We start from the raw sequence: 267,902 nt of genomic DNA on the forward strand, positions 1-267,902 counted from the left end.
TTCAGGGTCCATGATTACTCCCAACTTTCAGCTCCTTTATCCGTAAAACATCAGCCTCTCCTTCACTGCGTTCTCTCATGATCACAACACAGTTACAAGCAGTTCTAGCTGCCACACACAAATATAACACCAACCAGCAGAAGATAAATCACTTCCTGTGTATGTATTTTCAAGAGTTAGAAAAACTTTCCCAGACATCAGCCAGCAGATTTCCTCTTATACCACAACAGGCCCAAACTGGATCACATGGCATTGCTCAAACCAACCATTGGGAAGAAGTATGGGATTACCAGGACTGACATACAGACTAATAAAATTTACCCATGAGTGGGGGATAAGGAGTAGTAGTTGCTTATCTAAAAATGCATATCTAAAAATATGGCTTATCTGAAATCAGAAGGAAGGAATAGCTGTTAGGTAAGCAACTGACCTACGATCTTGCTTATTATTATTTTGTAAGTTGTATATATTGTTCATTCAAGTCTCCTGTCCCCAGATTAGTTCATTAGCACACAATAGAAGGTCGAATTCAGGAAGAATAAGCCAAATCACTTTTTATACTTCATATCTGATATATTTAGCGTGTAAACTTAGCCTTCAGGCCCAACTATACTCAGATATTTAAATCTCGGTGGTTTTCTACCTGGTATGTTCTCTCAGTTCAGTCTTTCATAATCATTTCTACTAGAGCATATATCACATTGGATTTTAACCATCTGTATGCATCTGTATTTATTCATTTATTAATGAGGCAGAATTCCACGGGCCCTGGAGCTAGCTTGTTTCAATTCAAATCCTCTCTCCAGCACTTATTAGCTGTGCAACCTTTGGTAACTTTCCTTATCTATGATAGACAGATAGTACTGCCTGACTCATGGGTTTATTTTGTGATCATTAAATGAGCTTCTACGTTTCAAGCTCTTATTTTATTAATTTACTGTTTTTAACTGGAGACTGCAGAAATTTCCATCATATTTACCACACTCTGAACTGTGTATAGACTGATTTTAAAGTTTTGCTTCCCTGTGTGACAAAACAATGATAGTTTGCACACCGTTTGATAAAAGAGGGCTTTGAGTCGCAAGCTTACATTTTCTCTCAAGTGCCTGTAGCTCAGAAACAGCAAGAGTTCAGAGCTGGGTTTCAGCAAAGCAATGGAGAATGGGAATTCCAAATGATTATTCCGTTGTTGCTATAAAAACATTCTGAGAGTCAATTTGCTTGATCCAGCTAACCCGTACCACTTCCAAAACTGCCGAAAGCATCTAGCTTTATCTTGCTGTACAAAAGAACAAAACTGTACAGAAGAGGTAACTTCAACTAATATCGTACACAATGACACTGCTGATGAAAACTATACTAAACTGATCTATGTAAGATTTCCATTCCATCTCTAGGTTTTCATATCTACCATTTTTATCAAAAAATAAAAAAGGGAGACTTTGACACTTACTGTATCATTTTTAAAATGCTACAAAATGCACTTGCAGTCTTTATAATGCATCTGAAAAAGCTCTTTTGCAATCCTTTCTTGATCATCACCCTGTCATCTTACCAAAATCTTGGGAGGCCCTTTAAAGCTATAAAATTTCTCCAATATTGAGTGGTGCTTTGAAAATAAATTACAGTTTTTGAAACTGCATTAGTAGAGAAATGGGTGTACAATAAATGGATTACTAGAGAAACAATGTTAAATTTGTGAATTTATTATTAAATGCTTTTAGAAACATCTCTGATATCCCAATTTCCAAGATTTCTTTCCCTATTATAGGTGGGAAATTTTCAATTTGTCTAAGAACTCTTGCTTTTCTGTCTCATTATCACAGTATTTCAGAACTTGGGTTTTGACTTGGATATGTTTTGTTTCCATTCTTTTGTTCTCTATATTATAGGTCTAAGGGGGGAAATAATCTAGCAATGAATATAGTTTTCATTTGGCTCAGGGATTCATTTTTACTTTAGCTAGTTCTTCTGAAATTTATGTTGACTATAATTGCTAAATGTAATTGTGGTGATTGATCTTCTGGGAATGAGAAACTCAGTTTGTTTAAAATTTTATACAGTCTATTACTTTATAATACATTATTTGTAAACAATGCTCACGCTTTCTCTTCATTCTTTAGGAAATCTCTATTTCATGTACTCTAAGAAACCATTAATTACAGGATGCAGCATGATTTTATATACCACTAAGAAAAAATGCTGCAAATTAAACTATGCCCAAAAATGGTTTCATATCACTTGAATTTTTTTTTTTTTTTTTTTTTTTAAGGCTGTGTTGGGTCTTCGTTTCTGTGCGAGGGCTTTCCCTAGTTGTGGCAAGCGGGGGCCACTCTTCATCGTGGTGCGCGGGCCTCTCTATCGCGGCCTCTCTTGTTGCGGAGCACAGGCTCCAGACGCGCAGGCTCAGTAGTTGTGGCTCACGGGCCCAGCTGCTCCGTGGCATGTGGGATCTTCCCAGACCAGGGCTCGAACCCGTGTCCCCTGCATTGGCAGGCAGATTCCCAACCACTGCACCACCAGGGAAGCCCTCACTTGAATTTTTATTTTGTACTTATTGAAAGGTCATTGACTTATTTAGACAGGTTTTATTTTGTGTCATTCTTGTGCATACAAATGAGGAAAATAAAAGAGATGGGTTAATAACTTGCAAAGATTTCTAAATCTGTCCTCAATTCATAGTTGATGATGCCCATCTTTCCTTACACACCATTTTCCTTTGTGCCATCAATAGTGTTCAATAAAGCATCTCTTTAAATATTGTTCCATTAGTGCTTCTAAAATCTTCCAAGCTGTTTGACTCCCATTCTGCTAGTTTTGAGTGTATAAGCCTACAGTAGAAAGCTTCAGACACAGCCAGGATTCAGATCCCTTCCTCAAATGGCCTTTAAATGATTTGTTACTGGGATATCAATAGGAATAAGACGACAGTTGAGTGTGCACAGGCCTGGCTAACAGTGATAGTGAGATGCCATAGATTATAAGGCAAATAAATCCTCATTTCAGAGGTATAAAAACATGGGGGAAAATTGTAATGTGGAAAAAAAATGTATTCACAGTTGAATGTTTTAATCTCTCCACTATCAATGAGTCACCGTGGCATTTTTCTAAAGCTACACAATAGGGGTCCCACGTCACTCTACATCATCAGTTCTTTCACTTCACACACATACCCAGTTATGAATGCAGAGCAGACTTAGTAACAGAATTCACCACCTCTGGCTATAAATTCAGATATTCCAGGAACAACTAAGCCTAGTGAACCCACACAGTAGGTTTTACTTCTAATCATGCTTTCTTGATTACAAGGTACAGATACTCAGATTACTATCAATATTAGTATTTGCAAGATACTACGTCCTGAAACTCAGAACTGAAAACCAAGCCAAAGGAAGCAGGACAGCCAGAGGGATGCGGCTGCTTGGTGGTCACAGATTTGAGCCCTGGGATCAGCTGCATTTGGAGCCCCGGTCCCCCCACTTATTAACTCTGTGACAATGAGCATGGTTCTTCTCTTCTCTTTGCTTCAGTTTCTTTAGGGTATTTCATAGCTTAAATTCCTGAAGGAGAGAATCTTATTGGCCTCACTCACCTTTTCATGCTAAACAGTGTCATTGGCCTCAGGCCAGCATCTAAGTGAGGTGCCCTTGAATCAGGTACTCATACCTCCTTACATCTGCTGTGCCCATGGCTCTTGGGGGGTGATCATGCAACCTACATGGACTCTTTTCCATCGTTAGAGTCTGTAAGCAGGACAATTTCAGTGGAAAGGGGCTATGGGTGGGCATTCACATCTTAAGTACATCTCCCACCACCATCTACAGGATCCACAGTCAGATATCTCCTCAGAAAAAAAAGTTAAAAAAAATTTTTAATAGATACAAAGATTTTGAACAAATTGGGCCAGCTTGGAAATCAACCCTAGTAATAATGACGCTTTCGCCAAAGTACATTATTATTTTTTTAAACAATGAAAATTAGAGTAAGACAGGAAAATAACTGAATTCTTATTATTGCCAGTGTCCTTCCACCTTTAAGGAAGAGAAGTCTTGAGGAACTGCTTTTGCTTGTCTTGGGGAGACAGGAATGGAAGGGGGTAAACACTGGACAACCTGGAAAACTAAATTGTGTAAGATAAAGATAGGAAATAATTCACATTGAACATATGAAAACCAGAAGTTGGTAGTCAATTCCAATGTCTAGTAGGAGTAGCTGACCATTTAAAAGTTTGACCTCTGGTTTTTAATACAAATGTTGCTATTCTGCTCTTTGGAGCCCTAACATATGTACCCTCCTCTGCTTACTCCTTTTGGACCCAGATTTCCTAATTCCTGGTCCTACAGTTTACTTCTTATACATGCTTTCCCATCTGCTCCTGGTGATCAGAGTAGTGTTTCCAGTTGTCTAACTATGTCAGGAAGGTAACTGCGAGTTGTAATTTACCACTATTGGTGTCAAGAGGTGCCATCCTGGGGTCTGTTTGAGTCTCCATAATGGCAGGAAGAGGCAGCCAGGAGAAACTCAGGGGCTGTCTCAATGGTGTGAATTGACATCTTACTCTCCTTTTCACTGACTCCACACAAGGCACAGGACTCAGGAGACACACATAACATGCATCAAGTACCCAGTACATGATAAGTAAGACATAGCAGTAAATAAGTATGGTTCTCCCCTTCGGAGGAAGAAAAGAAACTAAGAAAGAAAGAAAAGACAAAACTAAGGAGAGCAGGAGGATGTCGATTGGAGAGGAGAGATGGGGGGTGGGGGCAGAAAGATAGGAGAAGGAAAACCAACATAGCTGTAGGAGGCTGCAGAGAGACAGGCTTGGAAGAAGGGACAGAGAACACATAACAGCACCTTCTACGGGGCCAGGAATGGGAGATCATGGTGATGGTTTCCATGGGCGTTTACTTATTTCCAAGCTCATCAAGTTGTACACATTAAATATGTACAGTTTTTGTATGTCAGCCATACCCCAGTCATTCAGTATCTCCTAAGGGATTCTTAGGAGATGCAGCTGGTGAGTGTTCAGTATTCCTCCCTCCTCACATTTTTCCAAAGACACCTTCAGCATAATAACCTCTACACCCCTTCAGTGTTTGTACTGTGATATTTGTAGGACTGGGGAGGAATGTTGATTCTTTTTTCAAAGTAAAGCTAAGCAGGCCCATTTGTATTTGATTTGCAAAGGCATCTATGAGAGATACTGGCTGAGAACCATACTCTTAAGCAGAATTCTCCCTGCACCTCTTTAGGAGACTTTTGTGATGAGATAAAGGGGTAAAATCTGGAGCTACCTAGATCTATTTTGAATCAACAGATTGCAGATACAGGGCTCAGGAGCTTGTATGTTTTATGGTTTCATAAAGGTAGGCCGCATGCTATGCTTCCATTTGCTCCAAGGTCTGATAAACAACCTTTCATCTCTCTCCATTTTACTGGGACTAACACCAGAAGTCAGCTTTCTCCTGCCATGACAGGGACCGTACACTCTCTGGCTGTCCTCCTACTTCCAGCAAGAGAAACTATCTAAACCTAAGAGACGCTACACCTCAAGCCTGACATTCCAACATTTGCAAACTCATGGAGGATTTTGATCATGCTGCTAGAGTTCACTTACTGCCTAAGGATCCTCGGGTTTGGAAAGAATTTAAATGAAACTTTTGACAGTGTTTTGTGTTTTTTTTTCCCCAAAATCTTTCAGAGTGGGTGTCATAGGTGGGATTCCCAGGGAAGCTGCTCTGAGTCAGAGGTAGCTTACTGGGGACTGCTTTCCATGTAAGGGAGTGGAGGAAGCAAGGCTTAGACAAGATGCAGTTACCACAGCCTTCAGCTGATCCTACAGGGCTCTTCAGAGATGAACCAGATTAAGGCAGGGGGACGTGCCTTTACACCAGCATCCTCGTCATTGCATGTGGGCTGTCCCTGGGGAAGTGGGTTTAACCTTGGACAAAGCAGTTCCCTTTACCCAAGGGTGATTCTTTAGGAGAGACTCCTCAGCTGTGAGCTGTCAGCAGGCCCTGAGACTGAGGGCCTCATTCCTGAAAGGGAGGGAAGGATGCACAGGGCATCTTCTTAGGGTTTTCACCTACACTTACAGAAGGTCAAGGGAAATTCGGATGGAATAAAATGACTACATTCTGCCCTTCATCTCAAAAAATACTTTATAACACATTCTGTGATATCTCCTGGACTCTGTAATAATTTCTGCAAGAATTACTTTCAGTTTAGGGCATTTCTGCATTCAAAGACTTTTTCTTAGTAATAATATATTCTTCAATATTTCTTTGACCTTCTTCTCCTGTTTGCTCTTTAATTTTGCACGCTATTATGATAAAGTACAATACTTAAATAGAGATGGAAATAGTTCTTTCAACAAAAATCATTATGTTTATGCAGTATGATAGACTGTCTCACTATAAAATCCAAGAAATCCATATCAATTTATGGACCTAGAGATAGACATAATTAAAGTCCTCCTAAGTAGAATAAATGTAAGGGACAGAGGGAAGTTGTCATGGCAACAAAAAATCCTGATTTTCCTCATTTTATACCACAAATGTATTAACCTTTATGATACCTTAAAATTTCTTCTACATTCTAGTTTAACCAGTGGCCATTTTGCATATTATATTTGCTAAATATGTAGCTGAATCCTTCTTTCTTGCAGTTTAGCTTTTTACATTACATTGTAAAGTTTTTTTTTTTAATCTGGCATTAAGAAATAAATCTCTTTCTGCAAGGTATAGTTTTCTCAAGAGCAAAACAGTTTTAAAGGCTTTTTCTTCTGTGTAATTTAAAATAATTCAGGTTTATAATATACTGACAATGTAAACATACGGGAAAAAAACAGTGAGTATCCTATCACAAGGTTGACATTTTCAAGTGTATCTTTCCAACCTCTTTTATACAAAAGATCTTATCTAGAGAAATTGGACATACTTTATATAATGTTTCATAATTTGCATTTTCATCTAATACTCTAATGTATTTCCAGGTTTGTAAATATTTACCTTTAAGATAATTCTAATAACATTATTTTATGGATTACCATAATTTAAGTCTCTCTGTTAGGTAGTTTCTGGTCTTCTAATACTATAAATAATACTAATAATACTACAAACATCCTTATATTAAATGAATTCTTTACTGTGAATTCCTACAAAAAGAATGAGTGCTTCTACAGCTTTTAACATGTTCTCTTACTTTGTCCTCTATAAAGTATTTTTCAAAACTATGGTCTTTACCCATTGCCAAGTTTTTGTATCCTCACCTTCGCATCTATATTTATCCTCATTTACAATTAATATATATTAACTTTCAGTTTTTTGACTATTTGTTAAATTAAACACTTTTTTTTTTTTTGGTAGGAGGGATTTGCATTTCTTTCTTTTAGAATTGCTTGCTCGTGTCCTTTGTACCCAACCTTCTTCTAGGCAGGAATTTATTTTTCTATTCAGTAATATTTCTCTTGGCATATTCAAGATGTTAAATTCCACTTTAACAAACTCAATGACTATACCTCAAAATTAAGCAGTCTCTTTCCTACTAGTAAGATGACTTGTGTTTTCTATTTACTGGTAAACCAATTCAAAAGAAAATCATAAATACCTTTCCAGTACTGATTTAATTGTTTCATAATACTTAAATGTTATTACTGGAATAGACTAGTGGAAGGAACTTTGGATCAGGCTAAATCTGTGTAGAACAAATCACTTAACCTCTCCACAACCATTTTTTTTCCCTGTAAAATATGATAAGTTACTTTTCAGGGTTGTAATGAGAATTGAGGATATTATACTTAAATATCAATGCCAGCATTTTGGCACATAGTAGGTTCTTAATAAATGGCATCTTTAGTTTTTCTTAGCCTCATTTAATGTTATTGTATCTTAACAGGTCCCTTAGCATAGTGATTTTCCAAACTGTAGGTCGCAAACCAATAGTTGTTTGTGAAACTAATAAATATAACTAGAATTTTTTACTAAAACAGAACAGAATAGAATGGAATGTATCAGAATATTTCACACATAGTAAGGGCAAGTTTCTTTATGTGAAGTGTGTTCCATATTTAACATATAGGGGGAGACTGTGTATACTGGAGCACAATACACAATGTACTTCTTACTAAGGGTCATAGTCCAAAACTTCTTCAAAAAAAACACTATTTTATTCGATTTTAGTCCCATAGCATACAAGTCCCTTATACTAGTAGCTAGGACACCTAGGTTCAAACCTCAACTCCACTAATTACTGCTATCTATCTTTGAACCAATTGCATAACTTCTGTATGCCTTAGTCTCCTCACCTGTAAAATGGGTGCTAATTATACTTATCTCATGGGAATGGTGTGAGAACTCTATGATTTCATATATCTCAGCCACTTAGCATGTCCTCAATAACTGTTGGCTCTTTTTTATCAAGACTTGAGTAGAACATAAATTTTTTTTACTAAATAAACAAACAATGCCACCTGCACTAAAGTACATAAGAGAGTATAAAGTCATCACATTAGTCAGGACTGAATAATAAGCTAGTTTTTCCACCTGCAAAGTGATGCTTCTTGTTAAGCATCCCTAAATATGCATTTTCGAGAGCCATGTAACTGTTCTTAGTTTTGTTATTTACAAACACTATCTCTCAAAATATAAAGGAATGAAATTAAATTCAGCAATTGGTCTTTCTTTGACAGTATATTAGATACTTAATTGCCCATTATATCTTTATAATTTGTGAAAGACTTTTAATTTCACAGTGGTATACATTAAGTAAAAGAAGCACTGTCTATATATTCCGTACATAATCTTTTCTTGATTTTTAAAACAATCAGAAATGGTAGGGATAATATCATTGGCTAGTAAGTTCCAAGTTTATAGATTTTACCTTTTTTGATAAAACACCTTGCAAGCTGTACCTTATGTCTGAAGAGGATTCTTTCTGGAAATTTTAGAAACGTTCTTTGCTTCCTTCACAACAACAACAACAAAAGTACTGCATAAGCTTCAAGTGCCTTTTCTAAGTGTTAACTCTGTTTAATAAAAGCCTTATTTTTCCCAAAGCCTTTTAGATCATTCAACTTATATATACAAATGTTTTATATATATATTCCAAAATAAACTGGGGAAATATGAAAATATTTAACAACCCAAGAGAAAGGACCCAAACATCTCCGTGCACAAAAGCTATAAACAACTGTGTAGCCATTTGGAGGGAGCAGCCAGACGTCAGGCTCATCCCAGCAATGATATCCCACTTCCAGAACATGACAGAAATTGAGCTGAAACAGACAATATACCTTTAATTTAATAATGACACTGTTGTATTTAGCTATTCTATTTAGCACAATCGTTTCCTTTAAATCCCACAGCAAACCATAATTCCTCATATATCCTCAATTATCCTGTGGAGATAAGTAATGATAATCACATATGGTGATTCTCATGGCAGAGGAACAAATTCATTTTTTAATATACACAGATATTTTATGCATATGTATGTGTTTGTGTGTGTGTAACTGTAGTCTTGCTAAGTCACATGAAATATGAGTTAAGGCATCATCAATATCAATAGCTTCACCTAGGTTGTGCAAACAGTACTCCAAATTTTTGCAGGGAGACAAGAGCCAAAGCTAAACAGAATCAGAAAATCAGGGAAAGCTTCTGGAAAGTGACCCTGAGTTAGAAAAAATAAAATTTTTTCACAACCTGGAAAAGTCTGAGCTGCCAAATGCTATTAGGGAGGGAGGGATAGATCAATCAATTGATTGATCAATTAATCAATAGAAGGAACAAACTTGCATGCCAGACATTGTGCTAAATTCTTTGCATGGATTAAAACCTTACATACTTGGTATGATTACTCTCCTTTTACAAATGAAGAGACTCAAGAACAGAGAAGCCCTGAACCCCTATCTGTCTAATTCTACCCCTTAGGAGTGTATTAGTAGCTACTAGTGAAAAATTCAAAGCTTTCAAAAGAGAACTAATCTATTATAAAATTTGATTATCTATGTATCTCAGCCTCATCCATGATCTCCTTTCAGGAGACCCAAAATCTCTAGATTTTGATTAAGATTTTAATAAATCCCATACATTTGAGATTATTCTACTTTCAACTGTACTCTCACTAAATATGTAAGTAGGCGTAATTAATGCACAGAAGGTTTGAAGTCTATAAAAATCCTTTATCTGCTTGCTCGTTATTTCCATTTCTTTGCAACTCAAAAGGGCTTTATGGGTCCATCAACTTTCCTGCTGAGACTGTGAAGTTAGGCCCAGGCCTATTTGTATTTATCTATTTCTGCCCCAAATCATGTCCACTCTCACCAGCACAGTCTGAAAACTTGCATCACACGGTAAAAGTATTTAAGTCCAGAATACGTTTAGATTGGAGAATATGACTTCATTTGTACCCCTTTAGAAGACCTTCCTTACATTTATACAGCACTTCACATGTACTTAAGAAAAATCTAGGCAGGGCAGGTTTCGATTCTTCATATTTCAAAAGATGTATAAATTAAGAAGTTTAATGCCTTGTCAAACTTCATTTAGATAGTGAAGAAAACTAGAACTGTTTTCTGTATTCAAGGCTAAGATTTTTTCACTGACTACCTTAAGGATTCATTTTTTTAAATATTTTGAAGATAACATTTTAAATAATTGAATAAATTTAATAATTTATATTAATTATATAATTCAATAATATAATCAAACTAAATAAACTGAAATAATTAAAGTCATGTTTTATCATCAGCACCTCGGTCTATATATTCAATCATGCCACATTTACAGTGGCTTCAAAAATTCACCCAGCAAGACAAGTGAATTATTGATCATAGTATTATCTACAGTAAATGTCAAAAAAACATAACTGGGCAGAAAGCATACTATCAATAAATGAGATTCAAGGACTAATTTCTGTATAACATTCAGGAATCTTAGAGTATCAATGTTACAATAATATTCTTTACAACCATTTTAAAATTTACTAACATTTTGAATGTGCTATCATTTATAATTTATCAACACTTCCAATATAAATATTTGGTCTCTCCTTTTTGAAAACGCAAAACATTTAGAGTATAGAGCAGGTATGTTGTCAGCAATTGTTTCATGGACATTTCAGTAGGATATGGGTTAAAAAGTTAAATCTATATAGCAAATAATTGCCTGTATAACTAATAGATTTGACAGTTTCATTTTATTGTTAGGAGAAAATGCTTTCAATAACTATGTCTGGTCTTACCTTCTGGGGAAGAACCTTCTCTGTGGTTCCATAAATATTTCATGAACCAACATAAAGTAATATGCTAATGACAGGCTATTTACCCAGTGAGCAGGTGTGCCCTCTGATGTTTTTTCACCTCTAGAATAGCTCTGATGTGGGGTCAGTTAAACCATTTTGAGTTGTTCTTTTTTTTTGCTTCCCTCCCCTCACAGTTTCACCTGAACCTAAAATGGTGAGTGAGAGTCATCATGAGGCCCTGGCAGCCCCGCCAATCACCACTGCAGCAACTGTTCTACCAAATAATGCCACAGAGTCAGCCAGTCCTGGGGAAGGAAAAGAGGATGGCTTTTCTAAGCTGAAGGAGAAGTTTATGAATGAGTTGCATAAAATTCCATGTGAGTATTGTATATTGTTGCTTGCGTAAAAATAAATGGTTGAAAATCAGCGTACCCATCGGGAGAAAAAGAATTCCTCTTAACCTAAGTGTACATTTGATTTTTTATTATTGGAATGGTAGTGTTCCAAAAATAAAATGGAATATTCTTGGAAATGGAATATTCTTCTTAAGGATTTAAATATACTTAATACATGAAAATCCAATTTATAAAAAAAACTATCTTGTGTTTAATGTAGGTGGGCTCTTTTTTAAATCTTCTTCAATGTCTCTTTCTCCAGAGAATGTTAACGTTTATGTGTTGTGTATTTTAGATTTGTATTTATGAAATCCTTCCACTGTAAAGCTTATTCCTAAGCAATAGCTAAAATGTACTTTCCCATTATTACGAGTTTGGTTTTCTTTCACTCATCTGTCAATATTTCAAAAGCTTTTGCACACTTTTTAACATTTTCTTTGTTGTCATTGGGAAAGAAACAATAACCTGGACCTAAGTTTATTTGTGTGGGTATAGCACTAAGTCCAACCAGCGCCATTTAATTTAAATCATAAACTACAGGTTGGTCTTTTTTCTTCAGAGATGAACATTTACTATGCACCAGACACTTCTCTAGGTTCTGGGAAAGTAAGTTTTGGCCCTCACAAAGCTTATATTCTAGTGGGGGAAAAGAAATAATCAGTAAGGAGGCAAATGTATATGATACATCATGGAATGGTAAATAATATAAGGAAACAGGAGGAGAGTAAGTGGGAAAGGGAAGGGGGTAGAGGGTAAAAGGTCATTATTTTTTAGGATTATCTGAGCTAATTTCCTCTGTAAGGAAACCTGGAGAAAGTAGGGGAGAAAGTTCTAAAATCTGTGATATACAAAGGCCCTTAGGCAAGAATCTGCCTGGAATAGCAAGGAGCTCAGTGTGCCTTCGGTAGAATAACACAAGGTAGAGGATAGCAGAAGACAAACCTGAGGCCCTGTTATATGGAGCCTAGTGAATTGTTCTAAGGAACCTGGGTTTTACTCTGAGTGAAATAAAATGCCTTCGCAACATTCTGAGCAGAGGTATCCTATGATCTGCCGTAGGTTTTTCTTAAAAATCACTCTTGAAAATGTGCTTGTGTTGAAAATGTGCTTAGAGGGGCAAGGACAGAAGATAAAGCAGGCTGTTGCAATCATCTAGATGAGAGATTTACCAAAGTTATAAGAGTTATTCTATGAGGACATTGAGAAACTAAACGAAAGCTACAGGGAATCGTTTTCTTATCCTCCCAGGAATTAACAACTTGTTCATCTGTTTGTCCACCTTTAACAAATCCAAGTGCATCTGAGAGACACTCTTAGCTCAGTTGTCAGTAATTTCCATTCCCAGCATGAATCTCCATAACCCAGGGAAGATGGAGATGGTCCAACAGAGCGATCCCTAGGATGGGAAACACAGGCTCTCAGGTTCTCTTCCTTGCTCTGCTGCTGAGCTGATGGACTGATTTGGGTATCTTTTGATATGACTTTGAAGTCATAACTACAGGGCAAAAACCAAATGCATCTGTCATGGGGGCAAACTCTCACTTGAATATTTTATCGAAATGCTTGCTCTAAAAGAAATGTGTTAGAGGGAAGCAGAGAAAGAAAAGAACAACACCAAATCAAACGCATATTCTGCCTTGTCTTCAACACCCTTTCCTTCTCTGGAAGAGTAAACAATATGAGAAGCAATGGCAATGTTGATAACAGTGAGATTTAATGTTCCCTGTGTATCCACACACCCATTCTCTCATCTCCTTTAGGCCTTCACCCAATAGCATCTTCTTAATTAGGACTTCCCCAACCATGTTACTTAAAATTCTAACCCATTTACCCCACCCAGTCTTTGCCAGCATTTCCTGCCCTCTCCCTTGCTTTATTTCTCACTGTATTACTTAGCACCATCCGAAATGCTATGTATTTTATTATCTGTTTTTCAATTGCTCTGGCTCTCTCCAAAATAATGTAACCTCTATGAGGGCAAGAAGTTGGGTCTGTTCTATGCATAGTTTCATCCCTGGTGATCCTTAATATATACGGGGCACTCAATATCTATTTGTTGAGTGAATTAATGAATGAATCAATGTTGATTTAACTTACATGCTGAGCCCCCCACTCTTAGATTTTGAGGCCTTAAGATGCTGAAAATTTAAAGCATATGAAAAAATTTTAAGATAAACAACAACGCCCTACTGTATGGCATAGGGAACTATATTCAATACCCTGTGATAAACCATAATGGAAAGGAATATGGAAAAGAATGTATAAATATGTATGACTGAATCACTTTGCTGTAGAGTAGAAATTAACACAACATTGTAAATCAACTACAATAAATTTTTAAAATTTAATTTCTAACACCAAAGAAAGCATCATTTCAATGCTTGACTGTGTCATTCACATTGAAAAAACAAGTTGTTTCCATATTTATAGTCATAACTCCATCTTTTAGCCTTCTCCACTTAGTGGCAGCTATTACTTTATACTTTCTTCCCTGTGCATCAGCAGGAAAAGAATCAGCTGGGAAAAAATATCTATGCAACTCTCCCTTCATTTTTTTTCTTTCCCTTGGCTAATCTTATTTCATTCCTTCTTCCCAAGCCACTATCCCATTCCTGTGTTTCTTTCTTGGGCACTGGGAATTAGCCCAGGAAATCAGCCTTCCTCCATGGAGATTTGCTTTTGACCAGCAACCTAAAATAATAGAATGTCAGAGGATCTAGGTAACACCTCTAGAAATATTATGTTGCTGGCTCTCTCCTTGATTTAATGGGAAGAAACAACTGAAATACCTAAAATTTTTAAACGGTTTGGTAAATAAGTTTAGAAAAACTAAATCATAAATACAGCCATGCAGGTTTATGATAAACATTGTAACTGCGAATTTTACACTTTCATTTTAATCCATCACAATTTTTACTGCCCGTGTAATTGAAATTTCTAATGGGATTTATACACAGGGAGCAACCCTCAACAGAAATGAAACAGATCCCTAAATCAAATTCCTTTAGGAGCATATGTTATATAAAGGTTATCACTTCTGACTTGGCATAATACGGTGATGCTAATGACAGGTAACAAATTAGAATATTAATTGATTTCCGTCTCTGAACTAAATCTTGGCTCTCTGGCAGATGTGTTTTTTGCAAAATTGATAGCAAACAGCTTTAGTCTGTCACTTGAAATTCCCACTTGTGAAAAGAGAGGTATCACAATGGCAAGGAGTGTGCATGTCATTAGTTGGGTAATCTGCAGAGTCCAGCACAGAGCATATTCAAACCAAATTGCCTGATGATATCATCCACAACACTATGGGGTGTCAAATAAAAAAAGGAAAAGGAAATGGTAAATGCTGAGCATTTTAATCTTTCAATTCATTCTGCACACTGTTATCTAAATGAAGCAGACAAGGTTTTTCAGAATGTTTCTTTATTTTGCAACTTTGATTTTAATATGACTAGGGCCATGGTTGGTTTGTAAAGCATGAACTCGTGTCATCCAAATAGCTGTGATTAAGGTTTTGATATTCATGAGCTTCTTGAAGTCAAGTGCAACTTTCCTGAAGCACAGCAGAAAACCAAATAGCCAGAACTTGACTCTGAGTCTAGAATAAGAGCAAGTGGGCTAAGGGTAGTTATGTAATTTGTGCAGAAATACTATTGGATAGACAGTTTAACACAGGGATTAAAAACACAAGCTTTGGTTACAGACTACATGGGTTCAAATCTTAGCTCTGCCACATCCTAGCTCTGTGACCTCGGGAATTATTTCATCTTTCTGTGCTTCAGTTTCTGCTGGTATAAAATGGGGATTAAAAATAATATCTCCATCATCCAGTAGTTGGGTAAAGGCATCAATGCATAGGAAGGGCTTAAGAGTGTCTGGCACAGAGTAAACATCCTATAAGTGTTAGCTATTATTAGAGTCTAGTTGTCATTTTTATCAAGTCTATTTCTCTTTCAGAAAAGCCCTCTATTCAGGTCAGACACCCAAACTGAGAAAATTCCAGAAACTTTGCAGCCAAATATTCAAGTATTGCCTTCTTTAAACACATTCCAAGGATGCCTGTTCTAGGAAAGACAGATTCCTTCTTGGTGTTTCCTCTTCCCATCATCTCTAATTTTCTTTTTTTCCTTTGTAATTTCATTTTCTTACTCCCTCATTCCTTTTAGCCTACAGGTATGCTCAAAAAAGTCCACATATTTGCAAGTGCATAGTGAAATTCTATGCATCGTAGGTGATTCAGAAATGTCAGTTTCCTTCTTTCATGCTCTAAGATTTTCTTCTTCCCTTACCTCCTCCATCACCCACCATTCTCACTTCCTCCTTCATATCTACATCAAACTGATTGGAAACCATAACCTAGATCCTGACATCTATTTCTTCAACTTCCATTAACAACTCAGCTTCTTCTGCTCTGATCTGCATCGTCAAGTACTATTAAAAGGGTCACCAGGTACTTCCTTTTGCACAATTATGAGGGTGATTGTCAACCTTCATTTAGTCAGATATTTCTGTGTTGTCATTATGACCAGCGGTCATCATCTGAAAAATCTTGATTTCCAGGAGTCTACTCTCATTTCCTCCTCTTCCTTCCCTCCCTCCTTATTCTCATTCATTGACTGGTCCTCCCTTTTCATTACCTTTCCTTCCCTGAAGTGGTAGATGTCATGGTTTCCAGGGTTCCATTTTTAATCCTGTTGCAGTCTTATTCTCCATGCTTTCCCTGGGCCATCTCATTCCCCTGGCTATTCAGGTAAGAAATTTCACTATTATCCTTGTCTCCCTGAGCTATTGCACCTCCAATTCCACACCTGCATTCATTTAAGTCCTGTGAAATCTCCTCCTAAAAAACCTCTCAAAACCAGCCAGCACTTTGCTTTTCTCTCTTCCTGGATTCCCTTACCCAATTAACCCTGACAGGTTCTTTTTTCTTTTTTCTTTTTTTTTAATCACTCAACCAGTTAAGATGTTACCATTTAGATGAGAAGTTCCCTCATTTCCCAAAGCAGAATTGTTTGAGTCATCCTCCAGCCTTCAAAGCTCTTCATTAAAATCTTTGTCTTGGTTACCTTGTTTTGTTTGGTTATATCTGTCTTTCTCACTGAAATGTAAACTCCTCAGAGGCAGGGACAATTTCTTACATGCATTCATATCCCCCATACTTTGAAAGTATCTGCTACCATGCTAGAAACTAAACTATAGGTATTGCCATATTACAAATATTAACATTACACCAAATACTGTGGTTCTTGTGCCATGCTTGCAGAAACTATGATCTAGAAAGCAACAGTTTTCAAACATTTTAGCCAAGGATCCCTTTGTTCAAATAAAATATTATACAGAAACCTCTGTACAGCAAGTCAGAGCTGCCTTGGTGAGTAAAGGCATCTTCCTCACTCACGCTCCCAAGGTTTATTAGCAGCTACAAAGACACCTGGCTGTATGGAACACAGTTTGAAGGCAGTGGCCTCAACAAGTGGTAGATATATCAGTGTTACCCCTCACAGCAATAACCAGTGAAACTCAACATCCTGTAGTGATATAATTGGTTAAATATGGCATAAGCAAATATTCATCCATGAGGAAAAATGCAGTCCAGTAACTTTGTTTTCCCTCATGGGGCTGCAGAATGAATATAATGCTACTGCCATATGTTAGTGTCAAGAACACAATGTTAATTCAAGAAGATAATTTCAAGAAACGTAGGAAGAGAACCCTTAGGAACATACAGTAATACACAGCATGTGAAGAACAATAATTATTGTAACGACTGCCAACGTTCATTGAGCACTTAGCATGGAAGCAAGGGCTGTGCATTCTGTGAAATCAACCTCCATTCTGCCCTGTAAAATCTCTACTAGGTGTGAATAATTATTATTCCCATTTTACAGATAAGAAAGCTGAAGCCTAGTAAGGCACACATGGTGCAGATTGTAGGTGCAGGGCTGTGTCAGGAAAATTTTTGCCATTTTTTGCCTTCACAATATGTCACAAAGACTGCAAATCACCTCCACTGTTGCTTATCTCCACTGACTTGAAACTCTTAGGGCTCTATGTGCCTGTTCAGAGATACTGGTTGGTATTTGATGTTCATCTCTTGTTATTTGTTTTACTAACTGAATACTTGGAATACAAGTTTAGTACTAAATCAGAGTTTCTCCTTGGCTTGAAAGGCAAGTGTTTGTTTATTCACTTTATGTTTCTGCATTTCTTTTATTGGACTCACTCTAACACTGTCATGTGAATAAATAATCCATTGCTACCTAAGTACTAAGAGTTAGATTCTGTTGCATTGTATAGATGAACTCCTCAAATATCATCCACTGACTCAGCTTCAGCTCTCATCTGTTGACTCAGTACTTCTCACACTTCAGAAAAGCACTGGCTGAAATGTTAAGTGAAATTATTCATTGTTAACCTCTACTAAATTGAAATATCTATGAGAAAAAAGTTACAATGTTGATGAGTGCTATTTTCAGAGCAAGTGCTTTGCAATATTGAGTGACTTCATCAGTGCAATGCTGAAGGAATCTATTTGGAACAAGGACACTTAGAGATAAGGGTTGCTGTTCACAGCACGATGTAGTGATTCATGCTTACACTCAATAAACGGTTTAGTTTAGTTTAGTTATATCATTTTTCAAGTTTAACTCTGATTCAAAATGTAGGAAATGCATATGTGTATATGTAAGTACAATGTGAATTCAATGTGTGTGTATTAAGAGTTACCATGAAAAAGTTAATCCTAGGGCAGAAAGTCAGTTTGGTTCTTAAAATTTTGAGTTGGCACTGCCCCCTACAGGATATTATGAATATTCGTTGGGCCGTTTTTATTGTGCTGAAAAATGGGCATGAGGGGCAGCTACTGGCATTTAGAGGCCCTGGGCCCGGGAACCTACACATCTTCCAACACGTGAGACAGTTTCGCATAATGAAAAACTGTTCCACATTCTGCACAAATTTCACAATCTCCCTGGGATGTGCATATAGAAGGAACCCCTGTTTATAATTATCTGAACCTAGAATGACTTGACATACAATGTGAAAGTGTTTTTTGCGTGGCTCTGATATAAACTGAATATTCTAGCTTTTATTCTAATGTTTTCCTAACCTCTGAACTTTCACTTGCTCCTGACTTTTTGCAAATCTTCTGTCTTATTTCTCTAATTCCAAACATCCCTTTGAGCAGTTGCAAGCATTTGATTACTTCATCGTGTCTTCTAGTAAAGTTCTGTCTGAAGATTTTTACAGTGAACTGTGAATTATTTCATTACAAATTACTTTATTATTTCTCCTCTATTATAGTTAGCACATTTTATTGATTTGTAAAATTTATGTGGGTATGTTGTATTATCTATTATTTACTCTGAGTAAAAGGATTGTTATAAAATACTCGTTATACTACTGATTTTAAAGAGCAAGTGTGTAATCTGACTCTATCAACATCCTGTATTCAATGTATAAACCTAACAAAATTATATGCTACTGATGCTGTATTTCAGGAAGGTTGTTTAAATGTGTCCTTGAATTTTGTTTCCCTCTTGGAAGCCTATTATGCAGAAAATTCCCCCAAGAAATTCATGCCTTTAAAATTAACTAATGTTGTGAGATTTTATAAGCCTCCAAAGCGTAGGTAATACAGAGTAACAGTAAGCACCTTAAGCCACCAAGTGAAGTTAAGATCTCAGCGAAGTTTCTAGACCTTATTTAGCTATATTCCATTAGCATTTCAAAGATATTAAGTAAACACACCTAAGAAAAATAAGGGGAGTGAACAATATTTTGGACATAGATTAAAAATAGCTCAGGAATCACCTTGCTGAAATACTGTACCAATAGATAAATACATTTAAAAATAATTTTAAACATCTATTTCTCACCACATAGCAGTTGCATGTCAAAATACAGGCTACATTTTCACTAAGGGAAGTGTGACTATAAATGCAAATCTATAAAGAAAATGGCAAAAGGAAAGAAGCTGAGAGACTGCTTTTTCTCCTATTCTAATGACTATGTAGATCTTTTATTGCACTGCTGACCTGTCAGGTTTGTGCCAGTTTCTATTAAATTACATAAAGAATTTAGAAGCGGAAACCAGAGGGAAATTATGCCATGCGCCATTATCTTTTTAGCACTCGGCTTTATTTTTCTTTGTTTTGATTTCCATTTCTGAGAATACTGGAATAAAGAGATTTGAACTTGTTATCTTCTCAGTCCACATGCCTCCTCAGTCTGCCTTTTAAGTGAACTTAGATAACTTTGAAATAAAGATTAAGAAGATATTGGCCCATTTAAAAGTTTCCTCACCAAGCAACACTCTCATTGAAACCACTGTCCTGGAGGAATCTCAAAATCACTTCAACCCTCTGCCTTTTTCTCTTTCAAGCTTTTTACATACATACAAGTTTTTTTAAAAGGCAACAGTAAGCTACAAATAATAGAAATATATCTGACTAACAATTATGCCATTTATGGAAAGGAGTGTGTACCTGTCCACAAAAACTTAGAAAAGAGCCAGGATCTCATGGTAATAAACTTGATAGAGTTACATGGTTCAATGCCTTGAAAGTAAAATTTTATTGCAATAATTTTTCTTCATAAGGATTTGGATCAGATTCTTTAAAATCAGTAAACTATTGCAGTAGATTAAAAACACTGCTGTTATATAAATATTACCCCCTAAATTCTTCTGTACACTTCAGTAGCCTTAAGTTTTAAGACTTTGACCATAATTCTAAATTAGTCACTCAGAGGCTCTGGCCCAGTATTAGTTATTAACCCGCAGTAGGGGAGCATTGTTTGCTACAATAAAAGGCCAGAGGGTGAGCTCTGGAGTTGTTCTGCCTTGGTTCAAAGTCCCAATTCTGCCATTACTACTACATGACCTTGGGCAAATCATTTAATCTCTCTGTAAAATGAGGATAATAATAGTACTTACCTCTGGGAAGGTGTGAGAAGTAAAGTATTAATATACATAAAGTGCTTTAAACATTGTCTGGAATATAACATGGGCCATGTTCAAAATTCGTAAACTCCTAATGCCTATTTATATAGCTCCTACTGTGTGCTAGGCTGTGTATGCCATGCTTAGGAACTAAACTAAAGCACATCATTTTAACTTGTTTCTGGCTTCAATAGCATTACAGGCTCAGAATTTTTCTACCAGAAGGACCTCTAAATTAAACTGTCTTAGCAAGACATCAACAGTATTGTAAGATATGATACGGTTTTTGCATACATTCCAGTCTCATCGGCAATTATTCACCCTCACACAGTTTGTTTCGTCAATACAGAGACTCTTAGAGTTACTGAATTTATTATCCACATCGTCCCATGCTTCCAGGTCTTTACACAAACTCTCTCCTCTGCCTGAAATTGCTTGCTGGCCACTGCTTCTCTAGCTGGACTACTTTTAGTTATGCCTAAGAACTCAACTCTTTTATAAAGGTCTTCCTTTCCTCATGCTACCAATCCCATAATCTAATATTCATCAGCAATTCTCCCTCTGTAATAAGTCTGTGCTTTACATATGTTCATAATGTTTACTTTCTATTTTATTTTTGTGTTTTCTCTCTTAATATGAACCAGTCTACATGAGATCAGAACACTGTCTTTTCATCTTTGTGTCTCCAACCTCAGCGCAAAACTTGGCTCATAGTAGGCAGAATTATTATTCTCCTTTAGCTCAAAAGATCCTACGTAATTATATTAACAAGAAAAGGACTTCCAATCATAGATACAGAGGACAGATTGGCAGAAGCCAGAGGCAGGCGGTGGGGTGGGGAAAATGGGTGAAGGGGGTCAAAAGGTACAAACTTCCAGTTATAAAATCGATCAGTCATGACAGACGGATGGGGAAGTAAGTTACAGCATGGTGACTACAGTTAATAACACTGTATTGTATATTTGAAAGTTGCTAAGAGAGGAGATCTTAAAAGTTCTCATCGCAAGGAAAAAACATTTCTAACTGTGTGTAGTGATGGATGGTAACTAGACTTATTGGGGTGATCATTTCACAACGTATACAAGTATTGAATCATTATGTTGTACACCTGAAACTAATATAATGTTATATGTCAATTATATATCTATTTAAAAAAGGGCTTCCAAAGGGGTATCACTGGAAAGGGGTAATAATAATAATCAAAGGTGAAATTCAACATTATGCTGGACTAAAGATGGGCCACCCTCCAGATCCCTTTTGCTTTCCCCTCAACCACTCAGCCCTTCACAATCATCTTTTCTCGCCTTTGATTTTTCTCTCCCTTTGCTCAGCCTTTGTCATCTGCTGTTTTGCTTTCTTTCCTCCTTGCCTGTGTTGTATCAGAATGTTAGGAACTGTCTGATTCTCTCTGGCCTGGTGGCAGCCCCGTCTGGTTCATCACTGAGATACAAACAGCCACCCAACTGGTCCTCAGAGTACACAGTTCTCCCCGCAAGTATTTTTATTCAAGTGGAGACCTGGGACTTAATACTAGTTTCATGTTTTAGTTTTTAAAATAATGCATGGTCCTGCAATGCCCAGGAAACAAGATGAGCTCATTTCTCTTAACGATTGCTGAGCCACATAGCCCGGTTTCCTGTGCGTTCACCGGGAGAGTTCAAAGGTATCGCTAAGTGTTGTGTTACAGCAGCTTTTCCCACACTGGGTACTTTTGTGAGGTTTTCTCTGCTGACTAGCTGTTTATAGGAAACTTGTATGAGTCTCCCTGTTTCACTTATCAGCCACACAAAGCACAGCCCTTTGGTCTTTTGGGGACTGTTGCTGCTGATAAGGCCACAACGGTGGACATCATTTGAAGTGGTGCTTCAAAATGGCCTTGCCAGCCATCTTCTGCCCACACTAATTGGAACTGTTGCATGTCACCTCACCTTTCCACAGCTGCTGTCATCCATCCACCTGTCTTTTCCATACCTGTTAATGTGGCTCTGATGTGATTTACCTGGCTGTCTTCCAAGTCCTCATCAGCGGAGACTCTGTTTTGCTATTTTGCATTCCGTAGCCTTCACCTCTAACAGCAACGCTACTGATGTGAAAGCCCAGGTACTCTGGTAAGAGTTCGAGTTTGATGATCTTTCTAAAAGTTGAGCACCACGTGATTTCACCAGTGCTTCAATTACTGGAAAACGGATCATTTCCCGAAGTCAGTTCTGCTGCTTTTATCCTCCATTGGAGCTCAATGCACCTTTGCTTCTATCTGGATTCCCTGATTTGGCCATTCATTCCGCCCGGGACAGTGGACCTGTCTGTACAGACACCCAGTGCCATGTGCCTCAGACACCCAGTGCCATGTACCTTACCCTTACTGATACTCTCTTCTCCCTAGGTTCCTGACACTTTAATCCTCTTTCTTTTTGAGTGTTCTTTTTCTCTTTGCCTCCTTCAATCACTAACAGATAGGTACTTTCCAAGGATCTGCCTTTGGCATTCATCTACTGCTATGATTTCTTCATAATTTCAGGACTTTCAATATTCTCTTTATGTAAATCATACTCTAAACTCAATCCCCAGTCTTGATGTCTTTACTGAGCTCGCCCCTTCTGTTAAATTAACCTCATTAAGGAATGATTTACATACAGTAAGATGCACCCACTGCAAATGTACAGCTCTGTGCATTTTGAAAAGTATATGAAATGTAATCACCCCTCAAAAAAATGCCTCTAGTCCCTTTCCAGAAACTCCTGCCCTGGTTCTAGGTGATAATTGATCTGCTTTCTGTCACTATAAATTATTTTTGAGTGTTCAAGCATTTCATAAAAATGAAACTATGCACTGTGTAGTCTTTTGCATCTGGCTTCTTTCACTGAGGCTAATGTTTTTGAGATTCATCCATGTTCTTTTATATACCAGTAATTCATTTCTTTTTATTGCTCGGTATTCCATTGTATAGATATCCACAATTTGCTTATCTATTAATGAAAGTTTAGGTTGTTTTCAGTTTGGAACTCATAAGATAAAGCTGCTGTAAATATTCTTGTGCAAGTCTTTGAGTTGAAATATGTTTATGTTTTCTCTTGGGGAGTACCTAGATGTGGAACTGCTGAGTAGTAGTATAGAATTTATTTTTCTTTATGTAAAAAAAAAAATTGTCAAACTTTTCCTAAAATGACTGTGGTATTTACATCCCATCAGTGATGTATGAGAGTTCTAGTTGCCCTGTGCCCTTGCCAACACTTGGCATTGTTGGTCTTTTTAATTTTAGCCATTGTATTACAGGTATCGAGTATATCATTGTAATTTTAATGTGCATTTCCAATGGTAACTCAAAATGGATTGTAGATCTAAACATAAAAATTAAAATTGTAAAACTTCTAGAAAACATGGCAGATAATTCAATGGTCTTGATACAGGCAAAGTTCTTTTTTCCCAGCTTTAGTGAAATATAATCGATAATATAACATTGTATAAATTTAAACTGTACAATGTGTTGATTTTATACAAAATGATTACCACCATAGCATTAGCTAATACTTCAATCTCATCATATAATTACCATTTCTTTTTTGAGCTGAGAACATTCAAGATCTACTCTTAGCAAATTTCAAGTGTATAATACAGTATTATTAGCTATAATCACCATGCTGTACATTAGATCCTCAGAACTTGTTTATCTTATAACTGGAAGTTTGTACCCTTTGGCCAATAACTCCCCATTTCCCCTACCCAGCAATAGTCTGCCTAAAAGGACACCAAAACCATTAACAATAAAAGAAAAAGTTGACAAATTAAACTTCTTCAAAAGTAAAGACTGCTTTTTGAAATGCAGCATTAAGAAAATAATGCAGGGGGCTTCCCTGGTGGTGCAGTGGTTAAGAATCTGCCTGCGAATGCAGGGGACACAGGTTCGAGCCCTGGGCTGGGAAGATCCCACATGCCGTGGAGCAACTAAGCCCGTGCACCACAACTACTGAGCCTGCGCTCTAGAGCCCATGGGCCACAACTACTGAAACCCGCGCGCCTAGAGCCTGTGCTCCGCAACAAGAGAAGCCACCGCAATGAGAAGTCCGTGCCACCGCAACAAAGAGTAGCCCCCGCTCACCGCAACTAGAGAAAGCCCACGTGCAGCAAGAAAGACCCAGCGAAGCCATAAATTTATTTATTTATTTATTTTTTAAAAAAAGAAGGAAAATAAAAAGGCAAATCATAGACTGAGAGAGAGTATCTGCAATACATATATTTGACAAAGATGCTGTTTCTGGAATATACTTTTTTTTAAACTCTTACAAACCAATACAAAAATGAGCAAAGATTTGAACAGATATTCAGTCAAAGAAGATATACATGACCAATAAATTCATGTAAGGATCAACTGCATGATCATTTACATTCAACATTTTTAGTCATTAGGGAAGTGCAAATTAAAACTACAATGAATTTCATTTTTAAAGCTCTCTTTAAGATCCATTCATCTGTATATGCCATTTGCATATTTTACTAAATTGAAATTTAGTATATCCCAACTAAACTCACCTCCTTTTCCCCCCCAAGAAATACACACACACCTCTACCCTGAAGCTCAAAACCCTAGCGTCATCTTTGATTCTTCCCACTTTTTGTCCCCATTGTCCAACCAGGTAACAAGTCCTACTGCCTCAATCTCTGCCTTCTCTCCTCTCTATTCTCACTGCCACTTCTCTATTTGGGCCATCCATCTTATTACAGTTATTAGGACCTCCTAAGAGATTTTCCCATAATCATCTTCCCCTGTTGGCCAATCCATTGTACATAAATCTTCCAGCTGTTTCTTCCTAGAGCTCTGAACACACCAGTCCTTTACTCAGAAACCTTTAGTACTTTCCCCCTTAGCTGATTTTTGAACTCCTTTATCTGCCATCCAAGACCCTCTGTAGTCTAGCCCCAACCTACTTTCCCAACCTCATTCCAACTTCTTTGAACTGAACTATTCACTGTTCCCCAGAGACATGCCTCCATTTCCTGCCTTTGTACCTCAGTCCATGGTGTTCCTACATTTGAAGTGCCATTACCCCCATCTCTGCATATCCAAGCCTTCCTAACCTAAATGATAAGGCTCAATTCAAATGCCAGCTCTTCCGTCTTGCTCCTCCTGAATAACCATATTACTCTTTCAATATACTTATCTTCTACCATGTAGTATTATGCTCATATCTTATCTTCCTTACTAGATTTTAAGTTCTTAGAAGATAGCCTCAGACTTTGACCCATTTTTTCATATTTTAGACTACATGCTATGTGCCTTACAAAGGATAGGCAGTCAATAAATGTGTATGGCGTGGATGAATTGCTTGGTTGTAGAATACAAAATAGAGTAAGTTATCATTCCTATAATCTAGTAGGAGAGATAAGATATGCATAGAGACAGTAACAGTGTAAGACAGTAGAAATGTGTAGAGGAGTCATCAAAGATGAGCCTGGAAATGTAATTTGGAATTAGGTTAGAGAGGGCCATCAATATCAGGCTAAGGAGTTTAGACTTTATTAAATCGTTAAAGAGGAGCCAGGAACCATTCAAGATATTTAAACATGGAAGTAACATAATTATAGTTTTGCTTTAGGAACATCAATCTGACAGCAGTGTGTGGGCAGGAGAGATTACAAGGGGAGAGCCTGGAGAGATGGACCAGGCAGGAAGGAGGCAACTGAAGGAACAGTAGAGATAATGAAAGTATAAATTGATGTGGAAAGGAAGGCACAGATGTTCAGACTCTGTGAACATGCAGTTGACAGACACTGCAACTGGATCTGAGGGTGTGTAGGAAAAAATATATATATATAATTCCAGAGTGTCTGGGTGATCATTCCCCAGTGATGCCCTGTAGGGAATGGGGAATGCAAGGGAGAGTTCAGCATTGGAAATTGAGGTTTGGGGAGTTGACCACATATAAATTTGGGTTGTGAAAGTGGATAGTTGTCATAAGTAAGAATGTGTGGGATGGGGGCGGGGGGAGTCAATGATAAATTCTTAAAATATAAAAGTCATGGATGAGTAGTGAAATTGATGGCGGGATAAATGAGCTGTCAGAGAGTAGTGGGTAAAGCAGAAGTGCAGAGTGTCATAGAAGCTAAGTAAAAATTTTCTGAGAAACAGTAGCCAATTTGATTCAAAAGAAATGTATTGAATGTACTGCTTGAAATTTGGGAAAACAAAAATGACTAAAGCATGCAATCTACCCTTACCATGTTTTCAATATAGTGGGGGAGAGGGAGCAGATACCATCGTCATCATCATTACCAGTATTTTTGAGTGATTAGTACAGGACCTCACCTATGTATTAAATTATTATTTGACCAGTTATTCCTCATAACAACCTTGTTGGGTATGTATTTATGATTTTAATTTTATAAAGGAGTAAAGCATCTCAAAGATATTAAGCAAAATGTACTCTGGTACAGGGCATAATGAAATAAGTATTAAAGAAGGGTGCAAGTAAGCAAAGCACAAAGGAAGGAGAAATGGTATAGGAGCAACAGAAGGAGTTAGTAAAGAAAGAGGTGCCTTTTGAATTAGGCCTTGAAAGAGAGGATTTATACAACCAAAGAACTGGACAGAAAGCCATTTCATACTGAACAACATGAGTCGTGAGTGCCGTCACAGAGTTTGATGGTTAACAGTTTGGTTTGGTGTGACTGAATTGTAGGACACAATTGAAATGATGTTGATGCAAATCATGTGACCCCATTTTTGAGACTATTTAATGCTTGGCTAAATAGGTCATACTTTATCCTGCAAACCATAAACCTTTATGGGATTTTAAAAAACAGAGTGTGGGTCCAACTAATTTTTTTTTTCTTTCTTGATGATCAGAAGAAATAATAACAGATATAAACATCCAGGCATGGCAAATGCTGCAAATAGATCATGGAAGCTTATGCTTGAGAAAAGGCCAGTGGATGTAGAGCTCTTTGTTGACCTTGGAAAGCCTCGTTTCATTAGAGAGCTGGCATCAGACGCTGGCTTGCAGGGTGTGAGGTGAGGAGTTAAGAAGTGAGAAAGAGGAGTGAGAAAGTGAAAGCAGTGAGTGTGAACTGTTCTCTCCCATCATGGGACAAACAGAATGACGGCTGCACTTAGCAGGATGAAGGGGAACTGGATAAGTGCTGAGGCAGGGAATAGAATGAGATGAAATGACAGAGACGGTCATTACCATAGGCAAAGTGAACTCTTTCCTGGCTCCTTCTGAATGCCACCACATATCCACACCCCATCACACATCTCTCCTAATTTTTTTGCAACACAAGTTACTTGTAAACCTGGGACAGAAAAGTTGGTGACAGTCTACTGAGAGCTTCAGTGTTAGAAACTCTTCCCAATACATTCAAATGACTAATTCACTGGGATTATAAAGTGTTGCTGAGACCACATACCAATATGTTTGCACTATTTTTCCTACTACATTGATCAGAGTCTCCCTTCCCCTGTTCTTTCCATAAACCTCATGCTATGGCACTTGCCAATGTTGTTCTTATGTGAGAGCTAATTGTCTTATTCTTCCAGGTTAGTCTAAAATTTTTTTTGGTGGGGGGAGGCAGAAAAGGACATTCTCATATATATTGCTCCTGTAGATACTAAATAATTACTTATTGAATTAATTTTGGAGTCTGTGTTTCACTATTATAAATACATGCAAAGAATTGGTTTGCAGAGAGAGATATTAGTTTCCTACTGCTGCATGAAAGCTTACAACAAACTCAGTAGCTAAAAACAATACACATTTATTATCCCACAGTTTACGTGGGTCAAGAATGCAGGCACAGTTTAACTGAGTCCTCTGCTCAGGGTCTCACAAGATTGCAATCTATGTGTCACCTGGACTCTGGAAGAGAGACTCAGGCCCCTCTTCCAAGCTCCTTCAGATTTTTGGCAAGAGTTCATTTCTTGCAGTTGTAGGACTGAGACTCTCAGTTCCCAGAGGCACCCTTTCATAGGCTGTCTGCTTCTTCGAGGCAAGTGGAAGAACATCTCACTCACCTCAGGAAGGGTCTAGTCTCTCTTGAAGGGCTTTCAACTGATTAAGTCAAACACACTCAGGAAAATCTTGCTTTTGATTAATTCAAAATCAACTGACTTAGGATCTTCATTGCATTGGCAAATCCCTTCACCCTTGCCATATGTAGTAACATCATATCACAGGTCTTGCTCACAGTCAAGAAAAGGGAATTCTACAGGATGTGCACAAAAAGAGTGCTAAGAGGAATTCAGGACGTCTTGGGAGCCATCTCAGAATTCTGCCCGCACATATATGGAAGGGGAAACAGAGCATTAGGAGAGAGCAAAATAATTTTTCTTTAATGAAAAAGCAATAGATATTTCCTTTTCTCTAGTATCTATTTGTACTATGCACATTTAATTTTTTTTTTTTTAACAAAATTAAGAGGATTTGAACTGGAAAGCATCATTCATTCTCATTTTATTCATTTCTTCTTTGGTGGCGGGGTGGGGGGAGCAGATTCCATTATCACCACTAATACATATTTTCACAGGGTTAGCAGCAGCAGAGTTAAAGTGCTGAGATGTTTCAGTGCAGATTCTTTGGTATCTGAGCAATATTAAAGGGAGTGTGAAAGCTAAAGCAGTTTGCTGTTCAGAACTCTCAGTCTCGCAAATTTTTCAAAGGTTATATTTTGGTAATGATAATGAGTTCACATCAACAGGTTTCATAACGTCTATGAAATGAAGGATAGGGAGAATTAGTAACCAAGGTCATGCAACTACTAAGTAGCAACAGAGGATTCAAACCTAAGCCTGGCTTTTAACTTGAGCCAAATCCAAATCCATCCAGGTTCTTAACTCTTGCAAGATGCTCTCTCTTCCCAAAACACTCATAATAAGACCTTGTGTTGTATGTAATAAGTAACTTGTATATGAGGGTGCTCATATACATCCTCCCAAAATTCATATGCTGACACCTAATTCCAATGTGGTGGTATGTGTAGGTGGTCCTTTAGGATGTAATTAGGCCATGAGGGTGGAGCCTTCGTGAATAAGATTAGTGCCCTTATAAAAGAGATCCCAGAGATCTCCCTTGCTCTTTCTGCCATGTGAGGATACAGTGAAAAGACAGCTGTTTATAAACCAGGAAGTGGGCTCTCACCACACACACAGAATCTGCTGGTGCCCTGATCTTGCTTCCAGAACTGTGACAAATTTCTGTTTATTAGTTACCTAGTCTATGACATTTTTGTTATGGCAACCTGAATGGACTAAGACAGGTTATTTGCCACTTTTCCCCTTGTCTCCAAAATTTGAAGACAATCAGTTTCCTATTTCTTCATTTTTCCATGACATTTTTCTCTTTTCAGCTTGTTAAATGGAATTTTGTAAATTACTCAAGTATAACCACATGCTTGCTCACATTTCAGTAACAAGCACAACATCAGGCAGTGGGCACTTTTTTCACACTGATGCAACTGTTCTGGTAAATTAAGATAAGAAACTTGTTAAATCCTTCTTGTGTCTCTATTTATTAAAAATATTCTAAAACAAAATCAGTGCAGCAAGAATGCATTGGAGGACCTTACTCAGGAGCAAGGATTGCAGATATTGGAGATGCAGTGCAGAAAATTTCATCCCTCTTCCCCATTTCCAAACTCAGCAATCATGAAGCTTTGTGAGCGCCAAGCAGGAGATCTCTGAAGTTAAGCCCATCCCAGAATGGCATGCGTTGTTGCTTCTAATGATTGACTTTACTTGAAGTATTAATTATCAAAAGTCTACTCTCTAAAAGTGCTATGTGTCCTTATCTCAGAAAGGGAAAGCAAAGTTAACAGGGCCATCAAAGAGTGGGAGGAAAGGCAATTTTACAGATTTAGTTAGCATGGAAAAGGAAGAGGGGAGGGGAAGAAAATGGGGGCAGGGAGTAAAGTTACACCTAATAAAGCTTAAGAATCTAGTATAGCTTTTATGATGTGAAAGCATGATGCTATATCATGCTCTATCATAAAGTAAAAAGAATTAGTTATCCATTTACCCAGTTCCACAGTGGACTCTAATACCACATTTTCAAATGTGTTAGAACAATTGATCAATTCATTTCAACTCCATTCTCTGCAATTTGAAGTACTGCGGTGAAGGCTTTCATACTGATAATTACCAGTGTTCTCTGCTCTTTTCCAGGCCTAAAATTAAGGTGCCTTTGTTAATACCTTCATCACTATCATTGGCTTTGCACATTGCTGCCCCCTTATTATTTTTACAATTTGCTAAAGCTTTTTTTTCTGTTTGGTAACCTTGATCCTCAAGAACTTTCCGCCTGATTTCCTTTACACAGTCCTTTAGCAATTTTTTCTCTCTTCATAGAAATTCTCATTTCCTATATACTAATGCAGAAAACACTAATATTTGATCATAAAACTAAAGGGATCTGTACTAACCTTTCCCCCCAAGTTTTCACATATTTCACTCTAATTCTTGTTGGGCTTCTAATTTTACTTTGAAAAGATTTTTTTCTAAACTGAGATTTCTCTCTTTAGTTTCTTGTCTTACATGGCAAAAATGGAAAAAGCACTTTAAAAGTTATTCTAAAACTTAGTCTGTGAAGTAGGTGGCAGTCTTAGCAAGGAAATGTAATTCCTGGAAATTGTTTCCAGTGAGTGATAGCTGTTGTAACTGCGAAATCTAGTGTAAGCAATGAGTTTTTTCACCAAAGGAATGACTCAAATTGTTATATCTCTGTGTAGAAGCCATGCTTTAAAAAAATACCACTTTCTCGTTACTTGGAAACTCAAATATAAATAAATAACCTTTAACCTTCCTTTGATTTCTTAAGTAGAACACTATATTTTTGTGCAGAGTTTTATAAGAGGTCATGTTTATGGGAAGAAAAATATAGCTGCAAAAAAATGGTGGTAAAAAGAAGAAAATAATTCTGAAAATGATAATAAGCTTTTGCAATTTTGTTAATTCTTACCAAGATTAAGACAAACTTTTCTGAGGAATAACTTAGGAGAAAACCTCGAACTAGTCTCTAGTTTCACTAAAGGTGGTATTTTATAGAAACTATGCAAAAACTTAGTAGACTATAGATTCTGGAGACCAGAAGACATATAACTGGTCAATCCCAAAAGATAAGGATCCTGTTGAGAGTAGTGGGTACAATAGATGTTTTAGAACATGGCAATTGTTTTAAGCATGAAAATTAAAGGTGGAATGAAAATCAAAGATGATTAAAACTTTAGGCCTAGGGAAAGTTGAGAGAATGAGGGAGCAATGATTAAAAACTGGAAATTTTGAGCATGTATTTCATAATGGGAAATGGGAATGAGACCATAAAAATGAATAGAGCCCAGTCATCGATGGCCTTGAATTCCAAGCATCACTGGGGACCACTGAAGTATTTTGAGCAGAGAAGTAACCTGGCCAGAGCTTGTGCCATATCCTCTAGGCTTGTGTTTTGGAATGAACTGGGGAAGGGAGAGGCTGAAGAATGGGAATCGATTAAGAGGTGATCCAAGTATTCTAGGCAGGAGGTAATAAGAGCCTGACTTGACTAGTAGAACTAGAAATTCAGAGAAGGAAATACATGTAAAAGGTATTATCCCCTTTTCCAATCTGGTACTTATTTTTGGCCCCATTCTCTGGTTCATGTTGGCGGTCATTCCCTCATCAGTTCTAAATGTGTGAATTCTGCACATCCTTCATGATACCATCATAATGAGGCCATTCCAATTCGTCTATACTTTCTTCTATTATTTCTCTGAATTTATTTTTTTTACTTTTGTCTCTGAAGCAATTATTATTAATTCTATCTTTCATCATAGTCACCTCTGTTGACCTCTTATCTCACCTACTGTGAGCTCCTAGAAGACTGAGATGATGCTTTAGTTTCGGTCTATCACCCTTATCCAGCCCAGTGGCTAGAAAGTAAGGGTTCAGTATAAGGGTGACAGTATTTGCTGGGGGCGTTACGTGGATAAAGTGCAGAACTAGCAATATACACTTGCTGGAAAGTCAAAGAATAACAGCAAGAGTTTCAAAGAAGGGATTTTTTTTTAATTTAAAAATTTTAAATCTGTCCCTAATTCCAAGTGTCATTAGAGATAAGGCAAAGTAAAGATAATTGAATATAGTGATTATTTATCACCTGTGAACTTCCAGAGTATAGTTTTTATAGAGAAGGTATTAAGACTTCAGGAAAGGTGTTCCAAAGTCAAGGGCTATCAGGCCTCTTTGCATAGCTATAAACCAAATGCATTCTCATTTCTTCCATTTACCAGTACTTTTGGTTCACTGTTGTTAAAAAGATATCAGAAGTTGCAAACCAGCAACTTATGAGGTGCAACTTATGGAATAGAAATGCTTTTTCACATAGATAGCCTTTACAATGTTGTCTTTAAACATTCTTGGCATAAACAGTACATACTACTGCTGAGATATAGAGGGTATAATGAAACATAGCACAAAGTCAAGGACTCACAACTCTTTGCTATGAGAGAAACAATTTATGAAGCATTATTAAGGACAGTGGGGTTATTGCCATCTCACTAGCAAATGGACAAAATAAGATCATATATTCCCTTCACACATGGCAGATTGTTTTGCAACCACCTACACGTTGGCAGTTGATCACTCAGTATTGAATGAGTGCCTGGTGTGTGCTCAATGACCTTCAAGAATGCACAGCAATGGCAGTGGGGGAGAGTCACAACACAATAGATGCTTAGCGCACATAGACATAGATACTCAAAAGGCTCACAGTCATACAAGGCAAAAAACACACATTCAAAGAGTTGGAGAACACTTTCCAGGGCAGGGGATCAAAAAAAGCACGGGAAACTATAGTTAAAAGCATGAATTTGCACTGAAAGTGCACACAATAGAAAAGTACTAAGAACCATCTTGTAGGATGAAAATATTCCTCTTGAGAAAGTACATTTTGAGTTGGGATTTCAGAAAATGAAGGTCAATAAAGATCTTATTGGTTAAAAAAAAATAGCAAAAAGTAGTCAGACTGGTTGAATCAATTTTTTAAAGTTCACTGAGGCTAAACCCATTTGACCCAGTTAGTATCACAGGACACTTTAATCCCATTCAGGATGCCCCTCGTTGTAGCAAGTGAAGTAGTCACATGAAAAGGATGGTGCAAGACTAATGACATTTCTGTGAAAATACTCAAAGTAAAGTCTCCATTGATGGAGAATAGCATTTTTAATAATGAGAGGAGTGAGATAGATGGAGAGTACAGCAAGATTAGATTTCTTAAAAAGTATGTTATGAAGAAACAAGGACTCAGTAGAGGGAGAACATCGATTGGGCAGTTGATGGAGAACCTCCATTGCACCTAACTTTCTTAAAAGGGGAAAACATACATACTGGGAAAAGAAAAATTATTTGAATAAGAATGTGAAAGCCAGAGACTTCTCTTGTCTTCTTGCTTAGAAATCATCATAGGAATTCGGGTATGAAATATCAAAGGCATGGAGAAGAATGGTGTTTGTAAAAATGAAGAAGTCTGGAGTCTCAAAAATGCCAAAATGGGTGGCAAAAAAAAAGATAGAGAAGGCAAAACTAACCTGAGAATAAAACTAGAAGAATGATGAAGTGATGATATGTTTAGCAAAATGCAAAAACTGAACAGCAGCTCAGGTTGGGTACAGACAGGCAAGACGGGCTTGGTTCTGGAACATTTCTGGTTTCAGATATTGCTGAAACAAACACCTTTGGGTCAGAAGTTGAAGTCAGCTGGAGACCCTTGGCATATAGGAAATCATAGTTGAGAGTTAGCCTCAAGAACAAGGTAGTTAATGGGATCAAATCTAACATAAAAATGATTGTACAAAAAAAAAATCTGTGAATCTACTGAGAATTCATGAAATCAATTCTGTTTTCAGAGGTAGAAGATACTTGACAGAAAAAACTGATTTCATTTTATGTATATATTTTATGTATTGTCCATCTCTCAAGCATGTTCCCTGGAGCTATGTGACTTTTCCAGGCTCACAGGTGTTGAAGGGTGACAACTCTGCAACTTACCCCCTATTGTCCTCATGTTTTCCCAAAAGTCTTCCATCCAAAGGGTCAGAAGTGTGGATGGTGAGAAGACAAAGCCATCTAGAGGAGACAGATCCTAAGGGACATATGCAACTATAATGAGGGACTTGGTGCTTAATCAGATAGATGGAAAAAGATCAAAGGTCAATTATTTAGGCAAACGCCCAGCAAAACACTGAGCAAAGCTAAGTGGTAAGTATTTCCAGGAAGGAGGAGGTGTTAGCAGGAGCGGAACCAGAGGGATGATCTCGCTCTTCTGGATGGACCAACAAGAGAAGATTAGGTCCCCAACCCTGGAAAAACTGGAGTTTAAGACTTTTCATCACAACAGCAGTTTAGAAGAATAAAACCCCATTACAGAAATTGAACTAGAATGTTAAATATTAAGGTTTTGAAGGCCAGACTCTGGAAGTGGATCTCCAAATCAGAATAAGGCTAATAGATAGCTGGAATTCCTTAAAGCCCCCAAACAAGAAACCGGTGAGGGTCTGAACCATCTAATAGTAAAAATAGTTCCCATTAATTTAGTAATTATTAAGTGCTTTACCTGAATCATCTTATTTAATCCTTATACAATCCTATAATACAGGTATTATTATTTCCATTTTAGAAAGACTAACTTGCTCAAAATTTTGCAGCTAGTATGTAGCCAGGAGGATACAAAATCCATACGTGTGTGACAAAGAGAGACCACTGCCTGGGTAAAAGGAGGATTCAGAACAAGAATGAACTTGTTATAACAACACTCCTCCTAGAAGTCCTTCCAGGAAAGAAAAGGCCATTGCTGAGTATGTCTGCCTTTCAGGATAAGTTACCTCCCAGTATGAGAGCTCTTAGCTCCTGTTCTCACAAACTCTTCATCAATTAATAAAATCCCAGTATGTAAACATAGTCCTACTACTGCCATCAAGGACTCCTCTGGAATACTCAAGGTGAAGCCCTCTTATATATCTATATATCAACTCCCTTGAGTCATTTAAAATATTTTAAATTTGAGAGCAATTCTCATGCACAACTGTGATATATCTCTGGAGATGTCTATATTGCTGCAGTATAGATAGTTTCTAATAAAAAATTTATGAATGAAATGTACAAGTCAGTGACTTAGGGTAATACAACTTGGGTCATTCCATCATAATAGCCCAAAGCTAGAAGAGTCTTCACACAATGAAATGGGTGATCAGCATTCTTTTGGTGAAACCCAACGCTAATTTGTATACATGATGAGTGATTTTTTTTGGTTCTTGGAACTAACAAATACCCACCTACCCTGGCTCCCACATAACTGTGTCCTCAAGCTCAAATGATGTCATCAGAACTCAGTTTCTCTCTTTTCAACCTTTAGCATGGATTTCTTCAATTTTTACTTCCCTCCTAGGACGACATTGTCCACATGGCATCTGCCCAGCAGCTCACGGCTAACATTCAGCCAGTGTAGCAACACTCAGTATAAGTGACTTTTTCACTCATTCAACAAATATCAATACATGTTGAGTGCTTACTATGTACCAGCATTGCTCTAAATGTAGAGATACGTCAGTGAAGAAGAGAGAAAAATCTTTGCCCTTGTGTTACCTTTTCTAGATCTACTATTTGTAAGAATAGTTCCAGGTCTAACTACCTTAACATCATGTGCCCATCCATGCCGCAATCATTATGCTCTGGGGGAATGGAATGTTCTCATTCACCAGACCTACGACTTAAACCCGTGCTTAAAGAGGGGAAGACAGGATCAGTAACCTTCAAATCACCTTAAGACTAAAAAAGAAGAATTGGGGTGCTTTTACCAAACAACAAATGTAAACCTAGGAGGAAAATTTTTCAATTAAAACTCCAAAATCCAAATTCAGGGAGTTTAGATGAAGAAATCTCCCCTGAAAAACAAGTAGAACTTGCTCAGATAAAATTTTTGAGTCAAATTAAGCTTCCAGAATCATCCAGTCTAGACGCCAACTCGTTTAGTCCATGAACACTGAGAGGAAAATAATCTTCCAATGAAAAGTAAATGGGGTAGAGTCGCACTTCCATGGATAATAGCTATCTGCAGTCATTGTCTGAATATAAGTTTTATTTATATAGAGAATTTCAACATCCACCAAGTGAATAGCTATGGGCTATGGGTCCTTCCTTCTTGCCACAGACGGTGGAAGTTATGTTCAATTTTGTCTCACCCCAGGTGAGGAGAGCTCAAGCTATTAGTGATTGAGACCTCAGGCTTCATAATTTATAAAATTTATTTTGCTCTTCTGTGTCATGGAAGAAAAACTGCCCCCTGTGCTTTGGGAAAATTGATTCAAAATTTGATTGTCTAATATACTGACTCCAGATAACTGGATAGTAACTGATAAGATAAAACTTCATTAGGAAATACTTATTTTTGCCAACAATAGTGTTATGGTAGTTGTACTTGTTTATTTTTTCTTAACATGCTAGGTGATAGGCAGATAATAGGTGTGTGTATTTGAAAAGCAAAGTTATTAGACACTTATGACATAGTTAAGAATGTTGATTTTTGCAGCTGAACTGCCTAAGTTAACATCATGACGCCGCCAACATTAAGCTACTAAATGATCTTGAGCAAGAAACTTCTCTGAAACAGTTTTTCAGAGTATGAGAGTAATAGCACATTATAAGATTGCTGTACATATTAAAGATATTAACATACATCAAAACTCGGCACAACAGCTGATATATAGTTAACATTCAGTAATTTTCGTCATCATTATCCTCATCATACTCAGGATGCTTTTTCCTGCAAGTAACAGGATTCTCATCTTAAGCTGATATAGGTGTCGTCAGTACTGATTGTCCCTCCTTAGGGGCACTGGTATAGTTTCACTTCCTCACCTTATTGTAGGTGAAGCTGTGTCACTAGTTCTGGGAGGTTAGGTTGTGGGTGAAAGTCACGTGTGCCTCTTCTGGGCTAGAACATTTGATTCAGATGTGAGAACATCCAGAACTCTTCCTTCTGGAACCAAAACCAGCAATTTTGGAGATGTACTTGCTTCATCAATCCACATCTTTGAGTGACTACCATAAGCAGAAGCCCCTGCTGATGCACAAAGACCTCTAGCATGAATGAGAAATAAGCCTTTGTTGTTTTAAGTCCCTGAGGTTTGGACTGTTTGTTACTGCTGCATAATCAAACATATCCTGACTGATGCAAGCAACTTACACAATGACGCATTTAAGTGTCTCATATAAAATAAAGTCTTGGGGTAGGCAGTTCCAGAGCTAGTTTACAGCCAGGAACTCTGAGTTTCCTTTGACCGTCTCTGCATAATTGCAAGATGGCTGTGGCAGCTCCAGACGCCAGACATATCAATATAACAATCCAATCCAGAAGGAGATGGTGGGGAGAAAGGCAAAACGGGTCTTTTCCCCTCAGTGCTACCTCTTTTATCAGGGAAAACATTTTTCCCAGTAGTCTCCCGCAGATTTCCCTTAAATAGTATTGGCAGTACTGGCTCTTATGTCCAACTCTAGACCAATTAGTGACCAAAAAAAAAAGGAATTACAAAACTGATTTAATTCAATCGTAATTCATCCCATAAATCTGGGGAAGGGGCCTGCTATTCTTGAGTATACTAATCCCTGCATGATACCTAAACAAAATTGGTATTCCTTAGCAGAGAGTGAGAAAGAAGAATGGTTATTTGTCTAAGCAACCAAGAGTATCTTTCCCAAGAGCAATGGCCTTTTACAAGACTCCTTGTAAAACTGAAAGAGGACTTTTTAAAATGACTTTCTAAAATGACCTACTTACAGTCAAGGCAGTTGTCCCAGGAGAGGATTTCAAGTCTACTGAGAAGACTGAGGTATAACTGGTAAACCCCTCTGCTTGCATATTTCAGTGGATAATGTGGATTTCTAAATAGGCTTGCTCAGCCACCTTGTTAGACAGACACCTAATAATTTGGTGGACACTGAAGTATGTTAATAGGGAGAATGGGTTACATGAACTAATTATTTAGATTATGATTATCCCAACGTTAAGCAGTTCTTGAATTAAAATATATGCCTAGAATACAAAATGCATAGCAGCTTATTTTGTTCTAAGGTGAGAAATGTAGGAAGAGAAGAGGTTACCAGAGAATGATGTTCTACTCTCCAACCCCCTTCTGGCTTTGAAAAAAATCACAATTTACAGTTTAAAAGCATGGATTCCAGGTAAAAGCTAAAAGTTGGTGACCTCCATGTCTTTCCATAACATGATCACGCAGAACGGCAAGAGAAACAGCAAAACAAATTCCGCCTTGTGGCACACATTTTCCTTACTAATACTTGCAATTCCAATTTCTAATAGCACAGGTATATTTAATTGCCTCTGAATGTTGGAATGCAAACCCATTTAGTGTTGAAAATAGGAGCCCAAAAAGGAATCACAGACTCTGTTGGCCTGCAGAATCCCACAGCTGCAGGCTGATTTTAATGTATCTGGGGAATTTTTTTTAATTCTTGGCCATCATGCTTACTTTAGAACAGCATTTAAATTATTAAACCATTACCATCTCAAGCACAAATGTCTTGCCGACACTTGTGACTTCTGAGTTATTTGTGTTACAATTGCAAGAGTTCTACTGAATATTTTGAGCACGTCTAGTGATGGAAATGTATATTTTTCTCATGCTCCAGTTCCAAGATCTTTAAAAGGGGTTGGTCAATAAATCCAAATCTTTTTTTTTTTTTGACCAAGAGATCGCTACCACTGTTAATAGTAGGTATCCTTCCAAAAGATTCCTAACAATAGGAATCCTTCCAAAATTGTAATGCCAATTACTCTGCCTGATGCAGAAGAAAAGTGCTATTCATTAATCTATGTTTCTTATTTATCCTACACTTGAATTTTCATCTCTGAATAGCAACATTACAAAACTTAAATATTAGGATACTGTACTTTTTCCCTGTATGTGTCCATGATTCACCTTTAAATTAACTTTAAGAAATCTCAAACCTAAGCTTGCTAATATAAACTTTAGTATTCTTTCCAGCAGAGACCACTTTACTAACAAAAATAGCTTCTATCAACTTGCTAGAAGAGTCTCTGTGTGGCCATAGCTGAGAGAAACGACCTTGAAGATGTAGAGCAACAGAGACAGTTTTGTTAAATTTCACCTTAACAGGTATTTAGCAGCATGTATCAAAATTCAATTTTATCCAAAACTGAAGAAAATGTATTAAAAGTTAGAATAAGATAATAACTCACTTTCAACTTTGTAGACAAAGGTATATTAATTGAGATGTGGAAAAATAGTCAACTTCTATCCTTTCAAAACTGTCAATCAGCATGTTTGATAGTTGGACACTTGACTTTGATTAGCAGTCACGTATTAAGGTTAAATTATGTTAGTTTCATGGCTGGTACTAACTAAATTATCATCTTGCCAATGGTTATTGCAACGAGGTCACACTTTTGGTGCAGAACAAACAGAAACCAGGAATCTATCATCATCCCACTGGAACATTACTGTTAAGTGAACCAAGAAAGAAAGAAAAGCATCTCACTATTAACCTCAAATACTTTTGGAAATGGATGTTCGCATCCATATTCTCTCTGATAGCCTGGGTTATGGCCTTGGAAGTGAAAATCCCTTGCTGTGTACATAGTGGGTCAAAAGAGTAGGAAGATGGCTTCCCTGGTGGCGCAGTGGTTGAGAGTCTGCCTGCTGATGCAGGGGACACGGGTTCGAGCCCTGGTCTGGGAAGATCCCACATGACGCGGAGCAAGTGGGCCCGTGAGCCACAACTGCTGAGCCTGCGCGTCTGGAGCCTGTGCTCCGCAACAAGAGAGGCCGCGATGGTGAGAGACCCGCGCACCGCGATGAAGAGTGGCCCCCGCTTGCCACAACTAGAGAAAACCCTCGCACAGAAACGAAGACCCAACACAACTAAAATAAATACATAAATAAATAATTAAAAAAAAAAAAAAAGAGTAGGGAGAAAACTAAGTCAAACTAACTCAAAACTAACTCAAATGCCTCACAATGACACCTGAATTTCCTCTGATGCTTAGCATTTTATTTCCCTACGGGTGAGACTGCTTAAAGGAGAAAAAGATCAACTTCTCAGATGAGAAAGCAAATTAAACAGTTAATAGAAATAGAGATTATTTTGTTTTGCTTTGAAACTAAACAACACATCTCATTCTCAGAAGACGACCAGCTTAAAGTACACCTTTATTTTACGTATCCCTACGAATTGCACATTTAAGAACACTACAGAATAATGATTCTGATTTATTTGGTTTCAAAATGATTGTGACAGTGTTGGAAGGCAGGGTTTTATGTTTCCTTTCTTTTGTTTTTCTGACTTAGCATCCTGACTTTCAAACAATCCAAATGAAATGAGGATGCCAGCTAGACAAGGCATGGAGGTGGGAGACTCCAGAACCGCATCACTTTTGTTAACTAGGATAGTCCTTCCCAGGATAGACAGAGTGACTGCTGAACTACATAGAACACACAAAGCATGGATTTCTGGGCATGTGGGATGTCTTTAGGTAATTTGAGAGACAAATCACGTACGGTGCATTGACTGCTCTGCTGTGGCTATTTTGCTGAGGCTATTTTGACTCTTAACACTGAAAGTTCAAATTGCTGTTAAGATTTCACTATAATGTGTGCTGTGGTTCTCTTAGGAATGAAGAGTTAAATCTACAAAGTTCCTAAGAACACTTATGTAAAAGCATAAGGAAATGCGCAGGAATAAAAAATAAAAAACACTTAATTTCATGCAGAGTTTACCTCTTGGGAAGAGAGAGGAAATGCAATCAGAGGTGGTCCTATGTGGCCTCAGCAGTCATCATCTTTTAGTTCTTCAGCTTGGTGTGAGGTAAATGGACATCACACTTTATTCCTTTTTGCTTGACTTAAATTGTAATAATGTTTGAAAAAATTAAAGTCCATGTAGTATCATGTGAACATTCATAATGAAAAAAGCTGAATACAAAACTGCATGTGCTGTGAAGGCAACTCTAAACATATGTGTATAAATGAGGATAAGAAGGGAAAATGTTAAGAGGTGACTTGATAAAATAATAGAATTATGAGCCATTTGCATGGAAATTGCTGAGAGATATGATTTGAAAGTTTGGTGATCAAGAAAGGGAAAATAGAGCCTGAAGAAAATGGAAGTTTCTTTCCCATAAAACAAAGGAAATGTTCAGTATAAATCAATTTAAATATTCAGTATATAACCAATATGAACCTGGGCTTTTTCTTCCTCCTCTCCCTTGTATTCACCCCATCATTTTACATTCTTTCAATTAAAGAAAAAATCTTCCTTTTCTGAAAACATCTGGAGTTAAAATTCAGAGTTCTACAAGAAAATATAATTCAGAGCTCTAAATTTAAAGCAAGGTGAAAGTACATCCACAGTTTTTAAATATTACAAACACAATAACTGGCATTCAATTGAATTTCCTATTTCTTGCATATTCTGAATTTGATATAGTCTAACACTTGTAGGCTTAAAGCTTAACTGAGGCATGCAAAATAAGACAACGATTAAATAAAAGGAGAATTTCTCACTTCTATCATAACTGTGACATTAGAAAAAAAAAACTCAGCTTTACTTTTCCAAAGGGACTTGATTACACGGAGATACATGTGGCGAGGAGCAAACACACCTCAGAAAGATTTAGAAATACTTATTTTTCCTACAGGAATTCCCAGCCAGAAAGCAAAACTTGCTGAGTCCAACTGGCAACAAGATTCTTCTTTGTTCTAATGTCACTGTTCCTTATTTCCCATGGCCTTGAATAAATTCAAATGCAGCCGTTGTTTTCCTAAAACTCAGAGTAGAACCTCTCATTTACCTACTATTGTTCTGTTGCATTTACTTCATTCTGATCAATTTCAGTCAAGCTCTCTTGGTTGCTTTGAAATTGGCAGGTATTCTAAATGAATATCTTGTCAGGACTGGTGGAAGTAAATAAGCAGTTAGAGGAAAAGGCTATTTCATTGAACTGCAAAGAAAAACAATCTTAAAGACTTTGTTCTTATTCTCCTGCCTTTAATAACGCACAGTCATAATATTACAGAAACCTTCTGAGAAGAAATTTTTGTTGGTGGCTTTACTTCACATACATGCGCACCAAAATGCCTGCAGAAACTGATGCCCAAGGTCCCCCTCAGAGGACCACAAATACAATAAAGTTCCATTTGAGTGTAATGCTACTTTAACAAGGAAATCAGATTTAATTAGGAGTTTGAGATTAACATATACACACTACTATATATAAAATAGATAATCAACAAGGGCCTGCTGTATAGCATAGGGAAATATACTCAATATTTTGTAATAACCTATAAGAGAAAAGACTTTGAAAAAGAATATATGTATGTATAACTGAATCATTTTGCTGTACAGCAGAAATTAACATTGCAAATCAACTATACTTCAAGAAAATAAATTTTTTTTAAACACGCAGGTTTCTCAAACAGGAATTAATGTACTTTAAAACCATAGGCTTAAAACCCAGTGAGACAGTGTAAGTGACGGCCAGGCATCATTGCCAGCCAGGCTTTATTGCCTCTAAGATTTCATGAGCTGTGCCAGATCTGCTCTTTTTAAAAAAATTCTTTCAGTACATATCAATCCTTAAAATTAAGAGATTTCTACTTCTCTGCCCCCAATATTTTCAGTCTCTTCTGCTATACTCTGTTTATTTTTGCTAACTCTCCCTTCATAGAAAACAGGTCTTTAATTCTCTTCTAGGTCCCACTGGCTAAGATTTAAATGTCTTCTTTACTTGATGCTGGATTAATGCCAAATTATCTATATTCCTTCCAACTTGTAGCAATTACACTGGGCCAATTTTCTTTTCCTTTAATTTTTGACAGGCAAATAGAACCAGGTCTCTAGAGGAAACCCAGCAGGTTTCATATAGTTTATTGCTTGGGTCTAATCATTTTAAATATGTTACCAAGAAATACTTTCAGGATGAAAAATATTAAACTTTAGAACAGAATTTGATATATATTTCTTTTTATATAAAATGGGAAAGAGAATTAGCATTTATTAAACCTCATCTATGTGCCAAGTGTCAGATGTGTTACCTCATGGAATTCTCTCAATTATTATTGTGGTATTATTATTCCCACTTCTCATGGAGAGAAATAAAGGCTCAAAGAAGAAAAAGACTCACTGTGCTTTAAACACAGGGTTCTCTGACTCCAAACCTCTACTACCTTTTAGTATATACCATGATGAGTTGAAGTAATATATAGAATTATAATTGATTTTCTATGAATTTACTGTTTCAGTTATTAAATTTCACATTTATTAAAATTCACACAAAAACATTTACCCTAACTAAAAATCAAATTATATTGACATCATGCCAAAAGAACTGTTCTATGAGGAAAATTAATCCAAATCTATTCCCGTCTAGAAAGGTAAAACTCTTAGGTGTTGCTTTAGAACAATAACCAAATAATAATTGTTTCAGCCATTTTAGAAACTTATTTTCCATTACTGTATATTAATTATGATTCTGATCAGTTGTGTTAACAAGACTTTTTCTCCTTATACTTTGCTTTTTTTTCCAAGAAGCCTATTTTGTTTTACGCCATAGTTGGACTTTTGCCTAGAAAATTACAAAATCACTTAAAACGAACAGTATTTATCCCATCTTTCTGAAGGAAAATACTTCTGTCTAACTCCAACCTCATGACTCTCCCCTAATATTTTTCCAGCCGTAGGTGTCAGCATCTGCTGTTGTAAAATCTTTGGTTTTGATTGGGGGAGACTGGGGTGAGGACTAGAGCAAAGATCACTTTTTACATTAAACATTACGTAATCACGCCACATGTCCAATTACACAGATGACTGGAACTTTACGAAACAATCTACCTCCTTAAGCTCATCTTAATCATTTTCACATTTGTATTCTTGAGATTGTACCTGAGATTCTCACCCTTAACAATCCTTAAATAAGGCAACTGACACACTTCTCACCAGGTAGGAACCTGGAGGTGACAAATGCTTTCTCTGCCTCCTTCTGAGCACTGCTGAAGCTGAGATAGGTCTCAACTCTTCTTCTCCTGGAAATGTATGCAAGCCTCAGACCACTTACAACCTCCCCTCCCTGTTTCACCATTTAGATGACTGCTCAGAGACAATCAGAAAAAGTGCCAAAGAACGTATCACCCCAAATGGCTTCCCCAAACTCTGCACTGTGTTCTTCCCTCTCTTGACTCCCCTGCATTATCATATATGCATAAAGCAGCCTACAGAGGCTGTAGAGTGAATGGAAAAGAGAAAACCAAGGCACAAGGCAGCACCATGTGCCTCAAGAAGGACCAGGAGTGATGTTAGGAACCCTGGGTTCAAGGAGGGAGCTGACCCAGGTTAACATAAACATAGGGTCACTTACTGCCCCTTTTGCAATGTCCATAGAATGCGTCCTTAGTTTTGTTCCATTTGTCTCAAACGCATGGTAGGACTTCAAAGAGCACCAATTAACGAAATGACTTAGTACAATCAGTTGCCACTTTTAAGTCAGCGAGCTATCCTTCTGAGGTTAGTGGAATGCTTTTTCAATAGGAGATAGCACTCTCCATTCTTTTTTTTTTTTTTCCTCAAGATCCTTCTTCTGATAACCTGTTTTATGTTGAGTGCTCTGCTATTTTCTCCCTTTCTGTCCATCAATATTTAATTTAAACATTTTTTTCTGAGATAATAGTTTGACCTTTAGTCAAAAAGATTTACCCACATCAGTTCACTGAAGTCTCCATTTTTTATTATTTCATTTAAAATCATTAAGATGAACTTCAAATATAAAATTTTATATTACTTGAAAGGCATTTGCCTCAGTATGTTAAGAAATGAATCTACTATCCTTTTCCAAAGAATCTTAAGAGGCCACTAGTCTAGTTAGATAATTCTATTTCTTCCAAGCAATATCTGGATTTAGTGATCCTCCAAGCATACATGTTAACATTACAATATTTGTGCAGGGACCAGGTTCTTGACTTTGATGGTTACATATAAGTAAAATACTGGGGAAAAAAACAGCTATCCCTTCCATTAAGTTTCATAGCTTTCGATCTTTAAAGAAAATCCTCTATTTCACTATTTTACTAAATCATATTAAAATGTAAATTTCAGCTACTGTTTCAATTCTAGTCAAAACCACCAAAAGAAAACTATAGGCTCCTAACTTAATTTTCTTGAAAATAATGAGCAAAGACAGCAGAAAATAAAGGGTTTCTGTAAATGAATATGACATTGGAATGATTTAAATAGCAAAGGACCAAAAATTGTGATCCTAGATAAGTTTAAATCCCGACACCGTTGGATTGATTTGAAACAGGAATTATCAGAAATTGGATTAGTAGAAAGAGCTTGATGTTCAAAAGACTGAGCTCAAGATTGGGCCATAGTTTTTTCCCAGAATCTTAGGACAGTCATTATTTTTGGTACTTTAGATTTACCATCTATGAATGAGGATATTACCTAAATGAAATAATAAACCCAACTATTTTATAAATTATTCAATGGAAACAAATGGTATAAAATCAAAGTTGGTTCTTAATAAAAATTGATCATTATAACTTAAATGTGTATGTAAATAGTTACTGAACAATAAATGCTGAATTCAAGATAGCTTTTCAGTCACTTATAATGCTTGGCCAATTTTTAAGGAGAAAAAAAACCAGCATCCAGAGCATGTTGTTATTAATGCATAAGCACTATAAAATGGGGCGTGTGTTCAAGCAAAATCTACCATTTTGCCAGTAGAAAGAGTAAATCTTTCCACTAATATCTTTACTGCTATGTTAAAAGGTTTACCTCAGGAAGTGTTAGCTGGGCTGACAAATTATTGAAAATACGAAGCAGTACATGTTTATTTCCATTAATACAAACTTAATATTATTCTAATGCTGCTTGCATTATTTGAATAACATAAACAATTGTTGGCCAGTGCGATTCTGAAGGACAATTATTTATTTTCCCCCAAAGTTTGATCTATTCATTCTATTATTTATCCATGAAAAGCTTGATCACTACCAAAATGCTTTGCATTTCAGTTTTGCAACAGCAATCTTTATTTTGGAATGTTACCCTGACATTCGGATATATTGTTAAGGCAGAACACTTTGAGCATACTGGGAATTGTATAATACATACAAAATTGCTTGTATTTCATCTTTTATCCACGTAACTTTCAGAACTTGTTTTTTCTGCCAAGTTTTAAGCATTTTCAAGTTGTGAAATTTCATAGGAATTGCTGGCAAATAATACTAACTGACATTTAAAACTTTCCTTCATATTATCTACCATTCTAAGCACTTTGCATGTCATAAATTTACATATCACAAGTCAGAGTTTATATCATTATCTCCTTGCTTCACCCACCTCCCCTGTTACAGAGGGTGAAACTGAGGTTCAGAAAGTTTAAATAACTTGATCACATTGATTTGGCAATTTAAGTGGCAGAACTTGGAGTCAAGATCCATGATCTTTATTATATCTGATGTTGCCCTGTTACGATTATCAATAATATTTTTTGACAAATGATTTTCATTGATTTGGCATAAAGAATTAACAATTATTTCAGTTAAGAGAAGCCTGACAGTAATATACAAATATGTTCACAAAACTAAACTCTTCTTAGAAGTGATATAATTAGTGAATATTTGCTCATTTGTCAATGTGGACACGAAAGAATGCCACAGTATATAAGAAGAACGTGAAAATCGAACCCCAAAGACTTAGGTCTGATCTCAACTCTAAAAGGAGTCACATTACAGGAACCATAGTTCAGATCCTCAGTGTTCGGATCTGTAAAATGGAGATTATGGTGTCCACTTTAGCTACTTTACAATTTGGCTTTTAGGGTCAAATCAGTTGAGGTAATGTGAAAGGGAGTCATAAAATGAAAGAACCATATAAATGAGAAATTGAATTAGGAAATACTGCAGGGGCTGGATATAAGGAAAAGGCATATCAGCATTACTAGTACGATTTTAATCGAATCTTTTAAGGAGATATATGACATAAAAATCATTTAGAAAAAATAATTGACAGAAAAAAATAAATCAGTTTACTGCTTTTTCCATAGTCTATCTGGAATAAAAAATAAGGGATGCTTGCACAGATTTTCTAAATAATCTGGAAATGTTGATGTATATCTGAAGGTTTATCATGATTTAATCTGTAGTATTTTTTTTTAAGTGTACATTTTAGTTTCAACAAGGTGTCCAAGGAACCAGGCCCTATGTGTAAACAGTATTTGAAGAAGGCTGTCTCTGTCTCTAATTATACTTTCATTTATTCAATAAGCATTTACTTAAGACTTACCCATGTACCCAACCCAACTGATACTTCATAGAAGGCAAAGGAAAGGAAGATATCAGTATCCCTCTTCAGATAGCCTCATGTTGAAGAGACAAATCACAAAGCTACTAGAAAACAAGGATCAATACGTGATAATACAAGTCAGAAGGCATAAATGAATGTGGATGAGAGACAATGCAAAGGGCTCCTGCGTGGTATTACTCAGGTAGACATTTGGAGGAAGTCTATTGGGAGTCACTCAAAGGAAGAAATAACTGAGTTTGACAAAGAGAAGAGAATAAAAGGAATTCTACATTCTTAGTGGAGATCTGCAAGAATCTACAAAGACCAACCAGATTTGCAGGGCCTTGAGGTCACATGCTCACTGCTGCGGTGCTTAGAAGCACAAGCTCTAAACAGAAGAGAAAGAATATTTAAAAGGAAAAAAAAAAATAAAGAAAAAGTCACCATGTACAAGATTGACCAGCATAGGGAAACCCCGTCAAAAGCAAGAACAGGAAATAAATCAAGCATCATGGGAGCTGTAAACTAAAAATGAAAGTTCACATCCAAGAACCAGGAAACAAAAAAAAAGAAATGATGCTACAGATTGTGAATTGGACACATAAAATTGCCAAGGAGAGAAATAGACTGAGACAAACAGAGAAAACAACAGTTGGAAAGGAAAATTAGTAAGTGTGGTCTGTAGCAGCAGCAATCCGTTGGATCATCAAGGAAAAATGTCCTGTGGATAGCTAGACAAGCGAGCGGCTTTGTTTTCACCGTTGTCTACCTGTCACTTTGTATAGTGATGAAATTAATGAACCTAACTCTTCCCTTTCATGACTGGAAAGACTCGAATGTCCTGCCCTTCTTTGCTCATGCATGGCAACCACACAGTTCTCCTGTCAGTACGGTCAAATCTCTCCAAGTTACAGGGAATTCTAAAAATGCATCGTTTGCTCCTAGAATAATAAACAGGAAATACAGGGGAGAAAAATCCTTCCAAAAAGCAGGTAATGAAACCAAATGGGCTTTTTGTTTGTCTGTTTCTTCTAACTGTTATAAAAGAGCATAGGGAAGCAGGGAATATATCTGCCCATTTACCTGACATTCTTTTATCGTAATTGGATTTCCTCCTAATAACATTAAATTGCTTAGTAAAGAAACAAGTAGACTCTCAACTATTGAATTATTCCAAAGTGAACAACGGGTGCCATATTCAATTCTTGGAAAAGTCTCTTTTTTTCTTGGCCATCTTTGCCAAAGACAGACAACAGATTAAAGACCTAGTTGACCAAATTCAAAGCATCACAATAAAACCAAATACTAATGGGATCAGAATCCAAGAGATGCTTAATTTGAAGCCTTAGCAAACAAAAGTCAAGAAGGAAGTCAGCTTCCGCTATGGGAAGAAAACCTGAGACATAATTCTTTCTTAGTTTTGAACTTAGAAATCAAAACTCAAGAGAGACATGCTACAAATGTTACAGGATAAATGGATTTCCCTTTAACCACAAAACTGTGTTGTCCACAGTATGATTGAAAACTGTTACAAATCTCCAAGAGCTTCAGCACTGATTAGCAAGTGAATTGCCTTCATCTCTGCCAATTTACCTGGCATCCCTCTATGTTTACCAACACACTTGTCCCTGGAGGCTGCAGAGAGCAAGATCCTGAGCCAACTCTGGAGCCTTATCTAAATCCTCTGAAAGTTGAGAGGGAGGCTTATCTCTGCCTGAAGACCCAATGTCATTTTCTATGTCAAATTTCAGACATTCCAATATTGTGAAGATATGGATGACTTGGCCTTATCATTGAAAGCAGACGATTATTATAGGCATTTTATAAAATTAATTATTTGGTTAATACCTGTGCAGATAAAATGGCCTTCAGTCAACTACTTTTTGTTACCAAGACTGATCCTTGCATTCAGCCAGAAACATCAATAACCTTAATAAGTTATTCAGCAGGGACTGTGAATTGGTTCAACAGAGCAGCACATACTGAAATCAGATCAACGGATAGAGATCCTGGTAAAAATTTATCAATGTATAGGTTGTGATTTTGTGCATATCAAAGCAATGTATCTTACTGAAATCTTTTTATGTGTTAACTTTATTAAATTTTAAAGTTTTTAAAAATAATTCTAAACTAGTGCTCCTCGGACAAGTAGAATAAGATTGCTGTGACTATATAGAATTAGAATTTAACAAAAGGCCCCATTTAATTTGGCATTTAACATTCTATCTGGCATTGTTCACAATTGCTTCATGTCTGTTAATCAAATCTGCCCAACTAGGCTGGAAGCTGATTAAGTAAATTATTTCAAACTTCACTATTCGTCCAACGTGTTGAGCATTACTGTGTTAAATAGACATTCAAATGGATGAATGGATGAGCGAGCCTCTCTCCTACATTATTTTTTACACAATCCATCCACCTTAAAAAGCCACCAGTAGCTGACTCAAGTCAATGACTTGGATCATTTTTACAGTATATTTATACAGACACATCTTCCAGTTTGCTTTCTGTCAGGGGCTCATATTGAAAAACTGAACAGATCTACATTAGAGGAAATGTGAAATGTGTTCTTAAGAAGGTAATTCTGAAGGGTATTTAGGGAAGGCCACGTGTGTTTACCTCAAAGAAATGTCTTTCCATTTACTATGATAAAAAATATCTAATGTAGATTTTCACAAGTCCGTGTCTTATTGAGAGCTTTGTTTAGCAAGGTAGTCACTGGGTGATAAGTTAGATTAAAAGGAGTCTAAAACCCAAACGAAAGGAAGGAGAAAGGAAAAAAGGGAAGGAGGGAGACAGACAGACAGGAGGGGAGGGAGTCAGGAAGGGAAGGAGGGAAGAAAAGAACTGGAGTCCCCAAAACACTATTTTCACTGTGTACCAAGCAAGGATTCAAAGCTCACCTCAAGACTCACCTCCTCCATGAAGCCATCCTTGAACTCTAGGACCTTTTATCTTGCTCTTCTCTAACCTGCTACCTACTGAGCCCACCTACTCCACTGAATTCTGTGTTTAACTCTGTATTGCCTCCTGTCTCCTGTAGTTTATTCCTGGGAGTTAGTCTTCATAAGCTCCTAGATAAAGGGGCCCATCTTCTCTGGGTTCTGTTTCCCCACCACCCCCAGCATAGTATAAGCACACAGCAGACTGCCAAGAAGAAATAAGTGAAAGATTAAATGACCAAATCAAGAATACATTTTCCCTAACTCACTAATCTTGAATTTTACTCTGATGCTCTCAGAAAGGAGTTTTTACTTCAGAGTCCAATGGTCTTCTAGACCTAGGGAACTGTAATCTCCACAAGGGTACCACACACTCCCAATTGTGTGGAAATTTAAACAAACACACAACACACACGTACACATATTTTCCCATCAAGAGCCCATAGCTTTTGTCATATTCTAAAAAGAGCATACAATTCAAAGGGGGCTTAGAACTACCATTCTAAAGAGTGAAGAAAAATAAGTTTAATACCCAGAAGCCAAGAATGCACGGTCTTTGAAGCCATTTCGGTCTATAATGAGAAATTCTTCATTCTGACCTTTGACTGGTTGGTTTAATCTTAAGCCATATTCTGAATTACTTCATACACTATTTCAATTCTTGCATTTAACAGTCTGTCTCCAGAGGTGGTTAATGAGTGTATTAATCCACATATTTGCGGAACGTTTTTTTCCATTTGCATTCTGTAATTTAGAAAAAGCTTTAAAATGCAAGGCTTATTTTCATTTTTTTTTTTTTTGCCGATTTTTGAAAAATGATTATCCTTGTCTGTTTTTTAATAATTATTTATAAACAGTCTAAAAGCAAAGCTTTGACATACAGATTATTTTTCCTACTGGTTAAGAGCAAAATTATTATTTTTCTATTGTATTCTGCATCTTGCATCAACGTATAATGATCTAGAAAGATGGATTGTATGGGGTAAAACTAGAAGTTGGCGAAAATCTTCAGTAAATGTAAGAATTAAGTTTTTATATAAATTATTCATAAAATGAATTACACACACTTTAGTGCGGTGGTGAGGCACTCATATGACAAACAGAGATACATCAAAGGTAGAAAATGCTTGAAGATATTGCTGAATTTTTGCAGTGGCCATAACAATGGTATTACCTGTGTATCTTGAGGCTCTTGGCTCAAATAACAAGAATTGATATAAAAGTACAAGCTTGCATTTCTCAGAGAGGAAAATATGGCTCATCTTGTGAAAGAGTTACGAATTTAAGGTTGTTTCTTAATATGATAGATGGGACTGAAATGGAAAGATAATGCAGAGCTGTTCCAGAAAGTGAAATCAAGGCAGAAAGACAAAAAAACAGTAAGTTTTGTCCTCGATTAAACCTTGAACCCAATGAGTAAATCCACCAAAGTTTGGCAGCCTAGGAGACTGCAGTAGCTAACTGGGAATGAGGAAGGAGAGGATCAGAGCCGAGGACATGGGATTGAGTAGCTGACCCACATGGGAGGGTGGTGGGCCTCAGAAACTGTCCACTTCTCTCCTACTTGAGCTCAAGAATGTGGGGACGTGGGTTTCTTTCAAGCCATTCACTGAGCACCATTAAGCAGATAGTACTGAGTCAGGTATTTCAGAGAGGGGAAGAAAAACAGTCTCCTTGGAGGTGAGAGCTCAGAATTAGAAGAGCTTGAGCAGGCCTCCCCTCAGCCATAGGGCACTTTGTGTAAATTAGAAAAAGCTCTTCTCGCCAACTGCTTATTCGGTAGGTCTGAGGCACAGTGCATGTCTGATGAGTAGATTTCAGATCTGGGAGCATAAGGTTGGCACACATGACTGCTATCAGTAATGCTAAAATTTTCCCTTTTATAAATGTACTCTCTGAAATACGCTTGTTCTTGGTGAGACTTTTATCTTTGATTTCACCATATATTAAGGAAAAGGATATTTCTTGCTCTATTAAAGAAAAGGATATTTGGAGGGTCTACTTTTTTTTTTACGTATATGTCAGGGCCCCTTAAGTAAATAATTTAAGAAAGTTATTTACTGCCAAACTCCCTGTGGGGCGGTGAGGCAGGAAATGAGGCTTTTCGGTTTGAGAGTTACATTTTTACTGTAGAAAGAATATTTGCTAGTTGAGTTCATCAATAAATGTACCCCTGGAGTTCTAAATTTGTCCACAGGGGCGTATTAAGCCATGTAGTTTCCACCTGAAAATGTACTATATTATGGTCTGAGTACTGAGCTTGGCAAATACGAAAATTTACTTTTTTAAAAAAGTAAATTAGACCCAGATTTAACACCTGGGAAGTCAATAGAAAGCTTCATGATTGCAGAAACCATGCTTAGCACTGTATCCCAGACCTGAGAAAAATGCCTGACACGCAGTAGACGCTCCATAAATATGTGTTTGATTAAATAATTACTTTTTTAAACTGCTGACTTCCCATGAAAGAACAGCCTCTCTTGATAAGGGAAAACAGTTGTTTGGGGTTTTTCCAACAGAAGAGCAGCTAATGAAAATTTATTTCTAACTGGTTCCAAATTATTTTTATTGTCTTTGCATTAAATATCCGTGTTTCGTGTCATGAAAAATCTACAAAGAGCTGAGTTTTAAATCAACAAGAAGTGAATTTCATGTGTAGGAAGGAGTTTATTAAATACCTTTTATACATTTTTACAGGTTTGTCTCTTTATTTTTACATCATACGTCTTTTTTATGCCAGTCTAACAAACCACCCAATGTATTATACCACATAGTCCCCATTTCCCACTGGGTGGGAGGGGGAAATTTTAGCAAATATATGCAATATTTTTATTTAAAAATCTGTCAACACTCAGTGAGACTTGTGTTGAGCCTTGAAAAATAAGTATTATTTAAATGACTAAAGAGGAAGAAGAAAAGCCATCTCAGAAAAGAAGGAATCTGCTTTAGAAAAACATGGGGGTAGAACTGAGCAAAGTACAATGAGTTGCCCTGTCTGACGGGACTACAGGTGGTATAGGAGAACAGTGAGAAAGAAAGGTGGATAGGTGGGGTGGGCCAAACACAGAGGACTGTGAAAGCTATGCCCAAAATGACTGAAATATATGTATGAGAAAAGTTGTGTTCATAAACAACAAGGTCCTGCTGTGTAGCACAGGGAACTACATTCAGTACCTTGTGATAAACCATAATGGAAAAGAATATGAAAAAGAATGATATATATGTATAACTGAATCACTTTGCTGTACAGCAGAAATTCACACAACATTGTAATTCAACTATACTTCAATAAAATTTTCTAAAAAAAGAAAGTTTTGTTCAATGACAATGGATGGGTAAAATGGAGAGAAGAGATAACTGATGGGAAGGGAGATCAGATGGGAGGTAATGTCAGGCCCAAACCTTCCAAGTCAAGTAGATGTAAAAAAAAAAAAAAAAAAAAAAAACGTATAAAATGTATCAAAGAAGAAATGACAAGACTTGCCAATCAGTTGGATCTGGGAATTGGAATTTCCACATGGTTCCAGTGTCTAAGAGGCAGGAAATTATAAAAGCACTGACAGAAGCCACATAGCTGGTTTGAGAACTGGTTTGAGAAGATGATGATAGATTCATAGGGAACATTTCCTAGACAGTTGGGAACACAGTTCTAGAGAACAGAAGAAGGAACAGTAACTGACCTACAGTTTAAGGCATGGGAAAGGATGTGCTCATTAACGAGGGAACGTGAAGATGAGCACAGAGCTGAACGCCTTGAATAACAACTCCATCTAACACTTGGGACTGGGAAAGGAAAGAGAAGAAAACGTCCGAGCCATAGAAGGAGGTGCTGGTAAGGGTAGTAGAAACAAAAGCAGAAGAAATTTTCAAGAAGGAATACATGATCAAGATTTTTTCATACCATTGACAATGTAGTTTGGGTTTAGCCAGAAGAAAATCACTGGTTATCTCTGAGAGAGTCTTGAGTGCACCGTTAGTATCATGAAAATGGTTACAGAAGGCATAGATAAAAACGGTGAATAAGAAGAAAAGATCACCACATATATAGAAATAGCCTCCATTAATATTCCAATTGCATAGTCATCTATATACAGCATGTGTTATAAATCTCTTGAGGTCTGCTTTCTATTGAGTTTCCCATTGCTGCTAGAATTACTTACTACAAAATCACTGGCTTAAAACTACACAAATATATTATTTGGAGGTCAGAAGTCCAAAATGTGTTTAACTGAGCTAAAATCAGATTGTCAGCAGGGCTGATTCCTTCTTTCTTCCCAACTTTAGTGATAGGTAATTAACAAATAACATTGTATAAGTTTAAGTTGTACAACATGATGATTTGATATATGTATATATTGTGAAATGATTACAACAATAAGGTCATTTAACCTACCCATCACCTCACATAATTACCATTTTGTGTGTATGTGGTAAGAACATTTAAGATCTCTCTAAGCAAATTTCAAGTATACAATACAGTATTGTTAACTACAGTTACCATGCTGTACCTCAGACATCCAGAACTTATTCATCTCATAATTGAAAGTTTGTACCCTTTGACCAACATCTCCCCATTTCCCCTACCCACCCCCAGCCCCAGGTAACCACCATTCTACTCTTTGTTTCTATGAGTTCCAACTTTTTAGGTTCCACATTTAAGTGACATCACAGAGTATTTGTCTATATGATTTATGTCTCTAACTTCTCATTTAGCCTGATGCCCTCAAGGGTCATCCATATTGTCTCAAATGACAGAAGGAATCTTTTTTATGGATGAATAATATTCTATTTTCTTTATCCATTTATTTTCTTTATCCATTTATCCATTGATGGACACTTAGGTTACTTGTATATCTTGACTATTGTGAATAAAGCCGTAGTGAACATGGTGGTGCAGATATCTCTTCAAGAGAGTGATTTTTTGTTTCTTTCAATAAATACCCAGAATGGGATTGCTGGACCACATGGTAGTTCTACTTTTAATTTTTTTGAGAAACCTCCATAGTTTTTTTCTTTTATAATGACTATGTGAACTAATTCTTTTGAAGCTGTAAGAGAGAATCCCTTTCCTTGCGTTTTCCAGCTTCTAAAGTTCACCTACCTTCCTTGGCTAATGGTCCCTTCCTCCATCTTCAAAATCAGCAGCACAGAATCCTCAAATCTCTCTGATTCTGAAACTCCTGCCCGCCTCTTTCACTGAGAAGGACCATAGTGAATACACTGGGTTCATTTGGATAACCTAGGATAATCTCGCCATCTCAAGATCCTTAATCACATTTGTAAAGTCCTTTCTGCTACGTACGGTAACATAGTCACAGGTTCCAGGGATCAGAATGTGGACATTTTTGAGGAGTCATTATTCTGTGTGCCACAAAATCTAAGTTAAAACATCAGAAGCAGAATTGACTTTGACTTAATTCTTATGCATTGGTTTACCTTCAGGTTAAATGATATGTGAGATTAATTCATTAACTAGAAGATGAAAATAACATTTTTAATGGAGAGCTTTTAAATTAGTCTATTATTTTCTGCCAAAAGGTCCTTAAGTTAAATGCTAAAATTCATGTTATAAAATTCCATTTAATGATAGTTGGGTAGCAATAACAATAAGCTGATAGTTTTCTCCCAGTAGCAATATTTTGATGAGCCTATTTTTGATTGAAACTATATTTTATATTTAAATAGAATAAAGAAATAAAGAAATCACTCTTGGAAGCATCTTTTGCTGTTATTTATTTTCTCCATTTTTTTTCAAAAGTAAAATGTCCTATTAAATAGGCTTCACAGCCCCACAAGGATTTTTCCTTTGTATACATGTATAATATGCATATTTTTAACCTAATAATGTAAAAATATATTTCAGTTTCTCCCACTATTCAATCTATAGTTTTTCCTTTATAAAATTGAAGGGATAATGAACAAAACTCCTGTGAAGATTACATGAGATAATGTATGTAAAGCTGCAGCACAGCTGCTGGCCCATAATAAGTAGGTCTTCAATAAATTTTTAGCATAATCCAAAATATATTTCACGAGATTTGCTCACCAATACTGAAACTTATTTCTATAAATGCTACAAAGTAATAATATTGTGGATGATGTTTCTGACAAAATTCTCAAAATTTAGTTGCTCTACGAAATAGAATAAGATTGTTAACATGAAAATTTAATTTAAATAACTGCATTTAATTTAAAATGGTGGTTTATAATTAACTATTCAGTCCAGTTTTCATATGGGTATACAAAATGATAGCATTAAGGCTTTTTAAAAATTCTATCTAAAGGTACCAGTAGGTTGTGAGGAAATTTTTGCTAATTTCATATATTCAATATAGCATATTCAAAGTTAAAATTAAGCTATTCAGAAGATCAGCTGAAAGCAAATCTAGAAGACAGCAGCACTATAAGAAATAGAAGTAAAAAATAAAATTTTTTTCAGTGGTTATAATTCACCTTCAAGTTGCACTATTTCAAATTTCTTCCTGTAATCCTATGTTCCTATCTCTTTACCTCCTTTAAATAATGTTCCTGTGCTTTCACTGTCTATTTTCTTTTTGTGAAGTTGTCAAATGATCTCTGTCTTGCCCTGTGTAATTTAAGAGACTTTTATGTAGCTCTCTGAGAGACTATCACGCAAGTCCGACTAGGAGAATAATTTACGAGGTTCAAAATGAAGGGTCATTATTCTACTGTCTCACCCGCAGTGAATACACAGGCACTCTCCTTCACGCATGGCAGGGTTTTAACTAGATCAAAAGAGGTAGAAGCTTTTAAATGAAGTATTGTGAATGCTATCATTGGTTACATAAGCTCCCTTTACATTTTTTTAAAAATATGATTGCTTAATGAGATTAGAGACCTATAAGAAAGCATGTCTTTGGGTATGGGCTTATCTGTAACTTTCACACAAATCTTTCTTTGGCTGAAAACACAATTTCAGCAGTTATGGTTTTATATGTCCTTAGGGTAACATCTAGTCATCTTTCATAAGCTAGAATAATATGCATAGTAAGTCTTCTTCACTACGAAGCTAAATGCAAAAGGAGCCAAGAGAGCGGATTTTCTCAGTTTTGAAATTAATTTTTCGGTGTTTTTACGTCATCAAAGTACTCCTACTTGTGTTCAGCAATCATTGATACTAATGATGTTTATGTAGCTAGAAGAAAATAGCACTTTTTCTTACCATTTCAGTAACCAATGTCTTTTTTGATTACAACAGGCAAATCTAATTACTGCTTCTTGTGATTAATCTCAATAGTTGAATGACTTTCTAGACAAACTGAAATCCTCCATGTTTCCATGAGACCTGATTTTTTATAAGCACATGTGTAGGGGATGCCAAATGAGAAAATGGAGTTACTTTTAGTAGCTGGACAACGTGTAATAGAAAAAAATGCTTGAGTGTCTTTATTTGTGTATGCTTTATTAAACAGACCCTGTAAATCTGAAGTCTACACTCTTATCTAAAAATTCTCTCTTCCTCCTCTCAATTTCTTAGCATATCCATCAAACTCCTCTCAGTGTATTCACCTCTTTCTTTTTATATATTTATTGATGTGCATTTTTTTTATGCCCCCGTAGGTACTCTCTGAGCTGTGTCACCCACAGTACTTAGCCCTATGCCTTGAATATTAAAAAAAAAAAAAAAGCTAATATTAATTGAATTTTTGCTGTGTGCTAGATGCCATTCTAAGATTTTTAGTCTATTAACTCAACCTTGAAAAGAGATGAAATGGGGACCACTATTATCTTCGTTTTATAGAGAGGGAAACAGCAATTCAACACAAGTAATCTGGCCAGTTACAAAGCCTGTAAGTGGCCAAGCCTGAATCTAAGCCTGGGTTTATAACCACTGCCCTACCTCCAGAGACCCTGCCTGGGTAAATCTCCCCATGATCGACTTTCAGAGCACCAAGTCCTTCTTCCTAATCTTCACTACTTTTAGGACTTTACATTTGTCTTTCTGTTTTTTTGATTAATATCTACCCCTTCCACTGTGCCCAGAACATATTAATAGAACCTACAGTATTTGATAGGTGAGTAATGGCACCTAATATTAAGTTTTTGCCATGTGCCACGTACTGCATCTTATTTTAATCTTCAGAAAGACTACCAGGTACCTACCAATTTACCTCCACTTTAGAGATGAGGATACTGAGACAGAGAGAGGTTAGGCAACTTGCCCAAGGTCACACAGCTAGTAAAATGGTGGAGCCAGGGCTTGAACTCAAAGGCCATACTCCAGAGGTAAGCTCTGAAGAAATGAGGGAGTGGATCATTGAAAATCTAGCTTGGAGGGGCAGGGAAAGCTGTAGGGAGGAGATGACATTTGACATGCCTGGAAGGGCGAGGGGGAAAAGATAGAAACACTCTAGGCTGGGAAACAACATGGATAAAGCAATGCAGAACAGTGTGCCTGGAGCTCAGTAAATACGAATGAATGAGTGAATAGCCTTCTTTACAGCCCATGAATTTAAAGGTTTTGCAGATGTAAATGCTTTATTACTAATAGTCTCTGCATTTTTTTTCTTTCAGTGCCACCGTGGGCCTTAATTGCCATAGCCATAGTCGCGGTCCTTTTAGTCCTGACCTGCTGCTTTTGTATCTGTAAGAAATGCCTGTTCAAAAAGAAAAACAAAAAGAAGGGAAAGGAAAAGGGAGGGAAGAATGCCATTAACATGAAAGATGTGAAAGACTTAGGGAAGACCATGAAAGATCAGGTAATGTATTCATTCCATGTTTCTTCTTAGATTATTTTATCAAAAATTTAAGAATAGACAGTTTATTAGTTTATTCCAGATAAATATAGAAATAAACAATATCTGGACACTTGTCATAGTTGTAGAAATGCTTTGCAATCCTTTCAGTCGTTACTCAACATCCCAAAGTACAATGGAAACATGTGGTTAGGGTTTTCCAGTCTCCTAAGCACATAAACCAGGAAAGGGCATCCATGACCATCAAGGCCAAATTGGTAGGCCCAGCGTATTGGAATGATACCTGAATATTTGTATTACATCTGTTTAGCCTGTCTTAATTGTGCCTAGAGTTAGAGAAACAGAATAAAGAGCATCTGTTCTTCCTCTTGGGCAGGACATCTTTTTATCATCATCACTGTTCATAATCACTATTAAATACTGAGTCTTATAGCTGTTTATCACACTTGATGAAAGCTACCATCCCTATACAAACATCCAGCTCAATTATGAGTGCTCAGGAATAATGAGTTATACAAGGGAAGGGAGAGAAGTATGAGCGGGTTCTAAAGAATGGGGTAGAATTTTAAGGCAAAACTCTTCGCTTAGGGACAATTAGAACCAGAATGCAGGTTATAAAATCCATCTGGCTGAGTTATCTTCCCAAGCCCAAGGAAGCAATTTGAGTGTCCTTTATACTGTTATCTATCTTTCCTAAACGAACTAGGTGATTTGGTTCAGAATAAAGTCTACTATTAAATAGGTATAATAATTAAATGTCTCTTCATTTCTCTATTGGAATCATATTCATATTGGATATTTCTAAGGAACAACTTATTTCACATAAAAAGTAAATGTAGGGACTTTCCTGGTGGCGCGGTGGTTAAGAATCTGCCTACCAATGCAGGAGATACGGGTTCGATCCCTGGTCTGGGAAGATCCCACATGCCACGGAGCAACTAAGCCCGTGCGCCACAACTACTGAGACAGCATTCTAGATCCCACGAGCCACAACTACTGAGCCCATGTGCCACAACTACTGAAGCCTGTGTGCCTAGAGCCCATGCTCCACAACAAGAGAAGCTACCGCAATGAGAAGACTGAACACTGCAACAAAGAGTAGCCCGCTATCTACAGCTAGAGAAAGCCAAACTAGAGAAACCCAATGCAGCCAATAAATAAATAAATAAATAAGTAAATTTATATTAAAAAAAAAGTAAATGTGAAGATTTTTCAGAGAAATAACATTTTCAATTATCAATGCTTCCCTTCAAATAATTCAAAATTTCTATTTATTCCCTAATAGCAACATATATAGGCAGTTTTATAAATTCTTCTTCTACTATTACTATTAACTGAACTCTTAAATATGTGAATCTCCTTAAGAACAGTTTAGTTAAGGAAGGTATTTTTAGTACATTTGTGTAGTTATCCACACACTCAGGACACTAATCCCTCTCCCCAGCCTGAGTTTTAAACACTTTTCTCAAAGACACCGTAATGTCTCTTGACAACATTTTCACATAGGCTCATTTTTCACTTGAACTTTTGCTTGATTTCAGAGCTGTAGAATGAATGCTATGCCTGCACTCACACTCAGAGAGCTTCATCCTGAGCTCAGAGTATCAAGGGTTATGTCTTTCTCAAAGTTTCTAATCACAGCCACAGAAGCCCAGGTGCCAGTGTTCAACCACAGATGTCTAACAAGGATTTTTCTTTTCAGTTTATTTGTTACATAGAAACTGAAGCTTTAAATCACGTCTTGTTTTATTTCAGCATTTTCTGTAACCAGCAGGACGTGATACAGATTTCTTTAGACAACATATTTGGGAGATTAATAATAGTAGTAATAACCTTCTAGATGGACTGAATAATTTGTATGTGAATTTCAGCTATGTCTGTGAAACACTGGAAATATAATACTATCATTTTCATAACTACATTAAAATTCAAATGTGGTTTTCATGTATGCTAGAATTAACAGTTAAAAACACTAAATAATGTTAAATGATTACTACAGCATTTCTTCCTAGGGCAAGAAATTTGTATTTTTCTTTGTGGAATTTGTTCTGTATGATGTAAGACTACTTTATAGAATAGTAGCAGTGTTTATTACCCCTGTTATGACATGGATAAATGACCAAGATCTCAAAAATAGTAAATACAGTAAATACAGAAATCAGTAAGTTTTACCATTTCACTCCACATAAGAACTAACAGAAATTCAAATTTCAATATTCATGACTATATGTCTCTATGATAAGATTTTATAACCAAGGAAGAACTTTTAAATATTCTGCAATAACAACAAAATGGTAATGGTAGATAATATTTGTATACAGCAAAGGATACATATTTAAGAGTTTTATAATAGCTTAAAACTTAAAAGCACTAAAAATACAGAGGGGCAATATCAACTTGCAAAGTCAGAGGTCTGAAAAGGTCATTTCTCCACGGTTTTTACTAATGTGTGTGGATATTTAAATTTTTATTTCTTCCTTCTGTGTCCTCCTTATCTGTGTTATGTCTCATGACTGTTCTGGACTGTCCCTTGCGGTAGGTTTCCTCTGCTATTAGACACCCCTAGTCAACGCTCAACTACATTTAGTGGCCTGGCAGCCGGGGCTCCACAGCTGAGGGTGTACCATTCTGACACACATCAAGAGGCTGAACTAAATTGATTTTTTTTTTTAAGATAAAGGGTTCTTATTTTAAGATTACTGATTAAATAGAACAGTATTAGAAAGCTCAAGTTTTAATTGATGGGCACAGAAAGAAAATTTAGTGTCGTATGCTCCCTTTTTAGCATGCCTTATCAATTCCAAACCTGAACAATTTAACATAGAATAAACAAATGCACCTTCTGATGGTTTATCCAAGGACAACTAAACACCTTTTGAATGTTGAATCAAGCCAGAAACATGTGCACTAAATTTTTGAAATTTAAAACAAGGTCTTTTTCCCAACACAGCTTTTTCCACTACAATTTATCAAACTCTCAGAACTGCTGGGCTTACATGCATTTTCCTCTGCATTTTGTTCCTTGGTGCGTGTGGTGGGGAGACTACTGCTCTGGAGATATTATAACAGCTGCTGATTTAATAGGTCTGAATTTAATGTAATGGTACAGAAAATGTCTTGCTTAAGCTCGGCCTTTGGGACAAGAATAGACTTAATCACTTCACTGATAAAACAGTGGCACTGAGAAATTATCAAAACTTTAGCCCTATTCCATGCAGAATAATTGCAGAAATGGTCATGCACCTTTCATTAGGGCAAAAACCACTTAGAGAGAAGGCGATTTAACAGCTCAGCTCTTTCAAATGACACTGAGCTGAAACATGATATGTAAATTGTCAGTTCTGAAAGAGATTTTGAAAAAGTATTTTAATCCATGAAAATTTTTATTTTTATGATGGAGTGGTGTGAAGATTTTTCAGACAAAAATGTGCATTAAATAGTTTGCTATTAAAAAAAAAGTAAAATGTTACAGGAGGCAAATTACCTACATTGCCATTTTCTCAACACATCTTTTCAGACAGTATTAAAGACTGACGCACAGCTGAGGTTTTGAAAGGGCAATGTGGGTACACTGCCTCAAGTCCTCCACTTAAATTCAGTAGTCTTTTCCTGTCACTTTACTATCATTTTTCTATCAGCGACACCCCAAGTTAAAAGATTAATATTAATTTTTAAATAATTATGTTGTTTTCCTGCCTGTGGCTATCAGTAAAGCAACATTTTACTATTCAAGGAAACATCCAAGTATAAACTTCCTAATTAAACGGTGTATGGCTAACCAGATTTGAAAAGGTTTCTGCACAGGTGTAATAATGGCAATTTTCAATTTTCCAAAGTCATTGTAGGCTCCTGAAATTTTTCAGGAAGAACAAAATGGGAGGCATCTCCAACTACAGCTCAACTCTGTTTATCATCTTCCCACCCTAATGAGTTCTAGTAAGATGATACCAAGTCTGTTTTTTGGGATCAAATTAGAGTTAGATGGCTAGAGCCAAATTGCAGTCTTGTCAGTTCAGAGACCGAGGGTGTCATTTTGAGGCACCACTGCGGGTCTCTGTATGAATGGATAAGTGAACAGAAGAGATTTCTCTGAGCAGAGGGAAAAAACCATGTAATCTGGGAGTTGTGGGAGGTTGGATGGTAGAGCTATAGTCTAATGACTCTGAAGCCTGATTATACTTCTGTGCATTTGAGTTCTAGAAGATTTCTCAGGTTTAATTTGATCACTGACAGGAGTGAATAATTCTTTTGCTTTGTCAGAGATACAAAGCCTACCACTCATATGTCTTACCTTCAGTTTTGTGAGATTCTATAGTAACACACACACACACAAAGAAAGGCAATGAAAATGCCATAACCAAAACCTAGGAGAGAATATTTGTGGTATATAACAACAGAAAGATTGAGACCACTAAAATACAGAGTCTCTACAAATCACTAAGAGGCAAACAACACAATAGAAAAATTAGCAAAGGATGTATTATATATACATATTATACAAAAGATTATTACACAGGTAGTCCCCAGAAGAAATAATACAAATGGTTCATATAAAGGTTTTTAAATTTTCAACCTCAATAGTGTTCAGGAAAACGTAACGTTTTATCATTTCTCATTTCGAATAATAACTACTTATAGATTTCTAATTTTTTTCTAATTCTTTAAATCAAGAATGCACACCCCCTAGAAACAAAATTTCTAATATTTATAATCTTTATAACCTTTGATTTTTTTGAGCAAACTTTTTGCATTTATTGGGAAAATACGTTATATAATTTTTAATAAAGAGGAACATTTGAATGAATTTTATGAAATTATGAGCTTTCTAGTATTTCAATTTATATTACACTTAAGTTTTAGGTTATCAGGAACGTTCAATTGGTTCAAACTGAATTTTGAGAATTCTGTGCCATGATTTTTGCTTGTTACCACAAAATTAATTTTTATACAAATTTCAGTTTGACAGAATTGCAAACATTAACTCCTTTTACCTTTTGGTATCAAACAGACCCGTAAGTCAATTTAATTCAGCCTAGCTTTCTGTGGAGCTGTAATGAAAGTAAAACAGTAAACTTAAACTGGAACTGGGGTAGATTTTTCTCTAAACATGCATTTGCTGGTGGCATGTTTTTTTTTTTTCCTCTTTTCCCATAACCATTACAAATGTATACACAAAACACAGGAAATTACAATTTTCTAAGAATCACTTACTCAACTATCTTTTTCATAGGAAACAAGGCAAGAAAAGGCCACCCATTTCATACAAATTACTCCACTGCATGTAACAAGGGTGTTTTACATGATGCTTAAGATCTCTTTTAAACTACATGAATGTGAAAACTGGCCTGGTTAATAGCATGTTTATCATACCTCCGAAAGAAGCGATTTTATCAGAGCCAAATATAACACAAAGTTGATGTTTTCTTCGCAACAACTTTACATTTTTTGCTTGCAATATTCTGAGGGGCTATTTCCATTGCTTCCATGTTGCTTGCTGATTGGGGGGAAAAAATTCCGTGCACAAATGGAATTTTAAAAAAAATATGTAAGCAGCAGATGTGAATGTGTGTCAGACAAATGGAGATTTCCAGCATCTCAGTGCTTGCTTCTAACAGCTTGGAAGTATAACCACAGGCCCAGTGTCATTTGAGTTCTGATGAAAATTCATTTGAATTCACATATAATCCATTTCCCTACTCATAGGCCCTGAAGGATGACGATGCTGAAACTGGATTGACTGATGGGGAAGAAAAAGAAGAACCCAAAGAAGAGGAGAAATTGGGAAAACTTCAATATTCACTGGATTATGATTTCCAGAATAACCAGGTCTGAGGGGAGAAATGTCTTGTAATTCCATTACGTTTTCTGAAATTACCAACTAGAAATTGAAACAAGATACTTCTTAAAACATTAGGTTTGCTACGAGGGGAAAATGCAATTATCAAAGCTATTGATGAAATAATTTCTAAGTACAGGCGGTCCCCTACTTGCTAATTTAACTTCTGGTAATTAGAATCCACAGTGTTCAGCCGATTACATCTACTTATGGCACTTACAGCAGGCAGGCGGAATACAAATTAACTTGAAGCCATCAGTCTGATTCTGAGAGCTCCCAATCACAGATCCCTCAGGCTGAGCTACAACAGTCTTCCTTGGAATTCATGGATTTAGCTCCAAACAGGGCAAGGGACCTTTGAGTTAGACCACCAATTAAGCCAAAGTCTTCAAACAAAAATTAACCATTTGATGAGGAATCAAAGATTAAAAAATTGACTTTCCATGAATTTCAATGGCAAGAATGCCTTATATAATATGATACTGGCTAAACCTCCTAGCACAAATGAGTTAACAGCTCTAGAAAAGTAGAAAGACCATCAACTTGATTTCTAGTGCCTTTGCATGCTGCCCTGCTTCCGGAAAAGTGACAAGGAACTAAAGGTTGTATCAAAACAGTCCTTCCTGCTTTAAAAGCCGTGAAGTGCCACCTAGATGAATGATAATACTAGCTAGCTTTTATTAACTGCCTGTTATAATGGTAGCTCAAAGGTAAATGTTTAAAAACAGTCTCTACCTAAAAAGACCTTCTAGGATCCATGACTTTGATGAAGATGTCTCTTTACCTTCTGAACTGTTCAAGAAATTTAAAAGCTAGATAAGAATTAGCTGAGTTAGAGATCAGGCTCTTAAAAATCTATAAGACACAGTTCTTTTCCAGCTAGGAGAGCTTTAAATCTCTCCAGTTTGATCAGTTCACTGACCTTTCGGGGTGGGAAGAACTTGATAGATGTAAATACAGTTACTACCTAATGCAGCATGTGTTAATTATGTCTAGTTTGATGAAGAATAAACAATAAATAAATCAAACATCAATACTCAGCTTCGGTGACTTATGTCCAAAGTCAGTAATACTGTGAGCTCTAAACAATGGCAGAAATTCTGGACTTTATTTAGGAATTGACTGTTCAAATAATGTCTTCACTTTTTGAAGTGTCCAGAGGGTTCCTCAAAAAGAACATATTGAAACGTACCACCATATAATAAATAATTGTATTTAATTAGCTTCATTACAGCCCTAGCTCATTATTTTATAATACATTCCAGAAAACTACATGTTGGTTACAGATACAAGCTAATAGGTATGGATTTATACAGAATTATAGGTATACCATTTCTAGTTAATTAAATAGGGCATTTGAGGTCATTTTTATCTCTGCTACCAAAATTTGATCATTAGGGATTGGTTGAGAGCAAAACTGCCTATTATTTATATATTCTACAGAAGGTCAAGGTCAACTTACATTATCTTAACACAAAACATCTTTTCCAGAAATATAACCTGCCTTTATATATGTAGCCAACAGTTTTCTACTAATTTATTCTACTTTCATATTTTCCAGTAGAAATCTAGTGGATCTCATCTTGGTTAGTCATAATTTTGAAACTTCTACGTTGGCTTTGAGTACTCTAAGTATCATTTTATAAGGTAGTATTTTTAAGAATACAGCACTGAATTTTTTTTACTCAAATATAATTTGAATGCATTTACTCTTCCTTTTCTAGCAAACCCATTTTAGAAGGTATTTCATTCAGAGGATCTAGGGTATTCTACCTGATAAATTGTTTTAATAGTATGCATTTATTTTTCCAAATGTTCTCCGCTAATCTGATTTATAAAATGATTCCTATGAGTCATGGAAGATAAAGTCTGAGGAATTTCGTAGATAAGGCTGTAATCAAATATACACACCTGCTTACCAAAACTAAAAGACAATCCTAAAAGTCCTCTAAGAACCTTTCATGGTGGAGAGAAATGTGATACTTATCTCTCAAGCAGAAGTCAGAGGGGGGGCTGGGAGAAGTAACTCCACCTCTATCAACAAGATACCTCCAAATCTTTAAAGTACAGATGATCAAGTTTGAAAGAGTTTAGGCTATATCACTAGTGCTTTCCCTGCCCCAAAGAAAAAGTATTACAAAAAGTGAGGAGAGAATATAATCTTGCTTATTCACATTGCTATCCAAAGGCAAATTCCAAATACCAACTTGGCAAACTGTTTGCTTTACTAATCATGTCTTTATAAGCTGATGTCTATTTTAACCATTCTTTGACCATCTGTCTACATTTTGTATGCCTACAATCCAGCATTCTTATTGCTACCGTTGTATGATGAAGTCACAAAGATATTGAAGCATTAACATGGAAACAACAACCTTTAAGGGTATTGGTCTAGGTTAAAAATTGAGTCAACTAGCCAAAGTGCACTTATGCACATGGTGGGTCCATTTTGTAGAAAGTGGATGTGACTTTTTCAAGGAGGTGACTTGCTTTTCCACTCTATTGGTGAAAAAGGTACAGACTCAAAATTTCAGACCCTGAGGTGAACAGCTATGATGTGACTGCATTTTCTGAAGAGTATATACCTTGAATAACAATAAGGGAGTCTACTTTTGTTTCCCATATGGATCTAAACCAGTCTGTTGACACAGCATGTCTGATGGCAGGGCATCAGAATAGTCTGCTCACACCTTCTGTTTCCTTTGCAAAAACATTATCAGTGCCAGCCAATACCCGCATTCAAAATAAGAGATAGGAATGTATCACTGAGAAAACCAGACGTGAAGAAATGCAGAGATTTCTGCTGTATTTGAAAAATATCAGAAACTTAGTCACTTAGCATTAAAAACAATAACTGTAATCTCCCCTTCCTTTATATGAAGCTAAAATTATATTTCTTTGACCCCATGTCCTATATTTAACACAGAATTTAATATACAGTAATCATTTTACTCTAAGTTAAAACAAGAAAGAGCCAGCACACAAGTAAAGGTCAAATATGATAGAAACTTGAAAATCTTATTTTTATCTCAAAAAGCTACCAAATTCTAAGAAAATTTCTATTTAGCTGCTCTGAGGCTTTGGTTCAAAATAAGAATTTCCTACTTTATAATTACAAGCTTGTGATTGTTTAACAGTTTCTTTCCACTTACAAATCATGCCCTGGAAAGAAAAATAATGCACGAGGGCTTTTAGCAACTGGAAAGTTATTTGATTGCAACCCTTTTGCAAATATGAATTCCATACTTAACTGTAATCAGCAACCTTTTAAAAGCCTCTTTTGTGTTTAAAACCAGGCTTCCTAGAGCCTGCATCTGTCATAATTGGGTTTCTGAAGTCTATGTAGCTCACTTCATTTGCCTTCTGTGTTCCGATTCAGAAGAGAATAAAAGTTTATTAAAAGCAAAGAACAAAAGGGAAAAAAAATCACAATATGCAGCAGTGTGAACACATCAATCTTTTCCAACATGTCCACCAATGCCAGTGTTTGCTGTATCCTGCCTCTCATTTCAGCTGCTGGTAGGAATCATCCAGGCTGCCGAGCTGCCCGCCTTAGACATGGGGGGCACATCTGATCCCTATGTGAAGGTGTTTCTGCTGCCAGATAAAAAGAAGAAATTTGAGACAAAAGTCCACCGAAAGACCCTTAATCCTGTCTTCAACGAGCAATTTACTTTCAAGGTAATTTTTTTTTTGTACTTACTAATGAACTTGTCCTCTGTTGTTCTAGATAACAGACTGATCTCATCCTGACACATATAGAGACCACTTGACCACTTGTTCAGAGACTCACAAATGATTCTATTCAGAATATTTAAGATTCTTACCTTCAATGTAATGAGGACTCTATATTGCATTAAAATTTGGTCCAAATAGGATTCAGCTCAGCTATTTCAGAAAAAAAATATGGACTGGGATAGAACTAGGATATCATTCGTATCTAAAAAGTGAGTTCAGCTTCAAGTGTGTCTGTGGACCTGAATGTTTCCCCCTCTCTAAAATAAAGCCAAAAGAATTATAAACCTTTTCCAGGTTTCCAAGTTCCTGAAAATAAATCACGACCACAGAATAAAGTAAGCTATGCAACATTATTTAAATGGTACAATGAGGTGTTAACTCTCGTTGCAAAATTTTTTGTGTACAGGGGCAACTTGAGTATTCTAAAACATTCTGCTTAACCCACCAATAAAAAGCATATGAACCTATTGTTTTTTTCCATCTCTAGCATTTTTCCCTTACTCTTGGCTCTTCCCTGGTGTTCTTCATCTTGTTGAGACACCTCAATTAACAAGCAGTAACAAAGAGGAATTCTGGCCACATAATAACTCAGCAGGAAAAGGTGCTTGGCAGGTCTCAGGCATCTCTGCATATAGTCCTCATCCTGAAGTCATGCATAAAAACAGTCTTTTGGTAGATATGTTTAACACATGAGGGACTTCCCTGGTGGCGCAGTGGTTAAGAATCTGCCTGCTAATGCAGGGGGCATGGGTTCAAGCCCTAGTCCAGGAAGATCCCACATGCATAGCAACGAAGACCCAACTCAGCCAAAAATAAATAAATAAATTTACAAAAAAAAACAAAAAACACGTGAAATTTTTTGAAATGCATTACTTAAAACAATACATGTCTGTGAATATGCCAGGGGGCAGATTCAGAATCACCTGTCTACCAGTCAGCCTTCGCGATAGCATGCACCTGACATTAGCAAACATCCTGGTATGAAATAAATGGATGAAACTGAGGGCATGAGTCATTCTCATGAACCTTGTTTCCAATTTTGTAAAAGAACGGTATCTTTCTATTCACTCTAATATTTGAGTTTTTAAGACAAAAAAAAAAAAAAATCCCTCATATACTGTCAGCAACTCTGTTTAAAATCTGTACTTTTCTAAACCCAGATAGTTAATGTAGAGTAGCAGTAAAAACCAGCTTATGAAGAACTAATCATTAGGGTCAATATACCACAGGACATACAGTCAAAACAAAACAAAAAAATATTGCAAAAGGTAATTACAATCCTTCTATTTGACTATGTACTGATTTTAATTTAGGTCAGTAGTTTCTAACCACAATTTAGTCAGCACATTCTTAAATTATCTGAAATACTGTGGGGCTTTGTTTTTGTTTTGAGTTATCTATGTTATTTCTTTTAAAAAAGTGTATTGCTAATAATTTTTATAATGTCTATAACTTCAAGAATTATAATCATTGAGATTTTGAAATTGCCTATAAAATTTAATAGGTTCCATTTTACTTCAGGAGTGTTGATCACATCATAAATCAATCCAAAGTACAATATATTTTGATAGATTTGAGAAATATACCACCGTTTCTAGAGAACTAGTTAATTTTTCCTTGTAGACCTTGTAGATTGTGCATCTTAAATGCCAATAGGCTGTATGATACAGGAATGGAAGCAAAACAGTTTAAAGAGGATTGGCTTTAAAATTGAGTTCAAATCCACTGAACATGAACTTGGCATGCCCCAAATGAAATGCTCCTTCTTTTCTCCACAACAAACTACCATTTGAAAGAGCTACTCATCATTCAAACAGTAAATATTTATTAAGTGCCTACTGTGTACCAGCACTGTGCTAAATGCTTTACATGTATTCATTTGGCCTCAACCAGCCCCTGTGGAATAGACACAGTTATCGTCACTTTTTGATGGATGAAAAAGCTGAGGTTTATTTACTTGTCCCAGGGCCATCAGCTGGAAAAAGGGGGACCCCAGGCCCAGACCTGTCTGACCTCAAGCTCAAGTTTTTGACTAATGCCATTTCAGTACAATCACCAAAAAATCTAGAGAGATTTCAGAAATAAGATGAAACTTTCAAGAGTTCATCCCTACTCTAAAATTCCTTATTTCTTCCTTTCAAAATTGGCTCTTTGGAGGGGTTTATTTTTTCATTCTAAAGTGGAAAATGTGTTGTGCCTAGTTTTTAATCATAGTATTTTAATCTGATTCCAAATAGATGACAAATGATATAACATAAAAACTCTTTGGAAAAACCAAAATTTCTTGTATATATTGCAGTCAAATATTCTTCCTTCTCCTTTCCTTCTTAATATACAGAGTTAATTGAGAAATGTTTGCTGGAGCATAACACAACTATTTACACTGATAAAATAATAGCAAGTGTCTGAAAATTGATCAAACCTTCAATACAAGTCTAAACAATTTCTTAATTAGGCATTTCTTCCCAGTTACTGAAGTGTAGCTTACTTGGATTGCCCTGCTTTCTCTGAATATTAAAAATGTCACTAATAAATATCCCAACCCATAGCATCTGTCCCAGTTATATTTGAACAGCTGGAGAATTCATCAGTTCTTGGCCTTTTGCCACTGCTCATCCTAAACAGTGTCATACCTAAGAATGAACTTCAAGATCTAGATTATAATGCATCTCTGATATTCAAAACAGCAATTTTCTAGTCAGCTCCTGTCAATCAGTAAATTATTTTAAGGAATAGGTGAGGCACCTTGTGAATTTCATGCCAATCCTTGCAGACTCCTAGCATGCCTGTTCATATATCACTGCTCCGTTAAACTATGACATCCAAATGGCCTGAAAGAGCGGGAACTCTCCTCAATACTCTGTAATGGCCTATATGGGAAAAGAATCTAAAAACAGAGTGGGGGGGCTTTCCTGGTGGCGCAGTGGTTAAGAATCCGCCTGCCAATGCAGGGGACATGGGTTCGAGTCCTGGTCCGGGAAGATCCCACATGCAGCAGAGCAACTAAGCCCGTGTGCCACAACTACTGAAGCCCGCGCACCTAGAGCCCGTGCTCCGCAACAAGAGAAGCCACCGCAATGAGAAGCCCACACACCGCAACGAAGAGTAGCCCCTACTCACCACAACTAAAAGAAAGCCCGTGCGCAGCAACGAGGACCCAACGCAGCCAAAAATAAAATAAACAAATTTATTTTAAAAAAAGAGTGGACATATGTATATGTATAACTTATTCACTTTGCTGTACACCTGAAACTAACACAACATTGTAAATCAACTATACTCCAATAAAAATTTTTTTAAAAATGAAAGTTAATAGAACTTTTGAAACAACTTATCTACCCCTGAGTAAGTTGCACCCTGACAGTATAACTTATCATAAAAATAACAACAAAATATTCTACAAGAAAAACTTATTTATATAGTCAAGTGCAATTGGCTTGGCTTATTCTTATATTAATCTTGAAGTGTTTCTAGCATGACTAATAGTATGAGCTATTATTAATAATACTAACAGCTTCTAGAACTTTGGGATAAAGTGATAAATCACTATGGTAAGTCCTCATTTTCTCCCAAGTAATTTAAGACCCAAGCAGTTAGTTAAATGATTCAATTTAAGGGAAAAAAACCTGAAAGCACAAGTATCTCCCTGTTCTGTTTATCCAATATAAATATTAAAATTAAAGATTATAAACAGGTAACATGTTTTAAGCATTTTTTGTGACCAGATATTTTGTCCTCATCTTTTTATTTAGGTGCCGTATTCGGAATTGGGTGGCAAAACTCTGGTGATGGCTGTCTATGACTTTGATCGTTTCTCCAAGCATGACATCATTGGGGAATTTAAAGTCCCCATGAATACAGTGGATTTCGGTCACGTAACTGAAGAGTGGCGTGATCTGCAAAGTGCAGAGAAGGAAGAGGTAAGAAAAACATTAGCATTTCTAATATGACAAGCTGTACTCGCCAGTTGCTACTCTCATACTAACCTATTGAGAGGTGCTGGGGTGACGTGAGTGATGTGGCCCTCCAGCTGCTGACAGCTGGCAAAACAGGGTCAGGGGATTGCATAACCTCGTAAAAAAGTATACTGATCTTCTGGGTCTTATTTGAAAGAAAACAAAGATTTGTGCAGGTCTACAGATAATTCCCCGGGGTTGGGAGGACAGACAGACACACACACACCACTTCTAAAAGCTTAGAAAATATTACATACACACACACACACACACACACACACACATCTGCTTCTTTAAAAGGACAGTGAAAAGTCATCTTATCCTTTGTATTTTTCCACAAAGATTTTATGTTTTCTACATAGATTATGTAGCTATTAAATAGAGATGAAATGGCACTTTTTGCTTGATTATTGCTGCATATCACAGACAGTTCATTGTTTCTCCTAAAGATATCAGAGCACAATGGGTAAAACATCAAATAAAATTCACAAAGGCAGATATTAAATCCCCTTTTTAAATGACTCACATTTTTACAGTATTCTTCACATTGTTTTGCCCCAGTTTTAATAGGTTAGCCCAGGATTTTTCTGTGATTTAAAAAAGGGAATTTCAGTATCCTTAGTGCATTTAAACTGCATAATAGTCAATCCTATTTGATTATGCTATGCCAGTCTGACACTAGTGCTTTTCTGAGCCAATGTCTCAACAGGCCAATACCAGAAAAGCAAACAACTCTTAGCTTCTCTGAATTCCTAAAGCAACTCCTTTTCCAACCATTTTTTGGTTCCTAACATGGGTTTATAATTACCCAAGGGATTGCCAACAGCCTTTGTCATTTAGGATCACTAGACACCTTGGATTCTGTAAGGTGGGGTCACTTTGGGGCCGCCAGGGAAATCAGAAAGTAACCCAAGCCTTCAGAGAAACTCAGCCAAGAGCATCACCTGGGAATCCTTTCAACCTAAGGTTTTCTGTGACCATTATTATTATTAAGTGAGGTTTTAGAACAGGTTTATTTATTACTATACTGAAATTGAATTTTATTAGTGCTCTAAAATTATTACTTGGTTGTAAAAAACAAAAAAAAAAAGAGTCAAAATTATTTGAGTTAAGCTCTGCTTTTTCTTTGGAAGGAAAAAGTTTAGTCAAAATTAAATTCTTGGATATTGAAATAGATTTACCACCCCTGTGGATAGAAGCACCCAAGGATAATATGGAGTTTTCAAGTTTTACAACTTTTTTAAGTAGTTCTTCCCTATGAGTAGACCAATATCTATATTAAAATGCAACATCTGTGTGAAAAACATTTAATCCTTTAATCACAATGTTGCTAGTCATTTAACAAAGTAGTGAGCTGTTTCATTGAATTTTTATATTTTATTGACATATTTGTAAGTTCCTTGTGGCTGGGGGGTAGGGTGGGACCATAACAAGTATTTATTAACTGATATGTTTTTGTTAACTGATTATTGGTTGGCTTCTTGGTTGAGTATCCAGATAGGACCCACTTGTCCTTCACAAGCCCACCTGTCCGGAGGGCATGGCTCGTGTCCCTCCCCTCCAACTGGTCACTATCAAGTGGTATGGGATTCCAAGACTACACCCCTGGGCTTCTGAAAAGTTGGTAAATATTTTTGTCTGTGTTAGGAAATGTGATCCATCAAGCCATTTTCTTCTTTAAAAAATTCTTTGAATACGGGCAGAGTTTGATACTTGACACTAAGCTGACAGGTTTGACGCTAGAAGCTACAAGTTTAGGTAGACTGCCCAAAAAGAATCACGTTTTTATTCTCACCCCTTGATTTGCCCGTCTTCTCTCTTTCATAACTTTCTTCCTCCTCATCTTCTCTCCCTATGAAAGATTTTTTTTGTGATCCAACTTATTCAAAATGATTCACCATGCAAATGTTTATTATGTACTGCTATATTCCTAGAACTGTGCCAGATGTTAAAAAAAAAAAAAAATGTGAAAAGGGTAGACACTGCTCTTGCTTTCATGGAGTTTAATGCTGTCTCATTTTCCTCCCTCACTCCAGTTTTTGCCTTGCTTATTGCCAGCTAGACTGATTTCTAGTAGAAGTCTTGCCTTTAAGATCAAACACTCCTGGGTTTCAATCCCTACAGATCCATTTACTAGCTCAGAGACCTTAGACAAGTCACTTATGCTCTCTAAACCTCAGTATTTTTTTTTTAATCTAGTAAGTGGTCTAACATTATCTTATTTTACAGATTAAATAGGATAGAGTATAAAGTACCTAGCATGGAGCCTGCTATTTGACATATTCAACAAGCAAGAGATCTCCCATTCTTTCTTCTTGACCAATCTTTTTTGTGTCCTTTCTTTCTTGTGCTTTCATCTCCCTGTTTGTTCTACTCTTTTTCCTCTATGTGTATTGCTCTATTCTTTTCCTCACCACCACTGTACTTACTGAATGTCTCTGGAGATTTTTAATGGGAAATAATTCTATAACTGTACTTTTAAACTCTGGAGCTTTTCCTCTTTGGTATCTACATGGGAATAATTTTTGGTTTTCAGTTGAGTGACTATTTCCTTTTATCATGATATAGGAAACCTTATAAAACAGATGTCTAGCTTATAAAGTATCTCTGGATGACTAGATTCAGGTATAGAGTTTCTCCTAATAAATAAAATTCCAATTACATTTTATGTCTAAAGAATTACTTCTCATTGATACGTGCTCTCTTTTCATGCTACTGTTCATTAACTAGAGAAAATTATAGTTGTTTGAATAAACTGAAGTCTTAGATTGACTTTAGTTCTCACGGTTTCAAACAAAATTCTTTTTCCATTTTATATGAGCAATTTTGTTTAAGATTTTTGTTTTCTTTCCTCTAAAGTGTTAAATCTTGTTTTTAATGTCATAATGAGTGAAAGATACCAAAGAAAGTGAGAAAAAGGAATCCAGCTTTGGAATCTAGAAACAGCTTTGGAATCTAGAAACTGAACCGCTAGTCATTAATAGTCTGTTCAAGGAGAGACTTGGATTTAAACAGGTTAAATACAGCCCACTAGGATCCAACCCCAGGGTTTTGATAGCATGGGGTAGGCTTTGTTGTTGAAAGTTAAAAAATATAAAAGTTATAAGATGATGAAGCAATTATGTAAGTTAAAGGATTATGTGTTATCTTAGTGAGCAATTAAATATGCGAACAATTGGGGAGAAACTGGAAAGGAGCCTTATCTAAAAGTTACTAGCACATGTTTGAAACACAGGTGGTGTTGAAGAGAGAAATTAGGCCAGAAGAGCTTCAACAAGCACACAAGTCCCATTGTTAGATTCTAGCCCCTGGAGAAAACCTCTCTGCTGAAGTTTCCAATCTGACTTGATGACGTTTTTATGACTAACGCAATCCAAGTCCCCTTACTAGTAGTTTAGGTTCACTTGCCTTTTTTTTTTTTTTTTTTTTAATGTTGCATGACTGATAATCCACTCTCTTTCCACCTCCTAACAGATGAAGATGGAATCTGACCTTGCAAGACAGCTGAACCTTTCTCTTCCTTTTGTCTCTTTAAAACAGAAGTCCTATGAGTTCCAAGAGATGGTTACGCATAAAACCATTGTCTTAATTTTCCCCCTTTTCAGGTTAAGGCCTCAAACATCATCCTTTATAATCAGTATATACAGTTCTTCCATTCGCAAAAGGCTTCTAACATGTATAGCCTCAGGCTACCTGGTGAATTTTTAAGATTTTCTTCATTTTAATCATTCAAGAATATTTATGTCATCCGTAAGTCAAACCTGAAGCCAAGCTCCAGACATTTGGAGTAATCCATTCATTTAATATTTTCACTTAATTACTTCAAATGTTATGATCAATAGCTATGACTCCATTTTCTTTCTTAATGAATTTTATTTATGATCATTGCAGCAACTGTATCAGTCCTGTACCCCAGCATCAAGTACATCTTCAAAGCATTTAGACCCTTTTTATTTTAGCATTTGTCCCTAATTTTTCATCCCTATGCCTTCCACTACTACTTTTTAATCCTTAAAAATAGCATAAAATACCACCAGAATGCAACTGGATCCCTTTTTTTTTTTAAGGAGTCTGTCTCATAACTTGACCAGTACTATTTTGTCTCCATTAGAAAATGTCCATCACCTCTGCTTTGTGTAGAATTCGTTAAAGAGTGATTTTTAAATGAGATTCTGTAATCTAGTACAAATGGGGAAAAAACTGATTGCTGAATTAAAACAAGTTGGGACATAATTTAATTAGGACCCAAGCAGAAGGGAAGAGAAACTACTTTAGTGCCTTAATAGAAAATCAATTTTGCAAGAAAATTTCACATTTTTAAGCTTAGTTAGAAAAACATTTAATTCACAGAAAAGCATTTGGAGAATACATATTCAATCAAAAATCCAAAGTTTTTTTAAGCTTATGATAAGTTACTTGATATTCCTTTGGAATGCGTTCAAGTCATTATTCCTTATGGCATCTCCTTTGTCCAAGGATCATGAAAGAACTGATACTGTTTCTAAGTATACTTAGCAGTCAGATGGCAGCTCACGCCCTCCAAGAATCTCCGCACAACAAATTAGTGCCCTGAACGAAATCCTTATAAAAGGTTAAGTGCAGGAACTTTAATATGGAAGCCAGTAAGAATCTTCCTTGTCACTCACAAGCTATCACATTAGAGAAATGCAACAAAGACACTCATTTTGACCCACAGCATTCCAGGAAGGTATACTTATTTTTACTTGTTCATTGTCTGTCTTCCCCACTGGACTGTAGGCAGCGTATCTATTGTTCCCAACTGTGAAACCAAGTTTAATCACAGAGGCAAGTACACAGTAGGTGTAAAAAAATATTTTCGAAGTAATGAGGCAGAGTTGCTTATTATACATGAGAGATGCTTCAAAACTTCCACTTTAAAGTCCACGTTATAGTTATTGTGTTCTTATTTTACAAATGAAGTCTAAAATATTCTGAAAAACCGTCAATAAAATATCTTAGCACCAAACACTGAAAGTGATTTAGTACCCTTTTGTCTTTTCGGTCTTTTTGTATCAAAGGGAGGCAGTATAGATGCTTAGCAAAATCACTCTAGTTGTTTTTGTTGACGGTCACGAAAATGATGAGTTTCTCTCACTAATTTTTTGGGGGGAGGTGAGGGGTAAAGGCTTATTCAGGATCTCTTTCCTCTCTATAAACCTTTTTATCCTGTTTCCATGATGCAGGAGAGCTTGTGGCTCAGCTTAATTTAACTTTAATTTAAAGTTAAGATTTAGTTAAAGCTCTGATTTGAGTCTCTGCTGGCAACATGGAAATTTACCCAGAGGGAAATGGGAAAGAATCGATTCCAAGGAGAAGTCTAAGAATATGAACAAAATCTAAGTTTATTGTATCTAGAATATTTGTTGCTAGTCAGATTTATAATATAATAGATATAAAACAATTCAATAATATTATATTAAGACCATGATATATTTTAGTGTACTTAGTATCTATGTGTCCATTTTGTGGTACGTGCAACATAATAGTTTCCGTTTAAACTGAGTTGCATTTGATTTCTTCATATGTCTTTGGCCATAGCTGTGGTTTACTTGCATCTGAGTTTGGTCAGAATTTCAATCACCAATTATAGCTGTATTGCTATGCATAGTAAGTATTGTCGGCTTCATGATGTGGTTTCTAAAAACGTCATAGGAAAGAACAAATAACTGGAAATATCCTTCTAGCGTGTGGGACTGTGATTTGATTGCCTTTCTAGTTAAAAAGGCTTTTCAGGCACAAATGGATGAAAACAAATTCTCACTTCACTGAGATTCTAAATGAAAATTTGGTATCATTTGTCTGCTAAAATAAAAACGTGAGAACTTGAGCTTCAGTTTTATTGGGGACTTAACTGAGGACTACAGCCCCAGAGACAGCCTCTCAGATAGCTCCAAGGAACTCTCAGGAGGACATAAGGGGGGAGGTTAGTATATACGTGATCTTGGCAAAGGGGTTTGGCAATCAAACGCGCATCTTTATAGAAGGTTGCTACTAGCCGTGAGGAAAAGATATCTCAGTTAATGATTTTAGTGCTTTAAAGTATGGGAAGACGCAAGAAAATTTGGGTTCATAAGATTTTCTCCTGAAAATATCTAACTATCTGAAAGCCTTGTTCTGCCAGTTTTCCCAGAGCACAGAGTGCCTCATTCCTGATCTCCACCCTGAGCTCCTTTCAGGGTATGTTAAAGGTCAGCAACTCCAGTAGCTGACTCAATCCTTGTAGAACCAGACAGCAAGCGACATTCTTTAGTTAGCCCTTTTTTTTTTTTTTTTTTTTTTTACTGTGAATTCCCTAGAAAAAATAAATTTAGACTCTAAAGAATTAAGTGGAGGGAGAGACCCTGGACATTTTCAAAATGCCCTTTGACGACCTTCCATGGTTGCCCCATTATCATACCTTAACCTACTGCATTACCCTCCCCTTCACAGCTGTCATCGCCCAGAGGCCTGGATTTCCAGCCCAGCTCCCTCGTCTCCAAAATTCATCTTATTAAAAGCTTACCTTAACTTCTCTACTTAAGTTATCAACACCAATAATAATAAAAGCTACTATTTACTGAGAATCTACTGTGTGCCCACAAAAAAACTTCACAACATTCTTCAAAAGTAGCATATTAAATCTGTTTTACAAAATGAGGGGAAAAACAAACCTGAGCCCAGGAAAGTCTAAGTAGTCTGTCCAAGTTCACACAACCAATGCCAGAGCTAAAATTCAAACACCGGTCTTTCTACTTCACCACTCTTTCTACTTCACCATACCATCTTCTTTAAACAGTCTCTCTCAGTCTCTTTAGCCTCCAAGTGTAGCTATAAACTCAACTTAAATGCAAAAAAAAAAGAGCAAAACCAAACTGATACAAATTAGTTTTTCCTCAGCTTTGGCTTGTTTATTTTGGAATTTCAACATTTGGTCAATTTTGACAACATTCAACTGATTAAAATCTACATATATATTTTCCCTCTCAAATATTATAATACACTGCAAATGTAACACAGCAAACGAAAAAAAACAGTAAATAGCTATGGCATTTTTGTTTCTTCTTCATAATATTTCATAAATACTTAGCATGAATTCCTGTCCATGATACAAAGCCCTAAAACTCAAAGGTACTCATTAACACAAACATGTTATTATTCACTCATGATTGCTGATGAATCTAATGAAGGCAGAGGGATTTTGCTTTCCAATAAAAACATTCATTAAATAGAATATAAATTTCCATTCATTTATTCAAAACATATATTGAATATCTGTGAAATTACCACTGTAAGTGCATAGAATGGAAGATTAAGATTCACATATGGGAAACGGTCAATAATAGTAGCAAAATTTCATAATGAAAATTAGCAAAAGCAGTTTCATAAAGAGCCAAATCTGAAGTATAAATTACAGGGTACCGTATGTTTTAGGCGCAAAGAAAAGGTATGGACAAGGAGGGTCCATGGAAGAGTTGAAAAAAGTGAGCTAGTCTTTAAAACTGAGTAGAATTTGAATAGGCAGAAGGAAACTAAGAATGCCTTCCAAAAGTTAAGAGGTGAACAAGAGCCAACTGACAGAGCTAAGACCGCCAATGACAGGCCCAGGTAGAAGTGGAGTGAAAGCTTGAACAGATATCCTGAGAAATAAGATTGAATGAAGTAGTTTAGTGACAGTTTGTCCCTTACAATGTCAGACTGATCAACCTAAACTCAGGACACTAAATAAAGCTTGTAAAACTTGTTCTTCCCAAGGACAAGAGCTGGAATATGAAAGCCAGCCCCACCTCCATACCAAGCACTCTACTAAGTGCTTTTCTCACATGATCTCAGGTAATCCTTGGTGCAGTCCTATGGGGTCATTCTTCATATCCCTGTTTGGGATTGGCCAATCCCAATTGGCCCAGTGCACCCAGAAGATAAGCACCAGAATAAAGATTTAGACCTAGGTCCGACTCCCAAACCCATTCCCCTCTCTACTCTGCCATATTGCTACTTAATTGACTAACACTCAGTGAGTCCGAGGATATTGCCAATCTTGTTTATCTTCTTATCCCCAGTGCCTGGCACTGTGCCTGGAACATCCAAAGTGCTTAAATAAGTATTTCCAAGTGAATCGGTTGGACAAATTAAAATAAAATAAAAATTTTCTTCTACGAACATGCATGAGTCATACCACCCTCAAGGAAGTCATCTCTGAAGGATACCCAGCTATTCCAGATGCACTGCCTATATGGTACATATTTTGAATTCCAGGCCCTCTCTGCAAAAGTCTTTCTCAGTATACAATAGTCTTCTCTGTCCTCAGTTGTGGCCTGCCTTTAAAAGGTAAGTTTGATTGAAATGGTCATAAGCTGTTTCCAAGTATGGCCTATAAGGAGATGATCCAACTGAGTAAAATAGCTTTAGTTAATTATGATCAAGTAATGAAGTGGACATTCTTGTGAGACTTCTATTCTGACTCTGACCAACATGTTTTGAGCAATAACATCATTATATAGTCTCTCAAATGGGTCACTATGGGAAAAATCTTCAAGAGATATAAGTTCTGGATACATGTAGTGCCAAGGAAATCTGTTTTAATAGAAACGAGTGTAGGTGTTAGTTTTCTTTTTTATTTAAAGAATAAAGAGCGAGAGTTTTCAGTCAAATTTTAAATAAAGCAAAGTGGTTTAGACGCATGGATTTCATGAATATAGATTGGAGGAGCGTAAAGTGAGGAGTGGGAGTTGAAATAGGAACAAATAGAAAACAAAAGAAGATAAAAATGATATAGACAAGCGCAATCTTGCCTGTATCTGGTTGTTTTATTATGGAAATAGCAAAGAGGATTTTGAGTGGGAAGCAATGTCATCAATGCAGGAGAATGTCTCGTTCTGTCCTGTCCTCCAATTCCACACATTTGGATCTTTTACACTGTCATCTTTGCTGGTGGTTCATCATATGCTTTGGAACAATTTTTTTTATTATCTTGTTTGTGACTTCTTCAAATAAAATGTTTTCACCTTCCGCTTTACTCCTGCCTCGCTTTGAGCAGGCCAAATGTTTATATTGTGAAATCTTTAATCCATTACAATCTGTTACCCTGCAATTAGATGAAATGTCAGCAATTCATTTGTACTATTTGTACTAAAGAATAAGGGAGAAGAATGAGGACTTGCTGATAAACAAGAACTTAAATAATTAAAGGATGAAAGAGAGGGAGCACGCATACACACATGCAAACCTACTTGTTTTACACGTGGCTAAGGTTCTTTCCAATTGTGAACAAGAGGCCTTCAATACTGCAAATTACTTTTATTCCTTCATTCTTTCATTTATTCAACATATATTTATTAGGCCTCTTTTGTGAGTCAGGGACTGTACTAGCTTCTAGAAAAACAATAGTGAAGATAAACAGACCCATTAAGCATAGTCAATTATAATTTAATGATGAGAGACAGTACCACAAGTAGATAAAAGCCCTGGGCCTGGACTCAACTGATGTGTATCCAACCATGACTCCACTTACTATTGGTGTCCTTAGGCTTGTTACTTAACCCTTCTGTAAAATGGGATTAATATTACCCACCTCCATGAGTTGTGATACACTCTAAAAGATAATTCATTTAAAGCACTTAAACCATACTTGGCACCTAATAAACTCTCAATAAATACTAGGTTTTCTTATTGTGGAAAACACTGATCAGAGCCTTTATTTTCTTGCCGCTGAAAAAGCACTGCTCTGACCGCTAGACTTATATACTTTCTTTTGTGAGGAGACTGAGACAGCCTTAGGGCTCAGAGGACATTAGCATGCTGTTCTGATGAAAGACAGGATATCTGAGTTTAGCCCCCATGTGTGAGAAAATGTGGATAAAGACAGTCTGTGGATGAAGACAGACTGTGGGTGAAGACATGGAGAAGAGGTCACAAGGCCAATCCAGGGTAAGGCTTAGCACGCATGAGTGGAAGGTGGCACCAACACCATGTGGCCCCAATGACCACGCACTTCTCTATGCTCTGACACCACAAAAAAGAATTTAAAGTCCAGGCCCTACTAAATCAAACAGACTGTCAGTAACAAGTATTGGTGAAGATGTGGCAAAATTGAAACCCTCACACAGCTCTGAAGGGTGCAGCCACTTTGGAAAACAGTTTAACAGTTTCTCAAAATGTTCAATAGAGAGGATTCATATGACCTAGCAATTCTACTCCTAGGTTTATACTCGCCCCCCAAAGTGGAGACACATTTCCACACAAAAAAATTGTAGAAGAATGTTCGTCGCAGTATTTTTCACAATGGCCAAAAAGTGGAAAGAATTCAAATTTCCATCAACTGATGAATAATTAGACAAAACATGCTATAGTCATACAACAGAATATTATTCAGCCATAAAAAAGAATGTAGCACTGATACGTGCTACAACATGGATAAACCAGAACAGCCAAATCCACACAGACAGAAAGCAGATTAATGGTTGCCCAAGGCTGGGAGTTGCAGGGTGGGGTGGGGGGCAGTAGAGGAGGAGGGATGAGGAAGGACAGCTAGTGGGTATGAGTTTCTTTGTGGGCTGATGAAAATATTCTAAAATTAGATAGTGGTGATGGTTAACACAACTCTGAATCTACTAAAATCCACTGAATTGTATCCTTCAAGAAGGTGAATTTTCTAGTATGTGAAGTATATCTCAATAAAGCTGTTTTTAAAAAAAAGTGTTATTTCAGGCACTGAAACCCTCATCATGGAAGCATGATGTTCTAGGTTGACCTGGGGCTCCATTTGAAACAGAACTGATGTATGCTGGGAATCCTCTCCCAATACTGTTTCCAAAGTTGAGGGATATTTCCTCAAAATATTCCAGTCTCCCTTTAAATCAGAACATTTGTCTGCAAGATCCTGCTCTTCACCACCACACCTCTTGATGTAAGGTCAATGCTGAGACCCCTTGGATAGATGAAGAACCCAGACTCAGGCCACGTGGCTAGCCAGTGAGAACTCAGGATTCAGACACCCTTTCTCGGATTCCAAAGCCATTTTCTATTAGTCTACTCTCTCGTAGGGTAGAAGCTTTAGGGTTGCTTGTCCTGACACAAGAACAATGTTCTAAATATGAGAACTACCCCCCTCCCTTTTGCAGTCTGTCTTCCTACGGTAGATTCTCAGAGATTCCTCCAGTCATTTCCTTGCTCTTTTCTGGGCCTTGACTAGCAACGTCATGCCTTTTTTTAATTGAGGCAGAACTTGACAAATAATAAAATGCAGATATGAAGTGTACAGTTCAATGTGTCTTCACAACTGTATACACCAATAATAAGCACCACTCCAATCAGGTTGCAGAACATTTTTTACCCCCAAAAGGTCCCACATGCATCTTGGTGTCTCTACAGGAATGCACTGTGATACTTACTCTAATGGGATTCAATAGTTTTTTTCTCCTCATTCTCACTAAGTGCCCTGATAATGCTCAGTATCACCTTGATCTTTAACCCACAGCGTATTGTCTCCTCCGTACTGTACAACTGGCACCTCATTACACACATCCCTGTTTTCTAAGTGTCAGTGCCAAGCCACATTGTACCGTTACATAAAAAGATGCCTTGTTTACCTGTTTTGTTGTCTACAGGAGTATAAGTTCCTTGTAAGTAAGGAAAGTATTTACTAATTTTGCACATCACAGTAGTTAACTCTTAGGAGAACGTGTGGCAGGGATCAAATAAGGACAGAACTCGGGCTCCAAATCCCATCAACTCTCTGAGCCTCATTTCCTTATATGTAAAATGCTGTTGAAAAATGTAGAACGATATGTACTTACATGTTTGAAATTTATTTTTCTTGGTTTTTTTCCAATGATTTTTAGAAAATTCATACAGTTGTGCAACTGTCAGAACAACCTAATTATAGAACATTTCCATCACCCCAAAAAGAAACCTTGTGCCCATTTGCAATCACTCCCATTCCCAGCCCTCATCCCCAGGCCACTATTCGTCTACTTTCTGTCTCCATGGATGCCTATTCTAGACACTGCCTAACAACGTAATTCTACAGTATGTGGCCTTTAAAAAGTTATTTTTCTAACCCAGGTCTGTCTGCTGCCAAATGAATTCCTAAAGTAAACAGATACATTGAGTAGAAAATCACTTGCTCTATGGGGGTGGAGCTGGGGGGAGATTCATTGTTTCCAGTACCATTTAGCAGTTTCAGGAGTATTTTTCCTCTCACTGTAGCGCCACTGACAGTCTCAGTATCTCTTTCACTCACTCCTGTCCACTCTTTCCAGATTTCAAGTGCCTGAAGACAAAGAGGAATGGCACCTAAGCTTTTGGAAAGACTGATGGGAGGTTTCTGTCAGTCTACTGCAAACAAAACTTCTGGCACTTGGCGTCCCCTGGCAGCCTTATCTCCTTCTCTTCTCTCTTTTTATCTCTTCAGGAGAACTCAGGGAACAAATAAACCATTTCGATTGCTTTTCTGCTCCCTTTTAAATGTCCCCCAAGTTGCTAATAACGTGCAGTTATTTTCTCCCTGATGGAACACAGCAAGACTGTGAAGCAGGCATGTATGTCAGGGTGCTCACGGTGTCTCACCTGGCCTCCAGGAGCTGGCGGAAGTCCAGCCTGGAAAACACAGGAGAGCACCGGGCAGGAGGAGGACCCAGAGCACAGCGAATCCAGCCTTGGGCAAACCATCCAAAACGCTTAGCGAACAGTAATTAGAGAACAGCTTAGAGAACAGCTCTTAGAGGTAATGCCCTTCATCCTAAAATGAGCCCCTCCTTTCAACATCCCTTCTGAAAGTACCTTCTAAGTCAGTATTTTTGTTTTCGGGTGGAACATAATTAGTTTATATACAAGAACAATTTTCTGGACTTCAGATAACGCTGGAGTGTAGAGATGAGGATTTGTGAGTGAAATGTGAGGCCCTACAGACGATTCTATTAGAAGGGAAAAAAATTTTTTTTTGTTTTAAAAATACTTCTAGTCACGTCTCCTCATTCTCTAAGCTGCAAACACTCTGGAATGTGGTGAGAGGTTATTTAGCAAACGTGAACCAACTGCTCTTCAGTTTAAGGTGTTACTTCTGCATGTATAAATCAATATTCCGACAAGGTGCGTCCCTGAATTTTCTCCTTCTGCTAGTGTTTAAAGAGAGCGGAGGGGAACTGTCTTTTAGGAACCAGCACAGTGTCAGGAATTGTCTGTTCTTAATTGTATCTCGGTGTCAGAAAGCAGAAATAGAGTGAGATTAGAATATTCAAATAGGTCAAGAGTCTGGAGTTTTATGTTTTGATTTTTGAACATATTTTTGGATAGCCTAAGTCATAAAGAGGGAATGTAGACAGCAGCCTTTGAAATGCTTGCCTAATTAAAAAAAAAAAAAAATTACCATCAATGTTTAACTTAGAATTTGAGGACAGACGTGTGCTGCTTCTTGAGGTCATTGGCTTTCCAAGTACCATCATGCTGATGCTTTGTTTATATTGAGGCCGCATTTGAAAATTACATCAAGGCTATGAAACCTGAGTGTCACAGTAGGATTGCCTAATTTTAGGGGAAATTATCTTTTTCTTTTTGGTAGACAGTATTTTCAAAGCTCTGTTAGCTAGAAAAACCAGGTAGAGCACAAACTTAGCTTAACTGCGTTTAAACTCACATCTACTGAGCTTGCGTGAGGGGCAGACGCCGTGTTAGGTGTGTCAGCTCATTGATTCCTCACAGTGACACTCTGGGGTACGTACCCTCCGTATCCCCAACGGAGAGACAAAGAAGCTGAAACTCAGAGAAACTGAATAGCATGAGGCCATGCGGCTAATGGGAGGCCTGGGTTCCAGACATGGTCCGACTCCAGACACACATCATCCATCACGTGGGATTGCCTCTAACGGAAAAAGAGGTTACAAGGCCTGCATTAGGGCTGACGTTTCAGTCTGCAAACACACACCCGCTCTGCGCACGCTCTGTACTTTCTCTTACTCTTATGCTCTCAACTCTAAGGCCACCACCCTACTGTGCAAAGAGGGCTGCAACAGCTTGCCTCAGTTCAACACCAATCCCAATTCCCAACACTCTTAGCTGTCCCCCAGCTTTCTAGGTCAATCTTTCTATGGCATAGATCCATCTGTGACAGATCCACATAGGATTCACATGTTTCTGTTTCCAAGTCTCTCTATTCCCCATCTTCCCATCTGTTTCATTCCATCCTATCTCAAGTTCCCGGCAGGAGGAAGTAATTGCTTCTATCTCTTTCATCACCTTTCCTGATACCAGGTACGATGGTGAACTTGGAGTTGGACATCTACCTTGTAACTATCCCTAAGACACCAAAGATCAGTGAACCATTTTCATCTTCTCCAGACAGTGTTTAATAAGGTATACTTGAATCTAAGAGAAAGTTCTTTGTAAAACAAAGTATCTTTATCTGCTTAGAGTTTTCTAAGCCACTGCGTATCACAAAGCAAGAGAAGCTCCTTATTAGCACCCGATACAGAAGATTTTGAGCTCTGTAGAATTTCTCAATATTTTTGTCACTCCGAAATAATTTTTAAAGAGCAATGAATCTGCCAAAAAGGGCTGATTCCTTTATAAGGTACTACAATTTGAAACATGGCACTGACCATCCTGGTAGATTGCCACTTCAAAACTCTACTTCTTATAAGAGAAAGAATAAGAGGGAAAGAAAATGCATGAGCTACCCCTCACAAAACCAGATGATTACTAAGTGCCTGTCATCCTAAGTTTCCAATTTAGCCTTTCTTCAAATCCAAATATTTAATATTTTGAGAATAAAATCATAGCATTCCTGCCTGGAAATTTATGTCATCTTTATATGAATTAATTAATTTCACATATACCTTAGCCAAATTTTTAAACACCTTTTATGTTAGGTCTGAATTTTAGCAGGATAACTAGCCTTTATTAAATGAGCAGTGGCTTCTGTCATTGTCAATCATGACTTCCAAAACCTCGTATCAGTTGGTGCCAGACCTGGTTTCCTGCACCAGGAAATCATCTCTATCGGGGGATTTCTAGAGACCTTGATTCTCACCACCACCCCACAAACCCAGCCTCTTCCACCTGCTGGTTTATGGTCTCCAAAAATTTCCTAACTTTGTAATTCTAATTGCTGATCCATTCCCTTGGGAGGTAAAACAATTTACATATTTAATTTAAATATGAAATAATTAAACACATTAGCTCAATTAAATCTCACAGACTTGTGCTATACATATTACGCTAAATGTGCAAATGAGGAAACCAAGATTCACAGAGGCTAAGAAACTTGTCTGAAATCACATAACTAGGAAGTAATGACCAGATGTTTAAATGGTTTGCCGTAAAGTCCATGTTAATTACTATTTATTCTATTTTTAAATTCCAACGTGGAGCAGGGACTCCATGTCAAATTCCTGGGGTTGAGAGTTAGGAATGGTTCAAGCCACGTGTAAAGGTACCTGGTAATTCACTTAGGAAAGAAATGTAGCATGTGACAGTGGTGACCTTTAAAAAATGGGTAGGGGTTTTCCTGAAGTAGTAATCAGGATCAGAAGGGTGCCTATTTAAATAGCACACATGCAGTTTGAATTCTTTTTCTTCCTTTTTTGGTGTGCTGGAGGAAAGAAAATTGTTTATCCCAGTGACTGTGACTTCATATCCAACAGTGCTGAACCTCAAGAGAGAAAAGAGATGAGACAGCTGCATTTTAACAAGGTTGATTTAGGCCAGAGCTGCTGTTTGGGGCCTCTGGTTTGAGTCCGAGATAAGTATTTACCAGGATGTACTACTATACAAGTCACCAGCGGATGATTTCATGGAAGAACCCAGTACACAATCACAAGGATCAAACCCCCTTTCAGATCCTCGTGTTCAGCACATGATGAATTCAGTGCCCTGGGCTAGAACTTAAGTAACTGGGAGCAAACACCAGCTCAGCAGGTGTCATTTCTACAGGAAGATAATGCTTGATACATTGTGTGATCTCCTGTATGTGAAGCAGGAAGCCACTGCCCAGCCATTAAGAGTGTCAGGACAGAAGACAGAAAGAAAGGCTGGGAGCCCAACAGGGAGGGTGTAGTGGATTATTTCTCTCTGGGCGTTGATGTGGTGACCTGCCATTGCCCACTGCCCTTCCCATTCTCAGCATACTCGCCCGCCAGTGTTCTCTAAGAAAATGCTTCTGGGTGCCTCCTTTCCACATAAGATCATATGCACTTGGGCTCAGAACCGAGAATGGAAATGGTTCATTTCGCAAATGCAGGTTCTGGCACACCTAAACAAAGATTTCTAGGCAGTAAGCTAAAATCTCCCAGAGAGTTTCAAGCATCAGTTATTCAAACATATTCTCGGACTGGGAAAATTAAGGATTAATATATCCCTGAATGGAAACCGCTAGTTAACATCTTCTATGCTTTATTCTTCCTATTAAGTCTGGGATTATTTTCCTACTTTTAAAAATGCTGCATCTGTTTGGATTATCTTTTTTTTTTTAATAAATTTATTATTATTATTTTTTTTGGCTGCATTGGGTCTTCGTTGCTGCGCACGGGCTTTCTCTAGTTGCGGCGAGCGGGTCTACTCTTCCTTGCGTTGTGCGGGCTTCTCATTGCGGTGGCTTCTCTTGTTGCAGAGCACGGGCTCTAGGCGTGCGGGCTCTAGAGCGCAGGCTCAGTAGTTGTGGTGCACGGGCTTAGTTGCTCGGTGGCATGCAGGATCTTTCCAGACCAGGGCTCGAACCCGTATCCCCTGCATTGGCAGGCGGACTCTTAACCACTGCACCACCAGGGAAGCCCCTGGATTATCTTTTGTGTCCCATATATTTCAGCTTTTATTAGTTCATATTTGTCCCCCCAAAATGTAGAATAGTGTAAATCTTAGACTTATCATCTATCTGTTTTTATGAGTTTAACAGTAAATATTATTAATATTGCTTTACATTTGTGTGATGCTTTCATGTGCTCTAGAGACTACTGGGACCCAGCCCTGTGCTTCCAAACCAAATTCTCTCTCCCCTCATGTCTCAGGACTGTGGCATCTATGGAAGTTGCCTATCCGTTTTGGGCTCTTAAAATAGAAGAACCACAATCTTTCTCTGAGAGAACTGAATAATCAATGTCCATTAACTGGGGGTAAGATATCCATTTGAGGCAGCTTAGAATGACCTTCTGAAGCGACTAAAGCCTAAATAAAAAGGCGCTTAAATGTGGCATGGAAACCAAAGACACCCCTCCTGGCAGTGTGCAGTGTTGAAACAGCTACCTCAAAGAGCCTACCTCTCTGGAGAGTTTTTAAAAAATAAGCATTGGGGCATGGATTTATAGTCCTGCCTCAAGGAAAGTAAGGGGACAGACAAGGCGATCTCTCATGGGATCTACCAGTCTGGTGATTCATCAAAGAAGTTGTTTAAAAAGCAAAACCATGAAAGAAAAAGAGCTGTAGTATCAATCTAAACCAAGGCTTACATGTACTTTCTCTTTTTTTTTTTTTTTAAACTTCTAATCTCTGCCTGCATTTTCATAAGACCTATCGGAGTAGGACATAGCCTCTACAATTATTTTGACAAACAATGGTATCAGTACTTAGGTTTTTAGTCTCTTTCAAAGTAGTCAATTTTTGACAGTGAAAAATAGCAGAAACTGATTCCTGAAGCTCTGACTCCAGTAATAGATTTGGAGAGTTGATTTAGCAGAGTGGCTTTCCCTATATTAGCCCCTGGCTAACTTTCTTGGGCAAGTGCCCACAGGCAGCAAAATTTCAGTGGAAACTTACACAAACGCAATAAAAACAAAAGTTATATCGTGTTGACTTTTCTACCAGGTAGATTGTAAAAAAAAAAAAGTACCAGTTTCTTAAAAATCTATTTTTAGTGACAGTTATATACAGCAAAATATTCTGTCCAGAGATGAGATTTCACATTGTAGAGCTCTTGCAAACAGAAGCAGTAACAAGCTGAGCCTCTGGCCATCCTATCTAAACTACATAGAAATTCATATTCATGGAAGCCAGCTTTAACTTATAATTTCACACATTAAAATGGGCTTAGTGCTCAAAAATAGGAAAATGGCTAATTATACTACCACTTAATGGAATATTAGGCATTAGACATAATTATATGGAAAAATGCTTTAATATGTTAGGCAGAAAAAGCAAAATATAAAATTTTATACATAGATATATACGCTTGTGTTGTAGGTTTTTTAAATATTTGCATATGGAAAAGATAATTTGGGGATCTATGAAAATGAGATTATTGTTTTAGGATGCTAAGATGGTATTTTTGGTCCAAGTTTTAACATACATATATAAATGTAAATATACACACACACGTACATTTGATATAACAAATGACCACTTTTTCAAAGTTCAGTCTAGTATATTCTGGTTTCCGCACAAGTTTTTGGTTTTTTTTAAGTGCTCTACAATGAGTTTTAAGAAAATGCAGGTAAACCCACATGTACCCTCCTTCATTCACTTCTCTGCTCATAAGACCCCTGCCAGCTGCAATACCCACATATTGAATGGGCTTCCATTTTAACTTGTATTCAGCTGATGAGTTTTTCTTTTCCTTTTTTCCAAATGAGTTTGCCCCAGAAATTTTCACCAAGATTATGCCAGAAAAGCATGTAGTATTTGCCCTTAAGTAATTAGAAAATAGGAAGGTGAAAATAGGTTAACATTTAAAGATAAGAGAGAGCGCCCCTGCCGTGCTTCTGTGGCGTTTGAGATGTGCAGTATCATACGTGTCTTTCGTCACTGGCAAAGTGAGAAATCTGGAAGGGGCTATGAAAAGTTGTGTGGCTGCAATAAAATCTTGACTGGCAAAGAGAAGTTTCGGTGGTGAATGTTTCCATGCCCTACAAAGGAATGGGGCAAAATAAAAAGATCAAGGCTTATACCTTGGGTTAATGCGGCAAAAACTATACTATACTGCGCATACCTTGGGTTAATGCGGCAAAAACTATAAAAAAAATTTCAGTGCCACTGAGATGCCATCACACAATCATATTGATTCAAAATGCTTCCTTGAAGCATGGATTTTCAAGCGTTTGCATGTTTCATGCCAGCCAACTTCTATTCTAAGTAGCCATCAGATTTTCATAACCTTCTCCTGGCCACCTCCAGAAACTGTGGTGGTTAGCAGGTTTGCTCCACTGCAATGAAACCGAGTAACCTTTGGATATTCTGCTGTAATACCTGAATCCCACTTACGTATCTTTACAGGGGGAGCCTGAGACTGAGGGAGACTGAACCATGAATTCATTTCTACATGACCTTTGGCCTGCTTCTGACAGCTAAGGAGATTTGACTTCCTGGCTGGCCTACTAGAAGCTCAGGGAATGAGACTTCCCAGTATTTACTATGTCATTTTCTAAATCACAGCTTCAGACAGAGTATGATGTAGTACACCTTCTTGATGGGGAAAAGCCATGTTATGGCCTAGAGGGAAAAAAAAAGCATATACCCTCATTCTTGTTAGATGCGGAAAAACAAACCATCGGGTGCTGAACAGGAAAAGAAATACTGTTATGCACCTAGCTTCATACCAAAAAGATATTACTTTGTTGACCTTGCTTGCCTTTTCAATGCCAACTTCAGGTCTATTTGTTAATACCAGCTTTGAGTAATTCAAAATGTATATAAAACCATTTTCATGAAACCTACAGTTCACGGAAGACAGAGAAAAGTTTGTCCATTTCGTGTGAGGCCTATGATTTCCCTCTTTCCATACTGATTTATATAGCTGGAGGACTCATGGATCAAGAAGGGTCTTAGTCAGGTAGACCTTGGTTCAAACTGCTTCTGCTATTCATGACTGTGCAAACTTGGAGAATTCAGCTAACCTCTCTGCACTTTAATTTCCTCATGCCTAAGATAGAGAATACAAAACTCTATCACAATGACAATTATACCTCAAGAAAAACCCTCATCACAGACTACTATAATAAGGTGCTACATGTCAAAACACCCAGAACCAGTAAGCATGCAATGAACACTAGCTTCCTTTCTCTTTTTTCTCCTTCTACACTCTTGGGCTATTATAACTTACACAATAATTGTGTTACTTAAATTCCTTACTACCTCTTTCAAATACAAAGTCCATATTTATTGTTACAGGGGAACAAATACATAAAGCTTAAATCATATTGTGTCATATTTTTTTTTAACGGGTAGCCCAACAAAATGGGACCAAGATTTTCTTGCCATTCGTAGACAGTTAATTTTAGCCTTTTTTTTTTTTTTAACATCTTTATTGGAGTATAATTGCTTTACAATGGTGTGTTAGTTTCTGCTATATAACAAAGTGAATCAGCTATGTATATACCTATATCCCCATATTCCCTCCCTGTTGCATCTCCCTCCCACCCTCCCTAGCCCACCCCTCTAGGTGGTCGCAAAGCACAGAGCTGATCTCCCTGTGCTATGCAGCTGCTTCCCACTAGCTATCTCTTTTACATTTGGTAGTGTATATATGTCCATGCCACTCTCTCACTTTGTCCCAGCTTACCCTTCCCCCTCCCCGTGCCCTCAAGTCCATTCTCTAGTAGGTCTGCGTCTTTATTACCATCTTGCCCCTAGGTTCTTCAAGACCTTTTTTTTTTTTTTTTTTAATTCCATATATGTGTGTTAGCATACGGTATTTGTTTTTCTCATTCTGACTCACTTCACTCTGTATGACAGACTCTGGGTCCATCCACCTCACTACAAATAACTCAATTTCATTTCTTTTTATGGCTGAGTAATACCCCATTGTATATATGTGCCACATCTTCTTTATCCATTCATCTGTCGATGGACACTTCGGTTGCTTCCATGTCCTGGCTGTTGTAAATAGAGCTGCAATGAACATTGTGGTACGTGATTCTTTTTGAATTATGGTTTTCTCAGGGTATATGCCCAGTAGTGGGATTCCTGGGTCATATGGTAGTTCTATTTTTAGTTTTTTAAGGAACCTCCATACTGTTCTCCATAGTGGCTGTATCAATTTACATTCCCACCAACAGTGCAAGAAGGTTCCCTTTTCTCCACACCCTCTCCAGCATTTATTGTGTGTAGATTTTTTGATGATGGCCATTCTGACCAGTGTGAGGTGATACCTCATTGTAGTTTTGATTTGCATTTCTCTAATGATTAGTGATGTTGAGCATCCTTTCATGTGTTTGTTGGCAATCTGTGTATCTTCTTTGGAGAAATGTCTATTTAGGTCTTCTGCCCATTTTGGACTGGGTTGGTTGTTTTTTTGATATTGAGCTGCATGAGCTGCTTCTATATTTTGGAGATTAATCCTTTGTCAGTTGCTTCGTTTGCAAATATTTTCTCCTATTCTGAGGGTTGTCTTTTCGCCTTGTTTATGGTTTCCTTTGCTGTGCAAAAGCTTTTAAGTTTCATTAGGTCCCATTTGCTTATTTTTGTTTGTATTTCCATTTCTCTAGGAGGTGGGTCAAAAAGGATCTTGCTATGATTTATGTCATAGAGTGTTCTGCCTATGTTTTCCTCTAAGAGTTTTATAGTGTCTGGCCTTACATTTAGGTCTTTAATCCATCTTGAGTTTATTTTTGTGTATGGTGTTAGGAAGCGTTCTAATTTCATTCTTTTACATGTAGCTGTCCAGTTTTCCTAGCACCACTTATTGAAGAGGCTGCCTTTTCTCCACTTTATATTCTTGCCTCCTTTATCAAGTATAAGGTGACCATACGAGCATGAGTTTATCTCTGGGCTTTCTATCCTGTTCCATTGATCTATATTTCTGTTTTTGTGCCAGTACCAAACTGTCTTGATTACTGTGCTTTGTAGTTTAGTCTGAAGTCAGGGAGCCTGATTCCTCCAGCTCCGTTTTTCCTTCTCAAGATTGCTTTGGCTATTCGGGGTCTTTTGTGTTTCCATACAAATTGTGAAATTTTTTGTTCTAGTTCTGTGAAAAATATCATTGGTAGTTTGATAGGGATTGCACTGAATCTGTAGATTGCTTTGGGTAGTATAGTCATTTTCACAATGTTGATTCTTCCAATCCAAGAACATGGTATCTCTCTCCATCTGTTTGTATCATCTTTAATTTCTTTCATCAGTGACTTACAGTTTTGTGCATACAGGCCTTTTGTCTCCTTAGGTAGGTTTATTCCTAGGTATTTTATTCTTTTTGTTGCAGTGGTAAATGGGAGTGTTTGCTTAATTTCTCTTTCAGATTTTTCATCATTGGTGTATAGGAATGCAAGAGATGTCTGTGCGTTAATTTTGCATCCTGCAACTTTACCAAATTCATTGATTAGCTCTAGTAGTTTTCTGGTGGCATCTTTAGGATTCTCTATTTATAGTATCATGTCATCTGCAAACAGTGACAGTTTACTTCTTTTCCAATTTGGATTCCTTTTATTTCTTTTTCTTCTCTGATTACTGTGGCTAAAACTTCCAAAACTATGTTGAATAATAGCGGTGAGAATGGGCAACCTTGTCTTTTTCCTGACCTTAGAGGAAATGGTTTCATTTTTTCACCATTAGGAACAATTTGGCTGTGGGTTTGTCATATATGGCCTTTATTATGTTGAGGTAGGTTCCCTCTATGCCTACTTTCCAGAGAGTTTTTTTTATCATACATGGGTGTTGAATTTTGTCAAAAGCTTTTTCTGCATCTATTGAGATGATCATATGGTTTTTATCCTTCAATTTGTTAATATGGTTTATCACATTGATTGATTTGCATATACTGAAGAATCCTTGCATTCCTGGGATAAACCCCACTTGATCATGTTGTATGATCCTTCCAATCTGCTGTTGGATTCTGTTTGCTAGTATTTTGTTGAGGATTTTTGCATTTATGTTCATCGGTGATATTGGCCTGTAGTTTTCTTTTTTGTCACATCTTTGTCTGGTTTTGATATCAGGGTGATGATGGACTCATAGAATGAGTTTGGGAGTGTTCCTCCCTCTGCTATATTTTGGAAGAGTTTGAGAAGGATAGGTGTTAGCTCTTCTCTAAATGTTTGATAGAATTCGCCTGTGAAGTCATCTGGTCCTGGGCTTTTGCTTGTTAGAAGATTTTTAATCACAGTTTCAATTTCAGTACTTGTGATGGGTGTGTTTATATTTTCTATTTCTTCCTGGTTAAGTCTCAGAAGGTTGTGCTTTTCTAAGAATTTGTCCATTTCTTCCAGGTTGTCCATTTTATTGGCATATAGTTGCCCGTAGTAATCTCTCATGATCCTTTGTATTTCTGCAATGTCAGTTGTTACTTCTCCTTTTTCATTTTTAAATCTGTTGATTTGAGTCTTCTCCCTTTTCTTCTTGATGAGTCTGGCTAATGGTTTATCAATTTTGTTTATCTTCTCAAAGATCCACCTTTTAACTTTTATTGATCTTTGCTATTGTTTCCTTCATTTCTTTTTCATTTATTTCTGATCTGACCTTTATGATTTCTTTCTTTCTGCTAACTTTGTGCTTTTTTTGTTCTTCTTACTTTAATTGCTTGATGTGTAAGGTTAGGTTGTTTGATATTTTTCTTGTTTCTTGAGGTGGGATTGTATTGCTATAAACTTCCCTCTTTGAACTGCTTTTGGTGCATCCCATAGGTTTTGGGTCGTGTTTTCATTGTCATTTGTTTCTAGGTATTTTTTTATTTCTTCTTTGAGTTCTTCAGTAATCTTTTTGTTATTTAGTAGCATATTATTTAGCCTCCATGTGTTTGTATTTTTTACAGTTTTTTTCCTGTAATTGATATCTAGTCTCATAGCATTGTGGTTGGAAAAGATACTTGATATGATTTCAATTTTCTTAAATTTACCAAGGCTTGATTTGTGCCCCAAGATAGGATCTATCCTGGAGAATGTTCCATGAGCACTTGAGAAGAAAGTGTGTTCTGTTGTTTTTGGATGGAATGTCCTATAAATATCAATTAAGTCCATCTTATTTAATGTGTCATTTAAAGCTTGTGTTTTTTTATTTTCATTTTGGATGATCTGTCCATTGGTGAAAGTGGGGTGTTAAAGTCCCCTACTATTACTGTGTTACTGTCGATTTCCCCTTTTATGGCTGTTAGCATTTGCCTTATGCATTGAGGTGTTCCTATGTTGGGTGCATAAATATTTACAATTGTTGTATCTTCTTCTTGCATTGATCCCTTGATCATTATGTACTGTCCTTGTCTCTGGTAACAGTCTTTATTTTAAAGTCTATTTTGTCTGATATGAGAATTGCTACTCCAGCTTTCTGATTTCCATTTGCATGGAATCTTTTTCCATCCCCTCACTTTCAGTCTGTATGTGTCCCTAGGTCTGAAGTGGGTCTCTTGTAGACAGCATATATATGGGTCTTGTTTTTGTATCCATTCAGCCAGTCTATGTCTTTTGGTTGGAGCATTTAATCCATTTATATTTAAGGTAATTATCGATATGTATGTTCCTATTACCATTTTCTTAATTATTTTGGGTTTGTTTTTGTAGGTCTTTTCCTTCTCTTGTGTTTCCTGCCTAGAGAAGTTCCTTTAGCATTTGTTGTACAGCTGGTCTTGTGGTGCTGAATTCTCTTAATTTTTGCTTGTCTGTAAAGGTTTTAATTTCTCCATCAAATCTGAATGAGATCCTTGCTGGGTAGAGGAATCTTGACTGTAGGTTTTTCCCTTTCATCACTTTAAATATGTCCTGCCACTCCCTTCTGGCTTGCCGAGTTTCTGCTGAAATATCAGCTGTTAACCTTATGGGGATTCCCTTGTGTGTTATTTGTTGCTTTTCCCTTGCTGCTTTTAATATTTTTTCTTTGTATTTAATTTTTGATAGCTTGATTGCTATGTGTCTCAGCATGTTTCTCTTTGGGTTTATCCTGTGTGGGACTCTCTGTGCTTCCTGGACTTGATTGACTATTTCCTTTCCCATGTTAGGGAAGTTTTTGACTATAATCTCTTCAAATATTTTCTCAGACCCTTTCTTTTTCTCTTCTTCTTCTGGGACCCCTATAATTCAAATGTTGTTGTGTTTAATGTTGCCCCAGAGGTCTCTGAGACTGTCCTCAATTCTTTTCATTCTTTTTTCTTTATTCTGCTCCCTGGCAGTTATTTCCACCATTTTATCTTCCAGCTCACTTATCCTTTCTTCTGGCCTCAGTTATTCTGCTATTGATTCCTTCGTGCCCCCCCCACCATCTCCCCCAGGGTCCCCACATCACCGCTGGACCCCTAACCGTGGGTGGGTCGCTCTGGGTGTAGGAATGCCTCTCTTCCCCCAGCCGCCCCTCAGGGGTGCCGTCCTGGAGGTCCAGCCTTTACTTTTGCTCCCCCTTCCCTCCCTCCCTCCACTCCCTCAGGACCCACACGGCTGGAGGGGGCCTCAGTGGGCAGAGGATCAGGCCTGGGATCTCAACAGGCTCCCGGGGGCCCAAGTGGGCAGGGGAAACCTGGCCACGCTCCCTTTTGATCCTCTCCCCTCCCAGCGGTTCCCCAGTTTCCCCCTTTGGGCATGGGATCCCTTCCCCTCCCCCAGCCGCCCCTCAGGGGCGCCAGTCCCGTCCCTCCTCCACGTCTCCTCCCCCTCACTCCCCCCATGCCCCACATCCTACCCGGTCACTGGGGGTTCCTCCCGTCCCCTTAGGTGTCTGTGGTCCCCTACAGGTGCCTGGTAGGTGCCCTAGTTGTCTAGCCCAATTATTGAAAAACTCAACTATTTTGACTTTTTACAGTGTCTGGCAATCCAGACAACCTTTAGCTCAGATTAGCCTGACTACAGCATGGAGAGGAAACGTATTCAGGCTGAGAGGCCTGTGACAAACTATAGTTAATAAGTTCTCCATGGTGTCAAAAGTAATAATAGTAACATGCCTTTGTGAGTTAAATTAATTTTGGTTTGTGCACTGGCCTGCATATAAATGTGAATGACATTTCCAAAAATGATAAGGCAGGAGTTGAGAAAGAACCAAGTGGTAAAGCAGAATGAGATGCGCTCACTAGAGCACGGCCGCTCACTTGCAGGCATCTGGGGGCGCAGGCAGAGAGATGCAGGGTATTATTACAGCAAAGGTGGCGCCGTGGGGGGAGGGGTTGTTTTAGTTCATTTTGCCCTTTACAAAAAATCCGGAAGAGAGATTGTGTCTTTAGAGAAACTAAAGATGTTTGACATCCTGGCTCCCTGTTTGGTAGTGAGAGAGCATCTTCCTGCTAATCTCTGATTTCACGTGTCTTCAACCCACAGATATTTTTTTCCCTCTGCCTGCAAGAGGCAGCTGATTGGTAATAGCTTTTAAATGAATGACCCATCAAGTGGCATTCTAAAGCCCTAATGGTTGTGTTCATTTCAGAGACTTCTTTGGATTCCCACACACATACCCTGCCACTGGCACAGATAAATATGCTGTCTGCAAAGAGTTAAAAGACACATGTTGAACCCAGGAAGAAAAGATCTTAGGATGACCAACATAGCTGGTGTGATATCTTGTCTTTTTCTGTTTGAGCTCTAATAGTTCAAGGGTTGGGACCAGAAATCAAATTATAAGGAAAATGAAGATTTCCCTGTTAAGTGATTACTATAGATAGGAACTATATAATAGTTTATATTATGTAATTATATAATAGTTTTATATAATATATTATAATAGTTGATATATAAACTTAATAGTTTAAGGAAGAACTATATAATAGTTTAAGGAAGCTGTGTGCCTCCTCTTACTATAAACTTGACAATTCAGTCTAGGCCTCATCCTATAGTAATAAGTCTCCACATTTCTTTCATGTATCTGTCAACACATTTTTTTTTCCTGTCTGTTCAGGAGTACTATTGATATACCACCCAATTTTTAAACTTGTATATACAACTTTCTTTATTTCAATAAAATGAAGAGCACTGTATTCTAGGCTATACATATTGTTTGATATCCATAGCCATCCTACACAGTCTTGGAAGTATTATCCTCATTTTTTAAAGGAAAAGTAAAGGGATTCCCCACAGTCATACGCCCATTAAGTTACCAAGTCTGCATCTTAACTCAGGTCAGTCTGAGCCTGTGCTCCTGCTGACACATAACCATAAAAAACCCTTGCCCTGTTTTCCAGCAATCAATTCACTGTATGTACTAAAGGCCTCCTATATAAGCAACTATGTTCTGTACCTTCTACATTTAACTATGCCAAACGAAAACACATCAGCAAAGGAAATAGCTCCTTGGTGGAAGATTTTTCATTAATCTGATGCCTCAGTTCAACAACCTATCTACAGATCATTCTATGCTGGGCCCTGGTGATACAGAGATGAATTAGATACAGTTTTTCCACTTAAGGAGTTCATAGGCAACAAGGAAGGGATGATGCTGTCTGGTGGTGAGGAGTTCAGAAGGGATCATTAGAATATGAATGAGGTGGATTATAAAGGATGACTAGGAATTCAACGGGTCAAGAATAAGGATTTCCAATCAGGGGAAGAAGGGTGAGCATATGAAACATTCAGAGAGAAATAACGTCTGGCTACGATCTAGTGCATGTGAGAGGAGAATGATGGGGGCAGGGGCTAAGCCACAAAAATAAATAAGGGTAATATTTTAGTGCTTTGAATTTGGAAGTTAACATTTTACTCTGATAGTTGGCAGCCAGGAGGGTATTAAACCTGCCAGTGGCCGTATCAGCTCTATGGCTTAGAAAGCTAATCCTTTGGCAGTATGACGATGAATTGAAGGCTCTTGCTTCCAGAGGCACAGTTCATGAAATTACGTGGCAGTGAAAGTAAGAACTCAAATTTGAAAAAGTGTTTAAGAAATGATTTATAGAACTTTGTTTTCAATTAGACAGAAGAGTGAGGGCTTGAAAGCCATTGAAAGTGATTCCACCTCTAGCTTGGTTAACTGAGAAGTGAGCAAATGGGGCAATAAATGAAATTACAGAAAGATGCATTAATTTTAAGAATAAACATTAAGTTCTATTTTGGACATGTTGATTAAAACAGAATTCATTTCCATTTTAGATCATATTAACACCCTACTTCTCCCCCATCACAAACTTGTTTAAGTGCTTTATATATCATATTTAATGTTCTCCTAAATAGTACCCTACCCACCATCAACCTACATTGCTTAAATTTTCCTGATTCCATCATCTCCTTACCAGTCTAGTATTTTTCTAAATTGCTTATAATTAAAGCCAGAAGTCATGTCCTTTCTTCAAAGGAAAGAAATCTCCAAGGAAAAAATGTCCTGAAGAACAGAAAGTGAAGAAAACAACCTTCATCCTTGCCATTGAGCTAGTACATTTTCTAGCTTCCTCAGGAACTTCCCAATTTCCATTTCCAATCCTCCCAGTGAGCAGCCAAGGATAATAAACCACTACAAGCACCTGCTCCTTCCTGAGCTGACCCAAGCTCAAGGTCACTGAGGGGTGAAGCGGGGGACAAAATCCAAGCCACGTTTTACCCAAGGATAGGATTCAGTGGACTTCAACTCGGAGAGACCCCCCGTGTGAGGAGACCCTGAGCTCCCCTGCAGAAGCAGGACCTCAGGCGGGGCCCAAGTGCAGTGAGATGGGCATCTCCACATAGACATCTTACCAGGCCCCCCAGCTGGCTGTCCACGTCCACAGCTCTTCTGTGTGTCCAAGAACAAACTCATAAGAGGGCTGACTGAGAGTGAGAAGTCTGTATCAGCTTTCATATGACATTATCCTTCTGCTAATTAATACAACAAAAATATGAGTGTCTGCTATGTGCCAGACACTGTACCCCGCACCTGCTGAGTAAGGAACACACAAAGATGGATATAATTGTATAATTATAATTATAATTGTATAAATGATATAATTGTATTCTGTAAAAACTCATTCTTAATTTTTGATGGATAGAAACGCTAAGAATAAAATAACGAGCATGCACTGTGCACTTAAACCATATTCTAGGCATCATTCTAAGCACTTGATGTATCTCCTCTCATTTGATCCTCACAACCACCAGTTGAGATCAGTACTATCATTATCCCCATTTTATCCAGTAGGAAACTGAGGCTTAGGGAGACGAAACAACCTACCCTAAGGCACCTAGCTAGGAAGTGACAAACCAGGGTTTCAAATCTAGGTCTATCTGACTTTAGACTCCAGCTCTAAACCTCTACTACCTGTAGCCCAACAGGTGCTTCAGCCACAGACCCATCCCTACACCGTATCCATTGACCTCTGGCCACATGAGAACAGAGAATACGGCACTTATCATGTGTTTAGAGAAGGTGGCTTGCTTTTATATTTTTCTAATTCACTGCTTAAAATAATCCCTTTCTTGCACTTATTTATCCTTCTTTTTGCAGAAAGCTTATCCTTCTACCTATTTTTTCCTTATTTGACCTCACCAAATCCCTATGAGGAGAAAAGAATATAATTGATTACCCCCTTCTGATTCAAGATGATGTAATACATCTCCTTTTAGTCAATACATTTAACTCAGGCAACCTCAAGAACGGAAAGGAGAATCAGGGAGCCTGTGTTTGGACGTACTTCTGCTCCTCTGAGAAACGCTTTCATCTCAAAAGTCTGCAGATATCCATGGAAGACCTTGAGACGGTCATTCAGGCATTGTAGCCTGCTGACTCCTGTGCACTCAGGAAGACATGAAAGCAATTACAAATTGCTTAACAGAGGATGCATAATATTAGAGATGAAGAATCTTGCTGTGAACACTTCCACCAGGGAAATGCTGCCATGTGACTTTCTTTTTTCCAGTTCAGCACCTTGTGCTAATAGTATCTTACAGGCTTAGTGTCAGAGACTATTGAACAATGACCCAATATAAAAAGAAAATTAAACTTTCACGAGATTTGCCACATAGAAGAAAAAGCATGAACTTTGATGCTTAACAAACCTGTGTTCTGGGTTCTAATAACCATGTTACGTTAACAAAGTTACTCCACAGGGCTGAGCCTCAGTTTGTCCATTTACGAAGTAGAGACCATGATAACCTGTATTTCATGGCTGTGAAGATATGGAATAAATTATATGAAGTATCCAACACATAGAAGCTGATCTGTAAATGGCAGCCCGATATTAACAATGACTAACATTTATTGAGCACTTCCTTTGTGCCAGCTTCTGTATGCATAGCACGTATATTCACTCTTTAATCCTCACAACAGTCCTTTAGTTGATTATCATTCCCATTCTACTCATAAGGATACAGAGTCCCACAAAGGTTAAGAATGTCCCCAGATCACAGCTAAGTAAGTGATAGGTCAAGATTTGGACTCGGCAGCCTTACTGCAGCATTCACTGTGGTACTAACTGTCTCTAAAAATCAGTTTTGAGAACCTCATACCTTTCAGGAATAAAAGCCTAACCTCCGGTCCATTTTCCTTTCTTGATGTACCTTATTTGGAACCACAGGAAACTCTTTCTCAATGACCCCATGAAAAATTGTCTCCGGTTACCTCTGTAAGCTGTTCAGTTTTACCCTCACACACAAACGAGTATTCTTAATTTATACTAGAAATAACTTCTTTCAGAAAGATTTCCCACCTGACCCTGTACCACTATCACCTACAAGGGACATCATTGGCTCATTTCTCTCCCTTTAATTCACTCTGGATAAGTTTGAAAGTAACCCTTTATAGTATAATATATTCTTTACATTTTTTGTGTTTTTTTCCCATAAGCTTAAACCTATAAGACTCCTCTATCTTCAAAAAGTAGTCATATGTATCTACGATTCATCATCTTCGGACAAATCTTTTCAAATATTTCAAGGACTCTGACTGCCTAATGGCTTTTTTCAGATAACAATTTTATACACATTCTTTTTAGCTTCAAATTCAAAATGATGTCCCTTAGATTTCACATATTCTTTCTCCAGGTCAAAAGATTTGGGGGGGGGGGGGTCATCTGAAGTTTATATGGTGATTTTTTTTAATTTATGTCATTTTTATTTATTTGCCAAGAATATGCATGAAAGCAATGGAAATAAGGATTACCTCAGGCTCTTAATTTGTCCCTTTGCAGAATTTATTGAACAATAATGGTTACTACTTTCCTAAGAAAGAGTTCATGGAAATCTGCAAACTACTTTAAGGTACAGTGTTGGCAAACATGCTTTTATGGGATTTCAAATGTGAAAAAGTTCTCCTTTTAAATTTTTATATTGGGACATCCCTGGTGGCACAGTGGTTAAGAACCTGCCTGCCAATGCAGGGGACACGGGTTCGAGTCCTGGGCCGGGAAGATCCCACATGCCGCGGAGCAACTAAGCCTGCGTGCCACAACTTCTGAAGCCCGCACGCCTAGAGCCCGTGCTCCGCAACAAGAGAAGCCACCGCAATGAGAAGCCCGCGCACCACAACAAAGAGTAGCCCCCTCTCTCAGCAACTAGAGAAAGCCTGCACGCAGCAACAAAGACCCAACACAACCAAAAATAAATAAATAAAATAAATATATAAATTTTTAAAAATTCTATATTGATCTCCATTAACAGGATATCACATAATAAAATCCTAGATAAAAACGAAATCCTAACAAAATGATAAAAATCACCTGATGAAATTGGCCAGAAATTTATGGGTCCGTTTTCTCAGTCACATTTTCTAGAAGCTAAGTTTCCTTCATTAAAAATATGATGTTCAGGGCTTCCCTGGTGACGCAGTGGTTGAGAATCTGCCTGCCAATGCAGGGGACACGGGTTCGAGCCCTGGTCTGGGAAGATCCCACGTGCTACAGAGCAACTAGGCCCGTGAGCCACAACTACTGAGCCTGCACGTCTGGAGCTTGTGCTCCGCAACAAGAGAGGCCGCGATAGTGAGAGGCCCGCGCACCGTGATGAAGAGTGGCCCCCACTTGCCGCAACCAGAGAAAGCGCTCGCACAGAAACGAAGACCCAACACAGCCATAAATAAATTAATTAATTAAAAAAAAAAAAATTAACCTATCTTTAAAAAAAAAAAAAAAATGATGTTCAAAGTTGAAAACCAGAATGCCATTACAAATAAAAGAGGAAAATTATCAGTTTAAAATGCCTTGAGTTACAATTGCATAACACACGTTCTTAAAAATTCTTTTAGTTGTCATTTCGCCTAAAAATCTGTGATGTCCTTTACATAACAATAAAAACAAAAACCTGACATCTCAGCAGGTCACTCCAGCTGTCAGTCTGAATACATGCAAAATAAAGCAAATAAGATACACCTATGTGCTTTCTTTGTCTGAAGAGGATAGCTTCCAAGCAAATTCACATCACTCTCATTTGCAGATAGACTATATTTTTGCACTGTGTGATGTAGTGACATCCACATTTCCATGCAAGGGACCATTGAATTCCCTAATGATCTGATTTTCTTAACGATGAGCACCAGTGAACTTTCCCCTAGGCAAACCAGATGGAAGCGAAATTGTTTCTGCAAAATGAACAATTTGTGAAATGTTGGCAAATTGAATTCCAAACATACTTAGAGATGATCTTGACTTCCTCTGTAAGTCTGCCACAACACGCAGTGCATTTAAGGCCTACATGAGAAATACACTAATTATCTGCATAACCTTTAAGGAAAAATAAATGAGAACAGAAGATCACCACTGGAGAGAGAAAAGCCAAAAACTCTGATAAAGTAGTAATATGTAGATGGGACCCTTTCACTAAGAAACTGAGATTAATGTAGATGTTGTTAGAGGTGGTCACTTATCACCTTTGAGACTGGTGATCTATTTTGTGAAGGGGGTAACTCAAGTTAAGCAAAGTTCTTCACTTTGCTTCAAGTCAGTTACATAGCCAAGATGAAAATACAAATTCAAATGCCTAATCTATATGCATATAATTTTCAACTCCATATATTTTCATCTTTATCTGAAAACTGAATTAACTGGGCTGTTCATGAGAAAGATTTTGTTTCCATTATCCACAATCTGATTATATTACTATTTTCACAGTGACACTGAAACTATCAAGTAGATGCAACATGCTTGTGGTACAGAAGATGCACTGTACTTTTTTCTTTATCTCAAGTAAATAATCCTTACAAATCTCCTAGTATTCCATCTATGGAGGGTTACAACGCCCCTGGAAATGGCCATAGTCATAATTGGAATTTGTACCTATTCAGAAATTCAAATATTCCACCTCAGCTATTATATCATCAAGTAATGAGGATTCTTTTGCATCTTTACAAGAGCCAGCTACTCAATGTCTAATAATGAAGTAGTGGAAACTATTTAAAAATGGTTATTCTACTGATATTAAACTAGTAAAAAAATGATATTAATACATTTTGTGTACAGGTTTAGTATATCGAAGCTCTTTTCTTTGATTTCATTTTATTCTTACCAGTTCTTTACTAGAAAATGTAGTTGCATTATTATATATAAATCTAGTTAGAGTTTCTCTCCAACCAAACTAGCCAAATTCCCAGTGTTACTCACGTATCATTTTTAAAACCTATTCCCAAACAGTAACTGTTTTCTCTTTGGCTCTTTTATGTTTTTGTCCTGTCTAGTTTTTCCACTAATGATACTTATACATTGTCCTTGGCATGTCTACTCTCTCAGAAAGCTTGATCCCCAAGATTCCACTTCCATATTCTCTTTGCCTTTAATAAGAAACCCAAATGATATCTTAACTCTAAAGAAACTTTATTGTCAGCTATGTGCTAGACAGTTTCTTGTTTTTGTTTTTACATCACTAGTGCATATAGCATAGCTTTTCATTTTTTCCCCATCAGAGTCTTGGCCAACTGATTCCAAATTTTTCTTACAATAACACAAAAACTAAAAATTGCCATTTTCTCTGTCCTATCCCTTTTCTACAGTAAGACACAATGGCTCTTGACCTGTAACTTTATATCGACTTTTAACCATATGGCAGACGCTTTGTTAGGCAAAACTGATGAAAATATGAGCCTTGTTTAATGAAAGAGGCAAATAGGGAACAGGCATCTTGTGTATAATATTACAAGTGCTATACTGAGAGTTTAAAAAGGTGTCATTGAAACACAAATAGGGAAGAAAAGCCAAACTCTCATGAGAGTGGCCAGGGGATGACTCAGTAGAGATGACAGCTGAGAATTAAGAGGAGTCCAGTAGTAAAACAAAGGGAGGGAGGTTATACCAGGCAAAGGAAGCAGATGTCCAAAGATATGAAAGCGCAAAAGAACATGGCGCAATCAACAACATGCAAAAGTTCTTGTTCTGTTGCCTGCAACCCAAAATGAATTTGCTTTCATGTAGTAACATTTCTGTTGTATAAGTGTGCATCTCCTTTGCTATTTCTTTATATAATACTTTTATCATTTTCCTTTGTATGTCCATGGGCTTCATCCTCTGCTCTGGTGTCATCTTCATAGGTTGTCCTTTGTATTTTCAAAAATCTGTTCAAGTAAGACCACCCTTTCCAAGAGTCTGTCAGAAGGGCGGTTGTGTTTAACCTGAACCCTCCTACTTCTGCTCTCTTAATTCTTCCTGCTCATATAGATTATGAGAACCAGAACAGTCAGAAAGCTGGTCTTCTTCTTCCCCTGCTACACATTCACACATCTAACCCATAATCCATCTCTTTCCAAAAATCCATCCCCCCACTCCTGTGGCATTCTTCCCCTACTGATGGGTATCAAGAACCCCCAGACCAATCCCTTCAGGAACGTTCACTTCCCTCTTTATTGTCAAGTACTTGCACTTTATTGGAAGATAAACAAACTGGCCTTTCCCTCCACCCCTTACTCTCTTTTTCAAGTTTCTTTTCTCTCCTCTATTCCTTTCTCTATTTTTTCCCCACTGCCTTGCCTCTCCAACCTCAACTTATTGGCTTTTTCCCCCCGTCTTCTCTCCTTTTTCAAGGCTCCCATTTGCTATGGACAGACCCCTTGGCAAGCTGAAGCCAGAAGTGGAAAAGCTGGACTTGGCCCCTCTGACTTCCCTCACCTTGCTTAAGTGGCTTTTCTCCCCTTGACAGTTTCTGTGTGACTAGCCTAGTGCATAGCATGCTCTTTTTGTTGCCTTCTTTTTGGTTCTCTTCTCCATGACTGTAAGCTCCTCTTGGCTCACAGGTGGGTCTCAGGTAATCCTCACGGAAAGAAAGAGCAGGTACGATTCATCTATTTTAATGGTGCAGGAAGAACTTGCTTGCAGCGCCCCCCTGAGGTGGTTGGTGGCAGAACTCAAGTCTACGGAGCATTTACCTTCCCTTTCACCCAGACCTCCCTAAGAAGAAGGAAAACCTTCCTGGGGCAATGGTGTCTCCTACTTGTGTGGTATTACCATTCCTTCTGGATTTCTTGGTCACCACCCCAGAACTGAAAAGGGAAAGTGTTCTTTGGATAAAACAGCACCTTGGCTTCTGAGTTCTCTCTGTCAAGACCCTATTCCCCCATGGTACCTTTCACATTAGTTAGGATGCACCAGTAAACGTAGCTATGGAGTGACAGAGGTCAGGGTACTAAGTCTTTGCAGTTGTTGAGCATGATTAGTAAACATTTAATGCTGCTCTACCAGAAAGACTGTGTATAAATCATTCAAATGCTTATCTCTGCCAGTAAAAATGACACTTCTCAGAGTTGAAAGTGCCAAACTATGCCTTCCAAGGATTACCTGGTATTGTTTTTCATGACTGCTCCAGCACCAATGGCCCATCTTCTGGCATATCATTTATTTATAATGGCTTCCTTTATAATTGCATAGGTCAAATTTGCGTTTTTATGTAGAAATAGGTTGCTCATATTTCAAAATTACTTAGTATCCACACTTCCGGTTTAAAAGAAGATAACGCTGGTTCCCATAATCCAAATAACTATCTGGAAGAGGCCCCAAAAGTCACATGAAGACAAGAAAATAGAATATTTAAAATTGGGTCTGACCTAGAAAATCAAGGACATGTAGTTAACAGGGAGAGAATGTTAAAGGGACAAAGCAACTTGGTCTCTTTAGATACTTTCCACAAACGTTCTTCATTATTTCCCTTCGCTTCACATGTCCTCATACAATTGGGTCATTCACCTGGATTCCTACTTAGGCCCTCTGACTAACTAAGGCAGCATCGCTAGCTATGGAGACATACTCACCATCTTTGGCGATTTTGCCCGTCTCCACTCACTTAGATAAATCTTCCATAACCCAAAGAACTGTCAACTAAAATTTAATACCATGATGGATTGCCATGTCATCCTCTAGGGGGCAAAACAGCGTTTCATATTACTTTAAAGGACCCCTAGAGATCTAAAGCTTTAGGGGAAGGGAACGAATGGTGGAATTTCAGGCCCCAAAGCACACTACAGAATGAAGAATCTCTTGACAAGGACATTGCCAGGACTCACTTTCCATTCTACATTCTGGTCGCATTCCCCTATCTGCCACTCGAAATTCACATTTGAAATTAACCACAACAAATTCCTCTACCTTCTCTATACTGGTCCTTCCAAATATATATTTCTAAAATGGCACTAACCATTTTATGTTGAACTTTTGTTTTTATGCTTGTCCCCCTCAACACAGAGTAAGTTCCTTAAGGTCAAGGACAAGTTTTCATCATCCATTCTTCCTAGTACCTTGCACCATGACTGACATATTGAAAACACAAAATAAGCATTTGGCAAACTGAATTAATGAAATATAAGCATTGCTCATTTTCTACTAACCACAGAAAGTGAAATGGATCACTAATCATACTTCTGAAAACACTGTTTAGAATTCATTCATTTATTTCTATTAATTATGTAAGGCTAGGCTACAGTAAGAAGTTGGCCCAAACATGTAATGGTTCAGCGAAAGAAATTTATTTCTTGCTCACTCAGTAGTACAAAGTGGTTCCACATTGGCAGGTAGGGTTCTTTTACTGTGCCATTTGGGGATCCTGGCAAATTGAACTTCTGCCATCTATAGCATGTGGTTTCGAAGGTCACAGAGGTCACTGTCACAGTCATAGGAGAGAAGAAAGATCATACAAAGTAGTTGTGGGGGATTGAGTCTAGAGGGGCACACTTCACTTCTGTTCACAGTTCATTGGCTAGAATCCAATCACAAGACCTCATCCAACTGCAAGGAGGGCTGAGAAATGTAGTCTAGCTATGTGTCCAGGAAGAAGAGAATGGATTTTGACAAACAACTAGTAGTCTCTGCCAGAGCTGAGCACTCAAATATGTATGCATTCTTTGTCTCAATGAATATGTGCTAATCATGTCTTATATGCCAGGACTATGCATATAGATTAAAAGGGTACTGTATAAAGATGATCAAATTCATGTAAGTGAGATACAATCCAATAATCACACAAATCAATATCCGATTGCTGTATATCATTACAGTTACTGGGCATGATTATAGTAGATGATAACTATAGTCAAAACTTCAAAAGAAGAGTGTAAGGAACGACTAAAGAATGTTTAAGAAAGGCTTTATTTAGTCTGGGAGTCAGGTAAGGCTTCTGTAAATAAATGTTGAGGTAAGGTCTGAAAGGTGAGTAAAAGTTACATAAAAGGGAGAATAACAAAAGGACCGAAGGGGTCAAGCAAAAGGAACTGTTCATATGGTGGTGCTAAGAGTACAGTTAACATGACTTATTTCATGATATGAAGAAGCCTGATATGAAGAGGCTGAGGAGTAAGCAGGAACAAGACCTTGAAGAATATTTTAACTGGTGGTAAAGTTGTGGGTCTTTTTCCCAAGAGAGACAGAAGACCTACTTGAGGATTTTAAGTAGATTTGTTATTTAAGAGGCCGACTCTGCCCACTATATTCCAGGAGTAAATTGAAGGAGAACAACTTAGAGACTATTAGAATATCCCAGATGACAGATTATTGGATTAGGGGGTAAATACTCTAATATTGAAATATTAGAGATTTATTGGAAAAGGATGGAAACAAGTGAACCCACTTGAGAGATTTCTAATAGGTAAAATCAGATCTCTAAAGAAGTCAATGGTCGGTGATAATGCCCAGTTTTCTGGCTTTAGCAACTGTTTGGAGGCTGTTACCAATACTGAAATAGAGTGAACCAGGCTTGTGAGAAATGTAATGAAATTCAGTTTTTGGCATTTGAGTCTAAGATCTTTATTTAACGTACTAATGTGGAAATGACAAGTAAGCAGTGGATATATAAGTCTGGAGTCCAGATAAAAGATCTGAACTGAAGAAACAATCTTGGGAATCACTTCCGGATTGTTAACTAAAGCCATAGACTGGGATAATATCAGTTTAAGAAGAAAAGAAATGAGCTTGGGCTAGAATCAGTGGCCAGAGAGGCAGATAAATCAAGAAAGCCTCCAGAATTACAGAATCCAGGGAAGAGAGAGAAGTCAACAAATCCTGCTGAGAGTTCAGGTTAATGAAACCTGAAAAATATATATGACCTACCAAGATGGATGTCATTTGAAAACTTGGCAGAAACCATTTCAATTCAATAAAGTAAGGACGAAATCAGTAGAACATGAACAAATAGGGACAGTGATTGTAGGCAATTCATTCAAGAAGTTTGGCTTCTCTAGATAGTGCCTATTTCAACCACCCTCTTCCCTATATATGGCACTATGTATGGGGAAGAAGGTAGTTGAAATAGGATTTTTGTTATAATAGCAAGCACTCACATAGTACGTTTTATGTGCCAAGCACTCTTCTAACTACTTTACTTTACCTTGTATTTTACCATGTTTACTTTCTTCCTTGGTTTTGTATGCTTTATTGTGTCCTGGTACCTAGGACAGTGGTGGCCCATAGGAGATGCCCAATAAATGTTTGATGAACAAATATTTAATGCCTGTGTCTCAGTCCAGTACTCTCTCCATCACTCTGTACTGCACTGTACTGTTATTTTAATAGGCATTTTGATTTTCTATTTTCATCATTTTTAGAGCACTTCAGAATATCCACTTTTCTGTTGTTAATTCTTATTTCTAATAGGACTACAAGTGTATCTCTTCATCAAAGTAGAAGTGAAAGATATAGTGAAAAAATTTTGAAGATATAAATCATAAATAGAAAGCTGTCCTTAATTAAATTACATACATTTTATACTTATAGAAGAGTAACTTGTTTAAGCGCTTAGAGACTTTGCCCATGTATCCTTGTGCCTGGAACATTCTTGCCCTGTCCTTCAAGGGGTTCACATTGACTCTTCCTGTGGAATCTTCCCATCTCAGCTCAGGTATTGGCTCTTCAAGCACACTTACATGTCACCAACCCCCCATATACACTAGCTCTAGCTGAAAGGGGAACGCTGAAAGACTTGTCCTAAAGCTACATTTGCATGGCAAGCACATTTGTTTTACAAAGGATGTTTATTTGGGGTGGCTGGAAAAATTTATCTTTGATTATTGGGGGTATAAATCTCCAAATAAAGTCTTCCTTCCTTAATTCTATCACTAGACCCTGGCAAGTTTCAACCTTCTCCTCTGTGTCCCCAGAGTATTTGTGTCACCTGTTCAGTGCAGTTAACACATGATATTGTTATTCTGTTTAAATTTGTCTTTCTACTACATTCTGAACTTGTTTAAAGTCATCTTATTCCTCTAGGTATCTATGGAACCTAGACTAGACCCTGGAAGAGTTTATGATGGAACTTAATCATTGCTTAGTAAGAAATGAATGAATAGTTGAATGAATACGAAGTTAATCAATTACATAGTAACCTCACAAAATAAGTATTAAAAGAAATAACATAGTCTCATTCTCCTGAACCATTTACTGTCCACTTGTACACTAGGCCAGATTCAGTCTTTTTAGCCTGGGTACATCCACAGCAACATTTCACACTGTGACCATCTGGACCATTAGATGTAAATACCGATTTGGCAGATACTTCCGGGGTAGGAGAGTAGTTATGGGAATAAAATGAATTTGAAAGATACTACCACACAAAGGATATATTTAAAGCCACCCTATCTGTTATTAAAATTAAAAACCTGACATTGACCTTTCCTATAAATGAATAATATCTTTGTATTTTTACAAATGGAGACTATGCAAATAGTCTAGATTTTCATTTTGAGAGATTGGACTGCCATTTGTCTGTCACCTCTAAATAGATGCCCAACCTCAGGAAAAAACCTTCTATTCAGAGAGAATATCTCCAGTTTAACACATAGAAAAATCTTAAGATTAACATAAATAGAATATGTCCTTTTAAAATGTCACAGCATTAAGTCAATTCAGATACCTTTTTAAAACTCATTCCAAAGTACAGCATTTCCAACAAGTGTGTGAACTTAGCCCCATTTGCAAAGATCATTAAAGTGAACACCTCTCTTTACACATAAAATGATGGATGGTGCTATAAAAGCCAGCAAATATTCATTTATTCAAGTATTCATTCATACTGTTCTAGTATCTATAATGCTTTTCAAAAAAGAAAGGTATTACTGTAGTTGTCTATATTAAATCATTAATTCATGTCTACTCTATTCAGTGGATGCTTTTAAAAAAATATCAGAATTATCAAGCTGCTCAGAACAAAGGTGATTTCTGATTGTCAGCTCCATATTCTAAAAGAGCAGGTTAATTTCTCTGAATCTCACAGTTGGAACTTTCTAACACTGACTGGCAGTTTCCACCTAGTGATCAAGGCAATTGACTAAAATAAATTATACATAAAGCTGAGATCTCTAATAGTAATAAGACCCCTTCATGAGCTAATCATACCAGCAAAAGCACTCATCTGTCGGCTGCAACCCCATAGGGTCTTGAAATTATCTTATAAAAACTGCACTTCCAGAAATGTTTTCGTTTCCAGTTTCATGAAAGGACTAACAGAGCCATGTCTACAGCATTAGGAACAAAGAAAGACCTCTGAATATATTCATTAGTTGACTTGTTGATTAACTAGAAACACTGTTGATATATCGAGTACTAGTGTCCATGCTGTTTACAAAACAAGACTGGTGAGGCTCTCTTTTCAATGCAATCAACCAACAGTTATTTCTAAGCCCCTATCATGTGCCTTATAAGGTAGTATCAAGTACAATCCCTCTTCTTCTGGAGATTAGGATGAGGGGAACTCACAAATATGAATAGGGGAAAATATCTCTAGGCACCATACTACTGGCTATAAAGCAATTAATTACTAGTAGAAATCCTTGTGCACTATGGACATACTTAAAGATATGGAACTTGGACTAGGGCTTAATGGTTGGGGTAATTTAATTAGGCATAATAAGGGACTACAGATACTGTAGATGAATTTCCTAAGCAAAACTCTGGTGATGGGAAGGAAAATAGCTCATAGAGACGTAGTCATTGCTGTGGTGACCCCTCCACACACACACAGTCTTGCACCATCTTCATGATGAAGCCATTTATTCCACTGGCCAAGAGTGTTGATGGCTGACACTCGTAACAACTGAGTTCCTCCTCCTTAGAATCTCCCTCACAGCTGAGGAGACCCTGGTCCAAGATGTGGGGAAAGGCCACATCCAAAGACTGGTGGATTCAGGAGCCTAAAACTCATCTCTTCAGAATTTAGAACATCTCTGAAGAGCTATTTTAGCTCCAGAACTTCCCATAGGATCGACTGAGGCCTTTGGCGTGACTGCATCATAGCCCAACTTCTCCACCCGAGCCATCCTGCTTTCTGCACTCTCCCACAGGTGTTGATTCAAAGGACACATCCCAATCTCCCACTTGCAAATCAGTTTGCTTCCATGGAGAACCCAACCTGTGGATACTGAGGACATTGACTATAACTGATAGTAGGGAATCTGCATTTATTCCATCAATAGGCATATATGGCTCTGCTCTGTGCCAGCCATCTCTTGTGGATCTCATACTCTGGTGGGGAAAGCCTCAACAAAATAGAACTTCAAGCAATATGTGCTAGGATGAAGAAAAAAAAAACCAGGGCATGGGGGTAGGTAGTGTGAGTGTTTAAGAGTGGATGGAACCTCTTCAGATAGCACAGCCATATAAAACGTCTCTAAAGAGGTGACATGTAAAGCAGAAAGCTGAGCAAACTAATAGAACAATCCATGATAGTATCTGGGGGAAGAATACTGCAGGCAGAAGGAAGAGCATAGGCAAAGGGTCTGAGGTCAAAGTGTACCTAACAGGTTTGAAGGAGAGGAAGTAAGATTGGGAGTATAATGGTAGGAGATGGAGGGGTCAGACCCCCATCTATAAGGCCTTTAAGTGTAAGGAATACAGATTATTCTAAGTGAAATGGGAATACATTGAAGGGCTTTGAGTAGGATTGTCTCATGACCAGATTTCCACTTTAAAAGGATCAGTCTGCCTTTTGTGTGAGGAAGAGTCTAGAAAGGAGCAACAGTTGAAACAGAGTGGCTATCAGGAGGCTATTAGAGAAGTCTAGTTCAGGAATTATGTGATGATTTAGACTTAAGGTTACCAATAGTCATGGTTTGCCTGGGACCGAAGTTTCCCAGTGTACAGGACTCGTGAGGCTTAAACCAGTAGAGTCTTGAGCAAATGAGGGTGGTTGGTCACCCTTCTTGAACTAGAATGATGGCCTTATAAATGGGGAGATACAGTCAAATTCAAAATGTATTCTGAAGATTGAGTAGGCAGTGAAGTTGAAGAAAAAGATTTGGATAGTTAGGGCAAAGCATAAAGCTTCTTGAAAGCCAGGAAGATGGGTTTGGACCTTTGAAAGATTAGCTTGGCATTAGTATGCAGTCTACATTGGACTTTGGTGAGACTATGACTTAAAGAAATCTTTGCTCAGACTATTTCAAAAGAGATGAGAGAAGTATTTAGGGCATAATCTCACAGAGTGGAAATGGAGGTGGAGGGGATAGAGGTAGTGGTGGAGGCCATGGTGTAGGGTGATGGTAGTGATGGCAGCAAATGGTAGAGATGCAGGTCATATTGGAAGTGGAGGTGGTGAGGGTAGATGTTATGCTGATGATGGTGGCAGAAAAAAGTGAAAGAAAAAATACAGTTGAAGATCCATTACCCAAAAAAAGAAATGTCAAGACTTGTGGGCTGAATGACTAGAGGAAAACAAAAGGTAAGGTAGCCACTGGAAACAGATTAGTTAGTGACCCTGACAGGTAAGGGTATTGAAAAGGCAACCAGTTGAGGGGAGGGTTTGCTGATGAACATCCACTTAGTGAGACAATCTAAAAGTGAAAGGAGAATATCCTAGTGGGCAGTCAATTAGGAATATTAGTTTCTATCATTCCAGATGACAGTCTGATAGTGAAGAAAACTCAGGATCAAGTCAAAAGCCTTTGAGCATTAGATCCATGCTGACACATCAGGTAACCCTATGTAAACCGAGTTTAAAAATTTTAAAGCACTGAAAAGCAACTTCAGTTGATTAACATAAAAATACATGCTTAATTTGGTATACCAATTATGATGATTTTATGAGCAAATGAAATCTTACATGTTCAAGTTCCTAAGTTAATGAATTAAATGGAGATCTGTAAGAGGTGCTAAAATAAGTACTTTTCTCTATTTCCCTTTCTCCCAAAATATCCACTTTGAAATTCAGTCACTCATTCTTCCCCCATCCCATAGCTTTAAAATTACAGGTAACTTGACATATTTCTTGTACTTGAGGTATGGTTTTTCAAACTGCAACTGCTTTCTTCTGAAACTAAATATGTAAAATCTTAAAGATTCCCTCTATATCCTAAGATTGAAGAATAAAAGTATACTAGAAGTTATGACAACTCTTTGTTTAGAACACCTGAGATGCCTATAAATTGTGGAATTAGATTATGGGCCACGAAGAGCGGCGTCATTTAAGAGAGAACACCTGATTAGGATGCTTAGAGTGACGTGGTTCTCCAGCAGTCCCCCAGGAAGGCTATTGTGGCAAATAGACTCCTGCAAAAAGAACCCTCCTGATGAGCATTTCTGAACAGCAGTTTTGTTCATTTACCTTTCTCTTGTCTCCTAAGGTTCAGGTGAATTTGTCCATCCTTTGTATTAATTTCTGTGCTATCGAGGCCCGTTCTGTGTTTTCAGAGACTATGAAATGTAATCTAGTCCACTAGATTCTCCTGATGTGTACATTAATTCCTAGGGGTGAGTAGGCACATTAGAAGTAACTATTATCTACACTAGTGGAAGAGAGGTATGACCTAGATAATTCAAAATGGGGGAATTAGCTCCAATTTCCATGTATTTACTTTTTGAAAATATGTGGAAAGTGATAATTCAGGGAAGGACCTTGTCTTCAAGGGGTTTTTAGTCATGTGGGGAAATTAAGACATGCACAGTTAGACCAAAAAAAGTCCGTAGTAACATAAGAGATATGTGGGTAAGGTGCTATGGGAACTCAAGGAATGAAAGAACCATGGCTATACGCACATGTGGTGATATTTTCAAAAGCATTACATAAGCAGAAAGTACCATTTCTCTCTTCCCCTCTCTCTCGTGTGCGCGCGCGCACACACACACAGACGTTGAATATATTACTTCTCACCTATCGATAAATTATAGAACAGGTAGATACCCTTTCCTTTTTGAAAGATGGATTTAATGAGTAGCCAAAAAAAAAGGAATTGCATTTTCTTAATTTGTTGGATTACATCTAGGCAGTTAATTTAGCCAATTTAACATATGTCAGGATACAGAGAAGGCCAAAAACAGCCATATTAGGAGTCCAACAGGAGAAGACCTGAGGCTGTGGCCTTCTGTACCTCATTCCTATGTTAGAAATCTATCTGCAAAAGTCTGACACAACCATTACCTTCTTTGGAATTACTATTGGAGGGGGGGTGGGCAGGGAAAAGATACAAAGAAATAAACCCTGATTTGCCATACATATACTTAATCCCGTATGTCAGCGAGCAGTCTAGCACCTCCAGCATCTGAGAATACAACAAACTGCACATCCTTGCCCCGTCTCTCACGTTTTTAAATATGAATGCAAAAATCTTCCTCATGTTCAATTACCAAAGTTCTTAGTTATCCTAAAGAGTAAAACACTTAAGGGGGGAGAACCCATAGGCGTCTTTTCTGAAAAAGGTAGAAGTTCTGTATAGCCTCATCATTTTAAACTCTTCAGTTATTCAGAAATGCTCAAATATAGGCTTGGTGAATGTTCTTGAAACTAAAATATGATAGCAATGAAATAGCGTGAGGGTATATGCGAAACTTTGTGTTACTGTGTATTTCACTTTTTTGACCCACCGCTTAGATTTTCATAAATTTTAGGATAAGGAAAAAGAAAGTTAGACCTCACTTGAAATGAGTAAAACTAAAAGTGCAAAAACTTATACACGTTTTTGCCTTTTTGCCTTTCTGCTATTAGGAATTTACAATTTCTCATCAATAAATAGAATTTTAATGGAACACGAAAGCAAGTCTTTTTCCCCCAAAAGTCTAAGTATTACACATAATCCTATTTGAAATGTCAAAAGACAAAAAAGTAGGTAGTTGATTCTACCCAAAAAGTGTTAGGCTCTTTTCAAAGCTATTTAATCAAGTTACGAATTTTTGCCAAGAGTTTTGCAGTACTATTCAGAAAGCAGTCTCTAAAAAAGTCGTCTTCGTCCCATCTCCTGAACCACTGAATTATGGATATATTTTGATGAATGTTAAAGTACAGATGAGCTACTTAAAAACTGAAATGAGTTACAGTCACTCTTGATGACACCTTAGTGAATGAAAGACCACTGGGTAAATGCCAGTGAACGTTCAGAGTTTTCAAATTCTAATTCTCATAATCCCCCTCCCTGAGGAGTTTACAGTGTTTATGTACAAACCACATTCACCTTTATTTGAAAAATTACTTATACTTTCTTATTGGTTTTCATAGCAAGAGAAATTGGGTGATATCTGCTTCTCCCTTCGCTACGTACCTACTGCTGGCAAACTGACTGTTGTCATTCTTGAGGCAAAGAACCTGAAGAAGATGGATGTGGGTGGCTTGTCTGGTGAGTCTGATGTTTACTGTGTTTTTTGATGCTGTTTCATCGTGGATACCGAGTGCACAGCACACGTGCCGCGATGCCCCACCCCTTAACTGGTCACAATTCCCTTTCCCATGGAGCCTGGAAGCAGTGTCAGAATTCATCCCAACACAGAGACCCAGGAAGCCACTCTCAATTTATTAGAATTAGCAGAGAAGATGAAACCTATTTTCCCGCTTCACAGCCCAGGTATCAGTTGTCAATCCTATAGCTCTGAAAGCTGAAAAACTGCTTCTCTTTTGAAAGGCAACACCTATGACCAATTATAATTTTGTTCCGTTTTTTTGGTTTTGTTTTTTGGTCAAAATTCATTTATGATATGAAAAATACTGTTTTATCTGAGGCTCATTAGGTTAATACTTAATTTATATAATAAAAGACAAATATTAGGTAAGTATATAGCCTAAGATAGTTTTTAGCAATACTGTTTTGTATGAACATGCAGCATTTCAAATATACGTGAACAATAAAATCTGAGGGTGAATCCTCATGGTAATGCATTTATTCTCTACAGCTTGTGTTGGGGATGGGGAAATTTTGGGATTTAAAGTTCTGTACAACCCAATTTTAGTTTTAAAAAAAGTGAGTAAAGTATATTCTTTTTTTTTTTTTAAAGTGAGTAAAGTATATATATATTTTTAACACCTTTATTGGAGTATAATTGCTTTACAATGGTGTGTTAGTTTCTGCTGTATAACAAAGTGATCAGCTATACATATACATATGTCCCCATATCTCCTCCCTCTTGCGTCTCCCTCCCACCCTCCCTATCCCACCCCTCTAGGTGGTCACAAAACACCAAGCTGATCTCCCTGTGCCATGCAGCTGCTTCCCACTAGCTATCTATTTTGCATTTGGTAGTGCATATATGTCCATGCCACTCTCTCACTTCGTCCCAGCTTCCCCTTCCGCCTCCCCGTGTCCTCAAGTCCATTATACTTGCTCAAAAGCAAAGTCAACTCAAGGACTTGTCATTTCCACAGCTGAACACAATTGTTTTTATTTTCTTCTCTGTGTGATTAAATCAGTTATATTCTTGATCTTCTAGTAACTCATTAAAGTGTGAGGAATTTTCTTGATATGGCACAGGGTCAAAAATAGACTAGAGTTGTCACTGTTCATGGCTATGGAATTAGAACCAACATTACTGGTTATTCAGCGCTTTCTCTAATAAAAATATTGCAAACTTCAAAAGGTCACCCTCATGCAGCATGGTGATTTTATATTCTAAAGTATAACAGCTAAAATATGCTAAAGCTAAGGTTCCACTTACTGAACCACTAATTTGTCAACCAAATTCTCCTGGTGCCTAAATTTACTTCTCTTTATAAATACATTGCCTGGGGAATCTGCACTACTTCTTTCATGTCACTAAGACCCCATTTTAAAACGTGCTGCTTTCATTGCCTAATGGCATTAACAGAGCAAGTTTAAAGCAATGAGCAGTTTCTTTTAAAAATGTAGAGTATTTATTGTGCCTAAGATGCAAAATATATGCATACACATGTGTATGTGTCTATACACATCCACCTTTTCCTGGCTCTGTCCAGTAAAAAGGCCGAGAAACAAAGACTGACCTAGTAGCCATGACCATCCCAGAACCAGAAATGGTGTGAAAATACAATTTCTCACTAGAAGAACCTGGAGCTTATTGGAGAAATGGTAGATTCCAGGTGTGGCAAAGGAAGGTTTACAAGACAAGCCTAGAACATCTCGTCATACCAGAAAGCAAAGAAACTATCAAAGACTAAGGGGGTCATGTCAACAGGCCTAACAGTCACCTTGAAGAGGCTTCCACTGGCCAAAGATGTGATAATTTGAACATCAGTAATAATAATAAATGCAATGTATTTAAACCTAAAACAAAAGAGTATTTAATGTGCAGATAAATTTTTAGGCACGAGAACAGTTTACCCCCAGAATTCTACTTAGTATCTTGAAGTCTGACCTCAGACGCCTTTGACCTTTCCGCTTCCTTTGGTTCAATAGCCAACTATCATCATATAGTTCTCTGTATCCTCTCTCCCACACTCCTTTCCAAACTCCTATGCCAACCACCTCCTCATCACCTCTATCTAGTGCTCTCCTGGTCTTCCTCCCAATTCACCTTACACCCTTCTTCAGAGTTCCAGAAGCAACTCTACCATGAAGCCAGTAACTTCAGGGTCCCTTATTTGTTCTGTCTTCTCCCAAAGTCCTAGAAAGGAGTCCCCATGGTCACAGATAGATATTTCACCCACAATTTGTTAATCACAGTTTGTGCCTCTTGACACTCTGACGCCTCTTCCATCATCCATCTCTCTTGTTGTTCAGCAGCATCAGAGATGCTACAGGCATTTTTGAGGTTTAGCTATGGGAAGCTGGGTCTAGCAGGACATTATTTATGTGGCTTGCAGTCATAACCATGTGTAGTTGGGTAATTGCTAGCTATCCCAGTGAAGGAAGGGCTCCTGGCATGACCTCTACTACCCATTGTGCTAACTCAACACTGTGACATGAAAGGGGCAAGGCCAGAGGTCATATCTAATTCAATCTTCGTAATTCTATAAAAAAGAAAAAAATATATTCTTTTTTCAAACGCCAAACTACATTTGCTGAAAATAGCTAGTTAACTGGAACCAAAGTGGGCTGTTTTGCCAGGGTTTACAATTATAGTAGCTTCACGACCCACCTAACCCAGTTCCACCCCTAAATTTGAATTACCTGGAATGATTTGGTCGAACAGTTAAATATTAAATTAAGGATATTTAGCCTTGAAATATCCTTAAAGAGTCCTAATCATATGGGCTTCCTGCTGCCTGTAAAATTAAGTCATAATCACTCAGGTGTACATAATACAGATACTTCCAGACTACGCCCCACCATATATCTATATTTGAACCAAGTTGACCAGCACACTGGTCCCCAGAACAGGCGATGGGATTTGCTGCCTCCACTGTTTGCTTAAGTTGTTTCCTTCACCTGGAATCTCTTCCATCCACCAAGGTCTAGCTAAACCCTATCCATTCTTCAGGCCCAGCTTAAGTCTTATTTCCGCCATCCATTGAACAACTATGTATTGTGTCCCTACTTTATGTTAGGCATTGTTCTGAAACCAGGTTTACATCAGTGGATACAACAGCCAAAGGACCCTGCCCTCATACAGATTACATTGTAATGTGGGGGAAACAGACAGGAAGCCAATAAATAAGAAAAGCACGTTGTACACCAAGAGACGATAAGTGCTATGAAGAAAGCAAAGCAGGGAAGTAGAATAAGGAATGTTGGGGAGACGCTTTAAATGGGGTGGTTGGAGGAAGACCCGTGAGTAGGTAACCTTTTGGCAACAACCTGGAAGAGGTGAAGAAGTGAGCCATAGGGGTGCCTGGGACAGACAGCATTTTACGTGGAGGGACTCCATGAAGACTTTTTTGATCCATCCTAAAAGAACAAATTTTTTTCCTTTTTTAAATGCCAGTAGTTTGTTTTCACCCTTCAAATATCACGCTTCTCTCACTAGACTGCGCTCTATATTTATATATCCCACCATGCCCACACTGACTGGTAGCACTGAGCTGAGATGCTGAATGAATAATCAATTATTTACAAAGGAGCTATGGCCTGAAAAAACAAGTCTTGCATTTCAAATTTGTTTAACCTACTTACCATTAAAATAACTTTAAACACTTGGATGGTCTGTCTCAAAGCAAGTTGACCTATGTCCAAGGAGACCAAAATTATATAACGATGTCCTTCCAGGTAATTCAAATGCCAAACTACATTTGCTGGAAATGGCTAGTAGACTGGAACCAAAATGGGTTTTTTGCCAGTGTTTAAATCCCAGTCTCCCACTGTTAGCAATTTGACATTAGACAAGTTATCTAGCTTTCTAAGCCTCAGCTGCATTATCTATAAAGTGGGAATAATTAGAGAATCTTATTTATAAGGTTATTGTGAGAAATAAATGAAAGCACACTAAAGTGCTTACTATTATTGTAATTATTTCTATTAGTAACCTTATCAAATCTTGGGCTAAATATGCAAACTGTGAAAGCAACCAATGGATAGTTTAACCAATTCCTTGATTTAGTGGGAAAAAAGTTTGATGGGATTGGCTGGTCAATTCAGACAAAGAGATATCAGTAGACACCTGTATTCTAAGTCCCAATATCAAATTAAGACAATATATGGGATTAAACAAAAAATACTGAAGAAATAGGAACATTTTTTAAAATAATTTCTTACTACTCTTCAACACAGTCAGTTTCTTTCTTTTCTACTGTGTTAATTCAAAAAGCATAGCTCCAAGATTTTGCCTCTATCATATACCCAATATAACAAGCCATGCAAATCCCAACTCTTACTTTACAGTGACAAACTTGATTGGACCATTCACATATCTACAGTAGACACTTGAACTTTGATGCTTCCTATTCTAGCACTCAAGTATTTGTGAGCACCAGCGAGGGTTTCTGAATCTAGCTATTTGTATTGAAATCTTGAGTCTTGCAGGCTGCAAGGCTGTTCTTCAGGTGCAAGTAGGTGCAGTAGGAAATGAGCAGCTTTTGTGCCCTGTACTTGGAAAAAACTCAAGACCCCTGCCTAGTAGCCACAACTTAATATACATCTGCACTTTTGGAGTAAGTCTCCCTTCAAATAAATGTTTTCATAAAAATTGAGGTAGAGTATGAAGAGTGCCTTAGTCCATTCAGGCTGCTATAACAGAATACCATAACATGGGTGTCTCATAAACAGAAATATCTCTCAATTCTGGAGGCTGAGACATCTAGGATTAAGGTGCCAATAGGTTCTGTGTCTGATGAGAACCTCCTTCCTGGTTCACAGATGGATGTTCTCTCTGTGTCCTCACGTGGTAGAAGGAGCAAGGGAGCTCTTTGGGGTCTCTTTTATAAGGTCACTAATCTCTTTCATGAGGGCTCGACCCTCAAGACCTAATCACCTCCCAAAGGTCCCACCTCCAAATACCATCGCATTGAGGACCCTGTTTCAACGTATGATTTTTAAGGGGATTTTAACATTCAGTCTATAGCAAAGAGGTCTAAGAAATTGAAAGCATCAGAAAAGTTGAGAATTCCTAAAGGTGTGAGGTTCTATATATGTCTTGCATTTTTTAGCTGTATAATTTTTATATTCGAATTTCTACCCATGTAGACTCACAAGTCAGAAATAACTAGATACCTTGCTCCTAATTTCTTGTCCCTGGATATGTTACAGTTACTCTTCTCAGGTTTTTTTTGGTCATCCCAGAAATTTGAGACTTCTGAGTACAGCTTTAAAGAGGAATGTCAAGACGCTAAATTCAGCTTAGGCTTTACATCACAAGTTAAACAAAATTCTGAAAGTTTTCCAACGAGTACATAACTGTTCCAAGAAGGAAAGACAAAACTTCTGAACCAGCAAAATGGAAGTGATAGTAAGCTTTTAAGTTTCTGTATTAGGGAGAAGCTCTAATTTTCAACTTTAATCTGAAAATTGTTTTCAAGTGTTAAGAAGTCATTAGCACATAGTTATAAAACACTTTACTAATTTAGAAAACCTTTTCTAACTTGGTTTTCTCATATGGTCCTCAAGATAGACCTGTAAGGTAGTTTCTGAAGGTGATATTCTCAGAAAATTGAAGCTTAGAGACACTAGCTAATGTACGTAAATCATCTTGCTCCACGTCTGTCACATACGTGGCATTGAATACTGGCCATTGCTTTTGTCGTTACTGACATTCAAAGTCACCTAATTTGTAGATCATAGAGCTGGGCCTGAAGTCCAGGTCCTACAATTCCCCAACATAGAACATCTCAAAGACTGTTCCATTTCCCTCTTCCCCTGAAGCTAGGACAGAATTCTTTTGAAATTTTTCTAAATGTTTGTACTGCTAGGAACCATGGCAAGTAAATCAAGGTAAAAATCTGCAGCCCTGCCCCCTTGATATGGTTTGTGTTCACCTATATTGTGAAGAGAACATCAAAAGTATGACAATAATTGGCAGCAAGAGAATGTTGGGAAAACATAGGAAGGACTGAAATGATATGCCCCCTATTCCAGCAGTCTGCTGAAGGTCAAGGACCTGGAGAGGTAACTACGAGGTAGGATCAGGTCAGAGACATCCTGAGGGCTGGTTGGAGAGAGCGTGGTGGAAACTGTTCTCTCTTTTTTGATTTACTTTATTTATTTATTGAAGTACAGTTGATTTACAATGTTGTGTTAATTTCTGCTGTGCAGGAAAGTGATTCCATTGTACATATATGTATACATTCTTTTTTATATTCTTTTCCATTATGGTTTATCTCAGGACATTGAATATAGTTCCCTGTGCTATACAGTAGGACCTTATTGTTTATCCATTCTATATATAATAGTCTAACCCCAAACTCCCACTCTGTGCCTTCCCCAACCCACCCTCCCCCTTGGCAACCACAAGTCTGTTCTCTATGTCTGTGAGTCTGTTTCTGTTTTGTAGATAGGTTCATTTATACCATATTTTAGATTCCACATATAAGTGATATCATATGGTATTTGTCTTTCTCTGTCTTAGTTCACTCAGTATGACAATCTCTAGGTCCATCCATGTTGCTGCAAATGGCATTATTTCACTCTTTTGTATGGCTGAATAGTATTCCATCCTATATGTGTACCACACCTTCTCTATCCATTCATCTGTCAGTGGACATTTAGGTTTTTCCATGTCTTGGCTATTGTGAATAGAAACTGTTCTCTCTTACCATCTTTTCTCCCTTTCACTTTCCACACCAAGTCCCACCTCCAGTCTTCTTCCTGGCCGTCCCCAGACCTGTCTCATCACTATGGAATTTATACTGTGAAAAGCAAAGAGCAGGGGTAGAGAGGTCCCCCAGAGCATCTAAGTTCCAAAGGAAAGGGCGATGGATTTCACAAACGGCACCACCTACTTGAGGGAGATGATGGGAGAGGAAGAAAGGAGGCACACGGTGGTAAAGAAGTCACCACTGCTTTACAGCAAACTGCCAATGTGTGGACAAGCCCCTGACACCTAACCCAGTATGATTTACAATGCTTCCCCAGCCCTGCCGGCCCCGCCCCCCACATACACACGCACTCCTTTCCTTTCTTCAAGATGTAATTTTTTTAAAATTTGTTATGGGTTTGTCTTGTCATTTCTACTGTCCTAGAAATAGAATTTGGAAAATAGAGCCAATTTAAAATTTGGAAGTTATCTAGGAAAGGGCAACTCACCCAACCTTGGGGAATCACTAGATTCCACATAGAAACCATGAATGAGCACAAGCCTATTGTTCTTTCAAGCACTAGACATCAAGATGTGATATTCTACCTACGTCAGAATCATCCAAGGTACATGTTAAAATTTAAGATTTCACGGACCACCTCAGACCAAACTATAACTGAATATCTACGGGTGGGAACCTGGAAATTGCATTTTAAACGTTCCCCCATGTTATTCTTATGCATCTTAATAGGAAACTATATAGGGAATGTATAGAGTTAGCTGAAGCTAGGGTGGAAATCATATTGCAATATATTTGTTTGAAATCAACGCATTGAACAACTTGCACTTACAATGTTTGTCAATTTATGTCACAATTCTTTTTTTAAAAAAAGAAAAAGAAAACTGTGTTTTAGAAGCTTGAATTCTACATCATAATTTTTTAGCTGAGGTCCAGGTCAGCCCAACTCCAAGTTATAATTTTTATCAGTGATATAGAATACATCCTTTGCTTCATCCACTGGAATTTCCTTAAGAAGTCCTATTTTTTTTTTTTTTAATCAGCTCAGTATCCTCTTCCCTGAAAAATACCTTGTCCACATATCTAAATTACTGTCTTTTCTTCTTCAGTTTTTTCCAACCAAAAACAAAAGCAATAGGCAGTTCCTTTATACATTCATGATCACCACTCTTAACTGTCCTTCCATTGGTGTTGAAAGCATGACAAAGAAAACCACTCCAAATTCAATTGATTTGGACTAAAAGACACTAGTCTGGGAGCTGGGCCAACAAATCAAGTGGCAAAAACTTATTGAGCCAATTAGATAGGGATATGCAAATTAATTGGCCGTGATATCAGGGTCAAGCAATAACATGCAAATAAACTGGCATCTTATTGCGCTAACGAGATAGGAATATGCATAATAAGTTGGCCATGATGTCAGAAGGCTTCATCCTAATTTTAGGCTTGAATGTTATAATATAAAATGCTGTGACACTTCGAAAGGCTTAATTACAATATTGATAAAATAGTCTGAATCCCTAAGATGTGAACAAGTTGATCTGAAAAAGAAATGACAAGTCTTTAAACTGGATCATCCTACAATGTGAGATCCAGCCACAATTACCACAGAATAGAGAGAGATGCTACACCTGAAGGAATAAGTGGTTTGGATGAGATGAGAAGAGGAGATGTGGGATGTGGGCTAGATTTGATATCAGAAAAAATGAATGATTGGCTGAAACGCATTAGTTCAGAACAGCACAAAAACTCCTAAGTAAGTCCTTTAGCCGGCAGGTACATATCAAATCATACAACAAACATTTGAATACCCACTCAGTGCCAGGCACTATGCTAGTCCTTGGCTAAACAAGTAAAAATAACAGCAGACCCTCACGTAGCACAATGTGAGCCAGACATCCTCCTAAACGCTTTACACGTGCTAAGTGATTTAACCCCCACTTACAACCCTATGAGGTAGATACTATTTTTAATGCTATTTTATTGGTAGAAGTAAAGCACAGAGAGGTAAGTAACTTTCCCAAGGTCACAGAATCAGTATTTGGCAGATTTAGGATGTCAAGCCAAGCAGTCTTCCGACTCCATGAATAAAACTTGACTCCTCAGGCATTATCCTTCCTCACCAGGTTCAACCTGGATGACAGATGGCTGACTACCTGTTATAGTTTGAGAGATGGCCAAAAATGCTACCTGATTCCAAAATTCCTTCATGCCCAAACTGAAATTAGACCATGGAAGCCACTAATATAAATTCACTGGTTGATTGCTCAATTAGGTTTTGGTTACTTAGATGGCGAAGACAGGATCAATGAGTTCATAAGATCAGACATCAAATACTAATAGATTTCCAGGCTGAAAGGACCATGTCAGTTTCAGTGTACAGACTGGCATGTTAACTTAGTGACTGATTCTTTATGCACAAAAGAGGACAAAATACAAAACAGTGTAGTTCCAGCTGTATCAGTGGTAGAGACGTAGGGATGTTGCTAGAACAATACAGAAGAAAGCCCAAGTCTAAAGGATTTGAGTGCCTATTAGGTGGTAGAGGAAGACTAAAGAAAAATTTTACCCACTACTCAATATCAAGGGCTGATTCTGGACAACAGTGTGTATGATATGATTGGGATGGGGGGGAGATATGATTTAATAGTACAAAAGCTTACTGCCCCTATAAAGTGCTATGGGACTCTGTGGGCCGATATTACATATTTAAATAATAAGACTGAAGAAACTTGAATTGCAACAGACAACTACCAGGAAAATAGAGCTCAGCTGGACAATGTTAATGAGATCCACATATGGAGAAGTGCAAATAGTTCCAAAGAAATCTGAATTTTTACTAGTCACCTTGAAACTCCAATTTTGAAGGTAACATCCACGTTTCCAGCCACTGAAATTCCAAGCTCAGTGAATCAATCCAAAAGAAAAAGAAGAAAAACAAACCTTGCTAGGCTGAGTAATCCAAAGTGTGATAGATGAGCTTCAGTGTAGTCAAGCTTAGAAGTAATATATTGAAAGGAAAGAAAAAAAAAAAAAAAGAGTATAAAATAATAGGGTCTATTATAAGCCAAGAAAAGTCACGTAGAGCCATCCATTGAAGACATTTATCCAGTGTGCCACTACAACCAAAGAGGCTTGGTGTTGTCGTGGAAGATTTTATAAATACGAGAGGGAAAAAATGCCCTGCCTTTGTCCCAGACTAAAGCTCATTCACGCGTGGAGTGCCTGCGGTTACAGTCTGACCTTAGGAAAGAGAGCGGGGTTAAAGGACCAGCTGCCAGAGAGGCGGCTAGCACAGGGATGAAGAGGCTGTATGTGAGAACAGGCTAAGAAGATTGCGACTTTGTAGTCTGGAAAAGGAAAGCTGAGCAGAGATGTGATTAAAGTCTGAAAATCATGAAAGGTAGAGCCAGAGTAAGACCTACCTGTTTATCATGTCCCACAATGCTACAATTAGGAAGTGACTTTGATGCTTGAAAGAGAATAGATAAAAGGGAGGGCCATTGAGAATCATCTCAAAGGCACCTTTGCTCAAATTGTTCATCACATTTTCTCTGCTACTTTACAGTTCGGTAGTAAAACTTGTTGTTCTAGGAGATGGAATGGGTTAAGATCAATGTATGGGTCTGTTTTGAGTTATAGGCTTGAAAGGGGACATCTCTAAACCTTTATTGTATGTTGTCTTGTAGGACCCCCAGGTGCCTTTCCATGAGTAACCATCAGAAACAGACCCCACAGCTGCAAAGCTCACTAGCTGTTCAACCCAGAAGGGCCATATTTGCATCCTTGAGTTTCCATTCTATCCTCTGCTCTCCATTCAGTATGTAAGAAAGGAATAGGGAAGGCCAGATTTAATAGGTAATCGCACCGGCAGGATTAAAGCCCCAAAATACTTTTGTTTTTAAAACTGTATTTGGTGGGCTTTAAGAGATTTTATTACCTATATTATATGTATTTGATAATGTTTTAAAATAAAACTATTAAAAATATATCACATTTGTGTCAACGTTATAAATTAACTATACTTAAACTTTCAGAAGTTAAAAAAATATTGCAAATATCTTTGCCATTTTTCACTTCCTTTTATGAGACTGCCAAGTTTCCCATTCAGCCTGGAACAGTTAGGTAACAGAAAGGGGAAATACTATTGAGTCTGAAACACCACAACAATGCTCAGAGAAATAGAAACATCAAAAATAATCTTTTTAAAAAAAAGTTACACTTTATTATAGTCACCTCCACTTTCAAAAGGATATACTGTTTGTATTTGGTCCCTTAATCCCTTATTCCTGATTTGTTATCAATTTAATCATTCTTTTTCCTTCCTTTTTATAGCCTTGCCACTTGCTTGTACCAAGAGCTACTTTGAGAGCAGAGATGGTGTCTACATATGTTTGCCTTGTCAGAGGCCCTGGAACATATGTGAGGGGAATATACTTCAGCTTCCCCGCCTAAACCACCAGTTACAGATTTTAAGATTCTGCCAATCTAACTGGTTATTTTGCCTTCACCTTCCAACTGATCTGACTTAATTTCTTCCATTTAATGAAATCCTTTTGGCATCATAGAGTCGTAATAGTATAATAGAAACGGCAACTAAGAAATAAGATCAGAAACATAATATGTAGTTATTGAAATTGATTTCAGCTGTCATTTTCAGATTTCTTTTTCCCTTTATTCCCCCACTCCCTTAGCAGTTTAAAAAAAAAAAAAGTGAAACAGATTATCTCCAGGAAATAAAGGAAAAGAGTAACCCAGAAATGCACGCGTTACTATGGTTATTCCTCAGTGAGGGTCATAAAGACATTTTCCAGTGAAGAAGACAAGACAAAAATGGTCCCCTAGTCACATCTTTAGCCCAGCATGAACAGATAAGGCCATGACTCAGCATCTTACTTGTTCATTGCTTTATAGACTAACTCCTTATAAAAGTCAAGAGACCATAGCAGCTCGTTGCCTTTTTCAGTTCGTAAGGGCCTAACTTTTGCTACATATCATTCTCAATGCTCCCAGGAAAACTAGGAGGTTTTCTATAACTTTTTTCTTCTACAAAAAAAAAAAAAAAAGATTTTAAGTGTTTACTTAGGAAATTAACTTTGTAACTTGAAAATATGAGATAAGCACATCATTTGATCTCCCTGGGAAAGCTCAAACTGCTTTTGCTCAAAACTAAAGCAACATGGTGACTGACTTAACTTCTAGACTTCAAACTACTGATTTCAGCCAACAATACGACAGTGTGATTAACTGTCCCATGTGAACCAAAAAGAGCTGAATGCATTTAGTGATAGCACCCTTGCAGAGCTCATACGCGTACATACGGAACTGTGAGATGTCACATTTATCTACAGTTGTTACAGCTGCCATTTGTTCATAGTATTATGGACTTTCATATCCTAATTAAGGAAACAAATGCTTTCACACATAGCACTGTTAAACTATTTCCCTCAATTTTTAGTTTTCAAATTACAGAGAAGCTTAATAAAATTAAAGTAACCTATAACCCCACCACTGATTTCAAATGGAAGGTAGAAAATTAAGCCCCCAAACTACTCCCTCTAATCCCTTTCCATTCAGAGATAGTTCAGTGTCTCAAGGAAACAATTTGAAACTTCACATCAAGATTTTTTTGATTTATATAAATTATATATGCACATATAATATATGCATTTTATAAAAATGAGATCATAAAAAACATATTATGTTAATATTTTTTCACCTAGCAATATATAATAGAGATCCTTCTAGGACAGTATGTATAGATGTGCCATTACTTCTACTAGCTGTATGACATCTCTTTGTTTGGATGTACCATAACATATTTAGTAATTCCCTTATAAATATAACTGTGAGGAAAACTATTTAACTTCAAAGGACTTGAAGCAAGACCTAAATAGAATAATGTGCTCCTGGGTAGTACTATACTATAGTAAAGATGTCAGTTCCTTCCAAATTAATATTAAAGTGCCATTAACAGATTGGAAGAAACCAAAGGCATTAATATCCCTATAATACATAGAATTTCTACAGATCAATAAGAGAAAGAAACACAATGGGGAAAATTTCCCTTTTTTTTTTTTTTTTTTTAATGTTTCTAAATTTTTCTCACTGCTTCTTATCCTGGCTCCTGTTGCTAAAAGGTAAAATATTACATTTATACAGTCTCATCATGCCCTCTAACTAGGAAAGGATTTTAAAGTAAGATGCAATTACCTTAAGTTCAAAACCTAAAACTGTTGCTTAAAAAGACAACCTTGACTGATTGCAAAGAATACAAAAAAAAAAAAAAAAAATCAGGTCAGTAGCGTGTAGATTTTCAGATTTTCATCAGCTATATTTGCAGGCGTTTGAATCCTTGAACACACTCAGTCCAGCAGCATTGTTTTGATAGCAAGTTGGAGATATCTGCGACAGTCACTATAGTCAAAGTAAAAATATATACCTTTACAAAGTCAAAACCAATATTTTTTAAGAGAATTTCTCAAGTTCTAGATTTTACAAAACTACTTAAACATGTGAAAGCTACTTATACTGAAAGTTGCCAATTCAAGGTGTAGAAAATACTCTCGAGTTTTATAGTACCTTCTTTACATGCAGTGAAAACATTGTAAATGAAAGCAGCCTAAAGAGCTGTATTATATTATAGGGAAGCTTCAGTTTACTATAATTAGATACCTATTTTAATCTTAACTGGAAGGCGTGCTCATGTTTTATATAAGAATTTCACTGAAAAATTTTTAAGAAGAGTTTAGTGGCAGAGAATTTTTTTTTTTTTGTGGCAGAGATTTTAAAAGAGGCAGTGAATGCTTATGAATTATGCAAGTCTGAACTTTCATTTTAATAACTTCATTAAAATATAAAAACCTTAAAAGCCTCCCAATAGGAATTTAACTTTATAGAAAGGCTTTATATGTGCCCTGACCTTGCCAAAAGGCATGCCTTAGGCATGATTTAACAGTTATTACAGGGCAAAGCCTAATAATAAAGACCCATCTGAAAATACCAGCATTTGTCCTTGCCTCCTCGGCCTCCAGTGGAGTTGCAACTCAGCCGTAAACAGACCTTCTCCTGAGAGACAGCAGGATGCAGTGGGAAAGCAACAGTAACCAGCATTGGAAAACTTGGATCTGAAGCCTTTTAACCTTGCTGATCCTGTCTTCTTGTTTATACAATTGGGGTATTAATAACAGCAAGGTTGTCACGTAAGCAAATGAAGTAATGTCAGGTGGAAACTCTGAGTTGACAGCACCACGTAAGTGTTGGTTATTTTTAAGCCAAAGACAGTTCTTGGTTGACTATTTTTCTCACCATATCCTGGTTCCTAGAAAATATAGTCCTGTATGGCTCATATTGTGTATGTTTAAAGAATGCACCCCCATTATTTGGATGGCAGTCACCTGCTAGGACTTGCCTACTCTAGGAGAACATCCCAAGGCTAACAAACCCTGCTCCCCTCTTCCATTAATTCTTGGCCACAAGACCTTGTATATTTTATAAGAAATAAGACCAGTAGTGTATTTCTCAAGGATATATTTCTACCATTTTTCAACTCTAAGTTATATGAATTTTCTAAGATACCAGAGTTCTCTCCCAAGTGGTTCTTTATGATCACAGGCCCAAGATTGGGCTAATAAATAGGAATACAGAATAGAACCTCTCTCATCCTAATTATCAAGTTCATGCCTGGAAGCTGGATAAACTCTCTCTAAAATGAAAACACCATAAGATGGAACCTGGTGTTGCTTTGTTAATTTGACTAGAAGGGGCAGGGCCTGGTCCCAGAGCAACTCCGGGGGAAGAAATGTGAAAAATTGTTGTGCCCTACAGCAGAGATGAACCCTCTATGTCACTTTGATTTGTTATTTAACTAATAGCCAATTTTGCCCACATCAGTAATGTTGAACTGTGTCTCTCTCAAACTAGCCAGCCTGACCCAAGTTTAAACCAAGTGCTTAGGAAGCATTTTCTGTGAAGCTAAGAACCTGAAGACTATCTATATTCCAGGGATAAGTGTCAGAGCTTCGCAGGATGCTAAGGCAGATATAAACACGCGATTAGGAGGTATATTCCAGCTTGATCCTCACATTTAAAAAAACTCTTCAAACATATTGCGATCAAGGCTGCTTTTATTTTTTAAAATCAAGATATCTTTAGTATTCCTGGAGTAATATTCACAAGAGAAGTATTACGTAAGTTTAGCCCAAAGCTAAAGATGCTATCCTCAAACCAAATTAGATATACAGATTTTCATGTGTAAATAGATACATCTTTTAAATTAACATACCCACATAATTATAGCATATAGATTTTGATTCTTATAATTGCCACTTGAAATTTTTTTTAATCTAAACTATTCTAGCCATCTTTAATGCTGTAAGAGGACTTGGTTTTTAAAGCTACTAGAAGTTAACATTTGCTTGCAAGCAAGATGCAGGAATGGGATTTTTTTTTTTCATCTTGGGTGGGTTGGTGGGCACAACGATTTTTATTTCTGTGTGACTGCTGCTGCTGTGGATGGGTCTTGCCATGGCCTCCCTAGCTTTTCCATTTGATCTGAAATGTAAAAACAGCAGTGAAATCTTCTTACCAACCGAGATTATTCATTTCAAAGATGAGACTCTGGCAACAGAGCCTCTATACACTGAGAAGTCTGGAATATTGCATTCGTTTCTGGAAACACACTTAAGGGGAGAGACTTTAACTCTCTGAAGCGAACCCAGAGGGAAATCAGGGTCATGCAGAGGGTAGATCCAGTCTCAGTTGAAGAACTGTTCAAGGAATTGGAGATGCTAAAGCTACAAAAGAACAGACTTAGAGAGGACATGATGGTAACTGCCTGCAAATACGTGGGGAAAGAATTGTACTCTTAACTCTAAGGAGCTGAACTGGGAACAGCGGGTATAAGCAGTGGCGCTCCATACTTGGTTCTTTCAATTTCAGCACCTAAGCAAAGGCTAGAGGCGAGCTTAGCAGAAACACTGCGTTGAAAATTGTGCTCCACTCACCGCTGTAGGTTAGGGGGTCAACCTGTTAAGTGCCTCCAATCTCCTCAGACTGTCTCATTTTAGGTGAGAACTAAAGCTCTAAGTGATCATGCTCAGCCTGAAGCTAGTATTAGCACATGGAAGAGCATATCTATTAAAGACAGATTTATCCCCACCAAGTAGGGATAAAAATTGAGGATGAAAGACTATTGCTGATAATGACGAGGACAACGACAATACTATAATCTAGTCTTGTTTCATCCTAATCCCATGAAGTCAAGATTATCCCCATATGCAAATGAGGAAACGAAGCCTTGGAAAAATTAAGAGACTTGCTCAAGGTCACAGAGTGAATGAATGGCAGGTCCCAGCTCCTCACTCCAGCTGGGTCTGTTAACCTAAGCCCGTCTGATTACCCACTACATTCCACTGTCTAGACGATGCACACTGTAATTTCAATTGGCCATAATCCCCAAACCGTAGAAACCTCAACCGTAGAAGATAATAAATGCTTTTGAGCTGCAAAATGATAGTTGACTCACAATTAATACCCTCTATAGATTACCGTGACAAAGTAACGATATCCAACTGTGCCTGCAAATGCCAACACATGCAAATGCCTGCGACTTCACAGATAAACAGCAAATGCCCTAATGAGTAAAAAATAACTGCTGTTTATTTTTTTCTGTGTGCTTATTTCTGCTGGAAAATAATGTCCAGAAGGAATTTATGTTCTTTCCAACAACTAAAAAGAGAGAGGGAAGGGGGCGAGGGGCGGGGAGACTAGTGTTTACAAGTTTACATAATACAAAAAAAGAGCAGCCATGAAACAGTGAGCTGTGGCTTCCCAGTGGGAAGACATCACATGCAACCAGTGAGTTCCTGGGCAGTTTTAGTTTCCTTTAATCATTTCCAAAGTCGTGCCTCAAGAGGTGTAAGCTAAAAAGCTTCCTAACATCTTGCCTTTCTTTTTTCCTCCTTCTTTTTTCAGTTTGGCACAAAGTAGCAAGAAAAACAAAACAGACAAACCTGGGTAGAAGCAATTTAAGTATTTGCTTCCCCGGGAAAATTCCTCCGTTATTTTAGTCCCATCATCATTCATCTTTACCTTCATACTGTCCACGTATTCCACTGGATCACAGGCTTGTCTTTCTTTGATCGTGTCCTATAAATGCCTTTCCTCGTTCATGAGACTGAGTTCTTGAATCATCAGGGTTGCCAGGCACCCTATTTATTCCTTTTTCTGTGTTTCCACGGCACACCGGAGTTACCCCTTCCCGTGATTTATCACATGCTGTAGGTGTCTCTGGCTCTTTCTGAATTCCTTTTGCCAGAGACCTGACTTAATTCATTTTTGCATGGCCGTCATCTAGCACTGCCTAAAGTAGGGCCCCATAAGGGTTGAAATAAAATGAAAATACAAATATTTCATTTTATCCCCCCATGTTGGGCTTAAAGTATGAACTGAATTGAAATGAATCCAATCAAAAGTTAAGTTGAACTGAATTGAATACATTGACATTATGTCACAATAAAATTATCCAGATTACACTTACACTTATAGACAAATTGATTAGCACAGCCCAACTACGATGTTGTGTGATTCTAATGACTGATACTCCTAGCATTACCTATTATGTTACCATAGAAGGGGCAATACATTTAGGCATAATATTATAGTTATTTCTTTCAACTGAGGCCATAATGGCAGACACAGTCTAAATCACTGTGTATTTAAAGAGTGGCTAGGAAATGTAGAACAAACCTCTGGAAGGTTGACAGTATATCTGAAAAAGCAAACGATGTATAAAGTAACATGAACTAACATTACACTATTGATTATACAGGAGGATTCCTCAAAACAAGTAGATTTTAAATTTCATTTTCCAGGCTAAGTCAACTTCTTGGTCCAAGATGTGCCGTCATCCCAGAGGGAGAGGAAGTCCAATCACCATCAGGTCATCACCTCGCTCCTCTCTTCTCATCGACTGGTTTTTAAAGCCAGAGATAATCAGCAAGTCAATCACCATCTGGGTTAAGCCCTACATTGGGTACTCGAGATTCAGCCAATAAGATGGACATAGTCTGTCCTGCTATGGAGCCTACAGTCTCAAAAAAGACCAAACAAAGTATAAAAATAATTTAAAACCCTATGTATTAGAAACAAAATCAACAGGATATGAAATTAAAGGTTTCCCTCAACCGATGGATATAGACTCTGATTTAGGAGTTGTAGGCAATTCTTCTCAAAAATTCTCTCTTTCCAAAAAAGTTATTTACAAGCCAGATAAACATTTTGTGAAAATCAAAGTGAGGACAGGGCTGAGGGGGAGCTATCCCTTCTTTACAATCATTGTTTAAGCAGCATACGGTTGTCTAATGATGAAATAAGTGAACATCAGTTTGAAGATCTCTAATCAGTAAAGCTTTTGGAGTACCTTCTTCCTCACATGTTTATTGTAGGTTTGTGAATTTTGTACATTTAAGGTTGTAGTAATATAAAATGGACATCATAAACTTCTTTAAAAGTAAAAAAAGTAAAGCCTATGGCAAAAATAAAATACACATTTTACATTTATGAATGACAAAAATGTTATTCTCCCTTCCAATGTTACTAATGTAACTATTGTGTTAGTAAATATGCGTCATTGAAAATAGTTTTAACCCTGTGACATAGCAATTCACAAGTTTATGTCACTTAGTTCTAAAAAGAAGTGTCATTAAAAAAAAATACCTCACAAAGGCACAATATTTACTGTAAATTGAGATTCACAGTAAATATAAATCAGTAGATCACACTGACTGAAGTTTTTGATGTTTTTAAAAAGATTTTCAGTCACTTCTCTAACCTGAAATAGATCATTTTTACTTCGAATCATGTCTGACACTGAGCTCACTCGAGAAACAGTCAGTTCTGTCACATTCTTATTTTTCACTTGGGTGAAATACATTTGCATTATCAGGTTTTTAAGCCACCGTTGTTTTTCAGGAATCTCTTTAAGCAACATGCTCATTTCGTGAGGATTAGTTTGGTTAAAACTAAATATAATCCAGAAATACACATCACTTAGTACACGTAAACTGCAGTACATAGCAAAACACAAAAAGCAAAGAAGTGAGGGTCCCTCAGGCAGTGGTGCTGTCGTGGCCCCTCAGCAACCCTTGAACACTGCCTGTGAATGATGCCCAAACAAGGACACCACATTGTTCTGTACCTCAGACCGTAGCAACTCTCTAATCTGGTCTTATTTTTAGAAGAAAAAATAAAGCAGAAATTCTAATATTTTCTTCCCCATGGAGAATATTTAACTCCACACTGAAGACCACAGAAGACTCAAGGCTTCTACTTAATACACCAAAAATCTGCCAATCATACTACATTTTCTTTTCCTTTCTTTTCTCTTACCACAGACAGAAAGATATTGTATCATGTTGCTTCAATTTTCCTTCCTTAAAAAAAAAAAAAAAATCAATTATTTATTAACCCAGAAGCACAATGCATTGTAATTTATCAACTAGCGAATGAGATAAGTGTTTTAGGCTTTGCAGGCCACCTGGTTTCTTGGAACTATTCAACTCTACCCCTGTAACACGAAAACAGCCATAGACAATGTGAAGAAGAGATGTGACGGTGTTCTAATAAAACTTTATATAGGGACACTGACATTTGAATTTCATATAATTTCTCATCTCGTGGAATATTATTCTTCTTTCCATTTTTTTTTCCAACTTTTAAAAATGGAAAAACCTCTTTAGTTCATGCCCACAAAAAAACATGCAGCAGGCAGATTTGGTCCATAGGCAATAATCTGAGGAGCCCCGAGGCCAGAGGAAGGGTAGGTAACCCCTACTGGGGTGTCATGAAGGCTTCCTGGAGAAAGAACTGTGTGAGGGGTTATGCAGCTCAGGAGGACAGGCCCAAAGCACAGTGTGAGCAAAGGCATGTCTGTGTGAAACTAATGGGCAAGTGTAATGAAATTGCTGCAGCAGAGAAGAGTGAGAAATGAATTTGGACAGAGAGGCAGGGCAGGATCGAGGGAATCGAATTTTATGCTCTGGGGGTGTTAGGGTGACACTGAGGGGTCTAAGCAGGGAGTTTATGTTGGAATGATCAGCAGTGGGGAATTCTAGAATGTCAGTTCTAGCTCTGGCTGTGCAGTCAGTCTGACTTGGGCTAGGATCCCCATTCTGCCACTGACCACACATACAACTTCAAACTAGCTTCTTATCCCTCTAACTCTGAATCCCTTCATCCGAAAACCAAAGATGCTCTCTAGGTCCATCCATGTTGCTGCAAACGGCATCATTTCATTCTTTTTTAGGGCTGAGTAATATTCCATTGTACTATATATGTACCACATCTTTATCCATTCATCTGTAGATGGACATTTAGGTTGTTTCCATGTCTTGGCTACTGTAAATAGTGCTGCTGTGAACATTGGGGTGCATATATCATTTCAAATTAGAGTTTTGTCCAGATATATGCCCAGGAGTGGGATTGCTGGATCATACGGCAACTATTTTTAGTTTAAGGAACCTCCATACTGTTCTCCACAGTGGCTGCACCAATTTACATTCCCACCAACAGTGTAGGAGGGTTCCCTTTTCTCCACACCCTCTCCAGCATTTATTATTTGTAGACTTTTTAATGATGGCCATTCTGACCTGTATGGTTACCAAACGGGAAAGGCAGGAGGAGGGACAAATTAGGGGTTTAGGATTAGCAGATACAAGCTACTATATATAAAATAAACAACAAGGTCCTACTGTATAGCACAGGGGACTATATTCAGTGTCTCGTAATAAACTATAATGGAAAAGAAGAAAGAAAACTAAAGATAATCCCTCCCCTAGCATTTGCTGTTCTCTGTTATTTGCTTCTCTTGTTGCACGTGCTTTCACAACTGATAATATGAGTCACTGCTAACTGGTTGTTGGACTGATGCCCCTCTAGCTTTCAGGAACATGTCATTACCAATGTACACCAAGTGCCTAGCATTGTGTCTCACAGCAGGTACACAAAAGTAGTTAAGGAATAAATGAAACAAGTCAAAGCCAATATTCTCCCACCTTGTCATTCTATCATTGTCCATACATGCTTCTTGTTTTGCAAGGACAAATATGTTGTAACATTTATTCAAAACTTGGAACAAAGGCATTGAGAGAAAAATGATTAATCATCCTCTATACAACTATCTTATCCATAATAAGTTTGTTTTTCTGAGAGAGTTCTAATTACATTACATTTTGGTACATGGCTTTCCCCCCCACCCTCTTCCACTGAGATGCCTTTCCTTCAAGAAATTTTCTTAAACAGGCAATTTTCTAGTTTATATTGCACTAAACTTGAAGTGAAGTAGTATCTTTCCAAAGCACAATGCATCAGGCTAACTTTTTAATTTAAACTCAGAAATAAGGTGACAAGTGGCCCATTTCATGAATGATCCAAATGATGTATCCTTCCCTCCTGTAAATTGCCAAAAGTCCTTCATATTTCACTACCTGATACCATAACACATAATAAATTGTATATGTATGATTTATCTAATCACAGGATTTCTAGGACTCTTGCTCCAGAGCAAACCAGAAAGCAACAAAAATCTATGTTGATGCTTTGCTCAAATTGTTTCTTATTCAAGTTCATTCATTCAATGAGTGTCTACTGAGCACCTACTATGTGCCATGCACTGTTAAATCTTTCCTTTTAGGGATATTTGTGGAACATGTTTGACATTTTTACTTTCTAAAGAGCTTAATTCTTCACCACTTTATTTTTCCTATTATGTGTACGGGTAATAATGGCCTAATTAGAAAAAAGTCTAACAATTTCTAGGGATAGGATAAAATATAAAAAACTCATAGGACTGTTTAAGCCTGTGTATAAGCCTATGTATAAAATCTGTATAAATACAGATTTTAAGAAGCATGATCTTCAGTTTCTGTCATCCTTCTATTTTCCAAGTAATCATAACTGCATCTTGAAATCTAACCTCATTTACATATGACGGTGTTACTTCTTTTTTTTCAAGAGCAAATGCCTTTATTAGATTAAACGAAATATACTTAATGTTCTAAGTCATATACTTCTGCAACCAAAAGGTGTATGTCACACTTACATAGAGTGGAATATACATTTCAAAAATTCAAAAGCCTGTCATAAAGTGTTCACTCAAGACAAATTTTACTCCATAATCATACAAAATTAATCAATCAACCTTGAGTTTTAATATCTCAGTGTGACTTTAACAAAAATACTATTACACACATTTAGAATTGGTGCACAAGGTATACAATTGTATGTTAAGCACTGTCTTTGCTTATATTTTAGCCAACAATAAAATGTAGTTTTTTTTTTATATGACAGCGTTACTTTTGAAAATTCACGTTGGCCCTATCACCATTATTATATAAACAACTTAGTTCCCTTTCTCCCTTTTAGTTCTACAGTCCTTTAAGATTGATTATAAACTGAGAATATCCAGGATGCTAAAACGATATACAATTTACACAACATACCAAATCTGTTATTTAGAAAAACCTTGTCATTTTCTCAGGAGAGCTTATAATTACATTCCAACACCTATTTTGTCATCACTCCAGTCTTGACTAAAATTAAGCAGAAAATAGTGTATGTGAGAAAACAGTTAAATTCTATTTCTGAAAATGAGTTCTTTCCAAGAAAATTCTGTTCAAATGTGATGAGATCCCCAGGATTTTATAAATTTGCAGTTACTAACTTGTTAACCCAAATAAGTGGGGAGAGATATATTCATTCAGTGCCATAAATATATACTCTATGAATATATGTATATTATGTATATGTATTCTATGATATATATATTTAGTCTGGATTTTATCCAAAATCCTAAGGATGACTTAACATTTTGGTGAAATATATACTATACAGACAAGATTTAAACACTTGCATATTCAACAAAAATAGCTGTTGAATCAATTGAGTAAATGTAGTTTAGTGTTTGTTGCCCCTTCTTCTTCCCGAATAGTTTTACTTGCTCATTGATTCAAAAAGTATAGCACACCTACTGTGTCCTCGTCAGTTCTGGAGGCTAAGGATACAGCAGTGAATAAAACAGTCAACCCTCCTTCATGAGACTGATATTCTAGAGGGCGAGAAAAACACTAAGCAAGATAAATGAGTAAACTACAAAGTGTATTAGATAATAAGTTTTTAGGAGAAAAATGGAGATGGAAATGTTTAAGAAAAGTAGTCAGATTCTGAATATATTTAAAAAAGGATCTGAAGTCAAAACAAAAAGGAGTGCATGTTTGAAAACGGGGCTTGGGTCAAAATGTTTATTTTCAAAATGGGGGTGTGAATTGGGGATCTGTTACCTTCTATATCCTTCCATGGAAATTTCCTCCTGAGAAAAGAAATGCATTTAATTTTAGTGTTCTTGTCATGTTTCTCATGATTTACATCCTCATTTTCAGTTCTGAGATTATGGTTTAGTAAATGGTCCTCAGACCCAATAAACTTATCAGCAGAGAATTTCTTTTAGCAAGTTAATCAAAATGCATGCAAGACAATGGGATATGCTTGAAATAACAAATCACTTGATTACTTAATTAGGTTAGCAAGACTGCCATGAAATGAAACCCTGTCATTTTTTAAAACCTCAGTTGAAAATATTCTGGGTAATGACATGTACATTTTCAAGGAATAAAGAAAATTGGCCCTTTTGAAGGTTACTAAAAGGTGCCAGCTGTGTACCTTTCCAAGGAGTCCTCAGAGAACTCTGAAAATACATAAGGGATTGGTTAATTATCTTAAAGTCTCAAAGAGCAGTCTAAGCTACACAATAATATAGTAAAGCCACATAAAGCCTCCTGATGTTTTATGGAAAGTCCTAGTTAGCCCAAGCTTTTCGATTGGTTGAAATTTTTATTTCCAAGCTCAGTATCAAACCCCTGGAAAGCTGTGATTTCAAATAAACCTCTCTGTTGTGTCTTTTGCCTCTTAATATAGTAATCATAGATATGTTTGCATACTGAGTCATCATCTAGTGGAACTCTATCTTTGAAAAACATGTTTACTAAGAGAATACTAAAATTACCCAAAGGAAATATAACAATTAAAAAAAAATAGCTATTATTGAAGGTTTACTATCTTCCACTTGCTGTGCTTAATACTTTATATGCAGTATGGCATCTTATCACAACATACCTGAGACATGTATTATTTACCCTGAAAAGATGGCCTGAGGAAGATAAAATACCTTGCCAGGTTCACACCAAAGAGTGAAATGACTGAACCAGTAATCCAAACCCCGCCTTCTAACTCTACTTGGATGTTTCCTGACTTACAAATCTAAAACCCCTTTCTAGAAACAATATGACCTCTTTGGAAAACTTCTTTTCGAGTTGACCTATTTTACTTTAATTTTCATAGCAGATGGAATCTATTAAACTAAGATTTTAAGTCTAATCTTGGCTTTTCTTGTAACAATCCTTCAACTCCCCTGAAAATGGAGGACGTAACAGCACCTGTCAATTTGGAGCTTTTGAGACAATATTAACAGCAGGAACTAATTAGCATACTCTGGAAGTCAGATAGGGCTGGGAGTTCAGAGAGACTCTTTGGAAAGATACAATTTGAAATGTGTTCCCCCGGACCATGTTTATTCACATGGCCCCCTTATTCAATCAGCCAATCAGGAAATATCTGTCACTCCTCTCTCTGCATCCAGTGTCAAAAGAGTACTTTCCTAAAAGTGAAGAGGGCTTGTTTAGCAGAACTAGAAGCAGCCTCCCTTGCAATTTGCCAAGTGGAACTTTGCCGAAGCTTTCCCTCTCAACCCTATTATCTCCTAGAAACACCTACCTGTGCCTTTTGGCAAGACACCCCAAATTTGAAACCCCAAATTTCCTGGACCTGCTTGAGCAATCCCACATTTAGGATCCCCATGTTAGAGGAGCGTAGTGTGTGTCCCAGAATGCTAAACCCACTAAAGCGGATTAGTAGCAGTGTGTAATACCATGTGGCCTGATTGAATAAGGTAGCAGGACCAGTACTCTGGGCTTACTGTGTGCTGGGCATATGCTCAACACTTGACAATCCTTACCCCATGATTCCTATGACAATTCTAAGAAATATACACTATCATTATCAACATTTTGCAGTCGAGATAACTATGGCTTAGAGACTTAAGTCAGCTAAAGCTCATGCCCTTAGCTACTGCAGGATTTAATCGTTTTTATTTCTTTAAAAATGGAAGATCAATGGCCTGTATTATACAATACCGTTATTCTGAATTCCCTGATTTCTACTTTAAAACACAACAGTGTCAATTTGTTTTTTTTTTTAAAGGATCATAGGTGCTTTTCTTTTGCTCTCCCCAGAAGGAACCTATCCTTCCTTCAAAGGTAAAACTGTATACGTCATCTTTACAGTTGAGATGTAGTTGAGACTGTCTCAAGTTGTCATCAGATCAGATATTCCTTATCAAAGCCCCTTGAAGAAGATAGAAGGACCAGCATGGTTATAAAGTGCAGCACAACAAAAGCCAAAGACCAGGTAACAGCACTGCATTGAAATGCAGTGGCATCTGTGTTTTCACTCCCCATCTTAACACACAGCATAACAGGGGGTTCGAAGGATTTGAATTCTGAATTTCTGTTACAATAACATCTGCCAAGAACAAGCCCTGAATGTACTATTTGTCCCCATAGAGAAAAATGAGGAGCTTATCATGCAGGTCTTTGTCAAGATAATACCAACACCTGTTGTCAGGCTAAAGATTTAGATACTCCTGGATGAAATGCCAGGTCTGCTGTGTGCGTTCGAGGGAGCGTGGTTGAGCTACAAATTGCTTGGAAGCAAGCCGATTTTAAGTTGCCATGGCAAGAAGATGCAGACAATGAGAAGCCTTTACGTGAATATTTTCTATGTCTTGTTATGATAGGAATGTCCAGCTGAGGGGCACTTTTTTGGTACTACCAGTGACATGAACGGATAAAATAATAAACACTAATTACAGTGTATTATAATGATCTCTGGGCTTCACCTCAGAGAGGCATAGATCTAGCTAGGTAATTACTTCTCTGACAGATAGGTTTTTCCATGAGATTTGAGGATGATGAGTCTAGTTTATTGACCGCTGATGAGACCACAGGGGAGGAAGGTCATGAGGCATGCTTATTAAGAACATTTTAGTCAACATGTTTTTCAATCAAGTTGTCAAGGTACCCAATTCTGGTTAAAAGAAATGCTTCCTATGGAAATGACACAGTGATTCTCAGTCATGGGTGTTTGTTACTTCAGGGAAAGGACTAAACAGTAAGAAACTGTTCTCAGTGTGAAGTGCAAGTTGTTTCCTGAAAAGGATGCCTTTGCCTATCGTGCTCTGTTTCTTCCTAGTGTGAAAGAGAGAGCCAGACTGTTTATTACACTTATATTCCCCGAGAGATTATTTTCCCCCTACCAATTTGGATTTAAGTTCCTACACAGTTCTGGATAATGTTTAGAAGGTACTCTGACCTCAGGGGATTTTCAAAAGTACACAAATCCATGTGCTTTGTTTCTTTCCACATCCTCTTGAGAATCTCCTCCCTTTCCCCACACCTTAACTGATTTTACCTGGAAAAGGGCGGTGGTAATTCTCCTTGTTATTTACCTACAGATAGTAAAGAATCTATAGAAGGAAAAAACCAGAAAATTAGAGAATTCAGAGAAGAAAAGGAAGCGAAAGAAATAAAGCTTTATCAAAAATTTGAATAGTACAGATGGGCTGCCCTTCTGGAAATGATCTGTCTTATTAAAATGATATGGTTCTAACAATTTTTAGCCCTGTTAACGAGTATAAGGATTCAGAGAAAAAAATGGTTTAACACTATGGCAAATGATTCCTACTTCCAGCACTGAGTAGAGATTCCTGGGTTGTGACGAAGTATAAATGTCACAGTGCAGTCCCCTCTTTCACATACTAAAGAAATTCAGATATTGTAGAAATGCAAGCACATCTGGACTGCTTGTAAAATATGATTTTTCTCCCCAGTAGACTGTGTGCTGTTTGGTACTATTGATCACCTGGTATCTTGTCTTCTATGAATGGTCTAAGGGAAATTTAGCCACACCTAAACAGAGCTCTTGCAATGTTTATTCCTAGCATAATAGAGGTCCTAATGTGCTTTGCAGAACAGACACAAATTTCCATTTCTTCCCTAACTATACTTCATCCTGTTCAATATGGCACAAGAGCAAAATAAATTCATGTGGTACAAATGGCTATTCAAGATACCAGGTTTGTTTGTTTTTTTTTTAATTCAAAAAAAGTGTTTTTCCTAAAACAAAAAACTCTTTGTGCTTCTCTAACTACCCTTTATGAACATTTTGCTGTTGTCCCTCACAGAATTTACAGAGTTAGACAAAACACACTGTCGAATGATCAGAATTTAATTAGGTTTTTTGTGGTTGCAACAGCTTTCCGATTTTTTCATCTTATGAGGGAGTAAATCCCTAGATTACTCAGACACGTGAAAATAAATTTAACTAGAGAGTTTTTACATTGCACCTCTCAGTTCTTCATCATGTAAAGCACCTGTGCCTCTCTAAAAGATGTGAATCCCTCTTTATTATTTTGATGAACTAACAAGACGAATTCATTTCTAGAACACCGTAAAAAGTCAGTTGTGATCAATGGCCCCAAGAATATAACCTCTTCTGGATCATACCTATGATTTGGAAAATCTCTGTGGAAACTAAAATATATAGAAGTGTTATTTGTGTTGTAGTCATACAACTAGAGGGTTTACCCTCCTCTGGAGAACTTAACATTGAGGGTAGGCTGAGAGGTGATCGTTTTAATATGGAAGATTTTTCATAAATAAAGGAAATTGAGTTTTTAGTAGTTGAGGCAAATTCTCCACATGCATCATTTTTTATCTCTCATTGAGTGCTGATCTATACAATTAACACAGCAACTGAAGAAAAGTTCCCAGCTTTGAAAATATCCAGCAGATTTAAGTACTGTTATTTACCATAACCACCTCTTAAATATATGTTCATTGCAACTGCTAATAAATAAGCTTTTGTGTAAATGTCTTTATAGCACATATTTTATATACAAAATTGAAACCGAATTTTATCAGATTAGACTTGTATGCCAAAAATAATCTTTAGACAACCTCTTCCATGTCTATAATTCTCTAACGCTTGGGTATCAAAAACAAGACTAATTGAACAGGTTAGTGTTAAAATAAGTAGAATTTATTATCTACAGGGACCTGTAACCAGATTGGCCTGTATCTGGAATAAGTATAAAAAATATTCAGCTTGGCACTGGCATGTAAAATTTGTGAGTTCAACAAAAAAAAAATTTTAAGTGGCTTCACATTGCCTAACCATATGGGTTATGAGCAAAGATGCTATGGCCCTGAGATGCATGACTCTTTGGACAAACATTTTTGACACTATCCCGGGAGCTCTGGAGCACCATATACTTAGAGCCATGATGATGATTCTAATTTATAGTTCCATCATTTCAAGCTTTGAATAGAGGCATAAGAGCAAACAAAAATGAAACTTGATTCAGTTTTGTGGGCAGATGTGAGAAAACATCACCACTTATTATATGATAGATTTAACTGGCTTTCTCCTGAATTACATAGACATTATGTTCCTCATCTGTTTATATATAGGTGTTTAATACCAAAGTCTTTGAATTGTTGTTTGTTTATTCTTTTCAGCTAAGAGTTAGTCCCACCATGCAATTTATAATAAACAGCTGATGGGGCTGGGGGCAGGGTGGTAACTGGGACTCAGTGTGGAACAAGCTATTGTCCAAAAACCATTTTTTTCCCAAAACTTCTACAGAGACAAAATCAGTTCTATATAAATTGGTTATTGGAAGTGAATTCTCAGGACTGTCTGTATATTTTGGTTTCTATCTATTTGTGGATGCTCAATCAAGATTTATGTATATTCATTGATTTTTCAAGTCTGATTAGCCTTTAAAATGTAGCTTGAATCTTTATGCTCACCCCCCCCCAACAAATGTCACCCACAATTAAAAAAGTCATGATACCAAAATTACTGGTGGCAGAATGCCAGGATTTACAATTCAAAATGGTGTCAGGGCAAAATCACATATGCAGGCAATTATGGGTTTTAGAATAAATTAGTGTTTTAGGCTAAGGTTACCAATTCGAGGAGAGCGTCAATCAACTGTGGGTATTAATTCAATTACCTGTTTTTTAATTCAGAAAAATGTGTTGTATGTGAGAATAAATGAAAGAAATAAAGCCACGAATAGAATGTGCCACTGGTGTCTTAGTTGAGAGCATACGTGGTGATTCATAACTCTCCAAAGACTGCTGCTTTTCCTGCTCTTCTCAGTTCGCTGAATAGACTGGTCTATCATTAAACGAACCAAGCTAGAAAAATCCTGCAGTCAAAAGGAAAACAAACTTTGTTATGAAAACTCAGGCTAGCCCAAGATTAAGGTAGGCCAGGTGAATGTCATTGCCACAGTCTCTGATACTATCCTTGTGCTGTGAGAACTGCTACTTTAAATCAACGCTGGCATATCCTGGGCCTTTAGTTAACCCATAAGGGTTGTCCAGTCCATTACCTTGCTATTAGATAACATTGCTTGAAACCATTCCCAAAGAAAGGTACCACAGCCCTCTTCAGAGAATTAGTTGATTCTTGACAAACCAAATATACATATATATATATATATATATAATATAAATATATATTTATATTTGAAAATAATAAATTTCTAACCAAAAAAGGTTCACAAATTTAAGATTCCTTTGGAAGTAGCCACACTTTCCCCCAAATACGTCTTCGGCATTTTTTTCTCCCCTTTTTATTTGCTTTCTATCGCATGGACTATCTTCCTACCCATTGTACTTTTGTTGAAAATATTAATAACTACTCTGCATTCCTGAAATTCCCTAGTGTTTGAGTCTTTAAATATCTATTATGATCTTAATCTCTGAAACCTAATAATGATTTACAAAAATTCTCAGTGCCCTTCCCTGAAGTTAGTAGCTTCCAGGCATCCGTGCCCAATCTCATGAACCCTGGGTCTGTGGGTGCCCCTGCAATATCCTCACACTTGCTTCAGCTTCTCCATCCCTTCCTCCCTCTCTTCCCCTGCTGTCTTGTTCATGGTCAATGTTTCTGTAGTTCTACCTTCTTCTCATTCTTCTTGATTTCTCTCCCAACATTAACCTCACATATGTGAAAAACAGTCTATTGGAAGAATAACCTATTGCAACATTGTATAAAGTCATTCTGAATGCAATTGACATAAAGATGTCTGCCTGGTCACCTGCCTGTAGGGGATAAAGGAAGTGAATGTGTGATGGGAGACATAGGTATTATTAGAAATGACAATCATGGTTGATATCTTAAACTGAGATAACCTGTATTTATCTTACCTCCATTTTCAGCACTTCTGCTATCTGCACCCTCTTACCCATCTTATAACCTTTGAATATTTTATCTAACTAGTATCCTTTATAAAAGGAATATTTTTGCACATTATATGCTTTTGCTTGAAGAGACAGCAGTGGCCCAGAGAAGCCGCTGGGAATTAGTGGTAATTCATTAGTTAACATCTGCCTCTCTTTTCTATCTAAGCTCAGTGGAAAAAGCACTAAACCGAGTTCTAGTCACAATTACACCACAATTCAAACCATAGGCATGGGCAAGTCACACAATTTGTCCGGGCATCAATTTCTCAAATGCAAAAAAAAATGAAACTGTTTGACATCTAAGGTTGCTTCCATTTTTAAAATCAATGATTCTATTACTTTTTTTAGTTAAATAAGGTTTAGGAAGCTGGCCTATCAAATGAAGTTACTACAAAGCGTAAAAACAAGAGAGAAACGATTTCAAATACAAAGCTATGTCAGCTGTGCAGACATTTTTGGAATATTTCTAACCAACCTTAATCACTGTTGTGTTATTCTATTATTTTTCTATGTGCATTTGATTAAGGATGATTCACAAATGTTTCTTTTTATGTGCATTCTATTGGGGATGCCAATTACGAGTTAACTTATTTTAAAGGTTGTTTGTAATGTCAATACAGTCTTAAGAAATGCCCAAATAATAGTTGCTAGGAGAGAGGCTAAAACGCCTATTAGATGGTCTTGGAAATTTCTATAATATCTGCAATATCTAATTATGTATAGATCCAGACTGTTCATGCTTAATATCCAAGTAACTGCTGGAATTAGAATGGTTTGACCAATACATGCAATTAAGTGGACGTATTTTAACGCTTTTCTGGGGAAGTTCATTTTTGTAATATGAGCATTTTTAGGTGATATATTTAATCCAAAAGTCTTTGACATCTCACCATTAAATTCTCATGAACACTTAATGTCATTTTGTTACATTAAAACAAAAGAGCCTCTACATCCTGTGCACACTTTTTCTTCTACGTTGTACAAATACTTAAACACATGTGCATATAGCTGTAGGGGGACTATAGATGGAGCGGGGTCAGAAAATATCTGCAGAGCACTTGTAACATTTTTCCAGTTCCTCGGTCACCATCTATCAACACTTTCCTTTACCTGTGTCTTTTTTTCTCTTCAACATATACACATCCGTACTTTGTCTTGTTTCTTTAAAAAAATAAATAAATAAGGAACACTGATTTCAGGGGAAGGATTATATGCTTGAAACTATATACATTTTTGCAGTGGTAGAAATTTTTAAGAAGGGTATCCATATTCTATTCGCAGAAAAACTTAAGAAATGGGTACTTCAAATCCCAATTTCCAGCACTAAATATATTATAAAAATTATACAAAGGAGATGATGTTCACGATTTCAGTCCTCTTTTGCTGAGCCTGTGACATACCTAAATCTTGCCGTTTAACAAACTCCAAAGGAACTCATTTTTGAATGCTATTAAGGATATGTATCCACAATACTTGAAACTTGGCTATCCTGTGTTTAGAAAAATATGCTTAGTCAGTAGATTTATCCTACTTGTCCATTATTCTCCATGACTCTCTACTTGCAACAGAATTGCGTAATCAAGTTATTTCCATTCACATTTGCACACACTGCCAAGAAATAAAAATGTGGAAATATCAGTTCTCTGACTCAAGGCACATTTATTAGATTATAGGAAATCTTACTAATCACAACTTTCAGCAACACAATGTCAACCATAGTTTTTGTATAAAGACACTGAATCGACATCCCGTTGTAAAAATTCTATGAGTAGTACAACATATCTTATACTCTTCCCAGTAACGTGTCCTCCGACAGATCTAGAAAGCCCTAACTTAAGTGAGACAGCCGATGAATACGAAGAACATTTTTAGTGATTTTTAGTGAACTTAAGTAATCTAAGATACTGCCATTTGCTAAGTGCTTGATATGAATCGGGCACTGTGCTAAGTGTCACAGAGAAAACCCCCGTCTAACCCTCACAGCAACCCTGTGAGGTAAGTACTCTCATCATCATCATTTCGCAGATGAGGAAGCTGAAACTTGAAGAGCTTAAGTAATTGCCCACGATTACAGAGGCGGAGCTAGATGTCAAGTTTGTCTGGCTCCTTAATCATTCTATCCTGCACCCTAGCTTTATGTTTATAGTCAGGTTTCCTTTGCTATCTCACCATAAAATGCTGCCACCCTATCTTAATGGTTGAAGAGATTCAACTCCCACCTCTAGCACGTGTCATAGGACACAATTCTAAATGTAACTCTGGAAGTATCCAAGGATATTTAGCTTGTCTGCCAAGTTCTTTAGGTTGAATTCAGTCTTTCATGTGCTTCATCCTAGACACCCTAGTGCATTTGCACCCTAGTGCAAATTATGTCACCAGGAGCAAAGTGATAGTCGTTACTTTCAAGATCAGTCACAGTCATTAGGCCCAGAGGTTAAACAGTTATATTCCATCAGCAGAGGGCATTAGAATCTCCGGGGACACTTGTTAAAAATGCAGGTGCCCTGACTCAGCATCTCTGGGATAGGGAATCAGGTATCTGCATGTAACAACTCCTGGTTATTCTAATGCAAAGTCCTGAAGAATCACCCTTTGAGAAACATTAGCTTAAAAACATACAACACAAAACAAAGGACGAAAGTGGTTTTTGGAAACAAACAGTAGAAAGAAGGTTTCAAAAATTCCTTCCCAGTTCTGAAATGTATATGTCTGGGGATGCCAGAATCATAGTGCTCAAAAATTTTGAAAAGCCCCCTAAGAGTGCAAAAACCTAGTTTAATAAAGAATGACACAGTCCATAGGTCATTAACTCCAAAGGATGTATTAGTAAGATGGCCAAGAGCTAACATGGCCCATTTTCATTATTTTCTCAATGTGGAAAAGATGTTGCCAAGAGCAAAGAAAAGACGACATTATCTTTTGTAACCACTGAAATAGAATCTTTAACTGATCCCCCAACGGTTTTGAGTAGACAGTAAGAATTACACATGATTACACCACTTAGGAAAATGAGAGAAAGAAATAAATGGATTTATTTTTATTCAGGACGGCTGATTTGTTGTGATCAGAAGTCAAGGAATTTTAAAATACCAAGGAGCGCAAACCTTCATGCGAGGTTTGGGAGACAATGGGCCAACTAAAGTTAAGGCCATCAATACAGCAATTTTGTAAGCTATATGGCAAATATCAATACACTGTTGAAAGCTCTGCAATTTGTATACATTGTAAATTCTTCTCCAAATGTGTGCCACATCCACACCACGTGAACAGCATGTGTCACCACAGAAATAACGCTCTTTGAAGAATGAGTGGACACATGAGACATGACAACATGCTATTAATCATTGTTTCTCCAAAGAAGGAACAGTTTAGATATTGTTTCGTGAGACCATCTCCATGGCTGCCACGTTTTCAATCTTTTTAAAATGTATGTTTGAAAAACCCAAAATAGGCAAGTTTCCATGGGAATACGCTTGTGGACAACAATTTGAAAAACTAGTAGTTACAAACCGTTTTCTTAAAAAAATCGTTGTTTCCTCTCATACCTACAAAAACCACATCGACTTTTGCCATTGTGGGAAAACTACACGTAATAGGAAAAATAATGATAGAGAGTTCATAATTTATAGTAAAGCTATCAGCTGTACAAAGATTTTAAGAACACAGCAAATAATGCTGACTGCTGATACATAAGTGAGAATATTCACAGGTTTACAGCAAATGAGGACGGAAGATGGAGAATAATTCTTTACTCCCCACTTGACCCCATCTGTGACATACAATTTACTTGGAGTATGAAGAACAAAGAAAAAGAGAAAGAATATCAAGCTGACGCAAAATTTTAAAAAACATATGTATATGTATATATACATATATATGTATGATGTACATAAAATAAAGAGATGATTCACTTTAGTCTCTCTAGTTCAAGAAATCCAAGTATATCTACTCTGACCCTGTCTGGATAGACAATCCTGAAAGCACTTCTTTAGACTTCTCTATCAGCCTCCATCCTCCCCTACCCCATCCCTCTCCGATTTCCTCTGCCTTTTGGGGAAGGAACAAAGACTGACCACCTCCCCCGCGATATTTACCCCTCTGCCAAACCCCAACATCTTTCTATTCTGTCATTCTGGGAGAGTGAAACAGCCGCCATTTCAATGTATACCTTCTTTCTGACTAACCTGAAAGCTATAACAGGGACTGCATTGGAGAGGTGATGTATTATTTGGCTGCAATCTGCTCTCATGCTTTACATCTGGTCACATGTATTATTTAAAATCAGACAGATACATAAACTGTTGACATAGCCCAGATAGCTGGGTAAATGCTAGGGGTATATAGCTAGGTATTAACGTGAATTGCAATGGACCCGCAGATATGAATATGATTTGGGACATCACCAAGGCAGCTGTCAAAAATGGAAATAATATTGCTTTTACTGAGGAGAAAAAAGACTGAAAAGAGTAAAAATGCAACTAGAAAATTACAGGAAGAAACTCACACAGTAAGTAAGATTTATCAGTGTTTATCAATTGCCTACACAGGTTAAAGATAGATTGCTATGACAGTATATAAAACAGTTTGCAGAATGATTCAGTATCCAAATATGAACCCATTTAAACTCGTAAAGATCAAGACCAATCAGAAGTTGATGACACATAACCCACCCTTTATTCTCACATCTCCTCTCAAGAGGTTAACACGTTTCAGAATTAATACATTTAAAGATGCTTGACTATTAGGATAGGAATTAATCTATTTGGCTTATGTTAAAGAAAACTTGTTTCAGCCCACATCAATAAACTGTAATATCTAACTAGAATTCATCAAAACAGATTTCTACTGCATCATTTCAAAAAACCAGATGTTTTCCCTCTTACTCAAATGCTAAAACATCTGGACCATAAATTTTATCTTACCAATGACATATCTACACAAAAGAGTTGTTTTTGCTATTGAGTGTATTTAGTCATTAGATGGACTGCCTGTCTACATAAAATTACCTCCATAATTATCAGTAGAATTAAGATTAAATAGATTAATCTCATGATAACCCAAATGTTTTAAAACTACTTACACACCACTCAGTTTTTTATATCATTTCTTAATGCCAAGATGATTTTAAAGGACCAAATACATAACTGACATTGAACACATCTGTCAAATGAGAGAAAAAAGATGTAGAGAAGAAGACTGGTTATAGAAAAGACATCAATCAAAAATTCCTCTAAATGATTTAGATGTTTAGTTTAATTAAAGTAGAGAGCGCCACATTTATTATAGACTTCAGTAGTAATCTTTGATTTATGAAGTAAAGAAATTTCTTCTCCTAGTCTATATATAGTATACACTTTACTCAGAGTACAATGAAAGGAGAAAAAGTACAGGAAGCATACCAAGGGGGAGAAAAACAATTTCAGTTGATGCATATCATATCAAAAATAAAATACCTTATAATGAACTTAAAGTTTTTATTACCATACCACACTTGGTAAAGAAAACAAGTATCCAGATTTTCCTAAATTAATCCTGAGTAATAAATTCAGGGAGACTTACTTTTATAGTCCACAAGTCAACCACTGACAATTTTTATTATATTATGGCTGCAAAATACTGCATATTAGTTTGTACACTAAATTGGCTACTATGTCTAGGAATATAATTTTTAACAGGTTAATGTTCAGATATGAAGTTATTTATAATCATTTCTAAACCAAATATTTTAATACTTTAGAAACTGAGGTATTTATTATGTTTAACACTTTATAGGGTCCAAATAGTATGCTAACAGATTTCCAGGTAACAGTAAGGGATCTTTATACTGATGGCTAGATTACCCTAGTACAGGAAGGTTGGTTGATGTGGTTTCTGCCCTACATTGATACTTTTTCACTTGAATACATGCTAGGAGAATATATTTGATAATTTTGTAGCATATTTAAAGTAAATATTAAATATCTAAATATTAAGTTGAATATTATTCCAGTCTTTCTCACTCCTCTCAGTACAGAATCACCTTAGATTTTTAAAATATAGATGCCCAGGCTCTATCCCAAGAGGAACAGTTGGCTGAAGGTCCCAGGAAGCAACGATTTTTTTTTTTAAGTTTCCTCAGTCGATACTAATCTAATACAAAACTAGATTAAATTCTTTTTCTGATTGAGAATAAAGGGATAGAGCTCAAGGAATAGAAGTTCTATAAATTCATATATATCCAGGCTATGGGACATAATCACAGATTTAATGGAGAAAATCGTAGCTAAAATATCAATACTTTGTGTCGCTTGGTTAAAGGCTGATTTTTTTCAGACAGTCTGTCAAATACTTACTGAGCATTTATTTAGTGCCAGGCACTATCATATAGATACCCGGAATAGAAAAGTTAACATGATCCTTCACCCTTAAGGACTTATATTCTAGTAGGGAGAGATAATAACAATTAAACAAAACCAAAAAAAAAGAGTAAGATAATTTGGGGTACCGGTAAGCGCTAGGAAGAAGACCAACAGAATAATGTAGAGGGTGAATGTGGAGGGTTGACAGCTCTGGTGAACAGAGACATTTGAAAATCTGGAAGAAAGTTTTTCAAGCAACAAGAAAAATGCCAAGCTCCTGAGATGGGAAGAACTGTTGTATGTTTGAGGAATATCTAAGAGGCTGGTATGGCTGGACCGTGGCACACCATTGAGAACGTGTAGGGAATTCGGTCTGAGAGACAGGCAGGAACCAGCTCTTGCAGGAGCTTAGAAGCCTTGGGAAGGTATTCGCTTGCATTCAGTTGCACTGGGGAGCTAGCCATAAAAGGGTTTTCAGTGAAAAAAAAAAAAAAAGACAATGAGGAGATCTGCCTGCACGTTGGAATATTGTTCTGCTTACGCTCTAGAAGAGGGTCTGCGGAGGGGGTCAAAACTGTGGGCAGTATCCTCATTGCACCAAGATGATGGCGGCTTGGTACTGGGAAGATTCTAACTGGTCCTCTAAATGTCTCAAGTAATGATTTTTCTTCATCATTCTTTTAGATCAGAAACACCATACTACAAGTCTTAAAGATGTGGCCGGGTGGGGGGATACGATTAATAGAGAAATATATCAGGATGATTCCTGTTTATAAGTATATGTGACATTCTAATCCCAACATCTTCCAATCTAGGAAAAGCTTACACGATATTTTCCACTAGCAACTGTAAATTCTGAATTACTACATAGAATTGAAATCTCTCAAGTTTGTGTGTCTCAGAAAATTGTGGTGAATTTTTAGTCTTATAACTGGATGAGGTTATGTTAATGCAACAAACATTAGATTCTGAATTGCTGTTTAAAGCTGAAAGTTGACCTAACTGAATTAATTTCTAAATACGAAGTATTTTCCTGTTACTATCAATTATATTCCATTTGTCATTTATTACATCTCAGAAAGCGATCAGTATGCAAGGTCGGTCTGATCCACAGAACAAGAGAACATGGGGGTAGGAGGGCCCTTGCTACAACAGAGGCTGAGCTCCTCTCAACCACCAGGGGAAATCTGTTCAAACGCTATTGAAGGAATTTCACACTTTAGGTGGATAGAATACTAAGGACTATGCTCTGAGTTCATGGCAATCACTACTTTGTATTTAATAATTGATGTGGCTTTTCAGCAAGTACTGTCTTAAAAAAAAAAAATCCTTTGCACTACTGTGTTCAATTCTTAACTTACCTCTTAACTTATCCTGGCTTTGTATTGTCAGCCAACTTAATTTTCCTGATGACAGAGATCAGGTCATACGGCACATGCGTCTTAATGCCTTATTATGGTGCAAAATATGCAATAGAAAGTTAGTAAATATCCACTGAATAAAACACATTTAATACAATACGGTCCCTCTACTTCAGAAGCCGAGAATAGATTTTAAAATATGATTGAATCAATGTTAATGTATATTATAAATCAACATGTATAAAGTTTCATCAGTAACAAACATGTATCAAAACACTTGCAAACAGGATTTATGGATGAGGAAAGTTTTCTGGGAGAAGTCACCTAAATTAGTATTTCAAAAAGAAAAGGGCATGTTTTATAAACAATGAAGTTTGAGTAGAAGGGAGAACTTGATATTGGAAGCCAGAAAGACCATTTTTTCTGTTTCACGATTCCCTTAATATTTGTCACAGCCCTTCTAGTTGGTCTCTCTCCAGACCTCTACTCCAAATCACTGTCTCTAGCTCAACATGCAGATTAAAGCATGTAATTTCAGAAAGTCTTCTCTGTATTTCTGCCTACTTAATTTCTGCAACATTAATACACAGTCCAGTACTGCCATGCTTGGTCTCCTTTGAAATCCTGCAATCATAAAATCCTATAATTTCAAAGATATTTCTTTTCTTAGGGAATTGGGATAGGGCAGAAATGAGAAAGAATATTGATCCTTTCTTTGGTCTTTAAGTCTTAGAAGGGTTTTTGATATTGTTGTCTTTAAATGAATATTGTCATAGGACATTTTAACAAGTGATCTGTGGTCATTTGAATAAATTTTTGGCCTTTTAAAGTTTCAGTCATTGTCTTCAGGAGATAGTTTCAAAGAAAATATGATAAAAGATAAAGTAAAAATTCAGATGTGATGTTCTATTTAGAAATTATATTTTCTCTAGAATTAAAGTGTTCAAATATGTTGCCAAAAAGGAAAAAATAAAACCTTCAATGGATTTATAATAACTAGACGGTTCCTAGTATTACATTTATCTCATCGTCCATTACGTATTAGGAGAGAAAGCAGATTAAGTCTTATCAAGCACATTTGATGATTGCTGCCGGTTTGTTTCTAAAGGCACCTTTTCATGTATAGATGAGGAAAGACTAAAATTCTCACATAGTAGATATTGCAGAGTAAAGAAGTGGCTCTCAAACTTTGGCATAATTCAGAATCATCTGGAGGTCCGGTTAAAATGCAGAAATGCAAAATGCTCTGCTGGACAAACCACAATGACTTGAATGAAAGCAGTTTATCCAAGTACATTTCTCTCTAAAGCCAAGATGAGTAGAACATACCTAGTCCCCCACCTTCTCTCCTATTCTTGGGCCTCACTTCTTCAAATATTGAAGACATTAGTCATACCTTCCATCGACTTCAAACTCCCCACTCCACCCTCATTCCCCTATGCCTGACTATCCTTAATGTTTACCAACATAGTGTGATGTCAGAGAGAGAAGTGGGCACAGGGACCTGAGGCAAGATATCCATCTGAGCCATGATTTCTCCATCAAAACATAAACATCTACTTCTCCTGGCTATTGTTGATGACTTCAAAGAAATGATAATGTGTATAGAAGTAAGCATGACACCCAGCACAGAGGAGGCCTTCTTTCCTACTGCCTGCAAAACAAGTTTCCTTTCCATCCTTCTAGAACTTCTGGGCCCTACATGTCATCACATTAATCTCCTTGTCAACTTTACTTTGTACAGAGTGTACCAGGCAGAAAGTAGGAGAATGAAGATGGCTAGGCAGGGTTTTCAGTTTTTCAGAAAGCAAAGAAACAAAAAGGCGGTAGATTGATTGCTGCTTGCAGGAAGGTAGAGGGCCAGAAATCAGAGCTCTAGAACCTTATGGCCATTTTCATCACCTCTGTCTGAACAGCTTATCTACAGGTAACCATTCCATCTGATGGAACACAACAGATGCAACCACCTAATACCTGATACCAAGTTTTAGACCAAGGGCACATTGCCGAAAGGCAGGTGTTAACTTTGTTCACCTTTCCCAACTCGCTGTTGTCTGTGCCATTGCCATGTATCCATAGGATGCCCTAGAGTATTTGGTTTCCATGAAGTCCACGTGTGAACCTAGAAGAACTAAAGCTCTAATCCAAAAGTGGAACAAATACCTTCCTTATATTTTCATTCGCTCCTTTAGACCAGGGGTCCCCAACCCCTGGGCCGCAGATCGATACCAGTCCGTGGCCTGTTAGGAACCAGGCCGCACAGCAGGAGGTGAGTGGCGGGCAAGCAAGCGAAGCTTCATCTGCCGCCCGCACAGCTCCCATTACCGCCCGAACCATCCCCTCCCCCACCCTGGTCTATGGAAAAATTGTCTTCCACAAAACCGGTCCCACGCCAGAAAGGTTGGGAACCGCTGCTTTAGACCATAGCACAATAATCTATGCATGCAAGTCATCGTCCCATCAAGTTTGAGAAGCACCATAGTAGCCATAAGGGACATGTCATCTCGGTGCCAGCTCTAACAAACAATGTGACCTTCAATAAACCTTTTCAGTTTCTTGTGTCTGTGACCCCCATCCGGAAGATGGACCTAATGCCTCCTGGCTAATCTATTTTTTATTGTTATTATGCTATATCAAAATGCTTCAAGAAGTCAAACACGGGCAAATGTAACACTGATGGTTAATTTGAGTGAACCCTATTAACCAGCAGTTAATCATCAGCTTTCATATATACCACGTGTCAAGAACATGCTGTAAAATTCCCATGACGCTTTCACTTGGCATTCATGAAGCGAGTGATATAAACCCCTTGATGATATAGCCTGAGACAAAATCCAGGTTGGTCACTTCTTCCACTCTGGAATAAATGTCTTTTCTGACTACTTTTGTTGGCTAGCAGATTTCTGTAAAAAGAATTTTACTCTGCAACTTTATTTTGTTGCTCAGTAGGAGACTACCACATGAAAGCAAGCCATTAAAAATAACAATTAAATTGCGAGCTTTTTAAGAAGATAGAGAAGAAGGTGGCCTGGTATATACTCAGAGCACTGTTGCAGAACGAGTACTGTGGCACGTTCAGAACGGTGGGGGGCTTCACAGAACATTCTGACACTGGCGTTGACCCTCCAGCTCGGGTCAATCTACACTCCACCCCTCGCAAGCTCAGATAATAAGAATTCCTCCCGCGGAAAGTTTCCACAAGGCTATGGACAAACCCCCTGGCACTAGCTCCCGGTTTGCCTGAAGCTCAGCCGCTTCTCTCGAGCTGCCATATCACCCTTGACCAGTAGGTGCTGCCATTTCAACATGTGTGATTTTCCCTTCCAGTCCTAACACAAGTTCAAGGTTTCCAGCTTTGGGAGATAAAACCTGGGTTTCAGGTTTGATGAAGTCTTTTTCACTGTGGTTATCTAGGATTGAGCCATCCTGAGAGCTCTAGTTTCTGTTCATGAAGCAAACTTAAAACAAGGCAGCCCAAGAACGACCCCTCTTGGATGGGCAGCCTCAAAAGGCAGATTTTTCACAGGTGTCTCCTCTGTGCTGCAAACCTAAATAGCCCCCTAAGTTCAATCGCATTGATGCCGGAGGCGAGAAAAAAAAACGAAACAAAAGACGAGAAGAGCAAGCTCAGTAAACCTTATGGCTCTGCAAGGGCTCTTTTGATACAGAGATCTCTGTGAAAGCTCATTAAATCCTCAGTGTGTGAGGCAGGACTTAGGGAAAAGTCAAAATGAAGATAACAAGACGCCGCATCCACTCATACCGACACATTTGTAAAGCATTCTGGATACTCCGAGGAAATTCCACGCCACTCGCCCCTCATATTAAGGGCCTGAACTAGCTCTTCTAGTTAAACCACAGTCCAGGTGAACAGTCACAGACTTGGGAGATAGTTTTGTTATAACATTGACCACAAACAAGACTATTAAAAGAGCAACTCAGAGCATGGTCCCCGTGATGGAAAGCCTATTGGGGTCTCTTCTTGTGCAAACAGCAGCTCCCATACACCGTAAATATTCAATACATCTGAATAGACGATCAGACATTAGGTGATAGGCATATGTGAGGAAAGCCAGTAAGTTCCGTTTTCCCAGTGCTTTATATTTACTGGAAAATACTCATAAGGAAAGATTTATCCTCAGACTTCAAGCAGAACTTGAATGGGAATGAAACCTTGTACTAAGGTTCTCCAGAGGAGCAGAACCAAGAGGATGGATATGTGTGTCTGAACAAGAAGAGAAAATTTAAGGAACTGACTCACAAAATTGTTGAGGCTGGGAGGGTAGGCAGCAGGCTGGAGAACCAAGGCAGGGTCGATGTTGCCACCCCAAAACCGACGGCACTCTGCTGGCAGAATTCCCTCTTCCCTAGGAAAGCTCAGCCTTTTTCTATGATGGTCTTCAATTGGATGTAGCCCCACCCCGATGACCTCATCTTATCTTAATTCCCTATTTAAAGACCCCATCCCCAAATACAGTCACATTCTGGGGTCCTACTGGGGGTTAAGTCTTCGATATACGAATTGGGGGGACATGATTCAGCCCATAACAGGCCTGAACGAGTATCATTATGATCTAGAGATTAAGAAAGAAAGGTGAAGAGAGGTTGGTAAAAAAAAAAAAAGAATAAACGTGTGTGATTCTCGGCGCGCGGTCCCAGGCCCAGCATCAACAACACCTAGAAGTTGTTAGAAAGGCGAATTCTCGGATCCCACCCAAGATCGACTGCATCTGTGAGTGGGGCTCAGCAATTTGTTTTTAACAAAGCCCTCCAGGTGATCCCAATGAAGGCTACAGTTTGAGACCAACTATCTTAGAAGTTTCTTGATTATAACAACAATGCCACCTGAGAAATTTTCCAACCAATGTGGCTGTCAATAGTGTTTAATCTGTCTTTAAATATGAAGCTGAGTCATATTTTATAAAAGGGCCTTGGAATCCATTTTACTCTTATAAATTGGAACTGAAGCCAGAGGTCCAGGGATAAGCATAATAACAACACTGCAAAGGGACTTGGCCTCTGAGTACAGATTTCACAAGGTGAAAGCAAAGCTGTGGGGACCCGATAAAGCTAATTTATCAAGTACGAGAGCAGTCTAATAGCTGTCTGGCTGGCTGGAGGCCTCCCGTTACCTAATGCAATTCCCATGAATGGCAGACTAAATTAGAATGGTTGATCTTCATAAAATTCATCCTACTCTCCCTCTTAAAAAATGAAAAACTAGAAATAGAACTAAGTGGTCACTTTTGAGCAAGAATCAAATTTAGATTATGCTACACTTGGCCCCAAAATATCCTCTTCACCCTCAGAACATTAGCCTCTGCAAATACACTGGATAGTAAGTGTATTTGGCCATGCCTCTCACCAGGCCCTTTAAGAATCTGCACTACTGGGACTTCCCTGGTAGCTCAGCGGTTAGGAATCCGCCTGCCAATGCAGAGGACACGTGTTTGAGCCCTGGTCTGGGAAGATCCCACATGCCACGGAGCAACTAAGCCCGTGAGCTACAACTACTGAGCCTGCGCTCTAGAGCCCGCAAGCCACAACTACTGAAGCTCGCGCACCTAGAGCCCGTGCTCCGCAACAAGAGAAGCCACCGCAGTGAGAAGCCTGAGCACCACAAGGAAGAGAAGTCCCCACTCGCTGCAACTAGAGGAATCCCGCACGCAGCAACGAAGACCCAACAAAGCCAAAACATAAATAAATAAAAATAAATAAATTTAAACAAACAAAAAAAGGAATCTACAGCATCAGGAGCAAAAAGGTTGAATTCACCTGTGAGTTATTTCCAAGCCTTAGTGGATGGTGAGATGTATGATACAACAAGGATACCCATAACTTTTTATCTGGAAAAGTCAGCTTCATCGGAGGCTTCTTTGATGACCCCTCTTGAAATCAGAAGAGGATCCGATTTTCTATGTTCCTTCGATTCTCTTGCACATGGCCTGCACAGAGGTTTCTGTTTCAGCCTGGTGGTTCATGCAGGACACTCAGAGTAGATGCACCTTGCCGTCTTCTTTTCCTCCATCTTTGACCACGTCTCCACCTCACAGAGACCTCTTCTTTGCAGTTCCCTCTTCCTGCAAACAACAGTCTTCACTTCCTTAATCCTGTTCACACTACCTTCTAACACTGGCCACCAAAAGATGCTGCTTCCAGCACAGGTTGACAGGGATCCTCGGATGCGTGGGGGAATATTCCTGACTCTCACCTGGAATCAGTTTGGCCTGGGTATGACATTTGAATTTACAGCAAATGTGTGTAAAGGCAGTTCTGGGTGAGCCACTCTGAACAGGAGATGGCAGTAGCGGCCAAGGTATCTGGGCATCCTTCTCCAGTCCTCCTAACAAAGGGTATTTTCTGTCTGTTAATTCAGGGCATAGTTTTGCTCACTAAAGCCAAGCTGTGGACTCCACAACTATTGAAGGGCTAAAGATTGCTCAAATGGAAGGCTGAACAACCAAATGAGCAAGGTGGGGAGCTGTCACTAAGTCTCACCGCAAAGGAAAGGAGGCGCCCCAGAAAGCGCAGATGCTCCTACTTAGATGGGCATCAGTGGAAGTCTGGAAAGGATTTGAGATCTAGTGCACAATCTTACGGTGACTTTGAGCAAGTTATTTAGCAGAATTGATTCAACCTGCGACCTCATGTGGCTTAAGGGGGTAAGGGGGTCCTCCTCCCAGACTTCACAAAGCGTCAAATAAGATCTAGGAAAACCTTGTAAACTATGACATGCTATAAACATACGAGGAAGGCATTTTTGTTGGCTTGTCCCTGCACCTCCAAATGTCCTAGACCACTTTTTTTTCCTTTGTTATTTTTTTTTTTTTTCATCCAGGTTATATGGCCAGAAGCTGTTTGACCATGGGTCTATTATTTCTCTGATAATTATAAATTCCCAGAGAGCTACGGCACACAAATTACATTGTAATAGCTCTAAATTCTTTGCTTCATCCTGAGTCTACAATTATGCTCTCACCCAGGCTCCTGTCATCTGTTGTCTTGATTTATGAGAACTTCTGTCCTCTGATCTCCTCATTTCTTACCCCTGCCTCCTTTAAAACTTCTGAAATGTGGCTGCAAGGTCAAATTTCTCATCGTGCCAGCATTACATTCTCAGGTGTAATCATTACTGTCTTAATAAAGCAGGCAATTAGTTCCACAATAGTCTAATTCACTAGATAATGGCTCAGCCCTCACTATATAATCCCCATCCTGTCCCTTGCTAGGACTCCAGAACCACTGTGTTGTGGTTTGAAGTATCTCTTAATTTGTCACATGTATTATTTAAAAATTTATTTCCAGTCAAGTACATGATGGATCAAGTGCTGCATATAAATTAGGAAAATATAACCAGTTTCACCTGGAGTGAAAACAATAGCCGGAAAGTTTTCTGGTAAATTCCATATACTTATAGACCCTTCCCAAAGGTTGGAAAAAGAAAACTCTAAATTTTCAAGTATTGCAGAATCACTTTGGTATTACGGTAGAAGATTTAGGAGGCATGCAAACCACGATTTTTGATGTAGTTAATAAGGCAGAGATATATTATTTCACTTTGCTCCACTTGTGACCTAGAGTGAATTATATCCACAGTAAAATTAGACTGAACTTGACTCTGGTACCTGAATGGCCAAGAGGTACAGAAATTTCCAGCACAGCTTTATTAGTGAGTGGGATATAACAAGACCATAATCTAAAGCCAGTCCTCAGTTTTATTATTTATTTTGCTGCCTTGATCATTTTTCTGCACTCATTTGGCTTGAAGGCACAGACATTCCCTGTTGATTATCACGACTTGGCAGTTGGTTTCTGCTACACATTTTGATTCCTAATATGGTAGCAGGAGAGGGTTTTGTATGAGTTCCAGCGAGTTTCTCTGGGCTTGTGGAATGCAGTGAGGAAAGAATCCTACAGGGATGAAAACATGAACATTTGCACTGATAAAGAGAAAAAAGAAAGAAAGAAAAAGAGGATGTCTCTCTAAAACCTTTTTTTTTTTTTTAATTTTTACTCAGGCCACTTTCATTTCTAATGTCTCACAGTTGGGGGATGGAAGGAATTAACTTTGTGTTTTTTAATTGCCTGTACTGTCAGACCATTTCAAAAATCGTTTCGAAATGCCTGAGTGTTTTTATAGAAGCAGTGCTAACAAAAGAAACTTTTCAGCATCATCAAGGTTTAAATCCTCGAAGCACCCAATAACACTGTTCTGTAAATTAGCCCCATAATGATGAAATCTGGGAAAATAAGTTGCATGTCCCCGAAAGAGAGTAATAGATTATTCTGTCCATTCATGGTACAAATTATACTGTTCCTCCTAATTTTTGTAGCAATGAGACTTAATGCTAAAAAATCCATGTATTGATTGTTTCAGAGGTCGATACAGTTTTTCTCTCAAAGTTATAAGTTAGTTCACAGAAATATTCATTTGGTAAAAATTCCTTTAACAATACATCCCAGATGACAAACTTTCCTTTAGCAGTAGGCTCTTCTTTTTCTAAATGTATTTATTAAAAGCCTCTGTACTTTAATAAGCCACATTTGCACTGGTGTAAAAATGTCACTATTTTCATCATAATTAACATCCATTTAATGTTTAACTTTTATGTAATTAAGAATTATATTTGGTTGCTCTTGCCTCTAAATTGGCTATATCAACATTTGGGATCATGTCTAGATGGGCTTATCTGCTGCATCAAAAAAAAAAAAATCAACTAATGAGAGAGTCATCTAGAAATTCAACATGCTAGTGTAGATACACTTGAAAGTATGGGTGTTTTTTTTGTTTTGTTTTTTGTTTTTTTGGCCACGCGGTGCAGCTTGCGGGATCCTAGTTCCCAGACCAGGGGTCGAACTGCGCCCCCTGTAGCGGAAGGGCAGAGTCCTAACCACTGGACCACCAGGGAAGTCCCTGAAAGTATCGTTTTCTTGATGTTCCATATCTTTTCTTTTTCTGGACAACTAATTCTTAGAAGCCCTTCCGAAAGCGTTCTGATCAGTTAGCAACAACTACAAACGCAATTAGTCTGCATATTAGTTAGGCCTGGGCGTGGCTACAAAAACCTGAAAATCCCAAAATAACAGTGGTTTAAAGGATAGAGAAATATATGTTTCTATAATATGAAGTACTGTGAAGGCCATCAGTCCAGAGCTGACATGGGGTCTCCATCTGTCACAAGCAGCCTATGGCTATCTTTCTCCTCTGCCATCCTCTGCATGTGGCTTTCATATCATGGACTCATGTGGCAGCTGCTACATCCATGTGAGAGGGGAAAAGGGGGAAATAAAGTTAACCCATGCCCTTTAGTGAAAGTTCTTAAAGTCCCACATGGGTTTTCCACTTACAACTCAATGGTCTGAATCTAGTCTTGACCTGCCAGGGAAGCTGGGAAATGTAGTCTTTTATTTCAGCAGTGGGCCCCGCTAAAAATTGAGGTGCTAAAACTACGGGAAAGGGGTGAAGTGGATATTGGAGTAGGCAACACACAGTCTCCATCATAGATTCACAGGCTCCTTGACTTGCTCTCATTGTCAGGGTCATGGATGACTTAGCTTCTCCATGCATATTCATGCTGATTTATTTAAATTAGAAGTAGCTGTTGTGCTTCACTAATGTAAATATATATATAAATTATAAAAACTTTGAAAATGCAGATAGTTAGAAAAAATTTTAAACTATCTTAAATTTCACCACCCAGAAATAGTGGGGTTAATTTTTTAGTACATAGTTCCAGGCCTACCTTTATGCACACCTGTGTATATATATATATATATATATACTTTTCCATAATAAAGTTGGAATATACAAAGCATGCTAATCTTTAATCTGCTTTTTTTTTTTTTCTTTTTAAAGATGAAATCTTGAGTGTTACATCTTTTTTTTTTTTAACTTTGGGTTTATTTATTTATTTATTTATTTATTATTTATGGCTGTGTTGGGTCTTCGTTTCTGCGTGAGGGCTTTCTCTAGTTGCAGCAAGTGGGGGCCCCTCTTCATCGCCGTGCGCGGGCCTCTCATTATCGCGGCCTCTCTTGTTGCGGAGCACAGGCTCCAGACGCTCAGGCTCAGTAGTTGTGGCTCACGGGCCCAGTTGCTCCGCGGCATGTGGGATCTTCCCAGACCAGGGCTCGAACCCGTGTCCCCTGCATTGGCAGGCAGATTCTCAACCACTGCGCCACCAGGGAAGCCCTTTAATCTGCTTTTTTAACAAGATGTTCATGATATGGTGAACATCTTTCTTCATCGATAATCTTTTCAACATTGTTTTAAATGACTATAGACTATTTCTTTGTATGATTATACCATAGTTTAACCAATATCCAATTGTTAAATATTTTAGTCATTTCAAATTTTTCTGTATTATAAACCACACTGCAATTAATATATTTGTCACTAAATCTTTTCTCATATCCTCAATTATATCCAAAATATACCTTAGAAGATATATTTTCTGATCAAAGATATGCATATCTTAAGGCTTTGGTATGCCAAATTCCCCTTTATAAAGATTGTTGACATTTTACATTGTTACCCTCCCATCCTAGTATATGACTGTACACTTTGACCAACAATGAACATTATATAATTTTTTTAAGTCTTTGCCAATCTGATATACCAAAACGTGGAGTCTCATTTTTATTTGGATTTCTTTTATTTATTTATTTTTTGGCTACATTGGGTCTTTGTTTCTGCGCAAAGGCTTTCTCTAGTTGCTGAGAGCGGGGGCTACTCTTTGTTGCAGTGCAGGGGCTTCTCATTGCAGTGGCTTCTCTTGTTGCAGAGCATGGGCTCTAGGCGTGCAGGCTTCAGTAGTTGTAGCATGCGGGCTCAGTAGTTGTGGCGCATGGGCTTAGTTGCTCCGTGGCATGTGGGATCTTCCCAGACCAGGGCTCAAACCCTTGTCCCCTGCACTGGCAGGCAGATTCTTAAGCACTGCGCCACCAGGGAAGTCCCTGGATTTCTTTGATTACTACTGAAGTGGAATATTTCCCCCTGCCTTAGATTTAGCTTTCTTTATTGTGAAAAGATAGGACATGAGGGAAAGAGGTTCATGGACTCAAATTTGGAAATACTAACTTTGAACTGAAAGGAACAAGTCTCTGGTTGTTAGATAAGTCATGCATGCTCATGAATGGCAACATAAGAGAAGAGGTTATCCTTCCATTTCAAGTGGCACTCAATGACGATGCCACCTGGCCATTTCAGGTAAGGTACCTCAATTTGTTCCTCATTGTTTAAGGAAGAAGCCACCATGATCTTGGTCCACATTGAGCTTAAAGGACAATGCTTCATATGTGATTTGTGAGTTTTCTCCCAGCCCAGTCCTTCCCTTGAGTTGACTGTCAAGCTCTTATCTCAGCAGAGTGGCAGGTAAAAATATTCAGAGGGTCTCCAATCTAATTCAGGTAGTCAGCAAACCACAAGATCTGTCTGCTAACTACTTTCATACCAGATAGGATATCTCCTACCTAACTTTGTAACTGAGCTGAAAACAATTTTGTGCCTTTAAATATCTGATGATGTGCCACATTTCACTACCTCTGAAGCCAGGGTGATGTACAGTAAGTAGCCAGATCACAACATGTCAGTCAAACAGCTGTTGGTGTCATTTCCTGATGTTTGCTAGGTAGAGAACTTCACATACCTTAGGCACGTGCTCTCTGTGAAAGAGATTGATGTATTTTCTTGCTTGTGTGTTGTATACATTATTCTGGAGCAGTTCATCTCGGCAGCTTTTTAATCCTCTCTTTGTGCCTAAAAGCTAATTCGTAAATCAAGAGTTAATATAAGAGATAATTTGAACACTATAGGAGAATTCCCAATTAGACCATAAGGACAAAACTTCAGAAAAATCGCCTGCCTGAATGCTGAGGTGCAACTAAAAATAGGAGGAATAAAAGTATACTTCATCCTCTACCAGCAAAACCAAAAATTAAACATTAAACCACAACTATCTCTTTTTCTCTGTAAGCCTAACGATTCTCTTCCATATATGTAAGGAAAGCAAATACTCATTTTTGTTTACAATTTAGGTTAGGCATTGTACAGTGACTCACATGAGGCACACCCCAGAGAAAATTTAGTGGGCAATAACATCGAACACTACAAACTCATAGGATTGTAAGACACGGCTGGGGTTTGCCCATCCTCCAACTGTCTTGCTGGAGTATTTTTTTCTCCTTCTATGGGAGAAACTATTTAGAGTCAAGCATTATTAAGTCAAAATGCAAAGGAAGGAGAAAATGAATATGGGTTAATTGCATTCTGAATGCCACTGAACCACAGTTGGGATAAATTATTACCGTGGTATACAAACACATTGTGCATTCCAGGAAGAAGCTGGAGTATGGGTGTGTACCAGAAAGTGGCCGCAGATGAGGATTCTGAGTGTGTGTGTGTGTGTGTGTGTGTGTGAGTGTGTGTGTGTGAGTGTGTGTGTGAGTGTGTGTGTGAGTGTGTATGTGAGAGAGTGTGTGTGAGTGTGTGTGTGAGTGTGAGAGTGTGTGTGTGTGTGTGTGTGTGTGTGTGTGTGTGTTGGCAGGCTGAGCATGCATATGGATCCTCATACTTAAGGCTAAGAAGTCAGGACTTTGTCCTGAAGCAGTAATCTCCCAGAAGAGTTGTAGCTACCGTCCAGGAATGTCCCATTATATGCAATTTGGCACATTCTGTGTGATCTTCTCCCCTTTACTTTACTGCACAAAGACGATACCTGCAATCTTGGTAGAGAAGTAAAACTCTTATTCCTTAACAGCAGATCTGCAGGGTAACAGAGGAAACACTATGACAGGAGCAGCTGTAATTGTGCTGAAGACCTCTTCCTACCATCAACCACCTGGGGAGAAAAAGAATTCAGTCAATATAAATAAAGGGCAGATAGGCACCAACCCTAAAGCAATGAACTTTTTGTAATAGGAGTGAAAAGAAGGGACCAATGAGGGCTACAAGAATCACAGACGGCTTCTCTGAAGAGGGGATGTTTGCTACCCTAGCCAGACGTAAGGCAAAACCTTCAGGGTCCTGAAGAATCGGGTAACAGCAGGACACAGGTAACCATTTCTTCAGTAGGGATACAGTGATAGGCAAAATAGGCAAGTCTCTGATTTCATGGACCACCACAGAAAACACAGGGGCCTGTTTGTTTTGTTTTGTTTTGTTTTTTGCAGGGCCTTGTTAGGGTGCCTGCATCTGAAGGACTTAGATAACTGCCCCTTTTCAATGGCCTTTGCTAATTTTCCATTTTATGTACTTCTATGTATAGAATTGTTTAAAATTCATTTTTCAATTTTTAAAAGTAATATGTGTTCATGAAAAAGCAGTAAAAACAGACCAGAAGTATAAAGTCTCTTCTCCACCCCCATACCCAACCCTTCTTTCCAGAGATAACCACTGTTTCAGGTATATCTGTCCAGAAATTTTCCATGCATATATAAGCACAGAATCTATATTATGTATAAATATTATCATACTATTTTTTTTTTTAAATGTAGTTCTGCTATAGTGATAGCTCTATAATGTTGATATAGGAGAGACTTGACGAAGGCAATCTGGTTGGGAAAAGGTCTTGAAGCTCTGTTGTAATACACTTTATATAAAATGTAATATCAATTGTCAATATCAAAGAAAGGTGCGTACTAGAAAGTAAGGAACAGTAAAGCACCACCAAGAAATTCCTTGGCTTTACCACTTAGGCATCTCTGCATGAGAGCGCAGAACAGTTGCCTACCATTTCACTGTGTGAATGGACCATAATTTTTAAATCATACTCTAGTAGTAGATATATAGAGATTGTATGTAGTGATTTTGCCTTCATAAGCAATATTTTTTGAATCTCTTTTTACATGTACCTTTGCATTCTTAGGAAAGGGAATTTAGAGCATAAAAACCTCCAAGCAGAATCCCTGAGTGGAAGGGAATGTGCATTTTAAACGCTGATAAAATGTTGCCATAAAATGTTGCCAAACTGCTCTCCCCAGACATTTTTCCAATTTACAGTCAATGGGAGAGACAATCTGTATATTTTAGGATTTCCTTGGAGAAAGTGCTGAGCTAAGCTGCCACAGAACCAGTTATGCAAGCTTCGGATTCAAGATCAACCTACCTATTTGCAATCAGGATCCCAGCCATGCATGCAAGTTCAAGTTTCTCTGAGCTTTTGGGATCCCCAGGCAGTTTGCCTGAGTAGTGCAGCTAAACTGGAGTGGTATGGTGCCGCCTACATTAAGAATCATTTTTGTTTTCGCTTTCTGGAGTGTAAATACCTATTAAAGGCTTTTCATTCCAAACCTAGGGAAAATTCTACTGAGAAAGCAAACTAATAAGAGGGAGGGAGCTGTGAAGGCTAAGTCTGAGCTGTCAGGAAGGCAGACAGAAAGAAACAAGGCAGGGAGGCAAGGTCAAGAAATTGAAGAAGGAACTGGGAGACAGTCCTACGACCACTTTGGCCTCCTGAAAGGAAAGGTTTGGTAGATATTTGCCCGAAAGCCCCTTGAAGAGGATTCAGCATCAAGGCTGAATGGCAAAGACAAGAAGTTCAGCACTTTTGCTATTTTCCTCTCTCATGTTCAAATACTTCTCAGAAACATACAGCTTCATCTTCATTACCATTTGATGTTTATGTATATAAATCCTCTTCTAAGTAGACTTGGGGGTTTATATGCATGGTTTTGTGATAAAATAAGAGATAATCACATTTTCAAACATAAACATATGAATGATAGAAAAATGATAGCATTGGTAATTCAGTTTCACATTTTCTCAAGTATCTTTTTAAAATGCAGCTAATTATATACTAAGCCTTCTCATACATCATTTATGTTATTGATTAAATGTAAAAATGGAAGGAAAAAGACTGAGTCCAATTTATTTTTGCTAAGAGAATGAGTAAAAAACAATCAGCCACGTTAATATTTCAAACAACAAACTATTGGAAATTTATTTCTGCTCTTAAAGAAAAGTTTGGGACTAACAAATTCTTTTACACGTGTGCTGTTGATGAAGAAAGGAGGGAGAAAAGGTACAATATGCTCCGGAAGATGATTACACCTTCAGCGAGATACGGAAGGAACAGCCCCTCTGTTGGCCAGTAAGGAAACCATGCTTATGACTTAGTAGTCACAAACAGCAAAAACACAACAAAAATCAGAAGATATACGTATACGTGTGTGTGCGTACTCTTTCTGTGCTTCATTTCCTGTGAAACTGTACAACAGCAATATATTTTTAACTTAATCTAAAATGTAAAGCCTGTTATCAATTATCAGTCATCCAAAGTGTCTGTAGTACAATTTGAGGCAGCACAAGAACAATGGAACACACATTTTCATTCAGTCTTTTTTTTTTATCTTTATTGGAATATAATTGCTTTACAATGGTGTGTGAGTTGCTGCTGTATAACAAAGTGAATCAGCTATACGTATACATATATCCCCATATCTCCTCCCTCTTGTGTCTCCCTCCCACCCTCCCTATCCCACCCCTCTAGGTGGTCACAGAGCACCGAGCTGATCTGCCTGTGCTATGCAGCTGCTTCCCACTAGCCATCCATTTCACATTTGGTAGTGTATATATGTCATTGCTACTCTCTCACTTCGTCCCAGCTTCCCTTTCCCCCACTGTGTCCTCAAGTCCGTTCTCTACGTCTGCGTCTTTATTCCTGCCCTTCCATTAGGTTCATCAGTACTGGTTTGTTTTAGATTCCATATATGTGCGTTAGCATACAGTATTTGTTTTTCTCTTTCTGACTTACTTCACTCTGTATGACAGACTCTAGGTCCATCTACCTCGCTACAAATAACTCAATTTCGTTTCTTTTTATGGCTGAGTAATAGTCCATTGTATATATGTGCCACATCTTTATCCATTCATCTGTCAATGGACACTTAGGTTGCTTCCATGTCCTGGCTATTGTAAATAGAGCTGCAATGAACATTGCGGTACATGTATCTTTTTGTCATTCAGTCTTTTCTGCTTCTACAGTTTGTCATGGATACCTGTGTTTTCCTCCTAATCATGTTTTCTTGAATTTTACTTTTATTTAGGGTCAGGTATTTGAGAGTTTGGGTTTGGGGTTTGTTTATGTGTTGGTTTGTCTTCTTCCAATGACATACAACGTATTTCTAAAAGGATTTTCAAGGAAACGGGAATTGTCACGTAGTAGTAAGTCCTGTTGCCCAGACCTCCTGGATAATCCCCTGTCTCCACCTCCACCTTCCCCCAACCCCAGGGCTGCCTGGGTTCAGGTCTCACCACTTCTCTGTGATGGCAGCAGCCTCCCAAAGCCGGGGGCCCTGGGCTCCTGCCCTGACCCTCCTTCTATCCTCCCCACTCCTGCCAGTGGCGTCTTCCTAAAGCAAAAATCTCACTGTGCCACTCTCCTGCTTAAAATCTTTAATTGGCTTTAATTACCTTCTCACCACCTTCATGGAGAAATCCAGATTCCTTAGAAAGCTCCACAAGCCCCTTGTGACCAGGCTCAGGCCTGCCTTCCAGATGCCATCACTGGCTCCTCGTTTACCCCCTGCTCAAGCTGAAGCAGCCCCGCACCGTTTCACACGTGGAGGCTTTGCGGGTGTTGTTCCTCTCCGTGGACGGTCATCCTCCAGCCTCCAACCTGGAGAACCCATATTTCATCCTCTAAAACGGTGCTTCTCGGGCCTTCCTGCCCACATGAATCTCCTGGGGATCTTGTTAAATAAGATTCTGCTTCTGCAGGTCTAGGATGGGGCCTGAGGTTCTGCATTTTTATCAAGTTCATCAGCATTACCAGGTAATGCTGAGGCTGGTCAAAACCCATGCTGACAACAAGGCTCTAAAACATTACTGTCATCCCTCCCTCTGCGGAAAAACTCCTCCCCTCCAAAGCTGGGCTGCACAAAGCTCCCTCTGTCCTCATTTTATATCCTGGGTATAGAATGTGCACGGATGCCCTTCCATGGCTCACACTATCGTAATTACTTGGTAACGTGTCTGCCCCTCTCACCACCTGTGGATCACCTAGGGCTGGAACTGTGACTGCTGCTTCCTTGTATTCCCCACACTCACATTGAGGCGGAATGTGCAGGCATTTCATAAAGGGATTTTTAACAGAAATTAGCAAGATGTTTAAAGTGCCCGGATGACCATCTGACATGGTGTTGTTAAAGATGTCTTTGCTGGATTGGAGGGTTAAACTAAATTCTCAGGTCTCAAAATCATGTTTGTTTTTTTTTTTTTGAAATGTTGCTACCACTGTCTCCAGTAGGGACGGGGGTGGGGTGGGGAAGGAAAGGCCTAGAACTACTTGATTCCTATTCGTTTAACCAGCATGGAAGTCTAGGCTAGGAGGCTGGCTAGGAGTTTGAAGAGCCCAGACCTGCTAGACAGTACAACAAGCTGATTATCTCTGTGCCCTCGAGGCTGACTTCCCCACCCCAGTCCCCCCCTCTGCTGCACAGAACAGCCCCACGTGTCTCCAGACGCTTGGCTTTGCACAAAAGAATGAAGGAAAGCCAAGACCCAATGAATAATCTCCAGCAGAGCATCTGGGCAAGGAGCAGCCCATTAAAGACGTTTGCAGGTCTTAGTGGATAGAGAATCAGTAGAAACAAACAGCATCTGCCCAAGGTTTCTTCCATCACGTCACAAAGAGGAAAGGATAGGCCAGCAGTGACCATCCCAACCATGGTAACCAATGGTCCCGAAAGTTGGTCAATGGTCTCCAAGGACCACAAAGATAACAGCTGCAGCACAGTGGTTGTCAATGTTGAAGGTGTGCAAGAATCACCTGGGAAGCGATAGTTATAAAATGTGAACACCAAAGGCCCCACCCCAGACCAACTAATTCAGAATCTCTGGGGCTGGGCCCAAGGAGTCAGTAGTGTTTAAAACTCTCCAGGTGACTATAATGTGAAGCCAGTGTTGACAGCCACTGGTAGAGGGTGTCACCACATTGGACGCTTGAAGTGCCCCACAGGGGCCTCAAAATTGAACGCCTAGCCTCAGCTTAAGCACCCAACTAACTGGCTTGTGAGTCTTGTCCATTGTAGGCCAAATAAAACCAATCCAAGACGGTTTACCTTCTTCCTCATGCAGCAGGCACTCATGATGTTACAAATGAGAATTTCTTTATCTGCACCCGCATCACTCAGTTTCCATTAAGAAATTGGTAAATTGAGAGAGAATGTGAGCCCTCGAAAGAAGGAAGCTGAATTCATTTGGATTCAAATCTGGAACAGAATTTGAACAAATTTGGCACAGAAAGTTCCAAATTCCCTTTTTTCTAAGTCTTAATAACCTACCTTGCCTCACTTCTTTTCCACCTGCACCCTCTCTGCACAAACCCATCAGTCATGGAGGTGAGCTCATGGCATCTGGTAGGAGGTCAGATGGGAACTTGATTGACAGGCAAGTCAGGTGGGGTCACACTGGTTGCATCTGAAGGTACCATGCGGGAGTTTCAAGATGGTGGATTCGGCTATATTCACAAGCACAGCCTCCTCCAGTGTTGGCGATCGTGCTACCAAATGAGAAAGGGCCCTCACGGCAGGGGCTTCAGACATTTTAGTTGAATCAGGATCAGAGCTCCTCAATTTTTATTTTTTTTTAACATCTTTATTGGAGTATAATTGCTTTACAATGGTGTGTTAGTTTCTGCTTTATAACAAAGTGAATCAGCTATACATATACGTGTATCCCCATATCTACTCCCTCTTGCATCTCCCTCCCACCCTCCCTATCCCACCCCTCTAGGTGGTCACAAAGCACCGAGCTGATCTCCCCGTGCTATGCGGCTGCTTCCCACTAGCTATCTATTCTACATTTGGTAGTGTATATATGTCCATGCCACTCTCTCACTTCGTCCCAGCTTACCCTTCCCCCTCCCCACGTCCTCAAGTCCATTCTCTACGTCTGCGTCTTTATTCCTGTTCTGCCCCCTAGGTTCTTCAGAACCATTTTTTTTTCTTTTTAGATTCTATATATATGAGTTAGCATACGGTATTTGTTTTTCTCTTTCTGACTTACTTCACTCTGTATGACACTCAATTTTTTTTTTAATGAAATATTTCAGGCCTTACGATATTAAGTATAATATAATGAATACTCATGTACCCAGTACACAAAAGAAACAAAACCTAGGGCATCTAATCACAATACCTTGGGTACCCTTTCCTATCCTTTTTCTCCCATTCTCTCCTCAGAGGTAACTGTTATCTTAAATTTGCTGTTTGTGATTCTCAGCCTAGTTTCAAGTATTACGTTCATTATTCCTAAGTATGTTTTTATTACACATACAGTTTTGTTTTTGCATGTTTTCAGTTATATAAATGATATTGTACTCTGTGTATTTTATGTGTTTTCAAACTTTATATATACAAGTGGTATCATATTATGTATCCTTATGCAGGAATGTGTCTCTCCAAATTATATTCTTGAGATGAATCCATGTTGGTTAATGTGAACTTGTTACTTTTAAATTACTGTATAGCATTTCATGGTAGGAATATACCCCAACTGACGTTTACATTTTTGTAATGATGAATATTTGGGTTGTTTCCAATTTCTTGCTGTCACAAACAGCACAACAAGGGACACTCCGATACATGTCTCCTTATCCAAACATGGGGGAGTATCTCTAGGATGTTTATGTAAGAGTGAGATTTCTGGGATGTAGGGAATGTACGTCTTCAGCTTTTCTAGACATTACCAAATAACACCCTACCAGAAGAATATGAGCATTTCTATTGCTCACATGCTGTCAACACTGATATTGTTTAACGTTTAAGTAGTCAATTTTAACTGGTGTGTTTTTACCAAAAAATCCTGCAGGGGGCAGCATATCCTGGTGATTCCTGCTGTTTCTGCAGCATTACAGTTAATGGGTCCCTTCCTTCACTCCTTGAAATCCTTCAACCTTCTCTAAGTTAGTTACTGCTCAACCCGCTTTCTTACCTCCATCAGCTCCCGGGAGATATCTTACACTGACAAATATAACACCATCTGAAAGCTGAAAGCTCCCTCCCACTTTTCACTCCACATTCCTGGCACATATCTGTCTCCTGACAGGATGGGAGGGAAATAGAGACAAGTCAGTCTTGAATCAAAATACTCCTTCCAGTTCAAAGTAGCATTAAGAGAGGATGTGAGTGGACAGCAAAGTCTTCCACAGTTCTGAAGCAGTGGTATGCAGCCTAATTAGAAGGCACTGCACACTGGCAGAAACCGTTTATGTAAATTGGAAAATTGCTGAGAAGTAGGGAAAAGTATTGCAAAGCAGTGGTGGCTTTGTTTTTCTTCTGGAATAGAAGCTATTTACTCCTTTGCTTTCTTAGTTACATTGTTGCTGGTTCCCTAAGGTAGAAAAAGAGTGTCCAGTTTCAGTACACCTCCTTGAATTTCTCTCGTTTATACTGAGCTGAAGTCTCTCCATGTCCAGAGCTCCATAGTGGGAATGCAGCCTACAAAGATGCAATCCTTTCAACAAAGCAGATGTGAAATTGAGCTGTGCTTAAAGATTGAAAATGGCTGCTTTAGAGGAGAGTTTATTGTTAGTACTTTCAAAGTGGTCCTACTGTCACCCCTCTGCTGGGAGTACTTTTTCCTTCCTAGAACTGGATTTTTAAATTTCAGTACTTTAAAATGAATGAATGAATGAATGATAAAATTGTATTACTGTCCTTAAGGGGCAAATTAGGCAAATAAATATGATTTGCTTTTGGATTGGCCACTGTTTTGAGTTATTAAATATTCTCCCCCTCCATTATCATAGATCAAACTTTCTCCAAATGGAATCTATCAAATATTCTTTTAGCAAAATGTTAATAGGTGTTCTGGGGAGTACAATTTATGTCAGTAAAAACGTTGGGTTGAAGAATGTTTTCTACAGGAAAATCAAGTTTCTCTAATGCAAAAGTTTCTTAGAGTCAGTTATTTGCTGATATGTGTTATAAATCTATAAGGCACGACTTACAGCGATTCTGTGTTTCTAAGTGGTTTGACCACAGTTCCCTTTTCCATGAAACACCTGACAGGATTAGAGTTCAGAAGACACACTTCGGAAAATGCGAGGATAGATATCCTGAGGTTGGCTACACCATCACCCCGAATCACTGAAACCAGAAATTCACAAGACCCAATTATATGTCATCCTTGACTGAAATTCTTTCATGATAGAACATTTGTCTTGACATGCTGGTTGGCATACACATTGCTTCTGTGTTGAATGTTTTTGTGGAGATATTTGAGGGCAGCCTAATTTTTGCTTCCTTGTCTGTGACTTTTTTTCTGTTTCAATGCCTAAGGAATGTCTGTATTCTCGAACTTCAATTATTCAGTTAGGGATATGTTTGTAGTGTTGAGCATTCTGTTATCAGTATGTCCTAGAACATGGTATACTCTTTCAATCTGTAGGCTTCTTTGTCTTTAGTGATACTTCCTTGTATGATATTTGCAAATACTTTTCCTGTTCTATTTATTGGATCCCCTTCTTCAGGGATCCTCAATTATGTTAAGTGCTTTGGAACTCCAATCTATTACCTTCTAATTCCTTTGCTCCTCTTGTATTCACAAGCCTTTCTTCTAGGTCAGTAATTTTATTTGCAGCCATGTTTATTTCATTCCTTGCCATGTCACCTTTACTTATTGCTCTATAATATTGTTTTTGTCCTCAGCCTTCTTTAATTCTGTAACCTTCCTGTTGTTCTCTCATCTCATCATTGAGCTCATACTTTTCTGAGTGCATGTTCTCATTAACTTGATTCATAGTACAAAGCACTTCTGAGGAATTTTGTTTTGTGCTTTGGATTATGTTTTCTTTAAGAGTGAGGGTTTTATCATTTCTCTGCATGCCATGTTCCTTTCTTTTAAGGATTGGTTGGTTTTGTTTGTTTTCATTTGGGAGCGTTGCCTTAGCATGTTTGGATATTTGTCTCTGTTCTGTTCCCCCCAACCTTGTTCTATCCAGACCTTCTCTTTGTTCTGACCAAGTGTATGTGACTTCTCCTTGACTCCATTTCCATTGACTCTGACTTGTTTCCACACTGAGCTATGGTTTGAGAACTTGGTATTGAATACCACCCACTCTCCTGTGGGGACTGGAGGGGAAGACTGTGTGACATCTGTGTGAATTAGACTGAAGGGAAGCTGTGTGACATCTGTGTGAATTAGAACTCCTGGATTCTGCTCTCTCTGGGATTTGATAGGCGTTTTGAACTAAGTTTTAACCCCTCCCTACAATCAGGACTCATATCCACCCTGAAGGGGGACACTCTGGGATTTTTTTTCCACAATCATTCAACACATTTTTATTGAGTACCTATTCTCTACTAGGCACTATTCTAATCTAGGCACTGGAAACAAATGAGACAAAAATCCCCTTTCTTGTGAGTTTATATTCATTGTGGTATCTTGACTGATCAACGTGGTATCCAAAAGAAACTGCCCACTTCTGCCTAATGGCCATTCCACCACCCCTCAGTCAAAAGAGAAAAAAAATAAGGGTAGTCATTCAGTTCAATTTTCTGTAGATTTGAGGGCAATAGTGAAGGCTTAAGATTCATCAAATTCGCCAGTGAAGCTTCAGAGGGGCAGGGAGGAAGGTCAAGGTTAGGAGCTACACTGTGTCACTTCAGAATCTTCTCTTTCCCTGGCCTGCATTTTGCATGCGTGTGTACAGGCCCATGTTTTGGTTTTTTTCGGTGTCCATAATAGTAAGGGGCACTCCTTGCCTTAATTTGGTAGCTGGTTTATTGTTTGGAAGGAGAGAGCTAGTGTTTCTTGGGGCTGGCGTTCACTTTTTTAGTTGTGAGAGAAAAAGGGAAGATTCTATGACCTGTTTTCACTCTATCACCTTCAGCTGGAGGGTTCAACTTGTTCTTTTAACTCTTAACTAAATATCCTATCTGTGGTCTGCAAATATAAAATTACCATGAATAGCTCCTTCCTCGTAATTATTCAAGTATTGAATACTTTAAGACTCAGATTTAAAAAACGAAATCAAGCTGAAGTGGTTTGGTTGGGTTGTGTGCCAGCTCCTCTCGGCTAAAATACATTTCAAGGACTTAAACTTGAGAACACTTCTAAGAAGTTGGTTATTCTTATCCCTGGACACTAAAAAATGGATTCCTTCATATCTAGGAAACACATTTGTCAGAAGAGCTCTTCAATTTCGTGATACCTTATGCTCAAGATTTTTCTTTCACAATCCCATAAGAATCCAGTCTCTCTTCTGAGTATGTCAAACGCCTACACAGTTAGTAGCAGGCAGAGACAGGAAGTGAGAATAAATACCTATCTCTAGACTTCTGGGCTCATATCTCTAAGATATGGGCTCTGGGTTAGCATGAGAAACCCCAAGTACCTAGACCTATTTGCTGAACCTACACAGTCAAAGAAATAACCAAACACTTGTGCCTTTTATTGTGTACAGTAAGAGACTGAGCATTACCTACAAATGTCTCCCAAATAAATCATACTTAATTCAGATTATGAAGAGAATATTTGATAAATGCTTTGAGAATATTTGATAAAGGGAATTTGAACGGCACTAGATTGCATCTTCTTGTGTCACTACCGTGTCTCTGATGTAATTTCCCCCACCCAGAAATGTAATTCTCAGCCAGTTGCCTTGAAAGCTGGTTACCTTGGAGATGATTATCAGTATTACGATGACCTATTTAGAGGAATTTCTGCATTGCCAGAAAACAAATAACCACAGAGAGAGCCTTACAAAGGAATGATGCTCGTTCCCTGGAAGTGCCTTTACAAATGAATGCCGTAGATGTGATGTATTATGTGTGTGTGTGCGCGCGTGTGTGTGTGTGTGTTTGGTGTAGATTTGTCCATAATTAGGATTTACATTTTTGTGGAATGGCAGTTGTCCTTAAGTACTTTAAGAGCAAAGAAGGCGGCAAAAACAGCAGCAGGAATAAGCATATAGACGTCTTCTCTCTTCCTACAATTTGAAATGCATGGCCATGGTTGTATTGATTTCTCATCAGTGTTAACATAGTTTCCATTTGCCCAGTTTCTTTTTCTTGCTCAGGCTCTGTTTTTTGAGGATTTTCTAGGGGTGCTGGAGTGTGGTTGACAGGTGATTGGTGAGGATTGATTTTTACAAACCAATTGATTGACTGTTAATAGTTCCCAAATAAACTTATAGCTGCTATTTTGATTTCCTCAGAATTATGCCACAAAGTCTACATTCTAACTCTATTTGGTCTCCCATTTTTCTGTGAAACTAGTGTTTGTGATTATAGGCAGATTGGACTTTTTAAGTTTTTAAGTTTAAATGCTTTTCATTAATCATTATCATTGTACTATCCATTAATGCTTCACCTGCCTTTTTTTTTTTTTTTTTGGAGAAATTTTTGGTACTACTTTAAGGTGGACCTTAAAAAATTCCAGTGATTGGGACTTCCCTGGCGGTCCAGTGGTTAAGACTTCGCCTTCCAATGCAGGGGTTGTGGGTTCAATCCCTGGTCAGGGAGCTAAGATCCCACGTGCCTCAAGGCCAAAAAAGCAAAATGTAAAACAGAAGCAATATTGTAACAAATTCAATAAAGACTTTAAAAATGGTCCACATTAAAAAAAAAAAAATTCCAGTGATAAATATTAAACCTTTATTACGATCAAAGACACAGGAAAAAACAACATAAACCAAGCATTACCCAAAGTAGGACCAATAGACCTAAATTTCCAAATTTAATTTTTGTTCTTAGGTTTTCAGGTGAAAACTCACTCATTGTAGCTTCCTCCAAGGTAATAACAATGTGTCCATATTTCCCACCATCTTCTCAGATCATCTTGCAAAGCACTGGACACATAATAAATGTTCAATAAACCTGACTCATCGTATAATTTGCCCTCCAAGAACTTCCAAAACCTTTTTACATTCCCACTCAGTTTTCATCTGCTCATGTTCAGCAAGATTATGTAGGAATCTCCTTGTTTTAAGCAATATGCAGTAAGTCTGTTTTCAGAGAGGATCTTGAGTCAAGGTCAGTTAACTCATTCAGGCCCTATTTTCAATTTTTGTACTGTAGACCTGTCCTTATGCCTGAAATCGCATCACTCTGAACTGAGGGCAAATATCAAATTCATATTAGTTACCTAATTAAATTCTTTGGGCTGTTCTGACTGCCATGTTGAAAATGCCGGTGTAAGAAAATTTTCTTCCATTTGACTAAATATAACTCTTTCTCATTCAATATTTTTGAGAGGGAAATACACTGATAGTTTAATTAATAATTCCTTAGCTGAATTTTAACTCCTAAAATCTAGCACTATATTATTCAAATTGATCCTGTAAAATGTTGACTTCTCTCCATCTAACAGAGTTGTTAGGAACGGTTTTACCGAAAAAGCATTAACATTGCTTATTGGTATATGGCCTTTGACTCATTTATGCCATGTCCTAAAAGAAGCATTAAAAACACAGAGAGATTTTCTATTTAATTCAGAGACCGTAAATGGTCTTAGAACATAATGTCTGCCCTCTTATTCATTTATTCAATAAAGATATTTAACTGTCCCTTTAAAAATGGCTTTCAGATGAAGTAACAAGTTGTGAGTTGTTTGAAGTATCTGCACGTCCAGCACTCCTTGGTAAGAATTAACCCTTTTGAACCTAGGCTTGCATCCAAATCATCCAGAATATTTCCAAAAAGATTGAGAATCAGACCTCTGACTCTGCCCAACAATGCCACTAAATTAATTCACTCTGCGTTCTCTGGGATGGCCTTTCAAGGCAAATCATGAACTTGCATTCGAATATTTGCTTTGTGTCTAATCTTCACTCCTAGAGATGACGGTTCTTAACGTTTAACACTCGCCGTCCTTCCCACCCTGATGCTAAACTGGGAAGAATGAGAACAGAATGTTCTAACCTCATCCATACCACAGGTGGTTATTCAAGGGAAAAAACATATTTCATGGCCTTTTGCTAGATAAACTTGCTTTACAAACAAGGCAAAATCTTCTGAAGGATGATATGGAATAGCTTTTCTCCAAAAAGAGTTCATGACTTTATTCCCTCTGCTCTAAGAAAACTCATGTCCTACGTTGCTAGTGATCTGACGCAAATCATGAGATTAACTCCCTACCATTATTCCAGCTGGTCATTTCTGTCAAGTTCTATTCAATCTGGCGCAGCACCTGTTGGAGTGTTTCTGATGAGAAACTTGGGGAAAGGGTTGTTGGGTAAATGGGCTGTTTTCACCAAGTCCCATTTGCCATCCTTTTAGTGATTGATAGTCATCCTTGATGAAGATTATAAAAAGAGAAGCTGCTTTAAAATGGAGAGTCAAAAAGTTGCTATGAAGAAATGATATAGAGCTGCGCTTAATTACAGAGGTATAGGGTAGGGGCATGAAGAGGAGGCATTTCAGGCATGTGGCCCCAAAGAGGGATGAAACACAGTGTATTTAAGGTTGCTGAAAGGGCCAGAGCAGCAGGGGGAGTATCCTGAGAGATGAAACTGAAGAGGTAGCTATGAGCCAGATCATTCAGGGTCTGTTAGTCTAGTTAAGAAATGTGAACATTAAACTTACAGTGTAATTACTGGATTGAAAACCATGTAAGGAGTTATATCACGTTTTAATCATCCTTCCTTGCACAATGTATGGAGTCTAAAACTGATCAAGTTTCTGAATGTTAGATTAGGATGAATGTTCAAAGTCGCAGGGTTTCTATGATCACTGATAATTAACTGTCTGACCACGGACCCATCACTTAGTCTCAGGTCCCTCAGCTTTAAAATGGAGGTAATGAAACCTCTCTCTCGGGGTGGCCACGAAGAATAAGTGAGATAAAATACAAAGAGTGAAGAATAAAGTGCCTGCTAAGAATTTTTTTTTAATCGGAAAGAATATTCAGTACAGGCCTTAGATGTGGGCAAGAAGGGACCGTGCCCCGGAACCCAGAGTTTAGAGAGCCTGCTGTGGTCCTCCTCTATCTGCACTTCCAGGGGATGAAGCATCCTCAAGACCAACAGAACAGAGAATGTTCATCTAGGGGCTGCACCCAACTCTCCATTCTAGACCGGGCTCTGGGTACCTGAGATCCAATGTTCCCTGCCAAAATGAGCTCAAGTTTATTCACGAGGTCTTTGAAGATTTTTTTCCCCCAATTATGACCACCTGAAGGCAAGTGCATGCCCCATGGCTGAGGGATGGCTAAAGAGCAGTTTTGGGGGACATGCAGGCTGGGGCGTCCCCATAGGTGTATGTGAAACTTCTTACGGTGTGCGTGGGAGTTTAGCGAGGAGAAAAAGGGGGCCGTTTCCATTGCTGAACCCCAAGGAGTCTGAGAACTCTTGATTTAAAGCTGGATTTCCTGGTTATTATGAATGCTTATTTGTTAAGCTATGAGAATAGAAACTACATATTTTAACAGTTTGTGTTTTAGTTTATAACGTTTAACAATTTAGACATATGGTATATGGACTTGCATTTGCAGTTATAACCTGGGCCCTGCAAATGTTACAGGCAGGTATATATGTATCCCATTATTTATAAAATCCTGCATATCACACAAAATTCCATTTCATTTAAACCGTCTTAAGATGTATGGGTTGCCTATTTATGAAAATCACTTTAGGGTAACCATGAAATTCCATTATGCTCAGGAAGGCTGGAAAAGGCCAAGGGAAAAAAACAAGTTCAGAGAAAGGCAATCCATCTAGTGACCTCTTTCCTTCTCTACACAAGCAAAAACACCATCCAAATATCACTGTATGGTGTTTTGTGAAATTGTACATCTATATGTGGAGGCGGAATGAAAAGAGGACATAAGAGCTGGTGATGTTTAGACCTAACAAAAGGTTACTTCTCTCTTTGTGACATTCATTTGGACTCCCTAAGTGTAGAGCCTCGAATTCAAACTAAGCATTTCCAACCGAGTGAAGGGTGTCATCTGCTCCAAATTCCTCTCACGGTCATTGCCGTACAAATCACTTAGCAAGGAAACACACACTGTCTTACGCTATCTTTCCTACTACAAAAGGTGTGAGTTGATTTAAACTTAACTTCTCAGGAATTTCTGTCTTCTCCTCCCAACCAAATGTGAGCTCTTTGAAGAACAAGCTGGGTTCTATAGTTTTCTGTAACCCCTCACTCTCTTCCCTAAGAGTTTGCTCAGCAGATATTTATACCTCACTGACTGATGCGATCATTTAGCAAATATTTACTGGATTCTACCATGTGCCAGACTCTGTGTCAAGCATGAGGGTACAGGATTGAACGGGACACTGGCTAAAAGATAAATGCCTGGCACATAATAGGCACTCAGTAAATGAGAGACTGAGCAGGTGAATGAATAAATGAATGGATGAATCAATGAGTGGATTCTGTACCACAGAACTAAGGAATAATATCAAGAAAAATGGAATAACCACTTAAGTTATATTAAACCAAAAGTCATCAAAGTGAAAGACATCAGCCTGTAGAATATCCATGATTCAAGAAAATGGAAACTGTGGGGAAAATAAGAGCAGCCCTAACATTTATACCTCTGGGCCATCGTGTGTGGCTCTGGAATCTTGCAAAGAATTAAACTGATCCATAGAAACCAAATATTCTATATAAAGAATTTGACTAACTCTAACACCCCAACTCTCACTTCTCCCAGATTTAGGGATGAAGAATCTTAGGTGATGTCAATTCCGTAGAAATCAGTATGCACAATAACATTATTGTGAGTTTTTACTGAGATCTGAAATACTGATATGCTGTGATTGACTTTAATCACAAATTTGCTTCATAAAAAGCAGTAAAATCACCACAGAATTATATTACTCCGTGTCATTTTCTTATATGCAGTATAATATTGAAGTCATAGTTTATTTTTATGTTCTCCTTACGATATTGTAAGAAAACCAGGTTACCAAGGTAGAAGTTGATCTCTCTTGCAAAGCCACTTATCTTCTTGACATGCAGAGCACCAGCTGATTTCGAACAGAGTTTCACAGCTTTATAAAATAGCACCATATTTGGCCATCAATGAACCAAAATAAAATACCTCTCTAGAAGGATAAAGGAAATCAACATTTACATAAAGAAACTTAATAACAAGCCAACCATGGTGTTCAAAGTTTTGTGTCTTTTTAAAATAGGGCATGCATTATTCATACTGTAAAATCTCAAACCAAAGGTGGAAAGTATGAGTTATCAGCAATATCATGAGCCTTAAAAACTATTATCTCCTTTTTAGAAGAAAATGAAAGCCACTTTGTTCATCCTATTCCAGGTCGGCATGCTTAACAATGTCACTTAAAGGCAGGAGGGGGAACAGCGAGGAAAAAGAAACCTTCCTGAGATCATGAATTCATCTCCTTTTTCAAGCAGAGAAAGAAGCAGTGAGACATTTCCAGCGAAGAAAATGTAGGGGCCATTCCCCCACTCCCTAGGAGACAGACCCAGGCACTTGACAAGTTCTAGAAGCAATTCAAAGTGAGGACATGGAGGGAGATTCCTCCACTCTCTATGGAAACATTTCCAAATCTCTCCCTCCATTATCCTAAGACAGGCTCAGTCCATAAACTTTCTAATATTTGGACTGCAAAATGTCTAGAAGACACATAGATATTTTAAAGCAAGTACATGCAAGGAATAGGGAGTTAATGAGAGCGAAATCCATTCTGGCTGAACCAATCTGAGAACTGGGTGAAGCTGAAGTAACCCCACCACAGAGCACTAACCCTGTTCAGTCATATTAAGTGTAAGAGCACCTCTATTCTCACATTGTTTTTGTTTTGAACTCAGGCTGAATTGCCTGGAAACCTTCTCTATATGGATAAGGGGTAGCATCCATTTATTGCCATATTACATGTGCTTAAAAATCCCAGCAATGTTTTCCAGTTACCAATGTTATCTCACCAAGTAGAAATGCCTAATAATTGTTAAAAAAAAAAAAAAAAAAGGAGGAAAGAAGAAAGAAAGGGAAAGAAAGAAAGGAAGAAAGGATCTTACTAGTGATCTTTCATCTGGCATAAATAAGAGTCTAAGCCCAAATGTCCAAAAAAAAAAAAAAAAGAAAAAAGTCAAATTTGCTGTTTGCAATTTTGTTTGCTTTGCTGAATCCTTTGACTGTTTTTGTTTTTCCAATCAGCTCATACAAAGAGTTTATACATGGTCATTCCATGAAACTCTTTGTAGTCATCCAGAAAGAATCAAACGTAATTACTACCGTTCCTTGTCTCATGTGTTTGCCCTTCCCAAAAGATTTTCCAAAGTTCAGGAAGAACAGGGTTGAATTACAGATGAAGAATTTCACCTTCAATACTGAAAAGGAAAGATCTGGGTTTTGCAAACACAGTGAACCCCTTCCTCTACCAAGGGTGGAGCTCAAACCCTCACGCTGTTCTTTTACTTGCCCATAAACGCACCACATCTGGAAAATCTTTTTTGGCTGTAGTTCTACTCCATAGGTTTTGTTCATGCATTCCCACACTTTTAGTCAAGAGGCTGGCGGTCACGTACAGTCCACTTTGGCAACAACAAAAATGACCGTTGGAATTCAGTGGCTTCCTCTACCACGACCAAAAATGCTTTCCACTTAATTCATAACAATAGCATTTTGTGCTTATGTATTTGTCTCATCAAAGCACTCTGCCGCCATTAATGAGCTAAATCAGCCTTCGCTATTTTACAGTGTCTCACTACAATGAGGTTGCTTTTCTCTGTGGCAGTCACTTATGTCATGTTGTTTTCTTCTAGCAAACACTGAACTTAACTAATGTAAATTCATTTTTAAATTGTGGGCTCAGAGGAAAATTTTCCCAGAATATATTTTTAATGCTGCATCCTTACTATAACATTACAGGGAGCATTTTAAACTATAAAGACACATAAGTTCTTCAATGTAGTCTTCTCTAAGTACTTGTAAATTATTTATAAAGACCCCCGTCAAGTAAATGTGTTGTAACTGCCAGTGATGGAAATGGAAACTGTCTGCTCTGTGAACCCTATTACTATTTATTTGTATACTGTTTAATGATTGGCTTACTGATGAAATACTCCGTCAGTGTACAAGAAAAAGCTGCAGTTGGCAAGGAAACTCTAAATCCTAAATCTGCCATGTTTTAACTCTGCTGTCTCTGCTACTGCTAGACCACTTTTTTTTTGTAATACTGATATGGTAGTTTAATTCAATGATAATTAGATTTATCTGTCTACTGTAAAATATACAAACATATACTTTTCTGCATTCCTCTAGGAAAAAAAATAAGTTTCATGTCATGGACCACTTTTTACAAGCGCTTAATGGCTCATTCCTAGGAATTTGATCTCAAGTGGAAAGGAATGTCTCTCTGAAAATAAGTGTATACACACTTTCAAGTTTAGACAGAGATGGAATCCTCAAGACCCTAGGTTGAGAAACTGTAAACATTGGTTGGTTGCCTCCCAACTTCTATTCCCAGCATTCTTGGTAAGGGCCTTCTAATTCCTGTTTGAGGAACTACCATATTCTTGTATTCTTAGCCTTGTACTTAGGCTAGAGTTGCACCGACCCCCAACTCCAAAGGTAGGATTCCTGGTGCTCCTGATTGGTTTGGGGATGGGCACATGACCCAGGACTAAGCCAGCCTTACTTAGCTCATCACATCATCTTCACCACAGGGATTAATATAGGGTTGACATTTCATCTATATTTGTCCAATCAGAGTGAACTTGGGACTTTTCCTGGGAATTCTGATGTAGATTCTCTTTCCTTTGGATGGTATAGTGTGACGATATGAGACTTGAAGCTGGTACAGTCATCTACATCCTTAAGAGAAAAGCCTAGGATATCTTGGGGAGGCCACCATGTGGAATTTGCAGAGGACTCTGTAGAAAACAGTAGAGACACAGGTAAACCTGGGACCTTGATATTGTTGACTCTGTATTAAATAGGGAGCAGATTGAACTGCTGTAACAAAGAGGCTCCAAAAGATAGAATTGCTGTTTGAAATTCTTTATCTCCCTCCTGTCCATAGGTGGGTGGGTGGGCAAGGTCGGTAGGCAGTTTGGGGCTGTGAGGTCATTTAGGAACCCAAGATCTTCCTACCTTGCTGTCCTGTTCCCCTGGAGTACTGACTTCATGTGGCAAGGTAAAAGCTGGTTCACTGCCCTCCCACATCATCCATGTTTCAGTTGCAAGAAAAAAGAAATGAAAAGTGGAGGGCGTGAAGCTTATTTTAAGGTAGGATTTACCAATTTTAGCTCTATTGATACTTTGGAGGTGATGATTCTTTACTGTTAAGAGCTGTCCTATACATTGTAGGATGTTTAGCAGAATCCCTGGCCTCTACCCACTTAAGGCCCATATCACCCCCCAAGTTATGACAATCAAAAATCTCCCCAGACATTGCAAAATGTCTGGGGGATGAAATAGCCCCTCCACTGAGAGCCACTGTTTTAAAGATATGCTATGGAGTTCACACACAACACTTCCATTCACTTCCAATAGCCAAAGTTACTTATTTGGCCATACTGAGTTGTAAGAGAGTCTGGGAGAAATATTTCTAGCTGGATGAAATGGTGCCCAGGTAAAACTTAGGAGTTTCATTGCTAAAAAAAAAAGGGGGGGGGGGGAGGGAATTCCCTGGCAGTCCAGCGGTTAGGACTCCACGCTCTCACTGCCGAGGGCCTGGGTTCAATCCCTGGTGGGGGAACTAACATCCCTCAAGCTGCACCGCCCAGCCAAAAACAATAAGTACATTTTACACATCTTTTAAAAATAAAAGGAAGGGAGAAAAGGATTTTAGGGGACAATTAATCTTTGCCACACAGCCCTACTTCTGGACTTTTCCACCATATATGGTGGACTGAAATGAGTTTTCAGTCACTTGAAATTTGGGACCTTACTTGATAAAAGTGCTACCTTCCTCTTCCAACATGATAAGTTGAAATTTACTGAACATTATCCATAGGGGGGGCGGGGGGGCGGGAAGGTGAAAGGAATGATACCTAAAGTTACTCAGAAGCTGGGTACTGGCTCAGAAGGGATTGAACAAAACAGCTGAAATGAGGCTGTTTCTTAACAAGTCTTTGGTTGAAATGGAAAGGCTATGGTTACAAGGGCCCACGGTCACTGTGGTAGTTAAGAAAGAAGACAGTATAATTATGCAAAATTGTCAAGATGAAAACTGCAGGCATCTTGCATTATTCGGCTTTGAACTGCTGCTTTCTAGTTCTCATTGTAAATACAAAAAGCCTTTAGTGGCCCCTTTATATCTCACACAAAAGGATCATTGCTTACAGCCAGCTGTTTTGCAATTATATTTCTATGAAGTTAGCATAATTGGACATTAGAACTGTCGAAGGGAAGAAGGGGGTGACAGTGTTCTTGGGTATTAAAGTAGAGTATGGAACAGTCATGGAAGGATCCCCCTTGTTACAAGGAGATAGTCTTCCCAGAGTTCATCCTGAAGCCAATAGTTCTGAATTCAAAACACATTTTCCCACAAGAATATTGTTTTTATGTTATTAGATAACCACAGAAGTCCTCCAATACCAGAAAAGAAAGAGATGTATGCTTTGCAATAGTACAAAAGAAAATGCTGCAGGGCAGAGAAAGGTTTGTCTGAGGGTTCTGACTGAGAAAATCATCAGTAAAATCTTCAGGGAAGAGGTGACTTTTAAACCACATTTACCATTGGGAAAAGAAAGCATCTCAGGCTAAAGGACAGGCAGTTCAAAGACGGGACATTCAGTTCTCCGTGAGGACGAGTGAGTATTGACCAGGAGTGGAGCACAGGGTTTGTGGAAATGAGATGAGAAGTTAGGATGGGCTGTGAATGCTATGGCAGAGTTTGGAATTCTTTTACGTTGGCAAGTCATTAAAGGCTTTTAATGAGGGAGCTAGTGTGATCAAATGTCACGTTAGCAATTATAGGAAGACTAGTTTGACGTTGATGGCATGGTAGCAAGAGAGATTGCATTTCTGATCTTGAGATGTGGCAACAAGTTAGAGAGAACCAACAAGAGTGACAAGGTGAAGGGAAGTTGGCAGGATGTGGTGGCTCACTCTTCATGGGAGGTGGAAAAGGAGGAATCAAAGACGGCCCCAAATCAAGCTGGACTCATGACACGAGAACAGGTCAACAGGGGAGGTAATGAGCTCAGTAGGTTTCTGTCCCAAGGATAAAAGAGCCGGGGGAGTTATAGTTATGGCCTTATAGTACAGCGTGTGGGCTGCACTTATGTTTCTGCAAAGCTCACCCAACATGGTGTCCCTATAATTGAAGGAAAACAACTTACTGAATTTCATACTTAGTTCCAAAGTCTTCCTCCAAGGTTACTCTATATCCTTTTTTGGGAATGTATCTCTACATGTTGAAACTGTGCCAGGGACACCGGTGTTGGTGAAAACATTGCATTCCAGTGCCAGACTCTGTGGCCAGAAGCTGTTTAGCTGAGGTGGCAGTAATACTGAAATCATAAGGTTGTACTGCAAGGTGTCTGAGAAAAGTAGTGTGGAGAAAAATCCTATTAAATGTGTGCTAAAATAATATCAAATGTGATTAAACTTGAGAGTCTTGGGGCAGATGAAGGGAGAGGAGAAAATAAAGAAGGATCAGTAATGGTCAGAGAGAAAAAGAGGGGACCAAGGGAGAGTTTAGTGGGAAGAGTGCTATCTTAGTCTGGAGACAGATAGATAGACAGACAGGTAGGGCTCTGCTATAACAGAATACCACAGACTGGGTGGCGTAAATAATAAACACTTATTTCTCACAGTTCTGGAGGCTGAAAGTCAGAGATCAGGGTAACAGCAAGGTTGGGTTCTTAGGGCAGGCTCTCTTCCTCGTTTACAACTGTCTCCTCATTGTATCTTCACATGGCAGAGAGAAATATCATCTCTCTTATGTCTCTTCTTATAAGACTCCACCCTCTTTTGATTGCCATACCCAACCTCCCCATTTCCATCCCTTCCATAGACAAAGCCATCAAATCAACCAAGCCTTTGTACAGCAAGGTGGATGGTAGAGAAATCTGGAAAAGCAAGAAAATAGGGGCATATATGTGTCATCACTCTTCTTACTCCCTGACCAAAAGAGGATGGCGGATTCAGTGCATCCAGGGTAGATCAGATGGAGATGAGTGGGATGGGATGCAATGCCTAAAGGGCTATGTGTAGGTGGTAGCTAGAGCTAAATAGCATCAGGGCCAGATCAGACTACTAGGGATTGGCTGTGGGAAGAAATCCTTCAGAAAGGAAACTCCTACCACTTAATGTGAAAAATGTATGTGAGAGGTCTTCCACTCAAAATTAATGCCTGAATAGGGACCAAATGAAAGAAAAAGATTGGCACCAGACCATAGTCTGTCCACCCCACGAATTATATTCAGAAGAGGCTGCCCAACTGGCAGAAAATGGCCCTTTCACCTTCAGAATTGCTCACAAGCTGGAGCTGACCAAGTAATCACCTAACCAGTCAAAGGTAGTCTACATCCTCATCCCTGAATATGGCCACTGAGACCAAAGTATTCATTTGGCCACCAACCTAGATCCTCTGCACTCCTTTCACATGGCAAAGTCAGTGCTCCCTAACCTCCACTGCCTAGGAGGTGAGGTGTAGTAAGTGACTTAGCAAATCATCTCACTGTAGCTTTAACACAATGATTTCCTACCCCTCGCTCTGGATTGGAAAGAGTGGGAAAAAAGAAAGGAGGAGTTCTAAGGCTAGATGGAAGCAGAAGGAAGAAACCAGACTATAAATTTTTTTCATGATAGAAAGGAATTAACAGAAAAAGGGAGGAGGTATAGATACTACCTCTCTCCAGCAACCAGTAGGCATTACTATATTCCCAACAACAACAGTAAATCTCAGAGCTGAGGGCCTCCTTTTCTGTTTCCTCACTTTGAGCAGCATCAGGAAAGTAGATACTGCATACATAACATGCCCAAGTATATCCACGTTAGCTGGCCTCAATACCTGGAAAGAAATCTCCATAAATCATAGTTTTGACTCACACTATCCTAGAGCCTCAGTAATAAGATTCCACTTAGAACTCTCCAGATTAACTTTTCAGCTCTGTGTAATCTGATGTCTTGACTTCAGGAACAAGAGGAAACTATACAGGATGCTGAGTTAGTTTCCCACCTCACACCTTAAGACCACTTATACAGGTAGAAATGAAAGAAACCCTTCCTTTCTCTTTCATACCATACATGATTAAATTCTTCATTAATGAACCAGTTGCTTAGCATGGGTTTGCTTCTTTCCAGAAGTAAATCTGACACTTGGGGCAGCTTGGCTTATTCCTGCAGCCAATGGAATGACTTCTTCCCATTTGCTAATGGTGGGCGCCAGTTCTGCAACGTGAGTTGGGGGAGAGTCTGACACACAGATGCTGACTTAGATCTTAGCCCTTTCATGACACAATAATAAACACTGATCATTAATAACAATATGTTCCAGGCACATTTTGAAGCACCTTTCCTGTAGAAACTCAATTTAATCTTCACAACTCTCTGAGCAAGGTATTATCATTCTCACCACTTTAAGGTGAAGGAACTATGGCACAGAGAGCTTAAATAACTTGCCCAAACCACACAGCTAGCAGTACAGCCAAGATTCAAGTTAATCTGGCTCCAGAGTCTATACTTATAAACACTATACTAAATTATTTCTTCAACGTATCACAAAGAGCAGTAGGTTCAGAGTCATAGGACCTTGGTTTGAGTTCTTGGGAAAAAAAAATTAGCCTTTCCAAACCCCAGTTCCCTCACTGGGATTGTTGTAAGGATTAAAGGAGATGATATAATTTATATATATGTACCTAACATATATGTATATGATCTTAAAGTACTCTACAAACATAAAGGAACATTATTATATTAAACCTTGTAATGGATCTTACTGTAAAAATTATTCTCAGCTAAGATTTCATCCATTTTTATTAATTTTACCATGGATCCTGAAACATCTGTACGTAACTGTTATCTTCTCATTGCACGCTCTGTGTTAACTTTTTTTAATTAAAAAATACTTTTTTGAAGGATTTTGTTTTGAGGAACAATGTAATAATTTTTAGAAGATTGGAAAAAATATCAGTTTTTTTCCAAAAGATTGTTTTCTAGACCTATTTAAACTTGACTTTCATCATCAAACCTTGCTAGATAAACAATAGAATTATCTCTTCAGCTTTGGTTGTTGTATTAGTTTTTTGCTGCTGCCATGATAAACAATCAAAAACTTAATTTTTAAAACAATACGTATTTATTATCTTATAATTCTATAGAAGTCTTACACAGGTGTCACTGGGCTAAAATCAAGGTGTCGGAAGGGTCGCGTTCCTTCCTGGAGGATCCAGGCGAGAATACATTGCCTTTTCCAACTTTTAGAGGCCAACTGCATTCTGTGGCAGTGTAGCCGTCTTAAAAGCCAGCAGTGTAGCTTGTCTCTTACCCTTCTTCTATTGTCACATCTCTTTCTGACCACAGCCAGGAAAGTTTCTCTGTTTTTAAGGACCCATGTGATTAGATTTTGCCCCCTTAGGTAATCCCCTCATCTCAAGATCCTTAACCTTAATTACATTTGTGAAGTCCCTTTTGCTATATAAGGTAACATATTCACAAATTCCGAGGGTTAAGATGTGGTCATCTTTTGAGAGAGCTGTTTTTCTGCCTTCCATAATTGTGAACGTTAGGGACAAAAAAAGAAATGTTGTATGTTAAAGAGGCTTGTCAACATATAAAAGTTTGAGGGTGACTTCATTACAGTGTCCTAAAATACCACCAAGTCATAACAGCTATTATGACAGAAAGGAGATGAAGTTCAGCTAGGCTGACTTCAGACAAAAAGAGAGCCGACAAATGGTGAGTGAAGGTAGCAGTGCCACAGTGACAACAAAACCAAATGACAGACCTGAAAATCATCCAAAATGAGGCAATGAATCTGCACTCTTTGTACCTGTAGTTTATTATTGGGAATAAAGAACCTTCTTTCTGATGCCAGTCCATCATTTTCCAGAATGGAAAGTTACACTCATATACTATTAGAGACTAGATAGACATCAGAAAAGAGCCCTTCCTTTCTACCACAGTTTGAAAAAAAGACCCTAACCTTTTTTAAGATAAATTAAACAAATAAAAGAAGCAAACCGTCCCAAGTCTTGCACCTGCTTCAATGGCAACAGGGATTATCTAAATGGTGTTGAAGAAGGGTTGTCAGTATTTAGATGATGAAAGGTTCCGTGAGTGCTTGTTTTGGGCACAGAATAAAGCAGTGCAGCCATAGAGGTACGGAGTCCCTGAGGACAGTAGCCCAACTTTGTAGCTTGCATATTTCCCCATGCTATTTACATGTTTACAAAAACCTAACAGATGTTTGAATGCCATGCATGGTGTCCAGCAGTTGTACTCAGGAAAAGCAACAACATTAGGGAGTCTCATTACAGCCCATTTATCATTTCCATAAAATTATGTCTTATTACGCAATGATCAGGATTTCTAAGCCACTAAGAAACTCTGAATTGACAAGGATTTCCTTTGTGGAACAGCCCCTAAAACAGAACAAATTTAATTATACAGGGTCTTTACTCTGCAGGAGAGGTGATCCTTACTATAAAAAACGTGTGTGTACTTAAAGCATGGGTGTCTCATAGTTAGGTGGGTATGTTTCCATTTAGAAGACTCAGCCATAGTTAGGGAGACAGGAGCCAGGTCTAGATCCCCAAAGAAGTTACTAATGAACTAATCAAGGGATTAGGGCCATCTCCAAAGGGACCAGAATTCAGGGCAAGACTTCAACCAGAGGACACTTAGGAAATCAAGCCAATCAAAGAGTGGATGAAAATGGAGAAGACTGGAGAAAATGGAGACACAATGTAAGACTTTGGATGGCTGAACTAAGAAGATGCTCAAATGTGACCACCTTGGGTACATAACCTATCAGGCTTAGACAGTCAAGACTTATCCAGGCACAAAAGTTGAAAAAGAGTAAGACGTCTGACAACCTGTGGAGTGGGAGAAAATATTTGCAAACCATATATTGGATAAGGGGTTAATATCCAAAATATATAAGAAACTCATACATCTTAATAGCAAAAAATAAAAATAAAATTTTAAAAATCCATTAAAAATGGGCAGAAGTTATGAATGATATTTTTACAGAGAAGATACATAAATGGCCAACAGGTACATGAAAAGATGTTCCAATATCACTAATAATCAGGGAAAGACAAATCAAAGCCATAATGAGATATCACCTCAAACCTACTAGAATGGCTATTATCAACAAGACAAGAGATAACGAGTGCTTGCAAGATGTGGAGAAAAGGGAACCCTCATGCACTGTTGGTGGGAACATAAATTGGTGCAGCCAGTATGGAAAACAGTATGGAGGTTCCTCAGAAAAATTAAAAGTAGAGATACTATATAATCCAGCAGTTCCACTCCCGGGCATGCATCAGAAGTAAATGAAATCACTATCTCAGAAAGATATCTGCATTCCCACGTGTCCGTTGCAGCATTATTCACAATTGCCAAGACATGGAAACAACCTAAGTGTTCATCAACAGATAAATGGATAATGAAAGTGTGGTATATATAAAATAGATTATTATTCAGCCACCAAAAAAGAAGGAAATCTGCCATTTTTGACATCATGGATGGACCTTGAGGGTGTTATACTAAGTGAAATAAGTCAGACAGAGAAAGACAAATACTGCATTATCTCTCTTATATGTGGATGTAGAATCTATTAAAAAGCCAAATTCATAGAAAAAGAGAGTAGAATAGTGGTTGCCAGGAGCTGAGAATTGAGGGAAATGAGGAGACATTGATCAAGGGATACAAACTTCTAGTTATAAGATGAATAAGTTCTGGGGATCTAATGTACAGCATGGTGACAATGCTGTGTTGTATACTTGAAAGTTGCTAAGAGAGTAGAGCTTAAATGTTCTCACCACACACAAAAAAATACTATAATTATGTGAGGTGATAAATGTGTTAACTAACCTTGTGGTGGTCATCACTTCACATACATATGTATATCAAATCATCACATTGTACATCCTAAACTTACACAATGTTACATGTCAATTATATCTCAATAAATATGGGGAGGAAAAAAAAAGAATAAGCTCTAAGTTACTGTCAGTCTTGGTTATGATTAAGATGGGAATTTTGCCTGTAAAGTAAGTTGCTTTGGTACCTGTATCAGGATGGATCTGCAAAGGCAAAGACTAACTCTGCCCATTCGTAGCAGCCCCACACCTGCTCCTCTTCCAGCCCCCTGTCCCCTCTTGTAAGTATCATGAAATTATAGAATATCTCTGAATCATGGTCAGAAGTGGCAGATTCTGCTTTTGAAAGTGGGAGACCAGCAGTGTTACCTCTCTGACCTCACTGCCTACCTCTCCCCACCTTCTTGTTGTCTGCCTTGTGTCTGCCTTCTAGTTCCGCAGACACACAGAAGGACAAGCACCTTAGGGCCTTGCATGTGCTGCTCCTTCCGACTGGTTCAAGCTTCCACCACATCTTCCAATGACTCACTCCTTCTTGTAATTCGGTTTTTAGCTCAAACCTGGCCTCCTCGGTGAGAACCTTGTTGATCAGTTTTTCTGAATTACCTTGTTCTCCCCCAGGCATTGATCACATCGCATCAGAGTTCATGTTGAAATCTGAAATTATCTTGTTGGGTTTTTAATTTGCTTGCTCAAATGGCAGACGCACAAGGAATTTTCTTGTCATTTACTGCGTTAAATGAATAAACAGATAGTCACCGTGCTTCTCTTGCAAAACCCTGTGCCTTAGTTAAGTTGATGAAGTTTCAACACATGAACACAGGAGCCATAAACATTGATTTGTGAGTATTTAGTATTTGGGTATTTTGTCAGTGCCAAGGAGCAACTGGAGACTTGACCATCTTTGTAAAAGTGCAAGGGGCTGGGATGGAGGACCCAGAGAACTTCATAAGCAAACAAGGTCTCTGAACCAAAAATCAGAGTTGCCTGTGAACAGCAAGATGGATTATCAGTAAAAAGGGCCTTTTTTCCCCTTCATTTGCAATTATTTACAGTGCCTTTTTTTTAACTGATCAACTATGTAGTTGGTAGACTTGGTTTCTCATCGCTTTGTCTGGCTTTTAAAGATATTCTTCATTTTGATGAAAATCTTCATTACGAGCCCCTGACTGGATGTAACATTAAAAACAAAAACCCCGAACAACACATATTCAAGTAATGTGGGCTTTGGGGCAGTGGGAAGAAGACAGGACTAAAAGTAAGGAGACCAAGATTATGAGGCCAGCCCTAAATTAGTTCCTCTGATTCATTCAACAAAAATTGTATACTGCCAGGTACTGTTTAGTAAATTCAGTTAGTGAATATGACAGACAAAGTTTCTGTCCTTCAGGAGTTATGTTCTACTAGGGGATAGGAAGAGGGAGATAAAAACCACCTTTTCTGGTCTGCAGTTTTATCTTCTAAAAGTACAGTATGTGGGCATTAAACTAGATTATCTGTAAAGTTTCTCCCAGCTCTACACATTCTGAAAGAAAGGAAAGTAATTTTGGAAGGCTTGGCAGTGGTTATTTTAGGGGAGTAAAATCATGGATGATTTAAAATTTCTTCCTCTTTTTGTTTATCATTGCTTCCTCATATTTTTTCTATAATAAGCATGTATTACACATCCGATGGAAAAATGTTTAAGAAAACAGATTTTACTATCAAACCTGGGTACTGGCTCTTAATAGCCTGAAGGGAGGTCATTCACCTGTTAGTAATGAGAATCGTCTTACCCCTCCAGGGACTTACTTATTTCTTTGCCTTTACCTAATGAGGCTTTGGGGAAACTGCTAAGGCAATCTTTCTGCTCCTTTTCTCATTAGCTCCGTGTGTGCTACCAGCTTGTTCTCTTTTCCCTGAATCCTTGAAGCTCTTCTCTACCTAGAAATGTTCTGGCACAGATCCTGGTTATCTCTCTTTCTCTCTGTCTCATACACACACACACACACACACACACACACACACTCACACACACACACTCAGACATGTGGCCTCTTGTCACCCTTCAATATTCACATCTTACTTTAAATGTTACCTCTGCAGAAAGGCCTTACCTGAGTGATCTAAGTATAAGAATTCCATTCTTCCCTTAGACTCACCATACCTCTGGGAGTCTCTACCATACATCTCTCTGCTCTTTCCTTCCAGAGCACTCTTCTCAACTTATAATTTCATATATATTTCTTTTCTTTACAAGCTTATTATCTATTTCCGCCACAAGTCTGAAGTTCCATCCTGAAAACAGGGATGGTCTGATTTGTTCACAGCTATACTCCTAGGGCTTAACTAATATTGTTTGAGCAAATGAATAAATGAAAGAATGAAATGTCTCCTTTGTCCTCTCTCTGTCAAGAGTTTTAATTCCCATGCAGTGGTATACTGAAGCCAGTTCTTTGCCAGCTCACAAGAGCCAATTGTTAAATTTTCAGGAATTTAGTGAGCCAATTGTTAAACTGTTAGCTTGAAATCAGCCATGCTGAGAGTATTTATACCATGGACATTAGCAAATGCTACATGTCAAGATTTCTTTTTCGCAAAAAGCTGGTTTACCAGCACACCAATCCTCTCATCTCCTAAATCCAACTATAAATATTGAGATATCATGGCAAAAAAACATGGCCCATAGGTTACTTAAAATCTTTCAATAAAAAAACGCTTGAAATTTAAAAAACAATACTAACTACATGCTACACAATTATTTTCCTGTCAGGAATACTTGGACGTTTTATAAGCTAAATTATAATATAAAAATATGTGTCTCAAGGCTTCCCTGGTGGCGCAGTGGTTGAGAATCCGCCTGCCAATGCAGGGGACACGGGTTTGATCCCTGGTCCGGGAAGATCCCACATGCTGCGGAGCAGCTGAGCCTGTGGGCCACAACTACTGAGACCCGCACACCTAGAGCCCCTGCTCTGCAACTAGAGAAGGCCCAAGCACAACAACGAAGACCCAACACAGCCAAAAATAAAGAAATAAATTAAATAAATTAAAATATATATATATGTGTCTCTGATTTCCTAAAGTTTTTGTTTCTGTTTTTCAGATCCTTATGTAAAGATTCATCTGATGCAGAATGGCAAGAGGCTGAAGAAGAAAAAGACAACAATTAAAAAGAACACACTTAACCCCTACTACAATGAGTCATTCAGCTTTGAAGTACCCTTCGAGCAAATCCAGGTAATGTCAAACATATTTTTTCTTCCCATTCAATTTCATTTCTTCAGATCACATAAATTAAACACGCAGATCTTGTGAATTATCAGTGCATATGCCTCCATTAGAACCGCTATTCTTATTCCATGCACATTTAATGCTCAAACTACATCAAGAGGGAAATGATAAAATATACAGCACAGGATGTGCTGATTCATCAGCCAAAAACAGCTGTCATTCTGTTGAGCAGAAATAAAGTAGGAAAAAGAACATCGACAGAACCACTCTACTAATTCAAAAAGTACATCCACAAAGGTTAAAAGGTCAAGAGAAAATAAGCTTTCACTCTTGACTCCCAGGCCACAATATGTAATTCTCATTATCACCTCTTTGTAGCAAAAAAAAAAAAAAAAAGTAGTGATAAAGGAAATATTTTGGTTGATGCTAAATATGCAACATCTTTAATCTTTCACTATTAAAAAATAATTAACAGTAGAAAAATTAGGCTAAGTTGTATTTTTCATTGTTTAAATTTAGCTTCCTGTTTCTGAGTTGGAATGGATGGTTATTTTTGTAAAGACAGAACCTTAATTTGCTAGATAATATTTGTTATGATAGGAAGTATCCTATTAAAAGACCTTGTGGTTAACATGTTCAAAATAGGATGTTACATGTAGACACAGTGATAGCATATGATCTTATTATTTTGTCATTCTTAAATATTTTTAGGTTTTTTACCTCATATTCATAGTTAGGCTATTGGATCCAAAGTTCGCATCCATTAATTATGGGCTATTCTTGCTAATCTTTAATGGGTATCAGAGAGTCAAATTTCTTAAAGCAACACTATTTTTACACTTTATAAAAAAATTGACGTGCGTCTATCTTTTCAGTCCTATAGAAGTTTGCTCATGACTTGAAGGAGAGATGAAGGGTAGGCATCAAAACTACAGCATGGAACCTTCTAATGGTCCAGAATAACAAAATGCAGCAAATATTCTTCGGTTGCATATTTTTATTTTTAACCTAGTCTTAAAATACAGTACTTTAGGAATGAATCACACCTCTATTCCATGAAGAAAGCTAATGTAATAGCTACATTTATTGTATATATATTTTGTACCTAGGCCCAAGGTAAGCACTTTACCTGCATAATCTCATTTAATCCTTACAATAACCTTATAAGCAAGGTACCATTATTACCCCAATTTTATATACATATAAGGAAACTGAGGCTTAGAATTGTCTCATATATAAAATAGGAATAATAACAGAATCCATGTCAAAGTGAGACTATGCATGTAAAAGCATTTGGAACGGTGCTGAGCACATACAAACGCTCGGTAAATGGTTCCCCTCATTCTTACTCACAATGCTAATGTTGTCTTTTATTCAAATTAACATTTTATGTATTAGAAAATGGATCTAACAATAAGATTAAAACAATATGTAAATCAGCACTAATCCAACAGAACTCTGTAAGGATGGAAATGTAATCGGTATTGTCCAATAGGGTAGTCACCAGCCATAGGTAGGTCATGAGCACCTCAGCCACTAGTGTAATCAAGGAACTTTAATTTTAATTTATTTAAATTTAAACAGCTACATGTGGCTAGTAGCTACTGTATAATATAAGGCAGTTTTTTAAGTCATCAGTAATCCCACCATCCTCACATTAGTTCATGGTTTTTATATAACCTTTCTTATATACATTTTCACATGGCAGCCGATTATACATACTTATTTACTTTCAATAGCTGTTATATAAGTAAATGACATTGCAGAAGACACTGATTCCCTGTCCCCAGTCACTTGTTTACTAGCCTGAACCAGTGAGCTCACTGCTTTGGACCCACTGGCAACCTAAGACATCCAATTTCTCCAACAATTCATTTTGCAATATTTATTCAGTGAACTCTTTTTTGAGTTCTGAGACATTATTCCTATGGAAACTAAAACCTCCTGGCATTTTGTGTTTTAATTCCACAAAACAATATGAGGCAGGACATTGAGATGAAAAATCCTATTGTAAATCTTCTCCTGTGAGCTACAATTCTATACCTTTAAAAAAAAAAAGTACATGTCCCTTTTCAACTATAAATTCCAGCAAATACAAATATATTGAAAATGAAGCACATTAAAAACAAGATGTATGCTGGGTTTCTGGGGCAGCCTTTCAGAGAAGATAACATTTTGTCAGGACAGAGAGAACCTCAGCCCAATACAGAGTCCATGAGGCATGGAAATAATGAACATGCCTTTGACTGCATCCCTTCTTCACTGCTCCTAAAGTCAATTTGTTCTTTTCTTTCTTCTTTTCCCCAAGAGGCTGCTTTCCTAGTCTTTGCATTTCCCTAGAGAAAATAATTGAGCATTTAACATGCTATAATAGGGGCTTAGGTTTTATTTACCCTGAGGTTATACGATTGTTTGTCTTTCTATCTGTCTCTATCCATATGAAATACATTGAGAGAAGCAAACTATGCTGATTTCCAAAAGCATATGAAAAGGTTGCAAACCACCCCCCACCAAAAAACGTATAGACTACATATGCAGCTGAAAAAATTAACCCAAGGCCTTTATAAGGATATTTTGTCTTGATTGCTACTAATCAATACATTCCTAGGGGAAAGAATCAAAATTCACTCTAACTATTCACTCCAACCTCCAAAATCCTTGTTACTTTTGTGCATGACGACCCTACTGTCCCTGTCCCTCATTCCTTGCAATATGACTGCATCCAGATGAATTCGCTTGGGAAAGGTGCTCAGAACCAAGGTGATTCTGTTCTTGGTTTCGAATGCCATCCAGTGAATAGGTAATCCCCTTGATAATGGAATCAATCCAAGGCTGCACAAGGAAAGATGGAAATTTGTTTCCTTTACTGCCCATGTGTTGCATTTTACATTCTAAATTCCACTTTCAGAAGTGATCATTTTCTCTGATCTGAAGCTGTATGTTGGTGACATCTCTCAGTACATTTGTCCAATAATGCAGTCCTCAGAGTACAAAGCCCAGTAGAGGACCACAGCTGGGCAGGATCTTCATCTGGCCCTGGCTTCCATCATTACATTTTCTGCTTCTTTTGACTCTGGCCACCAAATGCTACACATTCTACTTTATTCTAAATTTTTCCTTTATCTTTTCCCTTGGTTTCTAGATTGGAGCCATTGCCTATTTTGACTAAGCAAATTCATTACTTAGGAAGAACTAAAACATACTTTTAAAAAGTGTTTCTTTCGTGTCAAAATGGTATGGGTTTGCTTTCACCAGTTCAAAAAAGTAAGGCATTAAATAAACCCTCACAACCTAATGGAATCACTGGAGTAAATCTTGTGTGGCCTAAAGGGTTATTCCATTTGATGTCAGTGCTGGATACACAGTTACTTAATAAATGCTTATTGAGAGAATTTATGAATGAGAAAAATTATCTTTAGTTAATTACTACTTTTCTAAGACTTTCACTCTGTTGTCACACTTTAATCTCACAATAATCATGTGATTAGCTGAAATTCTATATTAGTTTTATGTAAAACTATGCTGGCTCTTCCCACCTGAAATAGGATTGCAGTACATGGTTGCTTTGAAAATTGTAACCAAAAAAAAAAAAAAAAATGATCTGAGTACTAATGCCAGAAATTTTGCTGATGAAACAATGGAAACAACTGGATTTAAAGGTGAACACAGGGGACTGACTTCCCTGGCGGTCCAGTGGTTAAGACTTTGCCTTCCAATGCAGGAGGTGTGGGTTCGATCCTTGGTCAGGGAGCTAAGATCCCACATGCCTCACGGCCAAAAAACCAAAACAGAAGCAATACTGTAACAAATTCAATAAAGACTTAAAAAAAAAAAAAAAGAATACAAGTTGACATGGGCAGCCGGGCATGGTATTTTATAACATGGACTCCGGAAACCAAACCACTCACTTCTTATATGACTTCAGGCACGTGATTTAACTTCTCTGAGCTTCAGCATCTTATCTCTATAATGTCAATGTTAACAGGATCTATTGTAACTGAGTAGTTCACATGAAAGACTTAGAATTGTGCCAAAATTAACACTTACTGAGTATTTTGAAGATGCTGAAGAAGATGATGATGATATAATAATGGCAACAGGGACTGGACTCGGGTTTTCACGTTCAGGTCATTTTCCTCCTTGTTCTGGTGTTTGGAGATCGGGTCTTCTTATTTCCGACTGCTTTGATCTCAAGGAAGCTTGGTAGAAGGGCTTTATCTCTAGAGCCGGATGATTAATGTTTGTTTTGTGTCCTCTTTCAGAAAGTGCAAGTGGTGGTAACTGTTTTGGACTATGACAAGATTGGCAAGAACGATGCCATCGGCAAAGTCTTTGTGGGCTACAATAGCACCGGGGCGGAGCTGCGACATTGGTCAGATATGCTGGCCAACCCCAGGCGACCCATTGCCCAGTGGCACACCCTACAGGTAGAGGAGGAAGTTGACGCCATGCTGGCCGTCAAGAAGTAAAGGGAAGAAGAAGCCTTTCTGCATTTGCCCACTTAGTGCTCTTTAGCCAGTATCTGTAAATACCTCAGTAATATGGGTTCTTTCATTTTTCCAGCCATGCATTCCTAACACAATTCAGTGGTACTTCAAATCCTGTTTTAATTTGCACAGATTTAAACGTAGAGAGCCCCTAAGCCCTTCGTCATACCACTGCCCTCCAAATCTACTCTTCTTTTAAGCAATATGATGTGTAGATAGAGCATGACTGAAATTATTTATTGTATCACACCGTTGTATATACCAGTATGCTAAAGATTTATTTCTAGTTTGTGTATTTGTATGTTGTAAGCGTTTCCTAATCTGTGTATATCTAGATGTTTTTAATAAGATGTTCTATTTTAAACTATGTAAATTGACTGAGATATAGGAGAGCTGATAATGTATTATATGGTAAATATAGTATCATCTGCATTCCAGCAAAAATATCAACTTGTAAGGCACTAGTACAGTGAAACTGACATCTTAAAGGACAACTTAAATCTGAGCTTTCTATTGAATCATATGAGCACCAAGATACACTGACACCACATATTCGGTGGATGAACCCAATTTTGTAGAATTTCTTCACAGGCAAATTAGCATGATCTGAGCAGCGTCCAGCCTGACCTCCAGGAAGTATAGCCACAAACCAGAATAGCATCTGTCTGTACATATGAACAGAGCTCAAGTCATGCTTCACTCTTACATTCGAGGAAGCAACTGAACAGGGGTCAATGATTTCACATTACTGCATATAGAGTAATGACATGATGGTGTTCCGTGTGTGTGTATGTGTACGCGTGCATTTGTTTGGGGATGGGGTGGGTGGGAAAGAAGCTGAGGGGAGAAGAAGTCAGCATTTCTGAAATACTGCCTGACTATTTAAAAAGAAAAAAGTAGCTCTCCGTTAACACCTTTATACAAAATGTGCATCCTGTGAATACTGTTCCAGATCTCACACCTACTATAACTTCAAAAGGTTTGCACATCAGACTTTGTAACAAAATATTTTATTATACAAAACCAGATTAGAAGGAATGCAGAATATTTTTAACACAGCAATCTGTGCTTATGACACAAAATTACTTTGTGGTAAGCAGACAGTATTGTAATCCCATCAAAAGAGGAAAAAATAAAACAATTAGCCATAGTTCTGAATGCACTTCCATTAAGCCAAAACAGACAGCTAGTGATCTTTTTATATGCTCTTTTTACGTAAATAAGTTTTAATTTGTCCTTTAAAAAAAAGGTGAAACAAAACCAAGAATAAGTTCTAGAAAACTGGAGCAACCTCTTATGTATACTAGATGCTTGATTTAGGAGGAGTTTTTAAATGTTTTCAGTGTTATTATGTAGTAAATGGCACTATTACGAAGCTACTAGTCATTCCATAAGAGTCTTAAAGGACTGCTCTGTGTAACACTGTGACTGCCCTGTGTGCTTAGACACGTAATGTAGTTTCCTCAGTGGATAGCACTCAATCTATTCCGTAGTGATATTGTAACAATACTGCCATTCCCTTCTACTGCACTGCCCAAGGTGTGTGTAGCACAAACCGTTCTCATTACAAAGGACCAATTCAGCACTGAAAAGCTATGCATAGGATAAGAAAGATACAAAGCACGGGGTGGAACACACAGCATTTTGTCAAGCACTGTGCAATATTCCATATTTTTCCCCACTGTGTTAGACCACCACTTTGCCGAAAGGCAGCCCATGATCTCACACTGCATGTAGCCTTTTCTCCCACTCACCTCTGCGACCCTTTTCACTCGCAGGCCACAGAGACTAGTGATGTTCTGAAGTGAAAGTTTTGTCTCCAAAAATACCAAAACAACACGAAGGAAAACTAAGCATTAGCCTCACGTTCAGACTTTCAGATATCACGCCATGGCTTTTACAACTGCAAAGAGAATTCAAAAAGGGCTGATGGGAAGCTTCAAACACAGGGTTGGCTGTTTCCTGATAAAGCTACAATTCCTGTCTTGTTCTTTCCTCATCAAAGAAGAGGCAAACCCTTTGGCCTTTCAGCCCAGTCGTAGCAAACTCCTTAGAACTGGGATAGACCTGGAGGACAAAGGGAGAATAACATCTCCCTCTTCCATGGATGGTCCATACTTTTTTTCAAAAGGTAGATAATAGAAAATGCACAAGTCACGATGTGAGGTTAAATACCAGTTTGAACAGAAGATTCAAATGAGACTCCTTCCAATTTAAAAGATCAGACCCTACCAAAGAGAGGGAGTTGACTGACTTTTTAAAATTCCTTGAATACCGGAAACTGACATTTGATTTCACCATATTTCAGCTTTAAGTTGTTCGCGCTGAAACCAACATTTTGAAACAAGCAGGCTCGAGCTGCTGAATACACATCATTTCTTGCATTAAAGCACGATTAATGCATTCTCTTGCAACACCGCCAGACGTGGGATATTGTCACGATAGAATTAGTTGGTACTACGCTGTCACAAGTCAGTGACCGAACCTGCTTTAAGACCAAGATTCATCCTCCAGTAAGCCACATGTAACTTTCTGACAAAGCTGTGTAAAGTATTAGAATCTGATGCTCTAGAAAGATCCTAGTTGCCTTTGTGTATATTTACTGCCTGCTTGAGTGCTTCTCTGTGTGGGTTTTCTCTGTATCTTGTAGAAATGTTGGGGTGTTTTCTTCTGCCATACGGCTCGTGGCCCGCGGGTCAACTCCTTAGCTGTATCTTACCTTCATTTCTGATGAGGTAGTTTAAGTTTTGTTTCATTTCGTGTAGTGAATTCCACAGTAGTTTTCTGATTGTTGTTAAAAATGACTTAACATATTACACAGATATTCAATAAAAATGTTTTATTTCCTGTTGATGTCGCTGCCTTTCAACCCTTTTTCTTACCTGACTCTGGTGGGGAGTCCATGGCCTACTGACTTTGGAGCCTGCTGGAAGCAGGGGCAGCTAAACAAAAGCTTGCACTGAATGCCACCCTCTGAGTCATGTCTATGAAGACAGAACGGCTGGAGGGAAAACAATGCCCAGAGTGCATTGGGCCGTTCCTGCCCAGTGTTCCTGGGCATGCCTTTCTCAACATGTGTCTCTCTGTTCCTGTTTATGATCAGTTCACCAGGCACACTTTCAGGCTTCCTGCTCTGCCCAAAATGTGTCCTCCAGGATTTTCAGACTCTAGAGTCTGAGTCCCATAAGCCTCTCCAGAATGGAACTAAAAATAAGATATTTTAAAGCCAGTTTTCAAAGGAGAGCATGACACAGTAAATTCCCTGCCTACCACAATTACTAGGTAAAACAAGTAAACATCTTTCCCCCACTAAATGCAACAGGTGCCTGCTGTGTACCGTGTTTTTCCTGGGTGATGGAGATACAACAAATGATGTAATAAGGTTCACCTGGTCCCAGAGAGCCCACAGTCTCAGGCGGACATGTAAGTGCAGTATCCCAAGACGCTATGATACACCCTGAGTCCCTGAGAACTTTCACCAGACCAATCCTAGTGGACACGATGGTGTGCCGCCCTCACTCCCCTTCAGCACCTAGAAGCTGCTAGAAACCTTGCCTGCTGACAGCGCACAGCCCTGTCCCTCTGCCCTCTGCTGAGGATCCTGCCTTACCTGAGGTCACACGTCCTCCCAGGGGGTGCAGCTCACACTCCGTGGCCCACAGCGGACCGCTTGCGCTGTCATGGCCGAGACGGTTAGTTGATAGCGCTTTTGCAACCGCAGTGCCGTTCGACTTCTCCCTCTGCCCCATCAGTCGTCCTCACTCCTTCACGGGTGGCGTTCCCAAGGGACCTCGCCAATAAGACTCCTCCTTCTCAGAATCTATATCCTGGCGATCCCAGTCTTCTCTGGGGGAAGAGATAGGAAGAGAAGGTTCCTAGAGAATACGATACCAGAGGGAAATCCTAAAGGAACTGGTAGGAGTTATCCAAGTCCACGAGTGGGCAAGAGTGTGGCAACATTTATCTCATTTAAAAAGGCTCAAGGTTTACTCATGATAAGGTCTGTGACAGCTGCCTGTATCTTACTCCCTTCAGCAGCTTTTGCTGGGCCCTGCCAAATAAGGGTAAGGACTAAGCCCAAGCAGCTTAGACAGCCAGGGAAAAGGCCACCTAATTACTGTTTCTGAGGAAACAATTGGCAGAGGTCTAAATGTAAGTTGAGAAAAGAAAATTTGAGACCTGTGAGGGTAAGGAGCAAAAAAAAAAAAAAAAAAAATCAGCATTATAAGTAAAATTGTTCAGTTTTCAATGGTGAGCATTTTGTTTTCCTTAAATAGCTCTTGACATTAGTGTACAAAAAGAATGTTTCTTAATGAAGTACCAAAAAGAAAAATCACCATATCCTTTTTCCAATGTCTGTATTTCAAATAAGGAATTTAATATAAGAAATTGGCCCCATAAAAGATCTGAGAAAGCCAAGCAGAGACAGCAGGTTAACCCAGAGGTGAACAGATGCCACCTGTAATTACGTGCTAGGGCTGCCCTGACAAAACACCACAGACCTGGTGGCTTAACCAACGAAAATTTATTCTCTCACAGTTTTGGAGGCCAGAAGTCTGAGATCAAGGTGTTGGCAGGGTTGGTTTCTTCTGAGATCTCTCTCCTTGGCTTGTAGGTGGCATCTTGTCCCTGTGTGTTCACCTGGACTTCCCTCTATGTGTGTCTGCGTCCTAACCTCCCCTTCTTATAAGGACATGAGTCATATTGGATTAGGGTCCACCCTAATGACCTCATTTACACTTAATTACCTCTTTAAGCACCCTATCTCCAAATACAGTCACATTCTGAGGTATTAGGGGGTTAGGACTTCAGCATATAAATTGGGGGTGGGGCATAACTGAGCCCATAACACCACCCTTAAGGCTGGAAAAGCAAAATGGAGAAGAGATGTTAACGCAGCCCAGAACCAGAGCGGAGGGGCCAGAACCTGCGGGAATTAGCATGGAACCACCACAGGGTCTCGGGTGCTGGTGTTGGGACCAACAAAAAGGCTCCCCATTGGAGGCCCTGGAACCGCCAGAAGACCCTCTCCAGTAGCAGCAGTTCACTCTTGCTAGAGGAAAGCCAACAGAAGGGGGAAACAGGAAGAGAACCCCTTCTCCTCCTCTCCTCCCTTCCAGCTCAACCAGGGCCTCCCGCCAGCATAACCTCATCAGAGTCAGCTGGGGAGGGAGTCTGGGAAATAGCCTGCTGGGTCTTAGAGCCGGCCACCGCGTACATAGCCAGCACAGAAAGGTGGGAATGAGGGTGGAGAAAAAGCAGGCAAATGACCAATACTTTTGGTGTCTCAGTCCATTCAGGCTGCTATAAACAAGAACATCGTAGACGGGGTGATTTAAACAACATATATTTATTTCTCACAGTTCTGAAGGCTGGGAAGTCCAAGATCAAGGCACCAGCAGATTGTCTGGTGGGAGGTGGTCTTCTTGCTGTGTCCTCACATGGGGGAAGGGACAAGTGAGCTGTCTCTGGGGTCTCTTTTATCAGGGCACAATCCCATCCATGAGAGTTTCACCCTTGTAACCTAATCACTCCCAAAGCCCCCCATGCCACCTTCTAATACAATCAGTTTAAGTGTTAGGATTTCAACATAAGAATTTCAGGGGGACATAAACATTCAGTCCATAACATTAGGAAACCTTTAGCAGCTGCACAGACTTTCTAAATGCTCTGGTTTCTTCCCTGTAGGATTCAGGTGTTCTTATCCGAGCCACACCTGATGAAACAGGTGCAAGAAATCACATTCTTCCATTTATGCAGAGAGTTGACTAATACAGATTTGAAAATTCCAACCATGATTGCCGTTACCCGCTCCCTGCAACACAACTTTATTACATATGCACAGGACTCTTTGATGTGTAGCAACTGATTTAAGCTGCACACAAATCTTTACTGTAAAACAGTCAGACGGTGACTTTGGAATAAGAAGGTAAAAAAAGCAGGAAAATAAAAATGAGAAATAGCCTGATACTAAATGTACAAAGAAATTTTCCAAAGCATACAGAATAATAATTATGCTGGAGGAACCATCAAGAGGGAGCAGTAATAAAACCACCATGCAAACTTGCTGATGATTTTTGTGTGATCTAAGTTCTGAGGCTGCCTGTAAGTTACCTGCATTTTAAAGTCTGCATTTCAGCCATACTGATTCCTTCCCCCTCCCCAACCAATACATATCCCCAAAGTTCCCACACTCATCCTTCTTCTTGGACAGTAACCATCTTGCCAGCAAAGGCTTTTTCCCTGTGCAAAATGGACTTGCCCTCGCCAGGGCACACACAAGGTTAAAAAGGATTTTGTACTGAACAAGTCAGGGCTCACTTCCTTCTCAGCTGTCCACTTTACTTCGGTCACTTTCCTACCTCCTCTGGCCTGGGAGTGCAGCAAAGAGGTGACATCCTTTATAGGCAGGATTTTTTGAGTTGCCTGTGGAAGGAACCCAATTCAAGCTGGATTAAGGAGAAAAAGAGTGGGAGGGAAAGGGATCCAGGGGAGGGAGGGAGAGAGAAAGACAGAGACAGAGAGAGGAACTATTGGCTCATCTAACCAGGAAGTTCAAGTTATGATTCCATTCAGAAACAGCTGGATCAAGGGTCACAAACAATGTCATCATTCTCTTTCTCCCTCCTCCCCCGCCCCACCCCTGTCCAACTCTGTTCCCAGTATTACTTCACTGTCAAGTTCCAGTGTCTCCATGATGGCCCCTAGCACCTCCAAACTTCTATTCTTCCAGCTTAGCACGTTTGCAGAGAGTGCCACTTTCACAATTACGTCGCTAAAGTTCCCAGACCTGACGTACATGCTTGGGGCACGTGCCCTCCTCCTTAAAATAACCACTGTGGCCACATGATGCAGTGTTCACTTTGGCCAAGCCTAGGTCTTGTCCCACCCCAAAAGCCACAGAGATGGAGCAAGGATAGTTACTCAAAGGAAAATCGGAGTGCTCTTACCAAGGAAGAAAAGTGGTACTAAGCAGACAAAAACAACGTGCATCTACTCTTTGGCCCTGGTTCGCCTCTGCCCCAAGAGGAGGGAAGCTGAAGGTACAAACCCAGCCACGGCAGTAGCCTAGTCATTTTTCCTTTTGGCCAAAAGCACTATCAGGAAGGAAATTTTGAAAGTATGCACCACCTTTCAACCACCTGAAAACATCCATTTTCACCTTCCTACTTATTGCCAGGAAAACCAGTCAACTGCTATATATTTTAAGCAGCCTCTTTTGGAAAGCACTGAGATATGAACACAACTTTAGATTCCTGAATTTGTAAAAAGAATTTGTTATTATTATAGAAACTTAACAGGAAGAAAGGGAAATAGGAAAAATTCACTCTACATACCTTTCTTGTTTTTACAAATGGACTGACTGCCTTGGTCCATATATACAATCACCCTTTAAATGGTGATTGTATAGAATTTAGTATCAACTTCTTTCACTTAACGTGAAACACAAGATTTTTTTCTTGTCGCCACATAGTCTGGAATTCTTATTTTTAACGGCCACCTGACTTTTCTTCAGATAGACAAACAAAACTGTATTTGACCATTTCCCTCATAGCAGATGTTTAAGTTGTTACTAATTTGTTTCTTATATAAATAACATTGCAGCGATACTTTAGTGGAGATTTTATTTATTTATTATGCTATTAATCTACTATTATCTATTTTCTCAAGATAAGTTTCCAGAATTTTCCAATTTGGTCTCTGGAAGTTCCCACCAAAATGCACTGCTACTGGTGTTATGTGCTCCAGTTTTCCCACAGCCTTCCCAGCTGTGGTCATCATGCTTCGAATGTCTGACAGCTGTAGAGGGTCATGTTGCCTCAGTGATAAAAGGTCCAGAGCTGGAATATGAGTCTTTCCATTCCAGGGCCACTGCTCTCCTCACTACTCCGGGCAACTTGGCTAAAGAAAATCAATGGCAGGAGTAAAACGTTGGCAAAGAGCCTGAAAAGAAAGGACAGCAGGAGAGAATCTCAAGGAAGAGAAGGCCCAGGACGAGGAGGGTTCAGATGGGACTCTTTCCTCGTTCTCACCTTCACCATCAAATCCAGGGACTCTGAGGGCTGGGGAGTCTCTCCGGTCCCTCCCTGTTTCTTTAAACCCCTCGTTCAGGCTTGCATCTTATCTCACCATCAGTGTCCCAGAAGCCTCACAACAATCCCTCCCAACATCCAGCCTCACCCGCTCCAGCTCTCACTGCAGACCGGACAAAGCACCGCCCTGAGAGCTGGCAGCCTGGGTTCAAATCCTGCTCCAATCACTAAGCTACATAGCCCTGGACAAGCCACCTAATTCTGCAAATAAAAGATAATTGATATTAAAACCTGGTATAAAATAAGCATTCAATAAAAGGTAGTTATGGTCTTTCTGAATCTAGCTCAGTGTCAGTAAACTTCATCTGTAAAAAAAGCTTCTGGGGAGCTTTGTGGGCAATATGTTCTTTGTGGCATCTTTTCTTCTGGCTGTCTGACAATCATCCATCCCTCCTTTCTTTCCAACCCTTTAAAGATGTAAAACCCTTTGCACTTACTTCGGCAGCCCATATACTAAAAATGTAAAAACCTTTTGTAGTTCACAGACCAGACAGATACAAATGGCTGTAGTTTGCGGACTAGCTTCAAGTCACATCACTCTGCTTCTTAAAAGCCTCCCCTGGGGCTTCCCTGGTGGCGCAGCGGTTGAGAATCTGCCTGCCAATGTAGGGCACACGGGTTCGAGCCCTGGTCTGGGAGGATCCCACATGCCACGGAGCAACTGGGCCCGTGAGCCACAACTACTGAGCCTGCGCGTCTGGAGCCTGTGCTCCGCAACAAGAGAGGCCGCGATAGTGAGAGGCCCGCGCACCGCGATGAAGAGTGGCCCCCGCTCGCCGCAACTAGAGAAAGCCCTCGCACAGAAACGAAGACCCAACACAGCCAAAAATTAATTAATTAATTAATTAATTAATTAATTAATTTAAAAAAAAACCTCCCGTTTTCTCTTCCCTATAGACTTAAATTTAAATCCTTCAGCGTGGCATTCAAAGCTGTCTCCAGATATTAACCACGCCCCTCTGCCAGCCCCGCCCCATATCCCAGCTACACAATTCCCTGAACAAATCCACCCGCTCTTCCGGATCCACACCTTCACTGATGCTGTCCCCTCCACCTGAAATTCCCTGACACGATCTGGCAGGTTGGTGAGTGACGTGGGAAGGGAAGGAAGGCTGTGGAGGCACTCAGGCAACTTGGGGAAGGAGAGAGATGTGACATTTTGTTCCCAGTGCACTGTGTCTGTGAAGCACAGCCTAGGTTCTCAGGCTTAGCTCCTTAGTCCTGTGTTCTTCCAGCCACCCACGAGCCCCACATGCCTCCGACCGTTAGGCAAACAACCATAATCTTTAGAGTAATGATGCCTGAAAGACTCACCATTTTCCTTGAACATATTGAAGATTTTTTTTTTTTAATTCAAGGGAAAATGAACATATTTCAGAATATTGAAGCACTGCTTCCTCCAGCAAATGTGAGACAGTCAGATGATTTATAAATTACAAAAAGGATGGGACAATCGGTCCTTGACTAATCTCCTGTCAGTGTCACAGTTGCCTCATTTTCTTAAATTTCCCTAAAATCTGCACTGCTGTTTTCTGAGCCAGAACTCAGATTCAGGTGACCCAAATTAGGCAGGCTCGGGGCAGTAATTTACGGGCTGAGTGACTCATTAACTCTGGCTTTGCCTCTAGCCAGGATGATCCCTGCATGTGTCCCATAGCCAGGAAGAAGCCACACGGCCTCTTCTGCCTCCCAACCCCCAGGACCCATCACCCAAGCTGGCGTTTTTACCATGAAAAGACTCTCTTACTTCACCAGGAGCTCTTTAGGAAGAGATATACCACCTCTACATATTTATTCAATACTTACTCTGAAATAAGTGCTAATTCTTCGGTTGGGAGTCTCAGGCGCAGACTGGACTGAAGTGGGGTCCTGTTATGGACCGAATTGTGTCCTCCCCAAAATTCATAGGTTGAAGCCCTAACTCCCAGTCAGAATGTGACTGTATTTGGAGATACAGATTTAAAGAGGTGATTAAGTTCAAATGAGCCATTAGGGTGGGCCCTAATCCAATCTGACTGGTGTCCTTGTAAGAAATGGGTCTCATTGGGCTAAACTCGACATTGTGGCAGAGCTGATTTCTTCTGCAGGCTCTAAGTGAGGGTCCATATCCTTGCCTTTTCCAGCTTGTAGTGGTTGCCCACATTCCTTGGCTGGTGGCCCCCTTGCTCCGTGTAGCAGTGTCTCCTCTCTTACCCTTCCTCCTTCTTCCCATCTCTCTGACCGCACGCAGTCAGGGAAAGGTTCCCCATTTCCAAGGACTCATGTGATTAAATTGGGCCCACCTGGATAATTCAACATACTAACCTCATCCCAAAGTCCTTAACCTTAATCACATCACAAAATCCCTTTGCCATGTAACACACATATTCACATTTCAGGGATCTTGCCCTTCCTTGGGGCCATTAATCTGCCTATCACATTGTGTTATTTAAATATTATTAAAACTATTAATTTCAATTTTTTAACTTCTCTTAATGTGCCTACTAAAATATTTTAAGTTACCTATGTGGCCTTCTTTTGTGGCTCACGTTATATTTTTCTTGGACGATATGATATTAGAAATTGAGAAACACAGAGATCAAGACATTTGTCAAAATTTATAAATCCACTCAATAATGTTGCTAAAAACTTTGAAGTGGCTCAGGCTCAGGGCTCAGACTTCCCTTTCCATACTCATCCTGAGTGATCTCATCCTGCCTGATGACTTTAATGCTATTTACGCACTGATGACTACAAAATTTTTATCTTTAGCCCAGACCTCATCCTTGAACTGTAGTCTCATATATCCAACTACCTACTTAATGTTTCACTTGGATGCCTAACAGCGTCTCAAATCTAATCTGTCTCAATCTGAACCCTTGCTCTTCCCCAGCACCAGTCCCACTCTCCATCCCACCCTGCTGCTCATATAGTTTTCCCCCATCTCAGTAAGGCCCCAAACCTCAAAGGTAATATTGACTACTCTATTTGTTTCCTGACCCACATCCAATATATATATCCAATATATCAGCAAGTTCTGTCAGTTCTACCTGTGAAATACATCCAGTTTCTGCTCATTCTCGGTACCCTCCCACCTGGTCCAAGCCACCCTTGTCTTTCACCATGGTTCACTCAACAGCCCCATAACTTGCCTCTATAATTTCATCTTTCTCCCTTGCAGTTTATTTTTAATAGAGCAGCCAAAGTTATCACGTTAAAACACATAGATCACATCATTTCTCATCTTAAAATTCTCCAATGATTTTCCATCTCAGTTGAAAGAAAAACTGAATTCCTTACCATGTTCCACAAGACCCTGCATGGTCTAGACCCCAGCTACTGCTTTGACCTCATCACTTACCACTCTCTGGTTGGCTTACACCACTCATTTGTACTTGCCTCCTTGCTGTTCCTCAGACCTGCCAAACATGCTCCCACCTCAGGGCCTTTGCACCCGCTGCACTTGCTGTTCCCTCTACTTCAGCAGTCATTCTCCAGAGAGCCCCATGTCTCATTCCTTCATTTTCTTTAGGTCCTTAATCAAATACCAACTTTCACCATCCTCATTCCTTCACCCTTTCCTGCTACCCTGCTTTATTTTTCTCAGTGAAACACTACCTGGCACGATGTTTCTGCTCAAAGAAATGTATCCATAAGGACTGACCCTTTCATCTGCTTTGTTCATTCCTATATCTCTAACAACTAGAATAGTGACTCACACATAGTAGGTGCTCAATAAATATATAAACTAATTGACTCGGAAAGAATTCATAATGTTAGGCTGAATAATTAAGAATGAGCTAGATAACTATGCATTAAATATTTTTTTCAGAGCTGTATTGTTTGGTTCTAGCAGATCTTTAAAGGCATCTTTCAAGAGTTAGCCACCTTAGCCAATTTTCAGATAAGAGTCTCATTCTTCAAAGAGCTAGTGGTTTCAAATCCTAGTTGCCCTTTTGCCATTCAAAATCAGTTTTTCTTACGTGGATAATTGTTTAAATCTAGTCTTTAGAACTGACAAGGGAAAACGTAGATAATTGCTATTACAATAAATGGAAAAGCAGCAAAAACTACTGATATTTTCAGTTCATTTAACCCCTAATCAACTGTCAAACAGAACATCCTTCCCAACTGACAGCTTCAGTTAGCAAACTAAGGGGCCTGCTTGTCTCAGGCTCCTGTCACATCAAGAGTCTCAGAAAGCAAACTAATTGCTTATCACCTAAGAAGAACAGGAACAGGGGCATTATATTTTCTTATTACTGTACAACTTTATTTCTCTTTTCGCTAATGCCTTTGGAGCTGGTGATGTCAAATTTTGAATTGCATTTTTTTCATCCCATACAGAAAGCTGTGCTGCTTCAGAGAGGCAGAGACCAACAGGTGGGCTCCTAGATTGATTTGTGTCACATGAAAGATACTCACGGATACTCCTCGGAATACTCATGTGAGGGGACGATTGAGCAAGGAGTTCAAGAAGGAGGCAAGAGCAGCTGGAAGCAAGATGCAGGGGGTTTGAGGTTCCTAGTTAACATCCACCAAGACATGAGATGGGGGAAAAAACCCGACCTTCTCTATGACTACCTTCTCTATTGAGTAATAGCATAGACCCATTAAAAAAATAAAAACTAAAAACCCACAACTTCTAGTCTAGAGTCCAAAGCCCCTAGAGATTTTTTTTTTTTAATTTTATTTATTTATTTATTTATTTATGGCTGTGTTGGGTCTTCGTTTCTGTGCGAGGGCTTTCTCTAGTTGCGGCAAGTGGGGACCACTCTTCATCGCGGTGTGCGGGCCTCTCACTATCGCGGTCTCTCTTGTTGCGGAGCACAGGCTCCAGACGCGCAGGCTCAGCAATTGTGGCTCATGGGCCCAGTTGCTCCACGGCATGTGGGATCTTCCCAGACCAGGGCTCGAACCCGTGTCCCCTGCATTGGCAGGCAGATTCTCAACCACTGCACCACCAGGGAAGCCGCCCCTAGAGATTTTGATTTCTCTTTCTTGGTTTCTAAATTCCTCTGCCTTATTTCTTTGCCTTCTCTCTTCTCTCTCTGTGGGACATTCAGTTGTTGTTTTCATTGATTATACTTTTTGTAAACAAATTTCTACTCAGTTTTTTGAGATTGTGGGATAAAGGGTACATTATTTCCCTTTTTACTTAGATTTTTTTATATTACTACAGTTTGAAATTTAAAAGTAACAAAGTAGGGACCTCCCTGGTGGTGCAGTGGTTAAGAATCCACCTGCCAATGCAGGGGACATCGGTTCGAGCCCTGGTCCAGGAAGATTCGACATGCCGTGGAGCAACTAAGCCCATGCACCGCAACTACTGAGCCCGTGCTCTAGAGCCCACGAGCCACAACTACTGAGCCCGCATGCCACAATTACTGAAGCCGGCACGCCTAGAGCCCATACTCTGCAACAAGAGAAGCCATCGCAATGAGAAGCCCACGCACCGCAACAAAGAGCAGCCCCTGCTTGCCATAACTAGAGAAAGCCTGCACACAGCAACAAAGACCCAATGCAGCCAAAAATTAATTAATTAATTAATTAAATTTTTAAAAAGTAACAAAGTAAATAGAAGATACATGTATTGGGAGCAAAAGTGAAAACCACTCTGATGCAGTCCTGGACACACTAGTACTTAAATGCTCTTTACATATTTTCATCTTGTATTAAAGTCATTCTTGGGAATTCCCTGGCCTTCCAGTGGTTAGGACTCTGCACTTCCACTGTGGAGGGCGCGAGTTTGGTCCCTGGCCAGGGAGCTAAGAGCTCACAAGCAGTGCAGCGCAGCCAAAGTCATTCTTGATATAATACTGATCTCCACAAATATATGTCCAGGAAAAAAACCACACAATTTCTAAACTGAACTTGAGAGCAGGGACTTTGTCTTTTCATCCATTCTTTAATTCAATAAGAGCAATTACTGAATGCTTAAAAATGCCAGGAGCTAAGTTTATAACCTGAGCAAAAGAGATACAATTTGTTCCCAAAAGGATTTTAAAGTGAAGGGATTGTTTTGTTTCTTTGCATCCAGGAGTCTCACAAATGCCAGGAATAAAGGGGACACTGGATAAATGTTGGTTTAACTGTTGGTTTAATTACTAACTGCCTTGGGTGCCAGGACCTTGGTTCTAGTCTCCCCAAATCCCTGAGGCACTTTTTATTCAACTATTCTTTTTCCATTCAATATTTCAATCTCACCTATGCATTTGCGGACAACCTGCTCCCCCAGACAGTAAACACAAAGCACATGAACAACTCTCTGTAGAATGGGGGTAGGAGATGGGAGGGGCAGCGTAGGAATCATAGATCAGTCTGTAAGTCACCGCCCTTTCTTTAGGAAGTTAGTATTGCTCTGTTTATGACCCCTGTAGGAGCTTAATACATAGAGATCTTTGATGAAAGAGTTAATGAAGGGGTATGTGCTATTAAAAATAATAATAATTCAGAACAAGAAGATAGAAATTAATACGGCTGGTTTTTTAAGGAAAAAAGCCCTGCGTGTGTATGCGTGTGTGTGTGAAGGGGAGGATTCCAATGAATTTGCTGTTGCTCGAAACATCTTTGGAATTCCTTTTGGTAAAATTATTCATAAAAAAAATACCCTAAGGATAGGTTTAACTAAAGCTTCTGGATACAGCTGAGATACAAGGAATTTCTTTTGGTCAGTCACAAGATAAAATTCTACTCAGCATTTCTCAAATTGAGATCCCTTTTATACTAGTCTTAAAAATAAACCAACAAAAGAGTTCTGTGGCCAAAAAAGTTTAGGAACTACTTCATCCTATTCTCCACCCTGGAGATTTACAAAGCATATTTCTATTATGTTATCAGCTCTTTGCTGCTTAATTATGGATTCCCAAACTAATTTGACTAAGAAGCCTTTTAAAAAAAAATTATGCCTATCAACATTGGAAAAAAATTTATTGAGGTATAATTGATATATAACAAGAAAATCTTGTTTTAAAGTGACACGTGTTTTTCTTGTGTAATTTTAAATTTTTTTCTAAAAACACTTACTTGAACATATAGATTTTAGATATACCTCTTTTTAAAATCAGTTACAAAAATCAGTTACTGTAGCAAACATTGTGAGTTATATTTTCATATCCATTTTTCCCTTCTACCTTTACAAAACAAAACAAATCCCTTTTGTTCAATGTGGCAAAGTATTCAGCTACAAACACGCACCTAATCTACATCCCTCTGTGGTGTTGTGACCAAGTTTTAGCAGATGAGATATAAGCAGAAGTAACTAGGTATGGCTTCTAGGGAAGCTATTTAAAAGGTGAAAATTCTGCTGGTGTGCCCATATAGCCTTTTTCCTCTGTCCCTCTCCCCTGCCTGGAGCACAGTCATGACACCTGAGGGGGAGCCAGCATCTTGCATCCATGAGATTGAAAGCCACAGTCTAGGGAGAGTAGAGCAGCAAGATGGAAGCAGCCTAGGCGGCTGAGGGCATTACGGGGCTGCCCTGGGCTCCAGAACTTTTTTTTGTTTCAGAAAAACAAACTTCTTTCTTGTTTAAGCCATTGTCTGTCACATTTTCTTTTAATTTTAACCAAACATATTCCTAACCAAGAGTCACATTTATGATCACATTTCCCATAATTTTTACCTTGCAATGAGTTGTGTCTTAGACTTATTATTCTTGTACTTTTATTGTACATCACCTCAAACCCTTCTTGACAGTACGTAGAGTGTATATGAAACAATAAAAACATATGTATTTATAACCATTGCAAGCTCTACACTGCAAATTGCTGTAGGTCAGCAATTAGAAATAAATGTACAAGTGGTCTGCAAAGATTTTTCTAAACCTGAATATTGGTCAAAGAATCCAAAACCATTAGTTTTGTTTAATGTCATAGCAATCACCTTCTATAAATTCTGTTTGTAAATGTAGTTCTATTCATAATTTCAGTAAATGAAAATAAATTTTGTAGTGACAATTTTATTTCATCCTTTGTAAAAGCTATAAATGTCCTTAAGTATTATTATCTTGGGTTGGGATGCCATGATCTAGATATACATCTTTAATTCTACTTTGTTCTTTTTGAATGGAGAAAATCTGACTTCATCTCAGTTCCCGGCACAACTGGCCTTGGGAATGCTGGGAAATGGATAGCTCTAAAATATGTGGGGAAATGAAGGGGATATAAATTGCTGAGTATTATCATCATCTTGATGGCATTGTAGTCTTTTTCTCTTCTTTAGACAGAGTCAGTGACTGGGAAGAGAGATACGATTGAACTCTGTAAGTCTATGTAAGAATGGAAGGGCAATAACCTAAGCCACGCTTGAGGTTCTATTGAAGACTGGCTGCTTTGCCATTGTTGCAAATTGCCCTGCGATTTTCAAAAGTAACTATAAAGACTTGAAATTTTTACCTGAGGAAAAGTGATGAGACAGAATCCAGGCTCCCTTAAGAAGTTTCACCTGACTGAAAAAGGGCCAAGAAAATCAAGCCCACTTCTGGAAATTTCCATGCATATTAGTTCTCATAATCACAAATGGATGGACTTCCCTGGTGGCGCAGTGGTTAAGAATCCGCCTGCCAATGCAGGGGACACGGGTTCAAGCCCTGGTCCAGGAAGATCCCACATGCCGCGGAGCAACTAAGCCTGTGCGCCACAACTACTGAGCCTGCGCTCTAGAGCCCACAGGCCACAACTACTGAAGCCTGCATGTCTAGAGCCCGTGCTCTGCAACGAGAGAAGCCACCGCAGTGAGAAGCCCACACACCACAACGAAGAGTAGTCCCTGCTCGCTGCAACTAGAGAAAGCCCACACGCAGCAATGGAGACCCAACGCAGATAAAAATTAATTAATAAATTAATTTTTAAAAATAATAATAATTACAAATGGAATTCTATGGAGTTCTGAAGGAGTGTTGTCACTTAACGACTTCCTAAATAAACTGCCATAAAAAGAAGCATATTAAAGAGGAGTGATATTTAACATGTGGCAAGAGTTATCTGAGATAAATTACGAAGAAGGTGCCTCTCAGCTTTGCATGCAAAAAGAATCTCCATTAAGTAATTAATTAACCCCAAAGCAATTCTGAACAACTGATACATTTAACAAACTTCATTGAAGGCCTATCATTTGTTATCACTGAGATTCACACAGAGGATATAAAAAGCATTTCTATGGCAAAAGTATGTAACCATAAAAAGTTTACAACTGAATAGGAAATTTAGGACATATATAAGAGCAAAATAAATAATGATACATAAACTAAGTTGCTGCACCCAAGTGACACAGCCAAAGGAACTATAGGAATTCAAAGGAATAAACAGGGTGTCGTGGTTAAGGGCTTTGTGAACAGAGAGAATGGGCGTGAGTCCCTGTTCCATCTCACTCCACCTTTGTGACTCTAGGCAAGTTACCTAACCTGTCTATGCCTCGGTTTCCTCATCTGTAAAATGGATTTAATAGTTGTAACTACCACAAAGTTGTTTTAAGAGTTAAATATGATAACATACGTAAAATGCTTAGTATTGAGTCTGGCAAGAGTAAGTACACAATAAATATTACCCATTATAAATACAGCCATACCTCAGAGATATCGTGGGTTCAGTTCCAAAGCACCGTAATAAAGCAAATATCACAATAAAGCAAGTCACATGAACTTTATGGTTCCCCAGCACATATAAAAGTTATGTTTACACTATACTGTAGTCTATTAAGTGTGCAATAGCATTATGTCTTGAAAAACAATGTACATACCTTAATATAAAAATACTTTATTGCTAAAAAAATGCTAATCATCATCTGAGCCTTCAGCAAGTCATAATCTAGGGTATGCCTCGATGTAGATGGTGCTGACTGAGCAGGGTGGTGGCCGCCGAAGGCTGTGGTGGCAGTGGCAATTCCTTAAATTAAGACAACCATGAAGTTTGCTGCATCAATTGACTCTTCCTTTCATGAACGATTTCTCTGTAGCATCAATGCTGTCTGATAGCATTTTACCCCCAGAACTTCTTTCAAAATTAGAGTCAATCCTCTCAAACCCTGACTCTGCTTTATCAACTAAGTGTATGTAATATTCTAAATCCTTTGTTGTCATTTCAACAATCTTCACAGCATCTTCTCCAGGAGCACATTCTATCTCAAGAAGCCACCTTCTTTGCTCATCCATAAGAAGCAACTCCTCATCTGCTCAAGTTTTATCATGAACTTGCAGCATCTCAGTCACATCTTCAGATTCCACTTCTAATTCTAGTTCTCTTGCTATTTACACCACCTCTGCAGTTACTTCCTCCAATGAAATCTTCCATGAGGGTTGGGCTCACCTTCTTCCAAATTCCTGTTAATATTGATATTTTGACCTCTTCTCATGAATCACGAATGTTTTTAATGGCATGTATGTAGTGACTCCTTTCCAGAAGGTTTTCAATTTACTTTGCCCAAATCCATCAGAGGAATCAGTGTCTATGGCAGCTATAGCCTTACACAGTGTATTTCTTAAATAATAAGACTTGAAAGTCAAAATTATTCCTTGATCCGTAGGCTGCAGAATGGATGTTGTGTTAGCAGCATGAAAACAACATGAATCTCATTGTACATCTCCATCAGAGCTCTTGGGTGACCAAATGCATTATCAATGAACCATACCATTTTGAAAAGAAGCTTCTTTTCTGAGCTGTAGGCCTCAGCAGTGTGCTTAAAATATTCAAGAAACCACAGTGTAAACAGATGTGCTGTCATCCAAGCTTTGTTTTTCCATTTATAGAGCACAGGCAGAGTAGATTTAGCATAATTCTTAAGTACCCTAGGATTTGGGGCATGGTAAATGAGCATTGGCTTCAACTTCAAGTCACCAGCTGCATTAGCCCCTAACAAGAGAGTCAGCCTGTCCTTGGATGCTTTGAAGCCAGACATTGACTTTTCCTCTCTAGCTATGAAAGTCCTAGATGTGATCTTCTTCCAGTAGAAGGCTATACTGTCTACACTGAAAATCTATTGTTTAGTGTGGCCACCTTCATTAATGATCTTAGCTAGATCTTCTGGATAACTTGCTGTAGCTTCTACATCAGCACTTGCTGCTTTACCCCGCACTTCTATGTCATGGAGATGATTCCTCCCCTAAACCTCATGTAACAACCTCTGCTAGCTTCAAACTTTTCTCTGCACCTACCTCACCTCTCTCAACTTTCATAATACTGAAGAGAGTAGGGCCTTGCTCTGGATTAGGCTTTGGCTTGAGGGAATGTTGTGGCTAGTTTGATCGTCTATCCAGACCACTACAACTTTCTCCACATCAGCAATAAGGCTGTTTCTCTTTCTTATCATCTGTGTGTTCACTGGAGTAGCACTTTAGATTTCCTTCAAGAAGTTTTCCTTTGCATTTACAACTTGACTAACGGGCACTAGTGGCCTAGATTTTGGCTTGTCTTGACTTTTGACATGCCTTCCTCACTAAGCTTCTAGCTTCTGATTTAAAGGGAGAGACGTGATTCTTCCTTTCACTTGAACACTTAGTGGCCACTGTAGGGTTATTAGCTGGCCTAGTTTCCATATCGATATGTCTCAGGGAACAGGGAGGCCCCAGAAGAGGTGAAGAGATGGGGAATAGCCAGTCAGTGGAGCAGTTAGAACACCTTTATCTATTGAGTTCCCTGTCTTATATGGGTGCAATTCTTTGCCCCAAAACAGTTACAATAGTAACACTAAAGATCACTGATCACAGATCACCATAACAAATATAATAATAATGAAAAGGTTTGAAATATTGCAAGAAGTGGCAAAATGTGATAGAGACGCGAAGTGAGCGGATGCTGTTAGAAAAATGGTGCCAAGAGAGTTGCTTGACGCAGGGTTGCCACAAAACCTTAATTTGTAAAAAACGCAGAATCTGTAAAATGCAGTAACGTAAAGCATGATAAAACAAGGTATGCCTGTAATTTGGAGGCATGATAACTGAAGACTGGGTCTGTAACTGAACTGGAAGTCTTTCAGAAATGTTGTGAAGGATCCAATTTAAACAAGCAGAGGAGAGAGAAGAGTGAATAACTCAAATCTAGACCAACATAAGTAAATACAGGGAATAGGAATGCACAGGGCACATTTTATTTATTTATTTATTATTTATTTTTGGCTGTGTTGGGTCTTCGTTTCTGTGCGAGGGCTTTCTCTAGTTGCGGCAAGCGGGGTTCACTCTTCATCGCGGTGTGCGGGCCTCTCACTATCGCGGCCTCTCTTGCTGCAGAGCACAGGCTCCAGACGCGCAGGCTCAGTAATTATGGCTCACGAGCCTAGTTGCTCCACGGCATGTGGGATCCTCCCAGACCAGGGCTCGAACCCGTATCCCCTGCATTGGCAGGCAAATTCTCAACCACTGCACCACCAGGGAAGCCCAGGGCACATTTTAGAATTAATAAATTTGAAATCAGTAGTTCTCAGTTGTTAATAACTGAATATTGCAATAAAGAAAGAAGCAAAGGACATGAGCAGCAAAATCACAAATTAGGAAGTAATTAGGAAACAAACATATGGGAAAATATTCAGTCTTATTAGGAATCCAAAAATGCAAATTAATACGAGAGGAAGATTGACTCAAGATGGTGGATTAAGCACACAAATCTAAGTACTTTCTTAGCCCCAAATCCCAAAAATGACAGCGATGATATAAAGAAACTAGAACAAAGTGCCATCAGCAGACTAGAAATGTTGTGAGATTCTTGAACTATAAAAATCACACTGCAGTGGATTGATGGAGGAAACCCAAAAGAGTATGGGGGTGGGGGGGGCGGAAAGACCACTGCAGTGATACTAGCCATTCTGGAGGTTATCCAAGTTCACAGGTAATTAAAACATGGAGGAGGTGGGATGATTAATTCAGGTAATTACTGCATAGCTACTATAACAGACATGTCCTGAAATCTCACTGGTTTAATACAATAAAAGTTCATTTCCCTTACCTACATCACGTGCCATCAGCAGCAGAGATGCAAATGGGCATTTCAGGGAAGGGGGCTGCTGCATTCTTCCCTGGGATAAAAATGAGTGCGGATACAATCACACCCTTAGACTGGCAAGTGGGGCCCCTGTCCTGCATTTTGCCGCTCAAGGATCCCTGTGCTCTGAAGCATCTTCCTTGAAATTTTCTAAGTCTCGTGCCTGGACCTGCCAGAGACAGCAGTGTCATCCAAGCAGGGCACTCCAAGTCTGGACCTGGTCCAACATGGGTCCTGGTCACCAAAAGCCCCTCTGAAATTTTCCAAGCTCCCTCCAATAACTGGGAATGGCCAGGGCTGTCAATATTTTTCTCTCTTCTTCCCCTTTTTCTCTAGGAGTCCAATTACATAGCGTTTAGGCTACTTAATATTGTCCCACAGAGCATGATGCCCTATTTAAGTTTTTTCTTAGGCTCCTTATTGTCTGTGCTTCTTTCTTTTGGATGGTTTCTGTTACTGCCTTAAAGTATACTGAACTTGTCTTCTCCAGTGCCTCATCTGCTGTTATGCCTACCTGGTCTATTTTTAATTTCAGATATGGTATTTTTTTCATCTTTAAAAGTTCCTTTTGGAATATATATCTATGTTCCACTTCTCTGCTCAACACATCATGTTTTCTTCTACCTTCTTGACCTACAGCGTGTATTTATATAGATGTTTTAACGTCCTTTTCTGCTGGTTCTGTCATCTCTGGAGTCTGTTGTATTCCTTTCAATGAGGTTGGGTATTTTCCTGGCACACAGATAAGTTACTGGAATAAGCTGAATGCTTTCAAGACTGACTTTTTTTTTTTTTTTTTTAATTTAAATTTATTTATTTATTTATTTATTTTTGGCTGCGTTGGGTCTTCGTTGCCGCACGCAGGCTTTTCTCTAGTTGTGACGAGCAGGGGCTACTCTTTGTTGCGGGGCGAGGGCTTTTCATTGTGGTGGCTTCTCTTGTTGCGGAGCACGGGCTCTAGGCACACGGGCTTCAGTAGTTGTGGCACGTGGGCTCAGTAGTTGTGGCTCATGGGCTGTAGAGCACAGGCTCAGTAGTTGTGGCGCACGGGCTTTGTTGCTCCGTGGCATGTGGGATCTTCCCGGACCAGGGCTCGAACCCGTGTCCCCTGCATTAGCAGGCAGATTCTCAACCACTGCGCCACCAGGGAAGCCCCAAGACTTACTTTTAAGCTTTGTTAGGATGTGTCCAAGCAGTCATTAGTCAAGGGTTAATTTAGTTCCAGTACTAAGATAATATTCTTTGGAGGTTTCTACCCAATGTGTATATAATGAGGTCTTTCCACTACGGCTTGTGGGAACATGAGCTATTCCCAGCCTGTTTGAATCCCAGTAATTTTTCCTCCTACTTCTTTTTTTTTTTTTTTAATTTTATTTATTTATTTATTTATTTATTTTTGGCTGTGTTGGGTCTTCGTTTCTGTGCGAGGGCTTTCTCTAGTTGCGGCAAGTGGGGGCCACTCTTCATCGCGGTGCACGGGCCTCTCACTATCGCGGCCTCTCTTGTTGCGGAGCACAGGCTCCAGATGCGCAGGCTCAGTAGTTGTGGCTCACGGGCCCTGTTGCCCCGTGGCATGTGGGATCTTCCCAGACCAGGGCTCGAACCCATGTCCCCTGCATTAGCAGGCAGATTCTCAACCACTGCGCCACCAGGGAAGCCCCCTCCTACTTCTTTTCGATGGTTGTTTTTTCTGGTCTCAGAGAGCTCCCCTCTCACACTCAGCACTGGGCCAAAATCTCAGGAGGACCCACTGCTGCTCCCTCCCTCACTCCCTCCTTTCTGCCCGCCCTGCAGCTCCATTCTCTGGGGTACTCTGACCCACAAATTGTTGCCATCTTGGCCTCCCCAAACTCCAATCTCTGTCTCCACAATTAACTGGGACTGCCAGTTTCCTTCTTCCTGTGCTGTGGCCTGGAAACTGCCTCCGGGCAGTAAGCTGGTACAGTCACACCCAAGTTTTGTGTGTTTGTTTTCCTTCTCTCAGGAATATATCTCTTGCTGCCTATTATCCAATGTTGGAAAATTATTGTTTTGTATATCTTGTCCAGTTTTCCAGTTAAGGTAACAAGGTAAATCTTGTCCCTTCATTTCTTCTCATACAGAAACCTCTCAATGTAGCTCTAATTTGCATTTCTCTGATGCTAAGTTCTTGATCAAAGTGTACGTACATTTCAGAACTTTGAGAGATACTGCCTACCTGCTCTCCAAAAAAGGTGTTATAAATTTATATTCCACCAAGGGTTTTGCATTCCAATACTACTGATTGCCAATCTTAAAACATTGGATATGGATAGATAGTAATAAGAATAGGAAATACAAATACCTTTAACCATATGAAAATATGCTCAATTCTGTGTAGAACATAGAGACCAAAAGCACAAAATTAAGAAAAAAGCACTTAGTAGAAAAAGAGATGATGCCAAAAGAGAAAACATATAAACAATTTGTTATTAATCAGATAAGATATTGCATTCATAAAACAAAACCAGGATCCTATTTTTTTAAAGGGATTTTCAGAGAACAAGAAAAAATGCTTTCATAAGTTACAAATGTGATCACAAAAGTTAAAAAAAAAAAAATAGAAGGGTTGAGGAAATTTCCCAGAGGTGGCACACTCACACATAAAAAAGACAAAGATATGGGAAAGAAGAGAAAAAGATAAGAAAAATAAGAAAGTCAGTCCAGGAAATCCAATGCCTAAGTAGTACAAGTTCCAGAAACAGAGAAATAAACAGGAGAAAATCATCAACAAAATAATTAAGGAACATTCCCCAAAACTGAGATACAAGATTGAAAGGGTCCACTGACTGCAAAGTACAGTGGATGAAAATAACCTAGAATGATGGACATTATTGTAACATCTCAAAACACTGGAGCAAAGAAAAGATTCTATAAGTTTTCAGAGAGAGAGAGATGGAGAGGGGAAGGGAGAGAAGAAGGAGGAGGAAGAGGATGGGGAAGGAGAAGAAGAAATCCATATTACTCTGGACATCTCAGCAGCTACCCTGGAGGCTAGAAGACAGTGGAGAGATGGCTTCAAATGACAGCCAGTCTAGAATTCTATACCCAATCAAACTATCAAACAAGTGGGAAGATGGAATATAGGCATTTTTAGACACTCATGGTCTCAAAAAAAAAAATCTATCTCCCACTAACCCATTATTGAGTAAAACTGACTAATGAGTTCCACCAAAATGAAGACGTAAACCAACAAAGAGAAAAACGTGGGGTTTAAGAAAACAGGAGGTCCAACGTAAAGGAAAGCATATGGAATCTCTAGGAGGAATGTGAAGGAAGATCCCAAGAAGGTAGTTACAGAACAATTATAGAAGAGCAACCAGAACACTGTTATTCAAAAAACTGACACGCTGAGAACTACCATTAGCAAGATCCTCCTGCCTTTTTGCCATCATTTTAATCTGAGGATTGAAAGCCCAGATAAAGCCTGACCCAGATTCTCATAAGCACTTGGCTTATTTGAACCATGCATTGATGATTCTCTTCTCTACTGCACACCCTGACTCTTGGATCAGCTGGGCGTACTCAACTCTTCCTAGAGAAATGTTTTGCTTTGATCTATTCCTGAAAATTTGAACTAGGCCATAGCAAGCTTAAAAGTGGAAAATACAAAGCAGTCTCTTCCCTTCATCCTATTCCTACTAGATAGCCAGTACCTGGCCCGTCTATACTCCTGCCAGATGCCCCAACTGTGGTAAGCCCTGCGTCCCAGGATTCACTCCTGACTGTGACCCCCAACTTCCCAAAAAGGGGCTCCTAAAATCTTTCAGGAAAGCTGAGGCCAGGCCATGACCCAGTGACTCTGTGCAAGTTATATTTTCTATGTTTCATCAGTGGTAATATTGCCTTTTCCTTACACAGCTAGGTTTGTGCTTATGTTGTTGAAGGATATACACATAGGTGATAAATCTATAAAGAGAAACACCACAATGAACACAGAGCTAGTACAGTGGTTCCTCTAGAAGGGTTAAAAGTGGGTGCAATCAGAGAGGGACCCACAGCCATTTCTAAAGTGTTGGTAATGTTTTTGTTTTGTTTTGTTTTGTTTTTTTATAAAGCATTTATTTATTTTTATTTATTTTTTGGCTGTGTTGGGTTTCTTTGCTGCACTCTGGCTTTTTAGTTACGGCGAGCGGGGGCTACACTTCGTCGCAGTGCGCAGGCTTCTCATGGTGGTGGCTCCTCTTGTTGCGGAGCACGGGCTCTAGGCGTGCGGGCTTCAGTAGTTGTGGCTCGCGGGCTCAGTAGTTGTGGCTCTCGGGCTCTAGAGTGCAGGCTCAGTAGCTGTGGCACAAGGGCTTAGTTGCTCCGTGGCATGTGGGATCTTCCCGGACCAGGGCTCGAACCCGTGTCCCCTGCATGGGCAGGTGGATTCTTAACCACTGCACCACCAGGGAAGTCCTTGGTAATGTTTTAATCTAGTTCATGTATTACAACTTTTCACTTTATAATTATTACTTAAAATGTGCATATGCATTTTATACACACTTCTATGTGTGTGATACACTTCACGGTAAAAAGAAAAAATACATAGCAACATAATGATGTCCATAACTGGACAAGTAGGCCATGAAATTGAATGCATGCTATGATTACAGCTCTGCATTACATGACTAGGGAGAAAGAATGGAAGGCAGTTATTCCCAAATGAGAACAGTAAATTAGAGTTGAAAGATTATGCGTGATTTTCTCACAAACCTAACAGTTTTCAAGTGGCTTCAAATGCATCATCCCATTAGTCCTCGCCACTCTGTAAGGCAAAGGTTTGTTGCAATGCTCATGCTGCCAGTGGAGAAGCAGAGGCCTGCCTTTTTTAACACAGCTCGCCCATAATCTCACAGTCAAGGAGCAGCAGACCTGGGACTCAAACCTCTACGCCATCAACCTCTCTGCCCAACCCTTTCTCTTACCTTGATCCCAGTGACCTCACTAAGCCTCAGCTTCTTCATCTGTACAGTCATAATAATGGTAATGGGGCTTTATTCAAAGAGCTATCAGGATCAAATGAAATAAAGCATGTCTAGCACTTAGCATACAACCTAACATACAGTAAGTGATCAATAACTGTTACATATCAGTAATAGTAATGTTAATATTAAGAATTAATTAGAGGGCTTCCCTGGTGGTGCAGTGGTTGAGAATCTGCCTGCCAATGCAGGGGACACGGGTCCGAGCCCTGGTCTGGGAAGATCCCACATGCCGCGGACCAACTGGGCCCGTGAGCCACAACTACTGAGCCTGTGCGTCTGGAGCCTGTGCTCCGCAACAAGAGAGGCCACGACAGTGAGAGGCCCGTGCACCGCGATGAAGAGTGGCCCCCGCTTACCGCAACTAGAGAAAGCCCTCGCACAGAAACAAAGACCCAACACAGCCATAAGTAAATAAATAAATAAATAAATTTATTAAAAAACAAAACAAAAAAAGAATTAATTAGATAGTTGAGTTCAGTACTCTTTAACTAGGCATTAGGCATATGAGAATGACTATGAGGTCATTGTCCAGGAGTGACAGACAATTAAACAAATAACAAATTCAGGAATCTGTAGAAATGATGGTGATATAGATATACATAGATATATATAGATACAGATCTCTCTCCAAGGAAGATGTGTGTGTGTGTGTGTATATATATATATATATATATATATATATTTTTTTTTTTTTTTTTTTTTTTTCAAGGAACACTTGCTTTGGAATTGGACCTGGTGAGGTGAGGTGAGGCAGCTGGGGAAGGCTTCCTTGAGGAAATATTGCAGACTCTGAGATGTACAGCTGAATTGGAAGGAGTCTAAGAGACTATCTAGGCTATTCTCTCAATCCTCACTTGAGAAAAGGAAAAATGATGACAGTTGGAGTTGAGGTAAGGAGATTATTATACCCAGAGTTTAATATTACCACACTAAAATGGTCTACTGTGACTGTTAAATCAAAGGAATAAAGACAAAAGGTCATTTGCTTTGGCAATTAAAAGATAATTAGTTACAGAAAAAAATAGGTACCTGGGAATTAGATGATATCAAAGAATTGTTAATTTTGTTAGGTGTGATATATGGTGGTTATATTTTTTTTAAGTATCATTCTGTGAAAGACATAGAGTTCAACTTCATTAGTTACCTTAACTTATATAATTGGCCTACAATGGGAATGGGATAGGCGTGAGAGTGATGATTATAAAAGAAAGTATCATAAAAAGGAAATCACCAGGCATTCAAAGAGAATAACCTTAACTCTACCTTTATATATGGGTGACATTTTCTGTAATAAAAAATTTTAAATATAAACAGTGGCCAGCGACCTTGAAGGAAGCCACTTCAGATAAATATTGTGGGGAGAAGACAGATTTAAAAGGGTCAAAGGGTACATGGGTGATGAAATATTGACTCAACTCAAGAATTTTGGCCATAGCTCGGTGGAGTCTCAGGCTGAGAAAATGCAGATAGAGACACAGATATATACAGAAATAAATATGGTTTGGCTAATTATAAGGAAATCTGAACACATCTGTGGGTCTAAAGGAAGAAGCCAGTGGAGGAAGAAAGATTGAAAAAGTAAACCAGAAGGCATAAGAGGTTAAAACCCCAGATGGGTCCTAAGAGGAGAGGAGATTAAGCCAGAAATTAGAGCAAGAGAAGCTACTTTCAAAACCATCCACGTCAGATGAGCAAAATCTCTAGCTTTCCTGCCAGCCTCGGCCACTTGTTTCAGGAAGACGCAGCCATCAACCATCATGCGATGGAGCTCTTTGATGTGAGGCCTGACAGTGGAGGGCATAGGCTACCAACAAAAAGGAGGAAAAGGTGAATGAAGAAACACGTACAAAGAGCAGGGAGACAGCTACTCCGAGTGAAAAATCTGATATTGAAAAGAATCTGACGTGGGGTGAATCATAGCATTCACCCCAGCCCTGCTGCTCCAATCAGATTCCAACGAGCAGCCCACCCACAGACTCAGGTCTGGAGTTCAGGAAAGGCAAGAAGACTGGCCCAGGTTGGAGTTAGTAATCCAGGGGTTAATATGGGCTCCTCCTAGGGTAGAAGAGAGAGGCAGGGCAGGCAGGAGCTGTGTCCATTTCAGAGAGGTTCTGAAACCCAGATTTAACAGCCCTGAATCTCAAGGGTCAGTCCAAACAGGGCCAAATTTTTTTGGTTTGAAACAGGAGCAGTCTGCTTAAATATGGCTACTAGCTAACAGAACCCATATTATTATCCGATACTAAATTTAATGATGCAGGAATTTTGGCTTACCGCTTCTCTGTAACTCAATTTCCACAGTTACCCTAAGTTGGCCCGTGGTGGGAGAAAATTATTCCAAAATAATTATCGTAAGAAAAAAAAATGTCAGTGAGAGGAATAAAATTATTCCTCTCCTCCATGCAAACCAAAGAAACCTTTTCTACCTTTTCCCCTACACCCATCCAAAAAGGTATCTGAATCATTGGTCCTTTGAGAACCAACAATAACCCTCAATTGTTAAGGAACTAGAATTCTATCTACTAGAATAAATTATTTTCTTAACGATGCCAGCTGAGGAAGTGAGAACTATTTGTTGCACTGTTTAGCTGCCTTAATAGGGCATCGTTAAAATTCCCTCTTCCATTCACTACTTGAGATGCAAAGCCGGGGAAATGTTCCACTAGGTGTGAGTACAGATACTCTAATTAACATCATTGTAATCAGGGTTTCTGCCCACCGATATGCTAAATCACGTGAATTGCATGAATAGTGACACGGAGGGGCAAGTATTTCAGAGCTGCCTTCTAGCGGAATCCATATTCTGCTTCTAATCAGAGCTACAAAGATTTCCTATATAAAATCTCACATTTCTAACTCTCCATCCATCAGTTATTGACTCCTCCTTAGAGCCACCTCACCCACAGTCCTCACAGCGATACTCACTCCTGTGTGTTTTTTCTCCCTGGGACACAATCCATTGCCCCTCACCAGGAATTCTCACTGACAATACCCGGAGAGCAGAGTTATTCTCAGAGAACAGCCCAGTGCCGGGCTTCATTTGTCTTTCCCCGTGGGTCATTTATCACAGGGAGCTAGCCTGTTGAGGTAAATACTAATTGAAAGCCTGTATGTTCTCCTGTGTGAGAGCTGTACATTCTCCAGCCCTGAGCAAAGGAAATTATTTTACACACAGAGGCACCAGTCCAGAACTGGACAAAGTCCCCCCGGCGGGCAGTAACACATGCCCTATCACTGTATTTGGAAGAAACATTCTTCCAATTCTTGGAGAAAAAAAGAATCATAGAGTATTGCAATTTACATATGCAAGCTGAGATTTCCCCCAGGCCAAAGGTTTTGTTTCTATAGTAGCTTTAACTACCTTCATATCAGAACCCAAGAAGAGAAGGTTGGGTTCCCAAATTCAGGCGTGTTCCTACATCCCTTTCCTCACCCTTCCCCCACCCTCTCTCCTCCCTATTGGACTTGACGTTACAGGTGGAATCCATTTGTAAATAACTTGGCACATTCATTCATTCAGCAAATACAAGTGCCTGTTATGCACCAGGCACAGCGGCAGCCGTAGAAGATAGAATTTTGATTTTGAAAGAGAATTATGTACCATAATAATGCAAACACTGATTATTGATTTCCAGCAAGTTAATCTATGCATAAAACTTGAAAAACTTAAAAAATGTACAGAGAAGAATGTGAATGGTAGCAAATGATGTAAATGTACAATGACAAATGCTGGCAAGTGAAAGGGAGGGAAGATTGCTGAGGGGAAGGGTTTGGAATCCATGGAGGAGCAAATAAAGGTATAAATGCGTTAACGTTACCAAGGTAATTAGAGTGGACGTTACTGGTGCCTGACCTATTGCCACCTCCCCTTCTCTCCCTTTCCCCCTGCATTTTGCTTGTTAGCAGAGCCCAGATTCTATTCATGTGCCCATGTTATTCTTTGGAATCATGTGCTCAGGAACAATCAAGGGTAAATCATGATTGATCTAAATCGTGATAACTGCACACCCCTTGTCAGTCGTTAGTGCTGAGTATGTGGCTGGTTCTAGCCAAAGAGACAGGAGGCAAAAATCGGCACTGAGCTTCTGGGAAAGATATAAAGGAAGAAATGGCCTCTCATATTGTTTTAGACATTATCTGAATTGATTAACCTTATAGTTAACCTATCTTGGAACATCTTATTGTGGGAAAATACATTTTCCTTACTGCTTAAATATTTGAAATTGATTTTCTCTTTCTACAAGTGAAAACAACCTAAATACGATAACTCACTGCAGAATTAAAAATGATGATTTAAATGTACTGGGAGGAAGGAAAAAAGAAGGAAGGAGGAGATGTAAGGGAAGTAAATTCTCAAGTATAATAGCAGAAGATTATATATATGTATATATATATGATATATATGTATGTATATAATTGATTTCTTAACAAAAGAAAAGAAGTAGCAGTGTAAGAATTCTATTTAGAGGGATGGAGGTAGTCATCAGAAGAAACAGAAGTTAAAAATGTGACCAGAACTGAGGTGAGAAGGAGTGGGTAAATTATTTTTCATTATAAGTCTTTTTGCACTATTTTATTTTTAAACCATGTGCATGCATTATTTTTGATAAAAGCTTTAACATTCACATAAAGAAGAAAATGAATTCAAAACTTGAAATTAATTTCCTCTTCTGGAGCCACCAGGGAGAAAATAAGACTCTTTCTCGGAGACAAATCAACAAACGTTAATAGAAGCGCTTTTAACCAGGGGAGAATGCCAAGGGCCCCAGTGCTTTTCCCTGTGCTATCAGTGTAGTAGTTTCTCTTTGTGCAGATGTGGATTAGGCTTTTGGCAGTGAAAGTGTTTGAAATAGAAGGAGATAAGGGAGTTTGGAGGGCAAAGAAAGAGAAAAATCCCCCAGCTACAGTACAACCAATTTTCCTCTCGCTCCAAACAATGCAAATTACACAGGCTCTCGGATTCCATTTTGCTAAAATAGGTGGCAGGTATATGAGTTGGATAACTAAGCATGCTGCATTTCTCCCACTAAAGTAAGATACCAACTTTCTCCAAGCTGATTTCACTTTTAAAAGTAGAAGAGAAAATTGCCATGCTTATCTCGACAGTCTCCTCTGGGATATGAACAAAGATCACACTTCAAACTGCATCTCCCCCACCTCTTTGACACTGTTGACAAAAAGGTACTAACGATCTAACTTGAGCCACCAGTATCGCCATAAAACATCTAAGGACATTCCTCTTCAGCAAATCCCAAAGCTCCCAAAGCTGCGATTTTGTTCCCAAGGGATCAGAGTTACTGAAACAAGTTCTGGGAAGAAGACAATCCTATAACTGCCAGAGTCCAAGAGAAATAAACATCTACTTCCAACTTTATTCACTTGATGTCGCATTGAACTCATTGGTCAATAGACCATTTCTTTTAAGCTGTTTTTCAGTAATGTAAGCCATACATACTGGTTTAAACTCAGTTAAAATAAATTCTAACCTGAAACTAGTAAAGTCTTCTGAAAGCTAACCTATTACAATATCAAATATGAATTGACACAGCCATGCATATTTCTAGCAATATATCCTACAGAAATAAAACATACAAGGTTGTGCATTGCAGCATCATTTGTTATGGCAAAAAAACCAAACAATCCAAAAGTCAAACAGCAGGAGATTGATCGAACAAATAATGACGTAACCACACTAGGGAATATTATACAACTATTTAAACAAAAATAAAATAAAAACTAGATAGAACTCCATGAATTGTCATAGAAAGATGTCCATGATACATTCTTATCTAAAAAAAAAAAAAAAAAAACAAGTTGCAGAAATATGTGCACAATATATTTCCATTTTATTAAGAAAAAGTGTATATGTATATGTGTATGTTATTTTTACTTTTTTCGTGTAACCAGGGAAAGATATGAAAGGGTATAGGTCAAACTGTTCATGGTGATCACCTCGGGGCATAGAATTAGAGGCAGTACAGTTTTACTTTATATACTAGTAAATATTTTGAATCGTTATATCAACACCACATTATTTTGCATTGAGGAAAAAAACCAAAAAAAGATGTATTTGTTGGGAGTGTAGGGAAGGTTTTCAAATCCCCTCTCCCAGGACCACACTTAATATTACAATTTCCTGAAAATCTGTCTGGTTTTTCAATATCTTCAGAAAATAAAGATTTTGCAACCTTCTTCTGTAACTTTGTCATAATAATAGTTTCCATTTAGTGAAAAGCTAACGTGTGTGGGTGCTTCCCATACAGTCACTCACTTAGTCTTTCACTAACAGTCCCGGTTTCCCTAGGTCAATTGTACAGATGAGAAAATGAAGTAACTTAAAACAAGATCACACAAATCCACCAAGCCGCCTAGTCAGGATTCCAAAGCAGATCTAGCTGGAAAGCTTGTGTTCTTCCTGGGACTACAGCACATCTATTAAGCACATGCTTCTAAGCTGAATCACTCACCTCGCTTCAAATTCAATTAGTTTTGCAAATGGAAATAGTATGTACTGTGGGAGTCTAAAATCCTACCTCACAGAGATGTTGAAAAAGAATCAAAAGAGACCTGCCTCAACCATTGCCTCTTCTTCCACCCATCATGCTCGCCTCCCAAAGAAAACTGTCCTTCACAAGCCATCATGTCCTCTGTTACTCAAAGCCATACGCTTCCCACTCTATCTTTACCTTCAGCCTATTTTTAAAAAATTCTCTTGGTGAGGTCTCTCTGAATTCTCTAGATTTTTCCAGACCTGAAACCTGAACAGATCTCTTCAATGCTAAAGCTCACCTCCCAGCTGCCAAAAGCTAAGATCTTAGTCCTCTAGTATCCCAATAGCCTGCAAGCATGTCATGATGTTTTGTAGGTTAACAAAAACAAAAATATTGCGAACTCATGGTCACTTGACTCTAATATTTTCTTCAGCTCTGCTTGAACATGGTTTGTCATTCCTGGCCTTGAACTTGTAAGATTTGTTAACAACTCTGTGGGAGGGACAGTGGTCAACAACTTTTGGAGAAAAATGTTCATTAGAGCCAAAGAGGAAAACTCAGTAGGGTTTAGATGATACAAAGCATAGTAACTAAGAACTGGGAAAGTAGACATCGGAGAGGCAGCAGCCCTGTCCCCTGTCGCGGACGCTGAGATGTGACTGCATTATTACAGGTGCTGTCTTCTCACACAGCCACAGTGACCAGAAATGCCTTTCATCCCATCTCTGGCTGGTCCAAAGGTCATACTCCCCAGGGATCTACCACTTCATAATAATGATTCATTATGTATTCCAGCCCCAGGACATTTCAAAAGAGTGTTTCAAGCCACTGCTGGTTATTATATTGGATTTAACTCTACTGATGCATTTATTGACACCACGGGAACCACGGAAATGCAGTAAGCTCCTTTGAAAGCAGAGAATTTCAAGTAGGCACATATTTTGAATCTGTCTTTCCTAAGAGGCACAGAATACACAAATTAATGGTGGAAAGTCACAAGCCTATATACATGGAGTGACCTGGGAGGGAGGGCAAAGATCCTGGGGCAGGTGATGGGTACACCTACTCATTTACATTTCATCTTTGTACTGTTGCTATAGCAATCTTTCTAATCTGCAAAGCTAGATCAAGTCTCTCCCACATTTAGAAGCCTTCAGTGGTTCCCACTGCCTTCAAGATAACCCCCTTAACATGCTGTCTACCCCCCTTTCAGGATCTGGAACAAAATTCTCCATCTGGGATCCATCAAGCGTTCATAGTAACTGATAGTAAGTAACAATAGACTATGTCTGTATCCACAGAGGCTAAGAGAGTCCTTAGAATACAGTAGATGCTTGTTGACTGACTGAAAAAGTGAAAGAAGAAACAAATGGAAGAATGAGACATTATTCTTACAAGATTCTGTTCAGTTGTTTTGATTCAAAATTGTGACTGTTCCTGCTATCTCATATTCACAGGAAGGGGGCAGGGGAGGAGACAGACAGATAGATAATTTTTTTTCCTGTGAATATAGGCATATTATATATATTTTTCCCCCCCACAGGAAATACTCCCAGTAAAAAAAGATTATCTATCTATCTATTATCTCTATCTGATAGCCCAACAAAATCGGGCGTTTTAGTTCTGGTTGCTCTTTTCAGTGGGGGTTTTTGGCCCCAAGAATGTGAGGAATTTACTTGTATTTACTTTCTTATCCTCAAGGCTAATGTTTAATCACTCACTTAACATTCCAAAAGCCCCTGGAGCCAATAAGCAAACCATTTGATTGAAAATAAAATTGTAACGTAGTCCTCTATTGCCTAGAGAATTAATTAGAGTTCCAACTCACTTCCTTAGTACCATTTTAGTCTGGGGGGAAAAACCTAACTAAAGAAATCACATGTTACTGGTATTGATGCTTCACCCAGGCCATACATCGTAGGCCACTGAGTACTAGGAAACAACCTAACACCTAAAAGCGTCCCCTATAGGCTAGAAGTATTAATGCAGCTCTCTCATTACATCAATGGAGTAGCTTGGCACAAAATGACTAATTCTTTTACACAGATCTGAAAAGAACTCCGTAGAGAATCATTTCTCTGTCAAATCCCCCTCTTCCCCAACACCACCAGAAGCCTTAGCCAACAGCACTACCACTTACTCGCTGTGCAGGTCAAAAACTTAGCAGCCGCCTGTGATTCTTCTCTCTGATACTCTACAGCCAGTCTGTCTATAAGCCCTGATAGCTCTGACTATAATACATAAATATCTCTAAACTGACCATCTCCCCTCCCCCCACTGCTACCACCCTAGTGTAAGCTCACTAACAGGTCTCCATCTCCACGACGCTTGTCCCATTTGTCCATCCTCTCCACAGCAGCCAAACTGTCTGTTCTAATTACATCAGCCCACATCCCTTTCCTGCATCAAACACTCAATGACTTCTCACTGCACCGTGAGTAAACGCCAAACTTCTCACCGTGGCCTCTGGCCTCTAAAGCTTTTCGTACCCAGCCCCTGCTTCCCTCTCCCAACTCATCCTCCCTTCTCCCTCGTTCATCACGTCCCAATCCACTGGCCTCATTTCTATCCAACATGCTGAGCTCAGCCCCTACTCCCTCAAAATTGTCAAATGGCTGCTTTCTTCCCAACATTCAGACCTCAGTTCAGATGTCATGACCAATTTGACAGCTTTGACCAATCGACGTCTTTCCTGACCAATTTAGGCCACTCTCTAACCCATGACCCTATTTTATTCTTTCAAGGTTAGATTTTATCATCTGTCTCCTTCCACTAAAGTTGGAAGCTCCTTAAGGTCAGGGACTCATCTGTTTAAGTTCTCTGCTCTACCCACATGGACCAGAACATTTCCTGGCACAAAGCGGGCATCAATAAATATTCGCCAACTAACTGAGTACCACCAAAAAAGGGATCTTCTTTTCCACGTACCACATGCTAGCGTCCGGCGAGAATGAGCACACCTGTGAGGTGCCGTCATTTGAAAAACAAACAACTTATCTCTTTGAAAGGAATATTTCAGACCACTGTGGATAAGATTCGTATCCAGAGTAAAGAACTGACTTGTCATGAGCAGACACTAGAGGTAGTTCATCTTTCATTCTCACTAGATTAAGATCTAAAAGTCTAATTTCCACACCCTGAGATCTTCAAACGAAACCTGATGAGTTATTACCCCTCGCCTGTCAACTGATAAACAGACACTTGTGGTCTTTCTTACTATCACTCACTCAATCTTTGATCTTTGGAATTCTGCTTGCTTCATCTCGGTGCAGTTACAGCTCCACTCTGTGGAAAAACGGGGAAGGCAGGCAACTCAGGATAGGTGTGTCACCTACGTGACCACTGAGAAAACTGGGGAAACTAGGCATCAATAGTACAGCCTGTAAAAACATGCACAAAACATCAGAATAATGAAGTGTGTTTTATTCTTATTTAGATTCGATATGGTAATCTCTAAAAATTAAATATGAATCCCGGGCCTATCAATGTTTGATGATTTACTTGTTTTCTTGCCCATCTTCCCACCTCTTTTATTTCCATCACAGGTTTGCAACTGTTCAGCAATGTTCTTTTCTAAATGATGCATCTCTGTCGGTAGACACCATGATGTGTATAAAAATCACAAATACAGAACACAAAGTTCATTCTGGTCAGACCCCGAAATGAGACGATTAAAAGTAAATGATTTCCTATATCCAGATGCATAGAATGCAGCCATGGAAACTAGCAGAGGCAGCACTGACTTTTTCTTAAAAGGAAAAGGATGTTTTTCACTAACTGGTATCCCTCAAGCCTTGCCTAGGGGAAAAGATCCTTCATGAAGCTGCCAATCGTTATGAGCAACATCAAATCAAGACCTAATCAATGTCCAATTGGCCCAGCTTCCAGGAGAACAGGTGCAGAAAGGGAGTTAATCATCTCTCCCAGAAAAGTCTAGAAATATTTTAACATTTCTTAGGATTTAATACACTGCAACTTGCGGTCTCCAAAGCATCAAAACTTAACATGGTTTCTGGTAACAGAGCGACACTCAACACAATAGAGCGACACTCAACACAATAGAGCTACAAGGCTTCCACCACTTGGCCATCTAAAGATTTTAAAGTCGTTTCAGACTGAGCTTTAATCTATGATTGATGGTAATAATATCAATTGCCCCTTCTCCAGCTTCAAGAAGTCAAATTTGGGCTCCACTTTACACTGGGTTTTTCATTGGACTCACTCATTAGAAGGCTTCAACCCTTAGTGAAATTAGAAACTAGGCAGAGTTTATCTTTGGTGACCCAAGATAAACACTTCATCTCCACACTCCCCCACGCTCCTGTCCCTGTTTTGCTCTCAAGTTCTTTCCCTATCAAAACAGCCTCTAAAGAAGAGATCTGAATTCCTCAGCACTAAAATCAACCTCTGCTAGAAGCTTCCAGAATGACCTTTCTCCAGGAGCTACAACTAGGGATCAAAGCTTTGAATTAGACTATGTTTTCAAGAACAAGAGAACACGTAGGGAGATGGTAGAGGAGTTTTTCCTGAACCCATGAAATTGTACAGACAGCAGCTGCCAGCTTAGCCTACTGTGTGATTAAATAAATTCACTTAAAAACTTCAAAACTAAGCCCTTCCTTCAATTAGTTCATAGTTCACAAACATGCAAACAATTCATTTTCATTCATGAAATAATTACAAGATTATTTAAAGGACAGATTGATACCCAGAAAAAGGGAAAGTTTCACAAAGGAGGCATTGACTGAGCTTGGTTCTCAAGGATAAATAAGAATCTGTCAGCAGTCGAGTTAAAGGACGTTGTAAAGCAATGGATCAAAATGAGTAAGGGGTGGGGGGGGCGATTGAAAGCATTCTATTGGCAGCTTGGTTTCTAACTTACCTCTCTCTCCCCTCCGGAAAATCCTGACCTTAGGGATTAGAAACTCTGCTGACAAGCCCCAGTGCTCAGATTTAGAATATGTATATGGACTGAGAATATTCGTGATGGACATTCACTGTGTAGAATGTAATGAATAGTAAGAAACAGCCCAGCCACAAAGCAATTCACAATATAATGGACGGAAATAGAAATGGATGCACAGAATGTAAGAGAATAAAGACTAAGAAGAAGAGAGAGTGGAGCGTGAACTGGCTGTAAAGTCAGCTAGCCATAAAGTTAGCCCAGCTTCCAAAACGGAAGTCACGGTGCGTAGATCATTTAAAATCCTATCAAAAATAAATCAATAAAAATTTAAAAATAAGATAAAAGTACTATCCAGTGGCGAAGTCGATGTTGCCAAGTCCTGCCTGAGTTAGAGGAGACTGAGTGGGTAGGCGTGGCTGCCTTCTGCCCCACCTTAGTGTTTCCAATTTGCTGATAAACCCCACTCAACAAAGATCAGGTTCTCCTGGCTCAGGAAAGAGACCCAAGGGTTTTAAACTTTTTACATTTACTAATTTATCATGGAAGAATTCCTGATCACGGGAGAATTCACCCGCAGCTAATATCACGCGGGACCGTTCTCAGCAAAGAGGGTAACCATTTCCTCATTTGCTGGAACCACAAATCCCATCTTACTTGAAAAAGAGAAGAAACTTCAACATCCTGCTGACCCCTCAGAATCTTGCCTCTTCTGCTAAGGGCTGCATGCTCCCTGTCATCTGGTTGCCTTGGACACATCACCTCCCTCATCTCCCTGATGTGGGGCTGCATGTAAAGATCACTCACGGTGCAACTCTGGAAATCCCCCAGTCTGGGTAGCGTTCGCCCTATGGCTGCTCACAGCTGTCGCTGCTCAGGCCACCTTCACTCAGCCAACAGCAGGCACGCCACTTAGAGCAGGGAGAGCTTTGCTGCTGCTGCAGATGTTGACAAATGTCCCTCCGCCTGTGGCTGGATCAGCCTGCCATGGTCTTCTTTGTAGAGTTTGAGCTAGGAAGCCTCTGACCCCTTGGGCCAGACATCCAGCTGGTTGTTTTGGACAATTACGAATCAGGTAAATATTTTCATAAGGCTGAACATTTTTAGCAGTTTGAGTGAATGCTCTTCAAAGCTTCAGGTGCTGGGTCAAAGGCAATTTTCATTTAGAGAAAAAGTCTCATCCCTTCCCTTTTTACCTGTTAAAGTTGTATGGACACTATTTGAGATAGCTGCTACTTTTTTTTTCCTTTTATCTTTTCTTGAGTGTGAAAGTGCGAGAGGCCCATGTTAAGCGGGTATTCTCTCTGGAGAAGGCATCTCAGGTCCAATCACATGCCTTCAGAGTCCCACCTATATAATGATATGAGCCTTCATGTAAAACGTAAAATGAATTCACACACAGGATAAAAGTAATCTCGATAAACACTGAAATTTTTACTATATGGGAAAAAAATATGAATGGGGTATCCTGTAGTTTAGAAGAAGCATAGACTCAAAAAACCTCAGAGACCATGTCATCTAAGCTCTCATTTTATGATTTAGGGAATTCATTCCCATTTATTCATTCACTCATTCAAAACCAGACAGGATTCATCCCAGGCCAGCATTCGTCCCAGTGATTCTCAAAGTGTAACCCCAGGACCAGCAGCAGCAGCTGGGACCTTCTAAAAATGAAAACTCTTGAGCCCCATCACAAATCTACTGCGTCAGAAACTGTGGAGGGTAGGATCCAGCAACCTGTATGTTAACAAGTCTTCCAGGCACACAAAAGTTTGAGAGTCACTTCCCTATATCCTGTAAGTGGAATGTATTAGGGCTATTTATTTTAACTGGATTAAACAAAAAAGGAAATCTGTTCGTCCATGCAACTAAAAAGCTCAAGGAGGGGACTTCCCTGGTGGTGCAGCACTTAAGAATCCTCCTGCCAATGCAGGGGACACGGGTTCGAGCCCTGGTCCGGGAGGATCCCACATGCCATGGAGCAACTAAGCCCGTGCACCTAGAGCCCATGCTCCGCAACAAGAGAAGCCCCCCGCTCGCCGCAACTAGAGAAAGCCCGCAGCAGCAACGAAGACCCAATGCAGCCAAAACTAAAATTTAAAATAATAATAATAATGATAAATAAATAATTTTGAAAGTTCAAGGAGTAATTCCTCCTCTACAATAATCTGGGGAAAACACCATGTTTTGCTTTTCTTCAACGGCTGCAAATTTCCATCTCCATCAGCTACTCCTCTGTTAGGGTTGTCCACACCATGGTCCCAAGCTATCTCTCTAACTTGATTTCCCACTGCTCCCCAACAGGTACCGCTGCTAGAAACTTTATGGTTTTCCCCGTGTCGTTTTTTAAATTGAAGTATAGTTAATTTACAAAGTTGTGTTAGTTTCAAGTGTACATCAAAAGTGATTCAGTTTATATATACATATATATACACATTCTATTTCAGATTCTTTTCCATTATAGGCTATTACAAGATATTGAGTATAGTTCCCTGTGCTATACAGTAGATCTTTGTTGATTACCTATTTTATATATAGTAGTGTGTATATGTTAATCCCAAACTCCTAATTTATCTCCCCTTCCCCCCACCTCTATCACCTTTGGTAACCATAAGTTTGTTTTCTATGCCTGTGAGTCTATTTCTGTTTTGTAAATAAGTTCATTTGTATCATATTTTAGATTCCACATATAAGTGATAGCATATAATATTTGTCTTTCTCTGTCTGACTTACTTCACTTAGTATGATCATCTCTACGTCCATCCACATTGCTGCAAATGGCATCATTTCATTCTTTTTTATGGCTGAGTAATATTCCACCCCCCTACCCCCATGTCTTGACCATACTATGCCTATTCCCCTATGCTCATTTCCTCCACTAAATTCCCCTTGACTGAAACACTTCCATTCCCTCAGCCTATTAAAATCCTGCCCAGACTTTAAGAACAAGTTCAAGTTTTACCACTTCCATGAAAAAATCCCTTGTCCACTCCAACCCTCTCTTATAAACTTTCTTGTGAACTCCTATAGCATTCAGTGCCTGACCCATACAAGATAGCCTTTAATTACACTTCTTAGTTAGGGACTGTTTTGTTGTAAGAGAAACCGTCTGTGCTTGTTTAAATAAACAGAGATAGCTGTAAGGATTCAGAGAGATTTCATGTAACCCAATTGCAGGATGATTAGCTAAACCTCAACAGGTGTGAAAGGTCACAAGTAGTAGACAGGGACACTTATTCCTCGTGTTTTAATATGAATGGACATATCCTGTCCTCTCTCCCTACCCCTTAATCAATCTCAGTTAACTGTGACTGGTGACTTTGGGAGAAGGAAGTACATGCTCAGTGTAGCCCCTTATGCTCCTTTTCTGTGGGGGGAGCGAGGCTTCTGTAGGGAGCGTTCAAGGGCAGGTGCCCAGGGCAGGGAGGCGGGCAGCGCTGCAGTTTTCCAACTCTGCCTGGACTAGGTGGGTACGTTTATTTTGGGGTGAAGTTAGTGAGCCCCTTGTTACTGCAGGGTTGAAGTTGTTCTCCAAACAGATTAAGGTGACACTTATTTCCAGCTGCCTTATTTATCTGACCCTCAATTAGTTCCAACTCAGGCGAGAAAGAAAAGGGTATTATCACTGGTCACCCTAACAATCTAAATAATAAGCAGCGATTCTCTATCTGGAGCTACATATTTATCATCCTTGCTGTAAATCCACTCCAATTCTTCTCCCTCTGAAAAATGAACTTCTTTTTTACTTGGGCTTCTTCCTCCTCATTAACTTAGAAATTTCTGTGGAACTGGGTGTTGCCATTAGTGACAGAGACTGCTAATTTTCCCCCAAATTTATTTCCCTCTTCCTTAGTAACAGAACACCCAAATTTCAGCTGAGTCCATGGAAACCCAGAATAAAGAATATATTTCCCAAGTAGACGTGGTCATGTGATTAAGTTCTGTCCAAGGGGATTTAAGTGGAAGGGCTATGCACAACTTCTGGAAGATATCTTAAAAGTGAGGGAGTTTGCTCTTCCCTTTTGATTTCTTCTTTCCTACTGGCTGAAATGCAGTTCTAATGGCTGGAAATGAGGCAGCCATTTTGGACCATGAGGAAGAAGCAGTGGTATGCTAGAGCTGGCTCACAGGCTCAGGGGAGCAGATTGTTGAACATTCAGGAATTTTGCAAACTAGTGATTAAACCACTGGTAGCTTGAAATTGGCCATGCTGGGAAGGTTTCCAACATAGGAATCAGGCAAATGTTACAAATCAAGCCTTTCCACTCCCACCCGTCACCCCCACCCCTGAGGATCAGTTTACCAGCACACCACTGGATAGAAAGAAGTGCATGTTGAAGATGTCAGAGCAATAGGACAAAAGAAGCCTGAGTCCCTGATGGCAATGAAATACCTTGCCATGGGAGCCCTGGACTGCCTACATTTATGTGGGGAAAAAATGAATTTCTATCTTGTTAAGGAATTATAATTTTTGCTTTCTACTCCTCAAAGCCAAACCCAGTTGGGACACTGGACCTAACTCAACATCACCTGACCATTGTTTTGGGGTCATTAGGAAACTAAGAAAATCTAATTACTTCAGCTTAGATCAGGTTTCCACATCCCTGGAACAACCTTTGGGGGACAGGTGTGTGGCTTCCATGGTACAACCATCCTTTCAGCAGGGCTATAGGTTTACATCTGAAAAAAAGGGGATATGAATGGAGCAGGCACCCCAAACTAGTTAATTATGCTACCATTTGGTATATTAGGACACCGTTAATTTATTTAATGTCATTCCATGTAGCATCTACTCCTTTTAAGCCCACTTGTCTGAATTACTTTCCAAAAGCATTTTAGAAATAATTGTTGCTATGTCTTCCACATAATTTATAGTTGCATATTTTCCCCTCTGCCCTGAGTGCTGTAGGTACACCACACTCGCTCAGCCACTGAGAGCTCCACCATGCTGCCCTGAGTTCAGTGTCTTGTTTATTCCAGTGTGGTCTCTCTCTGTTGATTCTGTGCTCTGGCAAACAGATCTGATCAATAACACCGGAGAAAAGCTGTTCAGATGACGGTGCTGTACCTGCCAAATGGAGCAGGAAAGAGCAGCACAGGAGACCCTCAAATGCCTGCTTTACTGCAGCTCCAGGCACCTCCAAGGAAACAGACAATAAAGCTCCATAGTCAGTAAGAGACTCAGAATCCCTCTGACTTTATAAACATCCTCGTCAACATCACTGCGTCTATGGTGGATTGACCAACCATCGCACGACTATGCAGCTAAAGGAAGATACAGCTGGAGACACAACAGAGCTTCAGGGGATCTGAAGAGACTGGAAGAGCTACTGCCAGTCTACCAGGTGGAAATGCATTTCCAGTGGACTTTGCTATAACGGCCGTTTATAATGCTGCTTCCTTTAGGGTGCCCAAGTTCAGGGAAAAAACTGGACCACTACGTGTGGTATGAATCTACTCAAAATGTCTAGGTGTGTGTATGCGTCATGTGTGGGTGGATATTATATTTCTAACCAGATTATAAACTCCAGGAGAATATGGAGAGAAAAAGATCAACAAGACAAGGTCCTTGACCTATTAGAGAAAACAGACAAGTGAAGAGAATACTACAAAAATGGTGTGAAAAGTACTGTAAGAGAGATAAGCAGAGTGAAGTGCTCCTGGTGGTGGAATCTCCGATATCGACTCCGCTCCACATGAACAGTCTATCCACCCACAAGAATCCCATGCCTGTCATTGGTTTAAAATGGACACAGAAGCCAATCTTGGTCTCCGAGACACGGAAAGAAGCAGAAAGTTTTCTCACTCCTAAAAAGGAGACGCAAAAAAGAGGTGTTCCCACTCTTCCTCTGGACTTTGGGGTCAAACACCCACCCAGTGGGCTTACTATAAAGCACTGGGCCCTATTTTAGCAGATGAAAAAGAAAGCCCAGAAAAAAGAAAAGAAAAAGCTAGATATCTGAGTAGAGGGACTTCAAATACCATAGTAGAAAGTAGCAATCGTTCTTCCTACAGGCAGGAGCTAAGCCTCTTCTAAGAGGCCGGCTGCTTTGTCTGATAACCATTTGCAGAAATCTCTTCCTATCCCTACTCTCTGCTGTATTATAGGGCAAGGACCACGTCTAGGACAAGGCCTCAGGCACAGTGCCTTGTATAGCCCAATCAACAGTGCTCAGAAAAAGTTCAAGAGCAAAAACCCAATAAATCGGGCTTCCCTGGTGACGCAGTGGTTAAGAATCTGCCTGCCAATGCAGGGGACACGGGTTCGATCTCTGGTCCGGGAAGATCCCACATGCCACGGAGCAACTAAGCCCGTGCGCCACAACTACTGAGCCAGCGTGTCTGCCTAGATCCCGTGCTCCGCAACAAGAGAAGCTACGACAATGAGAAGCCTGTGCACCGCCATGAAGAGTAGTCCCCGCTCGCCGCAACTAGAGAAAGCCCTCGCACAGCAACGAAGACCCAACACAGCCAAAAATAAAAACAAATAAATAAATTTATTAAAAAACCACAATAAATCTTTTTCAAGGAGTGAGATTGGGTATTTGATGGTGAGAAAAACAAAATGATTAGAAAGAAAGATTTGGGGGGAACTAGTGTTATTCTAGGATCCCCTCCCCCAAATTCTTCATCCCTCAAGCCTGCTTCCTCCTTTTTTTTTTTTTTTTTAGTTATTTATTTTATTTATTTATTTATGTGGGATCTTCCCGGACCAGGGCTCGAACCCGTGTCCCCTGCATTAGCAGATGGATTCTTAACCACTGTGCCACCACGGAAGCCCAAGCCTGCTTTCTCCTACAAAAGTCTGCTTTCTTTAGCTGCAGCTCAAGAACTATATTTTTCCTATACTACCCTCTCTCAGTTGAGAATTAATTCTACATGCTGTCCCTTCAGGATCCTGTTCTGCCCTCCACTGGTCATGTCAAGTTCCTATCCCTCACCGTGAACTAGATTTTTTGGTTTTTTTTTTTTTAACTATCAAGACCCAGGTCCCACTTCCAGACTGACTGAATCTAGTATGAAGCCAGAGCTGAGAACCAGGATATGACTGTATAATAGACGGTTGTCGCCGCTAGATCTCAAGAATTGTTGAGGAAGTTCTATAGCTATGAACAAAATCCCACCCATATTCCACGTCTGAAGAGCTCACGGGTGTAGGCGACAGATGCCTACATGCAGGAACTGGAGACAGTCAACCTGCCAGCAGACCCACTTGTTTGACGCAAGAGAGAAAACGGGAGAGAGACAGGGGGTACCTCTGGGAGGAACGCATTCTGCAGAGTGGCAACCATCCATCCCTTCCATCGCCCCTCGCTGTTTAGAAGGTTAGTTTTCAAGCTGGGCTCCCCGCACGATAAAACTGAGGCCGAAATGTCGCTTCCCACCACTACCGCTAAGCTGAGGACTGGGGATGGGCTCTGGGCTGACAGCTGGCAAGTCACTGGTCTGGCACAGCACGTGATCCTTGCGAGAGTGGAGGGGGGAGCAGGAGAGAGATGCTGAAGCTGGCGGGAAGCACCAGAAGGCGGGCTGTGTTGCCCTCCTTGGAGCAGCGAGAAGACAAGGGTTCCACTTGGCTCTGCCAGAATCCAAGGAAGGTGACTCGGCTTTGGCCGTCACGCTCTCGCAGGCAGCTAAGCGTACCATGGTCTAGCCGAGAACACTGCACCTGAGAGAGATCTCCACTTGGAGCATGGCCAGGGGTAGCCTGGAGAGCCCACTGAGGAACCAGCACACGTGCCCCAAGAGAGAAACTGCACTCAGACTCCTTCTACACAGAATCGAGCAAAGGGCAATCAGTGCTGGCCAGATGAGCCGCCACAGCCTGCAGAAAGGAGAGGTGAGTACAGACCTCCTCACCAGAAGCAGGCAGGTAAGAGGAGGCATTGCCAGCTTCCATTCCTACAGCGGAGGGTAAGCGCCGCAAAGGGCGCTGGGATGTGAGAGAACAGAGATCCCCATCCCACCCTCCAGCATTTAAGATGACTGGTTTTTCTAGGGGTGTGGGCAATAGAAGGAAGAAGACCTTTGAATAGAAAATGACTGTGAACTAAAACGAGCACTACTGAGTCTGAAGATTTCAATGACACTGTTTTAATAAATTGGGAGCGACACAAGGTATGGAATTGGGCTGAGACGCCATTAAGAGCGCTTACAGGGACTTCCCTGGCCGTCCAGTGGTTAAGACTCTGCGCTTCCTCTGCAGGGGGCGCAGGTTCCATCCTTGGTCGGGGAACTAAGACACCGCATGCCGCGCGGTGCGACCGCAAAAAAAAAAAAAAAGAGAGAGAGAGAGAGCGAGCGTTTACAAGCTTACAACCCGGCAGGGGAAGAGAGTTTTGACAGAACACAGTAGCAATTATGGGAAAGATAAAAACCCTTTCACGTTTATACCCTAACACAAGGAAAGATTCTCACAAAACTGGTTACACGTTAATGCTTGCACTCCTTGAATGTGAAGGGAAGTGTTCCTGCCTAAGTAACACCTTTATGTTTCCAAGGAGACGTTTCTGGAGACAAAGGTGAAGCAGGGTGGTGGGGTGAGGTGGCTGCAGTGTGAGGGTAACATTGAGCTTTCTTCAAGAGCCAGATATGCCTCAGGATAACAGGTATTTAATTCGAAACAGGAGTCCCGCATTACGCAACCAACCAAATCACGTTCCCCATGTGAGATTCTTCTGATTGTCACAAAAGTGGCTGAGTGTGGGAGTGAGGGTTGATGGTCATTCTCATAGTTATGTGAGTTAAGTGCAAGACATTAAAAAAAATAAAATAAAAAAGTCAGTGTGAATAGAGAGCCAGTGGAACTCTGGTGATAGTTCTGAGTCAGGCTCTCGCCATTTCTCCCCTCCTTTCCTGTCAAGAAATAAGACTGGAGGGGAAGTTCCAGGATGTAGCAAACCCAGGAACAGTACCCTACCACTCAACACTGAAAAGACTAATTGCTCACTTTGTTTACCAATTATGTTGGATACAACTAAAATACCAATAGTCTGCTACACAACCACCACCTTGCCCCGAGGTATCAGTTCCCAGGTCCTTGAAAGGACTCCAAGAGGAGACTCTGACTTCAGAACCAGTTCCTTAGCCTGAGGTCATTGTGATCCAAGGTGTTTTCGAGAAAGCCCCTCCCCCTCCCTCTGAGCCCAAACTTTCTTTCCCGTGGGTCTGAAAAGTGAAATGCCTGAAATTCTCAGCATTCCTGTCATTCCCCAAGGGCTGAGACAGCTCTCTAAACATTCCTGCCCAGAGGCACCTGAGGAATGGGGCCGCAGTTCTGTGGGAAGGCAGAAGGAAGCTAAGTGCACAGGGCAGCCAAAGTATTTGGGAGGACGACAGGGAGGACTTAGACACACACACACACACACACACACACACACACACACGAGAGCGTGGAGGGTGCCAGAGAGGGAGCTTGGTCTAGAGGAGCATTTGCAGCACCTTGGTTCCCGGCTCAGCCTGGTTAGGGACTTACCTTGGAAAGGAACGTGGGCCAGCAGAAGCTGGTGCAAAGCTTTGGAGGCTGGAAAGGAACCCAGGGCCCTAGTATAAATCTTTAATCAAGATTCTTCACTAGTATCACTTGCTGGAACCCCTGGGGGAAAAAGTTTTCACTGAGGCCCTAAGTGTACCTCAGTAGCGCAGTCACTAGAGCCTCAGAGATGAGCTCCATCGGCAAAAATCCTCTCCCTTTCTGGTCTCTTTCTCTCCCTCCCTCTCCCTCTGCCTCCTTCCTCTTTCCCACACACCACCTGAGAGTTTATTGGGGTAAATCTTCCGGAGAACTGGGTACACCTGCAGTTTATTCATCTATGCCTCAGACACACCACTAGAGGGCAGTGTCGTCACTGATCCCCCTAAAAACGGCTCCCGGTTTCCTCTGGCTGCAGTGTTCAGGCAGGCCCAGGCGCACATCCTGTGACAGGATGTTTCAGAACTTTTCCTTCCACTCTCATTGTAAATAAACAACCTCGGGGTGGATCCATCCAGATGCACATCACAGCACAGCATGAACTGCCTGGGCCAAAGTTTCCGGTCTATCTGTAACAATCTTGCTCAGCTGTGTAGCACAGGTCAAAAGCCGGAGTTTAAACTTGCATTTTCGTCCTTCTGAATTTCTGCCTGAATTCTGGAATTTCTCTCATATGCTGCCCTCAGGAGCAAAAGGAACTTTTCAAAGGAATGAACAGTTGAAGAATCCTGCACAGCCTTTTTTGTACAAAACTCTGTTTTGTTTCCATGTTCAAGTTACAAGTGTTTGGCTTGCTCAAAAAGCAAGGTTGCCCAACTGGTCAGAAGTGATTAGTGCTTAGTCATGTGTGCAAACATGGGGACCAGGAGCCACATGTTTCTCTCTGCTGGAGGCACTGGGAGTATGAACTGGGGCCCAGTAGATCTGGTCCTAGTTAATGTGCCAAAAAAAACAAAGTTGCTAGAAGCTTTGGGCGTTTTTGGCAGAATTCCCCTTCCTGAGTTCCACTAGTGCTCCTAGGCCCAGGGGACGGGCTCGTATCTGACTTCTCTGAGATTAGTATTTGAAGAAGCCATGCAAACTAACCCACTGACTGAAGGTCTGGGTGAAATGATAAATCAGGGAGTATTAAAGGAATCAGATAAGGGCTAGAACGTGGGCATGGATATCTCTGCCCCAACATTGGTGCTGTACTTCCTTAGACAACCAGTACCTCCTGATATCAAACTCATCTTCAGTTTATCAGCAAAGGCAGATAAGGTGAAACATTTGTAGCCAGAGGGATATCTGGAATTTTCCTACCATGCTGAAATACCATCCAGAGTTCAAGTGGGCCATATTTGGACAAAGATTGCTATGTTTTTTTTCCTATCTTTTGTGTTTTCACTGCTATATAATAACATTAACAGTCTTTACACAAGGTCAGTACTATTTACCTAAGACTTTCTCAAAGGTCTCTCTTCTCTTTTCCTATTCTTTTCCCTCAGAGGATCATGAGTCCATATTATGCTTTTGAGGGGAAAAATAAAATAGAGGAGAAGTTTATTGAAATGAGTCAGGTGGGGATTGTAACTCCGCAAATCCATGTGCACTGAAGGGAAGATGGGAGCTGAAAACTAGTCCCAAAATTTAAAGATGACATTTCAACAGGAAGCTCCCAGGGCTGGGCCCACATTGTGTTTCACAGCAGGCAAATAGAGAAAAAAGTACATAAAAACAAAGATAGAAGAAAATGGAGCAAAACCTAACTAGGTAGAATGTTGACAAAGGGTGGAGATGGATTCAAGAGTTTTACAGGTGGCACCTGTGGCCCTCATCACCCACACACCCCACGAACATTACCAAGGAGGCATCATGGCCTTTTCTCTTACAGGTACCTTCTTTACAAGATGTTGCCCACCCCAGGAAATCAGGGAACAAGCACTTCTTTGCCTTCAGCTCACCTTTACAAGTCCAAGATTTGGGGACAAATAAAAACAGATAGCTAGGAAAGGATAAACAGTAGGTGAGATCCCAGCTGTAACTTGGCTAAATAGAGTTGTTTCAGAACATGACAACTGGGCTTCAATCTGTATTATTCTGAATGTATACTCGATGTGTCCTGTTTCCAGGAAAGGAACTTGTGTTTGTTCTGCTTTTTTCTTCTCCACTTTCACCTGGAAAGAATGGCTTTCTCATTAGGCAATGTTCACATGCCCTCAGAAAATGTGTTTGGAGTAGAAAGACTCCCCGGAATCACAGATTAAAATGCCAGCAGAGTTGAGTATGTTCTTCCCCATTCTGAGCTGGTGAAATGAGCACTCATGCCGTTCTCCATGTGGGGAGCTTCTCAGGTAAGACTATTAAAGCCATGCAGTCATCTACTCAGTGCGGTTATTAAAATCCTACAGCACCCTTGTGAAGAGTGTGCGGACTGGCAGACAGAACACCTTTTCCCATTCCAGCCCCTATCTTTCCTGGATTTATAGAAGCAAAGCAAGTAGGTAAGATTTAGGTCCTCCTACCCGCTTTGCAGATATTAATTGAGCACCTATTCAATGTGTTAGGCACTGGAGTACAAGATCTAGGGACTTCCCTGGCAGTCCAGTGGTTAAGAATCCACCTTCCAATGCAGGGGATGTGGGTTCAATCCCTGGTCGGGGAACTAAGATCCCACATGCCACAGGGCAACTAGGCCCGCGCACCGCAAACGAGCATGCGAGAGCAACTGGAGAGCCTGCGTGCTGCAACTACAGAGCCCACCCGCTCGGGAGCCCACGGGCCACAATTAGAAGCCTGCACACCACAACAAAGATCTCGTGCAACTAAGACCTGATGCAGCCAAAAAATGAAATAAATCAATAAATTTTTTTTAATAAATAAATAAACAAGATCTAGCCTAGACTTTGCCTTCACAGAGTTTAGTCATGAGGGAAACAAGCCAGTTAGAAGTCAATTATAACTTCACACCCACAAGCGTGGCTGTCACTACCTAAAACAAAACAAAACAAAACAAAACAAAACCAGAAAATAACACGTGTTAGCAAAACTTTGGAGAATTTAGAATGCTCACACACTGTTGGTGGGAACGTAAAACGGTATAGCTGCTGTGGAAAACAGAGTTACCATATGACCCAGCAATTCCCCTCCTAGGTACATATCCAAGAAAATTGAAAACATGATCAGGCAAAAACTTGTACACAAATGTTCACAGAAGCATTATTCATAACGACCAAGAGAAAACAATGCAAATGTTCATCAACTGATGAATGAATAAACAAATGTAGTGTATCCATACAATGGAATAATGTTCGGCCATAAAAAGGAATGAAGTGCTGATACATGCTACAACGTGTATGAAGCTTGAACACGTTATGCTGAGTGAAAGAAGCCAGACACCAAAGGACAAATATTGTATGATTTCATTTACATGAAAAGCCTAAAAGAGACAAATCCACAGAGATTGAACTTAGACTAGTAGTTGCCAGTGGATGGGGGAGGAGGGGAGGGAGGGGCTCATAGGGTGTGGGGTTGTTTTCTGGGGTGATGAAAATGTTCTGAAATTAGGTAGTGGTGATGACTGCATCTGAACTGTATACACTTTAAAAGGGTGAATTTTATGGTATGTGAATTATATCTCAATAAAATGAAGTAATTATAAGGCAGTCTGATGAACGCTTTCTGAAAGAAGTGACTTTTAAGCAGAGACCATAAAAGATAAGTAGGAAGAGGGACAGAGGAGGAAGAGTGAGCAACGCTCAAGGACCAGCAGAACAGCTGCGTGCTGAGGGGAGAAAGCACAGCACAGTTGGGGAAACAGTGAATTGCCCCGTGAGCTGAAGCAGCGTTTGTGGTGGGCACTAGAGAGACATGAGGTTTGGGGTAGAAGGGGCTAACCAGCCAAGCTAAGGAATTTGGACTTTGTCCAAATTATAACAGGAAACCTTTGAAAGAGTTAAAGCTCAGGGGCACCAAGATCTGATTTGTTCTTCAGAAAGGCTGTTCCAAATGCGGAGTGCAGAGCAGGCTGGAGATAGAGCAAGGATGGAGGCGGGGAGATTAGTCAGGAGGTTACTGCACTGAGAAAAGTCAGAACTGACCGTGTAGGGAGAATTGGAAGGTACTGGGGAAGGGCTTCCAGGCTCCCTGGAATGCTCTGCCAACCCTAGAGGAGATGAGGTCTCCTGAAGAGGCGGGGCTGAGCCTGCCGGCATGCCCCCCAGCAGGGAGGCCCTACTCCTGCTGCGGGCCAGACTTGCCTTCGTTTTTCAGACCACCCCGGCCATAAAGAGCCTGACCACCTGCCCTGGAAAGACAGTCTGCTCTGGATCAGCTACGGAGCTGGGACGCAGAGACACCTGAGTTCAAGGCCTGCTCTGCTGTTTCCAAGCTGCCTGACCCTGGGTAGCTGTTTCATCTCTGATCTCAGTTTCCTCAAATGTGGGATGAGGAGTATAGTACGTCTCACAGTTTTTACTCACGGCTATATGTGAGTATATAGGTAAAACAAGCCTTGAACTAGGCCTGCCCTGTAGTGGGTGCTCAATAAACTTGTTTTCTGTACCTTTCAAGCCCTCTGAGACTGTAACTGTGGTTTCAGTCACAGTCATAATTCTTCAAGGCAAAGTAGGAGTCCAAAGGGTAAAAAAAAAGTCTGCCTTAGGCCTGGTGCTGTCAGTATTTAAGTGAGCTGGGAAACACTTCCACTATCATCCTAGAAATAGGTTCCTGCCCAAATGACAAACGTAAGTCATCTGGATCCAGGCTCTTTAAATACCATTTCAAAATCAAATGTATTTAAATAAATTCCTAAAAAGAAAGATCTGAGAGCTCCTCAGACAAGTTACCAAATTGGGATTGTTTACGCTCCAACAGGAAGGCCAAAGTTCCAGGTAAGATACCCCTTTCAGGAGCTCAGCATAACTCCGGGGCAGCAGACCATATAAATAGTTTGAGGCACTGAACAAATGGAATGTCGTCTGGAATGATAATGTGAAAACAGAAAAACAGTCATGTAAACACAGCAGGCGATTTAATTTAAAGAAGCACATTGAACAAGCCACCTAGAGCTTTCTAGGCACAAGTTAAGGGAATACATTTTAAAAAACAGGCAAGGACAGAAAGTATCAAAATATATTTTAAACCCTTACTAAGGAGCTCATTGTTATCAGCACTGAAACCAAGGTCTTTCCTCTTCTCCTTTGCCAGGCTGCAAGTCCTAGTCATAAAATATAATTTTAATACAGATATCATCTAGTAAACAATCCCCCAAACCTTTAGAAAGCTCTCTCGCTCTCTCTCACACACACACACACAACGTATCTTTCATGTATCTGAAACATGTTTCCCTCTCATCTTCCTACACTATGAAAATTCATCTCCGAGGAAATACCCACCTTCCTAAGGATTTTCCTTTCTTCTCTGATCACTGTAATGGGTTGCAGAAAGCACAAGGTGGCAGCAGCACACTAGAAATGCAACTAGAATAAGCTCTTGGGCATCATGGAAACTGCAGCAACAATCAATTTATTTTCATAAAAGTAAAAGAGACTTCTCCATTATAAGAACAAATATGCTCAAAGTTTGGAAAATATGATAGTGAAAAGAGGAAAGAGAATTCTACCACCCAGAAATATGGACAAATGTTTAATTCTTCTTCCTGCCATGATGAGTAGTTGTGATTATACTAGATATGCAACTTTATATTTCTCCCTTTTAAACTTTAACAAAGTGAGCACTTTAAAATCTTATTTATTCATACATCGCCTTGTTTCAAAAAAGATTTAAGTCATCTGCATGTGTCCGTCCATATTTTTATAAACCCTTTAAAAAGATCATTTATTAGAATTAGCGTATTTAACCATTTTCCCATTAGCAACAATTACTTTAAGCGAAACATTATCAACAGTGCCTGAGCCAATAAGTTTACATTTCTAAGATGCAATATCTAAAAGCAAAAACAAAAAAGCTAGCTATGAGGGAGAATCAGAACTGAACAAGTGAAATGGTAACCCTCTCTTTTTTCCTAAAACAGAAAATGAAATCATGGTGTCCTTTCTGGGGGAACAGCATTTACTCTAAAACCTCTGTAACTCCAGTAAAAAAGTACAGAATATATTATTTCTTTAGCTGGTCTGTAGGTACTGGGATCTTCATTTTCTTATTTTCAAACCTATATCAACAGTGTATAATATGTATTTTACAGGTGTGGGAATAATTGTATATATATGCGTAATTTTACATGCAGAAAATATCACAAAACAAAATAATTTTTAAAATACTTAAGTATTGCTGAAGCAGCCAAAAGTCCTTTATACTTTTAGAAGATTGCCACTAACTAGATTTGCTCCTGGAAAATTAACCAAAACCAAAATTCATTTGCTGCTTTGGAATCATTAGTGAGTTCTTAAAAGAACTGTATAAAATCATTTGGTCTAGTCGTCTCCTTTAGACAGAAAAAAACCATTATTATTACCCTCTACTCAGGCAAGTGAAACCTTCAACAACATCAGGCAACTAAGTGGGGAGACAGGGTACTTAAAACCCTGTAGCAAGCACTGAAAAAATTCCATATCATCTCCCCCATGTTTCAGTACCTTAACTCATCCCTTTAATCCGCAGGTCAAATATGAAAAGTTAGAAATAATGTAGTCACTCTTCCCCCTTTTTAAAGTGAAAAATGAACAAAATACTGACTTCCATGGGAGGGGAAATTCAATTGTCAGGAACAAATATTATTACAGTCCAGAAACTCCAAATGGTAAATCTTGATTCTCTCCTTTCTAAGAACCTATTAGGCAATCACAAGAAATTCTCTACAAGAAACAATCCCATTCAGACTCCCCAGGCCCCAGTCAGAACTCCAAACAAAAGGGTTCTCACTCTGAAGGTTTCACTTGCTCCTTCCTGCCTTCCCCCTTCCCAGGTAGCTTTGAAGAAGTTTCCCATTTTATTCAAATGCTCTCAGCCAGTTCGGAAAGGGGATTTCCTTAACTCTGAGCGCCAAGGTTAAGTCTTCTGTGGTCCAATATATATTGCACGTTGGAAATGACTGAAGGGGGAAAAGTCAGCTTTAAAGAAATTACTACTGCAGGAATTGAGAGCACTTTCTCAACATTTCTTCGCCATAGAACTGCATAAGACACTCAAGACTGAGTCTGGATGATTTGACTAGAAACTTTTTTTGCCTCCCTAGTAGCTGAGGTTTCCCAAAGATTGGGCTTTTCCATTTCCAGAGCCCTGGAGAAGATTAAAAAGCATGCACTATATTAAGTAACATGCCTTGTGTATGGAGTATCCACATTTTAAAAGCCTAGAGATTCTCTGGCTTGGGAAAGCTAGAAAAGTAAACACCAACTATGATGACTGGCGAAGTTAATCTTTCCATTGCTGAATCTTGTCCCCAAACTTTTAATAAAAATAATTTAGGTTTTGGCCCTCAGAACGATTCCTTACAAAAACTGCTTATCATTATACAAGAATAGTTTCCACTATTTTCTGTTTGTTTTTCCTCTATTTCTATTCTTTCCCACATAGATTAAACCAAAATAAGATTAGCCAGACCTAATTTGATTCCAATCCAAGCCACACACCCTATAAGTATTCCATTCCAAATCAAGTTTAATTTACTAACTTCCTTGGGGCCCAACTGAATGACCTACTGGAAAGAGGTCACAGAATAATATTGCAAGCCAAAAAAAGAATGTGAAAAACACAAACAAGCCTGGAAACAGATTGGCCCAAACACATGACTTGGTTAAGATGTTTCTTGTGGAATTCCAATGTTGAAAGATTAAGCCTTCCAACAGGAGAAGCAGCCAAGGGAGCAGTAGATGCATTTGTATTTACTTATCATTCATTCATTCACTTATTCGACAAATATTTATTGAGCACCTATTATACAATCAGACCTTGTATACTCATGGACCTTATAATAGTAGAAGAGACTTCAGGAGACTATTTGCTTTTCCAGGTGTCCAGGTCTGCACTAAAGCCATTTTACCTGCTTCTATCTTTTGATAATTTAGAAGCTAAATTTAAAACCTCCCTTTTGATTCTGGCAACAAGTGACTTCTGGACTCTTTTAATCTCAAGGATTTTAGACCTTTTTTTTAAACCTCCTTTTGAAGTCAAGTTTTACCTCTAAAAGATAAAGTCAATTTCATTTGCTACCAATATAAGAGCTAATAATATAGCAGCTACATATGGCTTTATACTAGTGATAAATCACTAATATTGTTATAGCTCATGTTACAAACTTCCACCATATTTTTGATCCTCAAAATCACTCTCATGTAATAGGAGATATTACTATGTAATAGTGTATTTTGTAGATTAAGAAGTGGAGGCTAAAGAAGGGGAAATGACACATCCAAGGTCACTTAGTAGGTGGTGAATCCAAATCTTAAGACTATCTGATCAGTGTGCTTTTCTACTTTTCCTCAATTTAAATTCAGTTTAAAATTTAAACTTTTGGCTGTTTGTGCTAGCGAGTGGGACTCTGTTATGCTACAAACACATCAAGAATTCCTCCTTAAGATTCAGAAGGTTCCTGCTTAGTCCTAAATCTTTGGTTTTGTTTAACAACATACCATCTGCCCCATTTGAATTAAAAACAAAAATTAAACATATGATAACAGTAGACTATAGGTATATCAGACTTCCATAAATAGAACAAAAATGCTCTTATTTAGAGCATGTCATTTTGGTGAACAGGAAATCAGAAAAACTATTTTAGTCCTCATTTCAGCATTATTTAGCTAATTAATCCTCTATGTCAAGTTCTATGACAGTTTTACACACTATAAAATGTGTATAAAAAGTGTCCTGTAAATTTATAAGAAGAACAAAATAATTAATTCTGAAATATTTTATATAGTACCTAGTGCTACTGTAACATGAATTCTGAAAAGGGAGAGAAAAAAGCCCATTTCCAGTTTCAGCTCAGCAATATCTTAGGAGAGAAGGTACATTTTTTTTGAGGTTTCTGTTTAGTATCTAGAATATTGTAATCACAATCAGTGAATTCTTTAAATTCCTTTTACGGACATCCCTTTGGACCATGAATCCAAAATTATGTAGGCATTTTCCCTATTACACGATTAGACTGATTGGTTTGCACAAGGTACACAGTAAGTGAGTAGCAGGATCAAAGGTCAAAATCTCTGATCGATATCCTAACCGTGCCAGGATCACTAGGTCACACCTCTGCTAATAAGATAAAACTGTGACACCCTAATATCAACAGAATTCTCTAAGCTGAGCCTTAGTTTAGCCATCAGTTCCCATGTTAAATCTTAGCAGACCTGCTTCTTTCTCTTTCTCTATTCATGCCTAACAAGCAAAAAGCAGATAAAAAGAAAGCTGTAAATGTGGAGCAAAGAATCTGAATAATCCACAAGCCAGAAAAACCTCACTGAACGAGAGTTAACTAAATGGATTTCTTTTCTACAGTTTAGAAAGTGAGTTTTCTTAAATCATAGAATGAGTCCAAGGATTCAGCAGGCTACAATGTGAGTTTGTATTCGAATTTTATTTTCATGAAAAAATTTTCAGAGTCACAAAATGGAAATAAGAAAATGCACAGGGACTTCCCTGGTGGTCCAGTGGTAAAGAATCTGCCTTCCAATGCAGGGCACGCGGGTTCGATCCCTAGTCAGGGAACTAAGATCCCACATGCCGTGGGGCAACTAAGCCCGCATGCCCCAACTACTGAGCTCGCGTGCGTCAACGAGAGTCCGCCGTGCCGCAAACTACAGAGCCCATGCGCTCTGGAGCCCACGCGCCACGACTAGAGAGAGAAAACGCGCACGCCTCATCTAGAGAGAAGCCCGCGTGCCGCAATGAAGAGCCCACATGCCTCAACTAAGACCCAACACAGCCAAAAAATAAAATAAAATAAATAAATAGTAAAAAAAAAAAAAAAAAGAAAATGCATAAGTTGGCCTACAGAAAGAGAAAAACGCCTGTGAGAACGCTATCACAGGACAACATTGTAAAAAATCACAAAAATCTTTCAGAAAAGGTAATCTAGTCACCCAAAGAAATGTATACATTGGCTGGAGAAGAGCTACTGAAAAATACAGACCCTGTCCTTAACAGATTAGTAAGAAATAACAATACTAATAGTTCTGCATTTACCATGTAATACATATTGATTTAGGCATTTTTAAAAAAAATCTTAATCCCTTAAAAATTGCTAGAGCCCTAAGAAGTTTCACTAGTCCTTCAAAGCAATCTCTCCTTCCTCTGTGCTTGTTCACATTATATCTATCCTTTAACTATATGTAAACCTACCGAAGACAGAGACAGTCTGATTTATTTTACTACTGCCTTCAGCATATACCACAGTGCCCTGCCCAGTAAACAGCAGAGTTTAAAAGAGTGGTTTTCAAACTTTGGGTGCATTAAGTATCACCACCAGATTTTGTTAAAGGGGCAAATCCCCAGACGCCAGACTCCAGAAAATTGGATCTAGTATATCTGAATTGAATCTAGTGATTAATTCAAATATTCAATAAACATTTATGAAGTACTTACGTGGTAGGTGTCATTCACTCAACTTTACAGATACAGAGCCATGAGTAAAGTAACTTGCTAAGGTCAAGTAAAGTAACTTGCTAAGGTCAAGTAAAGGTCACAAAACATAGTAAGGGTCAGGGTTAGGCTAAAGTAGCAACCAAGGTCTCCCATTTACTCATTCATTCATTCTTGTATTCACTTATTTAACTGGTAATTGAAAACCTCCTATGGGTGGGCCTTTGAAAGGAAAATGTACACAGACACCAAATGCCAATCATTTCTGTACTGTTAGCTGACAGTCCTGGAAAACGTTATCCCCACCAGCGTAGTCCTGGAGTAGCCATCAGAAAGGGTGCAAGAAAGAAGAGAAAAGGGATGTCCTAGTTTTATTTCTAGGAGATAGAAGCACTTCACGATTTTAGGAATAGCCTTTTTCTTTGTACATTAATTTTTTTCATTGGGAAATTTATTTTTTAAAGATGCCTTTTTCACATTTTTTTCTGTTCAGCAGCTTAGTCAGCTATCTTTTAGATGTTAAGAAAATCCATCTATCTCTTTAAATCCATACTACCTTTCATAACCCCCACCAATTTAAACTGAAGTTCCAAATATTTTTAGTTGAAAAGAGTCTATCGCTTGCTTTAATTTTTCTCATCAATCTCACTCATGGGGAAAAAACATTCCTACTATTTCTGAACTTAATTAAAATAGAGATTAAACTTTCTTATACCCCACAAATTTCATATGACAAGTAAAATACACATGTTTAAGCTGAGCAGAGTATTTTCCTACTAGAGTGATATGCATATGTAAGGTCTAAGAATGGACAAGTGTTAAGATCCAAGATAATATCTCAGGAGAAAATACAACAAAAGGAGATACACTGTGTGTACAATTTCAAATTAATACATATAACTGGACAAATAAAATGTCCACACTCCAGTTAAGATTCTTTTTCTAGGTCAGAAGACGAACATTACTTTTAAATCTGCACAATTCAGGAGGGAAAAAAAAATGTCCTAGCCCTTTCAATTGCCACTGGGGTGCCCTGCCTCAGTGATTAAAAAAAAAAAAAAAATCATCCCTAGTACTGACACCTGTAACTGCCATCCTCTGCTTTGCCGCCTAATAGCACGTGTATCCAAGTCAACAGAAACTGCTTCTTGTTGTACAGGAGCAGGTCAGGAGACAAACAACCTCTTGCTTTGATATGCTTCCTGTTTTCTGCTATCAGGACATACCAGTCTCTAGTAATCAGGTACACTGAAAAAACAAGTGGAGAAGTAGAGAAAGAAACTGACTCCTTGCCAACCTTCGTGAATTCAAGCTGATTCACCCTGTTTGTTTAGTTCCCGTATCAGCTCGGTTAATGATACTCCTCTGGAATATATTTGTTCAGGAGTCCGGGCAGAGGCATTTCTTAGTAGGAAAACAGGCCCAGGTTGAGCCTAGGGATTTGAACGGAAGAGAAAGCTAACTGAGAAATACTCTGAGCTTCTCAAGTAAACTAAATCAAGAAGCTCTTTCTTTCTAAAATATGTTTGCCTTCAACCGAGATTTTGTTCAGTGTTTCTTGGGTAGCCACGATTTTCCAGGGGCTACAGAGATTATGTCACATTTATATCAACACATACTGCATCCTCTTTTAGGACAGAGTTCTGACTTGCTTCAATTGGACTTCTGAGGACAGTCTCCCTAGCAAAGCAGATACTTAAGACCAGAGGGCAGTTTTATTACTCATTCAGAGCTTCCTGATTACTTTTTGTTTAATTTCAGGGAGGACAATCATTATCATCTTCTCAACTTCTTCACTGGTAAAAATCACACTAAAAAAGGTACTTCATTTTAATTCTTCTCCCATCATGGCTATCTATGAACAGGCATTGCGTCACATTTTCATTTATCCTTCACAATGAGCCAACCAAGTTAGGCACTATGTTGTCCTGGTTGCAGATGAAATTATAAAGCAACTTGTCCAAGGTCACTCAGCTAGTAGTGGTACAGCCAGGTTCTCAATTTGAGTAGGTCTAACTAAGAAGCCAGCACTTCATGAGGTGGCGTGTGTATGAAGAACCTTAGCTGCAACCCTCGGGTACGATACCATGGCTCATCAGACATTGAGTATATTTTCCTAAATATTCCTGACTATGACTGACACCAGCCCTCCCTCGCCAGTTCCTTCAAACGTGCCTCAAATTCCAGGTCCTAAAGGTGTCTCCTCAGTCCTTTAAGGAATTAATCTCCCCCTCCTTTTCTTTGTGCACATCCTGTCTAATCCTTAACCATATATATGCATTTTGAGAACAAACAAAGACAGTCTGATTCATTTGGATGTCCCTATGGACTCCAGGTGATTCTGAGGCAGGGGTAGAGGGACTATCACACTTAAAGAAACACTGCCTCCAGTTGTTTGTGACACTGGATTGAAATCATGTTCTAAAAAGACACAGACAAAAGAAAAGTTAATTTCCACTCTCCCTCCACTCAAATAATTTTTATGATTTCCTATATCTTATGGTTTGATAGTATTGTTTAATCTCTGACCTTTCTCTAAACAGGTCAGTGTTGCAGACTAATCTTATTAGTGGCCAGACACCTCCATTTTCAGGTACTAGTAAGATATCTGATTCTGTTTACATCACTATGTGACCTCAGGGTAAATAAAACACTCCTCTCGGTCTTATTTCCCCATCAACGCAGAGATATTCAGCTTTTTAAAGTTATGAAGATGTTATAAACCTATTTGAGACCAAATAAAAGAAACTTCTCAAGTACCCTGGGGAGGGGAAATAACTCTTACCAATTTAAGTTACTTTTAAGAGTTTAAAAAATCTAAGTATAAAAGGGAAAGGGCTATCCTAAGTTTATAAGTGAATCAGGGGTAAATCCTCAAAACTGGCTCTAATTCCCCCACATATGTTCTTCCCCAAAGAAATAAATCTTCAGGTAACTCACGGGAAAAGGATAAAGTGTCCTGACCACTCAATTACAAAAAAAAAAAAAAAAAAAAGTAAATGGATGATGATTTCACCGTAGGGGGAGTGTTTCTCAAGTAACTAGATACCAAAAGGTTGTAAAGTACACTGTACTTAGTTCCACCTCAGTTGCAGAGCTCAGAAGGAAAGAAAAACACAGAGAGAAATAAGTTTTATTTAACCATGGGTGACTTTGGGAACTTTATGAGCTATAGGAACATAGATCCATATTTGGAAATCCATTATAAAATTAAGCATAGAAATGGTAAATAATTACAAATCTTTCAGATGATCAGAATGTACTGGAAAATGTGGAATCCTGACCTCCACTAAGAACTTACTAGCCTTGGCCATTAAGGACATGATTTGGGGGCAAAAATAAAATCCATGTAACAAATTAAATGAATGGAAATACAAATTTATGCTCTAAATGCCCAATTTCTCAAGATTAGGGGAATAAATCTGCCTTTTCCAAACATTAGACCTATCAGCATGTTTATAACACAAACTATAGCCCATGACACATATTGAGGCTACTCTCTCTGTCAAGAGAGAAGTGAATTTCAATTCTCATCTTCTGGAAAGTTCCAAAGGACATTCTGAGAAGCAACCACCCTGTGCCAACACTCTTTTTGGGGCAACAGAGAATAAAATGGTGTTGGCTAGGGTTTTTCTTTTCATTCACTGTGATATACCAAGTACCTAGAACCAGAGCCTAGCACAAAGTAGTATACAAGGAGTATTTGTGAACTAATGCAAGATGCAAAGTACAAGAATTCTAGGCTACAGCTGGTTTCCATGTTCTGGAAGAAAAGAGGGGATCCTTCTTTCTGGATGGAGATATTGGCAGGAAGAGAAGAAAGGTTTTGTCAATGTTAATTATCAGGTGGTCCCCTAGTTGATGGCTGCCAGCAACCAGGCTTTATTCTAAGCACCGCAAGAACTCGTGGTGGCTCAGTCACAGGGCGACTTCACAACCTGCCTCTAGCCCTCATCCAACACTCCACCTCCTACTCACCAGGACTGCCTCACAACCAGCTGTGAAAACTTGCTTGGCTGGTACCTCTACATAGATCCTCATTCATATGTGACTAGAGACGGAAGTGTCTAGCGTCTATTAAAATCCCTACTCTGAGTGTGCGCCCAATTTTAATGGGGTGAGGAATGAGAATTTGCATACCACTTTTTAATTATGATTTTATTAGCTTAATTAACTTATTATATAAGCTCTCTGATGTCTTTTCACATCCAATTCAATGAACATCTATACATGTTGACATTAGTTCTGTGCTGCATTCTAATTTGAACACCACTTTACTGTGATTTAACTACTAAAAAAAAAAAAAAAACTTGACTTTTATAGTCAATCTCCTGTGCTTCTCAACAGGCGTGAATAGATTTAAATTTTTTTCAAATCAAGATATGTAAGATCTGCTTACCATTTATTTGCACAGAAAATGAGTGAATGAGAAATCACAATTCATTGACAGTTAAGAAGAACTCTGTAAGTGCTCTCTGGTTTTTATTTCATCTGATAATTTAGATGGTTATCAAGGATTTAATTTTCTACAAAGAAAGGTAGCTCTTAATTCCAGGTCTTGTAAAGGAAATGTACAAGATGAGACTGGAACACCTAATGCCAGAAAACAAGGAGGCTATCCATGACCAAAAGGACACAGGAGCTAACTTGGAAGGGGCACCCACTGGCCACATATGAGATAATCTGGACATAAAAAATAATGACTGCAATGGATTAAAACACTTTAACCATATAAAACAAACATATGACTTACCTTTGGAGGTAGCCTGGGCTCTGGCCCATTACTGTAAAACTGGTAAATTAAGGAAAAGAATGTGATCTTATCTTCCTTATATTTTAGGGAAACCAAGTAATTGATGAAGAAGAGTTTCTCTTTAAAGAATTCCAACTACTAACGTAAACAGAATGATAGAACTTGAAAATTATCACTGCAATACCTAATGATATAATAGATCTGGGCAATAATTATCAATGTTTGCTAAAACCATTACATAAAAGGTTGATGTGGAATTTTTAAATAGAGCAATCAAACTAATAACATCTGAATTTACTGACCTATCTTAACATCATTAAAAGTGAGACAACCAGACATTATGTACCTTCTGATGTGATTAAACAGAAATACACAACACTCATAAATTACTGCCCAAGAGGTATACATATATTGAATCTAATAAAGTCTCTTCATCTAATTACAATTTATAGAAAATGGGGGGGATAGAGGGACAAGTTAAACAGCATCTTAAAGACAGAATCAGCCAAATCCAGAATGTGGGAAATTCTACAGCACAAATGATCTAATTTCTTCAATTTGAAAAAAGGCATGAAACTTGGGGGGGGGGTGTAATTTATAGGTTAAAAAAGGCTTAAGAGACATAGTAACCAAATGCAATGAATGACTCTCATTTGGATCTTTATAAACAGTAAAAGGACATTTTTTGAGGTATCTGGGGATATTTGAACACGAAGTATTACAGGATGTGGCAGCCATGAAAATGGGCTTCTCCATGCGCCTACTGTAGGGTGGGTAATTAACTGACAGCTGCTGTGATTTGAATCCGCCAAGGTGTTCAGCTAAGGCCCTGCTTCCTACTGGCTACTCCCTGCCAACAAAGGAGCATAGCAGGAATACAAAGGCAAGCCCATTCCTGCAAGATGTGGGACTACTCTGATGAATGGGCATCTTTGGCATGAGGACTTTTACAGACTTGCTAAAACTTTCTTCAAACTGCACTGTGGATTAAGACTTCCTGCTCAACCATCCTCCTTCCCTCTGTTCTTCACAGCAGTCAGATCTATACTGAGGTTTCCCAACCTCCCCTAGCTCCTGCCCCATTTTTCCTCACAGGTGTTTTCCCCCAGTAGATCTCTTGCAGGCCTGCCAGAACCCAAACTAAACAGATGATATCAAGAAATTAGCATTAAATGAGTTGGGTATGATAATATTGTGATTATTTTTTAAGCCTTATCTATTAGAGACACATACTCAGGTATTTACAGGTAAAACAATAGGATGACTGAAATTTAACTGTAAAAATACCTCAGCAAAAAATGAGAAAATGGGGGATAAATTAAGATTGGCAAAATATGGGTAATTTCTCTTCTTTTGTGTATATCTGAAAACATCCATAGTAAGATGTGAGAAATACCTGACCAATAATCCTCAAAACTGTCG

At 38.7% G+C, this 267,902-nt stretch overlaps 1 protein-coding gene across 2 annotated transcripts; it reads left to right on the forward strand.

Moving 5' to 3' along the window:
* Window positions 1-11,455: 11,455 nt before the first annotated feature.
* Window positions 11,456-204,398, forward strand: SYT1 (synaptotagmin 1). Of its 2 annotated transcripts, none has more exons than XM_068560579.1 (8): window positions 11,456-11,621; window positions 59,392-59,576; window positions 65,277-65,399; window positions 68,923-69,090; window positions 72,900-73,067; window positions 118,691-118,808; window positions 199,704-199,837; window positions 204,094-204,398. In XM_068560579.1, the coding sequence occupies exons 1-8, from the start codon at window positions 11,456-11,458 to the stop codon at window positions 204,298-204,300; spliced, it is 1,269 nt and encodes a 422-aa protein (XP_068416680.1). In that variant the 3' UTR covers window positions 204,301-204,398. The 2 variants fall into 2 exon arrangements, with proteins under 2 accessions (XP_068416680.1, XP_068416681.1); XM_068560580.1 differs by having other exon boundaries at window positions 65,286-65,399.
* Window positions 204,399-267,902: the final 63,504 nt, after the last annotated feature.

This window comes from Eschrichtius robustus, chromosome 13, assembly GCF_028021215.1.
Source record: "Eschrichtius robustus isolate mEscRob2 chromosome 13, mEscRob2.pri, whole genome shotgun sequence".
Lineage (NCBI taxonomy): Eukaryota > Metazoa > Chordata > Mammalia > Artiodactyla > Eschrichtiidae > Eschrichtius > Eschrichtius robustus.

What these genes read in the sequence shown, in the direction of transcription:
- SYT1 (XM_068560579.1), top strand. Translation starts at nt 11,456, where the DNA reads ATGGTGAGTGAGAGTCATCATGAGGCCCTGGCAGCCCCGCCAATCACC. An exon ending in TGAGTTGCATAAAATTCCAT is followed by an intron (nt 11,622 to 59,391) that starts GTGAGTATTGTA and finishes TTTTTCTTTCAG; the next exon opens with TGCCACCGTGGGCCTTAATT. An exon ending in GGAAGACCATGAAAGATCAG is followed by an intron (nt 59,577 to 65,276) that starts GTAATGTATTCA and finishes CCCTACTCATAG; the next exon opens with GCCCTGAAGGATGACGATGC.